We start from the raw sequence: 288,358 nt of genomic DNA, 5'->3' as shown, positions 1-288,358 counted from the left end.
AAATGATTTTACGTTCATTTTTATTTCATTGTTTGTTTTTTAACCCGGCAATATCGTTTCAGATTAGTTTGAGTTTTTCTTAAAGGATATAGTTTTTATTTAGTTTCAGTTAATTAACAACATTTTTCACTGCTTATTTTCATTTACTATAATAACCCTGGAGAGAATAGCTATTGTTTTGTACTGCAGGTTTACTCTGAGCTGTACTGCCACAATATGAATTACTATATATATTTTCAAAAAGTTTGTTGAGTATCAAACGTTTAAAGGTGCATTACAACCTTACCCTGTAAATTCCAAAAATTTAACTAGTACAAAATGGGACAATGTAAAAAACAAATTTCATTCAAACATCATTATCAGGAGAAGTCTAAAATTGTTCCACCTGAAGGAAACCAGTGAGGAAGAGCGATTATCTTACTGCCTCATGGCTGAAGTAAGTACAACAATTATATTTCTATAGCCACCGTGTTTATAATTAACTATTTTGGGAAAAAATAATTTCACCGTGTCCAAAGTTTAAACGATGATCGCGTTATGGCTGCCACCTCCTTTTCACAATCGCAGCATTAAAATGTTAGCTTTCTTCTCAGTGACATTGAAATGGAGGGATTTTGTTTATCCCCGCCTTTGTTTATTTAACATTTTGCTCAGCGGGGGAGTTTCAGATAGATTGTTTTCAAGACAGTCCCTGCAGACAGCGAGCAAACACTCTACAGCTTCATCAAACAGAACAATCTTCAACTTTCCCCTTCCGCAGTGTGCAGGGAAATGTGACTGAGAGGAACATCATAATGGAATATGATTGAAAACGATCGTCATAATTTTTCAGTCTGTAACAATATGCAAGCACTGGTTTTTAGAGGATTTATTTAGAACCATGTGCAAGTGTACTATTACTCCGAAAAAAAACAACACATTGATGGATGAAAACATTTCATTTTCATGTGGCAAACATTCGCGAGTTTTGTTATTAATGAATTCACTCTTGTGTGATGGATTCTAGATTTTTTCTTTTCCTCGCTAAGAAAGCATCAACAGACATTTTGGCACATGAATTTCAACCTGAAACACAGAGAGAGGGAGCTAAAACAAATCTTTTTGAGCTGAAAAGTGAGTTCACCCCTGTATGAAATGAGTTCTGAATTGAGCTCATTCCACATTTGTGACTCTTTTTTTTTTTCATTTAAAAATATGTCGACAAAGAAGTTGAAAAAATCCAATGTCAAAAATGCCACGTTGGATGCGAGCACAGATGTCCAAAGCTTGGTGGGGACAGTCGTGGACGTTGTGCGATTGTATTCACTCACACAAACACATAGCGACTGTGCCATTATCCTCTCTCCCTCTCCTACCACTCTGTCTTTCTCATCGCTGTCTTCCTTCTATCTCTCCTTCCACCATCTTCCTCCCCGTTGCAAGTGCAGGCTTGATTAATATTTTCCACTGTTCCGTAACCATGGCAATAAGGTCACTGCATATGATACTTAATTGAATCTTCCCAGTGCTTTTGTGTGCATCTCCTGTGTCCGGACAATAAAAATCTTCCGCTGATGACTCCAACCCCCTTCCTTTACTCCGCTCCCCTCCATCTTCCTTTTCATTTTGTGCCCCATGAATTTATTCATTTGTTTCCTCTTTCTTGTACTCCCTTTCTTTCCTGGCTGCTCTCTGACCTAGTCTTCCTTGTGCTGTCATAGTCTTTTACTCTTTTTTCTCCTCAAACATTGTTCTCTTGCATGCCTTGTCCTTCAGCGAGGAGCAGGATAGTGTCATTGTTATAGTATAGAGCCAAATTCAGCTTTTTTTTTTGGTCTTTTGTTTACAGCCACCTGCTGGAACACCACTTGATGACTTATTGCTCTTTAATGCCAGTGTGATGCACAGTATACCCAGCTCCTCTTCCCTTTGCTCCTCTTCCTCTTGCCTTCATTCTCTCTTATTTTGCTTACTACTTTTCTCCCCATGCAGCATTTGCATACTCAAATCAGTCTCAGGCACAATCGTTAAATTGATTTCAAACAACGCTGATGACTCAAGTGGTGAAACAAAAAGCCTCGCAGCCAGGAAACCGTCGGGACACAAAGTGAGCCTCTGACACAGGGTGCTCTCTGAGCAGGTGTTCTGATTAATGCCTAACAAATTGGGGTCCTCTAAGATCCGGACATAAGTGGGAGACACGTCCCCTCTTCACACGACACGCGGACCAACACATAAACACATGCTGACTGAGTCTTTGTTCACGCAAGTATGGAGGCTAATCCATGACAAGAGGGGATGCAGGTTCACAGGGAGAAAACACTGGAGTGGATAAAGAGCGGAGGGGTGAGGAAGAGGTGGTGGTCTGTTTGGGATGATGGACATAGAAATTAAATACATGCAGCAACACATTTTAATATTTCTTTAGCTTTGTACACCTAGGAGAAGAGGAATCTTTCTTATTCTTTACTGCAGAATGCTGTGAATATTATGCCACTATTAACTTGTGCAATACAAATAAATAAGTCACAATGAGATAAAGTTTTATTATCAATAACATGTCATTCAAAGAAAAAAATAAAAAGCTTAGTTTTGCTGTGGTACTTGGCAGGTCATTTTCCTGAAAGGTCAATTTTGTTAATGTTATTACATAGTAAGAGAGTCCTGTTTGTTCTAATAAAAGTGTAACAATGATCTTGAGGCAATCATTAGGCTCAAATAAAACAGAAAGGTAGGGTAAGAGACAGGATGAAAAAAAAAAATGTACACATCACATTTGACATATGCACCATAAAATAACCATTAGCGGTTACCTACAATCTGAAGTGACAGTCTATCAATAATGTCACTCTGAAAATGGGACAGGTTTGTTGCTGTCTTTAAATCACCGGAGACTCCGTATATCAGAAAAGCATGCAGATATAGGACATGTATTAAGGTCTGAATGGTGGGAGCAGTGGGACACCCAGGGGTGCAAGAGGACATCGCTCACCTCTCACTGGGTCACGGGCTTGAGACACCTGCCTGGTCTGACGCTCAGTCCTGTGAGACAACATCTATAATTGAACTCAGCAGCTGATATTAGGGCTGCAACTACCGATTATTTTCATGGTCGGTTAATCTGTTGATTATTTTCTCAATTCATCGATTAGTTGTATAAAATGTCAGAAAATGGTGAAAAATGTTGATCAGTGTTTCCCAAAGCCCAAGATGACGTCCTCAAATGTCTTGTTTTGTCCACAGCTCAAATATATTCAGTTTAATGTCACAGAGGAGTCAAGAAACCAGACAATATTCACATTTAAGAAGCTGGAACCAGAGAATTTTTAATTTTTTTTTCTTCAAAAATGACTCTAACAGATTCATCGATTATCAACATAATTGATGATTTATATAATAGTTGACAACTAATCGATTAATCGCAGCTCTAGTTGATATTATTCAGTATTACAGTCTGTTTTGATGATGCTCAAATGTGTTTTCATCTCAAAATTTAGTAATGTAATATCCTGTTTTATTGTCATATATATGATAAAATATGTCAAATGCTCGCGTCCCTTATACTCTTAAATGTTTATGTTTTGTTTTTAATAATTACAATTATGAATATTCCAACCAACAGTGGAGTGATCTCTGTAAAACTATATATATTTGTAATATTAAAATGTCCATTCACTCTAACCTCCAAACTCAACTCAACCTTATACAATCCCTTTAAGCTTACACAAAGCAAACTCTGTCACTTTCAAAGATATGCAAACACGCATGCAAACAAGTACAAGCAAGCGCACTTGCAGAAACACGCACACACACACTGACTTGCATTCACCAACCAACCCCCTTCCTCTCTCTAATGGGGCATTTGTGTACAATCAAACTTGGTTGTTGCATATGAATGGCCCTATTAATGAATGGGACATGCGCGCGGTGTCTGCCGGCGTTGAAAGCCGAGCGCCGGGCACACTTCTTTTCTATTAGCATGTTTAATTTGGAAGCACGTGGAGGCTATAGTGTGCCCATCTGCTCCCCACACACGCCCCTCCGCCGCCCCGTTTCTACCATGTGCTGGCGTAACAGGCAGCCATTGTAGCAACAAGTGTCTGCACATTACCACGCTTGCCAGCTCCCCTCACTTGGCAGCGAGCCTGCTAAGCTGCCCGCCCCCTTATGAGAAAAAGACTTGATTGTGCCAGGGGAGAGAGCTTAGGGGGTAGAGGGGCGAAGGAGGGGGGGGTTTGATTTACATACTGCAGTTTAGGCGACACTCATCTGATTTTAAACGGCTCCCGAGCAATTAAGGGTCATTAGTCCTTTTGTTTTCTGTTGTGGCACGATGCAGCATGTGTGTGGCGGCATCCGAGGCGCGGTGCCCCCCGTGGGGGCCGCCTGTGGGAATGTCAGCGTTAACAGGGTCTGTCTCCCACCCTTCCTCCCCATTCATGTCTCCTACTCCTGCCATTGACACAGCTTCCCTCTGTGTGTAAACAAACACTCAGCACCAGCCTGGCACTGCGAGGGAAGCCACTTTGGCAAAGACCCAGCTCTGGAGTATGCAGCTGGTGACGGTGCAGGCTCAGGAGGCACCGGCTGCTTATCCTAATTATCCTGATCATGGCAACAATTTCTTTCATATGACATAATTTGCAAATTAGCAGCATTCAATTAAATTAGTCTCTGGCGCAGACATGTTTTCACGCAGTGTGAATGGCAATGTCTCCATCTGAATTTTAGCTTTAGTTTTACTTGCTAGTTGGCGGATGTACTGTAAATCCGTTTGATTTGTTAGATAAACACTACAATGTTTAACACAAATTATGATTTTACACAGCAGTCATGTCTGTTTTGATGGCTTTCTGACTGTACACCACTCCAACCAGCAAGTGGGAATGAAATAATTCAAAAACACCTACCTGTATAATATAATAGCATTCTAAAGAGTGGATGTGATCAAGCAGGTATTTTAAATACGATATGATACAGGAGAATAACATTGCCTCAAGGTCAATTGTGCAGCTGTAATGAAGGCTGGCATGTATTCTTCAATATGTTTATCTTCCATTATTCCCCAGCAGGCAGCGGCGTGTTAAGCACCCCTGCTACTGTGAAAAGGCATCAAAGTCAGCAAAAAGACAGGTATGGTATGGAATGTGAATGTTCACATGTCCATTTGTGTGGCTGTAAGACCCTCCTCAGTTGGTATAGAAAAACACTTACTGCTAATGTAAATAGCAAGGCAGCATAAATCAGCAGCCACACGCAGCCCGGGAGAATATCGTGTAATAGTTATTGCGAAATGAAGTGGCATTGGGATCAATATCCCACTATATCTCACTCTGGCGTAATGGCGCAGAGGGAAGCTGGAGGCCAAGGGAGTCCGGTCCCTCCACCCCGCCACGGGCCTATAAATCTGCCTGACCTGCAGCCCGCTTATTAAAGTGCATACACAATCGGCAGCAGCCATCCAAAAATACAAGCTTACTCACTGACCTGGAGTCAGGGGAATGGATGCCTTTACCTTGTTTAAGGGCAGGGGTTAAAGGCTGATTGAGGCTATAGCATCATCCCACCGTACTGTACAGAGAAACAGGGAAGTGTTGGTTTTAGCTCAGCATTAATAACACTAAAATAATTCAAAATGAAGTCTGAATGTCAGCACTGCAGGGAATACTGTAGATTAATTTCTCTTTCTGTTATAGTAAATCCAGTATGTTGTGTGTAGTTTTTTTTATATTCTATTTATGTATGAATTAATTTGTCTGTTTGTCTTTTATTCATAGCATCTTGAGGCACAACTTTTGCAATTATGCTCTCTAAGCCGCGACTTATTCACCAAAATTAAACTATAGTCTGTTGTTTCGCTGAGGAATCTGCAGTGCTGTCAGAAATTATGTCGTAATAAATGAGAAGAGAGAGGAAATCGTTTTCAAGGTTGAGATTTTGTCCCCTCGAAAATTGTCTTTTTGACTTTAAGTTTGAATTTTATGATCATAACTACCAGTTTGGTGATTAGCTTGGTATTTTATGTGTCATATATTTGTGACAACGGGGCATGTATCATTTAGGGATGCACCGATACGATATCTGGCTGATAGTGACTCAAATAGCTGGATTGGATATCGGTGACAATGGGGACGATCTATTCAATTAAATTCTATTATTATATACTATATACATTATATACTGTAATTATAATTATTGTTTGACTAATCTGTTGGTGCATTTAAAAAGGTTCACACCTGAATTGTAATTCCTGTTAATTTTTAAGAATTTTGACCAAGTTGCTGGTGTACGATTTACAATTTTAATAATAAATAAATAATTCAATCTATGTATTTATTTGTTAAATTTAGTTTTACAAAGTTAGGAAACCAATGTTTAAGTTGAGCCTGATGTTGCCTTACACTTAAATGAATGATCCCAGTCACTTCCACACAGTGAGGCATACAGCTTATTAATTAACACACTGGTATGGGATCAGTACTCTGTATCGGCCGACACCCAAAGCCCACGTATCGCTATCGGGACTGAAAAAGTGAGATCGGTGCATCCCTAGTATCATTCTCCCACTTATACACACAATAAGATACACAGAATAAGAAAAGCATATCAACACATGGGCTAGTACAAATGCATTGTCCATAGTAGCAGAGGGGAAAAGGCTGTATTAGAGCGTCTAACAGAGGACAGTATACACTATATTAGCCTGGAGAGTCAGTCATTGCTTGAGGTGACTCAGTGACTCTAATGATTGGAGAAGGAGGCCTCCGATTTTGGATGACTGAGGAACAATGTGCTGAAGTCTGTTTGTGTTTCTGCGTCTGAGCTGCTGTTTTGAATGACATGAGAATGCAATAGATGTATAAAAGAGGAGCAGTTTTTGATTTACATATATAAATGCAATGCTTTTATGTATTTTATGCATAATAAGTCTGTGCAGTGTCCTTTTCTTATCCTCAGGTTGTAATATAACTTCATAACAAACAGCACAGAGCCTGCAGGCAGAAAGGAGAACAAAATAACAATATGATGATAATGTCTGTGATTTGCTAGATTATTCAGGTTGTATCCATACATACATAAGATCTGGTTGCAAGCTTAGTACGGCCTCGGGGCAGATATTATTGGTCAGTAAGACGGATGTTGGCAAAAGGTTATGAATTGTAATTGTAGTAAAGCAACATGAAAGTGAGACCTGTGTTTTGTTCTCTTAGAGACAGTTGTTTGAAGGATATACAGTATGATTGAAGACTGTGGACAATGATGCATTTCTCTTATGTTTTGCAGGACTGTGAGGGAAGCTTTCCTCCGCTTCACAGTTGGTAAGTGTTTCCTTGAAACTTTTGTTTTTCTCACTGTAGTTTCACCACATGTATGAGACTTTAGGGGAAAGACTTTCTTTGAGGAAAGTTTGTATTTTATAGATTTAATCTCCAAACAAATTCTTGAGAACTTGAGAAAATAAGTATCAACTAAAGGGTTAGAGTTTAAATTATGAGAGACTGTGTGCAGAAAGAAATTTCTGATATATCCGTTACATGCACATATCCCATTATTTCTAAACCATACCCTATTATTGTCAAAAAGACATCGTCGAGGTTCTTTTGGGTAACATTTTTGGAATGAACCCCGTCCTTACTCACAATAATTCACAGCTTGAAACACATCATGTCCAACTAATTTCTAATAGAATTATTGATTGGATAGAACGGATAAACTTGATGATGATTGAAAGTAAACAGAGGTATAATTTCTTCATTTCCCCCCTCATGATTTTAATTCTAGTGTTGACTGTGTGGTAAAACCTTACACAAATCGTATAATCCTATTAAAATGTGATTAATTTATTAGAATTAATCCTGAAAACTGAGATTGCTGACCAGCTCCACTTTAAAATAGATGAATAAACAAACAAACAAACAAACAAATAAATCATTGTGTCATTTGTCCCAAGGTGGCTTATAGGTAAAAAAAATAAAATAATCAAAACTTATTACAAAATGTATTATTTTTTAAGATATGTATGAATATATAATTAACACAGTTTATATGAATATATTCATCATTTCTGTTTCACAAAATGACCTCAACATATAAAAACGATGAAATAAATCATTAGTATAGCGGCCCAAAGACGTAATTAATGCTGTATTGCTTTTTATTGCGTGTACTTAATACTAATCTAAAAAAAAATATAATGCTTTTTTTAGGCATTTAATCTCTAATGTTATATTTTTAATGTTACAAGAAAATACAAAATCATATTAAGCAAGCATCTCACGTGCAGTGATGGTTGATTAATTTGTTATATCTTACTGAAGACTTTATGTTTATTGACATCTTAGATACACATTCAGCGTTTTAAATTCTGGACTGGATTTATGGCAAGCTGATAATTATATAAATACAAGTCGTTCTTGTGAGATAATTTTATGATGCTTTAATATAATTCAAGCAATCCTTTCTAATTAGCTGTCTCTGCTGAGAAGATGCACTAATCAACACCAGTTTATTTTGTTTAGTTCAATAATCTACTCAAGTGTAATTTTATAGCTGTGAAGTACACTTACTGCAAGTACATGATCATTTGTTTGATTGCACACACACATACACACACAGTGCTTCTTTATGGATATGTACATGCACGTGGATCTGAATAACCATTACAGAGTCATTTAATAGTCAGCATCTTCATGTACTGTTTTTTCTGTGTGTGAACTTGACCTATCACGAGGCTTCTCACACGCAAACACACAACCTGTCACTGCCTTGACCTTGAACCTGGAGGTGTTAGCAGCTCAGAGAACAAAGGTGAGGGCTGCTCTGGTTTTGTAGATTATAACAGAGGCTGAAGAGAAAGCACGAGCGTTGGAGCGGGCTTGTGCCAAAGACCAGAGTGCACTACGAAGCTGTTTATACCACAGGTGCTACTCTTAACAACATCTGATGTGTGGAAATCACATGTAAATGTGTGCCGCAGACTGACCTTTGCCCTCCTGTGTGTGAGGATCTGTGACCAGTGTCTGACCCGTAATCCTCTCCTAAATGGTTTGACAATAGAGAGACGTATTGATCCGGTCAGTCTTCTGGCAAAAGGGTCAAGGGGCCTGACACACAGCCCGATACTGCTCTTTGTCTGCAGGTAGAGTGGCGTTACCATCACTGGGGCTCTCTTTGTCTCTCCACCACCTGTAGCCAGACGCTAGGCGACGTGTGAATCAGGCTTCTGTTTCAATTCCTGGGACAGACGGACTTCGCGTGCGTCTGCTCCCACGTCACTTGCTTCGCTGCGTTAATGAGGATTACAATGAGGCTATGTGTAAAAAATTGGAAAAATAACACATTAGAGGTTTTATGACAGGCTCAGGAAATCGCTTCTTTTTCTCTTTAAGACAGCACAAATTGCTTAAAGTAAAGCTTATGCCTGAGAGCTTTGGTAACCTACACCATCTAACCCCCCTCCCACCAAAAATAACACATGTCTGCGAGCTCCCTCTCTGAGCTTTCCCCACTGTGCCTGGGCGGCTGCTCTCCTCTGGGCTCACCCAGAGAGGGCTGGCCAGCTCCCACATCTGGCCAGACAGAAGAACAGAGAAAACACTAGGAAATTCTGCTGCCGACCACTAGTTCTCCATCTCGCATACATAAACCTTCCCTCTCTCTCTCTCTTTCTCTCTCTCTCTCGGATTCTTTTGGAGTGACCGGTGATAGAGCAACATCTGGAAGGAGCAGCAGTTTTCTTTCCTTGTGTTTTTTTGGGGAGATCTAGGCCCCCGATAATCCGTCTCCCTACTCATTAAAGGAGCTGAATAAACACAGGCCTCTTCCAGTTGTTCCTATGAATTTCCTCACCAGGCGTCAGGAGACCCGAGCAGGGGCTACTGGATCAAAGCTGCCGGCAGCCCCATGTGTGCCGAGAGTGAGAGTGCGTTCCGGGGTTGGGCCCATTACCTTTCTCCCTGGGAGCCTCGGAGGCCCCTAGATCACTGGCTGTCAGCTCTTTGGCCCAAGCTCAGCAGAGGAAGAGGAGGAGGAAAAGGAAAAGATATGAAGGGAAAAGAAAAGAAAAGTTGACCAGATGAGATCCACGGTTATGTATTAGAGAAGATGTCAAGGCAGAACATGAGAGGGCAGAAGAAAAGTGGATGGAAACAGGCCTGCTAGTACATGAAAGAGAGCTGTCAAGTTTGAGAGGCAGTCTTTAGGTACATGTTTGACTTGAATGACCTTACACACGACTCTTTCTTTTGTTGTTTTAGGGAAAGCTTTTGGTTTCTGCTTAACAGAAATCTTTGTGTAAAACAGAAGTGACCCTCATAACTATTAGGGGTGGGAGAGAAATTGATTCACCTACTGTATGTATCGTGACGTTTTTTTGTTACAATTTTGAAATAGTTTTTTTAATGCCAGAATCGATATATTTGCTTCATTTGAGTCTATGCGGAGGTAGAAGGAAGTTCTTTTATTGTTATAGTCTGAGTAACAAGACGTCATATCCACTCTGTATTACTCACTAAAACAAACCGCGGCAGGCTGCAACGAGAAAGTACAAAACGGTGGAGGGTCCGCGTGGATACAAACTACAACATCACATTTTAAATCCAAAGTGGATTTTGCCAGGAAAAGCAGAGCTAGACATCACGGCTAAAGCTGCATGCTAACTCTGTCATGGACAGGAAATGTTATCGTATTGCAGTAACCTGCGGTCATGCCAGCTGTCACTCTCATCTCCGTGGTCAAATCAGCCGACGCTACGACTGTAGAGCACCCACATACTGACATTTATGTTAAATGATTCAAGCATCCCTGATGGAGCTGAACATGGATGTATAAAGAGAACGGAGCTGACGGCAGAGCTAGCAACGGACTTGACGAAGTTAACAGAAGTATACACGTGTTTTTCAAAATAAGGTGTTAACAAAGGGAACTGTATATACAAAATACATATATGGAAATAAGATTAATTGGATTATATTCACCAGAAGTATAAAACATGTCCCCTATAAATTAAAAAGAAAATAGCACTAATTTGTGAGGGAAATGTCTTTAGTCTTTGATTTCTGGTTGCTGGAAAAAAATTAATAATGCCTGACAATATATTTGACTTCAGGACATCTCTGACTACAAACATGCTGAAAATTAAACATTTTTACTGTATAAATTTAGATATTTTCCAAAGTAAAAGTCCCTAGAAGTGTAGGATTCAACTTTTCCCATGGTCTAGTGTTAAAAAAGTTAACAAAAATCGCAATAAATCGGAATATTGATCGCAATATTTGTAGAATCACAATACTTCAAAATTGCAATACATATCAAATCGGCACCAAAGTATCGTGATAGTATCAAATCGGGAGATATGTGACTCGTCCCAGGCATAATAACTATCTATGTTTGGCAGTGGTGACTAATATGTAGTGAATTAATTCAGAAAAAATTGTGCAAAACAAAATGTATTTATGTGTAAAAGCCTGGTTGCAGGTAACAGAACAAACACTAGTTTTTGTGTGTGCCACTCTAATGCACTGACCCTGGTGTGACATTAATTTTCTAATTCCCTGCACTTCCTGGCAATCAACTTAGAGGGGCAGTGGTTCGCCGGAAAAGTTTGCAGCGGAGGCAATTAAAGGCAGAAATCTAAGCAGCAGTAGCAGCAACAACAGCAGCAGCAAAATCAACGGAGGCAGAAGAGGACGATTCCGTGCGCTGTAATTGTTACCTGCTTACTCAGAAAGATGATAAATTTTATCCAATTGCATCCCTTGTGCACTAAAGGAAAAAAAAATGCCAATATTAAATGGTCAATGTAATTAACTTACCTGGCTACCAGCTGCATGCAGGGTGCAGATGTGGCTGGAAATGGACATAGCATTTGTGTTTGTATGTGTGTGTGTGTTTATGTGTGTGTGTGTGTGTGTGTGTGTGTGTACAAATGGCCCTGTGGTCGTCATCAGGCTCCCATCAGCCCCTCCATTAGTTACTGAGCTGTGGGTCCGTGCTGGAGCCTACCTGCCCTGAATACAGATTAGGAGAGGAGTGTATGGGCAGCAAGCACAATGAAGACAAACACACATGCGCGCACACAGCCACAAAAGATAGCATTAACATATTATCTACTTTGACATACAGTGACATATTTTGACACACACTCGTAATCAAAGTAATTGCGTTCCGCGCACCCAAAAGACTGAGATGTTGCATCACATGCGTGGAGTAATAGTCAAATCATTAAAAAAGCTTTCTGTATATTTCTTCCGTCTGATAAGAGCGTACACGTCTGATTACTGCCTATCACTGGACGCTGACACACCGGCGCCTGTGGAGAGCACTTCATCTGGTGCAGGCAGATCATAGCTTACACATTCTGAAATAACGTCACACACAGCAGAGTACACACACTGGCAGCCCAGCACAAAGGCAAATATGGTCGCGTACTTCTCTTCTCCTGCCGGAGCTGCAGACTCACGTGCTCGTGACAGGAAATCTGCAGGCAGTCATTACACCGAGCCAAGCAAACACGCAGCCGCCGCGCTCGCTGATAATGTTTTCACATGTGCTATGTCGGAGGCATAGGCACGCGCGTGTATGTGTACAGATACACAGCTTGAAAATGTAGCGATAAAATTCATGTGGCAGACTTGTAATTTAGATACACTTTAGTTTCTCTCGCAGGGAGAAATTATTGTTGCAAAACAATTAATTTTGGTTTTGCATGAATCACTCAATATTTCAAAAGTGCAGATGATGCTGAAATGTCTTAAAATAGCCACAAACCTCAGCAAGATAACATATTAAAAACAGAGAGGACATTCTCACCTGTGAAGTTAGGACAGAGGGACGGATGCGAGGCTTTAGAAACCTCCTCAGCTAATGTTTAAAGGGATGTCAGAATAAAAGAAGAAGTGGGTGTCCAGGTTGAGTTCAAGGCCGAAGACCAGGGCGCTGCCTCGGAGTTCAAGCAGGAGCTGTAGGGCGCGAGGGCAGGGGGGGGAGGGGAGAGGGTGTGTGATGGCTTCTGTGTGTCCCTGCGGCAGCGCAATGGGACCCTTGGGAGACCTGGGTCAGGAGGCCTCCCTCCAGCCCCCCCGCATTACTGTGCCATTTAAAGCCACCCAGCATCTATTTCCTCCAATAAAAACTAATAACCTTTTCTGTCGGAAATCACGGCAGCTCTTGACTGCTGGAGCAGGGGCCTGGCTGGATGGCCTGTAATTGCGGTCCAGAAGTCCCCCCCTTAAGTTTATTTTTTGCAGTGTTTTGGATTTGATTTTTCCCCCAGTCCTCTTGGTCCTCTGCGCTTTGCGGCTGATTGCCTGCGCAGCTCGCCCCACACTCAGTAATCAGACAGGAGCTGGAGAGGGGGCCAAACAGCAACTCAAGGACCTTTTATAATTGGGAGGGATTTGGAGGGCAGTTGGACTTTACATTTGGTGTCAGAATAGGTTGTGATGGTGACTGTGCCGGCTGAATAACAGAGGTGGCGAAGCCCCCCATTGCAGTGGAGTAGTTCATTGTGAGGCGGCTATGAATAGTCTGCATGTACGTCTGCTCTGTTACTGTCCACATGCCGTTAGGAGTGTTGTGGCATAATTTTGGAAACCAGCTAAAATAAGAAATCCACCACAACAGATTCCTAGAAGTCTCTTGGAGACATTTTTGCCTGGGTTTTAATGCTCTTTCAGCATATTCCTATATATACTGTATATGTTACTCAATCATATTGAGAGTCTACCATTTCATAGAATAAGAAACCCACTAGTTTTTATAATTATTTCTTGCTGTGATTTATGGCTGTTTGGAGTCTGTGTTTACGTAGCAATTTGTGATGAACAAGATTTTAGATTTAGTTCTGTATTAGGGCTCGGCGATATGGCCAAAATCTTCTATCACGATATAGATCATTTCATATCTCGATGACGATATATATCATGATATAAAAAAAATTCTGGTAGTTTAATAAATAAATAAGTTGTCTATATGAAATAACCACATGATAAAGCCTATTTTTGTATACTGCTGTGTGAATTAAATACTCGACAAATGAAAAGTACAGAGTATTTTTCTCATTTTAAGAAGTGAAATTGAAATTAATATAGGCCTAGCCCATATCACAATAGAAACTATATATATAAATATTACAGAGTTGTAAATGTTTGTTCTTTCTGTAACATTTTGTAATTTTATGTTATTTGCTGCATTACAATGGCTTTGAAAGAGGGCACGTAGAAAGCCCTCAAACCGGTACATAAACGGGAACAATTTGCATTTACAGCAATTATATCTTGACCTAAATAATAATAATAATAATAATTTTTTTTAGCAAGAGATTGTCATTTTTAATTGTTGCTAAATTCTACAATAATTTGGCACATCCAGTGGTGTTAGCTACTGTAGCTCTGGGCTAACGGTAGGATGGAGGTGAATTCACATTCAGCTCTTTTCAGGATGCCCTGGGGCTCAGAGCCCAGCTCGTCCAGGACTACAAAAGGTCTTGAGTGTAGCCTTGAGCAAACTGCAGTGTGAAAAGAATTGTAGTTGTATGCTCCTCCATCTGTCTGGGCATAATTATAGTCTAGTTTATCCAAATTAACTGCTAGAATTAAGGTTTGCATCTACCATGTTTATAACAACACAAATGCAACTGCTTGATTGTTATGCATTACATAATACATTTTATTGACATATATAGTATGTACTGTCCAAGATAAAGTCCCTTTCTTCCTCCTCTTGCTCTACTTCACTGTATATCTCAGATAAAGGAAATAGGAAGTCAATATTAATGTCAATATTCTAATAATAATGTGCCACCCCTCCGCTTCAGATCAATCAACAACCCAGCAGTAATTAACCATTTGCTCTAAAATACATCATAGATTTCTCTTTAATATTTGCAGAAATGATTTAAATGAAAAATATCCCGGTACAGAGAAGAGGTCAGTCAGTGTGGGGATTTTGGAGGCAAAGGACGGCACAATCACACTGGTGGAAACCAACTCTGGGGTCTAATAAATTGGACAGTTTTTAATTGCATGAGGAGGAGGAGTGTGTGTTTGGGGAGGCACTGCTGGATACTAATTGAAGAGAGCCGTGAGCACCCTTAGGGTCACGGCTTCTGCCTTTGTGTCCCTCCATGTACTGCACAGACATACAGGCAGCGTGCCCCCTCTGCCACAGAGAGCCACTACCCCCCCCCGGGGCACAGAGGCCACGGACAGACCTTCTTGTTTCCACAATGCACAGCACTGGGTGGACATTTCTTCTCAATATAGGACGGCAGTACTGCTCTTTTGTGTCTTCCTGTGTCCTTCTGGTGTTTTAATGTCAGAGTAAAAAGGTGTTTTTGAGCATTAAGGCGCCAGACACTGTTACAGACCTGGCTAAACTTTTGTTATAGGTTGGTGTATCAGGTGAATCAGTATAATTGGGGTCTTCACTCTGTGTATGTAAGGTAGCATCCAGAAATGTACTGATATTGATATCTCAATTTAATGCAGGAGCCCATAGCCAGAGGTTTTGGTAGCATCTGGATCAGTTATTGTACATGTACTGTAGAGTGAGAGGCATACCTTACTTTTGGCCTTTAAGAAAGGTGCCCCATTTTTAAAGGGGTTTCTTATGTTGATTTCATATCACAACACAAGAATACCCTTGAAGCCTTTATTTTGTTGAACAAGTTAATGAAATTATGTTGCACAAAAATTATTTTATTGAATCTTGAAAAGGTAATAATACCATAACTGGCTTCACAGCATCAAAATACCATCAAAATACAGTATACTGTATGCTCTTAATACCGACAGTTGTATTTATATTGTATGTGTGTGTGAAATTTACATGCCAAATTTTGGTCACAAAAGACAAAATAGAAAATATCAAAGAAATGGGACTGTGAATTAAAACAGATTTAACGCATTAAACCAAGAATTAATGATTTTTGGCAGTTACTCTATGACTGTGTGGGCGTATGAATATGAGTGTGAATGCTTGTATTGCCATGTCTGTACTTTGTCTAATTATGACTCATTAGATTAGGTCAGATGAGAAAGATGAGTCGCTGACGTCTCAGTTTAGGACCCGTCACTTTAATGAACTTGACTTGAAACTTAGGGAAATTCAATCAGTGAATAATACAGCATAATGAGCAGATCAATAATAACTATGGAGCCTTCATGTCTAACAAAAGAAAGCACTGTGTGTACCATACTAGTGCTTGTGGCCTGTGTAAGCTCAGTTATTTCCATGAATGTGCTCATGCGTTCATGTATGTGTGTGTATGACAGAGTGAGTAAATGAGTAATGCAGTAGTACATGGAGTCTAACACTATAGTGTTGTGTTAGTTCCTGTAGATTTAGATTGTTTAACCTCCATAGACTGGGCAGCTCCTGGTCTGTTCTGGCTCAGATTGGCAGTAGTTGGCCGTCCCACAAAATATTAATGAAGGTATTGAGGAGATGAGGCTATACCACACAAAGCGAGAGAAACAAGTAGTGTGATTTCCCAAGCCGTTCCCCAGTTTGTCTACTATAAAATGACTTTGCCGCGATAACTCAAATTAAATTTCTCTACCACCTGAATAAGAAGGGATGGGTGGAGGTTAGGCTTACCCACAAATAACAAGGTACATGCAAAATTACCCTACAACTAGCAGCTATTCTTCTTCTCACTCGGTTTAAGTGTGCAGTGTTGTAATGAAGCCTTGCTTGATTTTACCTCATCATTTAGTGCTTGTAATCACATACTGTATGCCAGAGGCGTGGGCCTACTGTAAGTGTTGGAGCATGACTGTTCCAGTGAAAATAACCTGTGTGTGTGACCAGAGGCCTGTCATTTCACCTTGTGAATCAGAGGCAACCTGTGTCTATTTGCATGTATGCTTCACGGTGAGTGTTTATTATATCAAACTATTTCTCACCGACCGACATTCCAATCACAGACTGTATATCAGAAGTGGACGCAGTCACCGTGTGGACTGTGGTTGTTTTTTGCAACCAGAAGCGACACGAGAGGGTGGAGCTACGTACAACCGAACGCTGAATAAGACATTTTTAGGCGACTAAAAAGGTGATAATTAACTTTCATGAACTGAAATCACGCTGTGAAAGGGTTAAAGTTCTAAGACGAAAACACGGACAACTCCTAGACCGGACAACGCCGTGGTAGCAACCTGTCAATCAGAAGGTAGCCACGCCCTAAAGCATACCGTGCTTTATGGTCTATTTGACTCTAAATGGGACCATAATTTACTAAATGAACATCATGCTGTGTTGAAGAAGACTTGAAACTAGTGATTGAGACCATAAACTCATGGTTACAATGTTTACTGAGGTAATAAATCAAGTGAGAAGTAAGGTCATTTTCTCATAGACTTCTATACAATCAGACTTCTTTTTACTTCTAATGGCTCTTAGAAATTGTGCAGGTTTAAGGCCCTTCCGCACTGGCTTCACTTTTCACACCTGAAGGTTGCTGACTTATTCCAACACGTTCTCATCCCAACTCGTCACATACTGACTGGTCAGATTCCGTAATGTCACTTTATGGTCACAGTAAACACATGGTGAATTTGTTGTGAATCCAAACAAAGACACTTACTTAGGTTTAGGCAACAAAACTGAGTAGTTAGGTTTAGGAAAATAGTTGGACTTAAAATGACTACGTAAAAATGAAACTGAGCGTTGTGAACACGGGACACGAACGAACAGCTGATTGTGAAATGAAAGTGCGACTGAATGTACGGGATACGAACAGCGGTCACCTGGATGAAAGCCTTGTGTTTGTTGGACACATCCACCTCCACTCCCACTCACCCCGTGTGTTTTCTCGCTCTTTAAACTACGTCACCACACTCCCAAAGCAATTTTTCTGAGCGTTTAATATTGCCGCGGATGGGTTTACATTGTAGTTAAAGTTGAAGTAGGCGAGATTGGAGAAAATATTATTAAAAAAAGTTATTTTTATAAAACGGTCGCTATATCGTGACAGCAGTACATGAAACAGGTAACCTGGAAAAAATCATGTGCCTCTGTGTCCTCCGGTGCTCCTAACGGCATCTGCAAGATTTCACAGACCGGAGGACAACAAGCAGTCAGAGCTGACCTGAGGTCTGCTGTCCAGCTGCTGTTTATGAGAGCCGGCTGTCAATCACTCGTGAACTCCGACCAAACGATCAAACTAGGCAGCGCTGATCAAATATTTATCAATGTTCTGTTACGTTAATGCCTATTTCTCACCTCAAATGTTTTCAGAATCATCTTGTAGTGTACAGTTTAGCTGTAAAATTTGAACGTTTGTGACGCGGCCGCCATTGTAAAGTCTGTTGAAGGAATGCCACGTACCGGTCACTTGACCGCAACACAGCCAATAGGAACGCTCTCTCAATGAAATGACCTGTGATTGCTCAAAGTCTCCCATCATGGGCTAGATATTTTAAAGCCTGAAAACAGAGCCATGAGGAGGTGCAGAAGTCTAGTTTCCTCTCAGAACACTTGAATTACAATATGCTGAAAGGTTATTATGGAATTTTTGCCCAATGATGACAAAAATATACTGACTACTGCCACTTTAAATAGTTGTTAGAAATTGGCGTCAGCATGTCCATTTAAACCAGACAGGTTAAACCCTATAAAACCATTAGTGTACATGTAAAAATTTCTAATATGATGATGATGAGTGCATGACTGACATTCAGAAGTCAAAGCAAGTACAAGAAGTATACAGTATGTATTCAAGCTTAAGTGTGTTGATTTGGGGGTATACATACAGTACAGAAAGCAACTATATTTTATCTGTAAACAGAGCATCGTGCAGTATTTAAAAGTAAAATGACTACAATGTGTATAGATAGAAACAAGTTTGGGCTTGTATGTGATCCCTTAACCCAACCTAGTTTAGCGATGAACCCTAGACTATGAAAGATACTGTCACATATGATGAAGCCAAGCCTGATAAATTAACCTTTTTCCACTTGCCTTTTTCCTCTGTGTTCTTTCTATGTGTTCCTGTTTTTGTGTTTCAGAGTATTACTGCATGTTTGTGTGCACAATTCCTTAATTGCATTAAGAGGATGACGCACTTTCTTACTCTGTTTAAGCTCACTTTAATTGCCTCTGAATGGTGCGCCGGGGAAGCAGGGACTGACGGCACAATGTGGACATGCAATTAGCTATCTTTCATAAGACGCTCCGGGGAAAAAAGAGAGGGCTCCAATTCATAAAGGAATTTCACACACAAGGCAACAAATGCTATTTTGTGTCACCGCTGTGGTGGCATCTTGATGGAATGGCATTTCATTCATTAAAGAATCAGACATTCAGGGAAGGCAAGACAGAGAGATCCAGTCAAAGAGAAAGAAGAGGAACTGTGATGAAAGGGGGGAAAAACGCACAGTGGTAGCAGGAGACACCGAGATATAGGTGAGGTGCAAATAAAAAATGAGAAGAGAGTTAGCGAGATAGGAGAAGGGGTGAAGAAAGAGTGATGGAGGTAGATCGCAGTAGAGACACACGGAGATATGTGTGCCCCGGTGAATTCTCACTTCAGTTTGGAAAGAGTGCACCAGCGATGGCACAATGACAGAACGGCTCCAGGAGCTGCCGGGCCTGCGCTGTAGTTTGAAATTACAGACACATTTTACATATTCCATCCAATCTGACATATTAAGTGGAATGAGAGGGAGGTGCCAAATGTTTTTAAAGCATCAGAGTTCGAACAACTTCAGGATGCTGCCAAAAAGAAGCAATATTTTAAAGGGGGTTGATAAAGCAGCTGCTTCCTTGTTTCGTTCCAAATCACAAGAGTAGTAATGTGACCCCTTTTTGTATTCTAACATAAACTTTTCACATGTCTTCACCGATCATTATTACGGGCCTGCAGTCCATAAAACCTTTATACTTTATAAATATTCAATTCTTCATATAATTTTTTAGCTACGTCTGATGCGGATTGACAATAATATTGTAAGTAGCTCTTAAAACGTGATATTAGTTTACGATCCTTTATCCAGATTGGGACAGGCTGCACATGCATTTTTCATGTGTATAAATTTCTAAGTGTAAGGCATTAAGTTAATGACGTCATGCATTAGGTTAATGGCATTGTTGCGACACGTATCAGAAGCTTTTAATACAATGCAATAGGTAGCTCAAACAGCACTACCGATGCTCCCTATCTCCTCCAGCTGCCCCTCCTTTTTCATCTCCCTCTCCTCGCACTCGTTTTGCTTTTGCATTATGTTCCCCCCCTCCCCTCCTCTTTTTCATTTTTTTCTGTGCCCCCCACCACCCCACCCCCGATACCCCTTCCCCCATCTTGGACAATCTCTCTCTGTCTCTTGCTGTCTCTCCTGTTCTTCCTCTCTCTCTCTCTCTCTGCCTCTCTCTCATCCCAACTCCATTCTCCCTATCCCTCCCTCCACTCTTCTTCATTTAATAGTGGACCTCAGAGTGGTTGCCATGTCGACCAGCCGGCATATTACTATGGCAACCAGTCTGAGCGAGACGAGGCTGCTGATTAGGGAGAGATGTCTAGTGTAGCCTGGCCAGCGGAGGGTGGAGAGGAAAAGGGGGAAATGGTGTTGGGGTGCTAGAGGGGGGTTGTATATTATAGGTCTGAACATTGTGTGTGTGTGTGTGTGGGTGTGTGTGTGTAGTACATGTGCATCTCAAAAAAGAATTTGAAGAGGCTGGTCAGTTCTCTAATAGTAAGCCAAAGGACATTTTACTTCAGATTTCAGATCACTCTGCTACCTGCAGCTACGCACATCTTGATGTGTCTGATAGTATTTTTGCTTTCTGTAAAAGAAATAAGAAAATCTTAATCTCTCACTGCGCTAACCACCATCGCATACACTTTATGTGCAGTGTTTGATTTTCCTAGCTGGAGCACACCTATGGAAAAATACTCCTAAATAGATTAATGATGAAAAAGTGCATTTCCATACAGGAACCGCCTTAACGTTTCCCTCCAGACCCGCAGTGCTGAGCTACTTTGTTTTTGGTGGTATATAGGCAAACCTGAGCCTTGCAGGAACTGGTGCTCTTATTGTATTTGGGCAGAATCATATCTAGTGTTATGACATGTGAGGGACGGAGCAGGCAGAGCTTTTAAAAAGCTGCGCCCTCCTCCAAGAACACTAATGAACGCTGTAGAGGATGCCTCAGACCTCCCAGATCCATCAGAGAAACTAATTACAAGATCCAATTAAAGAGAGAGAGGAAGAAGAAGGGGAAGAAGAGAGAGAGAGAGAGAGAGAGAGTATATGGGGGGGGTTACCCAGTCATTGACCCAGCCAGGCCGTCGGCTCATTCAAGACAGTAATTATAGCTTATTTATTATTCATCCTTGAGCTAAATAAGAGCGTGACATTTCAATAACAATAATAAGGGCAGGAAAAAAAGGCAGCACAAACTACAGACTTACTAATTGCAGTGCTCAGAGATTAAACGACTGGAAAAATGTTGTTATTTACTTATTCATAACGTCGAGAGCAGCCATAAGAGCATAGCAATGCACTTCACTGAAAATGAGTCTAAGGGGCTCTCTCATGATCTCGTCGGTGGACGTAATCCTCGACAAACCCAGGATGCCATGCCTCCCTTAACAAGTGTTTTGGGGGTCTGTATCTCGACTTAATGACTTTCTCTCGCTGTTTTACTGTGACCATGTCTCATTAGAACGAGCGGCGCAATCTGGTGTGTGGTCTTAAATTTTCAACAGATTTTCGTCTTTTAGCACCCTATACTCAATCATAGTTTATTGAGATGATACTTCACAAAATTGAAAGTATTTCTCAATATTGCGATAATCAGTTTATCCAGCTTGCGTAAGACCTACACCCCTCGTCCTCTCGTCCTCCTTTTCTCACCATACGCCCATACTTCCCACCTCTCCTTCCCCTAAGCTGAACTCTGAGGCACCTCATTAAGACTGCCAGCTCTTGGCCTCATTGGCTATGGCAGAGGTGAAGAATATCACATAATCATGAAGTGGAGATGGCATTACACTCATCACAAATTATAGATGAGTTTTACTGTGTGGCGGGAGGCCTGGCAGACTAGTGCTTAACTTAAGTGACTGTTACAGGGGTCTGCAGTCCCCCGCCTCCCCTCTGAAACCGGCCCGTTTGCAGGAAAAGGCGTATGAATGCTACGATAACGCGCAAGGCATTTAGCGTGCAATAAGAACGCCTTTATTGTGTTTTGCGTGTCATTTGTACACCATGTAGTCTGTATTGACTGCAATGTAAACGCATCTACGTAAATATGCTACGCTCAGAGCTAGTGACGTAGAATAAAAAGCGAGAAAGACTGCTTATGGCCGGTGGGTGGTAGGGGTGTCAGAAAATATCGAAAATATTGAATATCGCGATATTATGTTTTGTGATACTGTATCGATTCTTAAAAACACTGTATTGATTTTTAATTAATAGTTTACAGTCAACACTTTATTTAATTTGTAAAGAGATGCTCTCTCTCAGTGTATGTGTCCTATCAGCGTAGTGCTATGATGTTGGATGTTAAGGGGACTGTGATAAATGCAAATGCAGATCCCAATTGTCCCGATTGCATAAAAACGTAAACTTTTTTATCCAAATTTTATGCATATGGCGATGTGTTCTTTATACTATGACAGTTTTCCTAAACTTAGATTTTTAAAAAATCACAATATGTCGCCTTGCTTACAGTATCGCGATATATTGCAATATAATGAATCATAACCCCTGTATCGTGATACGTATGGTATCGCCAGATTCTAGCCAATACACAGCCCTACTGGGTGGGGAGGTTGATGGGCCCATCAAACACACACCTTTTAACCAGGAGACGTGGTGTTTTGTTTTGTTACGTTAGTGATGTTTGTCACATGTTTTTTAGCGACGTTTTTGACGTGTTTTCAGTACTTATGTTATGTTGTTTCTATGCGTATTTTACTTAGTTTACGTACTTATTTTAAGCCCAATCATGACGTTTTTCCTAAACCTAACTATATATTTTTTTTGCCTAAACCTAACTGTGGACACCACCGTAGTTTTGTTGCGTGGCATAAAAATGAAGCGGCATTAAAAATGACGTGAAAAGCCTAAAATGCGTTCTCGTGACATGAGGACTGTCGTTGTAATGTCATGCTATTTATACGCCTTCCTGTGAGACCAAGTTGCTGAAACAGTCCGATTGGAATTAACATTTATTGAGACTGTCTGTACCAACATCGGGTATTTGTGTATTATATCACACATTGCTGAATATTTTCCTTTGTTTCTTTCTGGAAACTGCCCCTTCCTGCTTTACCGTACAGAGGCTTCGCTAGATCAGAAGACAGCAGCGGAATACTGCATTACTACTAAGACTTATACTGTATGTTTTATCCAAATCAGATCATAAGTAGGGCACCTTCTGCTGTATGTTAAAATGCCGTCTAGTGAGTATTGGTCAGGCGCAAGCCAGTGAAAGTCCATAAACAAAACCTGTGACAGTTGTAATTGATTGGTTGTTGAATATCTGCCTTTTGAATGTATTTGATCAAACAGAGACGCCTTTGTTGTCTTCTGTCATTTACCTGCCAGACACTAAGAATAACTGTTTTTGATCATGCACTTCTTATGTTAGGCCTCATGACTCTTCCATTATGGCACTAAGCTGAGAAACAAAAAATAACAGACAAACAGCAATCTGTGATTTTCCTTTGATTGTATCTATTTGCATTCATATGTTCCTTCAAGACACTCAAGAAGTCCTTTACCGCCACCACTAACAGAGTAACGTATAATAGTACAACGCAGCATAAGCCTGTGTGTCCCATTGCCATAGGGCAACAATACACTGTACCGGTACCTCGCTTCCTTTTCCTCTTAATGCTTTTGTCCTTGAATCTCAAAGGAGCCTTGTTAATATACTTCTATTAGGTGAATCAGGCAGCAACAGACTGCAGACAGTGTAAATGAATAGTCAATATTTGGAGATATGGTAAAGACATGTTAAGTTTATCTGTGCACATTTTTTCCTAGAATATTTCATCTCATGAAATATAAGTGTGCACATATATGGTGTGTTCCTTATATTTTACATAAGTGCAGTTGTACACGTGCTTGGACAAGCAGAAACCTTGACCTTGCAGAAGTGAGAGAAGGGAATAGCAGCCCAGTGACCAGTGGAGGGGGGTTTCATCAGAGGGCTGAAAACCTTCTTCTCTCCCTCTCCTTGTGATTTGCCTCCTCTCCCTCACCCATTTCTACCCGTGCAGACTCTTCATACCCTCACTGGGCCTGCTAAAACAGGAGGGGGGGAGGTTATAGCACTTATCAGCTGATGCGGGACATGTCCTCAGACAGAACCATTGATTTTATTGACTGATTCATTTGCGGTTTTCCCATACGGTTGCCTGCTTGTAGTTTTTGTCAGGGGGGCTGAGCTTATACACAGAGTTATGGAATTTGGTTAAGGGGCTCGGTAGGACCAGGAGGGTCATTGTTGTGACTGTGATACAGAAACAAGTTTAGAAAGCCCAGTAATCACATTTATTATATTTTCTATTCCTCCAATAACAGAAAATAGGGCTGCAGCTCTAAGGATTATTTTCATTGTCGAGTAATCGATTAGTTGTGTGGTCTATAAAATGTCAGAATATGGTTAAAAATGTCGATCAGTGTTTCCCAGAGACCAAGATGACGTCCTCAAATGTCTTGTTTTGTCCCCAACTCGAAGATATTCAGTTTACTGTCATAGAGGAGTAAAGAAACGAGAAAATATTCACATTTAAGAAGCTGGAGTCACAGAATTTAGACTTTTCTTTTCTTAAAAAATTACTCAAACGGATTAATCTATTATTAAAATAGTCGGTGATTATTTTAATAGTTGACAACTTATCGATTAATCAGTACAAACAAACATATAAAAAATACATACAAAATAATATATACAAATATATAAAACATGAAAAATATGTTCTCCTGAACTTCAAGCCACCTCTTTCTCATGCAAATGGTGTTGAAACTGTCCACATGATTGCACACGCTACTACAGTAGACCATACTTACAGGATCACAAGTGATACACAGACAAACACATTGCCCTATTGCTCTCTCACCACACTCACACAAACACACACACACACACTGACCAGATCACACCCCCTCGGGGCTGTGGGGCAGTGCTTGAGCGATGTCTCCCCAGGGGGCTGATATTTTATAGTTTGTGTCCATCAGTGGCGTAGCCCGGGGCGCCAGGGTTGACAGTAAGTGCTCTCAACACCGGTGACACTGATTCATCTGAGCTATGACACAGATGAGAGAGAAGGGGGAGGAGGGACGACCAGAAGAGAAGCATAAAACACCTAGAGACCAGGTTATGCTTGTGTATTTTATTTGTGTTATACCAGGTCCTTATGTTCTGTGTTTAAATTAAATACCTTCCAGCACAATGTACACATGTTAGCGAACGCCATATTGTCTTCTCTTTAGTGGCTGGTTGCTACATGGATGTTCACCGCAACATACTATGATATGGCAGTCTAATATGTGCTAGACCGGAGAGATTGGCTTGAGGAAAGGACTCCAATCTAACATGGCATTTCAATTTCTCATTCCCCCTCATGGCTGTGCTGTGCACTGCTGCACCTCTTCTACATATATATAGGGAGGACGCCTCTGAACCCCAGCCTTCTGGATGCGCATACTAAGCAATCAATGTGTCACCTCTTCCTGACAATCCTATTTTTTTCATATGGGGGCCACGCTCATTTTTTCTTGTCAGCAGAAGGTAATTTGCTGTATTGTGATTCAGTCCTAAAACTTGGTGACGAGGTGTCTCATAAGTCGCTACCTCCCCTCTGTCTCCCCGGCTCCCCCCCCACCTGCATCACCCACAATATGGAAAAACCCAAGGAAGAACCCCAACCCCCATCCTATCTACACCCAACCGCACCCCCACACCCCTGTCCCCTCTTTCCACGCCAAGCCCAACATAGTTGTGTCTGAGGCGGGCTGCTAAATTAGATAAGCGGGGCTGTGGCGCAGCGCCCCTGATTAATAAAAGATGCAGTGCTCCCGGGGGATGGCCCCTCTGAGGGCCGAGCACAACCTACCCACAGACAATGGAGTTTGCTGGCACACAATGAACAGGAAATGGAGAGAACGAACCAATCATGGAAATATAACATTTAAAGCAGAACTATCCAGTGACCCCTCTGTGACATTATGCATGCATCATAATAGATAACTAATGTTGGAAGTGAAAAAAAGGAACACAAAATATTAAAATATTCATTTATTTAGGACGCATATTCTGCTATTGACATATGTTGGATAGAACTACCGATTTCCTGCTGTTTTATGACATTTGCAAGTCTCCCGGCAGAACTACTGCAAATTCATGGTCAGTTTGATTCTGGCCCCTAACAGTGCACATTTAACATATTGGTTATTATTCATCCTGCCATTGTTAGGGCAGCTAAAACTACCAAAATATGATAGAAATTGGTGTGATGTGGTGTCTTGTGTGCTGATAATATTGCTCTGATTATGAGAATAAATGGTGAAAGACTTCCTCTCATACTTCAGTCAAACCTGAATCTAATTGAGCATTAGACAATTAGAGAAAATTATTGGAGGTGATATATATTTTTTTTAATTTTGAGGGTGATTTGTTTAATAAAACAGCAGTTCAAAGAAGGTCAGTACAGCATTGTGTTAAATACCTTTTGTTTCCAAAGTTGTTTCTAATCCAAGATGCTTATCAATGAATTGCTTTAATGCAACAGTTTAAAGTGGATTTAAACTAAATAACCACGCTCCAAGGTAATTCCTATATACGTATGCCTATATTCTGATTAGATTTCTTTGCATTTGTATACATTTTTGGTTATTTACTGCTTTTAAGAGTAGCCAAGAAATAGAATAGAACATTTTCTGTAGCCGTTGTCTTACTTACTGTTCAGATTCATTGTAACATGCAAACATGGACAAGATGCCTGCAGCAGAAAGTATGGAAATGTCAGCCAAACTCGTGTTTACATTCATTTAATTTGGATAAGTCATGCTCATATTTAAACAGTAAGTAAATGATTTAATAGCAATGGAATGAGATAGGCTGAAATAGGGCTGGGCGATAAGGTCCAAAATCTTCTACCACGATATAGGTCATTTCATATCTCGATAACGATATACTGTATATCATGATATAACATGTTTTCTGGTAATTCAACAATGGTCTATATAAAATAACCACATGGTAAAGCCTATATTTGTGTATACTGCTGTGTAAGTTAAATGACAAATGAAAAGAGTATTTTCTCATTTTAAGAACTTAAGTGCGAAATGAACATAACCATTTTTAGTGAAATTATAAAGAATATACAGTATATATATACTGTATATATTACTGTATATACATGTATATGTGTATATATATATAATAAATATAGCCTATATCATGATAGAAACAATATAGAAAAATATGTGTGATAGACATTTTTATATAGTTTTGACACTATATATCATCATATTGCCCAGTTGGAATGAGTATTTAGTTTTTTACTGTTTCTCTTTCTGTAGAAGAGCTACCTTTTAAAATACAGCTGCAGTGAAACATAATAACAGAGGTTTGGATTTAAAATCTAATTTTAAGAAAACTGTCATAGTATAAAGAAGACACTGCCGTATACATACAATCTGAGTAAAAAAAAACTTCTTTTATGCAGTCAGAACTGTGGGATCTGCATTTACATTTATCACAGCAACATCCAACATCATAACACTACTTTTTGTGCAGTCTGAACCGCTGTCTGCCATGAATCGTTGCATTTAAACTCTTAATTAAAAATTCAATAGTGTTTTTGAGAATCGATACAGTACCACACAACATACTATCACGATACTCAAGTGTATCGATATTTTCTTACACTTCTAGTCTGTACATATAATAACACATCAAAGCTTCTTGGGTTTTAGCTTTTATTGTTGAGCCTCAAAAAAAATAGCTCCGACTGGCACATGAAAGAGATAAAATCATTTCTTAAACCGAGAAGTGTTCCCAATGTACATCTTTTTTGAAGTGTGTGTTTGTGTGACTCGTGCGCGTACCTCTGTGGGAGAGCGTGCAAAAAAGGCTAACGGACGCTCAGCTAGTTTTCACACCCACAGCATCACGTTGTCATGTCATTTCAGTCCTACATTATCTCTATTCACATTCGTCCCCTAATGGCTTTGTTATCAAGAGGATATTATCCCTCTCACTACCCATGTTTATAAGACATCCAGCGGTGATCCAGTTGCCTATGGAGACCGCTGAAATCAAGGCTGTATTATCATCTTGCTTCCCTTTCAAAATTCTTGCTGTAAACAGTGCATTAAACCTGTCCATTTTAGTGCTCGCATTATAATGCTAAAGCAGTCACTGAAACCTGCTTGGCCAACACCGACAGACAGGTTTACTAGGCGAACATCAGCACCGACACAATCAACATGAATCCATTTAGCGTCGTGTGTGCGCATGTGCACTCATGCAGGTTTTTAGCAGACATGTTTCTCCTCTGCTCCGTGTTGGTGGCGTGTGATTGCCGCATGGATCATGAACACTAGAGCATTTATCTTTAAATAACCCCCCACCCCCTGTCGCTACTGAACAATAGCGAGACGCTTCTAATTTTCTGCAAGATAATGGTAGTCATATTGAGATGAAAAAGGTCAAGGGTTGGCTCGTGGGGTTTTGATTGGTTCGGAGCGTCACGCTGCCCCAGGAGATAAAATGGAAAGCGATATTTCATTTATAGCACCACCACCTTCCAGACTGCATAGCAATTTTAGGTGATAGCTCCATGAGGAGGCCCAGTTCTGAGATGATTAGAGTGCATCTACCAGTCAAACACTAAACACAAAAACGGCTACTCTGATGTCTTGCATCAGCAGCTTTTTTGCTGTTTCTTTTATGATCAAAGGCGGGTTTTGTATAGTTTTCCACATGCTGTTTTTAATATGTCGTTTTTTCCAATCTTCACCCACCCCCCTCCAACCAGCAAAGATTGATGGGTTTTGTTTATGAATATGTATAAGATGTGCATATGTAGTTGAACCTGTCTTTGACCTTCATCTGCTCTCATGTATGCAGTGAGCTGCTATGCATTGTAGTGTTTTAAAAAAGGAAATATTTCTTATTCAAGTAGATACTGTAAGTTATAAAACTCCATGCATTAATTTTTTTCTCAAATCTTATGCCTGCCTCCATATATTTTTATTCATAAGGTGCAGTCGTCCTTTATTCTGCTTCAATGGAGATGCGGGGGGATGTCGCTACGGTGGAGTGCATGAACCTACGCTGACTTTTTTGTTTCCCCCCAACGTTCTGTGGTCGCCTGATGTTCATTGAATGTAATATTTAATTCATGCTTTGACCACAATGGTTAGGAAATCACCACTCACTGGTATGTGAATGTATTGAGGAGCAAACTACAGCTAACACATAGAGCCTGGCGTCTGATTGTACACAAATAATCATATAACCAAAGCACTCCAACCATTACACACACAGACGAATAATAAATCAATGAATCTCTAATCGCACAACTTCTGTCTCTTAATAGAAGTGCCCCAACAAATTTATGTCATAACTTGCAAATTCACATCATGTGTTTTATTATGTTAATTCCCAAAAGCATTATGAACCCACAACAGTGGAGAAAACTAGCATTTGGCTGACATTGTTTTTTGTTTTACCCTTCTTGGCAGCTTTTGCATAATCTCTTTGGCCTGGTTTCTACATCGTGTTTTTATATATATTTTTTTATTCCAGCCTTAGAGCCAAATGCATCACTCATTATGCAGTGACCCAAACTGCATTCACCCAAAGAGCAGTCCAGCCAGTGGGAGTGGCCTGAGCTTGTTGAGGAAGCTGCCCTTTAAGGTCATTACAGTGGTCATGTGATAGGCTGGCGGAGCCCCCTGGGCCATATGACAAACCGAGCTGCCAGACCGAGGTGTGTGTCAGGGGTGTTTTTCCACAAAGCATTCTATAAAAGTGTAACTGGGCTGTATTTGCCCTTTCCTCCTGCTATGCGTTCAGCCAACAGGCCCCTGAAGATCTCTTAAAAAGTGCTGATCCACAGAGCTGGACTGGTGCTCTTGTAATCCTTCTAGCTCTGCTCCACCTCCTCCCCCCACGATCCCCATCCTCTGCACTGTACCTCCTCCCTCACATTCCCTCACTGTCTCCTGCTGATGCATTGCTGCTGATGTGAGCGACAAGGTGATGGGATGGCGGGGCTTGTTTGGGCCCCAAGCTAATTACCGCACATTAGAGCATGACTAAATAAATCTTAAGTGCCGCTAATTGCTTGGCAGTGAAAACAATAACGGTGGTAGTTGCCCAGAGGCTCTGGGGTAGTGAGGGGCTGGGGCACTGGGGACCAGGGGGCCCTGGCACTGGGCCAGCAGAAGACACCAGCACCATCAGTCAACTCTGCCTTCATGTTAAAGTCACACACCACTTGGCACTGTCACTACATGCACCATATGCCCCACACCCTCCACATCCACCACCCGGTCCCCTATAACACACTCCCTGCAGCCCTCACCAGCAAAGAATAAGCCGTACATGACAGACACAGACAAGCTCAGTCTGTCTGCAGAGCCATCATACATCACTGCATTAATAAACATGAATTAGTAATGGCACAATTAGATGGGGTTGTTCTGACATTTACTAGTACAATAATGGTGTTCTCCTCTTTACAACCCCCTTTGGCCTGTACTGGAGCGCCGTCAGATCTCAGACCTTCAGACGGGAGGGCTGGAAGGGGCAGAGATGTCCCACTCAGTCATGTATCTTGGTCACAATAAGAAAAAAAAACACATCTAAGGGATTTGTTTCAAGATTATGTGGTTCTTATTTATGTTTATGTTAAAAAAAAAAGAAAGAAAGATGTTTTTTAAATCCAACATCGAGTAATGGTCCGACTTTCTGTGTATGTAATTTCTCTTTTAGGTTGCATTCTGAAGACGTTTGATCAGCCTGTGCTGCCTACCAGATCTCCTGTGGCCCAAAGGTATGTTCAACACCGACGTCCCAGCAGTCTCTCACTCTGCCACAGCACTCACCAAATTTGAGTGCCATAAACTGCAGACAACATTATGTGACAGCATTTCCAACTCATTTAGAGATGCAAATTTCTGTTCTCCACGAAGGCAGTACAGTCACTGCACACCATCATATTGTCTGATCTGCCGAAAAATAATATATATAGATATAAAATTTACATTCGGTCCCACAATAATCATCATAATTGTGGATTTTTACTTGCTATGATACGATTTCCTTCAACAATTAAGTTAAACAAAAATGATTTAGGTGGTTTAGGAGTTATTTTTGTGCCCAGTGTTTATTTGGTTTTCAACAGTGCCAGCTGATGCGTTAACACAATAAAAGGTATCATCAGAGGAATAATTTCAATCAAAAGTCATTAGCATACCATAAGCATATTGGTCACAACCATTAACCTGAAAGCAGTATACCCGTTTACAGTGCTAATTGATCAAAGCTCTTAGAAATCCTTTCGTTTCAGATTTTGCCCTTTCTTTCTTTTTTCACTTTTAATTATTTCTTGTAACTTGAAGTTTCATTTCCCAAAAGCTGACAGGGGTGAACAGTGATGTTATCTCAGTGTCACGTTTATCCTCTGCCACTTTCTGATCCTCCTTTTTTCTCTCCTGAACCACTAGCTTCTCATTTGCTCTGTCACTCTTCTGCAGTGTTTTACTGCTTTCCCAGGGGACTCGTGCGCTTTTGTTAGCTTTTCTGTGAACACACACGGCCTAATTGGTTGATTAGTTCAGGTTGACTGGCCTGTTAATTGAATAGTAATTTAGATCTGATGTGTCTAATGAAGATCCTAATTTATGGTTTGGCACTCGTCCAAGGGTTTGTTTTTGAGAGGAGGAATCAAACAAAAAAAGGATGAAAGTGAATAAGAAAACGATTCAGTGTCTCAGTGCTGCTTTGATAGCACATGAATTCACTCTTTGTGTAAGGTGATAACACTTAAGAGCGTTTATCTCCCTGAAATTAAGCTGATATAGACAATAGTGAGGCATGGATATTAGTCAAAGACATTGAGCGTTTAGCATTAGTGTTTAAAACTATGCAGCCTTTTGGTTATTTGTCCCAAGGACAAAGAAAGATGGGCTTATTGACCACATATACTGACTGTAAATAATACACAACAGATATCACACTCAGTTCAAGATATAAATATACTAACCAAAAACAAATGAGAGCCTGGCTGAGCAGTCTGGCAACCATATTCAGCTTCTACACTGTTACATTTTGAGCATCAGTTTTGCAAAACTTCTGCTTCGTTCATTTATGGCACAAACTGATTTAGGGCACAGAGCAGGTGTTGCAGGTGCTGTATCATTTATAAGCATTATTTGTGCTGCCATTGGTTTTATTTCAAAGAGATTAACATGTTTATAGCCCCTCCTTTCACAGTTGAGACTTTTCATCCAACTAGCGATGTGCTAAAAATTCCATCCGCATAGTATAAATATTACTCTTTAATAAATGTAATATTTTGTTTTGTTTCCTTAATAACATTGCATCTGACCTACATTTGAGTCCTTTGATGATCACATATTGTGGGCACATTTGTTAATGTTAATCCACATCTGATCAGGGTTTCATAAATCTGGATCAGATGTCAGACCTGTGACTATTAGCCTTTCTTATATGTTTCTCCAGTTTATGCAGCTCTGTTCATCTTTGAGCTGAAAAAGAGCCTCTGCAACCGATCAACTCAATATAGTTTACCAGTCAATGATAATGAGAAAAACAAATTCTTGCTGTTGCTGCACTGAACTCATGATCTCTGTGTTGTGTACGTCCAACAACTCTAATGCAAGCAAGCTAGTACTTTGGTGTTTATCTTCCTCTCTTCACTTAAACACCAATTGAGTCTCCCTGGTTACCATTACTTGTCCTGTACCTGAGCTACAATACATTTATCTTATGAGTTTAGCTCAAGTGAAGTACAAGTACATACTGTAACTCCATTCAATTCCACAGTGTATATGTATTTATATTGATTTTTGAATAAGTATGTTTGTAATGGAAAAGTGATAAAAGACACAACAAATGTTAAGACTGTTCTTGACCATAGAAATTCTTAATCGACTAACACTCAATACAATTTTGTCGACTAATCGATTAGTTGATTTAATTGACAAATCTGTAAAACTGAATTCCTCCACAAAGAATCACACAAAAGCACCACTTTCAATCTTGTGTTTACCAGAGATGTGCTATTATGTTTCTTGGAAATTAGTCATTCAACATGAAACAAACATAAAAAAAATGACTAATTGGCTAAAGAAATCTCAGTCGACTAAGACCAAAACGACCGATTAGTCGACTGCTTGACTAAGAGGGTGCAGCCCTAAAAAGCATATACATTCATACATGATACGTTCTCAATTTGCCTGATTGTTTTTGAGTGGGACGGTGGTGAGAGAGAATAAAGACAGAGAATAAATCAATAGAGTTGTTAAATCTTCGGAAAACATTTAGCATGAATGAAGATGGCAGTAGAGTTCCAAAATCACAGTTTAATTGAAGCCTGTTGGCAACCATATTGGATCATTTCATGTCATTAATTTCTTGTATACTAACTGTCACAACAGTGTACTGTTATTAGGATGTGTACAGCCACACATACTTAGAGCCATTTGTCTTGTGTACCACACGAAAACGTTTCTTTGTTTTACAGTTTATTTAACAAAACTGTATGTAGGTGGCGGTGCTTCTTGGTACAGAATGTTCATTCCTTTAATTCATGTTCACAGAGGAGTGAACCTGTAGACTGTAGGCCTTTTTCTCCGAGTGTTCCCACACCAGAGCTCCAGTGTAAAGTGAGTTTATGAGCATCAAAGTACTCCCCCACAGTTTGGAGGAATATATCTTCCCTCAAATCCACAATTATGCACAAGGAAGTCACATTTAAAATCAATCAATGGAAACTTGATTTCCCTTTAGCATTGTGGGGGACGATCCCAGAAGGCTTTTGACTCCACCTCCAGTGCAGCGCAGCTTGGGGCCTTGAATCCAACATTCATGGCTGTTGTTGAGCGGTCCAGTCGGTCGTCTGTACAGTAAAATTCCAACAAAATTCTAAATATAATAAAAATTAAATCCAATCCAACGAATTGTCCAAAAACATCCCAAAGCTAGCTTTATCCATACCAGTTCAAAACAGCAACAATCTGTTATTTACACTACCATCTTGCAGCCATTTTCATCTTTGAGCTTGAAATCAGTGTTGGATTATACATCCAACTTTGCCTTGATCAGAAATGTTCCTGTTACTTCCTCCATGGATCTTTGCATCCAATGCTATTTCATCCGGTCTTTGATTTTCTCAGGAATTTCCAGGTATGTGCTGGGCCTTGTGCTCCCATGTTGTTGCCAAGGTAAACTGCAGAGTTTTACTCTAGACAAAACATAAAAAAAAAATACAATCAGTAATAAATAATGCAGGATAATAATTTTTTTTTCTGTGCAGAACATCTAAATTGCTCACCATCCGCATCCCCCGCCCCCCTTCACCTTCCCTTTGAACCTCATGCAATCATGCACACTTATGCACATGCAACAATGTACCTGACAGTGTTACATAGCAGGCCAAACTACTGCAGGCATTAGCAACCTCAGGTGTGGGAATGACCCTCTTTCTTGCACACATACACATTTCTTCGTATTATTTCTCCGTCTGTCACTTACCCGCATACTTAAAGCAGTAGTCATTAGTCGCCCTCACCCTCCCTCTCTTAATGAGAAAGCAATTACCATAGGTTTCTCCCCAGTCCCAGTGGCCTGGCAGCGTTGTCCGAAACCTGCCTCCCCACCTGCCTTCAGCTCTGCGTCTGCTTCTCTCTCAGATTCGCTTCTCTTCCCTTGTACCTCTTCTCCCTTTCACTGTGGCTGCAGACTCTCTCTCTTTCTCCATCCTCTCTGCAGCCTCTCTCGTTCGCTCCTCCCATCTCTGAGCTCTAGGCTGCTCTGGGTTTTAGACGGATCACTCTCACAATGGTTGATCAATACAGGTATTGATCCACTGGCAAAATGTTTATAAAATCATTCTGGGCAGCTGCAGTGCAGCGGGGAGGTGGAGGCGGGGCGACGAGAGGGCCAGCATGCCATGCCATTCGCCTACGAGAGAGCCAGCGCGGACCTGATTGGCTGTCTGTCTACCCGCCTTGCCAGGAAGAGGGCTGGCATAGCCTGCGTTTCTTTGTCATTGTTGCTCGGTATACCACAGCCCTCCCTGGCTTTACGCCGCTAAACTTTCCAGACCACCAAAGCAGAGAGCAGCAGTTTAACCTTCTCGCTGCTCGCGTGTTGACTGCTTGCCAAGCAGCGTCACCCGCTCCCTCTCCTCTCACATCTGCCAAGAAATTAATTTGCATAAATTAGCGAGCTGCAGGCAATCCCAGTCTAATGATCTAGTGTCATTTCATTTCCCCCTTTCTCCCCTATCTTAGCGGGAAAACACTCTTTCTCCTTAACGCCGCCCGACTGTGGGAAATGTGTCACTTCAGGAACCTTGCCCCCTGTTTCACATGCCAACAGACCAACACACACCATGGATCCCAGCGTGAGAGAAATATATATAGTCTGGCAATGCGCAGAGGAACACCTACATCCACAGCATGTCCCTGTTGTACTGTCATGAGGGACCAGGGCGCAGTCTGGGGACAGGCCTCCTACCCGCCCCCCGGCTCTCCTCCTTGCCTCCCTCTTGACTCTCAGCTTACTGTTAAATGAAATGACTCAGCTCCGGTCTTTGTTGCTCCATTGTGGGCATCATTAGCAACATTAGCAGCAGCACAGCAACCACAGCAGGCACACTGTTGCTCCACTTGGGAATGCTACCGACAGGCAAACACTAGAACACTTAAATACAGCGAGAGCAGATTCAAGTGACATGGTTTTATCAAAGGTTTAATAATCCAGGGAGGGGCTGTTGCTTGCTTATGTCTTGTTGAGTGATGGTGTATGAGATGTTTCTTTACACAGAGAAGATAATTGCAGCGTGGAGCGTAGTGTGGTGTAACTTTTTCCAGAATCACAACTCCGTTGATCCAGACTAACATCTGTCAGCCATAAGGCCAGGCAGCCTCTGTGACCTAGAGTCAACCTCCCTCCTCTGGGGTGTGTGTGTGGCTTCGTCTGTCCCTTTTCTGGCACCTATCATAGACCCAGAAACTGTCCCAAAACCACAAAGTCTGGGCCTGCCCCACTAGCCCATCTTCTTTTAAAGAAGAGTGTTAATCTAATTATGGAAGATGAGCCGTACGACAGTAGCTATGTGAGAGTTTCATTCTTTTAATTAGCTGCAGCTTCTGCTTGGCGCATGGTGGGAAGCACCTCCTAGTTTTTCTTAGGCCTCATCCAGTTCACTAAACCTGGAGCCCCAGGAATATGGTCGGCACACATGCACAGACAGACAGACACGTGTTGAAAGTGTCACTCACACATACGCCGGAGTGCGGTAATTACTCTAACACATCCCGAACTGGCCACAGCCCATTCATTACCATAACATGTTGTAATGAAGTTTAATCCCTCATCATGTTGTCTGTGGTTGGGGAAGTGGTGTGTGGCTGTTATCCTCCACTACTCCAGATGTCATCCAGGCTGTCTCTTCTCAGTGCTGCACTAGACTGAAGACATGACAGCCAGTACCCCCACCTTTAGCCATTTCCTTCTTTTTTCATCTCTGCTTTTTTCCCCCCTCGTAAATTCATTTTGACCTCATCCATCTTTGTTTCTTCCCTCCTCCCTCATCTCATTTTTCACCTTCTGTTCCTTCGTCCACATTCCCTCCCATCTCTAAGAGAGTGTGTTATTTATTTCATCTGAATGCAGGGGCTCCTTGGTGCATGCTTCTCACAGTAATCAATTTCAGCTCAGACAGCATAACCAAACAAAGCGCTGCGCTCATTTCAGCATGGGCATAGATGTAACCCATCTCTCTCATTTTCTCCCCTCCCGCTCCTTCGTCGGGAGACATTTTGTTCTCACTCTGATGCCATTATGTCAATCACTGCAGACGTGTGGTGATGTGTGAATGCAGCTGCTAAATGAGTCATGGCAAACAAAGATCATTAGAGACTGGAGGGTTTACATCTGTTAATGTATATGGCAGTTATGTTGCATACGATTGTCATCTTTCAGTCTGTGTGCATACATTGAAGTTTTGACTCTGTTTGATGGCTTTTACGATACACAAGAGTGTGTGCAGCATGTTGATTCTGTTCAGAACCTCCTAGTCCTCACTGGGCGACAACATAGAGCGTATAGACAAGAAGCAGGTGTCTCCCACTGCTGTATGAATGAGGAAGACTGGAGCTGCAAGCTCTCCTGTATCCTTTTCTCTGCCCAGCCATCCTCTTTGTACAGCAGTCGAGACCACCAGTTAATGCAGCCGCTGGATTGGCCTCTTTCCTTGCTCTGCTTTTATTGATTTCAGCCAGACACAGAGACAGACAGAAAGAAAGGGCCTTTTCAGGAAGAAGTTAAACGGTCAAGTAGCGGTAGAGGGTGGCTTTCACCACTTTATTGACGAGGTGGAAAAATGTCACTATTATGGAGGCCCTCGCAGCAGATAGTGAGCTGATTGGATGAGTGCCCCCGGGTCAGAGTGGAGCACGTTCCCCCTGCAGCCAAACGAGAGCAAATAAAAGGGCAGAGGAATCCGCTTGAACTGGAGGTGAGGTTTCTCTCCACCAGGCCTCTCTGAAGGCAACATTTCTCCGGGTGTGTGAGGCAAAATGCTTGGAATTTGGACCGAGTTGTGATCTCTGGTGGACTCCTTCCATCTGATCTCTCTTCTAAAGGCGTTCTGGGTTTCCAACATATTATAGCTTTAGGGACTTCCATGTTTTTATATGTTGCACAAGCCCATGATACATACAGAACTGGTGCTACACTGCTGCAGCAAAGGATGAGAGATGAAGAAAGTGATGAGGAATACAGAGAGGTAATCATGCGGATCACTCAGAGGCTGTAGATGCAGCCATTTCAAAGACACCAAGGCAGACAGAATTAGGCAAAATGGCTGACTAGTCAGAATATGACATGTATGAGTGGTGTCTCCACACTTTGGCACAACAATTGACAATATTTAATGTGTTATGTGTCATTGGAAATACCCAAGGATAACACAAATCTTGGCACAAGAGAGGAGAGGCAACCCAGTCTCACCAGAAGGCGTACAAATACCACAAAATTATGTCAGGAGTATGCATTTTAGCCTTTTCGTGTGTCATTTGTACACCACGCAAACATCCATAGTTAGGTTTAGGCAAGAAAACCACTACCTTAGGTTCAGGCAAGAAAACCACTTAGTTAGGTTAAGGAAAAAACGCCAGGGTTGGACTCAAGTACATAAACTCAACTAAGGAAAATACGTACGGAAACAACGTAACACAACTACAGAAAACATGTCACCAACGTCACTAAAGAACATGGGACAATCGTCACGTGACAAACATCACTAACATAACTTACAAAACAAAACACCGGTCAACAACGGTTTTGAACACCGGCCTCGTGGTTCAAAGTCGTGTGTTTGTTGGACCCATCCACCTGCCCACCATAAGCGGTCTTTCTCGCTTCTTATACTACGTCACTAAGTCTTACCGTAGCATTTATACACGGATGCGTTTACATTGCAGTCAGTACAGGATATATGGCATACACATGACATGCAAAAATCAAGAAAGGCATACTTATTACACGCTAAACGCCTTGCGCATTATTGTGGTGTTCATACGCCTTTTCGTGTGAATGGGCTAGGAGAGGACACCTGGCTCACTGTATCATGGGCAAGTGTCACAGTTTTGATTACCCTAAAGTCAGAGGAAAAAAGTTAACTCATAAAATGAAAGGGAAAAGCATTATGGGATATTTGCAAAAAGAGACTGTGGGGTACAGCACTGAATCTGACATGCGAGACTCTAAAGGCCCCTGACAGAGAGAGGGTTGTGAGTCCTCACAAATGGGGTTCAAATACAAGCCACTCTCAGGCCCGGCCTTCTGACGTCAATCAGTCTAATTAGCCCGGCACATCATCTGGCCGGCCCCTCCTCGCAGCACAAGACAGACCTCTGGAAAGGTCAGCATGCCACAGCAGAGACAGAGCAGTGCTTAATCAGAGGTGAAATGGTTTCTTTTCCAAATTGATTCCAGTTCGGATCAGACAAGTAGTGTCTTGTGTTGAGCCACTTAGAGACTTCAAGGAAAGGCGGCAGGCGCTTTTAAGAGGGCCTTTAAAACAAGACATTAACAAATAAAAACTGGTCTGGTGACATCTGGACCAGGGCCCAAAGAGCAATGGGCCGTATGAAAGATCTGTCTGTCTGTTTGTCTTCATCTCTTTTCTCTGTTGTTCTCCCTCTGTGCATCTCTTTATCCACCGCTCTGCATGAGATTCACATGTGGACGCACATACTCAACTGAACTGAGAAAATTCAGGCAAACTCTGCTGGAAACATTGTCCCTCTACATAGTAAAAAAAACCCCTGAAAAATCACTTTTATAATGTTGACACAAAAGAGTACGAAATAAATATTTTGTCTTCTCTCTCACAAAGTAAACTAAGTACCATTAACACTGGACCCCTGAGGCGTTATATCTTTTTACACCCTCTTTAAAGCTCTTTTTACAACAGGCTTGTCGCAGCCATGTATACATAGAAGGAAACATCTGAGCTCGCCCACACCCACACACACACACACACACACACATCTGCACACTGCACATTCACCAACTCCCTTATGCTGAATGCATAATATATGTAATGAAATAATGTTTCCAGTGGGGATGGTTGTGGCTGGGGGATGGAGATGTGTAGTGAATATCAATGTGGCTCCCCCCAGACTCCCTGGTTCAATTGGTGTGATGGTGGGGGGTAAATGAATATGTGGGAGTGAGAGAAGCTTTATCCCTTTGCCCAAAGCTACAGTGAGGAGTCCACGCAGATAGAGGAGGGGGTTCTTCACTGGCCCACACAGTCATTATGAACTTCAGATTCATACATTCCAACTAATGCTGTGTCCTCTGCTGTCCCCTTCATCCCATGAATGGTTGAATTTAGGCCTCTGGTCTAAAGAGCAACAACTGGCTCCTAATTGCCACACGCCGACTCACTATATACGCAATGTATCCTCGTACAACGCTTCGTATGATTTATTGTGGAAAGTTATAACTCATTTTTCGTGTGTGAATGTCCAGTGACACGTGACGCATGTGTCGATTTCCGTTCCAGACTTTTCAAAATAAGACTACTTGGTTGGGTTATGTCAACTAAACTACTTAGGTTTGGGCAACACAACTACTTAGGTTTAGGAAATGATCAACTTGGTTAGGTTTAGGCAACACAACTACTTATATAGGTTTAGGCAACAAAACCATTTAGGTTTAGGAAAGGATGGACTTGGTTAGGTTTAGGAAACACAACTACTTAGGTGTAGGCAACAAAACTACTTAGTTACATTTAGGTAACAAAAATACTTAGTTAGGTTGAGGCAACAAAACTATTTAGTTAGGTTTAGTCAAGAAAACTACTTAAGTTTAGGAAAAGATGGACTTGGTTAGGTTTAGGCAACAAAGCTACTTAGTTAGGTTTAGGAAAAGTTTGTAGTTTGGGTTAAAATAACACCGGAAGTGGTGTTACTTTAGTACGGAAGTTACCTGACAAATAAATCAATTTTGACTTCTGGTTTCACACGGTGTACCAACACCAGTCTCCTGCAAATGGTGTATGAGAACTTATACTATAATACTTTTCATATAAAACAAAATCCAAAGCATGATGCATTTGTGTGCATGTAGACATATACACACGCCAGTGACAGGGACTAGACTCTACCCTTCATATGGTGGCCTGTCCTACTATACCACAGACACCAGGTACACAAGGTATAACCTGCTCCGAACTACAGCTCCAGCTCCAGGAAATCTCAATGAAAATCAACAGAGAGACAAATTACATTTTCCCCTGCGCCTCACCTTGACTGACTCAAGTGAGCTCATCTGTTCCATCTTGTCAGAGTGGAGATGCTGTGTCTCTGTCAGCCGGGGCTTTGATGTTTTAAACATTACCATTAATAATGTTTTCAGCATCAAAATTAATTGCTTTGCTACCGTGTCCTGCTCTCTTCATCCTAAGCTGAAGCATGCATAAATCAAGACTAACTACCTTTTGTCTTGAAATTTTGAGGTCAGGAATTTGGGATGAGACCAAACTTGAGTGTGGCCAAGTAGAGTAAGCTCTGTTTGTTTATCTCTCTCTCTCTCTCTCTCTCTCTCTCTCTCTCTCTGTGCTGCATTACATGGATTTAGATGTAGTGTTTGAAATACTGTTGTTGTTCATATGTTGGAACATCATTTATGTTGAAGAATGATGGATGTGAACATGTGTTGCACAAAGTATAAGTGTATGTGTGAGTTTGTGTAAGGACTTTAGGGAGTTTTCGGTACTTTTCCATGACGTCCATTTCTGCCCTAATGATGAAATTTGAGCAAAAGATGCAGCAGCATGATCTAGAATGCATGAACTTTTGCCCACATAACTGGAATGCCATTCAGACATGGCTACTTTTTTTTTCTTACAACAAAAGTTGAAATATTGGAGCTGTCACTGCGTTAGCTTTGGGATGCCGTTCATTGCAGGATGTGGTGACTTTTGAATTAGCTTGGATTAGACGAGAGAGAAGTATTTTTGTGACTTCCAGATGTTCTGTTATCTATAATTCCCAGCTGTGCTCTGAGAAGTTAAATGAGCTGGAAAGTTTCTGTCCTCGTTCTGTTATACTCATCAAACCCGGGGAAATGTAATTAGTGCCTTTTTGAGATCCCATCGCCTAGCAACTCGCTCCTAAATAAACAATAAAAAATTGCCTTTCCTTTTTCATTTAGCCACACCTCTTATCTGCCAAGCACCTCCTCCTGAGTGGCTTTGGCTCTACCCAGTCTCTGGGGCCCCGCAATGTGAAGACAGGGTGAGGAATGTGTGAAGCATCCAAGGAAACATGAACTGCTATTTTCCCACAAGTATGAAAAAACAGAGGCCATGGCTGTGGAATCTTTCTGACGCAATCAGCTAGTGGGATGGCTGCTGTGCAGTTGGGATTTGGACAGGGGCTCAGGTCAGGGTGTTGTTAAAGCTGTAGTCTTAGGACTTAAAGATCTAAGCCGGACCTGGGCGGGTTAGGGATCTGCTGACGAGGGTAAAACCTGACGAGCAAAACTGGATGGAAAGATAGCGGGAGCTGCTGGATGGCCCCATTTGGGAGCACTCCATAGTTCCTGCTATTTCATTTTTAACAGGCATCTGTGGGGCAGCCTATTAATTGTTTGTTGGCCAAACCATCATTAAAAAAGCCGACAGCAGGGTGGCTTTTACCGAGATGTGAGAGGGAGCAGGGAGCTGATACAGGAGAGAGGATCACTGAAGAGGCCCCAAGAGGCCCTCCTAGAGACCCAAATGATTACCACGCTACCGTTGCCTCTGTAATTCTTCATACATTAAGACGCACGGTTGAAAGGAATTCCCAAACACAAAAACAGAGCAAACTTCAATGAGCCTCTCTTTCTTTCCTGATCTAATTATCGCTGCCCCCATAATCGCTGTTATATTCATCATAGTGCTCAGTATTTATAGGGTCTGTTTTCATCATAGTAATAATGTCACTCTGGAATTCCCATGCAGAGAGAGAGAGAGAGACATACATCATAGAGTATATAGAAGAAGCAGCTGGAGATAGGGAGTGCTGCTTCTTGGATCCAGATATCATTTGATGTTAAGAAGGCCACAACAACAGGACCGCTCCGCTACCTCCCCGCAAATGCCCCCTTGTTTTGTCTGGACTTTTCCCCGCCTCTCCACTGTGGAGTCTCCAGATGAACTGGGTTCAGCAACCTCAGATCCTCGACTGGGTCCCGGAGCTGGCACAGAGCCTGCCTCACTTTCGTAGGCCCTTTGGAGCTTGGAAAAGCCTAGACAGATTAATTCATCTTCCTTTCTTTCTTTCTTATTTGGCTTTTTCTGTTTTATTAACATTTCTTTCATTCTTTCTTATTTGTTTTCTTTTGACTGTATTAACAACCTTCTGTCTTTCTTTCTGTCTTTCTTTCTTTCCGCCTCTACACCACACAGCTCTTCAAGTCTGCGTCCAGCTCTCCTGTTTCCTCTCTAAACTCTCCATCTACCCCCCACCCCCACACCCCCAATCCCCCGCCCCCGCCCCCGCCCCCGCCCTCCACTTCCAACCCACCCCTCTTCCAAGGGAGTGCACTGCCTCCTATTCTCTGCCCCCACAATGTTGCTCCCAGTATTTGGGTATATATTTAACACCCACATGTGAGGCCTGGTGAAAGTGCCTGGGGAATGGAAAGGAAAACAAGCATGCCCTCTCTCCCGGCCCTTTAGTGCTGGTCTGCTATAAATACCTCCGGGTGGCGCGCCAGTTCCAGCACCAGTGGCATGGGAACCTCTCTCCCTCCTCTGGTCCACTGCTCGGCCACTCGAGTCCAGTCTGGGAAGGCTTTAGCCAGCGGGCCGGCCTGAAGGGTGGGTGCGTGGGTAGGTGTGTGCAATGAGGGCGGTGTAGGAAAACAGTATGGAGGACTGTGCAGGGCAGTGGTGGTCTTCCTGTGTGTTTTGTCTGCTTCTCTGAGGAGCATCCCTGCGTCTTCTCCCTTTCTCCCGTCCTGTCATCTCCCTTTTCAAAAGGCTTCATGTATACTGCATTTATGCTGTTTTGCCTTATGAAGATTGTATGAATATGTGCTTTTCAAACTGTTAAAAAGAGATCCCCTTTTCTTCACTGCGGTGAAGCGTTTGTTATGTTACTCCCCCAAAAATTGATTTAGACTTTTCAAAGGTTTGTTCTTCACAGTGCTGTCTCCCTGTGTCGATGCACGACAGGCTCGGCTCATATTTTCAGAGTTTGAGGTAATAGTTTTAAACTGACAGACTAAACATCTCTCTCCCCGGCTGTTCCACTTCTACAGAGTAAATAGTTTTATGTGCACAAACACACACACACACACACACACACAAACTGGGTGACTGACTTAGTCTAATGATTATTTCTTTTTGGTTTGTGGGAGCTCAGGAGAATTTGCTGGGTTGTAAGTTAAAGGATATGGGCGTAGGGCCTCTTTTACCTTCTCTGCCTCTCCTCATTTGAAAAGGTTGCTTATAGTTTTGTACAGACAATATCTTTGTGCTCATATTTTTACTGTTTTAGTCCACTTATATACTGCATATCTTATAGATTTAGTTATCAATAACTATCACTATTGATTTTTAAAAATAGTGTCAGCTAAAAAAAAAAAAAAAGAGATACTCTACATCAAAGCTTTTCTGTTTGGTCATTGAACATACTGAGACTACAGATTAAATGTCTCTGTTGTTCCTTTCCCCCCCTCACACCTCTTAGCATTCTCCCTATGTCTCTTTTTCGCTCTCTCTCTTAATACTCTCCTTTCCTCTCTCCCACCCTTACAAGGCTCACTTGTTATTTTTTCGTACAAGGTCCTGTAATTAAGTTTGACATAAGCACAGGGATTAAATATGCGGTTGAGGAGGGAGAGAAAGGAGCTCTGTTACAATCTCAAGGCCAGCTGTAAAATGGAACCAGATTGCGACACTTGGAGTTGGAAAGTTTGGGAAAGGTGCCGAGACTGGAGCTGTGTTACAAACTACGGGATCTGAGCCTGTCTCCAGCTTTAGAGCAGCCAAAAGACTACTGAGTCTCCGGCCAAAAGAGCTAATATTAAAAATCCTTAGGCAGAAGACTAACACTCAGTCCGATCCAATGATAATTTCTTTCTCAGCTAAAAGACTGTGCTCTCCTCCAGCTAAACATTAACAGTTGTCTGTCCAACTTGAAGACTGATGACCTTACCCCAGCCAAAATCTCTGCAGCCAAAATAATACTAGAAAGCAAAAATAATTAATTGCACATTTACCATCTACTGTATACGAACTATGTATTGTTTCCTTTAAAGGTAGGGTTGGTAATATTGAGAAACTAGCAAGAGTACGCTAGATTTAAAAAAATGATCCAACCGAAAAACCCAACACAGTGTTGCCAACTCTTTTCCAATGAAAGTAACAGTAGCAGCACTAGCGGTTAACACTTTATAATAACCATCACTAATAAATAGTTGATAATTGATAGAAATAATTAGTTTATAAATTCCATATTGTATCATAGCTGATAAGAGACGATAGCAATTATAATCTGATTACATTAGTAAACTATATATTAACAGCTTATTGTTGCACACATTATAACATTTTATATACAATATTAAGTATTTGTTAGTCATTACCAAATGATTTGTAAACCTTTACAAAAATGGTATAAAACATTTATAAACATTACATAGATGGTCGACCAGAAACCGAGGATTATTGATCTATCTAAATAATGTTTATAGATGCGTTACAAAGTATTTATTAACCATTTAACAAGGTATTATATTCATCAGTTGCAACTTTATAATTGCCATCCAAATAATTTTTATAGATGGTTTACAAATCATTTCGTAATCATTAACAAATAATATAGTATATAAAATGTAATGTGTGCAACAATAAACTGTTAAAATGATATAAATTATGGCATTACTAATAATTAGTAAGCATCATTAATTACCATTTCATTGTTAACCGTAAAATAACTATTAACTAAAGTTTAATTAACTATCAATTTACCATTTATTAATGACGGTAATTATAAAGTGTTACCGAACTAGCTCAAAAATGCACTCAATGCGCGTCACCGGAGTCTTCCTCAGGCTGATAGCTTGACAGCTGTGAGTACTAACAATAGCCTTGTTCGTTGTTTACATTTATTATGATATGCTTATGTTCATAATATACATATGTTAGTGCTGCTACCTACTTTCATTGGAAACGAGTTTGGCCTGGGTTTTTCGGTTGGATACTTTCAAAATCGGTCTTACTCTTGCTGATTTCTCCAATGTTGCCAACCCCAGCTTTAATAAAAGACAACTAATTTGTCTGCCAGTTTATACTTAATTATCAAACCCGATAAACAATGTATTTGATTGAAAACCAGCTGGCAACTTCACAACAAAAGTAAAACCCATAGTTTTTAAATATGTTTACAGGTAACTAAACTAATCTCATAAGTGAAGACAAAAAGAGCAATTACACATAATCTCCTACTGATGGTGAGAATGGAAAAGTGATTGTAACTCTAAACCATAATACAGCAGGAAAACCCATTTCACATGCTATCACTCAATCACTGACACCAAATATAGAAATATAGGCTAAGATCAGCCCCCAGTGCACCGAGCGTGTCGATAGGATTTTCTTCTGTTCTGAACTCTGAGAGGTCTCACATGGAACTTTGCATTCTTAAATAACTCTGGCAAAACGCTTTAATCTTAATGAGTCTGAACAGCAAATCTCTCATCTGCAGCAAAAAGGATTAGGAATGCAGAAAAAAAGACTGCCGTTCCACTTTGATGAATTGTGTTTAGAAAATCCCTGGGCATGAAGTTCCCCCAATGAACAAAGCGTTAGGCGAGAACGGATGCTTTTAAACAACACAACTTATCTGAGAAAAACAGAACATGCATTTAAGTGAAAATACAAAAGCAGAGCTGATTCGACTCCTCTGCGAATGATAAAAGTGACTAACTCTTTTCCTCAATCCACTTAGCTACTTTTGGAATCAAACCTGGAGTAGCTTTGCACAAATTACGTGCATTGTGTTTCCAGTGCTTCATCAGTGGTGTGTTTATTTACCCCTGCATGATGCATTCTCCCATTGTTAAGCATAAATAAATGAATTCATAATTTTCCTGCCTCTTCTGAAGCACTTGAAATGGTGTGATGCAGTGATGAAGAAGGGAGCTGATGAATAGAGACAGTTCAGTGCCGACAGGAGCGGAAACTCTTCCAGTGTAGTTCTTCTCATCGCTTAAAGAAACTTTTTTTTTTTTTACCACGTGTGAAAATGCAGTTAGTTAAGTATGCTATTATGCAGAGGTGTTTATTTGTATTTGATTAATACATTATTGATAATATGTTAATGTAATCCAAATCAAAGCAGTTCGGCGTTTACTTGATTAATTATTACTCTGTGGTGTAATTTCCCCAAACAGTCTCTGTGAGTGCTAGGGGTTAGAACAGTAAGCCTCTGGCTAGTTCAGACTGCTCAAACTACAAAGAGCCTGACTGCACTGGGACCTGCTCTCGGTTCCCCCTTTCCAACCCCCCACCCACCTCCCCAGATGCCCGCAGGCCTTTAGAAAACTACTCTGGCTGATTTTTCGCTGTATTTATTTTACCTTTCTTTCCAAATCAGCGCTCCCCTTTGTTTCCCGTAATGGACGTAAGACGGAGATATTGCTGATGCAGGCCAGACATACGATCCATATTAATGAGAAAACACCGTCATGCCAGATATACATCCCACTGAAATAAATGAGCATATCACCAGGGTGTGATTTTTTTTAATACATACATAATTTTCGTCCTGCTCAGCACAAGCTTCCGTGTTGCAAAGACATCAATGTCGTGTGTGTGTGTAGAGTACTGATAAATATTACCATGCACTTGACCTATATTGATCCCCCAGTAGGATGTATACCCACTCCACCACGTTGAGCCTAAACATCTGGTCACCAGAGTGCTCCTTTGAATGACAGATAACATCTGGGAAGTCTGCTGCTATCACAGGAAACAATGTTCCTATCTCCCCCTCCCCGCCCCTCTATCTCTCTTCACTCTCTCCCCCTTGTCCCTCTTTCCCCATGTCCTGCTCATAAGCACATCCCTCTCATTGATTTCCCATTAACCCCTTCTAGACTGGGAGTATCTGCCCACCCAGACACGCAGACACCAATGGATTGATTACCAACGTAATGGCATCACTATGGCTACCCGTTCTCATCAGTCTGACCGGGTCCGCAGGCCGGTCCAGTCCATCTCCAACCGTCTGCTGCACTGCCCCATCTTTCTCTCCACTTGTTATGTAGGGCTATGTGTTGGCAAGGATCTGGCGATACGATATGTGCCATGATACAGTGGTGACGATTCAGTATATTACGATATATTGCAATTTCTTTAATTCTAATTTTAGGAATGGATTTTGCCCCAAACTGCATGGGATTAGCATAAAGTTTGCATGTCTGTAAAGGGGAGAGTCGTGGGTACGCATAGAGCTCATTGTGATTCACATATCTAGAGGTCAGAGGTCAAGGGACCCCTTCGAAAATGGCCATGCCAGTTTTACCTGAATTGCCAAAATGTAGCATACCTTTGGAGCGTTATTTAGCCACCTTCATGACAAACTAGTATGACATGGGTGGTACCACTGTATTCCTCAGGTTTTCTATAATATGATGCCAGTAGCTTCACTCCGTTACAACCTCTGAAAGATTGAATAGCGGCTGGACCCGACGGGGGGCCGGCAGATTTTAATAGGTTAATTAAAAATCGATACAGTGTGTTGGAGAATTGATACAGTATCACAACACATAATATCGCGATACTCATGTGTATTGATATTTTCTTACACCCTTATTATTATGTGGCTCTTCACTGTATTTTCCTTCCCTCGTCCTTTACTTCCTTTCTATATCTCCTTTTCCTGTTCTCTCGCCCTCCCTTTGTTTTTCTTCCTTGTTTCCTGTCTTTACCTCTCTAACATTCTTGTCCTCATCATCCTCCGTCCTCTGTATCTTCCTCCTCCTCTCAGTTCCCTGTTAATATTCACCTGGCATTCAGCCTCAGGTCACACATGTAGAACCACCATCTGAAGCACAGTACTCAGTGTTCCCGTTTGCTTTCACAATACCGTGATGAAACATGGGTGTGCGTGTGTGTGCAGATATCTCACTACATGAGCTTGCAGGTATGTGCTGATTAGTGTCATTGAGGACAGCGGTTTGCAATTCGTTTTAGACAGCAGTCTGGTATGAACTGTGCTCCACGCATTTAGTTGCATCAAAATAGCGGTGCAACTTTAGCTTCAATTACTATGAACACAGACTAACTTTTGAAAAACACTCGCCGATGCTATTACAGCGGGTGAGAAAATTAAACTTGTTTCTGCGCGTGGGCGGCTGTATTGATGCGTGCATATGTTTAGATTTTTCTTTCTTTTCTTGTTGAACAGACATACAACGTTAAAATATATACTTACATGAAAGGCTGCCATCATATCTGTTTCACTATGTATTTCCTCCCTCACTTTGGCAACTGCTTTGGCGGCAGAGATGAAGTGAATGTGTGTTTGTTAGGTTGTGTTTGTGAGCCACAACGGAGGCAAGTTAGAAAAAGCCCTTCATTTAAGCATGGCGTGCCTCCATCAGTCCTCGTCTCTGATGTACAAAGAGCCCAGAGGAAGGAGCTTCACAGCTGTTTGTAAACTATGAGAACAGGAAAGGTCAACAAAGTAATGCAGTGCGTTTTTTGTAACGCATTTTCATCTCTCTCTGTTCCATAGTGAGACAGCAGGGCTGCGCCCTGCCTCAGTAGTAGTGGTGCATTTAAATTACTGTTCTTGCCTGGAGAATAATGGTGAAAGCATAACCCCATTGTATTCTTTGATAAACTCTGGAAAATGCATGGTATAAGCTGAGGAAGAGGCGCGGTTTAAGGGCACAATTGCCTTGCAAATCTACCATGGCAAAGTTTTTCTGAGAGAGAGAGAGAGAGAGAGGGAGGAAGAGAGTGGTGAGAAGAAGGGGAAATGTGGAATGGAGGGGTTGAGGGAGATGGAGAATCCAGCATGTGGGTAGAGTAGGGGGGTCTGTGTTGCAGGGACATGTGTTATCTCTGGGTGCAGAGGTCTTTGTTTGCAGGGCAGAGAGGTATAGATTCCCTCTCCATGTCAGCGCCTTTATTTAGGGCTCAGCACAGAGGGGACAATAGCGAACTAATCCACCACTGAATCAGGATTAATATTCAAGCCGCAAATATTAATTCACAGCCAAAAGGAGGAAATGCAGAATATGTCAAAAATGCTTCAAACAAATAAAGAACAAAAAAGCCCAAGATCCTTGACCAGAAATTTCATCCCGAGTCTTTCACACGAGTGCATTATTTTTACCGGGTCCTACAGTCTCGTCTCAGCATTCTGTTTGATTTCTGTATTAATCTTCATAATGATTTTCTATAGAAGAGCGAGAGCTGGGGGAAGCTGAAGAGCTGCATGTTGTTTTTGGCTATTCTCCTCACTAAGCTCTGGATTTAAGATCTGGATTTGAATATTTATGATAGAAAATAATAGAGGTTATAAAAATAAGTCCCTGCAGAGCTGGGCTGTAAGTTATAGGGGTAAGCAATGCCTCCCACATCAAAGAAGCCGGGAGATGTTGGCCAGTAGTTTGATGCCTGTAAAAGCCTATAGCTCTTCAGCCCAGCCCAGCAGAGAGCAGCTCTGCTGAACACATATGATCCAAAAGTGTCACTCACTATCAGAGCTCCCAAAATTTAGTAAAATTTAACTTATTTGGTTTTGTCTAGCTGAAAACAAGAGAAAACAAACCAGCCGTCGGGGTGAGATCGTTTGACTTGTTTCAAATATAGTTTCGCTTGTTTTGAGATTGAAACAAGTGACAGTATTTGTAACTGACAGGTGGATTACTCCTCTAGTTTCAACATAATGTCACTTGATCCAAAAAATGTTTTAAGTATGCTGGTTTGCATTTGAAACAAATGACACTCTGCCACCCGTTTGGCAGCTTTTTCATTTTTCACAGAAGACTTAGATGTTAAGACGACGATATTTTGGAGAACTGTGGAAATGAGATGCTCTCTCTGCTGTTCTCCTCTGGAGTGTCTCACTAGCAGGGCAGAGCGACCTGTCCCAACAACATGAGGAGTTAACATGTGGGCTCTCAGGGGCACAGCCTGACGCTGTTGTGTGAAAGAGAAAATGTTTGATATGCACTTATTGTTTGCTAGTAACGCTGTGCAAATAGTCCATTGCTGTCAAACCTGTTTTATTATAACAGGCCACATCTCTTAAATTGAGGCGTTAAATATTTCACCAACCAGACTCAAGTTTTTTCGAATTTATTTTTGTCCCACATGACCATGAAAAAGAAAGGAGATAGAATAGAGTTTTTACACTGGATTAGTGCTTTAGTATTGTCCAAACAAGCGAGCATGCACATCCACACTGCACCCCTTTCAGCACACACACACACACATACACGCACAAGCACAGTAATCCCACACTAGGGGGTAGAGGCCTGTTGTATACTGAAAAACCATTGTGATGTTCAAAGGGGGCTTCACAGAGGCAACCATTGATAAGGTCTAATGTGATGAGGGACTGTAAACTTCATCTTTTATACATGGCAACATAATGTGAAAGGTCAGCTTATCTTAATCCTCAAATCTGCAGCATCCAGGCCCGTGGCCCCATTTCATGAAGTTAAAGAAATAATCTCAGAGTCCATTCTGAAGACGGCCCTTATTATCTTCTCCGCGAGGTCCAATCAGAAGATATCATTAGAGTGTACCATGAATGCACTGTAAGGAATGATTATTTCTCTTTTCTAATCGGCCCCAATCATATCATAGAATCAGCTGGACTGTGTGCTCATGGTGAGAAGCTTTATTATGTTCAGTGATTAATCATCAAGCACCGCCTTATCCCTCTTAGACACACAGCACACTGCTGGCCTGGTGCACAGAGGGAGAATGGGAAACATCACCTTCATCAGCACGGCGCTTACCTGATTTTTCATACTCTTTAGTTCACCCTCACCATTGGCCTTACATGGTAAAACTCTGTAGTGTGTCATCATCTCAAGGATATGAACATGGAACCAGTCATTCACTCAGGCTCCATGTAGAGGCTAATCAGAGCTGGGCACCAGTCGTTATAAAGAAGCACACCATTAATGATAAATTCAATATCCAGAGCATTTATATAACTATGTAAAGATATAGAGGAGTAATGTCTGCGTGTATGTTGTAATCATAGATTGTATATATATAAGAAGTGGACGTAGTCACCGTGACGTCACCCATTGGTTTGTGGACTGCCATTTTGAAGCCTCGAGTTCGGCATTTTAGCCGTCGCCATCTTGGTTTTTTGCAACCAGAAGTGATACGAGAGGGTGGAGCTAAATACAGCCGGAAGCTGAATAAGACATTTTTAGGCAACCACAAAAAACTTTCATGAACTGAAAACACACTATGAAAGGGCTAAAGTATTAAGACAAAAACACGGACAACTCCCAGACCGGACAACGCCGTGGTAGCGACCTGTCAATCCCAAGGTAGCCACACCCTAAATCATCCCCTGCTTTATGGTCTATTTGACTCTAATGGAACCATAATTTACTAAATGAACATCATGCTGTATTGAAGAAGACTTGAAACTAGCGATTGAGACCATAAATGTTTACTGAGGTCATAAATCAAGTGAGAAGTAGGGTCATTTTCTCATAGACTTCTATACAATCAGACTTCTTTTTACAACCAGAGGAGTCGCCCCCTGCTGGCTATTAGAAATAATTCAAGTTTAAGGCTCTTCGGATTGGCTTCATTTTTCAGAGCCTGGTGTTGCCCACTGGTTGCAATTCAAGCTTTTCCTCGCTTTGTTGACATCAGCGGGCTGTCCGCATGTGTTTCTAGTGCATGTTCGTGCATGTGAGCGTGCCCCACTGGCTAGCTCACGGTTGCGGCTCTACACTGCTCTCATACGATGGTTACAACTGATAACACCATCGCAGAAGCATAGCATCCACTTTCCGGTTCCCCCGCCAGGTAAACACTGTTATCTCTGTCAGCACTTTCGCCATTGTTTGCACTTGTTAGCTGCGAGCCGCCGGCTTACCGTGGCCATGTTGAGAGCCATAGAGAGGCAATAGAAATGCTCCCAATCCCGTATTTAGCACCTTTAAGTTTTGTCCCATTCATTGTTTTCACATGTGTCATTAAATGTGCCTTACCATCTTGATTTTTGTTTGTTACCTTCATGATCTGTTTCAATCTGCTCCCTTCCATGACTGCCAACAGAAATGTCTCGTTAACTTAAAAAAGAAGTAACAAAATGTCCTTAAATTCCAAACAAATTGAGGACAGATTACACACAGATGTGAAGTGGAAGTCGCTATCATACTTTGTGAATTAACGCCGGTCAAAAAGGTTATTGTCTCAAGACCAAGTTTGGGCAATTTGTTGTTTAGGAATCCTTTGTTCTCGACTGAAAGTGTGTCAAATGTAGACAGATTGTGAAATATTTATTCCTTGACTGCAGATCATATTAGAGTGTTATTGTTTGTTTCGTTTTGTATTCCACCCTCTAATTTGCCAGTGGTACAATTTCTCAGGAAGTCTAACAAACACACATCAACTTTAACAAAGGTAGACCCCATCCTGTAGCCTTAATTAGAAGGAAATTGTAAACAGACGTACGCCTTTCTTTTACGGATTATCCATACTTTATGACTGAATGTTTGAAGTTATGAGGGAGTCTGAATCAGCACTGCTCGAGTGCTGCTCTTATAGGACATTGTTGTCTTCAATTATTTTCAGTTATATTCCCGTCTGTAAGAGGCAGGGGATCATTTATTATTTAAAGATGCAATCGTTGCTGTTTATCTGGGATTTTTAAAACCGGGTTATTTTTTCGCGTAGTTTTTTTTTTGATTAAAGGAACAAAGTGTAATAAAGTGCAGTTTCAAACAGATGCTTGTCTCTCCAGCGCGAGAGCTCATCTGCCATTATTGTGATTTAATATGAGCGGTGCCAAGCAGCTGCCGAGAGACGAGATCTAACGAGCATCAGGGATGCTTTAGTATGTACATAAAGGGTCTCGCGCAGACACAAGCCGGTGCAGACGCACACACAAATACACATTCAGTTGCAGACTAACAATCACATGTCTTTATCCATATATGTGGTAGCTAAAGATGGTTGACAGACAGACGTTCCCAAGAAGATTCATTAATCCAGCTGCAAAAAAAACAAAAGAATCAGCTAGCTATAAGTAGTGATCAATATCTTCTTCCTTTAACTTAACCGTCTTAGGAGCAAACAACAGAAAACAAAACAATTCAAAGCAACGTGAACGTGTTGAATTCACACACAGATGATTGGTATCCTGACTGTGTAGAAGACCACATTCTCAGACCCTCATTCAGTCCAAGTACAGTACTGCAGTTGTTCAATATATCTCGCTACAACATCCTTTATTTCATCCCTCAGTAAAATTGTCATGCACAGAGCTTCATCCCCCAAGAGCACCCTAAGAATAGAACCTTTTTCCAGGTTTGAACTTCCTGTCCTGCTACTACACGTCCCTGATCTTACACATATTGTTTTTTAAACCCCAAAGCCCCACAACTCTTGTTGTATCCCTCTTAAGGTTATAGTATCCACTCGCCCCACTATCACTCTTGTTACTTCCAATACTTAACTTTACACTGAAGCCGTTGCCCCCGAGACCCTAGTGTTGGGAGATTAGTCCGGCCTCAACTGAAGTAGACAAACTGCAATCAATACCTGATATAAGCAGTCCGCCGGGGTCAGGCGACCTTGCTGTATGGCACCCACGGCAACTCTAGTAAAGTCCTTATAAATTCTGGGTGACTGACCCCTGACGACCTGGGCAGATAAGGTCAGTCTGGCCACGGTGACCTGGAGCCAAGAGGCCAGTGTCCAGTCAGTCTGGCTGTCCTATAATGAAGTGGTCAGTATTGCCTTTCTGTCACTCAGCAATTACTGGGAGAGATATGGAGCCATAGATAGGTGCTGAATGCACAAGGAGGCAGTGGCCACAGAATTACATTCACGAGGCAAAGGACCGGTAAAGTGACATGTAAACTACTCTAATATGGACTGGTAATGACTGGGAGCAAGATGGATCGAAAGGAGTCTGACAAGTTCAGAGGGACTGCATTACACGTGTGTGCATGCAGGCACACGAAACACTACTGTAAAAAAGCTTACGGTTAATAGCTGCTTTTAAAACATCTGATGATTTGCAGCGAGAATAAACAGTCATGCTGTATAAACACTATTCTACGCCTCCTTCACTGGATGCTTAAAATCATACTTCAGATCTCTTTCAAATTATTGGATTATTCTATTTGCAGATTCATTTGCATATACTGTAAGAAAGTGCAGTGAACTTCAATCATTAATAAAGACCTGATAATGTGTTAGGTGTCTCTGATGCATCAGTGACGCAGGTGTAACTTGCAGAGTGAGAAGTGACCAGACTGACATGCAGGCAGAGGTCACGCAGCCTGCACAAACACGGCCCGCGTATGTCACAGTGTTTCTCCCATGGCCTGTTGTGCTCCCCGACACAGGTCAGGGGCGAGGAAATCCCCGAAGCCATCCAGCTGCCGCCATCTGAGACTCTCTGCATTCTTCTGTCTGCTAACTATTTAGTTGTCAGTGATTTGGTTAAGTGGAATTGACTTTTATCTGCGGTGTGCTGTGGGGCTGCCACTGGCAATTCAGAATCCCCCTTTCCTCGGCTCCTGTCTTAGCCCGGTGTCACATCCAGCACATTGCTATTGGCAGCTGAGCCAGGCCTAATCAATAGCCCAGGTCAGGGATGGCCCGCGGCTCTGCTGTGGGTGGGCTATTGATCCGACACACACACACACACACTCCCACAGGTCGCCCTGACAAACCGTGAAGTCGTGGCCTCGGACGGAGCGAGAGAGAGAGGAAGAGAGAGACGACAAATTAACGGCGCTGCTCTCCGTCTGCTGACAAAACACTGCCATGAAAATTATTTATTTATTGATTAGCAAGTACTGTATACTCTTTATTTAAGGCTTAAAAGGATCATTATTCAAATTTCCAACAGAGGCTATGTGATTCTGAAAAGCTTCCGATGCAAGCCCATCATAACCACACAAGGCCTCTGCACCTGTCTGTCTTCTTTCTACCTGTCTTTCTTTCTCTTTGCTGCGTGGATCCTCTGTTGTCACTCTTTCAGACCTGTGGCCAATGAGCAAGAGTCTAGTTATTTTTGTTGCAGTTTTAAATGTTGCTCCCCGAGCCCCTTATCAGCACCACAATAAGAACTCTTGGGAACAATTAAACATGGGCTTTAACTCAAGTCTAACCACAGAGGTAAAAATAATCGCACAACGTTTCCAAATGGAAGTGGCTTCAAAAGAGCTATTCAGTTATCAGAGACTGTCTGCCTCTCCCGCCTGTATTCCCTAACTAAATCTCTGTCGCTGTGGAACTATTGGAACATATGACAAGCATATTTACCCAGCTTCACAAACCAGGCCCATGTGGAATTCAAAGTCTTTTTTTTACATGTTTTTTTTTTTTTTCATTGCTGGAATTGACAGTTGAATAAATATGTATTGTCTATGAGACTTTGTTGTCGTATACGGGAGATCCTCTGCAGAACAGGCAATTATATATGCCATTACAGGAATATGTCTTGTTCTGGTTACAGGGAAATTAAGTTTCTCCGGAAATCTTCCTCATTTTAAAAGTCTTCAGCTGCATGAGAAGAGAAATTACGCACAGCAGTTCATTTGCTATTAAATGTAATCGTGAGATCATAAGAGGCTTTCCTGCAGTAGTAGCATACAAATAATTATAGATTAATTTTGTTGGCTCTAAAAACAGCTGATTAATTTTGAAGTCTTGATGGTATCGTACTGCTCTGGTTTGCTTCTCCTGAAAGACATTTATTATGTGCTCAGATTTCAGGGATGAGTTACAGAAAACGCTCTGACAGGACTGTAGTGGAACTTTTTTTTTTTTTTTGCTGTCATGATGTTCAAATCATGTTTCTGACTCTGTTCTTCCTTTTGTTTCTCGTTCCAGGTGATGGCGTCATCCTGACTTGCTCTTCTTGTGACCCGGGAGTCCCTAAATCCCAAATCCTATAGCTTTGGAAAACCCTGGAAATACCTGGAATTCTAGGAGTATATCACCAAAACTTCTCAAGGTGCCCAGGCACCGGATCAATAGCTTTACATTCTCCTTTATTATTATTATTTTTTTTTCCTGTATACAAAGAAAGAGACGAAAGTCTGAACGTTAGCAATAGCCGCCGGCCATCCACCGTTGCTTCGACGGACCTGCTGTGACCGAGAGGGCGTGACCTTTCTGCCTGCTGACTTCAAACAGACACTTGAAAAGGAAACGCAGTCAGAGAGGCTTCCGCGTGGTGGCAACTCAGACCAAAAACCCCATCAGGTAAGGCTGTGAAGTCCCCCTTGCTCCTGCTGTCCAGGCCTTAAGCCCTTTAACTTCGTCAGGGCTTTGAAGCTAACTTGTCCCCAGCCTGTGTCCCCCCACACGGTTAGCCTATAGCTTCAGAGTTTGTGTAAAGGAAAGGCTGGCTGATAAATGCCCCGCTTTCATGCTCTGCTCACCTGTTTGTTCCTCTCAGATTAGAGGCTCTGAATATGTTGAGGTTGTCTGGTTGATAGACGCTCGACCTGGGTTCTTCACTGGTCTCTGACAGATTTGTCCAATGACCAGCCAAAGCAAAATGTGCTAGAAACATGACGCAGGACCAGGTGTATCACACATACAAGAGCATATTCTCCTTACCTACTGTATATGTCACACTGTGTGGACATGCTGTGCATACACTAAACCTGTAGGCCAACATATGTAAATGTGCAAACAAAAAAAAACACATTTTCACATTGATATGAAATACATTTTATTTATGCTTTCACACAGTGACACGTCTACAGCACACTGTACTATTTCTATAACAGTTATCAGTAATGCTGTCAGCGATGGGATGTGTGGATGTTCCAAGACGTGGGTGTTTTTTAGTTTACAGAGGGGACAAAAGTGATTTTCTAGCTGATAAAATGTCACCGCTGTTTGTGTGTGTGTGTGTTTACAGATGGGTGTATGTTATGTTTGGTATGTGTGTGGTGTGTATAAGAATAGATAAACAGTATATGTGTTTGAGTCTTGTATCAGAAATGTGCAAAGATGGCACATTTCGGGTGCATGCGTGCACTTTTTGGGCTTCATAGCACATGCTTGTGAAATGAGTATTTCCATTCAGAACGACTTTGAAATTGATTTGGCTCAGCGTCACTCTTCTAGTTTTATTATAGGGCCTGGTTTCCCAGTTGTTTTGCGGAAGACTGATAACACATTTTCAGTCAGTGATTAAGACTTGATCCCAGGTTATCTGGACTATATTGAATTATTCTGCTTGATTAGGGAACCTGTGTGATTTTATTTTTTGACAGGATATAATTCAAGGATATTGAGATGAATCTTTGCACCTGTGTGGCAGAGCATCCCTTTCACATCATACTAAAGGTAAAACTGATAAGCAGCAGTATTTTTGCCTTGAAAATAGGCCTAATTAAAAATAAAAAAAGTATTTATACAATCATATGAATATACTGTAATAAGAAATGACAGTGAAAGCAGCAGGCCACACTGAATGAGATGTCGTTAAAGATCTAAAGAGCTTTGTTTGAAAAGTTCAAAGTCATTTTACAAAATTTGGGTCACTGAAATTTAGTACCCAGCAGCAAGTCATTGTTTTGAAAATGAGAATGAAAGAGGAGAAAATAAATAGATAAACAGACATCATTTTTTTCTTTCTCCTGCATCTTTAAAGATTATTTTTAGTATGGAGGAAAAATAAAACACTTGAAAGCGCAAGAAACAATATTTATCGTCGCTGAGCTAATTAAGGACGTGATCTGAAATGTGTTTTCTGGAAAGTCTGATTTAGGACCCAAAGGGTCAGCCTGCCTCACATTAGGACAAGGATAATACAGCAGGAGCTCCAGTGTGGAGGAAAGCAGCTCCCCTCCCTGGCCTGTGTGCTGATGGAGCTGCGCTCCTCGCCCAGGGCTCCAGGGCTCCGACACTAGACCTTATTTTTCATGTGGGCTGCACACTGTTCTGCTGCAGTCGGGGTTGCTCCCTTTGTGCCAGCCCTCCCCCTTTTAGAGCAAAAGACATGCATGATTTCATACATGAAAGATATATGTAATTGGACAGCAGGGCCTATGCAATACATTTACAATTCTAAACAGAATACGTTAAAGCCAGTTTCCTCCGTCTCGCCCCCTTTTCCTCCTGAGGAAATGTATTTGCACATATTCAAAAACACAAGATCAAAAAACAGACAAAACACAGGTTATCATTCTCGTTACATGCTTTATATCTCACGTGGATGTTCAAAATGCACAAGAACTGGTGATATATCTCACAATTCCACTGTATCAGTGTATAGTTTACAGAGAAATACAGTGGTTTCTGGCAGGTACTGCGATATATACTTTGACTGGGGTCAGGAGAAAATATCAAGTTCACCATATGACTCATCTCCGCATATGACAGTTTAGTTTACAATTAAAAGTGTAACCCCTATCTTTCCTTGTTATGTTTCTCCTTCGAGTCAACATGTCTTGTCAAATTCGATAAAAACAGATATAAAAATTGTTGACTAACACACGCCACAGAATTTAATACAAACCAGAAAAATGCAATACATTCATGAAAATACAAAACAAAATGTGCAGAATAAACATGGTAGATCTAATGCATTCATGGTGTGGATAATGTGTTGGTTTGCATTCTCAAATGAAACCACAATCTTCAGACACTACAAACAAAGGAAAGATATAGAATTGCATTACATATAAATAAAACATTTCATAACATCCGGACTGAAAAGTTATTTTTGTGAATCACATGTTTTGTATTATCGGCTGGATTTAAGGAATCCTCAATCAACAAATCGCTGCTTAAAAACTGGACACAGTGAGGTTGTTTTAAGAGGTTCTGTTACGGCAAAAAAATATACCTTAAAAATAGCTAATTTATTCATAAAATCACTGCAAATTTCACTTGTAATTCAAGTTCAAGGTGAGGAGGACACCAGCTTGATGATTCCAGATGAATTCACGAGCTGCCACCAAGTGAATTAATGTGCGTCTGTTATCCAACGTGCACATTTTCTCCTCTGAGCTATGAAAGAGAATATCACATCTCTGTCTGTCATTTGACCACAGGGAGGGTGTGACCTTTCGGAATTCAAAGACAATTTTTCATGTTGATATCTTTTTGCCTTTTATAAGCAGCAAAACAACTTGTTTAACTGGATTAGATTCAGCTGAGATTGTACAAGGTTGTAGAGACGCACATCACAAATTACAACCACATATCTGACAGAATTAGTATTAAACTGTTAATTTCTCCTAACGGGAGGTCAGTCACACTCATGTGAATGCCTGTGTGTGTGTGTGTGTGTGTTAACACAGTGAAGAGAGGACCACGATTCACTCTCTGTTGTACCTGAAGAATAGAACAAATAAAAAGTATACAGTATGTGTTTGAATTATAGGTGAAGGGTTTTATTTCTGGTCAGCCGACTGTTGCGCACAAATTCATAACACAAAAGTGATGTTGGCAGGAAAGCAGGCCGTGTTGGCTGGATGTGCAGGTAGCAAAGGATACAGGTGTCACTCTTTGGGTGTCTTGTATGCAAGGCCTCTGACTGCCAGCGTGATAACGCTCAATCCAAGTTGAAAAGCTCAGTCTATTAAAGATAAGATAAGATAAGATGAACCTTTATTAATCCCCGGAGGGAAATTCAGGTGTCAAAGCAGCAACATCAGCAAACAGAGTGAAACACAGGAGAGGTATAAAGGTATACAAAAATGATAAAAACAATAATAGAGATATAAAAGATACAGAGTGAATGGGTGAACATAGTGTGTGCAGTCCGTCAATACATAAATGTAGTATGTGCAATAAATAAATGTAATATGTACATATGTGCAGTCTATAAAGTGGTATATAGGATGTATGGTGTAAAGTAAGTGTAAAGTGCGCCAGTGGTTTGAGTCCAAGATGGTTGCAGATGTTTAAAGTCCTTAAAGTCATCATAGTTCTCATATGGGGGTCAGCGTTGGTTGTTTCGTGTTGCATATGTGCATACAGTAGTAAGAGAGCGTTGGTATTTGGTAGATGGACCGGCGGTGCAGGGCTCCTGGTCTAGAAGGTCTGAGCCCACCCCTCCTGCCTGTCATGCAAAAGTAAACACCTCCTTTAACGAGCTAACACCTAAAAAAAGGAACAGCTCCACTAATCACTTGGTTTTATTGGCTCCAGGAACACTTGAGGCTATAAAGGTAGGGTGGGGTGGACGGGGGGGGGCTCACCTCCACTGAGGTATTTAGAGCACAGGGGCCAAACCAGTTGATGGACAGCAAATGCTCCATGACCCTGACCCCTCCCCAAACTCACCACCCACAGCAAATATGGGTGGGATCACCTGCCACAGAGGCAAAGTTTAAGAGAGCAGCGAGGGGTTAAACATCCATAATTCTTCCTCAGTTGCTTTGACCAGCTAAAAATGACTTCCACACACAAACCCCCAGGTGGCTTTTGGTCCAGGGGGCTCCTTCTCACAGCTCTGGAGGTTTGATGAGGCTTCAGATGAGCTGCACATCTGTAGCCTACTGTCCCTGCATCAGCAGCAGCATGCAGGGCGTTGTGCTGCAACAGTGTGATGTGAGTTGTTGATTTCCATGCATGTAAAAACGCTGCATGGTCCCACCCATGTGTCTGCGTTTCCACTTGTCTCACTTTGTTTGAATCGCAGCGCACACTGAGCGTGCGGTTGTTGTCGTGCGTAACTGGCTCCATGCGCTGAGTATGTAAAGGACAAATCTGTCATTTTATTCATTGCACTTATTGGTTATACTCGTGTTTATTATATAGATTATTATGATGTCCTCATGTTAACTGTCATTGATTTGAATTTGAAAACTCATGTTGTCTGATTTGTTCTGTAATAATCATCTTGTTGGGTGTGTCTTGTGGCGTTTTTATTTAAAACTGTGTATGAAATGTATAAAAGCATTTTTTTTTATTTTATTCTGCATTTACTGGATGTTTTTTTTTTCTTTATTTATGACGAACTTTGAATTATGGCTGTGTTGTTTGACCCAGGCCATGCAGAGAGATGATGCTGAGGCATCCAGAGGCTGTGTGTGTGTGTGTGTGTGTGTGTGTGTGTGTGAGAGAGAGAGAGTGTGTGTGTGTGTGTGTGTGTGTGTGTGTGTGTGTGTGTGACGCATGAGGATGTGGATTTGACCCCTGGCGGTATCCTAGATGTGTATTTGCCTTCTGTGTCGCTTCCACCTGTCATCTTTCATCTCGTCGTGTTGTTCGGGGGCTCTTCTTCCACATGAAGGAAAATGACTCTCTTTAAGTTTGTTATATTTTTGCGCAAAGACGCAGCGAGCATGGAGGTTCATGGTGTTTGGATGGGTTCTGCGTTGTGTTTGGGTCGGTTTACCACCAGCTCGTGTTGCTGTAGCCTGCAGTGGTCATATGGCTCTGATTTGGGATCCCTCTGTTTCAGTGAGCCTCTCCAAAGCGCGTAAAAACCCCACGAGTCTCTCACCAAGAGTCTGTGACAGCAGCTCTCCGGATTTCTCCATTATTCACTGAAATGTGCATCATCACAAGGCCTGCTCTCTGCTTACTTCTTTCCTTTCTCACATTTACTTCACTTAAGGGCCCCAAAATAATTAAGAAATTACATATTTATTAGACCATTTTTAAATAGCAAATACTGTGGTTCCATACCTTTTAACCCCTTGCCTTTATGTTTGGTTTTCATCACTATTTGTTTGTGTTGTTGCGCATTTTATTGCGGAGTGTTTTTGCTATTCGTGAGCTCTGAATCTATATCTGGTGCACTTGTAAGATATTGAGATCTGACGGCTATCAGCAGGCAAACTGCTGCTATAAGGCATCTTCTTTTGAAACATGAACAAAAAGGAGAAGAGATAAACAGAACCCTTTAATTATATTCTCTGATATATCATAATAATATCAATAAGTAAGGGAGAAAAAATATTTTCAAAAATGATGATTTTCTGACAAAGGTGTGTTATGAAATTGAAGGTGATGAAGGCTGGACTGAGGCTCACATACAGTTTGTTGTTGGTGTGTGTGTGTGTGTGTGTGTGTGTTTGTTTGTTTGCGTGTGTGTGTGTGTGTGTGTGTGTGTGTGTGTGTGTGTGTCTCTTTGTTACATTGGTTTTAGGGAGACATTTGTACCTATGCACTTCTGTAATAATAGTATACCAATAATAATAATAATAATAATAATAACAATCATCATAATAGTAATGAGTCAAAATGTATATTTATTCATATTTCTGACTCGTTTGAATATATGAAGTGACACCGTGATCCCTCACACACACACACACACACTCAAACACACCATCCTACACGCACACAGACACACACACACACACACTATCCTACATGCACACATACACGCACACACACACACACACACACACATACACACGCAGACCATCCTACATGCACACACACACACACACGCACACATACAGAGGAAGGAGGGAGTAAGACAGAAAGAGAGGGCCACGCTTTTTTTTTTTTTTGGGGTGTGTGTGGGGGGGTGTCTGTGTCTGTGTGTGTGTGTCTGATGTGTGTGTGTGTTCTTTTATTCGATGTGATCGCACCGGTCAGGATGAAATAATCCGGACAATCAAAGTAAAGTCAGCAAACATCGGACATTTGGGATTGTTCCTCGACATTGTTCACATATTGGCAGACAGACATCACATCTGGATTGATTATGTGTTAACACGACTATTCTTCTAAAAATCCAAACGTCCAAACTGTTTTTGAATAATGCATAGGATCATTAATAAGGTAGTACTGGCAGGACGAGTAAATGGATGAGAGGCAGAGAGGAATTGATATGCCTTCTTGTTTCTCATGTAAATGAGGCAGACTGACCAGACGGCCGCTCGTCAGGGTTCGTTTTTTTTTTTTTTTTTTTTCTCTATTCCAAACTCTAAAAATCACAACAGCAGCAGCAGAAAACACCTCCTGTTTTTCACTTCAAACCGCAGGTCTGCTCCTGTGCTGCTGGTTTGCATACGATCCAACATTAACATGCATGAAACAATTTCACATTTTCGTTAGAAATATTTGAATGTTAATGTTTCAATGTTAAAATGTGTAAAAACAAACAAAAAAAAAAACGGGCAGATGGTACATCGAATTTTGTCCAGGGAGCATTTTAATATTAATGTTTTTTATTTACTTAGAATAAAATATTAACAATTGAGTTAACAAATAGAAAAACAGTAGCCAAAACATTCAATACATACAGAACATCTGGAACAAAAAAAACAACACACAAACAAACAAGAAAAAAAACAACAACACACATGCTTTTAACATAACATTTTAATAAACAAAATATCCACCAATATGAACAGTGCACAATTCAGTCATATAAAACATTGTGAAGGCAGATTTCTACTGTAGGGATACATGTCTGCATTTCTAATAAAGTAAAAAAAAAAACAGTTGAATGATGAATAAATCATTTGACATAATACATATAATACATATATAATACAGGGAAGACTACAAGTAAAAACAGCAGCAATTACAAATTACACACGTTTGCATTTCAGTTTGATACAGAAAGCTGCACACAACAAAATGTCACCACACTGAGTTGTCTCCACCTCAAGAACATCCTCCGTGTGCCAAACATGACACGAGGATAAAACATGGAAAGTATACGAGGCCACATGGCGGATGCAGTATTGAAATATTTGAAAATAAAGTCGAATAAATAAAATGCACAAGTAAAAAACCTTTTCCACCAGGGACAGATGCTTTAACCGTGATGGTGGAAAAATCATCTCGAGTGTAAAAACATCTATACCGTCACAGACAAATCATAATCACTCTAAAAAAGTTCATTTCTAATTAAATATTACCTACATATTTTTTATTTAAATTCTGTATTTTCTGAGTATAAATTTAGTTCATCAACTGTGCTGATTTTTCCAGGATGCTCCACTAATTGGACCAAGTTCAAGTCTGATCTGTGTTGTAACAGTTATGTGGCTTATTAAAAAAGTATCGGACAATCCTTAATAGAGCAACTATATGCAGGTGAAATGTTTATGTAAAATGTTTGTGATTTCATAAAGTCTGCCATTTCTTTTTGACCGCGACCGTGTTGATTTGCATCCTTCACACGCGAGGCAGCAGTTTAATATGTGCTGTTAGAATAAAAGGTGCGCGTTGTAGCAGCAGCAGAGAGCAGCTGGTCCGCAGGCGCTGCTTGGCTCCTGTGAAGGAGTTGATGCGCTGCTTGATCCCAGTGGTCAGGCTGAACATAAGAGGGCGCTCCCATTGCACCTGGCTGCGCTGCCCTATCCACCCTATAGATCCACCCAGACACCAGCACCAGCATGGAGAGAGCCGGACACCAGCCATGCACACTCTCATAATGTGTGCAGAGATGTGGTGGTAAACAGCGCAGACTTTAACTATTTCATTCAGTCGGAGATTATAAAAAAAGACAAAACAACAACTAATATGAAAATAAATATAATATAAATATTTTTTTTAAATTACATTTTTTCTCTAACAAGTTATAGATACAAATTGCTGTACTGATATTCTATTAATTAAAGTTTTTTTTTAATTTTTTTTTTTTTAAATCGTCTCTATTTCACAAACAAAAAAAATACTAAAGTAAGTTAAGCCCTCTATAGGAAACTTGCAGCCCAGTTGAGCACTTGCCATCTTTACTTTTCATTAACCTTCGCTACTAAAGTAAAAACACCAATTTATTTTTCATTTTAAAAAATAAGTCCAGTCATGTGTCCCACTCTGAGCTTTCCAGTCCACCTACATACACTGCTTTTTATTTAGAAATATTCTCAAAGCCTAATCTCACCCAGATTGTTTCCCAAAGAACGTCTGATGCCCTTTTCCATCTCTGTTTACAATACAGCCTGAATATATGATATATGACTGACACCCCTCCTTGTTAATATTGCAGCCCTATAAAGCATCTTAAATCCCCCCCAAATCCTTCGGAATATAATGGTCGTTATCTCTTTATAAAGTTATAGGACTTTTTTTTCTCGATTGCAGCTTTTTTTTTCATCTTTAAATGCTTTTCACCCCCTTTGCTCATTTCCTCTGTTTCCCTTTTGTGCTTTGTCTGGGGTGGGTTTGCGCATGCATGCGTGTACACGTGCACAGTATCGCTCATACATAAATAAAATAAGTTTAATTTGAAGACATTCAAATTAAATGGCATTTCTAAAAAAAAAAAAGTTGACAAGTATAGTGCACACATGCCCCCTTCTTGTCATGAATAGGCTGTTTTTTGTTCCTTCTGGTTGATGGTCAAGCGCATTCATTCATGTGGCCCCCACATCCACGCATGCATTTAGCATTTTTTAAGCCACTCTGCCTTTCTTTGTCACATCCACGGGCTGTCATAGCCACAGGTTGTGTTGAATTTGCAATGCCACTCATCGATGTGCGCCTATTGAGGCTGGCACGTGGACAGTTCTCCTTCCCACAGAGAGGCGCAATTGAACGCAGCTATAACACAAAAGCTTCAGACTCTCTGTCACTTCCCCCCTTTTTACCCCCTTTTTACCCCCTTTTTACCCCCTTTCCCACTGATGCATGGGCCCTAAAAAACATCAAGGCCTCCGTCTGTCTGGCTGCTCTTCCTTTGACTTAGCCTATATGTACTCAATATGGTCACTGATGGAGTCATGTCAATCAAGGCCCCTTTTGCGTAAATTTGTAAACTGAAGTTTGCATTGTTCTGCTTTAAGGCTCAAAAGCATGCCTCTTCCAAAGCCTCAAATTACACCTCACACTCTTTTATTATCTCCTAGCCCCTTTAAACTCCCCTCGCACGCTATTTTCAACCTATTCATTTTTACAATCTCTTCTTCCCGAGAGAGCACACAGACACGCACAAATCCTCGAGATTCCTGCAGTCTGTGCTTCTCTCTCTCTCTCTCTCTCTCTCTCTCACATGCTGCACAAAAATGCGCTCTGTTTTGACGCAGTTTTCTTGTGTTTTTTTGTCCTGCATGCCACACAGCAGCAGCAGCACATGCTACAATGCTTAAAAAGCAGGTATCAGTGGCTGCATGCCTCGGCTTATTGATGGCAAGTGCTGAGGAAATGCCGTGTTACAGCACAACATAGCCTATATTCTAGCAGCAGAGAGAGAGAGAGAGAGAGAGATGGAGAGAGAGATGGAGAGCTGGTCATATAGGCTACAATATAAGAAGTTTGATTTTCATAGGCTCCTCTGAGGGATATTTGCTATTGGATCTGTGGAAACGCAGCGTCCCATGGGTGTTCCATAACCTCTCTAACCTTTAAGTCAAAAGGCCTTTGGAAAATATAAAATATAGCCTATATATATTTCATCACGAGCTGCTTAACATATCAGTGCAATCTTAGACAAAATAAAAACAAGCATTAGATTTATCTGTGCCATGCATTTCTATCCAACACACATGCAAAAAAATAAATAGATCTCAGGCCGTTTTATTAACCCAGTTATCTCTCCTATACACTGTTGTGTTATGGCCACTTTAAGCTCCATAGCGTGTTTGGAGCACGTTTTTGTGCCGTTTTTTACCTATTATAACTCTGTATCGGAATTCACTATATATAGGCGCAGACTATATGAAATGCGTATTGTTTCAATAAACACAGCACGTTATGTGATCAGTGAGAGCTGCCACTATAGCATCCAGTGGACCAGGACTCTATATGGAGCTGTTTGCACAGAAAAGTGTGCGTATATATACTGAGAGTGAGGGATTGTCCATTTCCTCAGAGAATCAACAATAAAATTATCATAACAAAGAGAGGTTGATTTTTTTTTTTTTTTTTTTTGCAATACAGTCTTTTCATTCGGAGGAAACAAGAGGACATCAGTTAGAGGCGAAGTACTTTAAGATTATTATGAAAAACCTCAACAAATGTTACATGTTGGTATTGATCATAAAGGAAAACATGAAAAATGGGATAAGACACTGACCATCTGGGCTCCTTGTCATAATATCATTGAATGCACATGCAGGCCGGAGCTGACCAAACAACTGTCACCTTGTCACACATGCATACTGTTATTATTATTAATATTATCATTATTATTTAAAGGAACCTGCATGTATTGACAGCATGTTTCCTAATAGATGTCACGATAACCTGTTTCCACCATCATCCCTCTCTGTGTCACTGCCTCTCTCTCACTGGTGTGCTGGCTAACAACTATAAAGCTATTTATATTTTCTAAACACCCGCGACACGTATTGTAAAAATTTTAATAAATCGTCACACCCATATAGGACACAATGGAGCTTCCACAAGTATTTGTAAAAAAAGAGCTGGACATGCTTTGCATACTGTAACCTCCCAACACAAAGCAGCTCTCAAGAGTTTCCCCAATTTCACTGGAAAAATGTTTCAACCTTTGTGCTTTGTGTGTGTGAATGCCCTCCCATATCACTGAAACCATTTTTTTATATTACAATATAGTGTTATAAAGTGCATTTGAACTTATTGATATTTTGAGGTGACAGTAAACTGTATAAAAGGACACGTCTTTTGCGTCATCTCCGTCATCTATGGCATATTTTATAATTTCACTTTTTAAAATGCAGTTTAATTTGACTGTTTTATTCCAATGACTACACACTAATGTGAGTTTAGGAACATCTAAGTTTTGTTAAAAGTCTCTTTATCATTAAGGCTGTCATCGTTAAATTCATATTTCTATGCAATATAAACACATACAGGGGGTTTCACTATGTTGTGTACAGGTTGAATCAAGTTTACCAAAGTTTACATTTATGAATTTTACGCATCACGACGATTTAACGTCAACTTCTGTCTTTGAGCAAGTTTCTCTTAATATTTAAAATATATTTTTAATACAAACAGTGTCAGCTGTGATAATATCCACTATAGAGCCGACAAGCTCCGTTCATTTCAGATTACAATAGTGAAACACCGAGGCAGCCTATTACACTACACGTTTGCATATATACATGCAAATCTCTTTAAACATGCTTTCATTTCTTTGGCAAGTGTTTTGTTTTAGTTGTTTTTCCCAACACGATAGTTGTTTACAAGTGTGTTGTATACTATGCTGAAGAATCTCATGTTTTCCAGTTTGGTCACTACACAGCCGCCGTAACTCGCTTATATGTATTTCAATAAGTTGACTGTAAAGTAACTGTAGAGTAAAGTGTGCAGCTTTGTACGCGACTAAAATGACAGACTCGGGTTGAAAGACATAGAGTAAAATAAAGCCCGATCGCTTATGTACTTTTAGTGGCAAAACTATGTGCATATGTTTGATTTTAAAAAAGCAAAAAAAACGGGAGAAAAACGTTTAAAAAGTGTAAAAAAGCGGATGAAGCTGTGTAGTGTGTGTGCGCGCGGGCTGCTGAGCGTGCTGCGGCTGCTCGAGCTCTCTCACTGTCTTCCGTCTAATCAAACTCTTACTTTCCGCTGTTCTTAATTCCATATTTTCAATTCCTGATCATTACTTTCCTCTTTTTTTTTTCTTCCTACTTGTATCTATCCATCCCTCCCTCCCTCCTCTCTTCTACCTCCCTCCCTCCCTCTCTCTGCCTCTCTCTCTCCTTTGCTGAATCTTATTGATCCAGAAGGCGGCTAATTAGCCCTTCCCTTCGTGCCTGTGTAATGAAGCACATGCGCACTGAATTAATCACAGCCATTTTTTTGCAGGAAACTAATTAGCAGGAATAAAGATCCAAAGAGTTTTTTCTTTTCAATCATCAGATCTCACTTTCACCTCTTCCTCGCTCCCTCTAACACAAGACTCATCCGCACTGCTTTGCATCCAAATTATTTTTATATTGCCTTTAACAACTAATAGTACCTACTTCGGGTTTTTTTTTTTACACTCCCGCAACAACAATGATCTTTCTTTTACCACCCTAAGCGCAAACTGACCAAAAGGGGGACTTGCCTTGATGGGATCTTTAGCTAAATCATCTCAATACTGGATTAAAAAGCGAGGATCACAAAGCGGCAGCGAGAAATTGTAAGTTTCAACTTTGCGTTTGTCTTCTTTTTCCTCCTCTCTCTGTGTTTTTTCCACGATCCTCCTATTCTCTTTTCGCTACACACTTCTTCTCTGAATCTCTTATATCTGTTCCGGAGCTGGCTTAATTCTCACATTACTGTGAGGAAATGACTGGCGATCACAAGTTTCCTTTCATGCAAGTAGTTTAAGGGTTTTTATTCTCTATTTGTTTGTATTTTCGTAGCGTTTTACCTGTGTTTACATCAGCGTTCGTCCTCTCTCCTCCTTCATGAATGGAAGATAAGAAAATGGGCAAGACACAAGCGATCCTCTCTCCAAAGCAGTTGAACCGTAGAAAGAAAAATACGCTTTTTTAAAAGCAAATGTGTTGCATTTCGGTGGGTGTCGAGAGAAGAAGCTATGGAGGGCTTATGGGTGTGGAGAGACGTGTTTTTGAGGCACAGATGCGATAAGAAAGCGGGGGTTTGCTGTGTGGAGAAGCGGACCGGAGGTTGGTTAGAGCAGCGGCAGCTCCACAAGAGCGCAGCCCAGAGAAGGAGCTCCAAGTCCAGCCTTGTGCGTCCGTGAGCGTCCGGTGAAAGGGGGGGGGAAACATCTCCCCAGCTTTTTCTCTCATTTTTGCACAGATTTCACACTTCCAGGGTCATCACCGTCGTTTGCTTATAAAAAAATCCTCTTCTTGGATAAACACATTTTTTGTCCGACACGTCTCTCTGTGTGTGTGTCTCCTTCAGCAATCCCTCCGCCCTGTCTCTCTCTCAGCTCCTCTATAGCTACTCTTTTTACCCCACTTTGTCCATCTTGTGTCTTTTTTTTTTTATTTTTCATCGCTGTTTGCCTCTTTTTTTAAGTCGATTCTTGCTCATTCCCTGACGAAGTCACATGCAAATCGATCGACGTATGTGTATGTGTGTGTGGATGCGTGCATGAGTGCGTGCAAAGGGGTTTTGCGAGCACTATGTGTGTGTGTGTTATGTGAATGTGGTGGTGGTGGTGGTGGTGGTGTGTTGAGATATAAACGAAGCCCCGGGTCTCCTTCCTCCATGACAAGCAGCGGATCAGCAGGACCTTGTGCACGGACAGCCTGAGAGTCTGAGAGCAGACATGTGGTTTTAGGGGGAGATAGAGAGACATGGTTCAGACAGACCTGGTTCAGGCTGCTGGAGCTGCTGCTGCTGCTGCTGCCTCCAACTACTTGGCTACCGTATCTGACTTTTTTCCCCGAGAAATGCTGACCGGAATGAAAACAAAACATTGCCCTATTAGTCTGACCTTAAGGCAGACATAATCATTCCAAAGTTACTGCCAGAAACTTAAAGTTATGGTCCAGGCTAAAGCTGTAGGTCACTGCATTGCATTTAGTAGCCGCTTAGACCAGTTAACATTTGTGGAATTTTTTTTTTTTTAAAAGTGAAACTACACGAGATATCTTCCACAGAAACCAAAATAGAATACAGGCTACACACTCTCTACACTGGGCCTTTTAAAAAAAAAAAAAAAAATCTATGGCACCAAACCTCTCCAAAAAACGGGGAAAAAAATAAAGAAGACCTGTTATCTTGACGTGTAAAGGTGTAATTGCAAGCCGAAAATCTCCTTTTTAAATATGCTCAAAAATAGCCACTGCTTTTCGGATGGGAAGCTGCGAGAATTAAGAAGTCAGACTCGGATATTTTTGCGCGACGGGGAAAAAGAAAGAGGGGAAAAGGGAAGGTTTTGCGAGCAGAGCAGAGCAAGAGGCATGGATAGGATATGTGTACCAGTGGGGGGAAACAGAAAGGGGGGGTGGTGAGTGTGTGTGTGTGTGTGGGTGGGGGGGGTGAGGTCAGACAGCAAGAAACAGGGGGAACAGGGGTCATGGAGTGAGAGCAGAGATAAAAAGAGAAGAGAGGAAACCCCCCCTTGCAAAACAGCCCAGGGATGATGGTGGGAGAGAGAGAGCTGGGAGGAAAAAGGGGTGATGGGAGTTGTTGTTGTTGTTGGTGTTGGTATGTTTTTTTGGGGGAGCCACACAAAGCACTTGTGGTTGTCAGCATCTTGCAGGATTAAGACTTTGGCTTTAGTTTAGGATGGGAGAAACAAAATAGTCTGGTAACAGGTTTATAATAAAACACAACAACGCTGTCAGGGAGTGAGAGAAAGGAGAGGAAAAAAGGGGGCTGAGGGTATAGGAGTGTTTTGAGGGGGGGTTGGGTGGAGGGGTCAGATAGCCATGGGCCATAGAGGAAGAGGTCAGATAAACAGATTCCTACCTTTCAGACTGGAGAGGAGCAGATGCAAAGCACTGGGAGAAAAGAGGGGTTGATTAATTTGAATCACTGATAATATTCATATTTAGCTCCTTTTTTTTGGTACATGTTTTGTGTCTGCGACAGTAAATGGTGTGTGTTTTGGATTCCAGTTATTAGAAGGTGTTGCAGTAGTGGATAGGGCAGGTATATAGGCTGCTGTGCCAAAACTCGAGTGATCTCCCTTCCTCCCCTTGTCTGACAGTAACACTCCTCTCCTCTTCCTCCTCCTCCTCCCTCTCCCTCCATCTTCTGTTACAAAACAAAGACAGCAGAAATGTTTACTGTCATCTCACCTGTCTGATTTCCCCCCGTCTTGTCTCATCGTCATATTTATGTTTAATTATAACAGATCCTGGCAACGCTATAGGAATGTCATTGGCTTTATTTCTACGTATTCTATTTCAAATATATGTTTGTCAGACGTTGTGTTTTCGGTGTAGCTGTATAACTATATTATCTCATGCTCATCCCTGGCTGTGTGTGATACTCGGAGTATTGCGTTCATGAGATCTGTGAGCTGTTAAAGTGCCACCAGAGTGATGGTTTTTACCACGGACAGCGTTTTTTGAAAATAATTGAAAATAGGCCATTTTCAATTTGAACTCATTACTTGTGTTCAGAGTTATTTCTTCCTTTTTTTGTTAATTACCAAAGCTAGATTTTTTTTAAAAATTTAAAATTAAATATATCAATAAAAAATCATAAGGTGCAGTTAGGTTATTTACCATAACTGAAAAATAAAGTGAAACAGTATATTGCTCTGTTCAGAATACATGAAAAATACTCTCATGCAGATATTTCATTCATCTGATTATTCTAATTAATTTCATTAGAATTTGTTTTAATTTATTTGGAATTGCTTCCCTTATCTTGTGACATCAAGTAACTATTTTAAAGCATTACATACATGGTTATAAAAAAAAAGACTAAATTGTAAACATTATTTGTAGTGTGTTCTACATATAACAAAATCCTTTGTCTGTTTAGATGAAAATTATTCAAAAGTGATGGATTGGTTATATGACATTGCATTTAGTGATGGAACATGATTCTAGTTATATGATTAAGTGCATATGGTAGAATTGCTCTGTGTGTGTCGTTGCTGTTGTGATTGTTATTCCTATCATGGTGTTGTAATGCTGTGATGTGATCACAGTTTTTTTTTTACCGTAGTTGCCACTGATCCTGCACAGCAACAAAACGCTTGTCCACTGTTTGCACTCGGCCCCCCTCTATTACCATATTCGATGACAGGTATATTCAGATGTCATTTAACTGTATAAGCAGGAATAGCGCTTCCAGTCGGGGGAAATGAGATAAAGGGAGTAGCAGTCGTCATGGATAGGCTTGTTTCATGGTTTTGGGGGTAACACAGAGAAAGGGGAGACAGCGCCTCTGGCTGTCATAACCCCTTCTCCTCCTCTTCTCACCGTGCCTCTCTCTCTCTCTCTCTCTCTCTCTCTCTCTCTCCATCTCATTCTCAATGTGTCTCTGCATATCTCCCTCCTTAACTCCCACCTTTCCGTGCTCGGGCACCGGCACCGTGGGGGGAGCTCGCTGCCATGTTATCGGTTGGAGAGAGCCCTCTCTGGGTTACCAGTAGGCCATACATAGGAGATTCACCACACTCTAGGTTTGTTTGCCAGAGAGAGACTATGCACACAGACCACAAAAATCCACCCAATTATGCTCTGTTAAGTAAAATATAGAATAATTTTCTTGTGTGAATGGAACATTTTAAAGAAATTATTATTTGTATTATTACATATTTTGTATTTTAATAAATCAGTTTAAATTAATTCCTTTTTACTGTATGCTGTTTTCTCCATGAGAGGCAGAGCATTACAAATCCGAAGGTCTACCTTTGTGTGGATGCGTCTTCTCTGAAATCAGAGAAGAATGTCAAGTGTCAGCCATGAGCTGTATGGACATATGTAGATGAACGTGGTCGACACAGATGATGGCTTTGAGTCTGATGCGTGGTTTTGAATATGCAAGGTCGTGCTGCGACGACGACCAGTTCTTCCAGTTGTCCTGCAGCCGCCGAAGCCGGTGTACATGTCACGCTGTCATAAAGGAGCAGGCGGGGGGCGGGATCTCGGCTCAGCACCAGGGGTGAGCGAGAAAGTGGGAAGGCAGAGTGGAGGAGATGACTGTCATGCTCAGGTGTGTGTGTGTGTGTGTGTGTATACATGCTTGTGGTGTGCATGAATGCTGTACTCCTTAATCCCAGCAGCCCAGAGTGTCCAAAAGGGCTCCTCTTTATCCACAGAAAGCACCCCCTTTTCTCTAAAAGTCCCCTCCTCGTCTTCTTTTGAGCTTTTCTTCTTCTTCACTGTATCATCCTTTTATCTTTTTGAAGAGAAGTTGGCGGGGTTTTCTGTGGTTTTGCTCTTTCACAATATGTTATCGTGTTAACAATCTTGGTTAAATCATTGTGGTAGACGAGATTTATGACTGTGAAGATGCGCTTGTGTTTCGGCATGTGTGTGTTTGCACAGACGCATGTGTGTATACTGGCATTATGGAGATCTAATTTCTTTTTTAATATGCCACGTCAAGGCCTACACGTTACACGTTACACGTTACACTTATCTTTTTATAGTCATTCATTTTTATTAATTTTGATCTGTTTCCAAAAATCTGGGCCAGTGTTCAAATTCAGACAATTCACAGCAGACCTTATGTGCTGATAACGCAACATTGTTCTGATTATCGTACAGGGAATAGAGATAAAAAAAAAAAAAAAATCCTTTTCTATTCAGTAATATGTTTAAAGGCAAATTATGGCTTCTATTTTGACTGTCTCTCCTTCAGGAAGGAAATTCACCGGCTGTCATCGAATAGAGTACAATAATATGTCATACAAATTTATACAAATTTGTTCTCCATTCCTGACAATAAATGAATGCTGTTGTAGTCATGGTAGGGGGGGTTATATTGTGTGTACGTGGATCTGCGTCCTTGACTAGAATCTCAATATTGCTTCTGTAATAAATGTACAATATCAGTTTTGTAGCAAACAAGGCTGTTTGTCAGATAGACTGTTGTATTTCTGGGTTGTTGTATCGACTGTGAGCAGAGGACCTGTGTGATGCATGCCTGTCCAGGGCTGGCAGTATCGTAAAAGCTGAGTGTGTGTGTGTGTGTAGCATAACGGCTACGTCTGACTGTGTGTATATCCTATTTGGGGCAGCAGCTAGCTCTAGTGTTCAGGGATGGGAGGAAGAGCGGTTTGGTGTCTGTATAGACTACATATGCCTACACGCGGGCGAGGCAGGGATGACAGGGACCACTCCGAGGGCTGCAAAAATTGAACCGAGCTGCACCCCAGCACCCCTCCCTCGTATGCCCACCCCTCTCCTGGACCCTGGAGGCCAGCATTCCACCCTCCGCACTGGCGCTTATCATCACAAAGGACAGAATGCATAAAACATGGAGGACGCTTAGACAGAGGCGGCCCAGGTCGCCTTTCTCTCCCCACACTGAGCCCTGGAACAATACATGGGCCCCTCTGGCCTGTGACTCTGACGACACACACGCCGTCTTTTTATCCTCCCCTACTTCTTTGTCATCCTCTTCCTCTTCCTCTATGTTACTGTGCTCCGTGGAGTGATAACTGCCCTCGCATTGTTTATCTGTGTCTGTGAAATCTGCATTGTGTAACTGAAATGTAAGTGTGTGTGTGGGTGAGTGTGTGTGAGAGAGAGGGAGTGACAGGTTTAAAATATTGACAATGCATCAGTTGCATAGCTCCTGCCTTCACGTCCCATGTTATTTACTGTATTAAATATTTTTAACATAAAATATAATATAATTAAAATAAAAAAAACACCGTGTACTCACCAATTTACACAGAAGTTAAATGTAAATAATTTTAATAATTTTATTCTTACAAGAAATTCGTAAAAAAGCAGACATGTTTCAGTGCAGTCAGGTGATCATTTTTCCTAATTTACAGCTGGGTCACACGGTGATGCAACACCACGGCCTGTATTAGTACCATTACAGTACGTGTGTTTGTATAATCAAGCTATCAGCTTCTCTGTCGGTCAGTGGGCTGGGGCTTGTTTGAAAGGCCAGATAAAGAGCTATGTGAAAGTGATATGAACATTATGCTGCTATAGACTCCATGCTACTCATTCTCCTCTGCTACTCCCAAGACATGCTTAGTATATACAATGGGGCAGACGGATAGATAGATAGACAGATTGATAGTACGCTTTCTGATTTATACAATTGCATGTGTGCAGCATTTTTTTTCCCCCCAAGTATTTTTGATATTTCTGTTTTCAGATTTAGGTCATTCTGATTTTAATTTCCTTTCTGTGTGTGTGTGCTCTGCGTCCACTCTGTGACAAGCAGTAGTAATGTGCATCTGAGAGAGAGTCTGTATCTGTCTGTACGTGTGTGTGTGTGTGTGTGTCTGATAGCTGGGGCTTGTAGGAATGCACTGCTAGGATGTGCTGGACCCCAGCAGGTCTATGGCACTTCCTCTCTGTGTACCTCACAGCTTATCCTCCTCAGGATTATAGAGAGAAGAAAAGAAAAGAGCGATGGCAGGAGCAGCCTTTCCCTCTCGCACCCCCTTTCCCCATTTTTACAATTCACACACACACAAAAATCTCAACAAAAAGTGTAATTCACTTGCAAATGTGTAGTAGCCTGTCCATGTTCCCAGTGGAGGAGAGAGGGAGAGAGAGAGAGAGAGAGAAAGAGAGGGAGGGGCAGAGATGGAAAGACATAGAGAGAGCCAGGCTGCAGTGTACTTCAGTGTGAGACAGGGCTGAGGTGAAGCTACCGACTGCTTCTTCCTGGTCAGGGAAAGCAGCCGACTCCATCTGCCCATTGATAGATTCTTACGTGGTTTGTGTCGTTTTTACCGTGTAACGTGGGAGCTGTTGTCATGCAGCAGGTATATACGACACGCCATTTGTCCTTCCCCTAGCTCCTCCTGAGGTGGCCTGGCGTTGTTTCCCTCAGTACCCCAGGCGACTGATCCGCCAGCAGCGAGGGGGTTAAGAAGCAGGGATAGCCCTCTTTTGTCTCTGCGGCCCTCTTTGCCATTGTTGTGGTGGAATTGAGCTCGGTGCACCTCACTTGACCACAGCAAAGCAATAAAATGGCCTCTAAGTGCTGTAGCCTCCGTAGTCCTCTGATGTCAGCTCTCTTCCAGCTTCTGCCGCTGTATTTTCCTTTTTTTTTTCTCCTACAAACACACGGGCATGTCTCTGTGTGTGCAATACATGGCATGTGCACACATGTACTGTACATTGTTATTTTCATTACTCATGCATTGCAAGCCTTTTTTATTATTTACTTATGCGAGATTAAGCTCACATATATTTTTTTCCTTTGTCGTTGGAAAGTGCATGTAAATCACATACTAATCTCCTGAAGTGTATTTTAGTTTATTTTTGACCTGTGTTGCATGCAAACACGTATGATCAGAATATATAATATTAGAATATGGATTGTGAAAGACCTGTTAGCACCTGCAGTGTTAAAGTGCTATACTGTTCTCAAAGATGCACACATTTTATATTTTGAATGAGCTATAGAAAATGATTTGAGGTATTTATTAGAGCTTTACATTCAGCAGGATAGTAATGGTATTCTGTTTTTTTTTATCCTCTGAGTGTGTGTGCGTGTCTGCCTCTGTGAATGCCAGTAAATATCTAGGCCGATCTGACCGCCACCACCTGATAGTCATTATCAAATCGAACGTGCTGTTATAGCTGCTGAATGAATGCTTCAGAGTCCTTCAGCTATGCACTGCTGCTATATTATTTTATATTTTTCTTTCAGTTGTGTTACTAGCAGCACGGATACAAATACGGTGCATGATCATTTTTATTTTGAGAATGTATTATTATAATGCATAGTGTTGGTGGTATTGTGTTTGATTGCACAGATGATTGTTTATAGCAGAGTCCCACCTCTGCAGACATTGTAATTAAAAAGAAGATATACTGCGTGTGCGTCTGTCGCCATCCCATCTCATCTCGTCAAATAAGCATCTAGCGGCTGCAGTGAGCATGTCAGCGGATTTATGAAAGATTTCTGATTGGCTGAATTATAATTGGCACCGTCCCGGGTGTAAACCATTTATGCCAGGTGTCATACAGGCTGCATTAAATGTTGCACCAAACTGCAATTAAACCAACATTTCCTCAAAGCCACAATATTACACCTCTACATTATTCTGCAGGGTGTCTCTGTCTCGTGTGTGCCTTCGCCTCACCCCTTCTCCTCCTCCTCCTCCTCCTCCTCCTCCTCCTCCCGAAACACGTGTGGTTTCCTCTCTGGGTCTCACTGTACCTAAAACAAATGCTCTTTCTCATTTTCCCTGTGTTAAATGAACAAACATAAGGACCCCGGTGCCTCATAATAAATTGATTAGAGAGAGGCAGACTCCCACACAGCAGCAACACCGAAAACTAGAGATGTACAGTGTGTGTGTGTTTAGCCTGAGGAGGAGGACACATACTGTCTTCTCCCCAACACACACACACACACCGACACGGCATCTAAAAATGTATATTTATCCAGTTTAATGGCGGTTCTCGTCTGCTGGTTCTGATGCTCCCACCTCTATGGCAGGCTATGCTCTAAACCGCTGATGTCTCGTGACAGCGACGGTGCCGTGGCGTTTACATATTCGACACAGAGCCCTCTGCGACTGTTTGGTTTTCATCCTTGACGTTCAGTGCCACAGAGCAGAGATTTGGTGTAGGCTGGAGGGGGGTGGGGCAGGTCCCAAGGGGCTGACACAGGGCTAGACGGCCGTGACAGACTGGTGACCTCGGCTTTGTGACGTCATCAGCCTCGTCTGGTCACCATGGCGTTCATTTTCCCTACTGTTTAATGAATGAAGATGGGGGGCCAGGGCTAGTTTATGCAGCTATTGGTGATGTTGTGGTGAATTCAGAGACCTCAACGCTAACAGCATTATTCCCATTTATGATAATGGCTTGAGTTTCCTTCTATCACCTGATCATCTGCTGTCACACTGCAGTTTAATTAAAAGACATTTTCTTCTCTTTTTCTAGCAGGGCAGAACGTTTCTGTTTTTCTCAGGTGGTAACAAATAGCGAGCATTGTTGTGTGAAGCAGTAAAACAAAACACACCCTGACCACATATAGGAAGTGAGCCTGAGGTAAGAGCTAGCCTCAAAACGGATACTGACTGTTAAAACAGTTTTTCTCCTCCTCACATGCCAAGTGCCAATTCTTTGCTCTGCTTTTTCCTCTCTTCTTCTACTCCTCTTATACTCTCCCTCAGAGCAATGCTTAAGCACTCTCTCCCCAGAGCCGTTCTAAATCGTGTGCATTTGATAGAAATAAAAGAAATTGCCTCACAGATGAGGTATAATTTGGGGCATCATCCTCCTCTGTAGATCCAGCATTGCCTCTGCAACTCAGGCAAGGTGCGTATCTGTATCAGGAGGAGGATGGCTATAAAATAGGCTCCTCTTATTGCCTTGCTTTTTGTTGGAGCCAGGTGTTTCCTCGTGTTGGATCATGCCCTGATGGGGGAACAACAGGCCACATAGCAGGTGAGAACCAGGTTTTTAGAGGAGTGCTTTTCATTCGGAGGTCTTCCTGTGTCTTCAGCAAAGCTCAGCACACTAGTAGTAGTAAAATTGCACTCTGGGCTGTGGATTAACACAGGAAGTATAGCCCTTGTGTGGTGCAGGAGTTCTGTGGATGTACTCCTTCCCTCCTAGCAGCACCAGGAACAGGACAAGTGTGTAGATGACACAGGCTTTGTTTACACTGGAGAGAATATGGGTTTGGAGGAAGGAGAGAAAAGAGCGAGGCGGTGGTCGGGGCAGGGTGGGGGAGGGACGGGGGGGCACAGACACCAGTCTCATCACTTCCTTCCTTTGCTATAGTTTGTAGGCTTTTTTTTTTTTTTTCTCATGAATCGCCATTGTCAAAACAACAGTAGACAGAAGAGGAAGTGTAGAACTGAGACACACAGGTCCACTTATACACATTTAGCTTAAAACTAATGCATTAAAACGTGAAACTAAATGTGCTATCAGGTTTTGCTATTGAATGTTGTAAATGTATTCCGCCTCTGACTCTAATCTACCAGCTTGTTCTACCCTGGTACAACTACAGCACTTCTCTTTTTTTTCTCCCAGACAGGGTACATTAAACAAGCCTGCATGTTTTGACCCTGATCAAGACAGAGCACTCATTTCTCACACTCTGCAGACCCCACGGCTTCCTCGGGACGGCTCCGTGCGTGTTCACGCACATGGACGTGTGATCGTGCATGGACATATATATATCTGTACGGGTTCTTTCCTGTCTTCCACATAGAATTTCTGTAGAACAAAAACATCAGACTGACACCTGCACCCTTCTGTCTTGGTGAGTCCTGTGGTCAGGGCAAAAAACTGTACTTTCACATGACAGATGGCTGTGTGGGCCTTCAACAGGAAGCCTGGCTACACTGTTTCACAATCTCTCCAGAAACAAGAACTGAGTACCCGCGCTGTGGTGTGCCGTCCGCCTTTTGTGTAATGGATGCCAGCTTGCCTGCAGTGGGTACAAGCACAAGGCGAAAGGGAGGGAGGGTGGGGGGGGGGGGGTGTACCCCGGCATAAGTGGACCCCTGAGACCTCCTGGAGGGGTAGAGGTGTGGCGAACGTCTGTTTTGGGCATGGCTTGTGTCAGCGTGTTTAGCGTTTGCCTCTGAGGGCATTTATATGCAAATGCTAAACAACCTATTGGGGTGGCTAATTACAGCGGGGTCTTTGTGTGTGCCAGGCAGTGAGAAGCTGGGAGTTACTAGCACGCCAGGCCCTGGACTTCCCCTGCTTGTTTACTCATTGTCTTTCCTTATTACCCCCTCATTGACACTCCCCTTTTGTGTGGCTGTGCCGTTTGCCTGCATGCTGGCTCCTCCCCTTGTGGTGCTGGAGTTAATGTAGTAGATTAAAGAGGCAGCACTCGGGCCCTGTTTACTTCCTCTTTCATCTGGTGGCCCAGCTCCTCTGCTTATACTCTGTAGCCATTCCTCCTGCTAGCTTTCGTCTAGCCACCACCCATTCAGGAAGGATTCAGCCTCGTAGTATGCTCTCTCTCTCTCTCTCTCTCTCTCTGTCTGTCTCTCTCTCTCGCTCCTTTTCTCTCTCTCTCTCTCTCTCTCCTACTACTAATGCTCAGCTAATTACTTTGGGTGATAAAAATGCATTTAGGTCAGGTTCTAATGCAATGCAAATTTATGAGCAGGCAGAAGCAAATATTAACTTGTAGAGTCACTGATAGTCATTGGCTGGGGACAAAGGTACACCTCCCTTAACTGTCAACTATGAAGGTTTTTATGTGCGTTGGGTGTCGCTGCCTGTTTTTTTTTTTTTCTTTGTTGTCAGGGATCTAAGGACAGTGACAGCATGATGCATAGGCTCCTACTAGAAACCTGTATAAAGATATGCCTGCTGTTAGACAAAATCATAGTGCAGTAAAGCCCACATACTTATCCCTATTTTTCTATACCTAGAGACTGAAACATGAATTGGATAGTTTCATTTCCTCTTCCTGTTGTTGCCAAAAATTACTGTGATTATTTGTAGTAATGAAACCACAACCAAGTCCTTGTGGTAAAAGGTGTGGACGCGGCGTTTCATATAATTAAATCTGCATTCAGTTTATGTAATGTATTTCTGCATCTGCAGATGAGTCGGTGTAATTCTGATGTCCATCAACAGTCAACTACAGCATTATCTCCTTTATTACACAGTAAAAAAGTGCATTTTGAGAAGAGTTATTAAGCATTTCTCAACATGTGTGTGCGTTAGTATGTCTCACTATTCACTTGTTCCCTCTATTTTCTGAAATCTCTGCTGAATACACAACCGTATGAAACTAGTCCTGCTGCATTCCTGTGGAATTATTTGTCTTGCGCTTAAGACAAAGAGAGAGGAAGAGAGCTAAAACGCTGGTTTAGCGTCGCCTCTCACTTCACTTTACCACTTAAGTTTCGCCATTTGTTCCACGGTTTTGCCACCGCTTACTGTGCCAATTACACCCACACTTTTATGTGTTGTCCCCCTGACATACACATACCCTGGCACACACTCATACGTACATACGCAGGGGGCAGACTTGGCTGGCCAAGCTGGATCAAAGGCCGTGTGTGTGAGGGAGCCAGGGTACCTCGTAGAAAACAGCTGCCCCTCGCTGTCTCTGCCTCTCACCCCGGCCTGACAGCAGCCAGAAATATGAGGCCTCTCCAGACCTCTGTCCTGGGAAAAAAGGACAGGACGGCACACATACACTCAGAAAAGCTTTTGTCTCCGCTCTCTCTCTCTCTCGCTCTCCCTCGCTCAGACATACAAAGAAGAAAGAAAGCCGTTTGTCTATGCTCATTCACTCATTCAGCCACAAATAGAAATCTTCGTTTCACATATACACTCCCTCTGCCAACCTCACAAAACCATTAAATTATCACATGCTTGATTTCTCTTTATTGTCTGTTTGTTAAACTCTTTCATTAGCTGTTTTAGTCAATTTGGCGCAATTTGTCTGTCAATCTTACTCTGCATTTGCCTTTTCTCTCACTTCCCTCAACATTGTGCCTTGCTCTTAGCCTTCCTCAACACTGTCTGAGGGCGCTTTTCTTCTTGTCTCCACCTTTCCTCGCCACATGTCTGGGATTTCTCTCTCTCTCTCTCTCTCTCTCTCTCTCTCTCTCTCTCTCTCTCTGCTCTGCTTCTCCGGCGTGTTCAAACTCTGACAGAGTCGAGAAAGGCATTCAGCCTCCTAATCCGGGCTCCCTCTATCAGGAATGCTAATACGTGTGATTGTGTGACCCGCCGAAGCCCGGCAACATCTGCAGGAGCCTATGGCGAGCCCCCCGCCCTCCCACACACCCACCCTGCCCCCTGCCTTTGAGCGTTCACTCGCTGCCATTATTTCATTGTTTCACTTCACGCCTGTGACTGGGCAGTGCAGTTAACCCTGTGTTGCTCAGGCCGGGCTATAGCTGCAGTCCTGCACACGGGGCCAGAGGGGTACTGAGGAGGGGCGTATGGGTTTGGGACAGCCCTCTCCCAGGACAGGCCTCCCCGCCTGTCCATCTGGACCCCTACACACAGCTCTATACCCCTCACACTGTTTACTTATGCATTCCACTACCAGTCAGTGAGCATTTGTGTGTTCGTATAGTCTGTTTAAAAGTGTGGTCACTTGTGAGTCGAGGTATAATCGTAGGAATCTGTGTTGGACATTTCTACATGAGTAGCTTTTGCTTTCTCGGGGACATCAAGAAAAAGGAAACTCACTTTTGATAGGATGAGATCTGAAGGGATTGCGGTGTTAGCCAATGAAAACCTGTTATTACATTTTCACCCACCCCTCTGCCAGGTATTGGAGTTGAAGGAAATTATTGTTGGGATAGTGTCTGTTTTCAGAAAGATGAATTACTGGTAAAGCACAACTGTCAAAGTGAATCTGTGTCAGCCCGGAGTGCTGCTGATTGAATTACCCTTCTCCTCCTCGGTCCTGGCTCTACTCCTGCATATGTATTCAAGCTACAGCATACTATAAGCAAGCAAGGGGCAGATTGAATTTCTATGTTCTTCATTCACATCCTAACATTAAGCGTTTGGATTGTTGGACCTGTCAGAATACAGTCCATGTAAGCTTTTTTTTGCTGGGCTCCGATAAAAAAGGTGTGCATCCTGACGTTTTTTTGTACATTTATGGTTAAGTGTCTTGTTCAAGTGTCTCAGTAGTAATGTGTTGATGCCAGGGATAAAAGATTCAACTAACTTTAGGCAGTCTGAATATGAACATAATGAACTTTTCATAGTAGCAGCGGTTCCAATTATTTAACCTAAAAATAAGCCCACAGCCACAGTAGCAGTAAATTAATTTTCACATGTGCAGCAGCCCACGTAAAATAAGAGCTTCTAATTGTCTAAGTGTCAGCTAATTGAGTTTGTTTGCCACCTCAGAGGTAGATGTGTCTTTACAAACTGTTTCCAGTGTGAAAAAAAAATAAAAAAAATCCAACACTCTGAGAACAGCTACACAAACAGAGAGAGGGAGTCAGCTTTGTACCGAGCTGCAGTGTCTGTGGTAACCACTAGGGATCCACATTCAGTGACCATGTGTCCACACACACACACGCACACATGCACACATTCCGTTAATGTTGGAACAATGATTTTGTCCATTGTTATCAAAACCACGATTAATCATTACATTTTTGCAAAGCAGGGGCCGTGTTACCATGGGGACATAAAATGATCCATGCTGCTTTGCATATCAACAGAAAAGTTTACAATTGCAGTACAACTGTGTGTGTGTGTGTGTGTATGTGTGTATGTGTGTGTGTGTGTGTGTGGGAGCAGCTACAGGCCCGAGTAGCTTTAAAGAGAGAGATCCACTCTTTAGGGATCCTCTGTCTCTTCCTCTGACCTCTGTTGTTCAGCTCAACAGGCTGTTTGTAGCGCGCTGAAACACATTATTGAGCAATCTGGCATGAATGAAGGTTTGACGATTTCCTGCAGTCCCTTGGTGTTGAATTCCATTGTAGATTTTTGTTCCCCACTGCTTTTAACATTATAAGAGGTTGCTGTATTTAAATTCATTTTTAAATCTGCATTATAGATATCTTAAAGGATATTCTAAATCAGAAAAAGTGTGGGACAGTTTAACACCATAACGGTATCAAAATTAAATGTCTATTGCATCTGTCTTGCTTTGCAAGACCTAACATGACAGAGAGAACATTATCTACTGTTTAAAACAAAGTAGGGATGTTCTGATACGATTTTTTCAGTATCAATCCGATACCAGTGTTTAATTAATAAGCTGCATTCTTTTAAGTGTAAGGCAACATCAGGACTGACTTAAACATTGCTTTCCTAACTTTGTAAAACAAAATGTAACAAATAAATATATGAACATTTATTATTACAATAATAAGCGCCTACCAGCAACTTAAGGAATTAAAATTCAGGAGTAAACCTTTTTAATGCAGTAACAAATTGGTCAAAACTTAAACCGGAATTAAAATCCCAGTATATAATGTGTATAGTATATAAACATATAATTGAAGTAAATAGATCGGCCCCATTGTCACCGATACCTGATTCAGCTAACTGACTCAGTATCGGTCCCATATCCGGATTGGTATTGGTGCATTCCTAGAAAAAAAAGTGCAAATTATAGTAGTAGAAATTAGAATTAATGTGTTTTCTTCACTGCATTTGCACATGAATATGAAATGTTAAACAGAACTTTCAAAATGTAATCAATATTTTTAATGTCTGATAATAACCATTTTCTGTGTTGTTTGCAATTAAATTGGAATAAATAAGCCCAAGATGTATGTTAAGACTGATATATTGTGGCCACCAGACAAAACTGCTACAATTACTATATGGAGACGGAATATGTAAATTCATACAACGCTTTAATTGTCTTTGAACAGCATTGAAGCAAAGTTCACCATTACCAATCAACAAACACTTGCAGTTTAAAAAATTAGATAATAAAAAAAGAGTCAGAGTGCATACTTTTAGTTTTCTTTCAAATATAAGATATATGATGATGATGATCAGAGTTACAGAAAGTTAAACTGAGATTCATAGTTTTCTGTCCATGTGCATTTTAGTTTAATGTTCTCCACCGTTCTGTGCGATTTTGCGATTTCGCTTGTTCTCTGCAAAAACGATTTAAACTGACTACGAGCCAGAGGGTAATACAAGTTGGCCTACCATGCCAGTTCCCATGACGGCTCATTGAAACCAGGGATGGAAGGATGTCCTCCATTTTTAAAATCAACCTTCCTATAGGCTTCATTTACATCCACAATAACACACACGGCTCTGGAATGATCATCTGCTGCGTTATAGTGTACACACACTCTGACATTGTTATTAATGTGCACATTCTAGATACGTTGTGTCTTACCAATATAAGATATAAATGTTTGATTGAAATAACTGCAGATTACAGCTCCCCCCATCCCTTTGTTTACAGACAAGTTTCAGGGTTTTGCGATGGTTTAAAAGGAATGGGCTGCACAGAGCCAAATTGGATCTGGGTATGTAAATACTGCTCTGATGTTTAATGAGAAACAAAGTTAGCTAATTATAGCAGCTCTGAGAAACATGAGGAGGACAGTGGGAAATGTTTCCATCACTCCCTAGCTCTATAGATTACTGCCTAATTGCCTCAATCGAATCAGGCGGAGACATTAGCCAGAGAGGCAGAGAGTGAGAGAGAGAAACATGGGGATGGGGCTGATTACACATATCCGTCGGTGGCTCTTTAGATAATCCAGCCGAGGACCAGCAAGTCGGCCTCTCCGACATAGCATGAGCCCGTCTGTCCTCCCTTCCCCCCCGTGCACTTATGAAGGTGAGGATAGCAGGGTGCTGTAGTCTCTCCTGCCACGCCAGCCAGCTGCAGAGGTGATTCATACTCTCATGCGGAAGTTTTTCAACTATAATTACATGTAATTCTGACACATGTTTATGCCTGATTTTACCAGACAGCTTCTCCACTAATGACAAAGTAGCGCATAACATCCTCCCAAACATTTGTTACAACAATATTTTCCTGCCTTATTATTGCATGTTGTAACTTTAAGTACTAGTTGAAAAAAGAACATGCAGTGTTTGGCTAACCTGTTGAGAAGCTGGGAGAGTAGCTTCTTCTCTTCTACGACAAAATCTGCTTTATCAAGTATGAGGAGTGTAGGAGAGGGAAACTTAAGACATATATCACGATGAAATGTGAGTGTTTTAGGAATGTCCTGATGCTGCGAAGCCGTTTGTTTATGTCTTCACTGGAAATGGTGAGAAGGGAGGAAACTGACTTGTTTATTCTGTTTCTGTTAATTCCTCTAATTCCTGTTAGATAGGGAGACTTCTTTTTTGCATGTGGCTGCCCTGCTTATGTTTTGTAGGCAGGGTGAGGGGGAATAAGAAGCTCCATTGGATCCGTTTCGTCCTCAGAGCGCCGCGATATTGAGGTCAGCTGTCCAAAATGATCTCATGTTAAGGAATCGGCGAGTCAGCAGGGTCAGAGCAGAACCGCCATGACGACACTTTCTCCACGGTGATAACGCTGCCCTCCTTTCCCCTCCCCTCCACTTCCTCTGCATGGGAACAGCAGAGAAGAGTCTCTCTTAACTGTGTCTGTGCCCTTTTTTGTTATACTCCGGAGCTAAACGGTACTGCCTTTTGCTCCCTCACAGAACCACGCTCTGAAATCAGGTGGTTAAGATTAAATGAATCTTTACAGTTGTGATGATCCAGAGCTGCATAGCTAATCCTTCCATCTTTTTTTAATCCTAAACAAACTTCTGAAAATAGCCAAGAGAAAATAGCTGTTTCCTGGATGCCATAGCGGTGTAAACGGGTGCCTGAACAAGCCTTCCCTCAGTTTCCCAGGCAGGATGCCACAGAGCATGGCGATGGAAATAAACGTAGGAGTCAGTGTGGGGAACCCAGACCCCAGCAGAGTCCTTTTTAACAGCTCCGTTGGGAAGTAGACACTGTAAACAGATAATGCCGCTCATGCAGAAAGAGCCGGAAGTGGGAGGTCTCACTCGTCCAGACGTTTAGAACGGGCACTCTGGGTGTGAATCTTCAGGAAGTCATATGGGCATTTGTTTTGCATCAATGTTACTGCTCATTTACATTACCATTGAGTTCAGTGTGGGTAGACATGTCTATATGGATGAAACACCAACAGTTGGCTCAGCAGCTGTTGAGCTGAATATTGTTGAAGCGTATTGAGCAGAGCTTCAAAAGTGTGTTTGTGTTGCTCTCAGGTCATGTGCACCAGTCTCAAGTGACTGTCTGTAAGTAGGCTACAGCTCATATCTCTTTTCTATCCTAAAATCAGTCACATACGACCCGGCTCTCTCACTTTCTAATCCTCACACCACCTTCTCCCTCTTTCTCTCTCTCACACACATACACACACACACACACACACATGTTCCCATAATTTATGGCTGCCGGGTCCTTGATCAATTGATAGCAGGGAATCCTTTGGTAAATAGAGTTTTAGACACATTGCCAATAGACCTGGGCTATTGATTGGAGTGTAAATTAAAAACTTAATCAGGTCTCTGAGATAAGATTTATCTCCGCCCCGAGCAAATTACAGGGCTGACTTGGAGACATAAAGGCAGGCCGCTGGGCAGATGAGCACTGCCCCTTCGTGGGTGCCAAGTCTGGCCACGATCCTCCGTCCGGTTCCCGTTTCACTGCCGCTGCCAGTCTCCACCACTTCTCGGCTTCACTTCTGTCTCGTGGAATAGACCGTGAGGACTTTTAGTGTTGACATAATGGATGAAGGATTTTCCTGTAGTCTTTAGTTAGAAGAGGACCGGCTCAGACAAACACAGTTTAAGGCATCTGGTGGACATATTTATCCAATATGTCTTATTGTTCCATGATGCACTTTCAGTACGGCTGACCCAAGTGGGAAGTAGTTTTATTTCTTTATCATTTTGTTCTGTTTAGCAGTTTGTCTTGTTCGGTCTTGTCAATATTCCCTCTCTCCCTCCTCTTTCTCTCTCTCCTCTCTCTCTCACTGTGTGTTTAATCACTTACTTTCATTGCCGCCTCTGATGAAATATGTAAATCATTACACCCAGCTTTTATTTCTTCAATAATATTCTCATCTTGTTGAGGTCATTTTACGCCACAATAAATTCATGCACACTCATACGCACATGCGGTGTTGTCTATATTTTATATGTATTAAGACAATCCTTGGTATTGCACATTGATCAGTGTATGGATTTCCGCAGTAATTGCTGAGGGAAATTTTCTCTGTCTCTACTCTTCTTCATTATTAATATTGGGAAATGGGTATACATTCAAAATGTCTCCGAGTATAATTTCATCTTAAAATAACGAGAGCACTTTTAATTCCTGCCAGCTAATATAGTGTAGCGTGCACACTGAGAGCCGGGGTTTCCTCGGGTTGCACAGATAAGAAAGACACACTCGCTAAGGATCCTGGGATAGGCACCTCACAGGTATCTGTCTGGATCTTTTAGTCGGTAATTAAAACATACATTTTTATTCCTTGTGATTAAGGCCGGTATTAGGCTCTGCTGAGGGATTATAGCACCTCCCATTATCTCTGGTTATAGTCCTCATATACAGAGGCCGTAGAAATGACATTGACCCGGAGAGAGAGAGGCAGACGGCAAGAGTGAGCAGACAGTTGAGGAGGTCATGAGCAGATAACTGTAAATATACATAAAATAATAAAATGTGAAACACCCCTGAGGACTATTATGTTGGTGGTGAATATATGGACATCATTTTGGGTTTGTGAAGTGCTGGCTAAGTGTTAGAGGTCCCCAAAAGAGCCATGCAACCTAACCCATCCAGTGGCAACATAATGGTGGCCACGCTTTCTCTTTGTCTAGTTGTGGGGGAGGCTGAGACCATCAGTAATAGGCTTTTTGCCTGATAAGCCCGGAAAATACTCGTTTAGTTAGTGAAAGTGCAGTGGGATCCTGGCCTGATAAACCCGCTGTTTCCGTCTGTAATACCCAACAGCTAAAATCAATAGTTGGGATAATTCTCCCGCTAGTCGTCCAGTTTCCTTTATCTGCAGCCTTCCTCAACCCATGTACATGGGGGTGGTGGTTCGCTGGAGTGTGCCTCTGTGGATATTAGAGGTTATATAGTTACACTTGCATACAACTTTGCTTTTTGTGAATGTTCCTTGCATTTGTCTTAAATGCCGTTTTCAGTGCCAATATGGACGGAATTGGGAGTTCACTGGAGGGCAGACTCGTGGTCATTTTCTTGGCGTTACGGGTCCGCTCAGGTGTTGTCTCTGAGCGAGTGCATGTATAAATCTGGTGGGAGGAAGTGTCTGTCAGCACTAATTCAGCCCCGCTAAGAGCCCTGTGCTCTGTCAACACAAGCTCTATGTTCTAACACAGGTGCTTGATGAGGCTTAAAAATACAGCACAGGTAGCGCCTCTGACACAGCCACGGGATCGAGAGGTTGGACAAGAGAGGTCCCTCATAGAGTTCGGATGGGAGGTGCATGAGTGTTATGACCCTGTTGAGGGCTTTAGGCCAAAACATGCACGTTTGAACAATTTCCATCTGCCTCCCTCCTCTATATGCACCTTGCAAGGAGGTGAAGTTGTGCCGGATCAGGCATGCTAAAGAATACAGAATTCCCCCCATATCACACCTCCACTGTCCCACTTCAAGCCAGTGTTATCATTTTGCTGGCAGGCTCTCCCAGAGTTAGTTCCTCTGTAATCTCTCCGGCCATCACAGCACTGCTGTAAAATACGGCCTCAGGTGTTAGTAGGCAGGGTGGTTAGCCTGCGACACCGTTACCTAAAGTGCAGTGTATTAAAAAGCAGTCAGGGCCCTGGATCACAGTATATCACAAGGGAGAGGCAGCGATAAGGCCTGCCCGCCCGCCCGCAGATCAATGAAGGTTACTGACATCATATCACAAAGTGAAAGCGAGTGCTGCACCCCTAGCTATTTATCAGCAGTGGATCGGACATGGAAGGGGTGGAGGGGAGAGAGGACGAGACAGGACAGCACTTTTCCCCCCGCGTTGGGGGCTCAGGCCCCGACTCCTCCTCTCTTACCCCGTCACCGACTCCTCCCCTGGACTGCGGAGGCTCCCATACGGAGAGGATATATATATATATATATGTATATATATATATAAGGCAGTGGACTGCTAAGACTGAATGAGGCTGAAGTCAGGTAGATTGACAGTGACAACTTTCTGTGATATTTCAACACAAGACTTTTGTCTCTTGTGCTCTCTTTCACTTCTTTTCTCTCTGCTTCTGTATGCTTGGTTGTGTAAAAGTAATTCCAATGTCCTTGATTATCAATTGAATTTAAACTTGTACTTACTTACGAACTTAGTTTTAGTTCAGTTTATTACCTTGTATGACGGTACAGTGCACATTCATACAATTTCTGAAAATATGCCAGAAAAGGTTAATATTCATCTGTAGCCCCCAGCTAGATGTTAAGAATAAAAGCATTGTAAATACAATCAATGATGAAAACAGTGAAAAAAATATGCAGATACAAACAAGTGATCACCATTGTGGTAACATTCATCCTGTAATCTGCAGCCACCGAAGGTGACACAGGCGTGTAGATGTTAGTTGTTTGTATGATAGGTTAGAAAGACACAATGCCAGCACTGAGACAGAAACCCTCTTTTCTCCCTCTCTTCACCTTTCCACAGCTTTATCTGTTTATTGCATTATATATCATAAAGCCCCTATTCTCCTCACTTATGTCTGCATTAGTATGGTAGTATTGAGCGGCGCGTACGCGCAAAAGGCACTTTTGCGTGTCCATGCGTAGGAGATCATGCTTACAGGTACTGTATGAGTTCCATTTATCAGCTGCCTGGGGCACAATGTGGAGGATTTCCCCCAATGGGTTAGTGTGTAACTGCTCTGTCAATACATGCTTGTCAAGGCTGGGAGAGTGTGGGGGAAAAAAGGCCCCTCACTCCAACGCACTGAAGCCACTTATTGAGCAGCCAATAGCTATTTACCTCTTGACGGTGGCAGGCGGAGAGAGAGAGGGGGCCCAGCCCGGCTGGAGGAACTCATTCCCCGCTCCCAGGACTTCACAGCTACTAGCTTTGCTCTGAACCAAGCCCATCCTGAGCCAGGAAGCAGAACCAGTGGCTCAGACAGGAGACAGGGAGGTCTGTGTTTATGTGGAGCAGGTTGTCCTCTCCTGGCTCCTGGTCTTTGCCGGGCCTGGCTGTGTGTGCAGCTTGCTGCTGTAAAGCCCTGCTTCCTCTCTGGAATCTCAGTGTTGACAGAGAGCATCTGGGCCCTGGGAGAGCTTCCAGCCTGCTGGGTCCTCACATGTACACACAGGGAGGGAGGGATGGAGGGGGTAGAGTCAGAGAGGTAGAGGTTTCACTTAATACACTGTATATCATCTCTGTATATCCTTTTCCAACTTCGCTGTGCCCATTGACCGACCCGTCCGTGATCCCGTCTCTCAGTATGTTCCCCTCCTCCTGTCACCACAAGCACCTGAAGGTGGTGTGTTTTTATGAATGGCTGTTTTGACGGGGGCTTTTTTTTTATTCTCGCCTACTTTGACTCAACAAAGAAAAGAATGTTGTCAAGGAGGTGTTCATCTTCTCCTGCTTTTGTTTTCTTAGGCCTTCTTGCTCCAGTGAAAATCCCCCTTTTTTTTGTGGGCCGTGCAGATCCCTTCGCTGTGTGTTGGAGTTGCGGGTCGCCTGTCAGGACACGTCCCATATACCTGAGTCACAGAGGGATTAGTTAACCCTCACAGTACTATTGAGGGAGAGTCTGCCAAACCACGCACAGCTGGGGTTTTAGCTGGAAGAGGCTGAAAGGAAGGAGAGAAGGTAAAAATGTGTCACACATACCCATCGAGTCAATTCAACAGGCGTTATCACCTAAAGAACTTCCCTCTCCCGGCCACGGTTTCATGTATGTATATTAAACTGAAATGAGATGTCAATTTTTGCACAAAGTAAGCCATACAAGAGCAGCACGGCGAGATGTCCCGCTGTTTAAGAGCAGCTGTGCAAACAAAGAGAGGGGAAAAAGAACAAGAAAAACACATTATATCAACATTTAACAACAGTTGCTCTGTAATCTGGTATTACTTCCACAAGCAAAGGAGGGGCCTCCTGTGTCAGGCCAACGTGAACTTGGATACTGTTGTGGCAGGAGAGGAAGCCAAGTGCTTTCGAGAGGTTAGCCCGAGATGTGAAGGTCCACAGACTCATCTTAATCCAGGAGGCTTGCGCTTAATCGCTTTTGATGTGCATGTGAACATGACCTGCTTCAACATTCCAGCCCTGACCAGACCAAGTTCAGAAGACCAGGGCAAGGCTGAGCAGAAGGGAGGGGGGGCGTGTGGGGGGGTGGCTTCGGCTCGCACTAATTGGCTGCCAGGCTTGTCTATACTGCCTGGGGGCAAAAGGAATACCCTGCTCTCAACCCAACACCCCCAGTGTCTTCCCCACTGTCCTCTTCCAAACCCCTCTTTCTTTTCTCCAGGCCCTCCTGTGTCCCCACGATGTGTTTGCGTGCGCACGTGCACGTACGTGCTACACTGTGTAAGCTGGCACATTATTAAGGGGAATTCCAGTGAAAGAGAGAAGTTGAACAGAGCCGCGTCTGTCCCCTGGATCTGCAGTGGGTGGCATCCTCGCATTCTTCTTTGTGTGTGATTTCTGCCCACAGTGGCCTTGTGTGTCTCTCCGGTCGTGTCAGTGTTATATTACCGCCTGATGGCACGTAGTGCTCCTATATGGACCATGAGAACTCCCCATCTGCGTTGAGTTCACTGAACTTATTGTGGAAGTTTGAGAAGACTCCGAGCTGTTGTCAAGCCAGGCTTCAGGAGGCTAAGTTGGAGAGCTTTGGCTGAGGCGGGCCAGGGCTTTGCAGCCAGGCAGTCATCCAGAGTGACGGAGCACAAAGATGGAGAGGGAAAGACGAGGGTAATAGGAGCAACGGGGTATTAACAAATGAGGAGTCACGACTTGGCATCTGCGGGTGTAGTTCACACACGTATGTATGCACACACACTTTGGTATAGCGAGGAGAAAAGGCTGGCCTGGCACGCTGTAACGTCTAGTCCAAGCTGTGCGTATGCTTCTTCCTGTTTTGTCCCTGTGTGTGTGTGTGTGTGTGCTGTGGAGTGGTTCAGGTGCGGTTAATGTTGGCACCAGATCTTCAGGCCCGCGGCAATAAACAACAGAGCAGGCAGGAGGCCAGATTCAACTCCACAAACTTTTAACCTCTCCCTCAGCTAATCCCTCGCCACACTAGTAACTCTTTCTTTCTTTTTTTTTTAACTCATTCTTTCACCTCTCACTCTCTCTCTGTTCTTCGTTTCTCCTCCCACTGCCTTCTCTTCTTTCTCTCTCTCCTTTAGTCCCACTCTCCTTTTAAGTGAAGTCAGTGTGCTGACCTCTAAATAAAGGCTGGAACACTACAGCTGTTACCAACTTCAAACAGCCAATGGCTCCGAGTGGAGCCTGAGCGAGTGTTGGGGGCAGAAATAATGTGCCTATTAAAACTAACTTAGAGCCCTCTTTACTCTCAAGGCTCCCTGGGTCTAAGTTGACCACACCAAACCAGGCTTGATACAGCTCAGCCGAGACAATCGGAGTGCAGCCGGCCCTATAACCCAGCCCAGTGTGAGATAAAGAACGAGCTAAGACAAAGACGCTGTTCATTTGGAGTCCACAGTATCCACTCTTTGATATGATCTTTCCATGGAGGAGGGCAGTAACAAAGGGTCACTTACGCTTCCTCACATTAAGCGCCAGTTACATCATTTGACTGGACGTCACCTAATGTGGCCTCATGCAAAACCATCGAAGCCCCCAAATCATACACCAGCGGTTGATCCTCTGTTCAACACAATGCTTTTATAGTTCTTTTTCCTGGCACACACAACAAGTAAAATGCAAAAAAAGAATAAAGAGCAGCAAGTTCACCGGGGCGCAATAAAGTTTTTAAACAAATGAATGTGCGCCGGTCATAGTTGTTATTAGTTAGATCTAGATCAGTGGAAAAAGTTAACATCTGTGTTCACAGAACAAGTTAGGCTGACAAAACCCAGGTCTGGTTCACAGTGAATCATCCACCTCGAGCTCATATTAATAGAACTTGTAAAAATGGAAGCTGTCTTTTATCCAAACACTCCCAGAATGTCTTTATGATAGAAAGACTGAGCCAGAGAATCCAAAATGGAAAGCGTCAGGATTAGTCACCCCGCTCCCATGTTTGTTGTCTGGGTTTCATGATTTATTATGTGTACAGATGGTCTTCATACCTTGACCTAAGTAACTTTTAAATTTAGATTCTCAGTCGTTGTCCTGTTTCGTTAGGAGAGCCGAGTTGCCCTTTAGGGCCGGCTGCCCATTTACTGTCTGGGTTAACATTCCTGTGGATGCTGTTGCCTACCAAAGCCCCTCATTTACTTAGGGCGCAAGCAATGTATAAAAATCAGCAATAAAACATCACAAGGCAGTTTAGCAAATGTGTGTAAAGCACAGTTGTGCTTTGACTGTAATTCAATAATGAAATGAACATGTACTTTTTGTAGTAAGCATTAATCTATTTTCAGAACACCAAAATGCTGCCCAGCACTTCATTTAATTATCATGTTTCTCTGTAGTAAACCACACTCATTGCCTTTAAACCTAAATTAGATGTTATAAGCTAATTGTTATGACGTTTGTTTGTCGCCCTTGTTGCATATTAGTTACTACACATCTTGTCTTCATAGGCATTATTTTGTGCAGGCCCTCCTTTTTCGTGTGTATGTTTTGTGCGTACGTGTGTCTGTGTTTGTCCCTTGGGAAAAATAATTAGAAGTTGTACGGGTTGTCATTATGAGTCTTCCCCCCTGACTGCATGGCTGGCTGCGATAGGTTAATTACACGTCTGATGTTGATGATGTCACCGTGTTGGCAACCTTTCCCAGGCTTGTGGACGTGGACTTATTTGAGCTGAGCTGGACCGGGTCTTCTTGACGGTCCCTAAAGTTGTGTTAGCCGCTTTAGGTTTTTCCCTTTTTTTTTTTAATGTGTCATTCTTATTTTAAAAGTTTCAAAGAGAGCCCATTATTTCAGGAGTGTCCTAGTCATCGTCCCCAGAGAATCATCTCCGCTTTTAGCCCTCTTCCTCCTGATGTCTAGTGCGTGTCTCAGATTTAATTCATTAGGACTGTGCATGTGGTTATTTAACTTGCCTGTTGAAAAATAGATAAGGAGGTCTACAACTCTAACAAGAATGGACTTGTGCCAAAAAAGATATAGGGGAAAAATGTTTGTGTTGTGTCACTCATTAAATAAAAAAAATATCCCACTTGACCTTTTTTGAATGGTTATAGGTGATACTGGACAGCATTCAAAAGTAGAAGGAAGTTTCAAAAAAAGCTTTTGTTTGTAAAGCAGCGGAGTAGTGTTACTGAAGCAGAAGTACACGTAGAAAGCATTCCAGGCTGAAGTGGGCGAATGAGCAAGTCTAGGAATGGACGTAACATTCCTGCTGGAACACCTGAGAGGTTAGGCGGATGGTGACTGCAAGCTAAGAGAATGCTGAGTGCAAATCTCTGTCGACAAGCTGCGCCTCCTGCCCTGCTCCACCTGGGGAATGTGTTACCTAATGGGCCACAAAACTGCCTGGAGACCACAGCTCTCTTATCGCTGATATTAGATGACCCAGCAAAAAAAACAAAACGGGAATCCATCATGAAGAATGAGAGTCTCGCAGAAAAGTAGGATTGAAGGCTTTTCTCTTTTTCTGTGGACAGAAGGGAAGAATGGTAGGTAATGTTATCTTGTTCACAGTTACAAGAATCCTGCTCGCAGAGGCTATGGGTTTCGAGTTTCTAATATGTATATAAAGTTTCACTGCACAATGGACCTTTTGTCTAGAGCAAACCGAACACTCCCCCTCCTTCTTTTCCTCCCTTCTCTTGTAAAAAAAAATGCATTCATGTGCTTGTGGGGCTGTGAGGACTCAGGTTTCTGCTATCTTTGTGTGCCATGTCGTCACTCGCCCCCGCGAGCTGAAATGTGCATCTTGCACAGGCAGGCGCGCTGCCAGGGCTGCTTCCAGCCATGGATTAGGGAGAATCCAGGAAACAACGGACTCCTGACAAAACAGCAGCATGACAGGTAACTGAAGTTGCACTGGGGAGAGAGGAGGCAGACGATAATTACAGAGCTTTTTGTTTTCTGGCCACTCTTAGCTGGCTACTTAAGTGCCTGATCTGAAATCTGTGCCTTGTAATTACAGTAGTGGGCCCCATTAGGGCAGAGGTCTTGGTGGGGATTATTCTCCTTCTCTTCTTTCCTCTGTATGTGTGCGAGAGACCTCCCCACCTCCTCCTCCTGCGTCACGTAGAAACCACAGCAGTCAGGGCAGAGGGGGGAGCAGGAATTAGCCTTCCTCGTGTCTGACTGTCCTGTGTGCACAGTCACATTCACACTTTGCTGCCTGATCCCAGAGCCACTGAGACGACAGTACCACGACCTGTACTTAGTGTGTCTCCCTCCCCCCTTCTCTGGCTCCATAATACCTTCGCTACTCGCGCTGACGCCGGAAGATTTGTGTTGATTATGACAGGGTTGTCACAGTGATGAGTGTGCGGCGTAGCGTGTGTCATGTCGAGTTGACAGCGACTTTTGGCATGGTATCTGCGGGCTGTGGCTCTAGGCTCTAGGTGAAGCTGGCCTAAACACCACCAGAACTGTGTCACCAGGTTGATGGAAGGATGCCAAGAGATTTACTGGTGGAGTGCATGAGGATAAACCATGGCAATGAACGTAACACTGCGCCACCAGACAGAGAAGGACAGAAAGAAAAAAAGTAACGGAGACAAATGAAGACAGAGACGGCGATGTGATGGGGCTTAAAGTGGGTCAGCGTAGAAGGGGTCATCAAACGCGTCCAACCTCTAGGAACAGAAACACACATCTAGAAGTCAACATTAGATAGATCCTGCCTCTTTAAGCTGCTAGCCCTGCTAATAGATTCTTAAGCACTGGTTTTAGTGCATGTTAAACCAGGATTACCCAATCAATTGCAGTCAGTACAAACAAGGATTACTTACAACAGTACATTTTTCTTGTTGAGAGGCTAAAAGCAGGGTAAATGGAAGAAGCAGCGCTGCTGTTGATGCGAAGAGCAGTCACGATGGGGTCACGATGACCCCAGACATGGGCACCACAGAGAGGACATAAATCCTCATTTTGAGTTGATGCATTCAGGGAGCTTTGTAGAGGATCCCCTGAAATTCTGTTTCTGCGAGGTTCTGCGATGTTTAAATTTTTTCATTTCCTGAACATGACGCTTAAAAAAATGACACCAAACGAGATTTACAGTCTTGTCTGGAAGACTATTTCCCAATATATACTGTATATATAAGGGCTGTGTACTGTATTGGCAAGAATCTGGTGATACGATACATATGATACAGGGGTTACGATTCAATATATTGCGATATATTGCGATACTGTATTGTGATATATTGTGATTTTCTAACTTCAGGAAAACTGTATGAAGACACACCACCGTATTTATAAAATCTGAGTAAAAAAAGTCACTATGTGAAATAGCTAACTAGTAGCTAATAGCTGGGAACTAACATCATCACACAGGAATATAGCTGGGCTCATTGGATCCATAAAAGTCTTAGCTTCCCAGTCATACCCAGTTTGCAATTCCAAGACTGTTTAGGGATCCCAGTATGCAGAAATATTCAAATACACCATTTTAGAATAGGTGAAAGTAACACATTTGTACTGCATGCAAAAAACTGCATGTTTTTTGCCCCTAACTGCATGTGATTATCATAAAGTGGGCATGTATGTAAAGGGGAGACTCGTGGGTACCCATAGAACCCATTTTCATTCACATATCTTGAGGTCAGAGGTCAAGGGACCACTTTGAAAATGGCCATGCCAGTTTTTCCTTGCCAAAATGTAGTGTAACTTTGGATTATTATTTAGCTTCCTTTGCCACATGCAAGTATTTCATAGTTGATACCAATGGATTCCTTAGTTTTCATAAGATGCCAGTACCCTCACTCTAGCTTTAAAACTGAGCCTGCTACAACCTCAGAAAGACAGAACAGCGGCTGTTGGATTTTTATGAGGTTAGTTAAAAATTGGTACAACGTTTTGGAGTGTGTATACAGTATTACAAAACATAATATTGCGATACTCGTGTCGATATTTTGTTTCACCCCCAGTATAATTTATATACAGTATGCTTGTGATATTTCCCAGCCATGTAGACTGTGTGAGGAATGAGAGTTTTTCAGTGGGTGTGGAGGACTGTGAGAGTTGATCAACCCTCAAATTCACATACTCGCCCTTTCTCTGAACTCGGCCTTTGTTTACATTTTAATCACAATCAACAGCTGTAACCTCCTTCACAATACCCAACAAGTAAGGACATATATACTTGCCAAACCAGATCCATGCGCTCATGTGTGTCTGTGTTTACACATTTGCTCCCTCCCACGTGAACCACCACACACCCTTTAGATACCGAAAATACAAAAGCCAGAGTTTTATAATGCCAGGTTGCATGCGATTGGTTGACTAGCTGCCTGTCATCTGTGAACCACCAGAGCTATTGTCTTGGAGTCCTGAGATAGCAGTAAGTATGTGTCATTAGACAGGATATGCAATGGCTTTGAATGGGCTTATGTGTCATCTTAACCTCTGCACATGTGTCAGTCCGCCTTAAGAGAGCAGCGGAGGATGTGAAGAATTCTGCAGGATTGTACACAGCCAGAACTTCTCTCTCTTTCTCCCTGACACACACACACACACACACACACACTCCCTCTCTCATTCAGTTTTCCCCATGTTGTCAGTCAGTGCTGAGTGACTGGTGACTAACAGCCCTCTCCTGTGTAAAAGGTCAGCAGGCTCCTTGGAAAGAAAGAGTCAGCTGTCTTTTTGAAAAGCAACTGTTCCCAGAGCATTCAGTTTGTCAGTCAGCCATTTCTAATCAGAATACTCTGTTAATGGTGGAGAAGGATGGTGACACAGTGGAGTCTGGATGGTGTTTGTGACAGGAGAATGTCGAGGCTTGTAGTGACTGAGGCGTCACAGAGTAAACCGTTGTGTGACCACAGCCAGACAGAGACATATTATCAAAAGCTGTTGTTTAATAGCTTCAAGGATTTAATAAGTGTATACTTATGTTTAATTATTATAGATCCCTCGATTGGTTGTGTGACAGAAAAATGGTATGACACATAACCTGTTCTATGTGACTGTGAAGCAAGTGTTAGCTCAGCTAACAGCTTTTTCATCGTATGAAAGTAACTCACCAAATTAGTAAATTCAAACGCAATTCAGAAGTAAAACAACTTCCCTGCCCTTCCAAAAAAAAGTGACTGTTTGTCCCCATTTTTAACTGAATCTGACTTAATTAGGAAGCAATGAGAGTCCACAGATAGCATTCCTTAATTAGCTTAAGCTGGCTGTTGTAACCAGATCCACTGCATTAATGACAACACAGCCCCTGTGAAAAGCATCATTGTTCTCAAGATAATTGTCCTTTTAGTTAACGCGGCCCGGGAAGGGTTCTCCTTGTTAGAAGAGCTGGCTGGGACCAAGGACAGCCGGAGGCGGGGAGGGGACCGGGACTGATACTGGCCCGGTGCCCGTTGTGACGAGCCCACTTGTGCCCTCTGCTGAAATCCCCTTAGTATGCAGTGGAATTAGCTGTCCCCAGGGTGTGGCACCAGGGGGTTGGTCATTAATTATATACCCTGCATCTTAACGAATGAGGAGCAATCAATAAAATAAAGCAGATGTATGCAAATAGCATGCTGATTATACTGCCTAATGACATGTCATGTTGTTGGCAAGAGCGAGAGCTGAGCTTGGGAAGAGGAAGGAAGACGACGGAGATACAAAATGAGTCAAAAAGCTGGTCTCATGTTGAAAACACGCACGTGTTCAGACATTAACATCGTAAATTATTTTACTACATTTTTACTGCATTAGACTCGAGCAGTGTTTTGGGCTATGAACCTGCACTGTTTCATTAGCTCGTCATATTCTGTTTCAGATCTTATCAGTGTAGTTTTAGGTTTCTCCGCGAGACAAGGTGCAGTCACTGTCAGCCAGGAAATGGTGTGAGACTTAAGGGTTGGGTCGGCTGGAATTTGAACAAGATAGGCTAAACTCTGGTGGAGTCTGAGCTGTTAGTGGGGTGTTAGTGGCACTGCTGTTGGACGACTGATAAGGGGTATAAGGGAAAGGAGGAGAGGTTAGTTCACCTGCTTGGAACTCTGCCCCTGCACTGAGATCTCCATTGTATCCAGCCAGCTGGAGCTGTTGGAAACTCTATACCTGCCTTTAAGCAGAGAGGGAGGGCAGCCAAGAATTAACTGCTGCCTCATCCTGGCAGCCGCCAAGGATGCTGTCTGCCTCCATTCATGGCGAGCGTGAGAGGGCAAAGAGGGAAGAACAGAAAGGGGCGGGGAAAAAGAAACAAGTGCTGGCAATGTTTGTCACAAAAACCTGAAAGAAATTAAGAAGAAAGCGGAAATGGCACTATTAAGAATAATACAGCTCTTTTATGCGGAGATTGTGTCTGTACGATAAAAGTATAATGCACGTCTGCACTTCCTCAAAGAGAATACAGCTCATATTGGTGAGTCGTGTCAATTTCAAGGCCCAGCTACGTCTCTTTGTCTAGACTGTACTCTGATAAAGGATATTTGATCCACTTTGAAAAGTCTTAACACATTTGCCTTGCAAAGAAAATATTAGATATGAGTCTGCGCTAATGGAGGTGCAATCTACAGAGGAAAAAGTCAAAGTCGACTATATTAAAAAGTCCATCTCTTCCCATTGATAACCCGTACATACTGTAATGTCTGTCATGGTTTATTGCCACAGTGTCTGACTAGACCTAGGGTTTGATTACGGTCTCCCATGGTCTTCCAGTTTCCCTTCAGGACAGTGAAATGTAAGACCTAAGCGCTTCAGGAGGCCAGGACAGTCCAAGGAGAGGCCAGGGAACAGGTGGTGACCCTGTGCAGCCTGGGAGTATATTATTGACCAGGGTCCAGCGGCTAGATTGATTACTTTATTGTATTGCCATGAACCTCAGTGGCCAGAGACATCTGGTTGACCCTGGCCGGACAGAGCATCGCAGTGACCCTCACCTTAGCTAAAGAGTTATGTGGCTTTGACCTGCTCCCTAATGGGGGGGGTCTTGACCTGCTCAGCCACTGGCCTGAGTACAGAGCTAAAGTGGACCCATGCCTCACCCTCCCTAGTGTCAACCTAGGTAATTTAGAGGCTGGGGGTAGGCCGGGGTCTTGCGGGGGCCACCTTGTTTTTGGGCTGACTGTGTCCTGACTTTAGACCTCCCTCTGACCCACCGGTGTTCATTGTGTCAGCGAGACGGGCAGAGCCAGGGAAAATGTTAATTAATCTTCACCAAATTACACCGAAACGGTGGAAAATCAATACATCTCTATCAGATGTCCTCGCTTCCAGTTAATGGTTCCAGATAGATGGCTCATGGTGAAGGGGACTGATAGTTTGGCAATGCTAAAAAGGTTTTATGTATTACTAATAATTTCCAGGCATAAAGAACATTCTATTTGTGTTTTTTCGCTGCATGTAGGACTTTCACATAACAACCTCGCGGTGCCGTGTGCGGTGCAGCACTTTTCTGGGCTGGATGCCACGTTGACTAACCTTGTGCCCTGTATAAACAGGGCGAGACAACAGGCAGCACAAGGGAAACAGCCTTTACTCTGGTAGAGGCTGTTTCCCCTACCATCACTTCCTACTTCCACTTAGCTGACAGACAGAATATCTGTCAGGCAGGTTTTTCCTGTGCTCTACATACTTTTTTTGGTTGTCAGCTGCAGCTTCCCATCAGAATAAAAAACAACCATGCACTAAAGCAAGCTGGGTAAACAGTTGATTCTGTGATGCCTCTCCTTTACCCCTCTCCCTGTCTCTCCTCATTCATTGCCGTTGTTTCATTTCCTCAGTGGAAGTTTCCTAACATTTTCATCAAAAGATAACATCGTGCAAAAAGGGATGCTTAATTGTTTTTAACAATTTATGATACAGCTACTCTACCTATAAACAGCAGAACACATCTTCTCACTTTACAATGCAGATTTATTTTCATCACCATCTTATCACTTTGTTCCCCCCCAATAAATGGGAAGCATGGCGGTTGAGTGGAGAGGATTTGCTTTATGTTTGAAGCGGACACTATAGTCCTGTTCAACGCAGGATGTGAGGCCACCTTTCTTTAGACTATCTCCTCACGACTGAGCTCTAGGAAACCCTTGTTCCATTACTTTTTGCAAAGGAAGCATTCATACAAGTGAACAGTCAACATAGCTATAGTCGACCGTTACTCATTTCATTCCCATCCCCAGTCCACACTTGGTGTCTTGTATCATTCTTACCTATTACCACAAATACCGCAGCTTAAAGTGCATCCTTGTTATAGAATAAGTGATTCTTTGGTAGTATGAGTTTCTAAGATGTTAGAGAGAACTACTTGCCGACTACAGTAGGTGTGTGACTCATGAGGAAGGTAGGGGGGCTGGCAGCAGGAGAGAAGAGGTAGGTCGTATGTTTTATGGGTCTTCCCTACATACCTGCCCAAAGAGGGGAATGCATGGCCGCACCCATGCAACTGCAGGCGTTGTAGCTAATTACCGATAATCATATGGTGATGGGCAGGACAAACAGATGTTCCTCTGAATACCCCCCCGCCCCCCTCTGTACTGTACACCTCAACACACACCATCCGCTTCTTTTTGTCGTACAAAAAAACATTTCTTAACCAAGCGAATAACAAACACGCCCGTCAACATTAAGCAGCTTTCATTAAGACCCTATGCGCAGCATTTCTGATGCTTCTGCAAAAAAGGCGCATCGCACTCCATCACCCGCCCTCCTCTTACTCCGTCCCAATTAACACTCAGCCCCCATTACATTGATTGGGAGAGGTGTAGTATCGGCTAGGTGGGGCCATGAGCGCATTGATCACATTGACCCACCATGTGAACCATGAGAAAATGTTGAGCTGCACATTTCTTACTCCCAATAGCCAATTGAAAAAATTGCCAGTGGACATGAAGCTGTTGTATACTATGCGTGTGTATGTATTTATATGTGTGTGTGCGCCACTGCCTGTTCTCATTGGGCGTGGCTGTGCTGTGTTGTGACAGGTTTCAGTGCGTGTGCCTTCATGTGGTTTTAAGGACCTAATAGGCACACGCCACACCTCAACTATATTCTTTGGGGGCGCCTTGCTATAGAAGGGTTGGTTCCCCCCCCTCGCACACACACACACACTCCCTTAAAGGGCAAACCGCTGCCCCACCTCCTGAAGGTGCACCTGGCATCTGCGAGTCCACTCCAATTACATCTCCCCAATTACAGGTTATGAACCAATTAGTCACCCTCTCGTTTTACACTGCCCCTATCACTCTCCCTCCTCACAAATATGGGGGGCATCTGTCAGAGATGGGGTCCTATCATTGACGACGTGACGGTGCTGGCTGGTCTGGGGCATCAGTGTATCTCGAGGGAGATTATGTACTGTTCTTTTTTTTTCGGGAAGAGATAATGGTTGTAAATACCTACCTCATCCAGAACAGCTGTCTGGAAGCAGTTGCCTCAGCAAACTCCGACATGCACATACATTGTAAGAAACGCACACAGGGGATAATTTAAGCTGTCAACTTGTAATTTGTAGTGGCACTCAACTTGAACTTTCAGGGTGAGCCAGTTGGCCCTGCTCTAATTCTCACCTCCTTGCTAACATGTTTTCTTTCTCTGTGCGTGTGTGCAAGGAGGTGAGCGGTAGCACAAAATGCAGATAAACAAGTTTGCTCTTGTTTACATGAATGAGTGGGTATTTCTCTATTGCCGCTTTTTTATGCTTTGTTGCTATCTGTGGTATGTGGTGGATTTTTGTTTGTGTGTGTATGTGTTTTGCAGTGTATATGTCTGTCCTCCCAGCCTTATGGCTCCATTCCCAGTTCTAGTTGGCATGTGTAAAGACTCTTAGCTTTGCCCAGCACACTGGCATAGCAGCCTGAGTGGAAACTCACCGCTCCATAGCGAGAATCCATTCACAATATGGCACTGTATCTGGGCCGCTATTTAGTCTCACATGCATACACATGACCTTACACATGGGTGTTCACACAGAGAGCTCGGTGCGGAGATAACAGCTCGGTGCTGCTGTGTATAAGATATTCCCTCATCATATGGGGGGGATTGAATGGAGCTGTCCAAGGGCCCAGGGTTAAGATTCAAAGTGCTTTGTCTGTGATCTCCCAGCTTTCTGTTTCCTTTAGTATTCTGATAGCACTCTTCCCACAGCTAGATCTTGTTTATCTTGTTTGCTGGCGTGCCTTTTCAATGTCAAAACAATGACATCATTAATTAAATTTGTATTAAATGTGCAGTTGTGGAGGACCACTAGGCAGTGCTGAATCTACTGCTACTGAGTGAGGTTTATTTCCCGGCGGGGGAAAAAAAAATCATGTTTTTTTTTGTCAGTGCATTAATATTATGTGAATATTATGCAAATGTGTTTGCCAATATATGTATGTGGCCACTTCAGCTTCTTTCTTCCTGTGGGTCACATCCTGTCACCGTCTTAAATTATAACGTAATGATGTAATGCAACGGGGGGGAGAAGTAAACAATGTAGACAACGTTATCCAATTCTTAACAAAGTCGTCTCTTAATACAAGCATCCAGCAGATGTCATGTTGTTTTGGTCTCATCCTCTTTCCCGCATTTAGAATCAGGTCTTCTGTTACTTTACTCACCTCTGCCAAAGATAACCTGAAATCCATGAATGGATTTTTCTGTATTCTGCACAGTACACATAGCAGTTTTTATGCCCTTGACACATGCTCCCTCTGACAGACTGAATCAATGAATGTTATGTGTCATAAGAGTAATGCTGTGGTCCTCCTCACATGCTAGCTTTTTCCCTGCGTGAGGCGTCTGTCGTTGGCTTGAGCCCCTGATCCTGAAGCTAATTGCCCAGCAATGTAAATTACACTGCCCCCCCCCCCTCCATCTCCTTTCCCTTATTTCTCTTCTCTGTACTTTTCCCTCTTGTACCCAACACTCAACTCCACCTCAGCTCTCCATTGTGACTTCTACATAAGAAGAGCAAGACATCTTACAATGCCCATCTGTGAACTAAATCCCAAGCAGTTGATGATTCTTTATCGTCCCGCTTTAGTTCCCTTTGTCCCTTTTCACTCTCTTTGAGTGCTCTGTCTTCCTGCCTTTGTGTCTTGTGTATCTGTCTGAGGACTCATCCCATACATGTAAAGCCCAGAGTGAGAATATATAATATTCAAGTATGAAGCTCAGGGGTAGAGTGGTGGAAAAGCTAGTTTTAATATGCTTACACATGCATGCATCCAAGTCAATGCAAAGCTTCACATGTCCAATGCATGTAGATGTGTGCCTGTCCTCTGAGGAATGTGTGGGTTCTCTCGCAGTGTTTGACCTCCAGACCTCTGGGCTCACGTGACTGAAATTCCACTCACACACACACATATGCCACATACAGTACGCTCACACAACAAACATGCACTCAGCTACTTTTATCTTCTGGCTCTGAAATAGAACCTACACTCACTTAAAAATCTGTAATAATACCCACAAGCCCCCACGGCTCACAGATAAGAAAAGCCCAAAGATAAATGGCTACAAACAACACCCATTTAAATGTCGACTCTTCTGAGGCTGGTTTGATCCCACGAGTCCGTGTAGCGTGGGTGCTCCAGTGTTCCCCTTACCAAGCCTCACTTGTGCTACGCTGTGCTCAGCAGGCTGCCCAGCTGGGGCCCAGATGTGGCGGCCATGTCACGCGGAGCTGGGAGGCAGAAGATAAGAGGCCGATGGGTAGGCTCCGCTGCCTGGTTTCGGGTCTGTTCCGCAGCGGTTCAACTAGATGTTGCGGTCGGTGCGATCTGAACTTTGACAGCCCATGTCATGCTTAATGCCTCACTTCCCAAATACAGCTCAGTGGGGCTGATTTATATCTACCAGGTGCTACAGTGTGCGAGCAGCTCTGGGATGAGAGGAGGCATGTGGCCATTTCATTAAGGCAGATGAACAAGGGCGGCAGTGTGTGTGTGGAGATGAGGGGCAGGAGGCTGGTCTTTCTCAAATATAGCTCCATAAGCACTGTGGCTGTCACAACACTCAGACCGGGCCGCACAGAGGAAGAAGAGGAACTTACTAACACGCTCCGCATTTCTTAAAATATCACAGCATTTATTTTTGCTTCTCCCTACCTCTCATCTGTCTGTTTCCCCCAGAGAGATCTTTGAGTGTGTTTTCCAGCACATGGGCATCTGCCTCCCCAGATCAAAGTGCTTTGGACACTTGTAGACACCACCGTGCCAAGTTTTGGTGCAAGCACCGAGCTGCCAACAGCGTTAATGGTCATATATTTGTTGATTTTCTTTCAGCTGCTGTGCAGTAAATATGCTTTGACTCTCCTTCTGTGCGCCCATGCTTGCCACCCCAAGCCTCATCTCTCTTCTGTGCAACACACACACCTTCTAGCTGTTCAGGGCTAGATATTATCTAATAGTGAACTGCTTCATTGTTTGCAATTGCGTTTTAGAATGGGGTTATTCTGTTTCCGTTTTGTAGTTTGATGGCAGCAGCTTTCCCTCATGTTAGACAGGTCTCCCTGGAGGTCTGCGGCTCAGAACAGAACTCCGATTTTATTGCATACTGTATGAACACTTCTGATTACTACTGCATGAGGAACTGTTGTCTTTTAGTCACATTTTACCTCTTTATTTCCTGCCAAACTGTAGCGTTTTTCCCTCACACACAAGGGTCTCTGAACGCCGTGGTCGGCTCTGTCAGTGCTCAACGTAGCTACAGAAAATGCCGTTTGATGTTCCTCGCACACTTCAGAGTCAAGTGCTGAGGTGTCTTTCAGCATTGCCCTCCAGGCCACCTTGTTATACACTTAACAAGTTGTTTTCTTTTTTTGTTTTCCTTCCCTTTTCCTCTGTTGACAGTTCCTCATCACTGCTCCACTCAGAAGGAATGCACATCACCTTCCAAGGTTTGCTTTGGAATCTGTCCTTGTAAACTGTAGGGCAAGCTCCGCTCTCCTTTTAAGATGACGATTGCATCAAGATCTGATTTATGAGTGCTCTGTTTATAAACTGCCAGTGTAAAGATTAGGCATCCCATTGGCATGTAAACTAGCGCTGCTCAGTGGGCTTGTCTTCCCGAAGACACATTATTGTTCCTTTTTATGTCTCAATGAAATACTCTAAGATGTTCCAGCAGTATGCAGCGGAATCTAAAATACAATTTGGTGAGTCTATAGAGTGCTGCAGGGATGACGTATTTTTGTAGGTCAACCAGGAAGTTAGAATCGCCCTGGTTCCCTCGACAAAAATACAATGGGATTTTTCCTTTGGATTATTACAGAAAATAAGCTCTGTGGAAAACAAACGTTTATGATAAAAATAGAAAAGGTCTGCTCGGAAGTTCAAACAAACGAAGGTGCTCTTTGGTAGGGAACAAAAACGTTCACAAAAAAAGGACGGTTATTTTATTGTGAAATTCAACAAAGACAATGCTGGCACATTATGAGATGGGTTACAACCCACGCCTATTGGCACAAACAGTCTTCTGCACAAACAGCCTTCTATTCACAATCTGATTAAAGGCTTTTTAACGTCTTGCTTGAAGAGTGCCTGGGACCTTCCTTCTTTTCTAAATGTTTATGATACTTGCATGTGTTGTTCAGCAAGATAACCTTCTCAATTGATTAAATGAACGAACTACACCACGGTCACATGAATGCAAGTATACACAACGAGGCTGTAAAGGCGAACGTGTTGGCGTGATGACGTTTAGTAGTTTCATTTAGCCACTTGTTAGCAACCGCCTTTTTTAAAGACGCATAAAGGCTTCAAAACTCATGAGTGGGATATTTACTGACGTATTGTATATCGTAGAACGAAACATTAAAATCTCTTGAGCTTGTGTTAACCACAGACCTTATTTCAGGCATCTAACTAAAAACCCATTGACCTCCAGATGAGGGAACCGGAAGTGCTAAAATGCTAACTCATTTCCTGGTTTTAGGACTCATTCCTGCACCACTCTAGTTTCCTTTGCTGGGAATGAGAGTCATCTGAATGTGATGAATGTAATTCCACCTGTCAGATTCCCTCCTGTTTATTCCCAATGAATGATCATGGTTAGCCACACAGCTCACTGTGAGCACTAACTGGAGATGTAATGCCACTGTGGCACAATGATATCCAAGTATAAGGAGTCAGTTATGTTCATTAAGGTATAGGGATCCTTTTAATAGTCCTAACAGGCTTGCTATCTCACTCCTTTGTCATTCTCAAATCTTTTGGAGTTTGAATCTCTTTGATTTTACTCTCTTTTGAAATCCAGTGTCCCAACAGTTTTTTGTGCACTTCCTCTTTTAAAACACAGGGCACATTATTCTTTTAACTTTATGAACTCCCATAATTCAGCGGGGGAAGGGGGCAATAGAAAACACTTTCCCCCCGAGGTTTATTGTTTAAAACGGGTGCAGTTCTTTCCCAGGATAAGGGCTTCAGCTAAGCAGAGAGGAATTTGGGCCAGGCCTCATAAAAAAAGTATTTGTGTACCAGAAAGATTTTTCGCTTTTCCCTTCTAAATCTTTGTCATTAATGACTTTAGCAAATGTGAAGTGGGGAGTGAATGGTTGGGCTGTGCAGGGTCTTCAAAGGAACCCTCTAATTATTTATCCAGGATATCCTACTCTAGAATTAGAGGCCAGGTCACGATTGGCTTTCAAGCCTTTTTTTCTGCAAAGAAATAATTTCCACAGAATGGTTTCACTGGGACACCCTCTAATCCCTGCTCTATGTGCACGTTGCTTGTGTGTGTGTGTGTACACACACACAAGCATATGTGTACGGGACTGCACCACTCCTCAGTATGAGATGCGTAAAAGAGATAGTCAGTCTCCATTTTCCACACATAACACAGCATGACTTTCCACATCTCTGCTCTCGCCCTGGACTGCTTTCACCCACATTACTCAGGTTTCCTGGTCATTTGGCCTTCACATGGCTTCTAAAGGGGATCTTATCACCCTACTCAGGTTTAGACACTTAACCGAACACTGGGCCTAACCCTCAGGCTTCTGGCACTGCCTCGCTGCTGCACTGCTGAGCCTCTGTGTGACTCAACTCATCTCATCATACCACTGCATGCACCTCAGAGGGTGTCCCAGCTTAACCACTTAACCACATTATAGATCTGCTGTTTGCTGTATAGTCCAGGTCAGTGGACGGTCTTTTCTAAGAAAGTACACCGTTAATTCATACTGTATGTTAGGGGTGGGAATCACCAGAGGCCCCACGATAGGATATTATCACGATACTAAAGTCACGATACAATCTTATTGCGATTTTAAACATTTTGCGATACGTTGAGTATTGCGATAAGATATATAGCGATTTATTACCTTTTTTCAATGCAAATTCAACCCGCTCTCACTCCCAACTCGTCAAATAACGCTGTTTGGTCAGTGTCCCTCAGCATTGGAAACCGACCCACGGATGCCCCCTTTAGCAACAGTATGTGACAAACTGGGCTTTCAACTAACTCCAATGTAAGTTGTAGCAGCTGACGTAGTATTAATAGCACGAGAGTCCGCTAAGGGTGGGCGGGAGAAGTCAAACAAACACAAGACTTTCAGCCAGGAGACCGCTGTTCGTGTCCCGTGTGAAACTAAAAGTAACGTTGACTTATTATGTCACGTCAGTCTTTTGTCACGTGACTGGTCGGTATCGTCAGTCCCGTGAGTCGTTAGTCAGTGAAGTTAATGTCAACCACGAGCGTTTCCTAACCCTAACTCTAAGTGGTTGTGTTAGCTAAACCTAACTTCCTGTGAAAACTGAAGTTTATTTCGAAAGGACACTATGCATGCAACAACCATATATTGATACGCTGTCCCTGGTCCGTCCAAAAGTAACGCACGCGGGTACCCAGTGCGTCTGTCTCCGATGCCAAGGGGCACTGACCAAGCGGCAGTATTCGACGAGTCGGGAGTGAGAATGTGTTGTCAAATTATGATCTGTTTTATCTAATAAGATACAGCTTTCACTCTGTTTGTCTCAGAGTTTTCATTCACATAGCTTCAGGTCAGAGGTCAAGGGACCCCTTTTGAAAATGGGCTTTCCAGTTTTTCGCTCAAATTTAGCCTAACTTTGGAGCATTATTTAGTGTTCTTCCCGACAAGCTAACATGACATGGTTGGTGCAATGGATTTCCGAGTTTCTTTTGTTTCATATGATGCTAGTATCTTCACGCTAACTTTAAGACTGAGCTCGCTACAACCTCTGAAAGACAGCATAGCGGTCAGGCCCACTGGCGTGCCGTCAGATTGTTAAGAGGTTGATAGTTTATATAATAAAAGCTTTATACTTGACGTCCGTGTATTGATACAATATTACTATGCAAAATATTGCGATCATTTTATCCCTCACCCCTACTGTATGTTGGTGTTTTCTGAAGCTCCCTTAAGCGTTTTGCTTAAAGGAGTGTGTCCCTTTAAGAATGTGCTGCAGTGGATATTTGTCTAATTCCAGGTGCTAGTGAACCCTGTGTTTTACCAGGTGCAGGACTGGGTCATTACTGAGGTATTTGTTTTCCAGATTACACAGAAAGGCCCAGGATTATAGACATGTTATCCATGTCCCCTATCTGTCTGTCAGGGCATGATCCCTGCATGCAGCCTGGATCCTGCTCCACTGTATGCTCCTGTTTGCTGTCGTGCCTGCTGGAGATCCCTCTTAGACCCCATCTCAGAGCTAGCCATGTTGTTCTGGGGGGGCCACCCCCCCCCTTCTCCCATCTCTCTGTCAACAGAGGCTCGGTATACTGATCAGTGTCAGCTATCCTTAATGGAAGCAGAAGTAATGACATCTCCCTGTTCGCTCCAATCCCTGCCATTCCTCTGGGTCTGGATGGCAGGGTGAGGGAGCAGAGTGGAGTGGTGATGGGGTTGTGGGGTGTGTTTGTAGTTGGGGGGATGGGGGGGTGGGGGGAGAGGTCAAATTTAGCCACAGCCCTTTGGTTGCTGGACAGCTGATGGTCTCTCCGAAAACATTTACATAAACCCCACAATTGTGATAATAAACCGTTTTATCATTGGGCTCCCAATCAATAATGCGGCTTCTTAAGGTTTAATATTTCAATGGTATTGATCATTTTAACAACCGTGTTTGTGGTTGGCTTGCCTTAACTGCAGCGCTGCGGGAAGTTGTGTATGTGTGTGTGTATATATGTGTGTGCATGGCACCATGCAATGTTGCCTTTTAGGCAATCGTTTTCTAGGATGACACAAATGAGTTTCCCGCCTACGAAAAGTAGAGCGATTCAATGTATTCACATTTTGCTCAGCTTTACAGTCTCCTGTACGTTCTGTCCTTTACTTTCAACAACATCCCCAAATAAGTTGTGGTCATCGGTTCTCTTAACCCCCCTCTATCACCCTCATCCTGTCACTATAGAACAAATGTAATGGAGTGAGTGCAAACAGAAGCTCCGAAAAGCACTGCAGTTAGCAGATTTCACTTCCATCCTCTCTTGAGAGAACGTCTGCTTCCCGCAGATATAAATAGGGGCAGATTTGATAATTAGTCGAAATGAAGGTCCTGGGGCTCAAAGACTTTGATCAGCACATTTCCCCCCTTGTCCCTGACCTTTCATTGGACATGTGTCTTTAGCTCTCTCACTTTCTCTCTAGCTCTATATCTCAATCTCACTTCCTCTATCTCTCCATCTTCCCTCTCTCTTTCCTGTTAATCTGCAAACAATACAGAAACACACTTATACATATATACATATACTTACATATATCTTTCTGGGATTTCGAAATGTTTTACATTCAGAAAAATCTTCCCAAGGATCATAATCAGTGTGTTGTTTTCTGATTGATTAGTGCCAGACAGACCAGTGCACAAAGTATCAAGTGTTCTCTTGGCCTTTCTGCATTCCACGCTATGGGAAAGTCAGCACTGCATGCTAAAGGATGCGAGGATCCATGTCAGACTGTTGCAAATCATTCAATATCCATGTCTGTTGGTCTAAAATCGAGCAGAAATGGGGGATGTGTATCTAAATAATCTGATAAGAATTTGAAAGACACGGCTTGAAGTTATCTCTCTCTCTCTCTCTCTCTCTCTCTCTCTCTCTCTCTCTCTCTCTCTCTCTCTCTCTCTCTCTCTCTCTCTCTGTCTATCTTGCATTTTTACGGACTCCCCGCTGTGTACGAGGGCGTACCGCGTGTGCTCTGTGCACTGGCTTGCCTGGGGGCGAATGTTAGCTTGTGCCCGATAGCCCCTCTCTGATTATACATCAATACCTTAATTCCAAGGATAATTAATGCTCTTATAAATTACAAAGCTTTCTAAAACAAACCACACGGGACACAACAGGAAAATAATACAGTGCAGTCGTTCAATGTGGTTTGCAAATGAAGAACGATAGCTTGTGGCTGCCGTAATAAGTTAGTTTTGCAGTAATTAAAATAGCCCCTGCTTTGTTTTATTCTTAATCTGGCATCCTTCAGAAACCTGGTTGTCATTTTCTTTTTTAGTATCACTCTTTAAAGTTTCACTGCAACTTTTTGGGCAAATGTGTTTTTCTTTACAAAAACAGTAATAAAAAACAGCATGCATATTTAAATAGAATGTATTTTGTCTGCTCTCCCTTTTATATCTTCCGCTCTGTACTGAGGTTTGAAATGATATGAGCCTTCTCACATTTGTGCTCCTCGTATACCACGGCAGCCCCCCCGCCCCCCATGCTGGTTGCTAATTGGCGGGAGACTGGGAGCTTCCTGCTGTGTGCTCGCTGCTTCCCTTTGCTTTGCCACCCCACCAGGTCTTTCACCAACACTCTGCACAACCCAGTAATTAACCCACAGCTAATTAACTACTTCTAATTACACCAGCACGCTGTTTCTATCACACCCTCCCAAACTGAGGAAACAATCTAGTGCCACGTGTAAATCCCCAATGGAGGGTTTGGGAAGTTAGCTGAGCTCCGATCAGATCATTTAATCAGACTGCCCTGTGTGTGAGTACCACACAGTTCTGCACTGTGATTTCACTCTGTCTTAAATCACTTTTCTTCCGTTCTGCAATATGGAATGGATTAGCAGAATCTGATGGTGTTGCGTAAAGAGTAAAATCATTTTCAAGGTTCTATTTCAAGTCTATTAACAAAGGAGGCAATTGATACTACAAACAAATCAATTTAGCCTTTTTCTGGCCAGTATTACTAGTGCAAAATGGTTACTAAAATTGAGTGCTGTGAAACTAAAACAATCAGCACATTGCCTCCTGGGTATTTGAGCTGCTCATATTGTAATCAGCAAGAATTATTTTAGCTGTAAGTGATGTATTTGTTCCAACACTCGTTTAATGCACATACAAGACAATATTAATGAAATTTGTGAGCTCTCTGTAGCACCTAATGCTTCTAGGTTTTCGCTGGCTGTAACATGACAGAAGCCGCATGCTTCAGTTGTGCTATCTGTGAGAAATACTCCCAGACATGCCAGTGACCGGCCCCCTCTACTCGCACACACTCGTGTAAACACACAGCACTGTTCTTCCCCGCCTCAGACTCAACACAGCCACGGCTATTTCTGTTCCACAGACTGATAGCTCCTACTGAAGATCATTGATTTTACGGGAAGCCCTGTTTACAGGCTGAGTGCCATCGACCTGAGGTGACTTTTTGCCTCCTGCAGTTGGAGCAATACCGGAGCAGCCTTATGTCTGCATTAGGGGAATAGCAGACAGAATATTTACAGCATGCAATAAGCAACAATGCTGCACATGGTTAATTGTCTGATTAACAGTGCTGGGGATCAAAGAGAACAAGAACTCCGTGTACCTAATGTAATTATAATGGTGGGTTGTCTATAGCTGTGGTTGATCAACTTTTTTTGGCTCACAACTTCATGACAAAGCTGAAAGATGATTTGCATTTTTCCCTTTCGGACTACTTGAATCACTATTATTTCATAAAAAAATATTAATAAAGTAAAATAGTTGATTAATATTAAGTGTTTTAATGACAGTAATACAAGAAGTATATTATTTATAATTTCATGCAGTTATTTGTTTTTGATTCTGTGCAGTAAATCATCATGTGAGTCTGCCAGTTTATTACCACACTTACATGTAGCATAGTTCCTTAGTTGAGTATCAGGTTATTAGATATAAGCTATCAGGCTACAGTTAGTTTTGGCAGAGAACAGAGTAGAGAGCAGAGTAGAGAAAGGCGAAAAAGAGACACTTGCAGTGCAGTGTGTGAAATGTAAATTCCCTCACTGTAAGAGCACAGTATTAAAACCAGAATTTACTAAGCCATGTCGGGCATTAAAACAGACTTATGTTTAAGAGTGCAATGCATGCACGCCTTTATTGGTGATTAATTGGAACAAACCTAGGAGATAAACCCGGGCCTCACTCTGCCTGAGGACTACAATGGTTCCCCCCATCAATGAGCATGTCCCTGGTGCAACATCAAAGGCCTTCCCCTGCTTTATCAATAAGAACCCTTCCTTCCCACATCTTCCTGTAACTTGCTTAGCGTTCACGCCATTGATTTTCCAATAAGCGCCCCCTTACCCTGCGGTGGCTGGCCAGGCTCTGTGATGGCTCAGAGACCAGACGCAGACAGGCAACATCACTGAGGGACAATTGAAAATCAGATGTGGTGTATTGTTAGGGGTCCTCTAGGCGTATTAAGAAACTGTGTTTTTCCATTTTAAAGAGGTGTTCTCCTCACTGCTGACACTGAGCATGCGAAGACGAGTAAGGGTCAGGGCTGCATCATGCCCACAGCCCAGCAGTGTTCACAGCTAGGGCTGAGTCAGAGCTAATTCCCTCAGGAAACCCCGGAGAGCAGGGTCCTCTGGAGGCAAGGCCAGGCCTCCAGGCAGGTGATCAGGCATGCTTATAATCAGATGGTTCCTTAGCCTTTAATTCCTCCCTCAGTTGGCCGGTAAATCCCACCTAATGAAAGGACCCATAACTTATAACTTATCTCATTTTCCATCCCTACCAAATGACATCCAGACCCACTCTCTGACAGTATTCATTAGGGCAGAGGCCTTTTTCACAAGGTTCAACCTTATCTGCTTTGCTACGGTGGTGGGAGGAGGTGGAGTATGACTTTTTATTGTTTTGTCAGAGGATAGAGAAAGAAAGAGAGCAGGGGGGACCCTGGCATAAAGCCTTTGAAGGCAGGTGGCAGCAGGAGTGTGAGTCGTACAGTCAGGATCTGTGCGTCGGCATGCTTTCCTTCAGATCAGCTCAGGAATCCAACCTTTTCTTCCCTCTGATTATCTCGTATTGTCAGCTAAGGTTTGTTTTGGCTGCATACAGCCTGCTTATTGTCAACTCCGTGGGCCCTCATTACGATACAACGCAAGGACAGAGGCCACGGCACGATCACATCAGCACTGGTGCCAGTATGCAAAAAGATAAACTTTATTACATATTACAGTATATAAGCTTGCATAATACCACTCAGCAGTAGTCACCTTTAGTGGGCTGCTCCATCATTCTGATTTGTGGTTATTAACACAGTCAGCACACCGAGACACCGGCCTCCTCTACTTCCCCTCTCCTTCGACCGCGTCTCTTTGTCTGTCTCCCCGACTTGTTTAGTGCCTCCCAGAGATTAAAGCTTTTCCTGCTTTAAACAGGTGTCACTGAGCCAGGCAGACCTCCGAGAGACAAACAGCGTTATATCAGTTGGCCCATCTGCGACTTGCCGACTCCAGACTATCCCATTGCTCATCAGTAACCACTGCAGGTTATTGAATTACACCATCTTGATTTTAAAGGGCAATCCTGTTTTCTGTAAGCAGTGGACACACACCAAGCTGGCTCAGAGCTCCAGCACTGATCAAGAGTCATCGTGTTATCCTGTCTACTGCTAATTGCTTCAGGTATCTTACAGCAGTAATAGGAATGGATGGGTGCACGCACTCACTACAGTACACTGTAGCACAGTGTTCAGACTCAAAAGACCATGCAAAGAGAACTTTAGAGGTCATTGTGAACTAACAATCTTAACCAGTAGTTGTGCATATGGGCCCAGTGTTCCCAGGCCTGGTCCAGGCAGTGGAATCTGGAGGAGGGGCTGATGGGAGTAGATTACAGGAATAAGGTGTGAAACACTCCATGCTCAGACAGGACACATGGAGATTTTTTCCTATGAGGCAGTCCTTTTTAGACAAGTCACATTTTCTGCTTTTTTTCCCATTTCCGTTTGTGCAGTTCATCCACATGCTTTTAGTTTGAAGAATCACTGTCTGTTTGACATGTGGCATATTTTTTTTTTTTCCTTGCATTACTCTCGCTGCCCTCAGTCCATTTGTGTGAAATGGCTGTTGAGCTCATAGCCTCTTATTAATGGAGCAGATAATAAATACAGACCAGTAGGGCTAGTATCCCCTCACTCAATATGGCAGCCATCTCTAAATCATGTCTGGCTGTGTAAAGCAATCTTGTTAATAAGCCAGCCGGTCTAATATCTTTCATTTTATATGCAAAGCGAAGCGAGGGTCATCGGGGTTAGCTTCTGTGGTGTGTAAACAAAACAATCAGGTGGACCATACTGACAGAAAATGTCTGTCCCCGGGTATTTATGACAATAACATCTACATCATCTTTGCAGTCATATTGTAAATTTAACCAACGCCATTGCTTTTTCCATTATAGCGCTTCTTTCCTTATTGTTACTTTGCCCACAATATGCTCTTCTGGCCTGCTGTTGTTCATTCTTTATATAGAAAAAGCACATCTTTAAATTCTAAGTGCATTATTTTTATAGTTTGAGCACATATAGACTGGAGAGGTCTCAGGTATGTTGTGTGGGAGGCGAGCTTCATCAGACATTCATGAAGAGGCAGACAGACATTATCAATCTCTCCTCTCCCTCAGTGGTTAATATGTTAGGGTGTGGGGGTAGACTCCATTCTGATCACAGCTGAAATTTGCATCCCTAAGTAAATACGTAAATAAATCAAGTGCAAGCGGTGAATGTGCTAATCAACCGGGACATGGCAGTGAGCTCGGTGCCGGGAAACTTTGCTCATGTAATATTCAGCACTGGTGGGTTAAAGGGCAGCCCAGAGTTATTGGTTTCAGCCCGATTGCCCCCTTTAATCAATGTTGGCTGCATCCCTTTAATAAAATTATTAGCTCAGCAGTATCTTGCGCTATCATTTTATCTCTTCTGCGCTCTAAATTGCAGCCTGTGTTGGGCCTCTCAGATGCTCGGGGCATGGCCGGCTCCCGAAAGCTCAGCTCCCATTTATTATTTTAGAGGCGGAGGATGGCTGGAGTGTTTGAAACCAGGCTGAGCGTAGAGGTTATTGGATGCAAGATCTAAACACAGCTGCAGTGAAGTCCCAACCCAGCTTATGTATTTTGGGCTCATAGGGGAAAAAAAAAAAAACGCCTTTTATTGCTCTTGTTAAAGTTCATACACATCTATATCAATACTGCACATGAATTGTATTCGCCTTATTCTTCTATATACACAACTTGGAGATGGAGTGATAATGGTGATACTGTTAAGAAGTTCTTTTTTTAGATGCAGTTTTCCCTTTTTCTTCCAGTTATGTAAATGTACAATGTGCTGATGGGTGGCTTCTCAGTGTCTAATTATCTCACAAGGAATCTATTTGATCCATTAAGTTAGCCTGTTTCTCCTTTTTTCTGACTGCAAGTTAATTAAAAACGGATGTAGGATTTGCAGAATATAAGATTAGGGGTGTTGTTTGGAAGGTGAAGATAAAAGATGGTACCTTCCTGATATGGCAGGAAGATGAATCATGGACGGCTTATTAGTGCTTGTCTCAGGTATTGTGTTTAAGTACCTAATCTAGCGTAATGAGCATGGTGTCATTTTTCCAATTATATCTCAGACTTTTGTCTCTCACCCAATGCACTATACATTTGATTTTTCTTCTTTTAAGCTCCCTATACATAGCGTCTCTTTCATGTTTTCTGTATCTGAGCTTTTCCTAATGGGCATAGTTATATTTTGGAAAATATAAAGATTATGTTTCCAACATTGGCGCATGGTAAATGACGAGTTGTATGTGGTTACTTATATGAATCTATGTTTACATATGTGTACATTTAACATCCCAGATACAACAATAACCTCTCATCTCACCCTTTTTGTGTCTCTCCAGGCCTGGATGCGATGAACGCCTCATGTAGGCATCAGCATGGACAGCTGTGAGTCTCCTGTGGTTTCTGGGACAGACGATGGGCTCGGCTCCTCCCAGCAGCAGCAACCACCACAGCCCTGGAACGATCACTCTAGCTCACAGGTCCCTTGCACCAACCAGGCCCCTTCCCTGGACCCCCTGTCTCTCTCTGCTCCCTACCCTTCTCAACCCCAAAACCCCAGTGCGCCTCATGACGGGGTGAGAGAACCACAGTCCCAGCAGCAGCAGCCAAAACAGACATCACCCCAGGCCCACCGTGACAGCTCTGCCACAGGCCAGCTGCATCCCAGAAGAGAGGGTTTTGAGGAAGAAGAGCAAGAGGGAGTGAGCTGTGGAGAAGAGGAAGAATCCGAGGACTTAGATGAAATGGAGATTGACAGCTGTTTCCCAAGTCTTCAACCCTTTCCTGGGGTGCCGATGGCTTCAGGGGGCATGCCCACTCTTTTGCGACATCAGCCCACACGACAGCAGGGAGCACCTGAGAGTGGGAGTGAGGAAGGAGAGGAGGAGGAGGAAGAGGAGAGTAGTGACGTGGAGAACCTGGCTGGAGAGATAGTCTACCAGCCAGACGGCTCAGCCTACATCGTAGAGAGCCTCAGTCAGTTGATCCAAAGTGGTGGGGGCATGGTACCCGGCCTGCTTCCCACAAACTCTCTCACCACCACTGGGGGAATACCGGGGGAACCTGCTGGGACTTCATCCTCAGTCTACCCGCACATCATCAACACGTTCCACATAGCCTCGTCCTTCAGGAAGTGGTTTGGCAATTCAGACCAAGGTTTCCCCAATACCTCAACCATGGCAGGCCTAAGCCCTGTCCTGCACAGTTTCCGTGTCTTCGATGTGCGGCACAAAAGCAACAAGGATTACCTGAACAGCGATGGGTCTGCCAAGAAGTCCTGTGTATCCAAAGATGTTCCCAACAACGTGGATTTCTCCAAATTCGATGGGCTAGCCCTGTATGGCAAGGGTAAGCCCATTCTCATGTGTTTTATCTGCAAGCTGTCCTTTGGCTATGTGCGTTCCTTTGCCACTCATGCCGTCCATGATCACCGCATGACACTGTGTGAGGACGAGCGGCAACTGCTAGGGGACAAGCAGGCATCTGCCATCATCCAGGGCATTGGGAAGGACAAAGAGCCCCTCATCAGTTTCCTGGAACCAAAAACTAAGAGCACCTCTCTGCCACCGACCCTGCTCCCCATTAACTCTGGCCAGAGCTTCTATGGCACATTTAGTGGGGTCCATCTGGAGCCTGGAAGCAGCAGCAGGGGCAGCGAGAGCCTCCTCAACAAAGACTCTGACTCTGGCCTCCACCAACAGCAGCAGCAGCAAACCCCACTAAGCTCAGTCCTCTCTCTCGGAGGGCTGAGCATTCCCAAAGCATCCACTCTTACCTCATCCCCAGGCTCTGCCAAAGACTCTAGTGCCCTGCCCAAACAGGGAGGGAGAACAGAGGAGCCTGCTGGGAAAGAGGTGGCATGCAAGGGAGAGGATGGGGACACCGAGGAGCATGAAAACAAGGCGCACCTATCGAGCCAGATCGGGGGCTCGGAAGAAGAAGAGGAACTATTATTAGGGGAGGAGGAAGACGATGTGGAGGCAGGAAGCACTGCAGTGGCCTGTGGTGGTAACAGTAGCAGCGGCGGGGGTGAAGCGGGGGAACCAGCTGTCTCAAACCAAAGCATTTCCAAATCTCCTTTATTAATGCCTAGTAGCGCTCTCCAGCCTTCTGCCTGCACCTCTGCGGTCAGTTCCACACTCAACAGCAAAGATCCTGCTTCCACTTCCTCCTCTGTCAAGAAAGAGGGTTCAGCTGCTGACGGTGGGGGGAGGACCTCAGAGCTCCCTCTGAGCTTTAACTGCCAGGGGCCCACTGTTCCCACGGCAATGGCGGCAGCCGGCGTCAGAAGGAGCGAGGACGACACCGCTGGCACTTCCTCGTCACCTCTGTCCTCCAATGCTGCTGCTGATGAAAGTGCCAATCGAGATAGTGCCACAGCTCCAGAACCAAATGATTGCCCGGCAGAGGGAGAGGAGGAAAACGGAGCCCTTCTGCACCATCACCACATGCACCACCATCTTCATCACCTCCACCCATCATCTCACGGCCACTCGCACCTCTTCCCAGGGGGCGCCTGTGACCTAACGGGGCTGGGCGAGTGTTCACAGAACCACGGGCCTGGTGGAAGCGGAGGAAGTGGCGTAGAATGCCCTAAATGTGACACCGTTCTGGGTTCCTCACGCTCCTTGGGCGGTCACATGACCATGATGCATTCGCGCAACTCATGCAAGACACTCAAGTGTCCGAAATGCAACTGGCATTACAAGTACCAGCAGACGTTGGAGGCCCACATGAAAGAGAAGCACCCGGACTCTGGAGGCACGTGTTCGTACTGCACCAGTGGTCAGAGCCACCCTCGTCTGGCTCGTGGAGAAAGCTATACCTGTGGATACAAGCCCTTCCGGTGTGAGGTATGTAGCAAAGTTTTTTTTTGGGGTTGCAATTAAAGATTGTGTTGTTGAGCCATTTAGGTTTATGTAGGATGTGAACTGATATTTTTAAAAAGCCATGTATCACTTTATTGAAGAGAAAATGTCCTATATTTTCTAGGTGTGTAACTACTCGACCACCACGAAGGGCAACCTGAGCATCCACATGCAGTCGGACAAGCATCTGAACAACATGCAGACGCTGCAGAATGGAGGCACCATTCCCTCTGCGCAGGAGCAGGTGTTTGGACATAACCCACAAGGAGTGGTGGCCGTCCCGTCAGTGACCCAGGCCAGTAGCCATCACCCTCCCCACCACCATCCGACACAGTCCTCCGCCCATATGGCTGGACCGTGTGGGGCCCCCTCCCCGACCAAGCCCAAGAGCAAACCCACTTGGCGGTGTGAGGTGTGCGACTACGAGACCAACGTGGCACGGAACCTGCGCATCCACATGACCAGCGAGAAGCACATGCACAACATGATGCTCCTCCAGCAGAATGTGACTCAGATGCAGCATGGCCGACTCGGCTTGGGAGCCATGCCTTCGCCCTCTGAGGCTGAGCTGTACCAATACTACCTGGCACAGAACATGAGCCTTCCACCAGGCCTCAAGATAGACCCAGCTGGAGCCGAGGCCCAGTTCCTGATGGGGAGCTTTCACCTGGATCCGAACATGGCCGCCTTGGCCCCTGCGCTTGGTGAGTTCCATTTCGTCTCTCTTGTTCTCAGAAAACCGTAAAAATCACCAAGTGCAGTTCAGAGATATTCCTTTTATGTGGAATCAGCAGTGGTGGAATGTAACTAAGTACATTTACTCAAGTACTATACGTGAGTACAATTTTGACATACTTGTATTTTACTTGATTATTTTCACTTTCTGCTACTTTCTACTTCTACTCCATACATCTCAGGGGGAAATATTTTTACTCCACTACATTTATTTGACAGTTATAGCTACTTGTTACCTGTTACATATAAAAACATATGATGCAGTACCATACTACTAATCTACCAAGTAGTATACAAAGTATCTAAAAGTGGCTCCACATTGACCAACTATAACATTAAAATGGTCTTACACATATTTGTTAGTGATAAAAGCAGAGTATTGGTAATCTAGAAGAAGAAGGCCTACTTTATCAATCCCTCTAGAGGAAAATACATTTAATAGAAAATATTCTATAAATAACATAACACTTGAAAGGAGCCATTCTGGATAATGAGTACCTTTTCTTCCAATTCTTTCAGTACATTTTGCTGATAATACTTCTGTTCTTTTACTTGAGTAACATCTTAAATTCAGGACTTGTAATGGAGTATTTTTTAGATCATTGTATTTCTACTTTTACTCAAGTAAAAGATCTGAGTTCTTCTTCCACTACTGGGAATCAGTTTCAGTTCGACTTGATCTTAATTCCTAAAAAGAACATTAATATCATTCACTTCTTATTGTGTTAACATCACACAAAATGATGAGCAGGAATATATCCACATATTGCCCCTCTCCACTGCTACGTATACCAGATATATCACCACTTTTTACTTTTGGCGGCTGCCTTTCTGGCCTGCCCTCGTGAACTTGACATAATTCTCTCATTTAACAAGCAGAGGGTCACTGAAATATAAAGTGAAAGAAAGATAATTCATTTGAGGCGAGTTTACATCAGGGGGCTGTACCCGAGACCCTCTCCGTATTTCCTTCCTGATAGTGTACATGATAATAGTCGTCACGACAGTAGGCCTCTGCTCAATGCCTTAATCTCACATCCATAGTAAAACCCTCTAGTGCACCAGACCAGTGTGCCAATTAGTTTCATCTACAAATGTACTAGCTGCACATTTAGCTATAAATGTGCCAAGTAGCACGCGGAAGCCCAGAGGTCATTTGTTTTTCGTTAACAAGACATCTAAGTGACCCTGTATTGATGTGATTTTGACAGAATTTTGAAGTTCACTTTGTGATACCCACTTTTGCTCACAAAAGGTGAGTTAGAAGGCCAACCCTGTATTTTCTCTTCTCCCTTCCCTCCCCCTCAGGCAGCCAGCCTCAGCTTTTTATGTCATTATTCCCAAACTGCTGCTGAACTTCACCACTGGAGTTCTCCATTTTTTTCCAACTTTGTAATTGCAGCTATAAATTTTATCTTGGTCAAAGAAGGGAGGTTAGAGGGCTCAGCATGGGTAATTCAGCAGCATAGCAGAGCGTTCGGCGGGCCAGTTACAACCCCACAGTTTGTACAGACTTGTCTCCAACTGTCGCCAGTTCAAAGACACAAACAAGAATTGATTGCTGTAACTAATTTCTTTTTTTTTCCCCTCTTCTGCCATCTGGTTCATTTTTTTTGTGAGGTGAGGTGTAATAAGCATGTTACAAGGGAGGCGGTGATGACACGGTCCAGGCCCGCAGACAGCGGGTGTGGTGTCATCTTCGGCTACACTTTAAGGAACTCTTAAAGCCATCGTACACAAACACTCTGATATTAACTCTACAGTATGATACATATGGCTCAGTACATCTATTGAGAGAATCTGCCATCACGAGGAGACCAGGCAGCTAAAGTGAGAGGTGCTCTTTCATGCTCTCACTTTGGATTTTTGACTTTTGCGCGTATTGCCGAAGAGATAGATAACAAATGTTGACCTCACATGATCTCAGCTTCCTGGTAATCCTCGTTCCCAAGACTCAGCTACCGTAGTGAAAGGAAGATGTGAGATGGAGTGCAAGAAAGGAAAAGAGTTGTTGTCTAACGTACACTGAAACAGCACAAAAGACAAGTCAGACAGCTATTCGCTTAAAAACATGGTAATGTGTTAAGATTTTTTAAGATTCATATAGCACTAGCAATCATATATGAAGTATTCATATACCATATAAAATACAATATTATGATTTCAATATTACAGAGGACCTATTATGCTTATTTTCAGGTGCATACTTGTATTTTGGGTTTCTACTAGAACATGTTTTCATGCACCTCTTTTCACCTTCGATCGAACCAAACTCTTCGGAGTCTGCTCCAGCTCTGCTCTAACTAGCTTTGTTTGACGGCGTACCAAACTATCTGCTAGGCTATCATGCATCACTATGTTACGGAAGAAAAGGCAGGACTTCAAGGAAGGTGTTTCAGGCAGTTCAGGTGCAGTGTTTCTGTGGGGGAGAGGAACTCCCTTTGGCCTGGACTTTGGGCTTTGTAACCTTGTAGACCTTTTACATGCACAAAAATCTATATAACACACTAAAGGAAAGGGAAAAAGCACAAAAGCATAATAGGTCCCCTTTAAAAATATGCCCTATGTGAAAACAGATGCAAAGCTACAAGTCAGGGTCTTGGTCTAATCGTCTACAACCAGAATTTAGTGAGGAACATGATCCAGGTCTGTGGTAAATCATTGCATCTGCATAGTAATGGAGCATGAGAGCCGGGTAGAAATGAGAGATGCAAGGTGCAGGAAAAGACGGGACAGGGATAGCGACTGGGCAAGTGTGTGTGTATCTGTGTGTTTTGTAAGAGTGAGAGAGTGTAAGAAGCCATGACTGGGGAGCTGGGTCTGTGAGTGATTTCAGAGGGCTTCTCAAAGGTCTCCCTCTCCTGGCTATAAAAACTCAGGTAATGGAGAAAAGTCCAAGAGCGGGCTGCATACTGCAGCAATAAATAAAAAAGGAGCTGCTGGAATTAATTTAGTGTAAAGCCAGGCAGGGTCAAGCCTGCATGCTCAGTCTGGGCAGTGAAAGATTAAAGATCAGCAAGCAAAGGCAAAAACGCCGGTACCTCGTATTTTTAGCATTCATTTTTAAAGCCAGCCTTCCCAGACTGTAGAGACATCAGTTCTGTGGTCGGTGTCATAGGATATGTGCTTGCTGTGTTTTTTTCCCCCTCTTCATTGTTTAGACTCAGTACCAAGCCGAATTAATCTGTTAGGTGTCCATATTGATTTAGAGGCAATCTGGAGTGAAAGAAGCAGAAGGAGTGTTTTTTTTTTTTTAAATATTGTTCAAGGGCGATGGATTTGATTTACAGTAATGTGTGCTTGGGAACTCCTTAGTTCTTCAGTAATGATAAAATAACTTGCTTTTTCTGTGGAGCTCATGGCCTCTTGAGTTGATTTACAGACAGGCCATGAAAGTGCACCAACCCAAACCGGGCAGTGTGTACATTCATACTCTGGTACTGTGAGGTCCTTATGGAAAAATCCAGGCTTTGTTCTTTCCCAGCTCAAAGCAAGGATAGCTATAGGCCCATAAATACATACATGCACATTATCCTCTATGCAATGTCATACCGACAGACAGAGTGTGGTTTTTCAAAGTTGAACAGAGATGTTATTCATTATGAGAGTGGCTCAAACTATGACTTCCTTTGGAAAACACTGTGCTCACTAACTCAAAATAATGATGTATACGTACTGAAGTAAATTTCTGAGAGATAAAGTGTTCTTTAGTGTAGGGTGTAAGCTTTGAATATGCCTAACAAAATTATAAGTGTATGTATACAGCCTTCTAAATACCTTTCTTTCCTCTTTCTTTGTCTTTGTGTTCCACGCCCATCCTAGTAGGTGGAGAGATCCCAATGGACGTGCGGCTGGGCGGCGGGCAGCTGGTGTCCGAAGAACTGATGACCCTGGGAGAAAGTCTATCGCAAACCAGCGACCCCTCCCTCAAGCTCTTTCAGTGCGCCGTATGCAACCGCTTCACCACCGACAACCTGGATGTGCTCGGCATGCATATGGGAGCTGAACGCAGCCTACCGGAGGAGGAGTGGCGCGCGGTGGTGGGCGACTCTCACCAGTGCAAGTTGTGCCACTACACCACTCAGCTCAAGGCCAACTTCCAGCTGCACTGCAAGACGGACAAGCACGTGCAGAAGTACCAGCTCGTGGCGCACATCAAAGAAGGGGGCAAAGGCAACGAGTGGCGCCTGAAATGTGTGGCCATAGGCAACCCGGTGCACCTGAAGTGCAACGCCTGCGACTACTACACCAACAGCCTGGAGAAGCTGAGGATGCACACAGTCAACACCCGCCACGAAGCTAGCCTCAAACTCTACAAGGTTAGTGCTCCTCAAGCTCCTTTATCACACCCACCACTCAACCATGTCATGACACTGTATCACATAACTCGGGGAGAAAGGGCACTATTTGAGAAGCTGTAATATAAGCAGGAGAAGTAGTATGTTTGTGTCATATTTGGGAGCATTTATTATCCTATTAAACTTTGATGAGTTTTGCACAAATGTGCCCTTAATCCTCTCGATATCCCTGCGCAAGACCCATATATGTTCCAGTGCTGCCCACGCCACTAAACTAGCCGCTCTCCCAAGGGCATGAATGATGGCTTTGTTGTGTAACTCTGGCCTTCCATGTAGTCATGTAGAAGCAGGGCCACAGTGCTGCCATGAGAAGAACATGGCAGGTGAAAGCTGGTGTGGAGGCTTAGGGGCGAATCACTAGGAGACGAATGAAGAAGTGTGAGGAGACAGAGGTTTGGTGCTAATACTCCTCGGAGCGGGAAAGGCTGAATCGTTCTCGACAGCCGTATTGATTTTTGCTGGACTTGGAGCTTCACCTTCTCCTCTAATCATTCCATAATAGCCAATGGATGAACACTCTCCGAACAAATGGCCATAAATCTAACAGGCCTGATTCCACTTAGGTACCTATCCTGTGTGTCTGCGGCTTTGGCCACTCTGCGCTTAACCCAAACTGGCGTAGCTGCGCATGCACGCACACATACAACACACACAACAAAACAGTGACAACATACACTACCTGTAAGTCTACACTACATACACAGCAACGGAATCCAACATACAACACTGCCATGTGCACTAGGAGATATTTATAATAAGTCCACTCTTTTGTCAAGTGTTTGACTCTTAGAAAAGTAAACAGGAAGGACTGTTTAAGCAGTTCTATTGCTTGACACTTTTGTTTTGGTGACTTAGTATATTATAGTATGACTTCTTTTGGAAAGGAGGCACTAAAGGGCATGTGAAAAAAAAGTGCCGCTTCAAACGTGGTGTTTTTAATCACATTAAAAACTAAGGTGAAGTGGTCCATTTTAAACCCCCTCAAAAAGGCTGTCTATTTGAAAAGCATCCAGGATTATGAGTGGATCCTCAGAACCACTGGCATGACTGACATGTTTCCTGTCCACAAAGCCTTTTATACTGGAATCACAGGACATTTTGTTAAAGGGGAAGGTGTGATGTACAGTAGGGCTCCTAAACAGGTGTTAAAGGGGCAAGGGGACACAGGAGGTGTTGAGGGGAGAACATACTGTTTGCACCAGGACATTTTCAGATGCACCGGGTATTTATAGATGCATAGAAATGCAAATATGCAATATAATCTGCGAATGTGTCGAGTCAGTTGTGAGGCAGCAGAAAAGCATTGCCAGTTATCTTTGTGTTTTTCCCAGCCCATGGTCATCCTCTCCTGGCCATAGCTGCTGGACTTACTGGCCCACATTCCAATGACGGTCTCACATTAGACCAAAATAGACAGGCTCTAGCATACTCTCTCGCTCTTCCTCACACCTTTTTGGAGGGAGAGACTTGTTTTGTCTCACAGGATAAGGTACAATTTATATTACATTATCTTTCCACTTTGCTGTGAGCCCGAAAGGCAAAAGAGATTTTTTTTTTCCCTCCTCTGTCTCTTTTTCCGCACAAGTTTTTAAGAGAGAAGAGACATATGTCATACTGCAGCTCAGGCTGCGGGGATTAAATATGTACAACACATCCAGGCATGATCATTTTTTATGACTTAAGCCTCTTAAGATGGCTCCATATTTCTTAAAACCAATTGATCTTCCGAGTAAGAGTGTGTGCATTTGTCCAGAAATTACCTGCTCTCTCAACCCGAGAATACTGCGGTCCTCATAAGCTCTCCTCATCCCAGACACTACTCTAAAACAGAGATGTTCTGCAGTTGACAAGAATTATTACGATATTTTATGACTCACAAATGTGATTAGCGGACAACAAGTACATGGTTGTGAGGCCTCTTTGGCAGCGCAGGCTCCCCACTTGACAATGTCACAGTCTTCATGCTGCATTCGATTTACTGTCCTGGTAGAGATACTGACAGGCAGAAACCCACAGTGGCCCCACAAGCCTGTAAACCCAACTTGGCATATTATGCAAAGATGGAAAAAAAAAGAGGAAAATCACCATTCATTTATTCTTCCCCAAAGAAATCCGATGCAAATAGCACCATTTTTAACCTTTTTGGGGAGAAAATAAATCATCAAGTCAGCATAAACAGGCTGTATGATGTGGGAGATGCTTGGGACACTTCACCCAAATCAAACTGGTTTGCATTAAACAGGCCCTTTGTGTGCACAGCTCCATATAAATTGGAGCCTGTAATTACTGGAATTAAAAAGGAAGGTTTAAACTGAGGGCTAAGCTGGATGGGATAATTTGAGAGTCTGTGGTATGCGGCCCATATTAGGGCTTTCTAAAAATATCACCCCCACCACCCCAACTATTGGAATGTTCCAAAAGACCACAGAAAGATCCTGCAAGTCATCCTGACCACACGGACCACCACACAGTGGGGGGTGATGCCGTCTTCCCTTGTGTGCTGTGCTCTCAGTTGAGACATATCCACTCTGAGCGCCGTGTGTTCTGCCAACACACTCCTGTGCTCTGAAGCTAACTTTCACTTTCTCTTTTTCCCATGGACCATGGGGGTTTTAGTGGCTCTGATGACAGCATGATGGTCACCCATCTGCTCCCAGAACGGTCACTCCTAAGCACAAACAGATGGGTTCTGTTGCAGCATCCAGATAGCCCAAACGTTAGTTTGTGTACTGTGTGTTTTTAGAATCCCCCGAGACTCTCTCTCTCCATCTTGAACAAACCTCAGCTCTCATTTTACAGTCAGCCACGTACATAATATGTGAATATGATAGCCCTTATACTAGCAGCAGCAGTAGGCCTCAGGGCTTGGCTATGTGTTAGCATGGAGGTGAGATGAGTGGAGCTAATCCAGCTCCCAGGCCCTGCATGACTGCTCCGGCCAGACAGAAAGGGTGGGGCCTAGCCAGGCCCAGCCACAGGCCTCAGCTTCCAGTCAAGGGTTGGGGGAAAGGGGAGGAGCATGGGGAGTTAGCTGGCTACCTTCCTCGTCTCGGGGGCCGGTGCAACCGGCGGTAATTGAGATTGATTGGATGTTATTTTTCCTCTTGCAAATGTAGTCCATTAGCTTGGCACATGCATAATCAGTTTAGAGCGCAGTTAGCCGAATGTAATCATGTTCCTCGGTGTCTGCTAGCACAAAATCCACTCCAGATGCCGCTTGGCCACGGAAAGAAAGGGAGAAAGTGCCGTCACTATCAGACGGGGGAATCTTTAACCAAGGAAGTCCTGACACCCCTCCCTCTGTCCTGGTCCCGCTCTATTGAGCACACACATAACTATACAAACTTCTCACCTATCTGTCTCTCCGCCTGACACACTGAGTCACATCCACTGTCTGCTCCTCACCTATGAGAACGGAGCTTTTTTGATCACATGTTCTGCACTTTTAACTGCACTAACGTAGTGTTAAGTGGAGCCCAGCAGCTGGCCCATTAACAAACACAATACATCTGTATCTCGGATGGAGTTACTGCTCTTGTTTTACCCTTCAGTGCAATCCAAAAGAATCAGTGAACACTGACGAAAGAAAACGTCTACACTCCGCAGAGAGCAAATAATCACAATGAAACATAAAAAAGGAAAATATTGTAAGTGAAGGGATTAGTGGTTACACGAAAAGGCATTAAGGTGGTTCACTGATGATCCTACTCAGCAGAAGCGCCAGCTTTTCAGACTCAGGAATGCAAACCATGGTGACCTCTCCCCGTTGATGATCTTAACTACCAGGATTGACTCCAGTCTTCTTGGACTATACAATAGTTTTTCTTTGGGGTATAACCACTAATAGGTTAAAGTTGTATTCCAGCTCTAGAACAATATCAATCAAATAAAGCTCTGTAGTGTTTTTTGGACTCATGCAGGAGATCAGACCTGCTGACTTAGGCCCACTAGATGACAGGATGGCTGATTTTGGTGTCCCAGATGCGTTTTCAGATCTACAGGATTGTAATGGCATCTTGTTGCCCCACACTACTGTGACAGGGTCGGCACTTCCATATCTAATTCCTCTCCCGAGCTCCTAAATTTTTCTGTGAGGTCCCTCTTGACATTTTTTAGTGGTCTTAATGTGTGGGCAGACGAATGAGTCCAAATTATCTCCTCTCTGACCAACGTCAAGACAACAATCACGGCAGGTATTGTGAGAAGTCCTCTGGCGAAGTGACGTCTAGCGGGCGCCTGGCCTTACCCGCTCACCCACCAGACATTTCTAAGAAGAGGAAGGGTAGGAGGAGGAGGATGGAGAGACAGACAGGAGAGAGGGGATGGAGGGGGGGCGACAGGAGGGTTGGAAGGATAGATACTCTGCTAATTATCATGGCTAGCCTATGATTGTTCAGTAATAGTGCTCAGTGGGAAAGGTTGCAGCAGTTCCAGGAAGAGCTGAGCTCTGATTTACTGGTACTACCGCTCTAATAAAGCGCTTGCTGCACATCCTGGGAGACAGCCCATTCTCTCCTTTCACATGCACAAGCGTGTGAATGCACACACAAACGCGCGCACACACACACACACACACACAGAGCAATCTTGTAATCTAAAGTGCCAGCAGATGACAACATAGGGCTCATGAAATGTATCGTTTTAATTGCTCGAAGAGAAGTTCTTATAATATGATTCGGTACATGTGATAAAAGGCATGGCACTGAGGAAGTATTAAGATCCAGTATGGACACCTCCTCAGTAACGCTGTCATGGTCCTGAACCCCGGGTGCCCTCTTTGTGTCAGTAGCAGCCTGCAGGGCGTTGAGCTCCAGTGTCCTATACCTCAGACAGATCTCAGTTACTCTGAGTGGTGAAGGAGTGGCGTACAGCAGAAACAGGGTGGATTGGAGAGCGGGGCTGTCAAGCAAATAAAGGGGGGGCTAGCAGGGCTTAGTGTTTGGCAGTGTGCAAGAATTTCACAACTCTTCTAGCTCCCACCCCTTGTGAAGGCCAGGCAGAGGGTCGGGCTTTGACCCGTGGCACAGCTGCTGCTGCTGCTGCTGCTGCTTGTATGTGCAACTGCCATACTGTGGGTGTTACAAAGTGACGGTGAAAGAAAGCGAAAGACGGGGAGCAGAAAGCTGCTTAGACAGGGGAGGCTGGTCTTTTCCCAGCTTTTTTTTTTTTTAAACGGCTGTTTACCACAATTGCCGGAGTTAAAAGGGCCCAGTGCATTACCAGACCAGGTCCTCCGTCCTCGGTCTGTGATGGCGATAGAGATGCATCCTCTGTGTTCCATCACACCGAGAGCCATAGGAGGATTTACTGAAAGATGATGTGTTACATTGTCACCTGGGAGTCGGAGATCCTTGGTCATTGTGTTAATGGTTGTTTGTTTTGATTAGATTTTTTTTTTGTTTTTGGACGAGAGCGGCCGAGCACGCTCCTGCTTACGTGCAAGGAAGCTGCTGATCCCGTTATCTCCGGCCTGACCAGCAGAAACGGCAGATTGGTGTTTGGGGAAGGAAAGGAATAGGAGGCAGTTTTTGTGACGGGAGTTCATAGCAGTTCAAGGCAGAGATAAGTTCTACTTTATGTGCAGTAGGTGGTTTTGTCATGTATGGTGTATAGATATACAGTTTGTACCTCCCACCAGATCCCCTCCTTTTTGCAGACAAGAAACAGTTTCTTAAACATAACTGTCAAACATCCTTGACTCCATATCTCTCAGTCCACTACATTATTTAGCTTTTTTCTCCCTTTTCCTACCTTTTCTGCATTGTCGCCACCAAATGAATAAACATAACAAATAGGGGGGTGAAGGGACCCACGAAACAAACCAGTATGGATAGTGAACCAGTGGGTGGTCTAGAATGGGGATCTGCTTTAAGGTTAAATATCTTTAATCCAACCATGCTGGAAAACTAAACATTCTCCTCAGCTCAATCCTCTGTCTGCGTCCTCCATCCCACTCCGTCTACTTACTATTCAGCTGTTAGAAGTTTCTCGCTCCTCAATTGAGAGCAAAGTACTGTTAACGTTATTGTCAGCACACCGATTCTCTGACTGAAGTCAACAGATCTAGGTCCTATAAAAAAAAAAGAGGACACAAATGTTGTGATCATGACACATAGTAAAATAAAGTTCTTCCCTTTTAAAGCGATTGGAGGAGATGGTGACATTATTGAGAGGACAATTACATCGTGGAGGAAGTTCTTCCTGCACCAACTGGAGGTTTCTCTGTATCTAATCTGTGTTATACTCCGGCTCTGTCTGCCTCTATATTGTCAAGATATAAAGACATGCAGTATCAGTCAAGGTCCTTTGTTTTTACCCCCACTTATCTTACAAAAAGATCTGTTTGGGATTCCATATAATCCTGGCCTCTACAATTTATGAACTTATTATGTATTTGGTAGTCAAACAGCAGTATAATGAGTTCCCATGTAGGCTGACTGCCATTGTATTTACATGCACACAAATAACTCAATTACTAGGAACACCCAGATTGAAGTGATTGATAAAGGCCTTTTCATGTTTTGCAATAACCAAGTTGTTGTTTGAGGGCCAAGTTAATATCTGGAATTGTGTGTGGTTGCCTACAGGCTCACAGGAAATATTAATATAGTAGCGCTAATGCTAATTTTACTGGTCTTCTGAGCACCTTAACGTGAGCTCTATTTCTTGTAGTGTTAGTTGTAACATGAAAGCGTGTGGTTCGAAGCGCTGAAAGAAGCCAGACGTAACTGCTGGTGTATTTCGAGCGCATGCAAACACATCGTGGCTTGAATGAAACGTCTCACAGGTCTTTTTTGCCCAACTGGTCAATACATCTGGCGACCTATAGCCACCGCGCCTAAAAGACTTACAGTGGCAATTGGCAGGTAAACACTGCTCTGATGAGGCCAGATGGAGGCTCCTGTGAATCTATGTAGCTCCTAAGCTGAAGGGATGGAGAGAGTGAGGCAGGCAGGCTTACCGGCTCTGTGCCATCAATACATCAGTGGCTAAGCCACCAGATTAATGGCCTCCGAGTGGTCAGGGCCACAAAACTACTCAGCTCTGAGGTCTGTGTTCAGTGGAGCTGTACATGAAAGCAAGGTAGGGTGAAGAGACCGATGAGGAGAGGGGAGGAGATCTTAGGTACCAGGATGAGCACACAGGGACCTCCATTCTGTTTGGGTTTGGCCTACAGAGTAGAGTCATGGGACAGATACATTTTACAGAATGATAGATATGTGCCCCTGGCTGCTGTTTCACTCCCCTCGCCTTGTAATGTTCCACTTGTGCGTCCAAAAGCTGTTTGAGTAGCTAAACAGAATATTATAAGCAGTATTAAATCATTTTATATAGGTGTACTTACAGGCGAGGGTCAGAGGGTACAGATGAGGTCTATGGTTGACCCTTAAATGAGATCAAGTATAACCAATTACTTACTGACTTTCATCACTGACAATGCTAATTATATGTATTTATGATAAATAAAAGTGTTGTTATTATTAACACACGTTTTTACTTGTCATCTGATACCCCCACTCCAGATATTGAGAGAACTTGAAAATGGAAGAAGCAGAGAGGCGATGGCTAAATTTCTGGCCTAATAATAATAATAAAAATGGCTGTAGCGGGCTCAGTTTTAAAGTTAGAGTGAAGATACTTGTCTCATATGAAACTAGATGACCTGGAGAGGGAGTGGATGAGGGGCCCTGTCTGGAAAGTCTATCCCCCTGGCCATTATTCCTAATGGCTGGCCTGTGTATTTATAAGTTAAGACATTTAGTTTCTAAAGCACAACCTGTTGGTTTTCTTGTTTGCTGGAAGGCAGCCGGATTCAACCCCCATGCTTGATTTACAGTACTGCAGCCATTTAAATAGCTCCTAAGTGCAAAGAGCATGTACTGCCTTTGTTTTACCTAGTTTTTTTCTTTGTTTTAACAAATCTGCCCCTAAGGTCTTTCCATTTTGTGCTGCATCGATTCCTGTAGGATCGCAGAACTCCAGCAATTTCTCGCCTGGATTTCGTTGTTGTTAGTGATGGGTCAGAGAGGTGCTGATGCCTGCATGTATTCTCTCCTCAAAGCAGTCTTATTTTGGATGGGTTATGTAGCGCAAAATGTGCAGTGAAAAGTCCACCTCACCTCTCTGTGACCACTATCAAGGCTCGAGTAAAGATGAAGTTTCCCGAGGACCGTTTTCTGGGTAGAGTTTTTATTTGAAACGGCGGGGCGTCCGAGGCCTTCTCTACAGCGCCAACAGCCCTCTCTTCTTGAACTTCATGGCGCTGGTCGTCCATCCATGTTTCGCCTAATTGCTGCGCGCTTTAGTCCAGGGTTAGATCTGGGAGCTGTAAATCTCTCCGTGTTATGCAGACAATGTTTTCTCCAGATGTAGAAGAAAAGATTTCATCCTTTTGTAATTAAGCGCTGCAGCCCAGGGTGTCATGCAGTTTTTTTTTATTGGGGGCCCTGGAAGAGATCATTCTGCACCTTGTTTTCTCATCATGCCTTTTATTCTTCAACACAAAAGATGGATAAAATGGAAAGATGAAAATGAAAAAAAAAGTAAGAGAGAATAGAATCTCTTGTTTAAATTGTAATATGGAAATGACTAGGTAGTGATGTAAGAGGTGGGGAGCACGGGGCGGAGGCACAAAGGGGACAAAAGCATAGTCATGGAACCAAGGCAATTACATAGTTCCCCAGATGAAGAATATCAGGGAAAAAAAGACGTCTTTTTTAACCCCAGGAATGTTCCCAAATGTTATCTTTCCCACGGGTGCCGTCTTCTACACCTGTGTTCTACTTTAAACTGAGCGAGAGGGGGAGTAAGTTGGGGAAAGTGATAGTGAGTAAAAAAGAGAGAGACAGCTTTAAGAGTTGGGGACGAGAATGCTCTTCAGTTTCTCAAGGGCACCGATACTTTATGGCCTTCACATTCCTGCATGACAAACTGATGCCCAGAATAGACAGAGTGGCGTTGAAGGAAAAGTTTAACTACCATGCCTTTTAAGCCCCACCCCAACATATCATCTCTGTTCCCGTGCTCACCTTCACCTCACCCTGCTTCGTTTACGTGGCGAAACCTCGGGGTCACGCCGTCTGACGCTTTTCTTTTACTAGCCAAAGCTGGTGAAAGCGAGGGACTTGAAGTGCAGGCTTTTGTTCAGTGTAAGCAGTTCCACACATTTGTGTTTTATAAAGTCCTTTTCAATCTCATGTTGATTTACAGAGGCCTCTTTCCTCTGAGATCTCTTCAGAGAAGCAGACAGCAGAGGAAGTCTCCGTAGCCGCTGAACTCGATCCCAGATCATATACTATCCCTCACTGCCTTCCTCGCCAGCCCCACAAACTCTTTTTTTATAATGTCACCACATTCAATCAACACTGGCCCTAAAATTAAGGACTGCTGAATAATTCAAACTGGGATCCTTCCTTCAGACAGCCTATCTCTGTCACTAGATAGGAATTTCCTTAATTTATGCTTGTTAGGTTGGAATAGTCATGTTGAAATAATTTGAACCATAAGGGCTGTCTGTGCAGCTACTGTTTAAATGAGAACTCTGGGAGCTGTTAAAGTTTGAACATGAAATTGTGAGATCTGGAATGCAAATTATTATTCAAATGATCAATGTATTAATTTGCATGCTGAGAGGCGTGAGGGAAAACGAGGGAGAAAAAGAGCATCTTAATAAGTTCTGTAAAGCAAAGTATTTTATTATTTGTTGATGTTTCAGGAGTGAGGGCGTATTAATTTTGCAGTTATGAGTCCCAGTGTGACCTAAATCTCTGTCTTTCTCGCTCTCTTTCACACACACATATCTGTCACCCACACATCATCATCACACACACAAGAAATGATTTTGTGCTCACCAATGTTCAGACACATCTTCCTGTTTCTCAGACGCTGTGAAGAGTACAACAGCAGCTTTAGAGATCCATACTGCCTCATCAGTCTTTTTTATTGTCCTTACAGGGACACTATGGCCTCCTAATACAGATAGTTCCATCTCCTAGTTTTCTTTGCAATCAGCTCATTTTGAATTTCTGCAGAGATGAAATGTCAAAGTGTCTGGTTTTATGGGATATTAAGTAGACTTAAACCATAGACTTAAGCCTTAAGCAGTTGAAACTGATTGAGTGAGGAGCCAAATAAAGGCAAACCCTTCAGAACATGAAATTACCTTGAGAAAAGATTTCAGGACCTGCTGTTTGTACTCTGATGTCCTACCAGCTTCTCCTAAACATCAAATGGAGCTTATCATTCAATTTTCCTCAATGTACAACTTCTTCTCCTTTTTCCTAAGCTCAGTTTCTAGTCTGGACTTTCAATACCAACTAGTTGGTGATCAGTCTTTATGTGTTTATTAGGGGTGTAAATCATAAGTTTCATCATGATACAATGTTATATTAATTCTTTGGACAACGATACAATATTTGCTTGTATCACAAAGTCTGCCACGATTTCGATTCAATTCAGGGGCCTGCAATTAATATGCAACGATATAATATGCCCATTTAACACAATCAGTTACATTTATATCAACTCGTAAAAAACAACTAAAATATGATTTGACAGTTTTTTTCACTGGGCTCTTCCAGACATTTAAATGAAAAACAATCTATTATTTCTAATAAAAAAGAATACAAATAAAGTGCCACGTTTCTCATGTTTAAAGCTGCAGTGGGTAGAAATGGAGCAAATATGATTAAAAAAAGTTATTTTTATAAAACGGTAACTATATCCTGACAGTAGTACATGAAACAGGTAACCTGAAAAAAATCATGTGCCTCTGTGTCCTCTGGTGCTCCTAATGGCAAAACAACCAATCAGAGCCGAGCTGGAGCCTTGCCGTCTATGAGCAGCTGTCAATCACTCGCAAACTCTGATCAAACGGTCAAACTAGGCAGCGCTTTCTCATTTTACAGCTAAACAGTACACTACAAGATGTTTCTGAAAACATTTAAGGCGAGAAATAGGCATTACAGTAACAGAATATTGATTCATATTTGATCTGTGCTGCCTAGTTTGACGGTTTGAGCCTGAAAGCCTGAAAACAGAGCCATGAGGAGGAGCAGAAGTCTAGTTTTCCCTCAGAACACTTGAATTACAATATGCTGAAAGGTTATTATGGAATTTTTGCCCAATGATGCCAAAAACGTTCTTCCTACTGCAAGGTTTAAGTGCAGATGTTTTTTATCAGCTAAGAATTTCAAAATAAGGGCGTATCTTAAAGATTATAATATGTATCCGTGTTTTCACTTTGCATTGATCGTTGACCATTAAATCGATATATGGATCCATATCGATGGATCGTTACCCCTCCAGTGTTTATTATCTGTGATCATCTGGGATTTATGATTCTTTGAGTGGTCGTGTTAGATCAGGAGTTTGTGACTGAGCAGTCTGTGAAACGAGGCCAACATAAAATAGAGAAAAACATATGTGTTGCGAATTTCATTCTAATAGCTCATCATTGAAGGATTGGGTGGCTTATAGCAGAATACTAACCATGAGTGACGCATGTAGTTAAGAGACATCTGGAAGGGAGGTTAGGGCTTCTTAGATGAGAGATCCAGCATTGGAGTATTCCCAGTATTCAACTTAACTTTTAAATCATTAAAAATGATGAAGCCATCTCCACAAAGTCAGGGATTTATATATGAAAATCAAACACCATCTGCCATCTCTGATCAGAAGCAACAGCCATCAGGCCAGGGTTACCAAGGCAGAACAGGAAAAGCCATTAACTGCCAATCACTGCATCGATCGACAAGCCAGTCCACCACTAGCACCCCCTCACAACCCCCACCCGCCCCTGCCCACAGACACACACACATACAGTCCATCGGCTTTTACTGTACACGCAAATATACAGACACACACACACACACACAGCCTTGCATAAACACTATCTCTCTGTGCACCCGCACTGCGTGATGGGTAACATTTGGTCCAGTTTGTCTCTTTCCCGCTTGAACCGTGTTATCTTTTAAATTATCAGGAGTCTAGATTGCAGGATCAACATTCTGCTCAGTTTAGATAAAGGTTGTCTGACTTTTTTTTTTTATATTGGCTCAGTAAACCCAATGTGTTACTTGAAGGACAGTCAAGATGCCGTTAAAAAGATATTTCCTTCTGAGCATAGGTTTGTAATCTCCTCATTACCGAAATGCATCTCAGTGAAGTCCATTGCCCTGTCAGAATGAGAGTAGACGCTCCATTCTGCTCGCTCTCCCTCCACATTTTTTGGAGTCAACCCTCAGATAAAAAGGGAACTAATAGAGTCAGTGAAGGGCAAAAAGGGAAAAAAACAAGATTGATTTTTTTTTTCTCCTCCATTTTCAACGGTGTCGCTAGAACTGAGGGTCATTAGAAGAATATTTACCTACTTCCCAATTTAATAGAGATGCTGTATATCAGAGTGATCTGGACCAGAGGTCAGGGCAGGGGGGAGCAATTAAAGCGTATGGATCCAGCAGCTCTGGGCCTGTCCCATTGTGTGTGTTGTAGGCAAAAACAGATAGGTGAGCTAAAAGGCAGGCCGAGCCAATATGTTTTGAACATGGCTGTATTAATTGATCGAGCGTTGTTACTGATGAACTAGCGATGCATTAGTCAGGGGGCACGGATGTGTGTGTATGCACACCACACACAGGCTTGTATTGACGCGCATGGTATTGTTCTGGAACGTGTACACACAATGCACTCATATTGTACTAGTTCAACCATTCAGGCTGATCTCATACAGCTGTTCGTAGCTATAACTACAAAAGGTAATGCACTGTAATTCGTATATATCCCACAAAATTAATTTGTGTGTAATCAACGTAATCGTGAACCAGGAAATATAAAAAAATACCGGACTTTCACCCGGGGGAACGGCGTTCGTGTCATGTGTGAAAACAGAGGTCAATGTCGATTTATTTGTCACGGTTATGTGCTTTATAGGGACCCTAACCCTAACTCAAGCCCAACAGACAAGAACAGCTGTCAGTGTGTCAGTGTGCTGACTTGACTATGACTTACCCCAAACTGCATATGATTATCATAAAGTGGGCATGTCTGTAAAGGGGAGACTCGTGGGTACTCATAGAACCCAATTTCAGGTCAAAAGACCCCTTTAAAATGGCCATGACAGTTTTTCTTCGACAAAATTTAGCGTAAGTTTGGAGTTTTATGTAGCCTCCTTTGCGACAAGCTAGTATGACATGGTTGGTACCAATGGATTCCTCAGGTTTCTTAGTTTCACACGATACCAGTGTTTTCACTCAAGCTTTAAAACTGAGCCCACTATAACCTAACATTTGATGCGTTAAAGAAATTAGTGGCGTTAAAACGAATTTGCGTTATCGCGTTAACTTTGACAGCTCTAGTCACGCCACTTCCGAAGTTATTTTAAGACCAAACCACAATATTTTCCTAAACCTAACTAAGTAGTTTTGTTGCCTAAACCAAAGAAAGTTGTTTCCTTTGAAGACGGAAGTTTATTTTGAAAAGACTGTATGCACGTAACGAGCGGAAATTGACACGCGTCGCTGGACATTCGTAGGAAAACGAACGAAAAAATGGAGGGATAACTTTTTCGCAAGATATCATACGAACCGTTGAACTATTATACATCATTTCATACAAGTTAAACCAGTAACGCATACAATCCTACTAATTGTGCCGTCTTTGCTGTAACTTGCTTTGGTTAGGTCTGCCTTCTCTGGGGCCACACAATAGCCAGAGACAGAACAGATATGATGGATGTGGCCTGGGGCCTATGCGCTCGCTGTGCGTCTGCGGTGGCCTCATCCACACATCAGCCACGGGGAGGGAGGGAGGGAACGCACTAGTAGGGAGGGAGGGAGGGAGGGACGGAGGGCAGAGATACAAACCAGACCAGCCATTTTCCTCGTTCCGCTCATAAATATTTGTGTGGCTGATTTATAAACAGTGGAGCAAGAGAAGAGATCAAAGTGAACTGTAACGCTTATATAAAACTGGGGCTTTTTTTTCACGACACTGCCCTACACACCGTGCCCGCACCTATTAAAGACAAAGCTATATATCACAAGGCATATTGGCAAGAGTACTGAATGGCCACTCGCACTTTAGAGCTCGGTCTTCCCCCTCCAGTTGTGAGTCTGGTTCTTATAGCGCAACCCTCCAAGGCTCTCAAACACTAGTTAAAGGCCATCAATATGTGTTATAGCGAAAACCCAACCTGCTCTCTGCCTGTGTAAACTCCCCCGAGGTCAGTGGCTTCTTAGGTGGGTTTTAAATGGCTGTAGTAATGCGAGGCGGCCATGTTAAAACATAGCAATGCAGTGAAGAGTCACCGTGTCCTGGTGGTGGTGGTGGTAGTGTTCGTCACAGGAGACAGCTGCACATGCTGATTCAGGCAACCAGCTGGTCAGACGCAACACAAAGGCCAAGCCTCCTGTACGGCGGCAGAGAGGAGGGATTAGGGGTGAAACAGTGTGTGTATACTGTACATACTGTATATATGTGTGTGTCCAAGCACTGGCAGACACAGACATCCACAACTATCTAGGCCTACAAGCAGTGTTTACCTCCCAAAATGACACACACACACACACATATATCTGTCATCCTACCCCAGCCCCCCACCCCTATACCATTCGTTCCCAGCCCTGGGTGCAAATGTGGGGGTGCAAGAGGTGCTCTCCTCTGCCTCCCTGATGAAGAACAGTTCTAGCCGGCAGATGCAGAGGAGCGCCGTGAAGATGGCTGTTCGCTGACCTCTGTGGGAGGGAGAATAGCACGGGTAATGGGAGAGAAAAGAAGGCCCATTTCAATGGAGATTCCCCCTCCTTTGTCCACCAGCGGGACAGGGTGTGCTCAGTGTGGTGAGGCTGCCTGGGAGAGTTGCTGCTAAACAGCCTGTCTCTCTGTCTGTCTGTCTGTCTGTGTGTGCAAGTGTGTGCCTGGAGACATCTGGCTCTCTGGCTGTGGGAACACGGTGGCATTATTTTTTCAGGCACGTCACCTAGAGCTTACATAACACACAGGTTCAGGTTTTTGCACAACTGCATGGTACATTTTTATAATTGGCCTCTGTATTATATAGCAGAAAGATTTTTTGTGTCTGTTATTGGGAAAGAGAATCCAGATCTGTATCTATAGTAGTATGAGGTTATGTTGCTATCTTCAACAGCAGTTAGATGAAGTCTTAAATGTTGCTTGTCCTCCCTGAATTCAGCTGTATATATTGTATATGGCATGTGAGTTTGATCAGGTAGGCAGGCATTGAGAGAGAGAGAGAGTAGACTGCAGATTGTTTTACCCCTGGTGAGTCTGAGTTTCTGTGCGGGGAGTTCAAAGTCCTGCTGAACATCAGAAGGCTGATGCTGAGTGAGGCTGACTAGCTGCAGCCTGTGGTCTGGGAAGGGTTACTGAATTATTACTGATGGTTTCAGGGGTAACTGTCCGACCACAGGACTGGGGAATATTAATCATTTATTTGATTGTCCGCATGTGCTGATTAATCAATTTGAGTAGGATCTGCAGGATTAACTACCCTATTATTCCCCTGTAAGAACAGATAAGAGATAAGACTTTAAAATATCATATTCCATTTATCATTTATTTTTAGGTCCCTGCTGATGAGGGTGAAATAAAAACTGAGGTGAGATTAGGTAGAACAGCAACATGGGGGAAGCGCTGGGGGAGGAGGAGGAGGAGAGGGAGGAAAAAAATCTCTTAACTGCAGATTTTAGTACTTCAGAAGATGGAGGGGAAAGGGGGGGGGGGGGGGGGGGACAGCTTTGTATTTCTTCAAACATGGCACAGAAACCAAGTTGTGCAGCTGGGAGTGAGAGAGAGCGAAGGGGGGAGGAGAGACGAGAGGAACAGGAAGTTGATGGGAAAGTGATAGCTGTCTCCACCTGGAGTACAGCCTGAGCTGTGTGTGTTAGGAGGGAAGGCAGAGCAAGGGGAAGGAGGGAGCTGCTGCATTTGACTCCTATTCTGTACTCTGGTTTGGGTAAGTTTGGCTCTCATACGGAGTATAGCTAGCTAAACCGATCCAACAATGTCACAATTCCTGTTTACCCCACTAACTATCTATTCAGTCTATAAATTCTCAATCTGCCAGCTGTTTAATGTGTTATGTCATGTGGTAATGCCTTTGATTCCAACATGCCTCCGTTTGTAAATACAAGAGGCACTCAAAAGGCTGTGGTTTCTTTACAAGCATGGCGCCCCCGGCGCTTTGGTTGGGAATGCATTGAGAGGAAGAAGGATTTGAAAGAGTAAGGGAGGGAGTGAGAGGTGGTTAGAAACTGTATACACTTCCCGTTGCTCCTCCGCCAACCCCTCTCCCTGCCTGCTGCCTCTGGTTGCGCAGGCAGGCAGGCAGGCAGGCAGGCAGGCAGTGAGTGAGAAATGCGAGAGGGAGGAGTGTCTCCTCTCTCCTGGCTGAGCACAGCTCCGTAATTATGCACTTTTCAGCAGGTTTTACCTTTAACACTTTCCTCCCGGGTTTGAGATTAGTGCTCACCATGCTTGATTTACTGCACAATTACTGAACAAGAGCTCTATCTAATCAATAAACAGGAAGGGGAAAAGTGGTAGGCTTTGAAGTATAGTTTGAGATTTTTTGCACGATTGAGCAGTGTATATGGTGCAGCCGGTGAGGGCAGCTTGGCGGCGATGCCAGCCTGTGAAATATCTATTATATCAGGCACGCCTCTTTGCTTTACCAGCTCTCTAAGCCTCTTTACTGTGCCGAACTGCTGGAGTGGAAAATGACATCTTTTTTTTTTTTTCTGACCACTGCTTAACACAGAGGTCAGCAACAAATTGTCTAATAAGGACATTCCCCCAAAACATTAGATTAAAATCACAAGTTGTCCAATAAAAGTGGGGCTTAATGTGATCTTATAACTTACGCGCGCAAGTTACATGAGAAGGGATATAAAGCACTCTTGTGTGGTTGCTAGGCCCTGTATTAAATGTCCCCAAATGGGCAGCCAGCACAATGACCTCCACGATGACACTTGCTAATGGCATGAGCAGTTATTTTAGGAAGCTCCAGTGACCGGCCATCACAAGTTTTTTCTGGGGCTTTGCAAAGCTTTTTGCTCCAGCATGAGCAAAGCAATAGGCCCTCTTCCAATTAGTCTGGTCTGTGTTTGATTTTTAGTGATGACAACTATATTTCAGCTGCAATTACGCTGCACTGGGAATGATGAGGGTTTAGGTTATTGATCCTCAATTGATCACCCTGATCAATGAGCACTTTTGTTTCCTTTTTTTATGGAAAGTGGAGTTATGTCTTTTTTTCTTTGGCTAATGAGCAGGCCCAACAGAATGACCCCGTAAAGAGATGTGTGTGTTAGCGAGGCACATGTGTATTAGTGATAGAGTTGGCTGTGCTCATGGGAGGGAGGGGGGGGCGCTGCATGGAGAAACATTTTTTAAAAGTGCACTACCTCCCTGTGGGCATAGGTCAAAGGCTACGATTGGTTTTATGAAGAAGAAAACAATATTAGGTCCTTATTTCTTTTTTTTTTGGTGGGGGGGGCAACATCTGTGTCTTTCTGCATTTTAATGATATGGTTCCAATTCAAGATGGTAAAAGCTAAAAGACTTCTTACTTATTATTATCCACTGTGACGGTCCAATAACAGAAGGTGTCATTCTGTACAGATTGTGAAGCAAATTTGTGATTTGCGATATTAATTTATATAAATCAAATTTAATTGACTTGACCTACTGAAGAATAAACAGGATGGTTTAGTGATTTGTTTTAAGACCCTGACACTTGAAATAATCAAAATTATGGAAGCAATAGTATTTTATATTACACTTAAAATGTTTTTTATCTTTAGTTTATAACACCAAAGGTGCAATGTCAGGGTTCCACTCATTAAAGATGCAGCTTTTAGTGGCGTGGAAGGTGAAACTGGTGGGTGTTTGCTGTATGAATTGCTTGAAGAACCCTCAACAGCAGTTTCACTCCAGCAAGGTACTTCACGTTCCATGCAAATAAGCCCACATATGGACCCACTCTGTGCATTCACCTCCACTCAACCCCACTCATTAATTTTCATTTTAAGAAGAGGACCTCTCCAAGGCCGCGTTGCTCCTTTTGTCGGCGCAGTGCTTCTAATAAAGATAGCAGAGTAAGACTGGGTTAAATATTGACACTGGCTGAGCACATCATCACTGTTCTTAATTAGCTGGTGTCTCTAGGAAGCTGGTGCGAGGGCAGAGCATGAACAACTAAACATTTCCCCTCACGAGATCTCAAACACCCTCTCCCCAAAACACATTTCTATGAATTTTACATAAAAAAAAGGATACAGGATAGTCAGAAAACATACAGTGTTACAGTAGCCTGAAGCAGCAACCAATTATGTGGTAATGAAATATTTACACTACCAAACTGAGAACGCCAAGGGTGAAAGCTAGATAATACAAGCCTGAGGAGACTGTATTCTGTGTCTCCTCTCTGCCGTTACGTCAGCGAAAAGGTGGAACAGGAGATCAGCTAATGACAATAGGCTTATAGAAGCAAGAGCGTGGGCAGACCTGCAGTTCAGTATAAGCATGGCTTCTGGTCACCCCCCACTGCTGTTGTGGGCACATTTAAGGGCTTTTCTGGGTCACAGTAGCCCACAAGGTGGGAAGGGGGACACATAATCGTTATGGCTGGGACGATACACCTATCTCCCGATTCGATACTATCACCGTACTTTGGTGCCGATTCGATAAGTACTGCGATTTTTAAGTATTGCAATTCGATATTACGATTTATTGCAATTTTTGTTAACTATTTTAACACTAGATCATGGGAAAAGTTGAATCATAGACTTCTAGGGACTTTTACTTTGGAAAATATCTAAATTGATACATTAAAAATGTTTGATTTTCAGCAAATATGTAGTCAGTGATGTCCTGAAGTCAAGTTTCCATATATGTATTTTGTATATACAGTTCCCTTTGTTAACACCTTATTTTGAAAACCGGATGGAGTCGCACGTGTATACTTCCGCTAACTTCGCCAAGTCCGTCGCTAGCTCTGCCATCAGCTCCGTTCTCTTTATGCATTGATGGTCAGCTCCATTGGAGCCGTTTGAATGCATTTAACATAAATGTCAGTATATGGGTGCTCTGCAGTTGTAGCGTCGGCTGATTTGACCATAGAGATGCGAGTGACGGCTGGCTTGACCGCACGTTACCGCAATGCGAAAACGTTTCCTGTCCATGTGAGATTTAGCATGCAGCTTTAGCCATGATGTCTGGCTCTGCTTTTCCTGGTAATGTGTGAAACCCAAAGTGTTTCCATACTTTACTGTATGTGTAGTGTTTACCACCTTAAATTTAAAATATGAGGGTGCAGGTCGTATCCACACAGACCCTCCGCCGTTTTCTGCTTTTTCATTTCGGCTCACTGCGGTTTGTTTTGGTTGACGGATACGGAACGGATATGACGTCACGTTACTCAGACAACAACAATAAAAACGGTAACTTCCTTCTACCTCCGCACAGACACAAATGAAGCAAATACATTGATTCTAGCATTAAAAAATCTATTTAAAAAACCCCTCTAATAATCGAGGAAGGCCACGTCAGACATGTTGAGTTTTACTTCCGGAGTCCTTTTGACTTCTGACGGCTACTCTGTCACAATAATATGGCAATGAATCTGCATTCACGGCAGAGTGTGATGTTTGTTCTCGAGGACTAATTGTGTTTGGGTAATGTTCCTGCTCTGAATTTAATTCTCGCTGACTGCATTAATCATTACAAGTGGTGTTTGCCTGTATCTTAATCCAACACCCTCCTATCCCCCGACTCACCCTCTCCCTCGCTCCTATGGGACTCTTTCACCTCCGCTCCTCTCCAAACTCTTTCTCATCCTTTGCCTCCATCTAACAAGCTTTTTGCTGTGGCGGCTCCACAAGGCCACACCGCCATTGTCGGGCTGGCGAGTGTAAAAGGAGAGACCGTGAGGTGTTGGAGACTATTGTCAGCTGTGTGGGTGCAGGGTTGCCTCTGCCTTTAGCCTACTAACACATCAGTGACCTACAGTACAGCAGAGTCCAGATCTAGGTAGTCAGTCATCTTGTTCTTATCTAGTATGCACACACATACTTCCATTAATAGCCCTGTTCTGTGCCTTTCATACATTCCTGAGCTTTTCCTCCTAAATCACACGGAAGTCGTAGATCTATAAGATGATTCTGTTTGATTGATAGCTTCGCAGGTATTGCTCACAGGAAGGAAGCATCTGAAAAAGCTGTATACTTAAACACGCGATCTATAGTGGAAAGCACAGGCGTACATGACTCGTCACGTTGGCTGTGATTCAGATTTAAATCTTGCTTAGCCAGAATACAGGGAGTGTTTTTTAGAGTAATATTAGTGGGATGCAGTCACCTTTGTCTGCTTGTGAAGAATACTCAGATACCGGTATAGGGTGGAGTATTGATAACTGGTTCTCTGTGTGTCATTGTAGTCTTTACAGTTTAAGACATATTCCTTTTTTTGTATTATCTATGTTCTAGGGCTGTCAAAGTCAACGCGATAATTAACGCGTTAAAGCAAATTAGTTTTAACGCCACTAATTTCTTTAACGCATTAACACAATTTGCAATTTTTAGGTTGTAGCCGGCTCAGTTTTAAAGCTAGAGTGAAGCTACTGGCATCGAAACTCCATCCGTTGGTACCAACCATGTCATACTAGCTTGTCGGAAAGGATCCTAAATAATGTTCCAAACTTACGCTAAATTTTGACGAGGAAAAACTGGCATGGCCATTTTCAAAGGGGTCTCTTGACCTCTGACCTCAAGATATGTGAATGAAAATGGGTTCTATGGGTACCCACGAGTCTCCCCTTTACAGACATGCCCACTTTATGATAATCACATGCAGTTTGGGGCAAGTCATAGTCAAGTCAGCACACTGACACACTGACAGCTGTTGTTGCCTGTTGGGCTTGAGTTTGCCATGTTATGATTTGAGCATATTGTTTTATGCTAAATGCAGTACCTGTGAGGGTTTCTGGACAATATTTGTCATTGTTTTGTGTTGTTAATTGATTTCCAATAATTAATATATACATACATTTCATAAAGCAATGTGCCCACTCCCATGTTGATGTATTAAATACTGGGCAAATCTCCCTTTAAGGTACATGATGAATAGATAAAAAAAATGTGTGATTAATTTGAAATTAATCGTGATTAACTATGAACAATCATATGATTAATCATGATTAAATATTTGAATCGATTGACAGCCCTACTTTTTTTTCCTCCTGGCACTATCACAGCTAAAAGCCCTCGTTACCACACAAAACCTGTTCTATTCCTCCCTAATGTCATGACTTATTATTGTGATAAGAGTAAAACACTGATGCAATGAGCTGTTATTCAAACTGAAAATCGGAACCTCTCAGCCTGCTGTGTGCCTCCTGTTTTGCTAAAAACGAAAATCAAAAAATGTTTTCCCCAGCCCCTGTAAGTAATTATTGTCACCACTGTCCAAAATGGCGGGTTGTGATGTTGACACAGGACTCTGGGTAATGGAGAGAAGGGCCAGGGCAGGTCCTGATTTGCCCCGCTCTGCTTCCAGATGGTACCTTGCCACCACACATGTCATCAAGTGTCTGTAACAGTTGTTTGGGTACCCCTGCGGCTCCACCCTGCTCCCGCCTCCTGCAGGCAGACTCATTGTACTGCAATTTTGGCAAGCTCCTCCCAGCATGGCTTTCATAAAAGCACCAGGAGGTTAAGCTGTTAATTAGCTCCTGAAAGAGGAGGCCAACAACTTGCTGTTAATTTGCTTTACTCTTTTTTTGTTTTTTCTTATTTGGGTATTGACATCATTTCCTGCCTGTTTTGGAGTCATCGCCGTGTGTCACAAAAGCAGGACCGAGCTCATTAGGAAGGGGGGGAAATGTGTTTATCTGGCTGCGATTAGAAGTGCACATTATGTATGTATAGCCATGCTTTATCCAAATGTTCTTAATGAGAGAGACCCTGGACGCCAGCGCGGGGCTCCTGTGGGCATAGGCCCAGGCTCGTTATCACCACACAGGGCATTGATCTCTCCACCGCCCGCTCGCTTATCCTCCGCCTCTTCCCCTTTCAAAGACAGTGACTCGCACATGAATTATGTGGACACATTGATCAGCTGATTGAGAACTATTGTTTAGAGCCCTGGGTCATTATTGAAGGAGGGATTACCCAACTCTTGTTTTGTGCGTGTGTACGGTAGAGTGTATTACTCAGCTCCTTGTCACAGCACATACTCCCCTCAGCTCACCTTGGATTTGCTACACACTTACACGCGCACACTGAACACATACGGCGGCCTGCACAATCAACATGGCCCAAATGACTGCCTGCATTGATTGCCTTCCCTCTGCAATTATGTTCCCATTGTTTACTTTCTAGCATCTTACTCATTCAAACGGAATTCAATAATTATTGCTTTATTTAATGTTAAAGTAAGTAAGAGTGGTGGGTGTGGAGCACCAGTAGCTGTATTGTCTTTAAGTGTCTCCATGACCCCCTCCCCGGCTACTTTGTTATACAGGCCTGTGTTAAGTCATCCTCTCCAAGGACACCTACAGCGATCCATCTTTACCTCGCTGCCCTCCCTCACGACACAGAGGTCCGTTTTGTTGCTCTCTTCCCTCTTCCAGAGACAAATATGCAGCCTGTTTTTATTCGCCGGTAGTGATGGATCATTTCTACAGTGAAGCAGCAGAGGAAGCAACTTAGCACATTATGGGGTTTGAGACAGAGGGACAGGATGCGACGGAGGGGTGGCGGGGATTAGGGAGAGAAGAAGAGAAGAAAGGACAAGGGTGGGGATGAGGTTCAGGAAGCAGTAGGTAGGCAGTTTGAGCCTGGAATACACAGTCCCCTTAATCCACAACCTAACTTTTAGGCATGTTGCAGCTTGCAGTGGCTAATTCAAAGCAGCCACCGCACTTGGCACCCAGCGGGGGCCTCTGTGGTCGGGGCTGTTGTTCGTGCTGCTGGCAGACGGGGAAACACAGGCCAAACGGCGAGCACTCGCTGACTCCAGTTGCTCCGCTTCGCTTTCCTAAATAACCTGCTTACGTTCCAGGGGAATCCCAGAGTGCAGATTTATGAGAACCGAGTCCCCAACAAACCTCTGCACATGTACAAATACGCTGCTGCTGCTGCTGGGAAGAAAAGGGGTCATTAAATTAAGATATTTTCATTCTCTAGACCTCAACCTCAAACTTAATCCTCATGATTAAAATATGTATTTTTTAAATTTAAAGCAACAGTGGGTAGAGTTCAAGCAAATATGATTAGGAAACATTTTTTTATAAAACGGTCACTATATCCTCACAGTAGTGCATGAGACAGGTAATCTGAAAAAAATCATGTGCCTCTGTGTCCTCCGGTGCTCCTAAAGGCATCTGCAAGATTTCACAGACCGGAGGAAAACAACCAATCACAGCCGAGGTGGAGCCTTGCCGTCTCTGAGCAGCTGTCAATCACCCGCAAACTCCAATCAAACGGTCAAACTAGGCAGCGCTGATCAAATATGAATCAATATTCTGTTACCGTATTGCCTATTTCTTGCGTAAAATGTTTTCAGAAACATCTTGTAGTGTACTGTTTAGCTGTAAAATGAGAAAGTTTGTGACCCGGCAGCCATGTTGAGATCAGTTGAGGAAATACCAAGCACCGCCCACCAGCTCGAGCACAGCCAATAGGAACGCTCAAAAGGGACGCTCTCTCTATGAAATGACCTGTGATTGGCCAAAGTCTCCTGTCACGGGCTAGATTTTTTAAAGCCTGAAAACAGAGCCATGATGAGGTGCAGATGTCTAGTTTTCTGTCAGAACACTTGAATTACAATATGCTGAAAGGTTATTATGGAAATTTTGCTCAATGATGCCAAACATATTCTGCCTACTGCAGGTTTAACTTAATCCTGATTTATAACCTTCATAATTAGGCAGCAATTGGGCAACTGCTTTTCTGATGTTCTCTTTTGGATGCAGTTGGATAGTAGGAAATATACATATACTCTACAGTATGTGCGTGTTGTCACACTGTCATTAAGGGTGTTTTCGTTTCCCTTCGGTCATGGTGTGTTTTTCAACCCAACAGGCACATCACATTGTCTTCCTTCAGAGTGAAATACAGTTACCTCACTGGTTATGATCGCCGCCATGACCTCATTATGTTTGAATAACAAAGGTGCTGCTTGACTTATTCTGACACGTCTTAAGCCAAGAACTGGTCGGTATTGTTTTTCTCCAGGTGATAGGGCAAACCTGACTCTTACCTCAGTGATTTTAGAGGATAAAATCTGCTCATTCATATAAGGAGACCAGTCTGCTCTATTGCAGTGCATTGCATGGCGTCAGGTGTGAATTGCAGTTTTCTAACCCATGCGAGCCTCCCATGGCGCACACACATACACACACTTAGACACCAGCTTTTAGTGCCGAGAATAGGAGGGGGGGGGAGACAGTTACAAAGCAATATCCAGGCAGATACTCACTGGCTCTCTCACAGAGGGAATTTGGCAGCTCTCTTAGAATTGATAGCTATTTAGCTCACAGATAGTCATCTGTTTTAATGCATTAATTTTGTATTAACAGCACTGCCAAATTTAATGGTGGAAATTAGGGTATGATCGTAATGGTATGTGGCTGTGTGTGTGTGTGTGTGTGTGTGTGTGTGTGTGTGTGAGTCTGCGTGTGCATGTTTGTGTGTGTACATTTCTTTTCATCTATACTATTGTGCGTGTTTGTTGCGTGTACATGCTGTATTATACGGCTCCATTGGGAGCCATTCTTTGGAATTACCGGCTCTCTGTCTCCCTTCCACCCTTCCAGTAATACCCACCTCTATCTTGTGCTAGTTGGACTCTCTCAGCAACCACACTGTTTTGTGTTAAAGGTGCACTTTTACTTTGCATTTAAGTGGATGGAAATGCAGATGTATGCAGTGCTCCGGGTGGGTGGTGAAACTGATACAGGCGTGCATTGCCCACTCAGAGGGCAAGGTTCACTGTGGAGTTGTGCGAGAGAGGATGGGGTGGTGCCCACACCGCCCCTGTCCCTCTTTACCTGAAAAAGCACAGAGCACTGCTTCAGCCTCCACAGAAAGAGATAAGGTGCTCCATGGAAGAGAGAGGCTTGAAAAAACACGATTGCATTTTTAAACTATGAAAATCACCACAGTATTAAACAAAGCTTATAACTAGGCGGAGAACCCAGATTGAAGGTGATCTCTCATGTTAAATCTAATTTAGAACATCTTTTGAAATATTTAAAACAACAAAGGTAGTTAAAGCTGCAGTGGGTAGAAATGAAGCAAATATGATTAAAAAAAGTTATTTTTATAAAACGGTCACTATATCCTGACAGTAGTGCATGAGGCAGGTAATCCTAAAAAAAAAATCATGTGCTTCTGTGTCCTCCGGTGCTCTTAACGACATCTACAGGATTTCACAGACCGGAAGAAAATAACCAATCAGAGCCGAGCTGGAGCCTGCCGTCTCTGAGCAGCTGTCAATCACTCGCAAACTCCGATCAAACAGTCAAACTAGGCAGCGCTGACGCCTATTTCTCGCCTCAAATGTTTTCAGAAACATCTTGTAGTGTACTGTTTAGCTGTAAATTGAGAAAGTTTGTGACCCGGCAGCCATGTTGAAATCAGTTGAGGAAATACCAAGCACCGCCCACCAGCCGGAGCAAACTTTCTTTCAAGATGTTTCTGAAAACATTTAGAATATTGATTCACATTTGATCAGCGCTGCCTAGTTTGACCGCTTGATCAGAGTTTGCGAGTGATTTACAGCTTCCTCCGTTGAATGAACAGCCAATAAGAACGCTCTCTGTCTGAAATGACCTGTGATTGGCCAAAGTCTCCTGTCACGGGCTAGATTTTTTAAAGCCTGAAAACAGAGCCATGAGGAGGTGAAGAAGTCTAGTTTTCTCTCAGAGCACTTGAATAACAATATGCTGAAAGGTTATTATGAAATCTTTGCCCAATGATACCAAAAACATTCTGCCTACTGCAGGTTTAAGTGTCATTTAGGGTAATCACACCAGCCTCAGTTTTTAATGCAAGGACTTGCATCTTTCTTTTAAAACACTGCACTATAACTGAAGTATTTGCACCTACAATCAGTGTGATCTTTTCTGTTAAATCAGACCACACGTACAGTACTTTCACATGCACACAGCAGGTCTCCTATGCCCAATTGTTGTTGAGTGCATCACTATATTCTAGGCGGTCACACATTTGTACTTGCTCAGCTGAATCTCCTATACGACTGCAGTAAATTCCCAGACAGTTCAGCGGTATTGAATCCACACCACTGACCCAGCCAACCTCCCCACCCCCCCCATTAAGCTCCACAGCTCCCCTCCTGTTGGGGCCTCGATAGGGCGCTCAGAAACCCCAGTGCCGGGCCGACCAACTCCTCCCAGCTCAACATGACTTTTTCATTAAGCCGCCAAATTCCTGCACTCCAGTTGGAGGTGATTTATCAACTAGGGGCTTCATTGCAGGTTCATAGGAAACAGACATAGGCCCTGTCTCATGCATTATTATGTTTCACATTCAAAGTGTGTATGCATGCGTGTGTGTGTGTGTCTGTGTGAAGCAGAGAGGGTGATGGACTGCGAGTGTACTGTGTCCATACTGTGTTGGTGCTCTTAGCTGTAATCCTATAGATAATTCCTGCGGAATCCAGTGAGAATCCATGTTGGATGGAGTTAGTGCGTGTGATGATCACAGGGGTTTTGCACTCGTGGGCCAAGCCGTGCTGTTCTCCTGTTCACTATGGTATCATTTTGCCTCAGTCCTCCTTGGAATGGTGAATGAGCGGGGGCCACCTCACTGATCGCTTGTTGGTTTGATCTCTTACCGCGTTCGCTGCCTCTTAAACGCCCCAGACTGCGTTGGGTCACGGCCAGTGCAGAGATGGTGAAAGTGGTGGTTTACAGGTGTAACTGTTTGACATTGTAGACAGAGCTACAAGCACCGGGGCAGGCAAATTTTGGCTCCATTGAGGCCATCTTCCTGGCCAGTCAGGTTTATAGTGAATTATGGCCGATTCAGGGGCAGGCGGTCTCAGGTTCACTCCTATATAAACCCTGTGCTTTTTATGGGAAACTATAAAACTCCCAGGATTTTTTTTCTACCTCCTGGGACTAGCTTTGAAGTTTCGGTCAGGTGCTGTCATTTTTTTTAAACTTGTCTTTTTTTTTTTTTTCTGGAGCCTGGAGTCATTTGCGGCAAGAGCTCTCTTTTTTTAATTCGAGACATCTGCTCTGAGTAAAAGCAGTTTGCATGATGGATTTGGTGTTATCTATAACTGAATCTGTCTCTCAGGTTTCTCTCTACCTTAGTTCTGATGCAATATTTGTGCACAGAGGAAAAGGAGGAGAAGGAGGAGGGCTCCCACAATATCCAGCAACACCTATTCATGACATCATGGATGGCTTAAAATGAGGCGAGAAAGGAGAGCACGCAGAGACACAGAGCCTTTTACAATCACCTAATAACTCTATTACACCGAGCTGTGGGGCTCACAAAAAGGAGAGTGAAAAAAAAACTCCTATTCCTTTTCCTGGAAGCGGTGTCTTAATGCACATTTTAGGTGTAGAAGTGAGAAATATGAAACCAAAGAGAATGAAACACAATAGCTCAGAAAAGCCCATAGCAATATTACAATATTGCCAGAAAATTAAACATTAGGAGAAAGGGACAAGAGCATTTTAGGGAAGCCTAATATTGTTATGACTTTTTTTTTCCACCAGCCTGTCAACACCTGATTTAGATGTAATGTGGTTAAATGTCTAATGTTCCCTTTTACATTTTCCAGCCAGCCAAACAGGCCATCCACTGCAGGACAGGATAGTTCAGTTTCCTCTTGATGAATGGTTCAGTTTTCTGACCCTTTATCAAAGTGTAAGCCTGATGTGTACTGTAAGGTAAATGAACACAGGGAGGTTAGTTCTCTTGAAATGCAGAACTGGTTATAAAACCTGATTGAAAATACTGACTAGACGCAACTCTAATCACAAGCTTTCAGTACTGAGTATTTAGCTTCTTCTTACTGCAGGTTAATATTCATCAGTGCATTTTACCTGGTGCTGTTATCAGGCCATTAAATTGGCGTTATCGGTCGCTATAAGCACCATAGATGTGGGTCAGTAGGGGCCTACTACACCCACTAGAGGGTTTTATCATCTATTCACATGGTAGATCACCGAAAGAAGGTAAAAAGGAACACGACAGCAACCTCTAACGACCGTAGTAACAATGACGGAGGCAGAAGTTAGGCGCTGTAGTGTAGATAGCGTGAAACTCCAAAAGTTGTAGTTTTGTTGCCGATACCTAACAAAGTGTTTTTTTGCCTAAACCTATAAAGTTGTTTTGTTGCCTAAACCTAACAGTGTTTTTGTTTCCTGAACCTAAAATATGTAGTTTTGTTGCCTAAACTTAATTGTTTTTGTTGCCTAAACCTAAAAAAAATGATAGTCTTGTTGCCTAAACCTGTTTTTGTTTGTGTTCAAAACATAACATTTCATGCAGTTTTACAACGTGTTGCTTTTCAGTTTCGCTTTCACATTCACAACGTAGTAACTGTAGTAGCCCCCTAAGTCCTATTTAATGGCCTGATAACAGTCGAAGCAGGTGAGAAATTACATGTTATCAATTCATTTACTATTAAATGTTACCAGTAGTGTTTTAATTACAGGTATGTATTAAAGGCATCTGAAGCATCTATCTTTATCCAAAATAGTTTGGTGGACACATAACATAACATAACATAACATATTTCAATATAAAATAGATTTTTTGGTTCTCTCAGCATGCCTCACATGCAGGAGACATGGGTGGCAAGAAGATTAGAGGAAAAAGAGGAAAACTTTTGGTGATTGACATTGATTGCAGCCCGGGAAATCCACAGCGAGACCCCAGAATTTGATATTAGGAGCGGCACATGACACAAGTGGCCATACCGAGTCTGGGGGGCTTTCATTGTAAACATGCAGAAACAATCAGTGTGATGCTTTAGGATAGTGGTCAATAACTCTGATGCTCGCACCAGGCCTAGCCATATTGTGTCGGCCTTGCATCATTGATTGAGCCGTGCAGGAGGTAATTAGACTGGAGCTCTGTGGTGTGACAAGAGGTTGTGGTGGTATGGTGTCACTACGGGGCGTTTAGGCGTGTGGTGATGCTGCTGAGGACGGGCTGACGGCTGGACTGGGCCTGCTGTTGAGTCTTGGAGGAAGTGCTGGGGTTGACGGGTCAATACCAGTGCTGATTTCCCGTCCTCTGAAGGTTGTCCTCCTGTTGTGGAATGTTCCAGTTTCTCTCAGAGTGCACTAAATCCCCCTCCCGCCTCGCCACCCGCTCACTTTGCCTCTCTTTCTCTACGAGAGAGCGAGGATTTAACTCGCCATGATCAATATTTAGTATCCCATGCGTGAAACAAGCAGATGTTTGGAGTTTCCTTTTCAGAGACGGGAGGCTTCTGTTGAGTGAAGGGGATCAATGCTCCCTTCCGTCTTTGCGGCTGCGGACCCACGGCTTCTGAAGGGTGGCTGATGCGATTCCTGCCCGCCCTTGGGCCCCTGAGAGTTGCGTGCCTCCCAGGCCTCTCCTGTCCTGTTAGCCCACTGATACAGACACTCACGCAGACAAAGTGCGCAGTCCAAACAGTTGTCCCGAAGTGGAAGAGGTCTGGATGTTAAACAACAGGGCTGTGATTGGGAATTGATTTGTTCATTTGCCAACTGTTTGAGTGAAAGTGAGTCGGTGGTGCCTAGCCAGCTATCTGCCATCTACAATAACCTCTTTCTCTCTCGTTCCCTCTCTCTCTTTCTCCATCTTTCTCTCTATCTCTCTCTCCATTCCCTCCCACAGCACCTGCAGCAGCACGAAAACGCGGTGGAGGGTGATGCCTGCTACTACCACTGTGTGCTGTGCAACTACTCGACCAAGGCCAAGCTCAACCTGATCCAGCATGTGCGCTCCATGAAGCACCAGCGCAGCGAGAGCCTCAGGAAGCTGCAGCGCTTGCAGAAGGGCCTGCCGGAGGAGGAGGAGGACCTCAGCTCCATCTTCACCATTCGCAAATGCTCTTCTTCAGATACAGGTCAGGACCTGCCCCTGTGGCCCTTCTTGTTAGCATCTCTTTATGTGTTTTACTCTCTTGATCTCCCTACCTCTGCTGCTCTGTCTCTTCTACACACAAGCACACATTCATCCGCTCCACTGAAACTCCTTTATATGCCGGAGTTGTCAAAATGTACATTGATAATTTTTCACATTTTGCATTTACCTCCCCATTGAAGTGGGGTTTTGGGTTCTTTTTTTGTAGTAGTTTTTGAAGTATTAAACTCAAATGTACATTACTATTTTTAGACAGGAAGAACAGTACATTACACTTCTAAGTGTGACTCTTACATTGACAGAGACACAATTCCTGGGAGTTAAGTCTCCTAATCTGATTTGAGCAACTTTATTTTTCACATTTATTTTTGATATTAATATAATTTTAGTTCCATATCATTTGGGCAACATACGTATCCCTGCCTTCAGCAGTAAAAGACATCCCTGTCAATGGGAGCTGTCGTTTTCAGCCATCAAAGACATATTGAGACAGAGCGTTAAGGCCAGAGAAGAAGGAGCCCAACAACAGCAGCAGCTGCACCAACAACAAGAACACAGCTACAACAACAGTAGCACGACTGAAACAAAGTGCCTCGGCTGCTCATTTATTATGGACTGATTAGGAAGACTGAGCTGCGGTCAATTAACACTCTTTCTTAGCAGAGATTTGGTTTTCCAATCGCTTTAACTCCTGTGCCCTGACAAAGGGGCTCTATTGTGTGTCCCTCCAAGAGGGAACCATTACTTCCTCGCACACATACTCGCTGTCTGTGTTATGCAGGGTGGGGGGGGGGGGGGGGGGGCGGTGGAGGCCAGCCTGTGAAGATGCTTTGTTCCAAGGAGGCAGGGATAATGAAGCCAGCGGCCGGGAAATTGCGCAAAAGGCAGTCACAGATCTGAAGCAAATCATTAGAGAACATATTTAGCTGAGCAATTAGGGACAATTAAGCTTTCTGCTCGCTGCACTCCAAATATGTTAATGACTACAGTACAGTGGACAGGCGAACATGCAGAGGCAGGAGGAAGGGCCATTTAGGTTAAAAGGGTTGGGGGTTGGGAATCTACTTTTTTGTGTTCAGACAGGAGGAGTTGTTGTGTTTTTTTTTTTTTTTTTGGCAGATGTGTTCATCAATCCTTTTTTCTCTTTTAATATTTGATGTGCTAGATGCCCATGTTTGTGCCAGGGTGAGGGATCCGAGCTTTAGGTTGGGTAATGGGCCCCTGCAGTGGGGCTGTGTGTGGGTAGTATCATTATACACACACACACACAAACACGAAGACAGTGGTTACTCCCCTGCAGAGCTTCATCAAATTACAATAACCCTCCCTTACTTGAGCAGACTAGTATCTGACAAAATGTAAAAGGATTTTTTGTTTTGTTTTACTAATTCCAAGCCTTCATTCTGCTCTTTTACAACAAGCTGCAGACAGATAACCACATAAACACAAAATCAGTCATTATGATCCGCTATTATTTAGATCTTAAGTCCTCCATTACCCCCTTTTGTTTCTTTTCAAATGAAATGAAGTGTGTAAAACTAAAAGAAAAAGCATCTTGATCACGTCAATAATGATCATACCTCTTCTTCTGTAATCATTAGCTCTAAACTAGCTGACTCCACACCTCTCACTTCTACCATTTCACACCCCAGATGCCTTGTTCCAACAGCCTCAGCTGCGCCGGTCCACCTCACAGCCCCACCCCTCCACCAGGGCTGAACCATTCCCTCCCAGTGTAATATTTAATTTCCTCTTCACTGGCTCTTCTGTGGCACGGGGCTCTTTTTTGTGGTTGAGGCATAGTTGCTAAAGTGGTGGAACGTTCCCTGGCTTGTTAAAACAAAGTTGCCCCTGGATTTCTGGGTCACCTAGACAGTAATTCCCTCGCCTGCTGCCGTTCTGTGATCCTGCGAGTGGTTCTCTGCCGGCGTTAGGTGCCGGGCTTGTAGCCTTTAAAGGATTTTTGCAAAAAAAGCCTTTCTTTTCCCCAAAAAACACTCACAACTAGCATCAAACATGTGGCAACATTACACACAGAGGTGGTATGAAATGGTAGCATGACATAATTCTTTAAAAAGATCCCTACAATCCCTCCATTTTAAACAATAATGTCTTTGAGTCACCTTTCTATGACGGCAATGGAATACATTTCGGCTAGCTCCTGCATGATCTGGTGTGTTTTACACTTTCCAACGCTGCATATTAATGCCCCTTATGAGGATGCAGCAGACTGTAGGGATTCGGTGCCACATATCTCCTCTGGGCCGGATGTCCGAGGAGAGCAAGGGCAGCAGAAATGAGGTTTCTCTCCAATTAGACTAACACAGGGATAAAAGGCTCGCATTGTTTTAATTCTTGCTCGTACTCAAAATGTGCTGCTTAGGCATGTTGCTGCGTGGCCCCGCCTCCGTTTGTCATCTTTTACCCTTTATCTGTGGGGGAAACAAAGGGGATCATAGAGGGACCCCCAGCCCCACACAGCTGCCCAGTGTGTAGAGATCACTGAATAAAGCTCAACGCACTGTGTGCACCAGTGCTATCTCTCTAGCTTTAAGAATAGCAGCTCATTACAAGGTAGACACAGAACAATTGGAAAGAGAGACATGTATGTGACAGAGAAGGCAAGAGAGACATGTTAAAACTCCCATGAATCATTCACTGACAGCATCAGGACAATATATATTTTAGGTTTAGTGGTTGCAGAGAAAAGGTAAAACCTAGTGTCATGTTGATGTCAAGTGTGGGGGTTAATTGTGACTGCTGGCAGCGTAAAGCATCGGGAGGTTATGTGTATGAGAGAGTTATTCTGTGGAGAATAAGAGGAGATAGTGAGGAATGGATGCAAAAGAAGTGGGGGAAACAAGTTTGGGGAGTTTGCGTGTGTGACACTTGAGCGTACGATGACCCTATTTCGTATGAATGATGTTCACCAGGGCATATAACTCAATGACACATTGAGGTTTCTCATTTCTTAACATTTAATCGACTAAAGTTATTTTTTGAGCGCGGAACAGAATGAGATCATGCCTTTTAAAAAGGGCAAAGTTAAATTGCACTGAAGGGTGGATGCCCTACTGCGAGAAATGTTTGCTTTGCTGTGTGTGTGTGAGAGAGAAATGCAGGCGAGAACATTTCATAAGGGTAAAATATTAGTATTTTTCTGTGTGCGTTTATGTGTATGGAGGAGGCAGAGATGGAGAACAAACGTGGCTGACAGTGTGGATTAGCTCTTGCTGTAAATCTGCCTCAGTCACAGATGGCAGGCCCTTGATCGCTGGGCTGTGACGGCTTGGCTCTCATCGCAGGAGGAAATCCCTGTCTGTGAGTCTAGGAGACTGGGAAGGAGAAGGCTGGGCAGCCACCAGTCATTGTCTCCCGTCTGTGGAGACATACAGGCCTGGGTATTCAAGGGCGAAGGCTGGGTTTGGGGAGGGGGTCATCTTACTTTGAGTTGTTTTATCCACCACACCGTGAGAGCTTGTAAGTGGAACTTAAGCCTCCAGTTTAGATCAGCGTTACTTTTAATGACCAGTTTGAGAAACTGGGCAGGGGGAGCCGTGTGCATTATTAAATGGAAATGAGACGAAAGGATGCATACAAATTACTGCATAATAGTGGTATCCAAAATGAGATCCATTGCTTGTTTCGCTAAAAGGGGTGCGTTTTCAGGGTCACACACCTAATAGTGAGGCCTGTCCTGACAACAGAGGCATTTCTCTTCCCCCCCCTCTCTGCCTCATGCATAATTCTTGAGGTGCTCTGAAAAAGCTGGAAAATGGGCAGTGACATGGAAAAAATGCACTAATAAAGCAAATACAGAAAAGTCATTTATATTTTCGGATTTGCGCAACACCTTGCAGCTCACATTGAGATTCAATGATGGCAGACAGGAAAATTACTGTTACAAATATCTAATATGCGTTATATTGAACCATGCCTTCATCCTTTGGTCTTATCCTCTGCTTCTAACTGCTTCCTTGCAACATATTAACAATATGCTATCATACTCTATCATACCCTACTATCTGCATGTCCAGTGGCTAAGTTAAAGCCACTAAAGCCAGGTAAAATCAGAGGTGAGCCAGGCCACGCTCTGATGGCATGCAAGGGCCGCGGTCTGAGCTTTCGCTCCCCACGGGCAAGAGCACAACAGACGGTAGCCATTTCTGGAATGTCCTCCTTTATTCATGCTTGTTAAAATGCAAAGTAAACCTTTCCAGAAACAGGATATTGTAGCCCCTAACCACAAGAACCTTTTCTACATGCCACATTATGGCCAATCTGAAAGTAAGTTGTATAGACAGACACTGCTGCAATGCGCTTTTAATAAAGGCTGTTATTATTGCCCCGGTGATGTAGAGTGGATATGAGGATGAGGACTGTGCAGGCCTGGATGAGTAGGGCCCCAGAGGGCCCGCAGCTCAGTCAGGCCTCCGTCAGTCGCCTGCCTTCTAATCCCTGTCCGAAGGGCATCGAGGCAGCATAGGAAATTGTTTGCTGTCCACAGAACGTGCCAGGAAATTCATAAATACATTACTTTTCATTTTGAAAATATTACAAAAGACTAGACGTTTATTAAAAAGCCAAAATGATGGCTTTATAGATTTTCCAGTTGCATATCAGCATTCATATGACCCTGCTGCTCTAACTAACACAAGCAAGTCTTTTCTCTCCCTGTGCCCCCTGCTTTATGGACAAGCTCAGTATGAATTCCTCCGCTGGCTCATCCTGTAATAGCAGATTGACCAGAAAGCCACCACGCTATTCTGGGATGGGCTGTGAATAAAAATGTCTTCTGTCCAGATTTTTGCTGCCCCTCCCGACTGAACCCTCGTTCTGTAAATACTGGCTGGCTTTGCCCCCAGGCTGGGAGGCGGGTAGAGTCTGGGTCCTGATTGTGCCAGGCTGTCCAGTAGATCTGGATTAGAGGAGAACAGGGGCAGCATAAATGTCAAAGATGAGTGTTTAGATACAGAATAAGAAAAGGGATAAATTCAACGAGGACAAGATGAAAGCTTCTCAAAATCAGGACATGAACTTTTTTCTTTTCAATGCAGTATTTTGGGACCTTGTGCGTGCCCTGTATGTTTTATGCACCGTGTGTGATTTCACCCTCAGTTATGTCACAGGGGTGTAAATATGCGCCCGATTTTATTTTGCAAACTCGCACACCCGTAAACGAGCACACACATAGGTGTCCGCTTTGAGAGTCAGGCCATGTGTGGGTGCGAGAGGCTCTCCCTGTCATCAAGCCCATTTTCAGAGGAGACCGGCAGCACATTATAATATTGGTTTCCCTCTCTCTTGTCATTACCAGACACTCTCCTTGAAAGCTGATCCAAAAGATAGACAGTCCATCAGGAGACAGTCATCTCATTTGTACTTACTAAACGTGTTAATGAGTTCTATTTTCAGGCCTTGAGGCTTTGCTGCTGGATATTGGAGCAGAGGTGGCGATCGGCGGTGCGAGGTGCTGCATGGATCGCAGGATCAGGAGGAGCTGGGAGGGGAGGGAGGGGACGGAGGTAATGCAGTAGCCCCGCTGCCCCTCATGTCACTCACACGGAGTGACCACAGGCTCCGCGGGGGCTGTCAGTCAGGGCTGAGGGCGGGAAGTCTGCGGTTACAGACAGACGCAGCCAGTGGAGGAGAGAATAGATTAGGTGACAAAGACATAATGGTTGTGATGGGTTTAATTATAGCAGCAGTCATGTCACTGCCATACAGGTACATGAGATGAAGGAGAAGCGAGTCGATTTAAGACGGAGGAGCATGACATAGTTTCTACTCTTTATTATATGAGATGTGTTTGACAGAGCAGAGGACTGTATAGTTTTTAGCGGTACAGTAAGTGAGAAATGCATGAGTGGCTGACTTTTTAGAGATTATACTTTTTATTAGAGAATATAGTGCAGGGTTTTGTCAACACAAATGATTCTCCACAACTGTAACTAACACGACTCCACTGACTCTTTTAAACCCGATCCCGACCGATTTTACTGTCCTTCAGGGAAGGAGGGTGGATAACGCTCAAAAGTTACGCTAAATTTTGGCTAGGAATAACTGGCATGGCCATTTTTTAAGGGGTCCCTCGACCTCTGACCTCAGGATATCTGATGGAAAATGGGTTCTATGGGTACCCACGAGTCTTCCCTTTACAGACATGCCCACTTTATGATAATCCCATGCAGTTTTGAGCAAAAAAACATGCCGTTTTTTGACTGCAGTATTATTTAAGGGGGTTCCTGAGCAGTTTGTGCTCGCCGAAAAATGCAATTCTTACAGAAATCTAAAAATATTTTAAATGGCAAATCACAGCATGGCTTTTTCTATGGAGTTCCTCAAGGTCTTGGTGTCTTAGTGTGGTATATTGGAGGGATATTGATCAATTTGACACATTTTTGCATGGTACATTTTTTTTTAATTTAACACCAAATCTGTGTACCAAATGGTATCAACCAAAATTTTGCTGCAGCAAATTATGAGACATAATAGAGCATGGGGATGGCCATCATATACTTTTATCATAATGTTCTAAACCTTTATACACTTTCACAATTTATTTAATTAGTTAATTAATGTTTATTTCTGATTTATGACTAGAACAACTTGACACACAGTGCTGAGCAGCTTCCCAGCTTTCAGGTGATGTACATCACTTCTATGTGACATCTACTGCTGACCTGCTATCTCCCCCTAAAGACACCCCGTACCCCCCTGAAAAAGACCAAAACAGGTCTATTGTGGGCCTCAGAGGGTTAATGTGATTACAGTTACAAAGAGCCAGTTGTGTCTGTCCCTCATTATCAAACCCACTTTGGTTGATTGTCTTTGTCAAAGAATGCATACCCAGCACATTTTCCTACAATGTACTTGTTAGTAAAATAACTTGCACGTGGTTGCAATACAATGCAGATCCATTTTCTCTTGTTTGGCTAGTTGTAATATTTTATTTTTTCATAAGTTTTCTACGCGCTTCTTCATCCGCCTAAGGCGCATATTATCATCTTACATCCAGCATGTTCTCATCTATGATATTGATTGTAGTGCAAGTGTATGCCAGGTAGTGTAGGAACTAGAACCAATAAATTGTTAAACACTTAGATTGCTTCATTTGTTACTATGTTTTGGTATTGGGTGAACACAGTGCTGCTCGCTGTCAGAATTAGGCAGCTCAATATGACCATAGGCAGCATCAGAGAAGAAACGGGGGTAAAGTTTGGCAACTATCGAGTCGAGGCTAGGAAAGTTTTATTTAGCCATTTTTAATAAGGCTGTTTGTGCCCCCCAGAGAGAGCTGGTGGATCAAAGGGCATGATCTGTGCTATGGATGAGTTCACCCCGGGTCCAGCAGAGACGATGGGCCTCGCTGACAGCAAAACAAAACCAGAGAGTGAAGGATGCCCTATCCAGCAGCATGTTGCCCTCACACTCCGAAGGCTCCATTAGAATAAAGGCAGATGAAACAAAGAACGGCTGAAAGCACAGATGTTGTGATTCATTATCCACTCTCTGATAGATGGGCAAGAGTAGTGAGCGGACTGAGTGTAGGTGTGTAAGTACACATGTGTGCATGTTGCTTAATGTGCGAATGCACGTTATGTTAGTTTCATTTGAAGGAAACAAAAAAACCATACAGACACATGCGGGATACACACACGTCCATGTTTTGAGTGCATTAGCAAAAAAAGAGTCCCCTCCAGTGCCTCAACCACATCAACTAAAAGCAGCCAGGCAGATGGCGGCAATGAGAGAAGTGCAGAAATAATTCAATAGTGAACCTTTCTAACCTTTACCTGTGGGCGTGAGCACCAGCCATTGATTCACGCTGTGCTTGACAGTAGCACTACACACCACCTGAGGAGGGTGAGAGGAGGGTGGATGAAGAGAAATGGATGAGTTTGGTGCAAAACATGGATAGAAGGATAATATGAGTGGGAGGGAGGCTCTGCTGTATGTCGGTGATGGTGGTGTGTGACATTAGAGGGAACTTTCCACAGATGGATATTGGGAATTATTCTGGATTTGTCTAGTTTCCGCGAATACTGTCGTCCCCCCCCCCTTGCCCCCATGTAGCTGGGTATCAGACAGGAATTCTCACACCACGTTAGTGTAGTCTACAATAGGCTGCCATTGATTACAGAGCACCTTCATGTCTGGGGCCTGCTTCCAGAGAACGATCCCGTAAACCTGACACACAGTTACACGGTGGTTATCTCGGGAAGAGTGTTGTGAAGAACGCTGTGGTTGACGAGCAGAGCACATACAGTGCAGAGTCTCTTGTTGTGTGGTGGCTATAGCAGTGATCCTGAGAAGGCACTATCTGTTAAAGAAAGGAAGTCCACAGCCCGACTCTGTTTAGCCAGATGTGTTCCCTGCCCGGTGACACTCTGAGACAAAATAGTATTTGTTTTGTGACAATCTTGGACATTCTTACTGTTTGACTCAGTCAGATTTATGGTGATCCAGCTGATGACCTGTTTCTCACAGTCTCTCTTTGTCTGCCTGGAAACGCTGCTCTGTCGCTGCCGTTTTATAAGTCTGGCCGTGGATGCGTTCCTCCTACTGTCCATTTGGAGCAAAGGAGCTTTGATGAGCTCCATGATGGATGGTATTTACGTAAGGGAAAATGAATGAGGAGCCAGGCATTTACACGATAAATGCACACTGGAACAGATAAAGTTAGAGAGGGAAAAGGAGTTTTAGTGCATCAATATGAATTCAAACAATTACCAAAAAACATTTTTGTTAGCAGTATCTGAGGTTTGGAGCCATAATCAAACCCTTTCAGGATTGTTTTATGTACTAGCAATATTGTTTAATTACTTACTCCCTGTAGAGCTGCCTGTGTTTGCATCCTCTGACAAAGACATGGACGGTAAAGAAATACAAGTTTGCACATGTTTCTCCCTTGTTGACCTCACAGTGCTTATTTTATACTGAAAACAGCAAAGTACAGCAAAAACAGTTCTCTACTTGCTGTTAGGGCAAAACAAGTGTTTACATTTTATAATTCTTTGCATGTTGCATTTGTGGATCCTTTCATATTCTTGAATATTTCTCTTCACACAAAACCAAATTTGCAAACATACTGTATACAGTAATAAGAGAGAGAAGGCAAACAAGTTGGAAACAGCAGAAAAACCAACCCCGACCAATTTGAAGCATTAAGATGAATAATCCACTGTTTAGAAAGCAAGCAAAGGTCAATTTTCATGCTACTTGCTCGGTAAGCATACAGGAGAGCATATCGAGTCAATTCAGCTGCGCTGCACAGTCAAGGGGGAAGGACGTTCTCCTTTTTTGCATTAGTCGGCTATGTTGGACCAAGTGCTGCTATAAAAACATTTTCCAGTTTCCACTCAGGAGGCAGATGTTTTTTTCTTTTTTAAGTTGTAATATTATAATGATATATGTGCACTTGAATAGCCAGTTTGAAAGAAATATATTGATGTTTTTCCAGAAATACTCAGGTGTGTGATCTGAAATTATGAGCTACAGCCAAGTCAAAAGAACACAATAATATAAATATAGATTGTACTGAACTGTAGATTGTTAGTTAAACGACCAGTTTGTAACAATTAGGGGGATCTATTGGTAGAAATGGAACATAATATTAATAAGTATGTTTTCTTTAGTGTATAATCACCTGATAATAAGAACCGTTGTCATTCGTTAGCTTAGAATGAGCCCTTCATATCTACATAGGCAGCGGGTCCTCTTCATGGAGTTCGCCAGGTTTCAACAGTAGCCCAGAACGGACAAACCAAACTCTGTTAACCTTTCCTGCTTGGGACGAAGTCGATAACGTTACTCACTCCCATCGCCACCGCTCCCTCTCTCTCTTTCTTCACCACTCACTTCCCACATACACACACAGTCTACGCACTGGCTCTGCACTACTCTTACAACAACTGGCTCTAGATAGGGCCATTCGCGTTTTCGCGTCGGCCACCCTAACTCTCAAACACGCTTGGCACACGGGAGAGGCTCCTCACCTCACCGCTAGATCCTGCCAGATCCTACACACTGGACCTTTAAGGTACACTGGCACATGATCATTTCATTTAAGTTTTTAGCCTGTTTTTCTGTTCACTTTCTATCACCGCCGTTCGTAGCTATACCTACAAAAAGTAATGCACTGTAATTTGTATATATCCCTCAAAATAAATTTGAATGCAATCCTCGAAATTGTGAACCAGGAAGTATAAAGAGCGACAAATGCAGAGTAGGGAGGATGTCTGGGTGGACGGGTGGTTAAAAAAACACTGGATTCGTGTTCCGTGTGAAACCAGAAGTCAACATTGATTTATTTGTCACGTAACTTCCGTACTTAAGTTACACCACTGCCAGAGTTATTTTAACCCAAACCACAATCTTTTCCTGGATCACTTGTACTGAACCTAACTAAGTAGTTTTGTAGACTAAACCCAACTAAGTCAATCTTTTCCTAAACCTAACTGAGTAGTTTTATTTTGAAAAGACTTGAGCGGAAATTGACACGTGCGTTACGTGTTGCTGGACATTCGAAGGAAAACACAAAAAAAAATAAGAAATCATAAGAACCGTTGTATGAGGATACGTTGACCAGAAGCATATTCTGAGCTGTGATTAACTTTTAGTTGCATTGGGACATACAAAGAAATCCAGGTATTTTTCAGTAAAAAAAAAAAAGAAATGGTCAACCTTAGCGGTGCCTGGGGGTTCTCTGGAAACGAGTTCCTCTCATGTATATGGTGAATATTTCAAGCACTTGGGAAAGCTGAGATGGGGCACATATTTGTGTGTGAAATGCAGAGCGGAGAACACAGTGGATGTGTTTGAATCCATGTCACAAGTCGTTGTTAGTCTAACAGACAGGCCAGCGCTCAGAAGCTTACTCCATTTAAGGTGGCATAGGGGCCAGTGTGGCAGCCAGAATTAGGAAAAATGGGCTGTGTTTTTGTCATGTTAAACCGGGCAAAAGAATCTAATTGGGTGGGGGAGAGCGTATGGCCATACCTTCTTTGTTTAAGGGCCCTCTGCAGTCACTTTGCAGGACCCATTGTGCATTGACCACAATAGCATTAGTTTGTGCTCTTGTTCTGGGCTCTTCTTTTCTCCGGCTCTCTGCAGTCAGCTCCTGTCCGTTCCACTCTGTCTCCACGCTTCACTTCCACGCTCCACCAGGAAGGGACTCGGAAACATGCCCCCCATCATGATTACCTCAACCTCGCCTATCCCGTATTATCCCACCATCACCATCCTCAATCCTTCCTGTCCTGCTTTCTTATCCACACTATTAAAAAGATACAGATAGAGAAGGAAAGGCTCCTTTTTTCTGCTTTGTCTGTAGTCCACTTTTGCCCCAAGAAGAGAATCGTTATATTCTCGTTATCAGTTTTAAAGAATCCAATCATTTAATGAGAAATTATTAAAATTGATTGCTCCATGAGTTCACAGACCGTCTAGCCACGAGGTCTTGCAAATGTGCAAAGAATGATTTGTAGTCATGAAAATAAACTTGTTTTCTAGCATCATAAAATAATAATGGAACAATTATTCTTTAAGTGACTTTTGTTGCCATGAGTCACCATCATCCAATACAAAACAGCTGCAAATCTGACTCACTCTGGTTATTGAATAGACCTTGACAGCGGTGCAACACTGAAAATGACTTTCAATGGGAAACCACTGGAGTATACCCCAGTACTTTGAAAGATTCCTCTCAAGTGAGAGTTTTTTTTATATATATGTTCTTTTATCTAAAGATAGCGACCATCTTTAAATTAGTGCTTGAGCCATACCACAAAGAAGAGCACTTACCTTTCATGGTGTCTTCTCAGAGCAAGCCTGAGCAATTCTTATGTTGCTTGGTGACCAAGCCTGCTACTTATTGTGGATTATAATGCACAAGAAGCAAAAATACATCTATGGCCTTGGTATGCTGTAGAAAGTGGATCCAAACACCTATTAAATATTTCTAAATGTGTGTCTTGCAGAATGTGATATAATCAACAGCAGGCCTCTCTGCATTACGACCAAGCTTACAGTCTTTCCCTACCTCCAGCAAATCCATGTGCAAATTGTATAACAACTAACCTCAGTGTATTTAGTGCATTGCTAATGGTCCTCTGCCTTGTGACGGTGTAATCATGCGTGATAAAAACCGGGCCCAACTTACTAACCTAGGAGCAATCTTGTGTGCATTAAAGTGTACCTTTTTTGTTACAAAGGTCATTCATAACTTGGTCGCGCTGTTGATGTACAGTGAGAGATATTGATTGATTAATGCATTAAGTGCTCACAATCCATTAGGTTCTGTGAAAGGGACTGGAGGGAAGACTTGCTCTTTCTCTCACTCTGTGTTTTCACCTCTTCCCGTTGTTCAAAGGGCATCATTTTTTTGCTGGTGAAGTTTAAGGGACAAAAGCCCGAATATCTGCCAAGTAATGCATTCAAAAGAACATTGCTCCTCATAAGTGTCAGTTCAATTACTCTGAAAAGCTTGACAAGGAACTGCTCTTACATTAGCCTGCTGCTCATCCTGACCCACAAAGAATACATTGTTCACATCCATCTACTGTAAAACAAGCATACTTCAGCATCGATGACAAAGATTGTCCTCTTTGTAATACAAAGAAAGTGAGATGTTTATTTTGAACATACGGTTGCTTCTCCAAAATGATGCCATTTGACACTTGTCATTGCTATCACCACTTATTTGAGAAGCAGCATAGACCATAAGTCAAATTCAGTGATGACGAGTATTATTTTCAACCCTGCAAGTGTTTTAAACTAACTAAATCAGGGTAGACACAGATATGCTTTTTTTCCTCAGACTTTGTGTACCTTCTCAGGATGGTTTCCAGAACCAATGGGAGCAAGGGCCACGGGGGTTACTGCCTTACTACTTAGTGACAAGAAATAGGAGACCTTTATCGCCTGGGCCTTATGCAGGGAAGCCTGTGAAAGGGGCCTGAGAGTCAGTCATTACCTTAGAAACATGGGCTGCATTAGAGATTCATAACAGTGTGCCATCTCTGCACCTTTCATCTCCACCAGGGCCAGCTCCATTAGGATCTTTTATCTTTGTGCTGATGGCTGCTCTTGATAATGGGGCTGCCGAGAAATCCCAAAAAGTAAAGACTCACCTCTGACACTGCTGGCCCTCCCTTTCTTCAAGAAGAGTAGTACATCAGAGTACAGTAGAAGATATCTACGCTCTAATGTGCAGTCTTAAAACCAGATTTGCTAGATTTTTTTTCTTCTTTTATAACATTTTTTTACATTACATTTCCTCAAGAAGTTGATATCAATTACTGAAGTTTAGTTAAAAGGTGCTGTCCCTCTCACGTCCCACCACCTTTGACACTAAAGTCTCATCATGGTGTTGACGATCCGGCCAAAAATGCAAGAATAATGAATATAATTTTTATATTTTGCATTTCATTTTTTATGCATGCTATCAATCAGCGCGTCTCTGCTACCCACATGACCGATAACGTCTCGTAAGGTTAAGGTTTAGTCAAATGTTGGCATTCTTCCTGCTGAGGCCCCCATGAAAATGCATTAACGATATCCAAAGCCTCATTGGAAACTTTGCTGTTGGGCAGGCGAACACAACTGCATAATGGTATAGTAATTCATGCAAGCCAATGTTTTTCAAATGTTACAGTAATTATGAGAAATATTCTTACTTTTCCCCCTACATAGCCGCAGCAGAGCAAATCTCATTTCCAAGGCAAAGCGGAGAAGGAACACACTGAATAATCATTGTGTTTAATGCTCTGGTCATAATCCCAGGTTTTATGATGGTTTTCTAATGATTTTCTAATGATGTTAAATATTAGTAGAGAGTACAGCCATAATTTGAACACAGCGGCCCTTTTTTTTTTTCCTCAATGCTCTATCAGCACACCCGATTGCGACTACAATGAATATTGCACCGGGAATGAGATTTAAGAGCCATCCCTTTTGGTGTTTTATTTTGCCGTCTCCCCATCTGCCATAAATCCTCATTGCTGTGCGCTTGAAGCCTCCGCCCTTGCCTGCCTTCCCCAGGTGGGAATACAATTAGGTGCAGGGGCCATTTCATTCAGTGCCACTGTCTGTCCACCGCAGTCATTCGTAAAAAACGCTGGAGCTGTCCCAGTGGAGAAAACAGTGGACTCCAGGGAAATATAAAAAACAAGGGAAGAAGAGGGAGAGACACAGAGAAGGAAATAGTGGCGAGATGAGCACAAAGACGGGAAAAATCTCCAGAATTGCTGTCAGAGGAGATACAAGCTTGGCCTCTGATGAGTGACAATTTTGAGCAAAATATGTATTGGAGACAAAGGCTTTGTCTCCTTCCTGTGCCTTTTCAATGAATTACACCTCTCCACCCCCTACCCCCAGCTTTTTAATTAAATGGCTGCAGCTCCATCTCTCTATCCGTAGCTCCCCATTACAGAGGCTAGATAAGGGATTGCTATCTGTAGCATGTTAAGAAAGGCTGCTGGGCAGCCAAGCCTCATGAAATTTGTCACAAGATCTCATTTTCCTCATTGCCAGACGTGATGCTTATAATTGATGTGGAGGCAGCAGTAATTTATTGGCCGTCTGCAATTATCATCCCCTTCTAGCAGGGGGATGTGACTGCAATTTATAAGTGTGTGTGCGTGTGTGTTGTTGGTGTGTCTGCGGTTGGGGGGGGTTGACATTGTATCGTATAAATTAACGCAAAAACATGTTTCTCCTTATCGCATGGTAAATGTGTATATGTGTGTGTGTGTTTGCCACTTAAGAATGCAAATTAATGACAGGCTCCATATCATAAACAATATGGGGCCTGTAATGCAGCCACGTTCAGCTGAGGTGTTGAGGCTGTTGGTGCGCCAGCTGGACTTTCACACACAGCCGGGGGGTGGAAGGGCAGCCAGAAGCCTGGGATATGGGGGGGGGGGGTCAGAGAGGGCGGGCCAGAGGAGCAGAGTGGGCTGGTGGCGCAACCCTTTGTCCACAGCTCCTCCTTATGTCTTTAGGGTTTGTTTTCACATAGTAAAAACAGAGACAATGGGGCTAGATTGTTAATAATGTGGCCGGCTGAAAAGTGAGACTGTCAGACTTAATGCAGTCAGTCATCTGCACTATGATACAAGTGACAAAAGTGAACTGAAGTAATAGTGGGTAATAGAAAGCTTCTCACTGTGTAATACGCACCTAAAATGATTTCAAGACACCTCTTTAAATTAGAGTGTATAGAGTTTATGTATTTGTCTGTGCTGTTCAGTCAAAAATAACAAATTTATGATCCGCAGAGACACTGCATTGATACAATCTGCATTCATTAACATTGGAACATCATTAGTGGTATCAATGCAGCACTTCAGCTCAAAAATGAGGTAATCCATGGCTTCTCTGTGCTATATAATGGGAACTCACCCGGCTGCATGGGGACAGTGTGCTACAGACAGTGTTGTCCACACATTAGCAATGGTGGCTGGGGTTGTCTTTGGTCTGGGTCTATCCGTTTGCCTCCATGCAGAATGCACTTTATTAGAAAATTCACTAAAAATACACTAAACTTATTTAATTGATAATATTTGCTAGACAAATAGATATTAACAATTATGAAATAAAGGTAATTGAGATTTGATTTTATTTTCACAGACATCACCACTTTAGCTTCACACGCTACTAATGCAACCGAGGGGGAATGTCTCATGTTCTGCGTCTCGTTCTTGCCGTGTTTTGCACTCTTTTCTATGCTCTGCTCTGTAGATGAGTAGCAGGTTTAGTGGTGCACAGATTTCCCTGTTGCACAGCGGTGAGCTCCATGGTCAGAGCGGATTGCTGTCATGCCGTGGTGGGTAAGAGAATGAGGAAGATGAGGGCTGTCACCAGCCGCCACTCTGAGCATGCTCCCTTTGTCTGGGGAAATAGAACCTGTTTGTTTTGTCTACCTGCACGCCTGTTGTGTGCAGTTGCCAAATTAGACTTTCAAATCAAGAAGCCAGTGGGAGACCAAGACTCTAGTTTTCTCCTTCCCTTTAATAATCATCCCTGTTTACTCTTCAGGGAGTCATCTTTATATATTTTTTTTTTCTTAAATGCGCCCTCTAAGCAGGGAGAGTGTCTTTAATAAAGCAAGCAGGCAGAGCGCCATTCCAACATGTGAATTGCACAGGAGAGAATTGAGAGATGGAGGCAATAGAGGAACACCGGAGGAGGGGGGGAGTGGGGGCTGCTGCCGCTGCACCCTTCATGCTATTATCTTTATGGCATAGCAAAACATGCTTCAGGCAATCAGCATGAAATTGTTAATTGCTCAGCCCACTTGTGTGTTGCTCAGGGGACAGGGGCCTTCAGGAGGTCCCGCATCGAGCGAGCAGGGGTTGTCCGACTAACTGCCTGCGCGTCTGGTCTCTCACACGACACACAACACTGTCCAACAAACATGTTGTCTCCTCTCACTCTCAGTGACCTTCACAGAATCGCAGTGGCAATTGCCAGAGGCGTGTTCCACATAGTGTATTTAAGAATTAATTGTAGCTGCAATACAATATGTGTTTGTGAAACCGGTTTTGCTCACAGTGGAGTGGGCATAGACTTAGCTTAGTTTGGATTTTCACAATGATGTTTGATAAAAGATAAGACAGGTAGAAATGTAATATAATATTCAAAATTATGTTTTTATTAGTGTATAATCACCTGAAACTAAGAATCGTTGTGTGTTCGTTTACTTTTAGAATGAGTCATTTACATCTACATAGGGATCTTCATGGAATCCGCCATGTTGCTCTGCCATGTTTCTACAGTAGCCCAGAACGGACAAACCGTTAAACTGTAGAGAGAGCCTTTTTTTACGTTACCTGAAGGCCACCGTAGTTCTCCTACACACTTGTGAAACTGCGGTATCGTTAGCCACAGAGTGTAAAACCGTGATACCGCCAGCCGCCATCTGACTTCCGTTGCTCTTAAAGTAGTGTTATTATGGTGAGGATGGCCTCTGAGCAAGGTGAATGGCGTTACCACGGTTTTGCACTCGGCGGCTCACGCTACTGCAGTTTTGGAAAGGGAGGAGTGAGCGGAGGGGTACTCAGTTGGTTGCAATCTGCAACCAGACCTCTAGATGCCGCCAAATCCTACACACTGTCCCTTTAATATGTAAAATGTCTTGAAAATGCATTTTTTCCACCTAAAAATGCTTTTTTTCTAAAGATTATATGTAAGCATAAATTAGCCTGTTTGTACATTTGTATGGGTATCTGCAGTATTTTTCCGATGGATTCAGGTATACTGTCATTGTATGTCAGCCTATGTCAGGTTATTTTGTCTGTTTTCTCTGAAATGTAATGTGTGATGGTTTTTGGTCAGGGAGACTGCATGAGATAGGAGTCAGAAGTAAGTGAACCCAAACCCTAGGCAAAAAAACAAAACATTTTAAGATAGACGCATGAGGATGTTCATCACAGAGGGCAATGTTGGCTCCAACATGGTTCCAAGAAAACAAACGCAGCTCCTGTTCCATGTACCTCTCTCACCTCCTGGCTCCAGGTGGCTCAGAGGAGGATATGTACTGTAAGACGTCTCCTCACAACGAACACCACCCCTCCCGTTACATGCTCAGTCAGAACATAATGCCCCTCCTCCTTGGCTATCAGTTTTGTTCCTGTTGGGAGAGAGGGGAGAAAGAGCAAGGTTACACAGGGCGTCATATTAATGGGGCCTGTCATGCGCGTTGATCGTCTTAGGCGTGGAGGAGGATGAGCGCTCAAAAGGTGTTGTCTTCAAATAGGATTTCTGCAAGTGAGACATCCTCGTTGGGCGATATCCCCCTCAGAGCAGCCACTTTCTTATAGAATGATCTGTTATTAAGCAAATGAAGTGCTGCGGGCCCAACGGTAAATCCCTCCACTTTGTCATGGTGTGCTCTCAGTTATCACACCCTGCTCCCTCATTCATGCCTGATGTTCTACCCATTTCACCATGTTATACCAGGGCACACCAGCCTCGTATTTGGAGCACGCGTGACACACGGAGGATTCCGAGTTGTAATCAATGACTCCTTAAAAGGTGCATTGATTTTATATAAAAAAGGAAGTTAGATTATTCTCCTGAGTAAAGTTGAAGGCACAATTTGTGATACAAATGTAAATGGAAGGAAGGGTAGGCCCCATACTCAATATGAAATCTAGGGATCAGATTCTTCTATCACTTTAAAGGGGACCTATTATGATTTTTCGCTTTCCTTTAGTGCGTTATATATTTTTTTTGTGCATGTAAAAGGTTTGCAAAGTTACAAAGCCCAAAGTCCACGCCAAAGAGAGTTACTCTCCCCCACAGAAACACTGCTCCTGAACTGCCTGAAACGCCTTGATTGAAGTCCCGTCTTTTCTTCTGTAACGTGGTGATGTCACCATGTAACACATTTGCGTAATACCTGACTAGTGACTGTTTGGCACGCTCTCAAAGCTACAAAGCTAGTTAGAGCAGAACTGGAGCGGAGTCCAAAGATTTTGGTTCGGTTGACCAATCACAACAGTGGGCCAGTTGACCAATCAGAGCAGACTGTTTTATTTATTTATTTTTTCAGACAGAGGGTGAAAAGAGGTGCTGCGGCACAGCCAATATGATAAAAGTAAAGCGTTTTTTTAAAATTAAAGCATGTAAACATGTTCTAGTATAAACCCAAAATACTGTACATGTACCTGAAAATAGGCAAAATAGATCCTCTTTAATATTGACTTTTAATATGACTTACAGTACACTAAAAATGTAATCTTTTCAGATGCATTTATTTCGAATCATACCTACTTGAGAAGTGATCAGTTATGTATGTTAATATAACTCACATTTCTTTAAGCTACTGAACTTTTTGAAAAGAAAGCGATGAAGTGCAGTTAGAACATCAAGTTACAGTTGTTACAGCATGTGTGTCAGATCAGTTGAACCGTCTTCCTCCCGGTAGTGTGTATAGCTTGTATTTTGCACCTCCTGTGTGTAATTCCAGTACTGCTCTCACTAGTGGCCAATCAGTGAGACATAACATAACATCAGGTCCATCAGTCTACTGCGCAACGATTCCAGTTTAAGGAACAATTAGGAAAATCTCTTAATGAACTGTGGTTTGACGTGGGCCTTTTGTCCCGGGCCACCCAGATACATGATAGAGCAGAAAGAAGGGGCGATGGGAGGGGGGCGGGTAGACAGGGGGGAATGGCAACTGCTAGACAGGAATTGATTGCATTAATTGATATGCCAATATGTAAGCTTGTTACATCCACCATTGCTTAGGATGATGGCTAACAGGTCCTGCTGATCAATGGAACCAATAAAGGCTTCATCCATTAATGAGCAATGTGGTAATTAATGTTATCCCTAAACCAATTACCTCAGGCAGTGCATCTACAGGAAAGCGCAGCAAATAGTCCGACCAGGTTATCTCTCTTATACTCTTAGCAATTTTCTCATGCTGCCTCTTTACGGCTCTGTGAGTTAACATGGCTGCACTCTCGCCCGGTCTATTCACAGCCCATAGAAATAGAAAATATTGTCAAGTTATTGCACAGCTTTAAATTGAAAATATTTTTTTGAAAAAGAGTCAGTAAGAGTTAATATTGTATTAAAGTGACACTAAATTATTTGTTGCCTCGGCCTTGAAGTTCCAACCAGCTAAAGTAGTCATATTCAAACCTAATGCAATTCATCTTCTTCCTTTATATGAGGATTCATGCGAGGATTCATGCGTTAAGAGCTGTAACTTTATTGTTTTTGTAAGGACCCTTCTTCTTTCTCTCTACAGTTTATCTCAATGTGCTCTTCCTCTCTAACTCTATCTGTACTCAGAGGTACAGAGTTCGTGCAAAGTCTCAATGTCCCCCGCTATTCACGCAACAAAACCATTAACCAATAGTACAGATGACTAATGTAACAAACACTGTTGTTGGCCAATAACTCCACAAGCATGTAATTATTACACCTCTAATTATATATGTTCCATGAAGTGTAGCTTGTGGTGAAGAACGTATCTATAGTGTGTGTCCATAGCCACAAAAGCCTGATTGTCTTGACAGTTGCAACAAAGAGCGAGTCAGAGCCAAGTAACAATCCACAGCTCCCTCTGATAGACACACTGTCTGTACATGAATAATAACAGGCTGACAGTATGAATCAATACTATTGTTTTTATGTTTTAAAGTAAGAATTGTCTTACCTGGAATTCATTACCTCATTCATTGCTCAACATTTCCATTCATCTTGTACACGTGATGTAATTAAAACAGGGTTTTCTGCATTTCAGTGCGCTGCTCATGTATAGCATGAGAATTGTAACTGTAAGTCTGACTTTGGAAACAATAGAGTGTTAAGTAAGTGACAGTCTGCTGCTTGCTGGGCCCTACCCCTCCATGCCTTCCTCTGCCCATTTACAGTAAATGCTTTTCACTCATTGAGCATTACATGCCAGCTGCAGTTGGTTTCAATTAATTATGGAGGCTTGTCTGAAAAATGTGTTTGTTTTGCTGTGTGAGGCACACGCATCACTCGCATGTGTTAATTTTGTTATAAATTTAATAAGTAACACCTAAAATGCATTCATATATTCATCACTTATTTCTAACCTTCAGGGGAGAGCTGTAATGAATATGTAAAAACAAATAAGGTAGTGGGAAAGTGCATTTTTACACTTAAAGGAACAGATTTAACTAAATAAGAAACAGAACTAAGTGTGAGATGATGACTTATTAGTTGGTACAAGCCCTTTAGACCAAAATCCAGTTTGTGTAATGGGTGTTGCAGAAGTGCAGAAAGGCCCATCTGTCTCTCAGCCTATTATCCGAAGCCTTAATCGGGACTTACAGCAGGGCAGGCTAAATAAACAGTAAGTAAGTTGTCTTGGGTAGAGGAACGTCAATGCGTGCAACTTGCTCAAGCCTTTGCTCTGAATAGTTCTGTATTGACCCCTCAGGACCCCCCGAGAATTCCCTAATTGAAAATTAATATTGAATCGATGCCGCGGGCCATTTGCATATTGATTATAAACATCCAGGAAGGCACCAAGTATGTCTTGGATCAATAGGGCCCTTCTGCAGCAGGCCGAGTGCACTACATCACATGGCAGCTGCCTGCTCCTGAGGTTAATGACTGCTGCTTGTTAAGGAGCTCTTGTCAGGTAGAATCCAGCCGCAGGGTCCTTCTGCCAAAACTGGCAGCAGGTGAACTGCGGAGGGTGGAAAAGGAGGTACGGATGGAGAGGATGAGGGGGGAAATAGGGGAGTCGGGCAAAGCCTTATGTTTTAAACGACACAGATTCCAAGTTTATCTCTGCATTAGCAACTTGTAAACATCATTGTTGCTCTTTATCAACCTGAGTTTTTATCTACTTTTTGTTATTTTGTGCCTTAGCACCATGAAGAGGTCAGAACTCCAGCAACACTTGTAGTATATTGAACAAATTTATAAGACCAATGTGTTTTGGCTAAGCCACAAGTCAAAACGCGTTAAAGTTGTTCTGTATAAAACAAGTGTTGCTGGAGTTTTGACCTCTTCAGACCTTTTCCCTTCTCCGTGCACCCAAGTAGGTGAAGTTGTGCCAGAAACCCCCACCGTGCCTTGGCACCCTAGCATTGAACCCTGACCACTCCGTAGCACAGACCATAAAATACTACAACCATGTGTGTTTGCACAGTATATGTGTGTGAGGATAAAGTAGGGAGGCTGATCAAAGATAACACCGACCGTTTCCAGCCCCTGAAGGGAGAGAAAACAATATTAGGTAGATCAAAAAGGCCCTTTTTTAATTTGAAATGAAACTTTCACAGCATTACAAGACAAAGGAGACCAAGAATCCTCTACTTTAAGGCACCGATTAAGATTCAACACATACATTCCTCTCCCAAACTCCCCGTAATGGTTTCCACATGTTGAGGAGATGTAAGAGGCGGGAGGCGGGCAGGAGAGATGGGGATGGCAGTGGAGACAATGGAGTGAAAAGGTTAGATGAAGAAAGAGAGCTCCATCAAAACACCTTCACTGGTAACCTGAGCGTAGACTCCAGCCGAAACCTGTCTTGCTGGTTTAGTGGCGATGTTGAGGCCTGGTTTAACTAATGGGGCTCTCTAAAACCGGATGATTCTCTGAATCCACAGGAGACAGCAGACCTGGTGTGAAGCACATGTGAGAGCAGCTTATCCTCCAGTCTATGAAAGGCAAGGTCTTGAATTAATGCCTCTGTGCAGACTGTGTCCATTCCCCCCCCCCCCCCCCCCCCCCCCCCCCCCCCCCCCCCCCCCCCCCCCCCCCCCCCCTCTTCACCACCGCCCCCACCCCGACGCACACCCTGCACTGGGAGCTAGGGTCTGGGAGCGGAGAATGGAGTGCCGGGCCCGGAGAACCAGGCTGCATCTGATTGCTTCATTACAGGCCCTTTCATTGACTTGGTTGCACTGAACTGATGAACTGAGGCAGTGGACAAGAGCACATAATAGGAAGAAATGAATTCTTATCACAGCCTTCTCAGGAGGCCACTGGTCCTGGCTGCATGGAGCCAACAGGAGCCATGGCTGAATGGAGAGGAGGGGGCCCATTCATGAGCCAGGAGCAGGATCTAGACTGAGGACATGATGGAGCTTTAGGATGTTGGATCAGTACACGGGGGAGGAACCATGAATCCACAGAGAGCTGTATTATTGTAGGCGGCTTGTTTTAATGATTAGTTTGGTGATTAGTGTTTGCTTTCTCCTGGTAACTGACACCCATGGCATAACATTTTTTTCAATTATTTATTCCAGCAGTCCTCCGGGGACAGACTTCTGCTAGTTAGAGTCCCCACTTTAGGCCCCGATAGCAGCACCCAAGCACCAACCACTGAGATGAATAATTAATTTTGTACCTTACCGGGCTCTCGCCCCTAACTCGCCAACCTCTGGCTAATGAGTGAGAAGAGTCTTCTGCAGCAAGGACAATAACGGCACCCATTATAAAAACAACAGCAACACTAACAACCACAGCCATGCATACAGTAGAAGATGCGAGATAGCACAGCACCAATTTAGCAGCAGACTTGGTCTCCATAGGGCAGGGGTTGTTAATCCCTGACCGTGCCTTAGAGAGGCTCCACAACTCCGACCAACCTGCTCATTTCCATGCCTACAGTACATGCAGAGTCAGCACTGAACGGAGGAGGAGGCGGCGGCTAGAAAAAACCCTACGTTTTACAATTGCTTCAGATGTGATCCTTAGACCATTAACATCACCCGTAAAAGTAAAAGTTACCTCCAATTATGTGATGTTGTGTCATCGTAATGCTCCACAAACGTGCATAAATTAAAAAAATGTATACAGTGGAGACTGCTGATAGGCCGATCTCTCTCCCCTCTGCCTCCCTCCTGCCATCAAATCCCCCTCCACCCATCCCCCCCTCCCGCTCATACCTGTTCACTTGGCACAAAATGGATGCTGCAAAGCCATTTAATTGGCCTCCACTTCAGAATCCAAGGGCATTTGAAATGTCTCTAATAATATCTCTTCCCCTGCAGAGCTGTTCTTGACAGTGTTTGGTGAAGAATGTACTTTGTTGTAAACGGCTGCCTTGCTGCTAGTGGACATCAGACAGTCTTGGTGCTCGTCCTGTGATCTTTTGGCCTCAGTGATTGCTACTGGGGTGCCGTGGGTTTTCTTTTTTTTGCATGGGGTAAAATGGTACAAGAACAGTATCAGGCATACTAGTCATTTTGGTCATTTTAGAATAGGCGGCCCATATTTTAGCCACATCATCAGTTCCATTTTTTTCCTGTCTCTCCGTCTCCCTCTCCTGTGGCTGAGCCAAAGATAACTGAGTAGCAGTGTTTGACTGTAATCACTCCAAGTCTCTTTCTCTGGAGAGCAGCACAGCGGGCAGCGCGGTTCCACCCCTCTAGGAGCTTTCAGCCCACTTTCACAGTATTATGACATGTTCATGAAGAATCAGACAAAGACAAGTTTGCTTATGTGTAATGCACAAGCACATGCCTTTAAACTGTATGTTATTTTGGATAGATCTATCTTCTAATAATCAAACCGCGGTTAGAAAGAGACCCTCTCTGAGAGGCTCAACTGAATCAGTCATTTGAATAACCTTTACAGCAATAAAAGGAGCCGTCACGCAGGGTGCTCTGTCAAGTGTCATTCCGAGGCATTTCTGAATCTCAGGTAAAATTGAAAGCCTAAAGCAATTTGGCATACTGATTAGGCTCAGATTAATACAGGCTGGATATACCACTGAGATTAGAAGGATAACTAGTTTAAATGATGGTTGAGTTGGTCCATTGCATCCCATCATCTGGCTCTGAGTCTATTTTGTAATTAAGGCTGTAAGGTGTGCGCATAATCAAATAAATAAATAAATAAGGCTGGCAGAATTATGCGATAATAAATTAATACATTACAAGAAGTGAATAAAGGAGCAGCTAATTGCATGAGATGAGTCTTTTTCATTAGCCTTTTGAGAGGAAATTTCATTATATGCATCACGAGCCATACTGCCAGATGAAATCCCGTTTTAAAAGTATGCAAATAAGAATAAAGTATTATATTAGTAAAGAGTCATAACACTGCATTTGAATAGACATGTAGATGTGATTTTTGTTATCCCGTTTTGATTTAGTTTAAAACCCAGCTTTTCAGTGGCATTTAGTGTCAGCCTTTTAAAGGGGAGATAGTAATAAAAATATATGACTTTCTGAGTAAACGTTTTGATTTCAGATTGGACTGAGACATAACCTCACTCAAATATCGACACATCTGCCTTGATAATAATCTATGAATACATCTATAAACTAGCAATAAAGGTGATCTGTGCTACTATTCTGGCTCACAAACTAAAATAAGATGAAGTATTTGACATACTTACACTACACCTCGCAGTATCGATATTCAGTTTTGTTCGCTTTCTCCAGGCCTATTGTTGTGAGCAAAACATAAAGTTGGTTAAACGCATCTCCAATAATTGCGCTGCAAACTTGGTTGATTATTTTGTACATAATTACAGTGGAAAACAACCTGCCTATTAAGCCTTTAATGGCAGTAATACAGAAAGCAATTACCATTACTTTGCTGCTCACACTGAAAATAAAGATTTCTCTAAATTAAAAAGATCCTCCGACTACTGCTAAGGCTAATTGTGTACAGACATCTGGTTGTACATCATTTGTAAGGGCTAAATGCTGATCAGTTAGGAAGGCCTTTACAAGCTGTGTCCTAAGTGTGTGTTTTTGGGACTGCTCTGCTGCCAGGGAGTCTGATAGCTCTTGAATTATTTATCTATCAGGCTGCTGGACGGTAGTCACGGCGACCTAGGCCCCGTAGTGGTTGTCTGGCGACATCTCCCTCCAACAGTAGCCATTAGCAGAAAGGGGTAGGGGTGCTAATGAGCAGGGTGCAATGTGCATGGGACCAGAGTTTTCTAACCCGTCCTCACATATAGACCCTCCGCACTGAATAAAGACGCACGAAAGATTTACAAAGATCTGAGTGCAGAACTTTTTAATTAGGGGGGAAAAAACGAGGTTAGAAAACGAAAAAGATTGAAACGGAAAGATAGAAACAACCAGCCGTTTTCCTATTAAGGAGAAATGTCAAGCGCGGTGGTGAAGCAATAGTCTGTGTGCATCCCTTTGTTGTCCTCCCTGACATTGAAGGCTAATTTTTCATGGTTATTTGAACTGGAAAATGAAAGAGAGGTTTGCGATTATTTCCTATAAATGACAACACAATCGCATTACGCTTCAGTACAAACACAGAGAGGATATTGCCTTTTCATATTTCATGTGAAAGTAATGGATGGGCTATGCAAAGAGGAACAGAAAGAAAGACAAATGGTGAAAGAAAGCTCCCTGTGTTTGATTTGTATTAGAAACTGAATGGATAGAGGTAGCAAGAGTTTTTTTTTTTCTTTTTCAATAAGTGGTAGCACTCTCATGGATGTTTTAAAGTGCCTGTGCAGTGTAATCATTGGATTTCTTTAGCAATTAGCTATGAGCAACCAGCCGGGGTGGTTGTTAGAAGAAAAGTTGCACAGTGCAGTCTCTACTAGAAAAATATATATCCATAGTGAGGTCCATACACGCACTGTCTGCAGGTATATCTGTACAGCTGTGGGATGAAATAAATAAAAATAAGCGTAATAAATAAATAAGATCAAACACCATCCTCCACCTCTCCTCTCAACTATCCTGAAACGTCTGAACTTAGCAGGCCGTTAACACACATCAATGATCCCCTATATTTTATACTTTAAATAAATTGATTAGCAAAATTGGTATTCATAACCTTGTTGAATTCTGTTTTATCTGGGCGCACGCTTTCATAAACAAACAGCCCGTCAGGCCCTGGGCTGTGGATGGAGACAGGGAGTCAGGATGACCATCGAGCAGGATGGCAAGCCAGCCCGCTCTGGAGGGGCACGCTGAGAAATGTGTTTGTGTACTTTAAGTTTGCAAAGATTGAAGGACTTGGCAGGAAAGCCTCTGCCGGCAGGACTCATTTAAATAGGACCCATGTGGGAGCCGTGAGCCGGACTCCTAACACGCGCCGAGGTAGGCGCTACATACATCCAGCCATGGCAACATTGATTTTCTGAGCTAATACCTCCACAGAACAGTCCACAGGCAGATGGATGCACTACAAAGATATGCAAATGGTGCATTCGATAAATCGACAGGCAGAGATCTTTTTCAGACGGTCCACTGTACTGGTCTGCAGTGCCTAAAAGGAGAGATAAACAGATAAGTACCTGTTAATGGACACACACATACACAAGTGTGCACACGCAGACAAACATACAAGCACCTGCCTGTACCTGGGAAAACTTGTATCGATCCCAGAATTTCATGTTTCAGAAAAGCACATCAAATAAATCCAGCATCAGTTTTTTAATATGAAAGTGTTGTTTTTAATGCAATATTTTTAATTTCTTCAAGCTTTTTGCACTATATTTTGTGTATAATAACAAAACAAACTGTGGGTATAGTCCTATTCAGTGCGCTTATTAGTCAGATATGAAACAAAAGCTGCTGGGTGTATGTCATATATAATAGATGTGTGCTGTCTTGTTAAGCCCAGCAGGCTGTATGTGGCTGTGTCTCTACGGAGATAGGCTCTGAAGCTTGCTGTACCTGGTAATTAAAGAGAGTTTGTGGCAAAAGCCAAACATCAGGAGAGATGAGCTATGAACAAAAGAGCTGTGACAGTTTCAGGTTATGTGATTTTTGCGTCCCTTTTTTTGCCAAATGAAAAATCAATACATTTTCCGGGTTATACATATTCAGAGTGTCCACCGTGCTTCCGCCCTGATGGAGAGAGGGGCGGGGGACTGTGGGCTAGAGTGGGGGGGACTCGCCTGTTCGCCTGTCATAACTGTACCATCGCATTTTCCAACCCACTGGTGAATATTTCAGAGTTGATGTGATTGCCCTTCATGACAGCGGTGATGCTTTTTTTTTTTTTTCAGACACCCCTTCAGCCACCCCCACACTCCCGTCAACCCACCCCAATTCTGTTTGGTCCCTTTGAATAGCTGCAAATAGGTGAAGGCATTGTAGTGTAGGCTGGAGGAAAAAGCAAAAAAAGATGCATTAATAAAAGGAGGTTGATTTAAGAGGAGGCAGCGGTGGAAGACGACGAGCATAAATGCGTGGCGGGGGGTGGCAGGGAGGCAGAGTGACTCTTTGTGCAGGACAATGTCCCTCAGGCAGAGTAGATGGAAGAGCACTGCCCGGTGATGTTTTTGCCCCATATCCAGGCTTTTAGCCCGCCGTCCTAGCAGGGAAAAGTACAGCCTGCATCTTCCATTGTGGACATAATATGTGTTAGCGAGCGGTCATCATCTTGGACATTCAAGGAAGTCACAGTGTGGTATTGTGTGTGTGTTTGTGTGTGTGTGAGAGCTGGGACAGAGGAGTGAGCAGTCCCTGAATGCTCACTCCCTGTGTAGCCACATTAACCTAGATCCTCCTCTCCTTCATCACTCAACTAAAACACAAAGAGAAGAGAACTAGAGCGGCACTCACTTTATCCACTTTATTTGCAATGTATCTAAACATGCCATTATCACGAGAAGTATTTCTAATTAGTGTCATTTCCCACGAGATGGCACGTTAGGGAGCATATTTAATACATCACATGGTGCTTAATAACAGTTCCTAACTTACTGAGTATCACAAAAAAAAAAAAAAAAAGCAGCCAAATTATTTTTTTTTCTGTTAATACATGACTTTTCTGTGTGACTCTTTTTGACCTGAATGCGGTGAGCGGCCGGTGACTTTGAAAAGCAAGGGGGGATCAAATGAAGTGTTGTGTGGAAGACCTATGGGGCTGGTTTGATGAGCAGGCACCGCCGGGAGAGCAGCGGAGCGGGTGGAGGAGGGGAAGCCACCATATTGTTCTAAGGCAGTGTGAGCTATCACTGCTGTTTGTGATTAACTCGCCGTTTAAAGTTTTTTTAGTTATTAGCTGCCCTAACCCCGTACCCCTCCTCCATCTCCTGCTCCTCCTCCTCCTCCGCCTGCCCTCAGCCCCATGGAGACACAAAGTATTCATTCACATTTAGATCCTGAGGTCACAGCAGGGCCAGCAGGGAGAGGCCAGCGAATCCCCCCGTAGACAGGTCAGGAATCTAACACGTAACTCCGACCAGCAGCGCCGAGGTAGCTCGCTCTTCTTTCCTTTCAGAAAGTGTGTGGGAGAGAGGGAGTGAGAGAAGAAGAGTACAGAGGCAGATGCACTTTCATTTTGTGTGTGTGTGTGTGTGTGTGTGTGTGTGTGTGGCAGGTCTTGTGTGCGTCTTCTGACATTTTACTACATTGATTCTGATGTGCAATTATGTGTATTTTACTACACTTTCATTCAATTGAAATATTACTGTTTGCATTTTCGAATGTATTTCATATTTTAAGTTGACATTCATATAATTTAATACAACTGGAATACGTAAGGTTGATTAACATACATACTGTGTCTGTATGTTATTTAAAAAGTGTTTACATTTTAACTACCGTTTTATGCTTTGTAGTGCTGTGGCCAATTGGGTGTTCATAAGCAAAAGCCCTCTTGTCTCTGGCTAGATTGTGGGCATGTTTTGCTCTGTTGTGGTTTTATGAGAGGTATGTGAGGACGTAAGGAGGGAGAGCGTCTATGAGTGAGTGAGTGTGTGCGTGTGTGTGTGTGTGTGTTGGAGGGGGGTGTTTCGAGGGGTCGCAGTGTTTTCCTGTGTGTTGTGCTTTTAAAGGGTGGTGGGGAGGGGGGGGTCTTGTGTATGGGGCGCAGAGGTGCTGATATGAGGAGCGGACAATGCATGAAAGCCCTCAGCATGGGTCCTGTGTCTCATTGTCCCATGGTACCCTCCTGTCACTTTCATTTTGCACCCTCTAGTCAAGAGTCAGGCCAACTTTGATATAAGGAAGGGGTGCAAGGGATGATGGGGGGAGCAAGAGGGGGATTTTTAAAAAGAAAAAGTAGGGGAGAAAGATAGTCTGTGAAGTGTGAAATAAGATTGCTTTTTATCCGACAGTGCAGCGTTAAAGAAAAGGAAGCTGTCCGGCCCTGGATAAAGCGGGGGGGTTGGGTGGGGGGGGTGGAGGGGGGAGCACACACCTCTCTGATTTACAGTGCGGTCCTGTGACACCTGGTTAAAAATGATAACAATAATCATAATGAGAGTAATGAGAGCTTAGACACACAGCTCCACACGAGAAGAGCCCAGAGAGAAGCAGAGCTCAACCCTGTACTCGAGAGCCGATGGAGAGGGAGAAGCTCGGCTCAGCCCCTCCATGCGCTGGTTCTCCAGGACTCACGAAAAAGCCATGCAGAGACAGACAAGACAGCGTTGTTGACTGAGATACTGTATATGCAACAAAAAAAAGAGCAGCCTGCCACTGCAGTTTGGGGGGAAGACTGGAGTCATTCTCAGGTAGGACTGCTATTCTGTACTTTAAGAAAGGCAGTTATCATCATAGCAGTGTATTCTGCTGAGGCCAAGGATGGAGGAGGAGCCTGACCTAGTGAAAGATATCTAGAGTGACTATTATTACTTGCTGCTGCTCTTCTCTACAGTCTGGGAAGGAATACTGGAAAGTGCAGTGGTTACCATCAATTATTTATTAGGCCGTTTGTGCTTGTCAGTCTGATTAGCATTAGTGTAATCACTGCTCTTCAGGGGAAAGGAAGGCCGCTCTCTCTCATCTGAAGGTAATCTTGCCGTTTTCAGTGTCTCATCTTCACCGGACGCCTCTTGCATAGCATCTGCTTTTGTCATCTCCACATATTTCTTCCCTTTTCCCCCCTTCCCCGTGTGTTTCTGTCTGCTGCTGCTGCTCGGCCCCCTTCCCCCTGCACCTCATTAATGTGTGTGAGCAAGTTGCTCTCTCCCAGCTTGTATAGAGTGACACCTATGGGCCTGAGTAAGCCTCTGCACTCACTGGCAAAACACAAGAGGGGAAGCGTCTGTATGGTGTGTGTGTGTGTGTGTGTGTGTGTGTGTGTGTGTGTGTCTGTGAGATGCTGGAGCAGAGAGCCCATGGACTGTCCCCACTGAGTGACTGGAAGAGCAAAGCTGATATTTATACGCTCAGAACAGATGAGTGTAATCTCTGTGTCGGCAATGGGCTTATTCAGCTCGCATGATTAGATTAATGGAACTGTTTCATATCATTGTATTAGGATGGTTAATGAAGACAATTAATTAGAAGACAACCTTCAGGCTATTGTCCTTAACATCTCTCAGATTTGGGTTAGAAATGGCCTGCTGCCATAGCTTTGAGTGTTTCTCCTCATCTATTTTCAGAGTTAATCTTTGGCTACAGTTTTAGTGTCTCTTCCATTTGCATCCCACTCTTTAGGCCACTCATGACCTTTCATTAATTATGGTGGGCCCGGCTTTAATCATTCTGTAATACCGTTGGAGATGAGATGAGGAATAGGCGAAGCCATTTGCCACTTAAAGATGTAACGCCCGCTCCTGGAATTAAATGTCTGCATTTCTGCATAAATTATGGACGGGGCTCTGTGTCGTCTGTGCTAAAAGTGTCACATATACGTTGATTAAACATCTAAATAAAGAAGTATTGGAAACACAAGGAGGAGGAAATATCAGTGTGAGCATGTACAGGATGTGTGCAGGAAGTTGGGGGCGGGTACAGGGAAGCTGAATAGCATTATGATGTTGGCTGTCTATCACAGTAATATTTAAGCACAACGTGTGTGTTAATGTGTAGGTGGGGAATTACAACTACAACGTGTCACGTCGCTAAGAAATGGCACCTTGCCCCGTTTTTTTAAAGGTGAAAAAATTTACCTGGGGATTATTTTGTAATCTGAGCACCTGTGCAGCAGTACGGTATCCTAATTCTGGCGGAGTTGTGGGTATTTATGCAGGCAGGAGTTAGATGGGATTTTGGGACTCGGTAGGAGATCTCTGGTTTTTCTGGGAATGTTTAAGATCCGCCTCGCCAGCGCGGGATGGGCTGCACTGCATGGAATTCATGGGTTGCCTTGGAAACATAATAGAAACATGGTCAAAAATAAAAGATTATAAATATGTGTGGGATCCAGGGAACTCTTAAATATGCTTTTTTTTTTTTTTTTTTACAAGGAGTCAGTCATCTTTTTTAAATATCTGTATTTAAAAGAGGATCAGCTTTTAGCAATAATGTGTAAGAACACAACACATGCACCAATCCCTCTGCTCAGGGTCCTATACAGCATTTCTATCGGCAAGCAGGAAATGGAAGATAAAGCTCCTGCCCTGCATTGACTTAGATCTTTTTTTTCTAAACTGAATAACCCCATATGTATATATTTATATGTATATATAAACATGCATTATACAATTATATATTTTCATAGCCATAGCGTGTATTCAGTCAACCTTTAACAAGTGAGACGGTTTTAAATGTGCCTTAAAAATAGCAGAACATGTTGTAGATACTTTGTAGATATTGTTTTTAGCCTACAGAGGAAAAGACAAAGTAAATTTTCTTTCACATACACTGCAGAAAAGGAAATGTCAAATAAAAAAAAAAAAAATAATTTCCTTTAATGTATTTTTCATTTACTGTATAAACACGACTTATTTGCATCTGGGAGAAAAATAGTTTCTGAATATTCCATCTGACTTGTCACCAGGAAAGGGACTGTGAGAATAGCCATGTGTGAGTGTTCAAAGTGTATCTGTGATAATGACACATACCAGAGTTTGAGAACACGATGTCAACTCTATATACGGTGTATGCAATGTTTCACGACTGACAGGATAAACAGTAAGCGTCGGGGGATAATGTAACGTCATAAAAGTGGTTTTGGTGGTGGGTAGTCATGTGGCGAGCTAAGATTGGATGTGTGATGACTGCAGGGCTGAATACTTGAACAGGATATTTCAGAAGCTGTTGTAGCATTGTCAATATATCAATAGCTCATAGAGTAGAGACCTGAGCATGAAAGCATTTTCAAAAGAGCATTTAAGTACATTTGCTGAGAATTAGCTGACGTGTGTAATAACTGATAGGGCCTATTGACTGCGGCCTAGTTTACTGTTGTCAAATCAATGCTGTTGCATGCAAGTCCCACTACTTTTAAACAAACTTAACAGGCAAAGGGGATGTTCAGGGCGGCACTAGAGGGAAATAAACAAGATTGATGCCCTCTTTATTATCTGTTTTTGCTATCTTTTCCTCTGTGTGTTACTTACAAATGGCGTTATCGGATATCCATTGTTTGGACTTCGATGCTCCTAAATGGCCTGATATATCGAGCCGAGGCTTTTAAGGTGGTTACAGGGGATTTCTGCCTTTGACTTGGCATAAAAATAAAATGAATTGTGGCTCTTGAAGTTTTAAATATTTATGATTTTTTTTTTTTTTTTTTTTTTTTTTTGCAATGGTAGGATAGAAGAAGTAAAGTGAGGCTTGTGTTGGTAAGTAACCTAGCAGATTGCAGCAGAGGACAGTAATGTATGTGTATGTTTTTGTTCATGTGTGAGAAAGAGAGTGGGGGGCTCGTCTACTATAAGGTCTTTTCTTTTGAAGGATACTGCTCACTCAATTATTTTTCCATCTGCCCACTTCAGGCCACATGTGTGCTTTTTTTCCTGCAGTTTTATGTCCACATTAAACCGAGGAAACCATATTTGTGTCATGGTCTTGAAGACATGGAGAAATATAATAAATTAGCTCTCAATACAATATACAATACAAATATAATAATAACAACAATAATAATAGTTCTAAAAAAAAAAAAAAAAAAAAAAAAATCTCTCTATAATCTTCCCCTATAATTCAACTCTGATTTTATAGTTCTTGTCAAAACAGATTTCACAGTGATGATCAGACAGCGCAGGACAGAAAGCAGATTCTGCCCTCTTTGTCTGCTAGCCTTCCAACTGTGTGTCAGCATATGTAATTGTTGCGAGCTCCTATAGAAAAAAACGCTGCCGTCCCTTTAAGTGCTTCCACCAATTCTGATGGCGTGGTAATTTACATATCCCGTCCTCCCTCCCCCTTCAGGAGAGCTGAGTGAGGATGTGGAGGCTGCTAGTGAGACCACCACAGACCAGGAGGACCAAACCAAAGACAGAGAAAGTGGGGGGGAGAAGGAGCTCACCAAAGGGACAGGTAAGGCCAATATTTACACCACACACATTCAGGGAATACTACTCACATGTGGCACTGCACCTGAATGGTGCTGAACAACAGGCCTTTTGTCTAATTAAAGTAAACCTATTTTAACAAAAATATTGAGAGCCTTTTTAAGCATTAAACAAACAAAAAAAAAATCCCTAAATCCATTTTTTTCAAAGGCTGCACTTTTCATGCTGCAGGTTTCCAGGCACTAAATCCCATCAGATACAGTTAGGATAAACCATCAATTTAGGTAATACATTCAGGTGACATGTGACCCGTGTTTTGTCTTTGCTCAATAGGGGATGTGAAGAGAGGGGCCTGCACGTGTAATTCCAGCTGAGCCATGTGTGTATACACACACGCACGTGTGATGGCAATACTCCCCTCTCAACTTTGCTACACACACAGGCACACAGACAACACTTACCTGTGTTTAATGTTATCAGATCAGGATGGTGTTATCTGTTGGCGTCTTTATTGACAGGTGGAGGTGGTGAATCCTGAGCAGGGGGCTGGGCTTAGGGCGAGAGGAGGAGCTTTAGGCCTAAACAAGATCTGGTCCTAAAGGGTCGTAAAAAAAAAAGCGTTTTGAGCATTTGCAAGTGCTTTTTTGTTGCTTTTTTTTTTATCTGACTAATGTTTTCAAATTGTACACTATGTTTCCAGTTTGAATGGTTCTGCATGCATTCAGCGTGGATTTTTCTTTCTTCCCTGTTTGTTGGGCCAATTATGACAATCACTACACCACGTGGTGAACAAAAGTTTTCAGCTTTGAGTGATATTTGGGTTTTGGTATGATTGCGGTGTGTCTGGAAGACACTATATTGTTTCAACAGAAGGACCGTTTATAATGAAAGATGACAGTACTATTTTGTTATTTCTATTTTATTACATTTCTATAATTATATTGTCTCATGTGCATTGGTCTCAAATTATCAAATTGTTAAATTGTTGAATTGTTTTCTCTTTTCTGTTGTTTCCATGCTCCACACTTTGAATTGCACTAACCTGTATGAAAGGTGCTATATAAATGTTTGATCAATTTGATTGTTTGATTGATTGATTGATGATAGTAGAAGTACACCCCCAGTTGAGGTTCTTATAGCAGTTGTGGTTCTATTGTTGGTGGTACTATAACTAGAAGAAGTACTTACTGTAAGTAAGAACAGTTTTTGGACTAGTATTAAAAGTAGAACCAGCACAGGTGCTAATTTAATAACACTGATAACTTTGTGTGGTAAAAAAGTTTTTTCATAGATTGTTAGATGTGTGAACGATGTCGACACTTGCAGTACTTTTAACACCGAATTTGTGCAGCTACCTTTCAAACTGAGCTGCACAGGTTCATGTCCTCGACATGAATGAAACATGGTCTGAAAGTTTAACGCGAGAATCTAAAACTTTAGATTTTGTCCCACATACCGTACGGCGTAATGTGCATCTAATTTTATATATAAAGATTTTGTTTACCCATAGTATTCAGATTTCTGAAACATCAGTGTAAATGAAATATAGTTTTCTTTTTTATGCACAATTTACTTTGCGCGCCTGTGTTAGAAAAACAATGCTGGCAGCGAAGACATCTCGTATTCAATAGCGATTTCTGATAATGATGACACTGAGCAGTAACAGGCCTGGATAGATGCTTCTCACTTGTCTAACTTCTTGTGTTACTGTGGGATGTTTTGATTTACACTAGTCAGGTTAAAAGCTGGAAAACAATTCAGACCTTTTGCATACCTAAGTTTTTTATAAAGTGAAGGGGAAAAAAAACTTCATCACAGTGTTTGAAGCTCAGCCTTTGTAAAATGTCTTTGATATTCGAACTTCTATTTTAAATGAGGCTGAGTTGTTTGTGCTCTTTGAAAGGGCGACACTCTTCTTTGATGGAAGAAATAATGATATGCATGCCTGACTGAATATGGCTAAAAGTATGTTTTAGCACATCAAAATAAAGCACTTTAAAAAGCATTAAAATGAGCTGGCCGATTAATAATTCACTCATACCTGTGGTGCACAGGAAGACGACTCCTCGCATTAGGATTCCTCCTTTTTGAAAGGCATGCAATTTGATACAAGCATATTCAGTTCCTTTCCTCCCCTCTGTCAGTCACTAATCACCAAATAAGTGTATTTCTGTGTTTTCACAAAGGAAATATGTGCTTGCATATGAAAAATTTACAGCTTCCCAGCAGCTTATTAGAAACGCTTAGTTAAAAATAGCATGTGCATTAGGGAACCAGGTCTGAGGTTCTGTTTGATGTCAGGGAAAAAGGTGGGTGGGTGCGTTGGGGTGGTGGGTTCAAGGCTGTGTTGTCAGCGAAAGGCAGACAGCTGTAGTTTAATGGAAGGGTCCCTTTTTGTACTTGAAACTTTTTGTGATTGATGAATACAATGCCCATTCAAAGCAAGTGCAGAAAACCATCTTGTATGGAAAAAAGCGAGGAAGACCTCACAATGCATTTGGTAAACACAGGGAGCGCTTGTTTGGGCTGGTGATTGTCTGAAGATGCTTCTACACAAAAGGTGTGTATGTTAGAATATGGTGTGCGAGCGTCTCGGCCAACCTGTTATTTATCTGAAAGGTGCTCGGTTTCCCACTGTCTGAGGCTGAGCTGTTTCTGAGGTCCATCATTAGAACTACTGAAGTATTTCTTCTCATCGTTGTCATGTAGCTGTTGGAACAGAGCACAACATTGTTCCTTTACAAATGACAGTCACTGTCAGACAGACGGCATTAGCGAGCACAGAAAAAAAGGCTTCCTCCTTTTTAAAGCCACTGTCAATCTTATTTTCTCTTTCTTGTTCCGCGGCTCCTCAGTATTCATTAAAATCATTTAGAGGTACATCAGACGCCTTTGTAAAATGCATATGTATTCAGCATGTCATCTCTTGAAAGATGCCTTCATTATTCTGTTGTTTTTTTATTTATCTCAAAGATAATACATATATTTACATGTACAGGCATTCAGACATATGTAAATGTCATGTGCTCCCAACACCGCAGGCAATATGAGGTGCAACTTTTTTTGTGAATATGCGGTATATTATCATAAGAAAGAAGAAAATATAAATTAAAAGTAATTATAAGTGGAATACTAAACTCTTAATGTATTTACACATAGATGTTCATGTTGGCCATAGCTGCAGTTTAATCTTCCTGCATGATTAGTAATTCAAAGGGTCATATTTAATGCTAGGTATGAAATATATATAAATGGATAAGCCATGAGGCTCTTTCCTCTCTTCTCACACCTTCTTCACCTAGCTGAGACAGCACCGGCTAAAAGGGAAGAGCTTCTGCACAGGAACGACCGGGATCCTTACCTTCATTAAAGCAGCCGGTGTATTTATGCAGCAGCTGAATGTATGGGGATGCAGCGAGGAGAGAGGCAGGGTGGTGAGTGGAGGGGAGATAGGAAGGTGAAGAGAGCAGAACGAGGAGGAAGGAGGTGAATTGTTAATACACCTGCAGACTTGGACACAGTGCGATTTGATATATTGAACATAAATGTATGGGAAAGGTTGTATTGAGCTCGATAGATTAGTTTCATACCTCTTTCCTTACATTCAGGAACATTTTTCAATATTTAGTCATTTAATCATTTAGCAAGCCTGTATTTAGAAGGTAAATGTATCTGTGTCTTGAGAAAAAAGGAAAATCATTTTGCTATAATTGCTGTATATTTTGGGAAATTGGGAATCATTTTATTTCTTATTATGATGTAGGTCTGGGCGATATGACGATGTATGTATATCGCCAAAGCGATAAATGATAAAAATGCCCATTGTTTATATTTTTCTATATCGTTTCTAGCGTGATGTAGAAAAACCAGCAGCCGAACTGCTTTACAGTAATATTTATGTCATTTGGACGGCGTTTTACGTTCTGATCCTTACATGAAGCTGGAGCCAACGGTCAGAATAAAAAGAGTTCGTACCTAAATGGGGGCTACTTCTGATTTTTTAATATATATTTTCTCTATAATTTCACTTGAAACTGTTATGTTCATTTTACTCTTAAAGCTGCAGTGGGTAGAAATGGAGCAAATGTGATAAAAAAAAGTTATTTTTATAAATTGGTCTGCATCCTCCGGTGCTCCTAATGGCATCTGCAAGATTTCAGAGTCCGGAGGAAAACAACCAATCAGAGCCGAGCTGGAGCCTTGCTGTCTCTGAGCAGCTGTCAATCACTCGCGAACTCCGATCAAACGGTCAACTAGGCAGCGCTGATCAAATATTAATCAACATTCTGTTACTGTAATGCCTATTTCTCACCTCAAATGTTTATAGAAACATCTTGTAGTGTACTGTTTAGCTGTAAAATGAGAAAGGTTGTGACCCGGCAACCATGTCAAAATCAGTTGAGGAAATACCAAGCACCGCCCACCAGACGGAGCACAGACAATAGGAACGCTCTCTCTCTGAAATGACCTGTGATTGGCCAAAGTCTCCCATCACGGGCTAGAATTTTTTAAAGCCTGTAAACAGAGCCATGAGGAGGTGCAGAAGTTTAGTTATCTCTCAGAACACTTGAATTACAATATGCTGAAAGGTTATTATGGAATTTTTGTCCAATGATGCCAAAAATATACTGCCTTCTGCAGGTTCTTAAAAAAAAAAAAGCAGCGCTATTATAATGTAACTAATGGTGTTTTTTAAATGCTGTCATCACAGTCGTGTCACAGTCTTTCTATAATCCAACATGGAGATATTTAGTGCACGCAGCTGCAGCAGCACATGTTTTCGTGCAGTGAATCCCTGTTTACCATCATTAGTCCATGCTGGACTTTGTCTGTGTTAGCTTGGGCTTAAATGTTACTGCTGTTTAAGTGTGTAGGAGTGTTTTCACATAGTTTTGTGGAGCACCAATTAAAGGTGACACACAGCATTCGATTAGCTGCCACACACAAATAGCGCATATTATGGTATTTTCATACCTCATTATGCCAGAAAAACATTTGTGTATGTTTTTACCTCTCACGTGTTGAGCTTAATAAATAGGTGAAATCTATATTTATACATAATTAAAACGCCTACAGCAGAGGTGTTGTTTTGATTGTCATGCTGAGGTTTGAAGCATGTGCTGTAGACAGATAGAAAGAGATAGTGATAGGTAGTAATTAAGGATAGTGTAATGAGATGGTAAGAAATTATAGTATGTCTGTTTTAAAATATTTATCTCATTAGTTTGTACTATCTTTACGGGATGTTCCAAACCTGTGCTTTGTTTCTCTACTGTAGGTTTTCACACAGACCAGCTAAAAAAGGAATTATGTTCAGTTAAATGTTGACACTAGACCTATGAAACTGTTTAGACTGGGCAGCTGGGTGTGCTTACAACTCTGTGTGTGTTATTGGCTCCACATCCACCTGTGTGTTTTATATAAATGTGCTTTAGCATGCACATGTGCACGTCCAGGTGTGTAGGAGAAGCAGATGTTGCGTTGTACACTGTAGCTGCTGCATTTAGTCTGTATAATGAACATGGTGATTAGCATCCCCTAGACCCAGCACCGTGGCATTGCAGTCTTCTCATTTTTTTACTGTGCTCATTCACAAACAGACGTACAAAATGTTATGGATTGTTCTCCATATAACAGTGCAGATATGTGGCTGTGGTTGATTCTTATGGTTAGTTACAATCAAAATTATTCAAGTTTATGTTATTGTTACTCTAAACTGGGAGACATTCAGTGCAGTGGTGATTTGTTATTGCTTTTAAACCCTGAGCAGGATGAGAAAATCAGGAGACAGTGCAGTGAAAATGTTTACATATTCATATCACGTCCTTTGAGTGCTTGTCATCCCTCAAATTGTAATTCCCTTTGTCTTTGAAGATAATAGGCCATAAATTGTCCTTGTTTGTGAGCCAACTCCCTGAAAGCTCGGTGTTTATGAGTTTTACCACGGGGTGTCTAATGGGCGAGCACCAGTGCTGTGTCTCAGAGCGTCCTGTAAAGGTGAACGCCATGTCATCCTGTTGTTCGGTGGCCTGAAGATTAATAACGCTGCTGCTAATTAATATCTCCTCTCAATTCCTTCATCTCGGATTTGCAATCATGTCGTTGGGCTGCATAACGCTCTTATACTACACAGTTTTGTTCTTGGGCTTCATAATAATAGGGAATATTTTATATGTAGGTTGAATATCGTCTCTTTAGTTCAAGGTTTCTTTTTTTTTAATGAATGCAGAATAATTACCTGAGAGCTACAAGGTGAAATGGAACATTGCCCTTTATTGCTCTGGGCTCTGACACGAGCTATAGATTAAAAACCTTGATAGAAATGGGAATAGGAAAAAGACAATATTCAGATATTGTTAGCATAGCATTAAAAGAGAATGACTTGTAGCACTGGGGGAGTTGAATCATCTCCATATTAATGGCCATCCTGCAGAGGGAATAGAGGTTTTCTACATTGCAAAGGAGCAGAGGCGCGTTGGAAGCCCTCTACGGTGTGAAGGTGAAAGGTTTTAAGGAGCTGGGGATCAGAGGACACACTTTTCCGAAAGTGTACCACTGAGGTTCACTATGCAGAGGCAACGTGGGCTGAGCTTCAGTTTAAAGTGATTGGCAGACTGTGGCCGTTCTGGGCAAAGTGACAGTAAAGTTATGCAGCCTCGCTGGCGTGGACGCACTGGATGATAGGTTATGTTTTTTACAACCGGAGGTCTGAAGCTGCCACGGCGAGACAGGAACTGTGGTAATGAGGGGGCAGAGGCTCCGGAGATGATGAGGACCCCATGTCAGTCAGTAGGAGGGGAATTCCCCTTTCGAAACATCAGGAATCTTTTTCCCATCATCCACTTCTTTACATATTTCCTGTAAGTCACATTTTAAAATATATGTATAACCTCTCCCAAGGACAAAGCAGATTAATGGCAGCTGTGATTGCAGTCCTGGAAGATTTCAACGGCAGATGACCCGTCACGGTTAATTCGGTCTGTGCTGTGTCAGTCACTCTGTCCAGCAGGCATCTTTTTTCCCCTTTAAAAGCACAACAAGGCTGTGATTGCTCCAGAGACCGGCGCAGTGTGCTGACAGCCCCTTTGCTGTTCGAATAATACAGTCCAGCTATGGGAGGTGAGACAAGGTGCCAAAGTCCAATTCACTTACGGGACTCGACAGCACAAAAGCCTCTGGTTTACGGAAAAGGGGCATGAATTAATAATCACCTAATTGGCTCTTAGGTTTTTTTTTTTTCTCCACTCCTGCCCTGCCTTTTGTGCTTTCAAACAGAAGCCCACCCTGTGTATCTGTCAGAAGAGGTTTGGTGTGGATGGGGGATCTGTGTCTAATGACCAGGCACAAGAGGTCAGGGTAACAGGCAGACATTAAGGTCACTGACGGAGAGGGGGAACCCATAGTGGTCTCTGTGGAGGACTACTTGTGAACGGGACAAGCACTGTTAATCTAACCAACCGCCGAGGTTTAAATACAGATATATACTGTAGTTTTATTAAAGCTTTAAGCTCTTAAGAGTTCTACCACCGTCACATAGAGGAAACAGCAGCATTTAGTCTTAAAAAAAAACATTTTCACTATTTTTTGTGATTGTAAACTAACGATTATTTTCATTGTCGATTATTTTCTCGATTAATCGATTACTTGTTTGGGCAATAAAATGTCAGAAACTGGTGAAAAATGTTGATCAGTGTTTCCCAAAGTTCTTAAAAAATGACTCAAACCGATTAAATAATTATCAAAATAGTTGATTAATTTAATAGTTGACAACGTATCGTTTAATTGTTGCAGCTCTAGTATTTTTTCCCTCTCATCTTCCTGCACCAGTATAACATCAGAAAGTAAAACTAGACCTCACTGCTAGATGTAGTCAGCTATTTTTGACATCCATAGCCTATCACCAGAGTCCTTTTCTGTTCTTTCTTGACAGTACATTGCTCCTGTAATGCTCCATCAGGACCCAATGTTTTGGTCATTGGTTCTGATCTCCTGCTCGTACTCTAGATCCATGTGTCTCGCGTGTATACGCATCTATGCTCGGACACCAGCGTCCAATCTGCCACGTTACACTGTGCGTAATGGCAAAAATCTCTATTTCGTTCCCAGCTTTTCAATGTTTCGGTCGTTTTTTTCATCACCCTTTGACACGGGAAAAACAGGATACAGTAGTTGGATGTTAGTCACGGTGCCGGTGATGGTGTCGGGGTGTAGGGTTCTTAAGAGAAAGGCGATTGATCAGATTTATGGAGTCCTAATTGGCCATGACGAGAAAGACTGTGTCTGAGTAAGCCTCCCCAGCCTTCCATCTGTCCGACTCTCTCTCTCTCTCTCACACACACTTACACATAAACATAAAACACCCAGAGCTAGAGAGCCGGTTGGTTTGGGCCCCTTCTACAGCAGCTCTCCAGTGCCTCAGCATAAACAGCCACTTGTTTCACCTCTCTGGTGCTCATTGAGTAATTGTGGAAGTGGAATATACTTATAATCAATTATGTTTATCCTCTTAATCACGAGGCTGAGAGGATACTTGTGTCTACTTAATCCATGCTTACTTTCTGTATTGTATGTATGTTCTTTAGAGCTGCGGGCGGCTCAAGCCCTGCATTACCTGCTCTACGAGTCTTTCTTTTTACACTACCTCTCTGTCACTAAAGTTAAATAATTCCCAGTGAATGGCAATTATACATATTCAAGTTGTAGCAGCTGCTATGCTTATTTCTTTCTGTCCATGCACAAATGCAATCCAGTTTTTTTTTAAATAAAGAGCAGGTGCTTAAAAATATTGCAATCGGATATTAATAGTTTTAACAGATGATGTTGGGTTTAGGCTACTGTTTGGAGAACGGTTAGTTATCCTTCCCTACCTTGTGTATATGAGGCTTCTGATGAAAAGTCAAAAGTTGCTTATGGTATTACTGAGCTGATGATGGAAAGACAAAAAGTTATAACTAACTCAGTAGGCCAGCTGACAGAGAAATCAGTTTTTAAAGAGGACCTATTATGCTCATTTTCAGGTTCATACTTGTATTTTGGGTTTCTACTAGAGCATGTTTACATGCTTTAATCTTCAACAAACTGATTACTTTTCTCATACTGGCTGTGCTGCAGCGCCTCTTTTCACCCTCTGTCTGAAACGCTCTGTTTGAGCTCCTGCCCCTCCTGAAAAGCCCAGTCTGCTCTGATTGGTCAGTTGGCCCACTCTGTTGTGATTGGTCAACTGAAGCAAATTCTTCAGACTCCACTCCAGCTCCGCTCTAACTAGCTTTGTTTGAGGGCGTGCCAAGCTAGCCGCTAGGCAAGTATTATACAAATGTGTTACTCGGTGACATCACCATGTTACAGAAGAAAAGGCGGGACTTCAAGCGAGGCGTTTCAGGCAGTTCAGGAGCAGTGTTTCTGTGGGAGAGAGCAACTCCCTTAGGTCTGGACTTTGTAACCTTGCAGACCTTTTACATGCACGAAAAAACTATATAACACACTAAAGGAAAGGGAAAAAAGCATAATATGTCCTCTTTAAGGAAATATATATTGTCATTATTAATGAAATTAGGACCCTCGAACATGTGAGCAGTCAAAAGGATCAACCAGATTGTTGAGGTGTGAAGGTGACAACGGATGACCGTCCTTGTTTTCCTCGAGGGATGAGTTCAGGGGAAGTCTGAGTGGACTGAAGTGGAGTTGAGGAGGAGGAGGAGGAGGAGGAGGAGGAATCGGTGAGGACAGTGCCATGACTGAGAGGTTAATGTCAGGGAATGGGAGGTTCCTTTTGTTTAACATTCCCTTTGTTTATTGGCGGATGTGTTTAATAGGATTGACTGTGACTGGACCCTAATAGGACCTCCCTGGCTGATCCCAGTGTCTCTGGGAGATCTCGCAGGCTGCTCTGTCCAAAGCCAGGTCCCCCACTGGGTAATCAGCTCAACTGCCCTCGTCGTGATTGGAGCTGACATTTTAATGTCTGGAGCAGGAGCGTGGTCAGCCCTGCTTAACCTGACCCCCCGCCAAACCACCCCCTCCCCTACCAATGCCCTCTGTTCTCAATTTGCCCTTCCAGGACTGTACAAATCAGGCCAAATTTAACTCTTTATGGGCTTGTTAGAGGTTGGCAAGACACCTCCTTAAGTTTCAGAGTGAATTCTTTCCACTGGTGACAAAGCGTGATGCTACTGCAGCTGCCCCAAGCTGGCTCCATGTGGACTTATCTCCTCTGTGCGTAGCTGAGTGCTCAACTATGATGCATTTCTGTGTGCCACCTCTAGTTTCTCTCTTCCTTTATAAAGAGGAGTAGTTTTAAAGTGGTTTGCAGGGACTCTCAGACATGCTGTTTTGTTATGTTACATATTGGTGTTTTGCATTAAAAAGATTAGCCGTGTGATTCAGTTTGTGAAACACTTGAGATAGCTGTACAGGTGACTATAATGGAAGTCTTTTCAGAGATCGGCAGCCACACGACAATGACTGTAGCCCTTTTTTTTTTTTTACATTTCCACAGACTGTGCACCGAAGCATGGCTGTATCCTGTGAATATGCTTGGGTATGACTAATCGTCAGTCTGATGCCATCTTTGAGCCCAATGGCATGTTTTTTATGTCTTGAAAATCTTCGAGTTAAATGAAAGCTTGTTGTCGTGTGCGACCTAGCTTTGAGAAAATATCGAGATTTGCTCAGGGGCTTGAAAAGAGGTTTTCTAATCTTGCCGTCCTCTTTTTCTCTTTGTCACAGTCCACTTGCACAGAACTACAACACACTGGAGAAGGCTTAGCTGGTTACAGAAATGTCAGTGAAACAGAAAATTTCACTGCTTTTAGAAACAAAGAGCTGAGGAATTTTCCAAGCTGGGTCAAACAGGGCACTGCTTGATTAAGATAATCTTTCTTACAAATGGATTTATTACTCTTTTAAAATTAATTAAAATTTTGGCGAGGCAGAAAATTTCAAAAATCCAAATTTTAACATCTTCCTCAGCTCTTCTTTGTGTTTAAGTCTGGTGTGGATCTCTTTACCCTTCTTGCTGTATGATGAGGTCACAAGATGTTTGTGGATCTTGTCTCAAACTCAGGTGGACTGAAAATATGTAGTGAAACCTAAAGTTGCACCCTGTGGCAAATGAATATTTTCATTAGTGGTTTGTTGCGTTGTATGATATCTTGACAAGCCGACATTGAAAGAGACAAGGAAGACGAGTAAAAAGTGTTTGGTATTTTTTATGGGGAGACATGAGTTGGATAACAACAATCTCTCTGCCCAATTCCCATTAAAAGCAGTTATATCACATTTAAGAAAGGCATTCCAAAGCCCTTTATCCACACTGTTATTGATTGACCTGCTCCAAGGCTGCCAAGTCCTCACCTTACCTTGACATGTCTGCTCTCCTCTCTTTATCCCTCCGTGTTTGTGTGAATGTGCAGCAGTGTCCGGCCACTCGGATCGGCGCCAGTCAGACTCCCCGATCCCTTCCAAAAGGCCCTCTTCGCGGTCAGAGGCCTCCGAGAGCCCGCTGTCCTCGAAGCGTCCCAGGACGGTTGAGAAGAGCGCTGCGGAGCAGGTGAGAGTTACAAACCACACAGTTTTGATGATCATTGACGTCTTCAGATGTTCATGAAACACTCTTTGAATTAGGGGACTCTTGCTAAAGGTTATCTCATCCTCAAATACCAAGCCCTCATTATAAGCTAGAAACTTATACTCCAATTAAAAGAAGAAATGTAAAAATATACTTCTAATAATTTTTAGTTAGTTTTCTCTCTGACCCTTTTTATATTATGCAGAAAATTATTTTAGCCTTTCTGCTGCAGTTGCACTGCTAATTGTGTATAAGGTGGAAAATCAATATGGTATTTGACAGATGAGAGCACTTTGAAGTAGGTGCCAAGACTCAGTGGTGCTCAGTATTACACAGTTGTCTGTGATCAGAGGGATCTGCCTGCTTGAGGGAAGGGGGCCCCAATCTTCCGCCTGATGTGCAGCTCCTCTTCAAGCAGGCCTGCCGCGCTCACCGCACCCATTTCACCCCATTAACCCTCTGTGGATTTCCCCCCACCCTCTTTGCTCCTGTCTCTCTGCCACCCAGATGTACCAGTGCCCCTACTGCAAGTTCACCAACACGGACCTGAATCGCCTCAGAATGCACGTGATGACGCAGCACTCTGTCCAGCCCATGTTACGCTGCCCGTTGTGCCAGGACATGCTCAACAACAAGGTCCACCTGCAGTTCCACCTCACGCACCTCCACAGTGTGGCTCCTGACTGTGTGGATAAGCTTATTGCCTCAGTAAGTCCTCTGTTGTGTTTGTTTTTGCGTGTGATTGGATACTGGGTGGTTGGAAAGGTTGAAGTGTTAACTCCAATGCTTTTGAATGATTTTTATCATCTTTACCAATCTGCATGTTTCAAGGTAGCCTGAAGTTTAGTAAGATTGGTATGCATTAGATTGGTATGCCAAGTGCACATTATTTATTCTGGTCATCCAGCACCTTACCAAAGAGAATGCATAAGTACGTCAGGAAATGCATTATCCATAGTTTCTAAAAGTCAGACTGCAGAGGAGGAAAAGCACAATAGATGAACAAATGTATGGCCTTGCTGTCTGGGTAAACTGTATTGTATACATAGCAACAATCGAATTGATTCCAATTTCTCTATCCACTTTGTCCCATATTGCAGTGGTTCCCAACCTATTTTCCTTGAAGCCTCCCGTTACGTGTATCTAATAAAAGCTGACGCCCCCCGACATCATCACCCTAAAAAAAAATAACAAATCCTCTAACAAAAGTGATTCATTGTATTGTCTTTTTTATTAAATCAACTTTCTTTAATGAACAGAACTCATCATATTGACAGATTCGTCAAGTGAACGCAGATACATGATATGATCCTTATTTTTTTGTTACGACTTGATTCATTTACTAAAATAGCATTAGAGCCAAAATAGATGTTTTGTTATTGTGGTTAAATAAATGTAATGGTGTTGTTAGATTGCTGATAGACCGCCCCATTAATACAGGCGCGGGCCTCCCTTTGTGTGCGTCAAGCAGGAGAGCAAATAGGTTTTTGACCACAGTGAAAATGTTGGTTTTGAAAGGCTAAATGCCAACAAATATGGATTGAAACTGAATATTTTGTCACATTTTGCTACTAAGAAAGTCCTCAGGGCGAAATGCACCCTCACTACGCTATGTTAGTCCTGTGCAGGGCCAGGTCTGGCAAGGCTATGGACTCTCATCGCCCTGAAGGGGTTTCTTTCACAACAATGACCCGCTAGCTATACATTAACCCGCTTGTTACACAGCTACTTACTTAAGAAATCAATAATTTGACACAAAAACAGTCCACCAGTGTCCGACATCAGAACTGCGCCCATAGCAACGGTCTGCTATAAAGAAATAGCAGACCGCAGAATGCCATGATTGACCAATCAGAATTGAGTATTCAACACAGCTGTATAATATGACTTTATTTATACATACAACCTCAGAGCAGACAAATCGCAAACAAATGGCGCACCCCCTGTGATCTTTGGCCCTAAGGGAGGCCAAAGGGGACCTCAGGTCGGGAACCACTGCTATATTGTGTCTGTCATTATATGCACATTCATTCATTCATAGTCATTTATAGGAAACCACAGCCAGTCGAAACTGCGCTGTATAGGTCTGACACATTGCTACTTATACACATAATGGCCCGTCAGATTGCAGACAGTGGGTCAGGTCAAGGACCAGTGTGTGGATTCAGCAATGCCAAGAACATGAGTCACTCGCTCTTAATCAATCCCTCACCCTAGAGTGGCTGCCTAGCTGTGAGAACAATTGTCATTCCCCATCTTCCCTTCTCTAAATTGCCAACATTCAGTCTTTTATCAAACACAAAGAATACTGTTAATTGTGAAATGGCTGCAGGCAATCCCATTGGCTCTTTGGAAATGATTGGCCCCTTTTTAAGATGCATATTTTTCTCCTCTTTTCCATTGTCTTAATGTGCCCATCATCAGAGAGCCTTTCTCCAGCTCTCGTCTAATCACAGTCATTCGGGGAGGGGAACTCATAATCTGTTTTTGTATTTTTTAATGATTTCGAGATGAGCAGGTCTCTCAGCTCCCAGTTCATTTATTACTACGCTGACATTCTCGCCATGTCTTTGATCACCTGTGTGCTACAGTCAAAACAAAGCTTTTCATGATGAATATGTTAAAATAATTGTGACACAGATTAATCAAAATTTAATGAACAGTTTCCCTACTTCATGAAAATCAAGTACAAGTAATGGAAATGTTATTATTCACTACAAATCAGGTCTTGTATAGAAATGTGTGTATTTATAGACTGCGTAGAAAACACTGTAAATGTTCAGGTCCATTCCTACAGGAATAAGATGCATAATGTGTAGTGTTTGTCGCTTGAGTCATGTGGTCTTTGACTCTCAAGTCCTGAAGTTAGATTTATATCAGCTGCAATGCACAGGGGCACCATTTTCTACCTAGAGAGAATACTTTCTTTGCTTCCTATAATGCTAATCAAGGGGAAATAAAATTTTATTTGCCCTGTTTTCTTGTAAATCACTGAGCAAATCTTTGCTCTGTTCTACCCTGTGAAGCTAAATGGCCTGCTGGACAATCACCGGGTAAAACATTACTCTGTCTGCTGCCTAGCCATCTTCATCCCCCCCATCTAGAAAGTAAATGGCAAGCACATTAGTATGGTAGACGGCAATATTTATTTCTTTTATAGAGGTAGTAATGTACTGAGCCACTACAAGAGGGCCATGATAGAACAGAGGTAATATAACACACATTAAAGCTAGCACCTTTTTATAACTGGTGGATGCAGATGGAAAGGTACTTTATCCTTTTCACATGTCTAAGGAGAGGAGCCTAATTAATTCTGAAATAGGTGACTTTTATTTCTTGCCAAGCATGCATAATGATGCGTTCACTCTCCCACCCTTCATCCACCCATCGCCTTTGCACTCCCTCTTTCCTCCTTTCCTTTTCACCCCATGTGTCTCACGCCTTTGTCTCATATACAGTACATATATATATATATATATATAATATACACTCACTCCCCCGGTCTTCCCTCTTTCACTCTGTCTCATTTTCTGTCTGTGTAAGATGGGGGTAATGAAAATAATTGTGCTTCATTAATTCAGAGTCTGGCTGGATGATAGCCATTTTGAACTATGTTTGCCAATTAGGCAGTCCAAATTAAAAGTGACCTTGGGATACTCTGCACTTTCTACTAATCGCCTAATGAAGCCGTTGTCTAGAAACAGTCCACTTTGTAATGTAAATCATTGCTTTTTTTTTTGTTTTGTGACTTTCATTGCTGGTTGCATTAATTTCCTCATTTCATTTTGGAGAGATAGAGAGGTAACAAAAACAATGAAGGAAATGGCTGCATGTTTTCTGGTAAATTGGTGACCACACTAACCAAAATGTAGTCTGCACTTTGTGATGGGAAGTGTTAACCTTGAAACTCCTGTTGCTTGAGGAGGATTCTGCTCCATTTAGATCTGGCCTGTAGGCTATATGACATGCTGCAATATGTGCAGCTGTGTGCCTATTAGAGGAGTGATTAGAAAGCATATGGTAGCATCAACAGCATCAACCATGCAGATCTGACCACTGCGCTCTCTTACTTTACAATACAAATTCCACCAGGATGCATTCATTAAGATTTCCCCCCCTTTTTGTCTCCGTCATTTGAGACATCTTTATTAAATATGACTTGAAAGGGCTACCTATAAGTCTTTTTTAGAGTGAAAGGTGAAGAGTGTCTTAAAGTTGAGGCAAACAGAAGAGAAAAGAGGAAGGAGACAGTGGGGTGGGTCTGAATTGAAATGCAGCATGTAGGTGAACACTGTTTGTGAAGTTAACTGAGGGAAGGTGAAAGAAACAGAGCCTCATCTTCCAGCCTCACCCAGAATCAGCCGAGGATTATTGCTAAACAGTGAACTGCTAATTAGTGATTTTGATGTATTATCAGGTTTTTGGGGGTGAACAATGTTATCAGAGGGTGATAGAGGTAGAAAGTCGGCGAGAGCAGCAGGAATAACATGATTGACTCCAACCTTTTGAGAGCAAGGAGAACCTGGGTTCCTCTCTGTACTTTTTCAATCAATACTTTTTCGTCCTTCAAATATTCAAATTAGAAAAGTAAAAAGAAGAGAAAAAAATGGAAATGCATACCTTCTTATCAGCAATGAAATTGTCTTTCTTTTGATTTTACTGTTTTATTAAGGAGCACAATCTAATTTTGCAATTATTCTTAAATGGATTTTTTTTTTTTATTTAATTGGCACTTAAAACTGTACTACTGATAATTCTGAAGCTGAAGTGTAGATGGCTGAATGCAGTTTGCCTACTTTTCTCCTTTATTACAGTAGTCATTATTCAAGAGTTTTTTCACTAGTCTTATTTTATTAGTCCCCCTCATAAAGCTTTTAGCTGGCTGAGATAATTGGCGGAAGCAGAACTTAAATAGGCACATGCCAAAGCACAGGACTCTGAAACTTTACATTGTGTGAAAATATGTTCATAAATGATATGGTTATGATTGTGTGTATGCATGTGCTGTGTACATACTGTATGTGCTTGTTGAGTGATACATATGAAAACAGAAACATACAAATGTGTGAGGATCTCAGCATTGACTCTCTTGATTTTTATGTTTAGTGCCAATGATCCTCCCTGTTACAGTAAACGTTATTGATCTGTCCAACCCCCTTCTTGGTAACTGCTTTGTGTATCCTCTTGTTTGTGTCTGTAGTTTTCCGTTAAACTAAAATATTAAATTACATTATCACTCAGCGAGATTATTCACACAGGAATTCCTTTGTGCTTTGTCTTTTCCAGGTAACAGCATCTGAAGTACTGCCAGCAAGCATGTTCATACCTGTACCTAGTCCAGACAGAGAGTCCCAGAGCACCCCTCATGCTACAGCCAACTCTAACTCTGAAGACACAAAGAAGCAAGCTGGTTAGTATCTGACTCTGATAGTAATTTGAGGGGTTATACTTTAGAGTTGGTCACCCTTTTTCTACTTACTAAAAACATAACTAGCATATACAGTAGGATCTGTATTATCACATTGGGTAATCTTGGCTGAGTGTAATACATGAGATTGAACTAAATGTTATCACTATATAACTGTGTATTCATACACTGGTGCAATACTTAGTCAGTTGTTATTACATAGACTGGAAATAAAGAATCATTATTCAGGTATTTTAGTGTTTTCATTATATTTTTAGATAGACAACGTAATGAAAGACACTTTTTTCCTGCTAAAGCCTTCATTCACATATCATCTATAACATCTTTCCCAATTATTTTTCTATAAAGCAGACTTTATACCCTATGACATCAAAAGTTTGAGATTTAGCACTCTAGTTTTGGGAATTTGGGAGAAAGTTGTTCATGTTTACTAATATTGTTTGGACTGTCTTAGACCATGGGAATAACATGTATGAATTTTGAAAATTGGCGTAGTTCCCCTTTAATGTCCTTTAGTGACATTACCTTTGTAACTACCATGTAACTTTGCGAATGTAGGCACCTAATGAATTGCTTTCTTCTTTTGGTTAATTTATTCACAGATGCATCAGATGCTGATCCAGAGAAGGGGGTTGCACTCGCTACAGAAATAGCTGAAGCTCGTAAGTCACCTCTGGAAGACCAACCGTCGGAGAGGGATGATGCCACAGGATTCCTGTGTTGGAAGAAAGGCTGTAATCAAGTGTTCAAGTCCTCCAACTCCCTCCAGATGCACTTCAATGAAGTTCACAACAAAAGGCCCCAACTGCCTGTTTCGGATCGCCATGTCTACAAGTACCGCTGCAACCAATGCAGCCTGGCCTTCAAGACTGTGGAGAAACTACAGCTCCATTCACAGTACCATGTGATCCGGGCGGCCACCATGTGCTGCCTCTGCCAGCGGAGCTTCAGGACACTACAGGCCTTGAAGAAACATCTAGAAACCAGCCACCTGGAGCTGAGTGAAGCTGATATCCAGCAGCTTTATGGGGGCTTGTTGATGAACGGTGACATTATGGTAATGGGTGACCCATCCCTCGGTGAGGAGCATGGAAGTCTGGGAGATGATGACAAAGACGGAGATGAAAGTGACCAAGAGGAAAAACAAAGCCCAACAGGCAGCGACTCTGGTTCACTGCAGGAGGATTGTGGATCTGAACCGAAGCGTGCTTTGCCGTTCAGAAAGGGCCCCAACTTCACCATGGAGAAGTTCTTGGATCCATCTCGTCCTTTCAAGTGCACTGTATGCAAAGAGTCTTTTACACAGAAGAACATTCTTCTGGTTCACTATAACTCCGTCTCCCACCTGCACAAGGTGAAGAGGGCTCTTCAGGAGTCGACTACTGGCCAGCCGGAGCCTACCAACAGCCCTGACAACAAGCCATTCAAGTGCAGCACTTGTAATGTGGCCTATAGCCAGAGTTCTACCCTGGAGATCCACATGCGCTCTGTTCTACACCAGACCAAAGCTAGGGCAGCCAAACTCGAAGCAGCAGGAGGGATCCCTAGCTCTGCGAGTGCTACTGGTTTAAGCGGCGGGGGGTCCAGTATCAGCACTTCAACATCTAGTCCATGCCCAGCCAGCAACTCCACTACGAGCTCTACAAACCACAGCTCTTCTGGGCCTCAAACTGTTCAGAGTCTTCTTGGAGGAAACCATATGAGCCAGACTCATAGCATTGAAAGCCTGGGGAATTCTTCAGTGAGCTGCCATTCCTCACCGTCTGAGAACCATGAATCAAAAAAGTCTAAATATTCCGACATGCTGTCTGCTAGGGGGCAACAACAACAACAACAACAACAACAACAACAACAACAACAACAGCAGCAGCAGCAGCAGCAGCAACAACAACAACAGCAGCAGCAGCAACAACAACAGCAGCAGCAACAACAACAACAACAACAACAGCTTCAGCAACAACAGCAATTGGCTCAGGCTCAAGCCCAAGCTCAAGCCCAGCTTCAGCAAGAGCTCCAGCAGCAGGCTGCAATTCTGCAATCACAGCTATTCAACCCAGCACTTCTGCAGCACTTCCCCATGACAGCTGATGCACTTCTCCCCCTTCAACAGCAGCAGTTGCTATTCCCCTTCTACATCCCTGGAGCGGAATTTCAGCTGAACCCAGAGATCAACCTCAGTAGCCTAGCAGGATCATCCACCTCCGCGCTGCTGGAAGATCTAAAAAACTCGGCCGCGCAGGCCCAGCAGAGTTGCTTGCAGCAGCAATTGATGCACCACCACCTTCAGCAGCAACATCAACAACAACAGCAGCAGCAGCAACAGCAACAACAACAGCAGCAGCAGGCTCACTCACAGGCTCAGGGGCAGATGGCGTTGCTGCAGCAGAGTGCACTTCTTCTCCAGCAGGCTGAAAAAAAGCAGAGACCTCCCTCCTCTCACAACGAGAAGGACAGAGAACTACAAAGGGAGAAGGGCACAAGTGAAAAAAATGAGGAATATGCTAACAGAGATTCAGAGAGTAAGCCAAGAGAAAAGAAGGACATGCAGCACATTTCAATAAACATAAACCACGATACTGGCCTGCCTCCACCAAGGATTGCTTCAGATGCTCGAGGAAATGCAACCAAAGCCCTGCTGGAAAATTTTGGGTTTGAGTTAGTAATTCAGTACAATGAAAATAAACAGAAGGCTCAGAAAAAGACAGCTGGACCTACAGGATCAAGCGGTCCAGGTGGGATAACAAGAGTGGTGGACCCCATTGAGGGATTAGAGAAACTGGAATGTGAAGCCTGTGGCAAGCTGTTTTCAAACATACTGATTCTAAAGAGCCACCAGGAGCATATCCACCAGGCTTTCTTTCCATTTCGATCCCTTGAGAGATTTGCCAAGGAATACAGAGAACAATATGATAAACTCTATCCACTGAGACCCCCTACACCAGAGGCTGCTCCTGCTCCTCCACAGCCTGCTCCTCCACCTCCACCTCCTCCACCCCAAAGAGCTCCCACACCAAATATTCCCGTCTCCGCTGCCTCCCTCACGCCTCCGACCGTATCCACTCCACAGCCGCAAATGCAAATGGCACAAATTCCCATGCCGATGGATTTGCCCCTCTTCTCGCCGCTCATGATGCAGTCCATGTCTCTCCAGTCCTTGCCTCAGATGCAGTCTGTTGAGCCGAGCCTGGCCTCAGACCTGGCCCAGCTCTATCAGCAACAGCTCACACCAGCCATGCTACAGCAGCAGCAGAACAAGAGGCCACGGACGCGCATCACAGATGACCAGCTGAGGGTGCTGCGACAGTACTTTGACATCAACAATTCGCCAAATGAGGAGCAGATTAAAGAGATGGCAGACAAGTCGGGGCTGCCGCAAAAAGTCATAAAGCACTGGTTCAGAAACACGCTTTTCAAAGAGCGACAGCGCAACAAAGACTCGCCATACAATTTCAATAATCCACCGACGACAACTTTAGAAGACACAAAAATTGACTCCAAACCTCCTTCCCCTGAACCTCTGAAACAAGAATTCTATGGAAGTAAGAGATCATCCAGGACTAGATTTACTGACTACCAGCTAAGAGTGCTACAAGACTTCTTTGACGCCAACGCTTATCCTAAAGATGATGAATTTGAACAGCTCTCCAACCTTCTGGGCCTCCCCACTCGTGTTATCGTCGTGTGGTTCCAAAATGCTCGCCAGAAGGCAAGGAAAAATTATGAAAACCAAGGTGAGGGGGCAAAAGAGGGAGAAAGGCGAGAACTGTCAAATGACCGCTATATCCGCACCTCAAATCTGAACTACCAGTGCAAGAAATGCAGTCTGGTTTTCCAGCGTATATTTGATCTAATAAAACACCAAAAGAAGCTGTGTTACAAAGATGAAGACGAGGATGGACAGTATGACAGCCAAAACGAGGATTCGATGGATTATGCCAATGACTGTTATACTCCCTCTGGGTCTTCCTGTCACACCCCAATGCCCTCCTCTTCAAGCCTCTGCCCACTTCCACCCTCCACTTCAGCGTTCTCACACCTCCCATCCGCTGAGAAAGAGGAGGCGTCACCAGCATCCACCTCAACCCTCTATGACGAGAAGCCCAAGCAGTTACCAGAAATAACTGCCGATCCACGAGAAAACCAAACCTCTATTAAGCAGGAAGTTGTGCATCAACCCCAGTCTGAGCCACAACACCATAGATCCCAGAGAGAAGAGAAGATTCAAACTATTTCCAAGCCCATCAAACAGTCGTCTCCTTCCTTCTCTCAGCAACAACAGCAGTGTGGTCCCTCGGCCTCTCAGACGAGCCAGTCCTCGTCTCAAAGCCCTCACATGAGCCTCAACGCACACCTGACCTCTGCCACACAACAGCTGGCACAACAGATGATCCAGTATCAGTGTGAGCAGTGCAAGATCGGCTTCCCCTCCTTTGAGCACTGGCAGGAACACCAGCAATTACACTTCCTTTCTGTGCAAAATCAATTCATCCACCCTCAATTCCTAGACCGTCCAATTGACATGTCTTTCATGCTGTTTGATCCCAGCAATCCTCTCCTGGCGAGTCAGCTACTCTCCGGGGCAATGCCACAGATTCCCAGCAGCTCCGCCACCTCTCCGTCCACCCCCACCTCCACCATGAACTCCCTGAAGAGGAAGTTAGAGGAGAAAGCCGGCACAAGTCCGGGAGAGAACGACAGCACAAACAGCGGAGAAGAGCCACAGAGAGACAAGCGGCTCAGAACCACCATCACACCTGAGCAGCTGGAGGTCCTTTATCAGAAGTATTTATTAGATTCAAATCCGACACGTAAAATGCTTGACCACATTGCTCATGAGGTGGGATTAAAAAAGAGAGTAGTGCAAGTCTGGTTCCAAAATACCAGAGCGAGAGAGAGAAAAGGTCAGTTTAGAGCAGTAGGGCCAGCTCAAGCTCATCGGAGGTGCCCTTTTTGCCGAGCTCTTTTTAAAGCCAAAACTGCCCTTGAGGCACACATTCGCTCTCGTCACTGGCACGAAGCCAAACGTGCCGGATATAACTTAGCTCTTGCTGGTATGTTACCTGAACACGAGGGCATGCAAATAAAAATAGATGCTCTAGATACAGCAAGTTACTCCCAAATGGCTCCAACCAACAGTGATGGACAAAGCTCCTCCATGTCACCAGTAAACAAAGGCATGGATCTGTCTCCCAGGGCTCTACTGAGCCCTTCATCCATTAAAGTCGAGGGAATGGAAGATTTCGAGAGCGCAACCATGTCCTCTGTGAACCTCAGCTTTGATCACAGTAAACTGGATAATGATGACTGCTCTTCTGTGAATACAGCCATCACTGACACAACCACGGGTGATGAGGCCAATGCTGATAATGACAGTGCTGATGCAAAGCACAGCCAAAATAGCGGTGATTACCTGTCTAAGTCTGGGGCCTCAGTCCCCATCCTTGAAACTGATGACCAGATGTCCTCAGGGCTGGTGAGCCCTGCAACAAGCTATTATGCTAGGGAATATGAGAATGAACATATTATTGATCACAGTGAGACGTCCAGCATGGCTGACCCCTGCTCACCAAGTCCCGGAGCCTCAGGTACCCGGAGCATTGACAGCGGAGATCGACCTGGCCAAAAGCGCTTCCGAACCCAGATGACTAACCTCCAGCTCAAAGTGTTGAAATCCTGCTTTAACGACTACAGGACTCCCACTATGCTGGAATGTGAGGTGCTTGGCAATGACATTGGACTTCCAAAGAGAGTGGTTCAGGTGTGGTTTCAAAATGCCCGTGCCAAGGAGAAAAAGGCAAAGCTCAACATGGCCAAGCACTTCGGAATAACTCACACATCCTACGAGGGGCCGAAGACTGAATGCAATTTGTGTGGTGTCAAGTACAGTGCTCGCCTCTCTGTTCGTGATCACATTTTCTCCCAGCAACACATCTCGAAGGTGAAGGATACCATTGGCAGCCAGATCGATAAGGAGAAAGAATACTTTGACCCCGCCACTGTCCGCCAGCTTATGGCCCAGCAGGAGATGGACCGCATTAAGAAGGCCAATGAAGTTTTAGGACTGGCGCAGCAGCAGGCCATGCAGCAACAGGGTTTGTTTGATAACCCTGCAATGCAGGCTCTGAATCTCCAGTCAGCTTATCCAAATCTGCAAGGCATCCCACCTGTCCTTTTGCCAGGGGTTGGTAGCCCCTCTCTCTCCAGCTTTAACTCATCTAATTCAGGTACGTACGCATTTGGATGCATTCACTGATTTACAGCTCAAATTTGAGGTGCAGATGTGCTTTTAAACTGTAATGTAACTACCTAACCAACTACAGTATTTACATGTTGTACTTAAATGTAAAACCTGGTAATAACAGTACAACGCTAGAACTCAATATTTCCACTCTTCCTAAAGCAATTTCCCCTCAATCAGTCTGTCATGTGTACTCATTTACTTTCACTTATTTACGGCCGTTGTTGACATGTCTAAGTACAGAATCTTCTTAAATGTCAACAGTTAACTGTTAGACCCACAACAGAGTGAACAAATGGTTCACACTGACTGACTTAGATTACATGAGCTTATTATCATTCGATTTTCATTTACCTCTTCTGTGTGTATATTATATAATGACACATCTTATCATTATCTACTCATATTGTTGAATTTTTTTTCAAAAAATAATTGTGCAATTATCAAAAAAGTATACCTATACATTCTTAATTTTGTCTCTCTATTTCCAAAAACATTCCAGCTTTAACTCCTCCAAAACCTTCAAACCTCCTGAACATGCCTGGTGCCAGTGTTCCCTCACCTAGCCTCCCCACATCTGGATTACCCAACAAGCCTCCCTCCTCATCGTCTCTCGCCGCATCCAGCCCGGCCCAGACCAACACGTCTGCTTCCCACTCCAGCCCCACCTCCACATCCACCTCCACTTCCTCGACCGCCCAGCCCGGCTCCCAGCCTGAACCCCCCAAAGAACGTGATGCTGAGAGGGTACGAGAGAAGGAGAAGCACAGGGAAAAGGCAGAGAAGCCCTCGACCCCGTCGTCAACTGGAAGCACCCCTGCCCCTTCCACGTCTGCTGCGAGCGCCAAGAAGGAGAAACCAGACACAGCTGTACCTGCCACCTCCATGCCCACACCTGGCATGGAGTATGTGGTGGACCCTGCCCAGCTTCAGGCGCTGCAGGCTGCTTTGGCATCAGACCCCACAGCTCTCCTCACAAACCAGTTCCTGCCCTACTTCATGCCTGGCTTTTCCCCGTATTACAGCCCACAGATCCCAGGGGCTCTCCAAGGGGGCTACCTGCAACCGATGTATGGTATGGAAAGTCTCTTCCCTTACAACCCAGCATTGTCACAAGCACTGATGGGCCTGTCTCCAGGGTCCCTGCTGCAGCATTACCAGCAATATCAGCAGAGCTTGCAGGAGGCACTACAGCAGCAGCAGCGGCAGCTTCAGCAGATCCAGCAACCCAAGGCGAGCCAAACTCCAGTTCCCCCTCAACCTTTGGGGGATCGCAAAGAATCTGCCAAAGATCTAGTGAAAACAGAGCAGCAAAAGGGCAAACACCATAGTGAACACCCCACTTCCTCCTCCTCCTCATCCTCCTCTCATAATAAAGTACCCACTGAGCAGAAAGAGATGGATGGCAAAGCTGTGGACCCCCATCTAGACAAGTACATCGTCCCCAAGGTGCAGTGTAAACTGGCATGCCGCAAGTGTCAAGCAGTTTTCACCAAGGAAGAAGCGGCTATGACCCACCTTAAATCTAACTGTTTTTTCGGTCAGTCTGTGGCAAACCTGCAAGAGATGTTGCTGCGTGTCCCTGGTGGCGTAGGTGCAGGGGCTGGAAGTCTCTATGACTGCCTGGCTTGTGACACTACGTTGGATGGGGAGAAAGCACTCAGTCAACACCTGGAATCGGCATTGCACAAACACAGAACAATCAAGCGATCAGCCAGAAATGCCAAAGAGCACGCTACTAGTTTATTACCTCACTCTTCAGCCTGCTTCCCCAATCCTAACACCGCATCTACCTCGCAGTCTGCCACTCATCCCATCAGCAGCCCCCCTCCCCCGCCAACAACATCAGCCGCCATGCCATCCTCTGCTGTCTCCTCGTCCCTGTGTTCCTCCTCTTCCTCCTCCTCTACGACCCCACTCAACACCACAGCTGCCGGCAAACCATGGCCCCAGGCCCCTTTCTCCAGAGCTTTAGCTGGGAAGCCCAATGCCAGTCCCTCCTCTTCTTCCTCCTCTTTTCCTCCAATGTCCTCACCTTCAACGGTTACCTCAAGTTCATTGAGCACCTCAGGAGTTCAGACCTCGATACCAACAGACGTCTTTACCGACGAGTCTGACTCTGACAGCAGTCAGAAGTCAGCGGACAGGCTTGGCAGGACGGCGGAGGAGCCGCAGCAGCCTGGCTTTGTCAAAGACAGTAGTAGTTGTAGTAGTAATCTTGCTAGTGTAGGAACAGACTCCATCAGATTGTAAAAGAGCTTTCAGTGATGGACAATATTTAAAAAACACAAAAAAAGACAAAAAAAAATCACAAATGGAAAAAAACATAAAAAGCAGCAATGTTAAAAATACATTAAAAGTATACAAACCAATTTCAGAAAAAGATGTGTAAAGACTAACTGCAATTCCAAAGCTTGTAACCAAAAATTTAAATGTTAGTGGATTGTTTTCCCATATCAACATGCTGGTTTTTGTTTTTTTTTTGTTTTTGTTTTGTTTTGTTTTTGTTTTACTCAACTGAAATACATGCATACTAATATATGAGAATAGAAAAGATCGCTGCAGTTCTGTTTTGGGTAATGGTCGAGGAATGCTGTACTGTATGGCAATGGACTGCCTCAAAGTTGACAAATGGCCCAAGAACCCTTATGAAGAAATACGAGTCAACAAGCTGTCCCTTTGTTTTGTAATAATTTCTACTTAATAGCACAGTCACAAAAAGCCAGTATGTACTGTATGGGAGAATAGTCTATCAGTTTTCTTGCTATTTAAGCATTCAGATACCAATGGCTTGCAAAAGTAAAAGAATAATGTAATGTCTATTTTATTCTCAGGTCAACAGCTCACAGAGGTTTTTTTCTGTTACAGAAATCCATGTTTTACACCTTTTGTTTCCAACAGGAGATTTGTTTTCTTTCAGAACAGAAAGTTTTAAGTTGATTGAATTTTTAATAAGGCATTGTTTCTGGGCATTCAAAAAGGGTAAATGATTTGCTGATTTTAACATTGGAAATCCTTTTAAAGGGGGGAAAATCGCAATCCCATTATACCCACACAAGGAGAGCATTGCAGACATAACGGGCGATAAAAAGAGTTTTGATTAAAAAAAAAACAACCTTCTGTATTTATGATAGATATGAACATTTTTGGTGTTAAGTAGATTGTTGCATTGGAAATGAATTTAAACAGTATGGTAGGTTGAAAAAAAACTTTGTGTACATTTAGCTTTTGTATTGTCCAACTTTAAGACGCTTCATTTGATGTTGTCTTGGTCATTCCGATAGACTAGATTATGGACAGGTAATTTATCTCAACTTTGTTTCTGTCTTATTCTCAACTTCTTGGGAAACATTCACCCAAATGCCCCTCCTGACAAGGCAGGATCCTCTTTTAGAATTATTTAAATTTTATGGTTTGGTTGGTATGGCGCTAACCAAAACGAAAAAGATCCTGGGTGAAATATTGAAAGTTTTATTTTATTTAATTTTTGTGTTACCTTTGTGCACTTATCACTGTCTGACTCCTATTTCTCACTCTACTTGTTCCTCTCTTGGCACTTATTTTTCTCTGCTCTCCTGTGTTTGTAGATATGTACACTACAAAGCAGGTCTTTTGTTCTCCATGTAGTGTGGCTACAGTCTTTATTTTCATTTTGACATTTTTGTTGTCATAAATGAAAATGAAAAAAGAATACTAATAATAATTCTCACGCTTTAAGACAAAAAGAAAATCCAAAGACTAAACACTTTTCACCATTGGTGCATAAATATGAGAAAAGAGGCTTCTTTATACTTGAGAATTTGTTGCTGTTTTTAGAGAAAGAAAACAAAGTTTTAAAAGATAAAGGAGTACGCATCAGAGTTGCCGTTTTTGCTTCTTTGCAAGCAAACAGGTGGCTTTTTTACGTAAATACCAAAAACCAAAAAGGGCCCTTGTCCTTGCATTGTGGAGTAGCACCGTTACAGAGCCATTGCAGTTTGTAAGATAGAGGTTATTAATCTTTGTTTGACTTTTTTGTCACATTCAAATGTCCATTTTTTTAAGAAAATGTATAAGGTCTGGTCTTCAAGGACATACGTTTTGCTGCTAATGTAGAATTTTGAAAGAAAAAAAAAAGTACCTAGATGCATGCTCATTTTGCTTTTGGCTAAGCTTTAACTAAAACAAACAATAAACCAATTTCTTGCCTCTGCAACACCTTTTTTTTTTTTTTTTTTCTTGTTGCAAAAACGGAACTTTGAAGACTGTGAATATATGTTCCAAAGGACATTTTGCCGATTTTCTTTTTGAACAGACCAATGTTTAAAGCCAATGATCTATAACGTTTGTAAAGAACAGTGCATTCCAAATATCACAATGGGTTTCTCTTAAGCAAGGACTGATCCTGTTTCATTTGATTGCTTTTTAATTGTCACAATCTATTTTTTTTCCTCATTTTGAAAGTGACTGTAAACTGTTGTGTAAATTTCTTTGCATCATTGGTTGCTGAACAATGTGACCTCCATATGTCATTTTGTGCTGGCATGGAACATTGCTGAAAATCCCTCCATCCAGTCAAGGTTGTTGCTCACTTGTTAAGCAAGTAATAGTGGTTACCAAAAAATGTATATAATACATCTGGTACTGATGCGTCTCATAGGTTTAGTAACATTTCTGCCAGTCAACATACAACTAGTCTCAGAGGGAAATGGTGGCTGTCTTGCTGAGGTGTCGTTGCCCCCTCCCCATGTGTCTGCAGGGTGCCACTTCCACACATAGACTACAGGTTCTTAAGGGACATCTTCATTCCAAAGCATTATTTCTGGAAAAAGTAGGAGGTTTCTTGAAGATGTCCCTTGATTTCAAATAGCAAGTTTGCTTTCATGTCCAAAGAAGTCACCCACTTAATTTTATTGCAATGGAAACGGATGTGCATAGGTACCCCCCACCCTCTCACTGATGATCCAATGAACTAAAACTTTTATTTTTAAAACCAAAACGAAGACATATTTAAATTTTTTGAAACTACTTTTTGGCCACTATTGTATAGTCAATATATTCGCCCTAATGAATACAAGGCACAATCTCAGAAGTTTGTTTAGAGTGCTTCGTATTGCAGAGCAATGTGATTTGGTGTTAATACTACAGCATGCTGTTGAAAGTCAGGAAATTTGGTCTGCAAGCTCGCTACTTCTTTAGTCCAGTTCCCTGTTCACATGTACTTTATTTTGGAAAATTCTTACGTTGTACAGCTTTCTCAAAAATGTTTGCTTTATTTTAATTTTCAGACAATGTCAGACATGTTATTTTCTTATAAGTATTTTATTTTAGTTCCTGTATATTACTTTTTATCATAAATTAACACTAGCTTTAATTTGAATTGCTGAAATTAAGAAACAAAAATATGACCTGGCCACTTTATGGTGTGATAATGTTCTTTATATTCATTGTCTCGATGATACTGTTTGCTCTCTTATTTCCAAAGTGTAATCTTTTGGGCTCTTTTGTGGAAGACAAAGTTGAGGTCTCTACATCAGATTCAGCCAGCATGGACTGTGTGTGAGTTTGTATGCGTGTTTGTGTGTGAGTGTGTGTGTGTGTGTGTGTGTGTGTGTGTGTGTGTGTGTGTGTGTGTGTATGTGTGTGTCTGTGTGTTTCATAAGAGCCAGCATCAATTCAATTTTTTCTTGTTTGCCTTTTATTTTTTTTATATGTTACACACCAAAACAAACTGAACCACAAAGCTGGATTATGAATAACTGAAATTTAGAAAATCCAATTTTAAAGATAATGATCTGAAACGATACCGAAGCACTGAGCAGTTTTTACTTTGATTGAATTTATGAATGTGGCCAAAGCTTTATGCAGTTGAAACAAAAATGAAAAAAAAAAAAGTTACAAGTTGTGCCCCAGATAAGTGTATATTTTATTGTGGCACAAAACGCTATTGTGGATAATTGGATCCACTGACTTACATTGGGATACTTGATTTTAATGGACATTTACAAAGAGAGAGATAAAGACAAGGTTTTGCTGTAGAGGTCATCTTTTGCCCACTGTGAAAACGAACGTGTACCTGTATACAGATATAGATATATTTAAAACAAGACATCAACTTTTTTTTTTTTTTTTGAGATGAAGAAGGAATGAAAAGAGAAAAAAAAAGGACTCTGGGAAGCTTTGGAGATCTCGTTTAGGAGGACTTGAGAGGCTGTGGGCACACCAAAACTGGGCATGGGAGCCAAAGGCAGGCTCGAAACAGCTTTAAAACCACCTCCTTATTTGATTACTGACAACTCTGTAATGGGAATGGACTCTGGAACCAATGGACATGTGTGACACAGAGAGGAAAGTCCTTAGATGAAACTGAACTTAAGTGGCTCCAGCTGCCTCTTTCTCCTTTCTGTCTGTCTCTTTCTTTCTCCAGCTCTGCCTCTGCTTCTGCTCTTTGATGGACATTTTCCAAATTTCAGGACAGGATGGACAGACATGCTTGCCTCATTTCTCCCAGTTCATGTTGCTACCCGTTTCATTTCCTTGTGCTTGTCTCTGGTTGACAAGTTAAGCTCTCCAGTCAAATGGCGGCTCACCCCTCTTTCTGTTGATTACATAATCTAAAAAGAGAAATGAATAACAGAGAGAGGGGACGGGTTCTCAAAGCTGTCATTCTTAAAGAGGCAGTTACACTAAAAAAGCGTATTAACCAAAATTAACAACCAAACTAACAACCAAACAACCATTTGCTCCAACTTCAAAGATGAACTGTTACTTGGAGCTCTCTGTTCCTTTTGTGACTTCTGGTGCCACAATGTTTTTTTATGCTTTTAGTTTTTCTTTTTGTTTCCTTGAATTACTCCTCCTTCGAGCCTCATAAGCATGGCTCTGTGGCTCCAGGCAGCCCATCCGAGGGTAGAAAAAAACAGCCTTGCAATGTACAAAAAAGAGCAAGTTAAACCAAAAATGTTGTTCTTGATGTCTTTTCTATACTGTAGTCTTGTTAGCTTTTTTGTTACTGTAATTATATGATGAAGATTTCCAAACTGTACCAAATTACATGGAAACTAACATACATACAACCACATGGAACTTCAGACTTTTAAAGAAACTTTTGTCACAAAACCTTGTTGTCCTAGTTAAGTTGATTGTAGATGGTAATTGAATATACTCCTTTGAAAATATTTCATCAAGTATGTTTCTTGCTCATTGTGATACATTAAAAAAGTATGAGCATAAACTTGCACTGGTGTGGACTTCTCTTTGAGTGTTGAGGGATTTGATCTCTTGCTGTTGACAGACTACTACTTAGAAGAACTCAGAGAATTGAAGAAATACAATTACTCATTTTCAACACGTTCTCACTCGCAACTTGTCTAGAACCGCCGCTTGGTCAGTGCCCCTCGGCATTGGAAACGGACACACAGGGCCCTCTTACGTTACCTTTGGACGTGTCAGAGACGGCGTGTCAATATACACTCGTTACATGCATAGTGTCCTTTCAAAATAAACTTCCTTTTTTGCAGGAAGTTAGGTTTAGGCAACACAAGCACTAATTAGTTTTAGAAAACAGTCGTGGTTGACGTTAACTTCACTTGCCAACGACTCACGTGAATTGTGGGACTGACGATACTAAGGAGTCACGTGACCAACGACTGACGTGACAAAATAAGTCAACGTTGCTTTTAGTGTCACATGGGCCACAAAAAGTGGTCTCCTGGTTTAAATTCCTGTTTGTTTTTGCTACACACATTTGCGTCTAAATTAATTTTCCGCCAATTGTGTCCAAATCTGAATTTTTGCTACTCTTACAAATTTTGAGCAATCGTCACCAAATTTGGTACAGAACATCTCTGGACCAAGCTGGACATTTTTAGGGGGATTTTTGATGTTTTGCTATAGCTGGCCATACCGCGGTTCTCGACAACGCTTCAAGCAGAACTTCTGGGGCCAAGCAATAAGCCTGCTTCAGACGGGCACTGCACTAGTCCATTCAGTTGGCGTATTAACTAGCAAACAGCTTGCAAGATGAGGCCCAATGATAATGATGATGAATATTATCATATGAGGCGTGGCTGGGCCTCACATAAACAACCAAATTTAGCCTCGTTGGCTAACATTCGCTGCATCATAGATCTTTCAGCTGTCTGATTCTGCCTCCACCTTTCAAATGCTGCACCAATGTTAACTCTGGAAAAACGATACAACACGCACAGCAAGCAGTGGGTAGTTCAGAGGGCCTGGGAGTTTGGACCATTCCCAATGAAAACAGAGCCGGTCCAGCTCTGCCTGTTGAGCAAAATGTAATTCTCAGCAGACATTGAAGGACTGACATTGATCAGCAACACTTGTGAGCCCCCACTAATGCGTTATGGTCCGTTTGTTATATATTACTGATTGTGCCTTTAAATCTTCAGTGTTGTTAAAATTAGAAAGGCTTAACACTGTTTTAATTGATATGTAGTGTGATCGTGTCAGATCCCCTCAGCCTCTGAAATTCTTTCTGCCATGCGCTATGTTTAGATGGCTGGTATGGATTGTAAGTGTCCTAGCCTAATTAATACATATTAAGCAACAACTGTGAACTTCTTCTTAATTAGAGGTGGCTGTGTGCAACTAATGTAATCAGAGGCACTGACAATGAAGCTTGGAAAACTGGAATCTAAAATGAGATTTCTAAATAGAAGAATTGCTTCTTAAATCATTTCTGTTAAAAGTGCATCAAACTGTTATCTTAAAATACCCACATTTTTGGATGTTTAACCTCATCCAAATACAAGCAAGACTATAATGACTAATCACTAAAGTAGTAGGCGTTGTTATTAATTGGAATTAGCAATTTGGCAAACTGAAGTACATTGTTGTCACTTAGGAGTGTTTGCATGTATTTCAAATACGAACAAATATGGGAATACAGTTAAACTGATATTTCAATCAGGAGAGACAAGTGAATGAAGTAAAGATAATTGTTTATTATAACAGATGATTTGTGGATTTGTGATAATGACAGAAAGTCTTTGGCAATAGACTCTACAGGAAGAGTTGTAATTGTGGGGAGTCTGCCCTGAGCAGCAGCAAGATAAATCCCCCCCGTGGAGTCCAGACACTGGTGGTGGTGTTGGTGGTGTTGGCTGATGATTCTGCTGAGACTCGTAGGCTGATGAATCTTCGAAGACTGGGCGGTGGTGGGGAGGTGGAGGGGCGCCCGTAACAGCAGCATGAATGTACTAAAGGCAGAGAGAGAATCTTATTTAAAAAGAGACAGCAGCAGGTTGATAGGCTAACAATGTAGGTGTGTTGCTGTGCTATTGGATAGATATGATATCACAGCTGATATCATGATTGACAGCCAAAGACAATGACAGCAAGGACATTGTGGAGTGACAGGGGTTAACTCCGGAGCGAGTAACGATATCGACTCCGGCCCAAGCAGGAAAAGTTAACACAGTGTTTGGTTTGTCTGTTCTGGGTTACTGTAGAAACATGGTGGACGGCGCAGTGAAGAGGATCCACTCCCTATGTAGACCAAGCCCCCAGGAAGAGAGCCAGGGCTTTGATGCAAATTTTCGTAGTGGCAAAAACGGCAGTACTGTAATTTCTGTGTCAATCACGAGATGCCATTGGGCCCAAAAAGACTTTTTCCCATAGACTTACACTGGGAAAGAGACGTCTGTAACTCAGCGGATAATCTTTTTTTTTTGTTAACTCCCCAGTACGAACACTTGAAGAGCCCTTATTTAAATCATTAGATACTAAAAGTTGTAAATGCACTAACAGTTGAATCCAGAGTTATTTTCCTTCATCCGTTCATGTGAATGAGCCCCAGACCGCGGTTGGAGCGAAGGCTGGGAGGTGGGGTTAAAGGAAACGCTAGATATACTTACATCCATGTTTGTTACGTTTCCTAAAAGGAGTGAGCCGCTGTGATCTTTGAACTGCTCTACTGCTTATAGAATAAGGCTGAATTGCTTCATATCTTCATAAACTTTGTTAAAATCGTCGCGCTTTGTAAGGAAAATATGGAAACAGCTCAAATCTGAGGAGCATCAAACCTCTAAAGAGAGTTTAAGGGAAGAGGCCATCCTGTGTCAAGCAACAGGCAAGATTCATTGGCCATGTTGAGCCAATTAACACGCAAGGGCACATCCCGAATGAATTAAAAACACCCTAATCCGATCAGTGTGAAAAGCAAGGCCATTTCCTTCACAGGCCTGGACCAGATGGCACTCACACTCAGATGCTGCATTGAAACAGGCCAGGCCCAGTCACACAGTGTGAAATTGGGTTAGTGCCTGAGTCTAACATAGGCCTTGGGCAATGTGAGCTCCCGAACCCATTCTCCCCTGCCCTAAAGGTACAGGGCCCACCATGCCAATCTTTGGCCCCATATTTAATTATCATTCTCAATGCACCTCACTAACTCAGTCATTTCAGTCAGAGGTAGAGCTGACAGTTTCCTAGAGCCATTTGTCTCTTTTGGCCAGTCAACCTTCTACATATCCCAAACAGCCCCTGACATACCATCGAATGCTCTCTTTCCTAGTAGAAGACAAGCACAGCTCTGTTGGATAGAATATCACAGACTCGGTTTGTACACTCTGACCCAAGCTGGGTGGCGTTACCACGCTGAGGTCTAAGTTCTTGCTTTGTTGGGATAATGGCTCGTTGGGGTTTCCAACGCTCTATAGTATCAGCTTTCAACCTTTGCAGGGAATAAATGGTGCAAATGTTGGATGATTCTCGTCAAAGTGACTACAAAAGCCGTGGTTGTGCTATGTCATCTTGGGCCTTGTCTTAAATAAAAAACATAGCTCTCTAATGGGTGTTTGGCTTAAGGTTGGTATTACCACTTGACACCACAAAGGCAGAAAATGGGGAGCAGAAGCTGTGAGGGAAACCACACCACCGCATATGCCAGCATCCAATTCCACAGTGCTATAGTCAGGGCATCCTGCCTCCATCTCAGCCAAGAGAGGGGTCACCCTGCCAATGTGTCCTGTTCCGCCTAAAAAAACGTGACGCAATGAAACTTTAAAATTAAATTGTCTATCAGCATCATACGGCATGAGGGCAAATTTGATGAGAAACTGCAAAAGCATGTAGACTTTAAGCCAAGCGTTGTCACTAACACTAAACCTGTTGAAGGCTTCAGGAACATGTTGGATGTAGAATTGTGTGTAAACTGTTCTGAACTGCATTGAAGTAACAAATTGGCGTGTGTCACCAGCAGATACTGTGGACATACTGGATACATTTGCGACTAAGCCAATGAAAGACCTAACTAAGCTGGTCTGCTTTGCACATGAGCAGCTCGGACTGCCACTGTCAAGGGTTAACCCCTGACAGACAGACTGGTGAAATAACATAGATGGCCGTGAAGAACGGCAATTTCACCAGCAAGCCTGAAAGCCACATAGTCTTTCTTTCCACATTACCCACTGCTCCCCCACCCCCACATATACCTCTGTGCCTGGCCACATTGTCTTCCTCCCCTATCAATGTCAAAGGCAAATTACGCTGCAGCCTTGAGGACAGGTCAAACTAATTCAATCTAATCTGTCAGATAAAATGATGGGTGAGGGAGGATCAAAGGGATGAAGAAATTAAAAGGGAGAACTCAGCTTCTTTTGAATTATAGCCTTAAGTTTCCTGATCAAAGTGGGTTGACACATCTTCACATCGCTTTATACTGTAAGAGAAAAAAAATATACATATCAGTGTTAGCCCCCACCTGTGCCGGTTAAGTGAGTGGCCTGTAAACCCTCTCCTTCCCACCCACGTGGGATTCATGCTGGGGTAGGTGTGGAGGGCGTCTTGGCAGGCTCCGGGCCTTGCCGAAGCATTTCCCGTCTCCTGAACACAGGATCAGGTGTCGCCATTTTCACAGCACCTTCTGGTTCTGTTTAACAGGAAATGAGGTCCATCAGAAGAACTCTGACCAAAACTGAGGCAGAATGGGCCCTGACAGGCAGGAATATTAGCCTGTGACGGCAGTCAGTAATTGAATGATCGGCTCCCCCCCCCCACCTCCTCACTCATAATGAAGAGAATATGTGCTGGGAATGTGTTTGTCCTTCTCTATCCTTCGTCGGTCCTTTTCCTTCCCGATTTCCCCCCTTTTTCCCCCCTTAATAAATCATTTGTGGGGGTAGAAATAAGGGATAATTTTACATCACTTCAAAGTGCTTCTCATGGTGTCATTTCTGTAACCTCAAAGTGATGATGCATTAAGAAGGCTTCGGGTGAGCTGTCTGAGAATGTTTTCAGCCTTTAAACGAAGCTTGTGCTGATAGTGTCGTGAGAGAGCGAGCCGAAGTACATGAGAGATCAATTATCACACCTCATTTTGTTCTCATATGCAAAATGATAATGGGTGGACCATGTCAGATCTGAACCATCAGGTGGTGTATCCTTTCTCCATAAATGTGTTTCACAGATTGTCTGAAGGGGTCTGTTAAATCCCTTTAACAGTTACAAAAAAAAAAGAAAAAAGAAGGGAGAGAATTTGGCTTCTCCTTGATCTGTCTTCAAATGTCCCTCTGCGGATGAGATTTAAGAGTGATAAATAAACCCAACACTCAGCATGGTATCGCTACACACTTGTAAACACTACTTTCATATTATCCTGTAGTCTTTGCTCTTACAAAAAAATAAGATTATTCAAGTATGCTATAGTATACTTCTTTTAAACTTAAAATAAGAGAGTATGCTTTCAGATTACTTTATACGTACGTATCAGAAATAAACGTAGCAAACTTATACCTAAGTATACTTGGCTTATACTGACAAGTACTGAGAGAATACTTTAAATTTTACTTTCATAAACTAAAAAAATGGACTCCAAGTATGTAACTAGTAAACTTACAGTATACCTATAAGTTCACTTGTAGTATAGTTCATATTATAGTTGCAGTACAAAATACTACTTGGATGTAAACTACTCAAAGTTTACTACTATTACATTTAGAGTGTACTTAAAAGTATACTTTTATAAACTAAAAAGTGGGCCAATTTAGTCCCTAGAAGTATTGAAATAGTATAAGTATAAATCATTTACTAATAGCGCATTGACATTAGTATACTTATTACATAAAGTATACTTAGTAATATACTTAAAGTATACTTAAGTTTTAGTATACTTCTTTTTTGTAAGGCTTCCTGTGTGTTTGTCAGCAAACAGTACCTACGTGTACGTCTACGGAGTACATACGCCACAAAGGAGGCTTAGGTTTAGAGCGCGGGCGAGGGAAGGTGATGCTGTTGAGGAAGCGGGAGGCACAGCTTTGAGGTGCAGCCTCGTATTTCACATAGCTTTGGGGGAGAATGTCAACTCTGAAAAGAATTCTTAATACAATAATTGCTCTGAGACTTGTTCTTATTAATATTTCTCTGACTTGGGTTTTGTATTTTTTAAACCTTAACCAGAATCAGTCGTAGTGCGTTGCTGCTGGAATGCCTGTCAGACTGGGCCCTGACCCTGGGCTGGCTGCTATAATGATGGGAAGATGAAAGAGCCAGGCCCATTCCCAGGCTGCCCTGTTAGGGGGTGCAAGCCTGTGAAATGGAGAGATAATGGAGACCAGGTGTGCTGTGGATGCCTGAGACACTCCTCACTCAGTCTGAGAGCTCCTCTCAGTGAGAGGGAGGGCACACTACCACTGTTGAAAGCCGACTGGGCCACGGTCCAACTTCTCACTCCATATCATGCACACACATATATACTTTATAGTATATGTGTAAAAATATACATAGTAATTACTTCAGTATATAAATTGTTGGAGTTGGACGCCTACCAAGTGGTGCACCTGTATTTGCCTTTTTTTAGTCCTCATAAAAACGACATTGTATTCATAAATGTGAGAATGGGAGCTGAAAATCAATATTTTCGCTTAATTAATGTGCACAGGGTTGTCTCCGTGGTATTCATAAACATGGTAATTTGACCAACTATTTCTGAGCATTTAACCCTTTGTATCTGTCGTCAATATAAAGCGGAGAAGTTTTAAAAGAAAGGTCAGGCAGACTGGCCGCAAAAAGTGTTTCTAATTGGAACCGACAAGCTCGCAAAGCTCTGCTGTAATTACAATCTAATTAGCAGGCAGCTCGCAGAATCCCACATTCCATTTAACATCAACAATTTAACCCTTCATGGGAACACGCTGGGAACATATTTCAAAAGATTCATGCAGATCCTGAGGGAGAAACAGTCGGCCCCACTCCTGTCTTCTACAGGGGGTCAGTGGATGTCAATTGGAGAGAGAGCTGAAAAACGCTGAAGAGGGACTCAAGTGAAGATAAGTCCTCATTAAAGCCTTCTCCATAAGAGCTTGTTGAATGATAAATATTAAACATTGATTACATACAAATAGGAATGGCTCGCTTATCATCACTGACTATTGTCTTCCTGAGATTATCGTGTAATTAAATCTAACCGGGTCCTACTGAGGCCTTTTTGTCAAGTGAGTGAATTACTAATTATCCCCACATGAATAAAGGGCAATCACAGCGGCTGCCATATGAACAAGCATGCAAAGGTAGTCAATCCATAAGAATATGAGAGTAGGCTACTGCAGGAAGGCAGATTCCTGTTTCATTTACTCTGTCTGCTATTAAAAGGGCTGTCATTCAGGATGTAAATCAAGCAGTCATTATGTTTACCAGGTCATTTTAGGCCTGCTCCAAGTGATTGAAAACTTCAACTATGCAAATAAAAAAATAAGCCCATTTGAATATGTGTCAAGCATTATTGTGTGTGATAGAATTTTTTTAGCAGATGCACATTCTTCTGTCAGGTTGGTATCTCGGAGACACAGAGACCCATTTTACTTTGTGAATAGATTTGTCATGGTCCTGGGTTTTGGTCGTAGTGTTTCCTGTTTTATTTTGAAAGCTCACTCCTCTTGTGTCAAGCCTGGTTTTACCTCCTGCCTTTGTTTGTTTCCCGCCTTTTGTGATTGTCTGCCCGCCCTGATTTGTTCCACCTGTGTTCAATCACCCTGCTCACCTGGTGTATTTAGTCTGTGTTCCCCCTGTTTCTTTGTCAGTTCGTCGTCGCTCCTTGTGTGTGATTTTTCACCCTAGAGTGTCGGTTTTCCAGTTTTCCTGTTAGCCTGTTTCTGCACATTGCTATGTCTACCATACCATGTGGATTGGCTTTTGTACCTGCCTGGATCAAGCCCCCAGGAAGAACGCAGGTCATTGATCCCAATTTCCGTAGTGGCCAAACGGCGGTACTACAACTTCCGTGTCTGTTACGTGATGCAATTGGGCCCCAAAAGACTTTTTCCCATAGACTTACATTGGGAAAGAGACGTCTGTAAATCATCTCCCCAGTATGAACACTTGAATAGCCCTTATTTAAATCATTAGGTCCTAAAAGTTGTAAAACGCACTAATAGCCGAATCCAGAGTTATTTCCCTTCCTCATTTCATGTGAATGAGACTGAGACGACAGCGCAAGCCGCGACGACGGCGTGACTGTGTGATCCCGCGCCTGAGTCATGTGACCGAACGGACGCTACTGCGCATGTCCGATGGGCCCAATGGATGCAGAAGATCGCCAGAAGATCTGGGTACTTTTCCAGATGAAAGTCGAGCCATCACTGTGTCCAGTTCTCTTAATGCATCCATAGCCTGGATCAGCTGCATCTTTGTTTCCCGTAAGTTTTTTTTTTCTCATTAAATCATTGAACTCAGTCTGCTGCCTCCTCATCGTTTTCTGCATTTGTTGTCCAAGTCTTGTTTTTTCCTGATAACCCTGACAGTATTGTACTGTTACTGACAGTACAAGATTGTTTTCGGGTTAAAATTCAGCGCTTCAATTTGCTGGTTAAGTTGCTGATATTTCATTTGAGTTCATTCCTCCAGAGCCGTCACTGCACCTGACCTCTCTGGACAGAATATTTAAGTCTGAGGACGCTGGAGTCATGCATCTGACCCAAACTAAGTCCTTGTTGTGTCACTTTGCTCTGTCTTACCAGCCCGTTGTCATTTCCAGGGCATCAAACACAGAGGCTTTGTCACGGCCGTCGGCGTTCAATACCAACGCACAAGACACCCTTTAGCATCGGTATGAGACGCACCGGGCTTCTAAACCCATCCGCGGCAACAGTAAATGATCAGGGAAAGCGGTGTGGTGACATAGTTTAAAGAGCGAAGAGACTGGAGGGTAGGTGGATGGGTCCAACAAACACAAGGCTTTCATCCAGTAGACCACCGTTTGCATCTCATGCGTTAACTTTCACTTTCACGTTACAATCAGCTTTTCGTTCATGTCCCGTGTTCACAGCGTTCAGTTTCATTTTCACTGTACAAATGTAGTAGTTTTAAACCCAACTATGTTGTTTTTTTCCTAAACCTAACTGTAGTGGTTTTGTTGCCTAAATCTAAGCAAGTGTTTGTGTTTAATTCCCTTTAACCACCTGTTTACTGTGACCGTAAAGTGACGCCGAGGGGTCTGACAAAGCCTCAGTATATGACGTGTTGGGATGAGAGTCTTTACTACCATCTCTCTCTTTCTGACAAATAAAAACATGCAAACATAGTGATTGAGAAACACATTCACTCTTCTTTTTCTCTTCATTCTCCAAACGTATACTGTTGAGTTCATGTGACACAACCTACACAGTAACAGGAGTCAGTCTAACACTGTCAGCTTGTTGTGCTACAATTCCTACAATTGTGAATCATACGCAATTAATCTGCAGCATACTGCCGGGAGCCCAGCCCTACCCCCAACACACACACACTAACACACGCATACCCTTTGGTCTGCCTCTTTATCCTTTCCACTGTCTTCCTCGTATAGACATGATACTCTCGACGTATCAAGCCAAGGTCACCGACCACTCTCGTTCCAAATTGTTGCCTAGTGCTGCAGCTTGAAATTAACTCGGCCACCATTTAAATGCTACAGTTATCAAACTCATATAACAAATGCCGGGCAATCTTCCCACAACACACTCTTTCCCTCTCCCCTTCCCTTGATATATTAATTTTTGACCAAACGTCCCCGCTTGACTACTGTAACGAGGTATGATGTATTGAGCCTTGGCTGTTGCCATGGAGACAGCAGTCCCCTCTTACTTGTCATTAGAGCACAAACAAGCACTGGCATCTAATGTCATTCCAGTCAACATGAGGGAGAGCGATGAGGAAGGGAGAGACTGTGTTGGATCCCTCGCTCCCTTTCCTCAGCTTGAATTGTTTTTTTGTGTGGATTATTTGGATTGTACTGGATGTTATGGGCCAGCATAGTCTGTGCAGGGGCGTTGTTAGGTCATATACCCGGGGGGAGGCACATTTACTGTGGTCTTTGTATGTTTCTCGCATCCCAGTGCTTTGATGCTGGTCTGCAAATGGAAATAGGTGTCTGGATGTCACAGAAAAATTACCTGTCTAAGACTGTCCCATGCCTCGGCTCTTAAATAATTAGAAATGTATTTTCTATAAGTTTGGATTCATTTGACTGTGTGCTTTAAAAAGCAAAAGAGACATTTTTAGTAAGGTGTTTATCCATCTCAAAGGAAGTTAATTAGGAGAGTTTTGATGGAAAGTCAGATGACATCCTGTGCTTCTCGTCGTCTGTACAACTCTGATGAAATTACAGGCTGATTGGGTTTCAGGAAAAGAGAGTAGACAAATGCACATCTTCAATACAGAACAGAGGGAAAAAAATAAAATACAACAGATGAGTTTCATCAAAATTGTGAAAATGCTATGCGGTTTTCTCTCAGCTAGTATCATTTTAAGCTGGGGTAAGATAATGATGTTGTAACTGAGTAATAGTACCGCAGGAGCTTTGGAATATTCCAGTCTATTTTATTTCCATTTAAGATAAAGCTTTCTACTTGTTGTCTCGGCATGAAAGTGCACCTCATTTTCAGATGTTCTTGCTCCCCTCATTTCAGTTTTAATCAGCGGCTGCTTTCCAGTCCCGTTGTTTGAGGTGAAAGTGTAGCCGTATGCCTCACTGTCTTTTCTCTGAACATAATCTCTTCCTCACACAGAACAATAATCCTACTTTATTTTCTCTCTCAGTGTTGGTCTTTTATTACTTCCAGGTGTTAAGGCCCTGTCTCCCTCGCAAGCAGATGTGCTAGGGGAGAAAATGCCCTTTGTTTGGAGTCGTGCTATTTCAAACTGAATATTAAGTTGGCAAAGCTCTCTGAAGGTAGAAAAAAAGACCAAAATAAAAACTAGGTGAATGAGTATTTGCATTAAAGAGAAACAGTGAAAGATGTGGGGGATTGAAAAAACAAATGGGATACAGATCAAACCTGTATGCTGTGCGCACGAAAGAAACTGCTATTCAGAAGAAAAAAAAAACAGGCAGAAACCAAGGTAAAGAAAAAAAACAGTAAAACATTTCTTTTGTCAAAAAAGGTTTAGTGATTCATGGGGACTGCTGGACACCACATCTGTTAGTGAGCTGTCTGTTGACTGGTCAGTCTTTGTGTGGAGATATATGAGTGCCATCTGGTATGATCTGCTATAAGAAGTTTTCAGTATGTTTTTACTTTTATTCTCTTTATACGGTGAACATTTTGCTGGTTGTTTTATAAAGCTGTTGTCTTCTAAATAATAATAACTTGTGCTTAATACCTATTTTTCTTGATCTACACCTGCCAAGAGTTATATTAGATTTTGCAGACAGGAAACACAGAGCCTGTAGCAGTTGTGTTATAGACTCTAAAATATCCATTTTGGACTTTCTCCTTTTTCCTGCGAGCAGCTAAACTGAGATCACATGTACTTGCAATGAAAAGTGGCAGGAAATTGACTAAAGCATTGGAAATCAATGGAAAGTAAATGTGCTCCCTAAGTACAAGTGAACAGCTGATAGCTGCCTTCTGTCTACCTCTCTCGCTCTGCCTTTCTATCTCTCTTTTCCGCTCTATACCTTTTCACCTTCTGCCTCTTCTTTATCACATTCTCTGCATCTCTCCATCTGCTGAGCCGACGCGTGCATACTCAACAAAGAATTCGTGATTTAATGTGTTTGTGTACAAGTGTGTCTGTGTGCATCCAAATGGAGCGTTGTCTGTTGTTAGAGCAGATGCCAGGTCAGTGTAAAAAAGTACAGATAAAGTGAACATCTGAAAAGGTGTCACACTTTTCTTAGTGTGACAACCCCTTGAAAAGGTTGTGAAGGCCATCTTCTGAAAATGTGCAGTTAGGCTAATTATCTACAGACTCCATTTAATGAACAGGTAATTATTAACAAAAATACAAAAGTGCTGCAGCTCACCTCATAGCCAATTAGTATTGTGTATCTTTAATTGCAGTATTCCCCTTTGGCCAATTGGTGCAAAAGAGAAAATACTGAAAAACAATATTGCAATGCATCCTTTGCCATAGTTAGGTCAAGAGTACATTAGATCTGCCTGAGATATTGTTTGGAACCATAGACATAAAGATGGACGACATGACTGTTCCCCCAAAGTGAAGCCAAAACATCCGGATCGCCCCCTGGTGGCTGGTTGCAGTATAGGTCATAAAGCCCATCCCCTTTATGTTAGTGGATGGGACATGGGCCAAACTAAAAAGTCAAAGTACACTTCAAATACATTTTTACCAGAGATGATTTCTGTCGTTTTAGGTAGTTCTTATCACGCTGATGTATGTTCAAGTCTTCATTCTTCTATTAAGTATGGTTTTAATTAGTTATTTGATGCTATAAAAAGGGGGTGAGACGTCATGATTGGCAGCTGTGAGTCTTTCTCGTTGACAAGCTGTGGCCGTGCACGGCTTGCGATTGGTTCGGGTGGGTGACCTTGATATCGCAGCTCCACCGCCCGATCACTACTGCGCAGACTCTGGCTCCAAATGACGTCCAAATCGCAAGAAGACAGCTCCCGTATCCGGGATATTTTTTTATTATTTTTATATATATATTTTTTTTACTTCACTTCTGTACAGTGGGAGGAAGTGGAGATGCGTCGTCCATCTATATATACAGTCTATGTTTGCAACACATGGTCAAACACTTCAAAAGGTTGATGTAGCGAGCCAATAATAAAGACATGGAAATGCATTGGAGAGATGCATCATTCTCCCCACGCTTCCAAAAAACCTCATCAGCAGAGTCAAAGATATAATGCACAATGGATAGACAAATTAATAAAATCATGGAAGGACATCAATCTACACGATCGCTACTGAGTAGATGATTTAATCGTCAATGATCGTATACAGTACGAAACAGAAGGAAATAGTGCTTAAAAGTTGTCATATGGAAAATTGTAACACTATTTGCGCTCTACACAGTTGGCAGATGGTGGCAGTAATGGGCTGAATGTAAAAAAATAAATAAAAATGTTTGTTTAGAATCGTCTCCATAGGACACATTTAACGCAGAGAGAATATAGGACTAGAAAAGGGTATCGTGACAATATCCTGATGGCTTCCGGCTTAAAGCTACTAATAGATCAGACCCCTGGGTGTCCAGCTGCTTCATTATATCTGTTATCAACATGGGGTATTGGCTACTTCTGAACCACTGACGCTACAATGAAAAACCTGGTGCTAAGGGAAGATTTAATACGTCGGCTATTCAACAGGCTCAAAAGCCTCATAAAGCTCTCAGCAATTCAAAAACTGAATGTACGTCAGATAGTATAGCCCGACCAATACTGAATTTTTGAAGCCGATACCAATACCGATGTTTCAGATTAAAAAAAAGAGTCCAAATACAATATATCGGCCAGTATTCTTTAACAATTTACAAATAAACTTGTCAGTGCTCTCCAGTGGACAAATTATGTACTGGCAAGACTGTTTTTAAATGAACGAGGACATGTTTTTAGCATTTCTTTGCTGCAATTTCTTGTTACTCATCGTCTGACAAAAAGGCCAATACTGATATATCTGTGATAAATTAACAGTCTTTGAATTTCTTCTTCATGTTGCCACTGAAAATGCCATGAAAACAAATGTGAAGGAGGCTGTATGTAGAAGCCTTTTTGAGAGACTAAAATCACAACATTGGCCCTGTGAATGTCCAAATTCTCACTGACTTTCTTTTATGTTTGAGGTTATATGGACAGTTAAATCCATAAAAATGAAAATTAAGGTGTACCCTTAATATTCTATCTGTGAGCCCCATTTCATCAGAATAACATCCTGAAATATTTTTTTTGGTAACCTAAATCTTGAAAACACTCCTTTGACTTAAGTTTGGGATACAAAAGGAACTATTTTCATTGTTATTTTCTATTTAACCCTTAAATATCAAAAGCTTGACATGACAGAAAACTATGCTCCCCTGGTTCTCATGTTGAACTCACTGAGAACTCAGAAAATAAATTTGCATGCTGATCTCTCCCAGTCAATTTACAAAGTTTGAAGAAAGAAAGAAAAAAGGCTTGTCTTTCATGATGTCGGGTCACAAACAGGTATAGAGGACATTAATCCTAATCCAGGCCTCTTGTCCCACAAGAGATCGATGGACGAAGTGCCAAATCAATAGACTTTCATAGAAGACTCCGTCAGTTTTCCACTGTTCACCAAACTCTGTTGATCTCTATGATCTGTCTCTCTCTGTCTATTCAACCAGATCATATTGCCGAGTGACTCAAATAAAAACTATTTAACTCAACACTTGCATACTGAGCCTGAGAGAAGGAAGGTCTTGCTATAAAGCACATCATATTTTACACAAGAAGTAGCATTTTTTAAATAGTTAAAATGTTCTTCTATTTTTAAAGAGCAGCACAGCTCATATGCTAATACTATGTTATGTATGAGAGCATTTACTGTGCTCTATATATTATGAATGAAGAGGAGTTACTTGTCCAAATATGTGGATTGCATAAAGAGAGCAAGGGGATTGTGGGTAAAAGAGCCCTGTGGAATTGTTTTTTTTATGCTGTTACTCGTATGTTCCCTAAGTAATGCTTTTTTGTAAGATGGAGTTATCACCTGGGGATAGCAAGGTTTAGGTTGAAATACAAATTTATTAAAATGAACAGAAGGGAGAAATGTAAATAAATATAAATAATTGTGTCACTTTTTTGCTTTTATTCACTGCTACTTATTTACTTGAACTTTTTTACTAACTGTACTCATTTACTTGTACTTTTATGTTGAACGCAGCCGAAGAGCTGTTAAACAGATTTTCATTGTTCTAAGCACAATGACAATAAAGATCTATTCTATTCTAAAAACAAAAGGTTTTTATGTCTTTCTCTCTCCGCCCACACCACCCACCCATCCTCTTTCTTCCTGCACAGACTGGTGTGAGTGTGACCAGGCAGGGGTTAAATCCATTGCACCATAAAAAGGAGCTGTTCATAAAATGGAGGAATAAGAAGCAGAAATAATATTTCAAGTATGATTAGTTCATCCGCAGGGCACCTTGTGCGATTGAGAAAGGGGGGTGAGAGTGGGAGGGGGGTATTGTGCACGGCAAGCAGTAAATTATATCTAGCCTTTGAATGATTCCTGCAGATCCTATTACGACAGTGAGGGGGACTGGGGAACGGTGGGGGGAATGGGGCAGTTGGGAGAGAGAAAAGCAGCAGAACGAATCGGATGAATTCTGTTTCCAGCTGTCCGAATGATGGGGGAGATGAGGGGGCGTGTGGGGGGGGGGGGGGGGGGGGAGGGGAGTGCAGAGAAAGGACAATAAGACAATAATTTGTTCTCCGCTCTAAAACATTGTCATGTAGACATGCAAACATGCAGACTCCAAACGCTGCTTTTTTCACTTTTACTCCAACCATCTCTCTCCCCAAATTTTACATCAAGTCCTCCTGCCAAATGGAGAAAAACACCATCACCCATTACCACCCCTGCACTACTCCACCCTCCCTGAATATTTGAGAGGCGCTTGTCTGCCATTTGTCACTTTGACTGCTGATATAGTAGCTGATAGTGGCATTAATGTGCTGCTGCTGCAGATAGTCCTCACAGGGAAACAGAGATGCTGAATTTATTCACCCACCGCCTCAATTTTCACAGTGCTTACCAAATACACTCCTTTTTCTTTGCTTTTCACCAGTTAATGCCTTATTGTTAATGTAAAAAAAACAGCTGCGATCTGTATATATATATATTATTAACTTTCAATCATGTCCTTATTATAAATAAGGTTTAAAAATACAGAATTTTTTTAACTCAACTCATGTTGTAATTCATGTTTTTTTTCTAAACATCTATGTATTTTTGTTCAAAACTGTCTTGTCTCATTGTAGATTCTCTCAATCTAATCTAATGTAATTGAAATATATATGGTTTGAGTTGATAAATTAGATGACAATGGCTGGAGATTGAGACAAAGAGACAAGCTTCATCGACTGAAAATTGGTAAAAAAAAATCGACAGCCATGTTGAGATCAGTTGAGGAAATACCAAGCACCGCCCACCAGCCGGAGCAAAGTTTCTCATTTTACAGCTAAACAGTACACTACTAGATGGTTCTGAAAATATCTGAGTTGAGAAATAGTCATTACAGTAACAGAATATTGATTCATATTTGATCAGCGCTCCGTAGTTGACCGTTTGATTGGAGTTCTGAAGCCAGATCGGTTTGAATTGCATTTGTCACCCCCTGGTGGTTGTTCTGTGTAGTTTCTCTTGTTGACCCTCGAAACAGGAAGCGCTTCACTTCCTGTCCAGAATTTACCTGAGGCAGCCACATGTTACTGCTGGCCACAATCTAATGCCATCTTCTCTTTCTCAGTTTAAACATGGCATCATCTGTAAGTAACATTGTTTATTAACATAAAAGTGACATGGATGAATTGTTATTTGTTCGAATATACGTGAGATACTGTGCAGTGATGTAGCATTTTCATTTGTATTTTCCTGGTCTTTTTCCACAGTTTTACACTTACTCCTATTAAATTGCCAAATTCAACACATCAGTCTGTTCCTTTGAGCTTGATTAGGGGAGTATTTAGCTGTCTGCATAGCCGAGTATACGTTCATGGGGACAACACTCATGGTACGTGTCCACAGGCTCCATCCTTTCCACGCTTCCCATTCATTGTATATGTAAGCAGCAGTGCAATGCATTCTGATAGCGTGGCGGCGCGATTCGAGAGACAGACCGACATGTCGCCGGCTCCCTATTTGCATAAAGTTGAGGCCTAGGCTACTTTATGTAAATCACGGGTGTCCACAGCGACTCGCTGCCTCTGGAAACTCCCAAGCATTGTTGATCCAAAATAAAGACGGATGCAGCGACTGCATGGCTTATTTTTCGCATGAAATGTTTTCAGAAACACATTTCGGTGACATTTTTTTGTGAAATTTTTTCGTGAAATAAGAGAAGAAAAGTTTCCAAACGAGCCACCATGTTGTTTGCAGTTTGAAAGCTTGGAGCAGCAGCCCACGGAGGGAAAGCGTTCGTCCAATCAGGTGCCGAGTGCCTTGTGTATAGTGGCATTCCATCAAGCGGCCAATGCAGGGAAGTGAGACGATCCCTCGCATTAAAAAACGCCCCCTGTGGACACGTACCAATAGCGAGGACAGAACAATCACAGTTTGCGAGTCATTGACAGCTGCCTCTGTTGAATGAACAGACAATAGGAACGCTCTCTCTCTCTGAAATGACCTGTGATTGGCCAAAGTCTTCCGTCACAGGCTAGATTTTTTAAAGCCTGAAACCTTGAATTACAATATGCTGAAAGGTTATTATGGAATTATTGCCCAATGACATGCAAACATGCCTACTGGAGGTTTAACTTTATTAAAACGTCTTTATGAAGATGAATCAACAATTTAACTGAATCTTGATTTAGTCTCTCAGCAGTGTCTAAAAATAAAGCTGTGTATAACAAACAAACACCCTGAAGTGTACATTGAATAATTTGAATTGGAAATGTAATTTGTGAAGAAGAATCAGACGCGCAACAGGACATGTACACACTATTTAGTGTGTGGCAGGTGGTAAAGGTTTGACATTAGAAATTTATTGACGCAAGTGTTGACATACACCACCTAAAGCTCAAACAGGTGAAGTGTTGCAGACATATCATCACCAGTAGTCAACTGCTCATCGGCATCACATTACAGTCTCTGTCCTTCACCAGTAAAATCTGTCTTGAGTGAGTGAGTTCACGCAGACAAATATTACACGGCTTGACTTGACTAGGATTAAATATCACATTTTAAAAAGTTCTCAACACAAGAAATAAAAAAAGCAGTAATCACAAATCTGAGGCTGGTTAAGTTGAAGCTTTTTCACTTCTTTTCCCAACATGATGAGGTGTATATTTTCAATTACCTCATGAAATATCCCTCTAGTCCAGCATCCCTACTCTGAAAAAAATGTTTGATTTACTGTATGTATGAGTTCATTAATTAAGCCTCATATTGGCAAACTGTGTTGGACGGTGGGTGAGTGCCAAAGCAGAGAACAGAGGGCCGGGACGTTTAATGCAGAACATTAATAATAACAGGGGAGGAAGCAAGGGGGAATTAAAATGAAAGAATTCTGCACCCAACCTCCCACTTTAATTGCAAATTTAAATTTCCTATAATGGATTCTGACATCTCAAGTCACCAAAATCCATCATTCTGAAGGGTATTATTCCTCAATTAACCTGTCACCCACACCGCCACCACCACCCTGCGTCTTTCTGCAGGGCCTCAAAGAGAAATGAAGAATTCTAATTACTCTCAAATACAACGCAGATTGATAATCTACCCTTCTTTCACACACACAGTCCTACAATCTGTAGCTAACTCTGAGCAGATGTAGATGACGCACGAGTCAGCATAAAGGTTTGCATTATTCTAATCTGATTTAGCTTTTATTTAGATGTCTGTATCAAATAGCTGAAATATTGTGAAGGGAAGGACATTTAGAAAGTAGAAGCCATGCATTGTTGACCAGTTGGTGCAGAGAGGGTGTTCATGGTGCATTATCAGCTTTCTCTCACTTTCCAAATCAAACTATCTACAAAGTGCACATCCCAATCATAACAACTCAGATCCATGACTATGACAGTTGCAGCCACATTCACACTTGTAACAGCTGAAGCTACATCCTCCACAGCTGCTGCTAATGTCACAGTCTTCACCGCTGTGACTAATGTCATGCCCACCTCTGCTCACCATAGATCTTTCTTATGAGCAGCCAGAGTGTTGCTTGTTTCAGCTATATGTAGCAGCAGCAACCACAGCTGAGTACTAAAGCAAATGCATACGTGCTTTAAGATGCAGTTCTTCTAATGGCAGCTAGATGCTTTCTCTAAAAACAGTGACTATGATAAAGTCAAGGGGGAAATCGTCAAACATTTCTCTTTACAAAAAGAAATCAGTATTTTTTCCTCAAGACTTTAGGGTCTCAAAATTTTATTTCACTCCTTCAGTTTTGTCTGCGGCATATTTGAGAGTCATTGTTCCATCAAGGAGATATCAGGGATTAAATTAAATTGCATTGTTTAGTGTGTCTACTCATCTCCTCTCAGGTATACTAATATAATGCTTCATCCCCTGTGCCAAAATCAGACTAATTTTATGGCTACAGTAATACACTACACGTAAAATAATCTAAAATTGCCTTCAGAAACCTATAGATGATGTCACCAATGCTTCAATATATACAGTATTGTGTTACATTAATGCTACAGTATTAAAGGTCCAATGTGCCATATCTGGCCACAAGCTCCACAGAAATAGGAGGCGCCATTGCACCTGGGTCCATACAATCTAAATTTACAGTCATCAGTAATAATAGTAATTGAAAAAACGCCAACTACTAACTAACAGTAATTCTACCAAAATGCTCAAACTCTGAGAGGGTCGTGTCTAGAAGGTAACCTGCAGATTGCAAAATCTGATCTGAGATCTGCAAAAACCTGCAAAAACTCTCGCAAGACTCGTTGCCTGATGACCTATCCTAACCTTAACTATTCAAGATCAATACCTTACCTTAACCATCTCGTGAGAGTTTCCCCAACTCGCTGGTTCCCAAAATAACACTGCTATTTTATCATTTTCACGTGTGGCATCTGTCTTCAGTATACTTAAGGTTAGCCATCTTTGTGCTTACTGTGTCAGTAATCGTTGACTGTATGGTCCGTGTATGCTTTGATAGTTTGTTTGTTTAGTTTGTTTTTTCTTTCTGCCACTTTCGATTTAGACGCTACAGTGACTCACTATCGCCTCTCGAAGTACAAGTGGTATAACAAGACAGAATGGGGTGGAACTAACTGTTTAGCATGCTCATTTCAGTAGATATCACTGCAACACAATATATCTTTGACATATCGTCAACATTGTACAACAGTCTGTTGATTGTGTTAGCTTTTCACATTGCCCCTTCAATGCTGAATTGTTGCCTGAAGTTGCAACCACATTCGTCTTTGTTCTCCTGCTATGCAAGCACACAGTCCCAACCACTAGCATAGAACAGATGTTGTTTCTTCAAAACACAAATTGATGTTCTCGTGTCTGCTACGGATGGCGACAATGATTGTGTGGTATATGACTCAGGCGTAGGCAACAGTTCAAGCCTTGTGTTGCCAATATACAGTTATTCAAAATTACAATGCCACAAAGACACACTAAACCTGAACTATTGTGTTCACTGCTGGCACCCATATATTTCTGTGTGTTTTCTCTTCTTTTCACTTGACACTATACACCTCCTCCAAGACCAGGGAGGTGGATGGGAGACAACTGTATTTTAAAAAAGTATCGTGGACTGAAGTAAGATGTTAAAAAAACAATCTTCAAACCAATAAATCACCATGTTAACAAAGCAAGTGGTGGAAAAACAGCGTTTTAGCAGAGGGCATGTTACACTCTGTGGCTGTAAGGAGTTGTGTGTGTGTGTTTGAACAAATTAGGCCCAAAACGAGAGCTTAGGTTTCACACATCTTGTAATCAAGCATGACTCACAAAGTCACCTGCCTTATCCTTCCATCTTATTTGTTGTTGACCAGCCACAGACAAAAACCGTTTGCCTTCTCATCACCACCATCAATGACACAAACCCTTGACGGTTTATCTCCTGCCTGCTGATTCCTGTCAGTCACACTGTCATTAATAAATAGAGAAATCGGAATCAAATTTAATGGCCAAGTATGTTCACACATACAAGCAATTTAACTTGAGTTGTCAGTTGCTCCTAATTGCAGTGCCAAAACACACATATAGTGAGATTAACTGTCATATTGTATGTGAACGTGATTTTACATTTTAACAGTAATTGCATTTTATGTACAAGTGACCATACGCTATTGCACAAACACAACACAGTGGTTATTTCACAGTTATGGCAGGGTTTTTGAAAACAGTGTCAAAGACTTTGCATTGCAGAGTTAACCGCTCATGATTTTGATGGCCTGTGACAACAAACTGCTTGCTCTGCTGTAGCGCCTGCCAGAGGGAGAACTTCAGTCCATTTGTAGGACAGATAAAAGGGGCCTGTTACGATTTTCTCTGCCCGTTTCTTAATTCAAAAGGAATTTTGTATTGCTGCTTTATGACATTCTGTGATTGTGTTGCATGTCACATGCTGCACACTATTCTTGTGTGTTGTTCATGTCCTGCTGCTTTAATTTCTACCGCTCATAAAGCCCAAGAGGATTAAACAACAACCAATCAAATGTTACCTTGACATTGCTTGCATTCAGCATGCCTGTCCACTTAACTAAAGCCACAATTCCCACATTTTTTAGAGTTAAGATCCATTAAGAGCAAGTTGGTGGTGGGCACAAAGCAGAATAATGTCTACATCCATGCTTTATGATATTCCCCTCCTTGCTGGGGCAATGGAGTTAACAGACTGACTTCTATTTTTTTTAAGATTCAGAGGTAACTTTTATATGTTAATAAATAAAAACACAATTTACAATGAACAAGGTGGGATGAAAGCCTCTCACTAATGAAAACATAGTTATGAATATTATATTCCATTTCTGCCAATAGATCCCCTGAAATGTTACACACTGTTCCTTTAAGAAGACATTATGTGATTGTATTGTATATAAAATATACAGCAGTACACTGTTCTGGTGTGCTGTTTGTACCCTGTTCCTTTAAGTCCCAGCGCTCACAAGCACAAAAGGACTAAAGAACAACCATTCAAAAGTTACCTTGACATTACTTGCTTTTAGCACTCAACTAATACCACAATTACTGAATTTTTTTCAGTGTAAAGATCCATTAAGATCAAGTCAGTGGGAAGAACAAAGAAGAACAATCTCTTACTCAGTCCTTTATGACATTCCTTTCCTTATTGAGGCAGTGGAGTTGACACACTGATTTCTCTTCTAATTAGACTCATAGTTACGTTTTACGTGTTAATAAATCAACATAATTGTATACAATGAACATGTGAGATGAGATGAAAGCAGGCCTGCTTCTATTGTATCCTATGAATGGCCCACATCTATTAGTCTTCACTGTTTGCCAAACCATTATATTTTTCAAAAGACTTCTATCCTCCTAAATGTCACCAGAAAAAAAAGTATTTTGGGTGATCTGACTTATAAACTCATCTGAAAGATACAGAAGAATGGAATGGTACAGAGACAATAAGGGGAATACAGGCAGTAATAAATGTCAACATTGTGAAGACCGACAAGCATGCTAGGCAGCTGTGAGCATGTAGAAGAAAAGAAATAAAAAAATAATAACAAGTCATCTGTCTGCTGGCATAATGCAGTTCTAGCTGGCAGTCATGTAGCTGTTGACTGTTCTGTACCTTTGTAATCATCATTCAAATTTAATTAAAGGCTTAAGGAGAAAATGGCCCGAGCTGATGGTATAATGAGTTGCCAAGGGACATCTTTTTAATAATCTTAGTTTGTAACAAAGATGTTGCCAAGTCATAGTCGCATTATGAGCCTTGCATATAGCCACTTTTACCGCCAGATAATTCACACCGGCCCCAAGGAATGCACAAAATCTTCTGACTAAACTGATGATTTCATTTCCCCCATCAGTATTAATTAACATCAAGAAACAAGAAATTTAAAATCAAACTGTCATTATCTTTGTTATATCCTTCTATACTATACTATACTATAATCCAGTATCTACTGGATAAGGCAAACACAGAGACTGATTGATCAGTATCTTTACTCTTTATTCATAAAAAACAACATCTCTCACCACCAAAAAAGCATTTAGGTCGACTTAACACAAACGCCATACAAGATATAGCATAAAATGTATGAAACTATCATTCAAATCAGAAAATATCTGATCAAAAAATAAGTAAACAAGGCGATTAATCTGCACAAGAATGCGGTGTCCACTTTTGGTACTTGACAGTTTTGATACTGAAGACAGAAAGAATAGAAGATCGTTACTCCATTAAAGTGCCATCTAGTTAGCATGTTGTCCACCCGCCACCTTACCCAGCATCTAATGATATAACTTTAGGGTACATTTACATCAAATCATGTATGTTAAACAGTGGGCAAGTCTGAAAAGTGAAGCCAACGCGGAAGTGTCTTAAAATTGCATTCTTTCTAATAGCCAGCAGGGGGCGACTCCTCTGGTTGCAGAAATAAGTCTGATTGTATAGAAGTCTATGAGAAAATGAGCCTACTTCTCACTTGATTTATTACCTCAGTAAACATTGTAAACATGAGTTTATTGTCTCAGTCGCTAGTTTCCAGTCTTCTTCAATACAGCATGATGTTCATTTAGTAAATTATGGTCCTATTCAGAGTAAAAAGCAGGAGATGCTTCAGGGCCAGGCTACCTTGTGATTGACAGGTCGCTACCACGGCGTTGTCCGGTCTGGGAGATTTCTGTGTTTTCGTCTTTCAACTTTATCCCTTTCACAGTGTGTTTTCAGCTCATGAAAGTTAATTGTAATCTTTTTGGTCCTTCCTGACCAAGACAGACTATCAGTTTAACAAATTCTCCCCATAAAACTTTGCCAACTTTGCAAAGTATTACTATTTAATGCAAATTAATTAAATAAGTCTTGAGAAAAACCAAAGTCTTTGTACTGTACACAATAAACTGAATTGCTAGGAATAATTACCATAATCTAATAAAAATATTATATAGATGCATTAAAATAATAGATTTTTTTTGGTGCAACACAGTGATTTAGCAAAATAGATTTCACAGCTATGCTGTATGTATTTAATAATAAATAGTTTCCCTCCAAAAGCAGATCTCATAAACATTTCTCACATTGTGCCATTCAGAGCAAAAATAAGAAATAAATAAAAGTTTTATTGTTAGCATAATTCATGTCTCTCGGCATTTAGGTCTGTTCTGGTGATGAACACAAAACGTTCCTGAAATTACATCGTTAGGTGCTTTTTGTGTAATCTTGAATACAGTTGAAATAAATTTATTTTCTACATCTGAAATTCATCTCTAGGAGTCATTTGTTTTATTTTTCTATCTTTAATATTGTAATTGATCTTATTTGCCATTCTAACTGGCATTAAAATGTCCTCAATATAAGAGGAGTAACCCTAACTTTCATATATGAGAGTTGTCCAAAACCTCTTTGTGACATTACATATGCCTTTAGTGATTACAGTCACTTGTATATGACATCTGGCACGGTATTAATGCCAGGCACCCACACACAATGCCCCCAAATTATCCTCCACAAAAAGTAAGCTGTTATACACAAAATGTAAACTTGAAAGCATCTGTTAAATGTCATATTCAAAAACCCATAAATATAGTGAGTAGACTCACATGTCAAACTTTCAAAAAGAAAATAAGTGTAAATGAAATATCAAGAATTATATAACCTCACCTGTTTGTTCATCGTATCTCTTTTGGCGCATATTTCAGCACCATGGACAGAGAGCGGAGGTCTGATTAGGTCAATCATTAATCATTTGTTTAAACCTCACAGAAAATAAAGAAATTTGGACTTGCCAAAAGGCTCATTTTCAGATTCGTTTCACTGGGGCATCAGGGTGAGAATTACAATTTTGCAATTATTGAAAAGATCTTTAATAAAAAAACATAAACAAATGCAACAATTTCTATTTAAAAACATTTCCATTCAAACGCACCCAAAAAGTTCTGTCAGGCCGAGCGCATCCAAAGAGCACCTGAGCCAACATGTTGGATGCATCCGAAATTCTATACTAACATGCTATTTAATACACTAAAACAGTAGGTGAGATATTTTACTATGTCTGAAACCTTAGCATGAAATCAGTAGTACATGAATTGCATACTATTTCCGGTGAAATATTACAGTATGCATTGCTGGACACTATGGTGGCATAAATATCCCAAAATGCAATGTGGTAGTGACGACAACGTTCATAACGGACGTTGATGGACAGCTCTTTAAAGGGACTGTTTGTAAGAATCAGAAATGCTTGTTAACAGTGACACATGTGGCCGTCAAGTCAACGAAAGTCAGCGTCGGGCTCGCGCTTGTGCTCGCTCTACACAGACATGAACGAGCATTGCTCAAAACAGTGAGGCGACACACGTCAGCTAAAACCACAATATCACTCTATATTTCACCTGCTTGGCAGAAATGTTAGCTGACCAGACAAAGGTCTCTCCATGAATCACTGCTGATCCTAGTGTTGGCTTTTCCTGCTTCAGCCTCCCGACCACGGTCGAAGGGAGACACCGGCACCCGGTCGGAGATGATAACGTAGCTCGTTGAGGAGCCCCGTCACTTCACAAGACACGGAAAACCTCTGTTGGTCTGGAGGAGCTGCAGCATTTATTTCTGCACAAACATCCACTGTACATTCACTAGATATTCTCAGAGCTACGAAGTCTTCTGCAGTGTGTAGTGTGCGCACATGCACGTGAGGTGGAGCGAGCTGAGTGAAGGCAAGCAGGCAGAGGAGCAGAGGAGCAGAGTACAGCAGAGACTCCGGCCCTGGAGACCAAAACTACGGTCTCCTCCGCGTCCTCCGACTGCAGCCAACACTGTTTAACAGATGGACTTCACTAGATATAACTTTGCGGTTTTGATGCTAGCTTGTGTTGGAGTCTTGTCTGAACAGCGTAGCCACACGCGAGCGCGCATATGGGAGCGCGCTTAGGACACCGACCCGGGTGATTTAGACGTGTAAGAAGTTACAAACAGTCCCTTTAAATTAATTCAGACTTTATTTATTTTGAAAATTACAGTTCAGTGCATCCAAAAAGATACATACTACCAGTGGCAGCTGGTGGATTTTTTTTTGGGTAGGGCCAATCAATTTCAACAAACATCCTAGTACGATTCAATGCAAAAAAAGGTATCAAAAAGCGCTACTAGTGCTTGGCTGTTCCATTGTCATGCCGTTAAAATGGGCTGTGAGAGAAGAGAAGTGGAGAGAAGCGAGAGACGAGAAGACAAGATCACGCGAGAACTGACATGAGCCCTGACAAGAACAGAGAGAGACACACATGAACGTGCGCGCGCACACCATGGGCCAAATCAGTTTGGCCCTCCCGGAAGTCTTTTTTACGGCGCTGATTGGATGAATTGTATGTCATTCATGCTTGTAATCATATATCTTTAATCAGTGATTGGCTGTACTGCTTATTAGACCCGCCTTCCTTGGGCCAAATCCATTTGGCCCCAGAAAGTGCACGTGCAGCAGAGCAGCTGAGAGGTGCACTAGCAGAGAGTTCAAGGAGGAAAGCAGATATTTGGCGCAGTTATCCTATTTTACAAATATTACGGGTATATTCCATAGGTCAAAAACACACATATTGACAATTTTTAGAATTTTTAGAATTTTTATAATTAATAATTTTATAATTTTTTTTTTTTTTTTTTTGGTGGCTCAAGGTGGGTGGGGCCAGGCCCCGTGGCCCTCTATTGGCCGGCCGCCACTGCTACTACTGTTTATTCACACAAAAGCATGTTGAACACCTGTTGAGTATGTGTCGCTTCATCTCTAGCGCCCTCTGCTGGTAACCTCCAACATCGCTGCTCCAGTCACACTGCGCATGCGTCGTACCCCCGCAGCCCGAGGCCATGTGCCAGCCAAGCTCTGGCACCACTAGCGTCCTTCTACCGCCAGCTCCTGCTGGTCGATGCTACAGATGATGAGATAACTATAGCTACAAGGATGCTGCGCTAGCTTTGACAACAACACGAGGACGACGAGGCCTAGAAGGATGCATCCCGACCTTCTTCTTCTTACAGCTCCAAGCAGGAGCAGGTTGGTAAAGTAACTTCATCTCCAACAAACTTCTGCATTGTAGCTTTACTGTGTTTACTCGACCTTGCAATGCAAAAAAAGGTTTGAGTGACGTCATTATTGCAACACACAATTTTGCACAATGTTTTACTGTTTTAAGTTGGTTTGATAAATATTGGTCATGTACAGGGCCATGTAGTGTGTAAAGCTGATTATCTGAATATTCTCTACAGTACACACTATCTGATGCTTTAATGTACACTCACTTTGTAAATATAACTTTGTTTTTTAAATCACTGATTTATCATATCACAAAGTTAGAGACTGTACAAAGTTAGTTTGCTAAACATTTATAATGGTTCTCCATTTTTCAAGGTTAAAAGCTGATATGCTGTTGGTGGCACCAATTCTGTTGGTCTGCACACGTCCCTGTCTATCTGTCTATATAGTATACTATCCTCTCTCTCTCTCTCTCAGTGGGATCACTCTAATCCAATCCCAAATATATTACTTGGTCCTCACTGAGATAAGGCATACTGGGGGATGTTAGTGTATCCATATGAATTAAATGGACGACAGCTCTATCAAGATCATCCAGCAGGTCAAGGCTACTCTGCAAGAGGATATGATGTAGCCAAACTGATATATATTTTTTTCCATACAGCCTCTCCTATAACCCACCCTGCGTTATCGCCAGCCACCCACACTGAAGGAAATAAACAAACCCACCTTTGTTGTATACACATGATCATCTGCACATTTTTTTTGGCAGGTTTGAGCCATGGTTTACTTTGATGATTTTACACCTTACAACTGTGCTAAAAATTCCAATTATTTGAACTTTAAAGCCAATTCAGTCTGAATTAAATCACGAAAACATGTCCAAGCAGATTACAGCTGACCAAGATACCTCAACCCAACATATCTCTGAGCTGATGTTATTTAAAACAATAAGCATGCATTCTTTCTCTTTGCTTCAGCCTGAATTAATCAGTTCTTGTTTATAAATTTTATAATGATCCATCACTGTTGAGATTAGCTCTCGGCACTGACTCTGTGCCTAACCCAGCGGCCGGTGCAGATCAGACTGCTTATCATGTGTAGACAGCCTAATACCCACACAGTCAGAAATGGCCGTAAGCAGAGCAAAGTTCACTGTCTGAATTTCAGTTTGTAAGTCTGTGGCTTGGTTTATAGTGTGCCATACCTAAGATTAATAGTTGCAGGTAAAGGGAGCACGCCAAGACTTGCATCTTGGAGTAAGCACCTCTCTGTTGGTCCCAGCACATAATTAAAAACAATGACATGTATAGAACATCAGGTGTGTTATTAAAGCCATTTATTGCAGCGGATTCAGCTTCTCCGGACAGTCAAGAGTCCCACAGAGAGTTTGACAATATTGCTGCTATTGACATTTGACTAGCATGAAAGTTTTTTTGATAATTTATTCATGCTGTGTTTTCTCAATTTTCCTTCTGGGATATAATTTTTTTTTTTTTCTTGATGTTCAGATGTGTGGGATGTTAAGGGAAACTTTTTGTTTGTGTTGATAGGGCAGCAGTGATTCCCTGACACTAACTCAGTGACCAGAAAAGATCCTAAAACATCCTGGAGGAGTTCCAGATGGTTTGCCAAGAAGGTCTTCAGCATGTTGACCATTATGCAGTGACCACATGGATGATCCATCACATGGATGACCGCGCTTCACAGGTGAACTCACGCTGCACCACTTCATCCGCAGTTGATGGGGAAAAAATGGATTAGAGATCAGAAACACTGATTCTTTGTTGCTTATGTTGATAAGAGAGAAGATGAAACTTTAATGGCCTGGTGGGGGGATTCATTGTTAAACCCATAGACTGTACTGTATATAAGAAGTAGACATAGTCACCGTGACGTCACCCATTGGTTGTGGACTGCCGTTTTGAAGCCTTTAGTTTGTCATTTTGGCCGTTGCCATGTTGTTTTTTTGCAACCAGAGGTGACAGGAGAGGGTGGAGCTAAGTACAACCAAATGCTGAATAAGACATTTTCAGGCCACCAAAAAGGTTATAATTAACTTTCATGAGCTAAAAACACACTGTGAAAGGGTTAAAGTTCTAAGACGAAAACACGAACAACAATCCAGACCGGACAACGCCGTGGTAGCGACCTGTCAATCACAAAATAGCCACACCCTAAAGCATCCCCTGCTTTATGGTCTATTTGACTCTAAATGGACCATAATTTACTAAATAAACAAAAAGACTTGAAACTAGTGATTGAGACAAACTCAAACTCAGGTTTACAATGTTTACTGAGGTAATAAATCAAGTGAGAAGAGGCTCATTTTGTCATAGACTTCTATAAAATCAGACTTCTTTTTGCAACCAGAGGAGTCGCCCCCTGCTGGCTGTTAGAAAGAATGTAAGTTTAAGACCGCATTGATTTCACTTGTCAGACCCGGAGGTTGCCCACTGGTTAAACCTGCTAAGAGCAAAGAAAGATTACAGTAAAGGTGCAAATATGAAAATTGAAACTAGGAATAAAGCTAAAAGATTTTACAAACAAATTAACATTTGTTTATTTCTTTTAACAACACAGATCATATTTCAGCATTATTAAAATGCAGTAAAAGTAAACATACATGAAAATGGGTAAAAAAGGGAAGTTTTGCGACATTATTTTGTCAAAGTGAATAAATTAAATGTCACATGGCGTTAGATCTCATACTAAATGCCTATAAAATATGCATTTTCAAGAATGCATTTCATACTTCAGAAATATATAACCAACGTGACTGTTTAATGACATTAATTTAACTATGAGATGGGAAGACACTGTCTTCCGTAAAGTATAGAAGGTGGAGGTGGTAACTGAAGCTATGTGAACGTTTTGTTGTGTTTGCGAGGCTGTTTCTCGTGGCCACTGTACTGTTCAAGGTCAATGTGACACAGTTTTTGTTGCAGATTTTTTTGCCAGTGTGATTGTACCAGCTTTGATTTTGTTTCTGGGGTATTGCGGCCTACCTTCATGGGGGTATATGAGCATGGAAGGAAACACTGCCTTTCAGACGTGTAACTTTATTAACCTAGCACATGGTTACTAAAAGCCAGTGTGTCTTGAAAGCATGACAGTTTCATCAGTGTTGTTTCAAGAATTAGCATCTCTACATCAAAAAGCTTTTTGCCATTAAGGAGAAATTATTAAATATTTTAGCTGCAAGGAAGACGTCCCTTTTACCAAGTGCTTATCTGAAAAAAACAAAACCCTAGATATATTAAATATTAGTGATGGCATAAAAAGTAATTTAATTTTCCTGTGTGTGCTCTTAGTCTCTCTACGTTTATTACTAATTCATTTTTTTCTCTTCAACATTTCACTATATGATGTTTTATCAGAATCATCTCCACTAGAGAATAACAAAAATTAAGAGGATGAGCAGATCTGTACTAGTCTTTGTTTGATATTGGTGGCTTTAGGATTTGGTGTTGTATGAATTGTGACCTCAAGCGGGTGGCTGCCTCTTCTTATTTTACAATACCCTTCCCCTGATGGTGTAGTTTGTGGCAAAAAATGTATTCACCTACAATTTGGCCTTTCAAATACAATTATATTTAACCTTAAATCACTAATTGTCGCACCTTGATTACTGACAGGTGTAGAGCTACAATGATTAATCGATTAGTTGTCAACTATTAAATTAATCGCCAACTATTTTTATAATCGATTAATCGATTTGGTTAATTAAAAAAAAAAAAAAAGTAAAAATGTTCTGATTCCAGCTTCTTAAATGTGAATATTTTCTTGTTTCTTTACTCCTTTATGACGGTAAACTGAATATCTTTGAGTTGTGGACAAAACAAGACATTAGAGGACGTCATCTCGTTCTTTGGGAAACACTGATTGACCTTTTTTAACCATTTTCTGACATTTTATAGACCAAACAGGTCTTCAGAAAACAGTTGGTTGCATCAGTGATGATTTGGGTGTGTAATAGTAATGAAATATATGTAAATTAGGGCTGTCAAAGTTAATAATAACGCCTTAACGCAAATTTATTTTAACGCCAATAATTTCTTTAACGCATTAACACAACAGCGATTTTTAGGTTGTAGCGTACTTAGAGTGAAGCTAGAGTGAAGATACTGACATCATATGAAACTAGAAAACATAATAAATCCATTTGTACCAACTATGTCATACTAGTTCGGAGTGAAGGAGGCTAAATAACGCTCCAAACTTACACTAAATTTTGGCGAAGAAAAACTGGCATGATCATTTTCAAAGGGGTCCCTTGACCTGAAAATGGGTTCTATGGATACCCAGGAGTCTCTCCTTTACAGACATGCCCACTTTATGATAATCACATGCAGTTTGGGGCAAGTCATAGTCAAGTCAGCACACTGACACACTGACAGCTGTTGTTGCCTGTTGGGCTGCAGTTTGCCATGTTATGATTTGATCATATTTTTTTATGCTAAATGCAGTACCTGTGAGGGTTTCTGGACAATATTTGTCATTGTTTTGTGTTGTTAATTGATTTCCAATAATAAATATGTACATACATTTGCATAAAGCAAGCACATTTGCCCACTCCCATGTTGATAAGAATATTAAATACTCTCTCTATCTCCCTTTAAGGTACACTTAATTAATCGCGATTAACTATGGACAATCATGCGATTAATTGCGATTAAATATTTGAATCAGTTGACGACCTTAATGCAAACATAACTTTTGTGTGTTTACAAGAAAAACGCCACAAGGCACCTTTTAATTGGTAGACCATCGTTATCATCAAATGAAGCAGTGTAGGCTGTCATTTACAGGAGCTGTGATATAAACAGATTGCGCTTTATTACCATCTCTTACCAGTTTACCAAGGGGTGGTGAATAGTACCACTTCTCCTTAGACAATTTTTTATCTTAAGACAGGATGCCTGAAATCTTTGCGCCAACACAAAAGGTAAATAGTTAGCACTGACATTGTGTCTGTTTGTTTTTGATTGTGTGTATTTGAGAGCACAGCCTCTTGGAGGAGATGGAAACGGATGAGTGAGAGATGGCTAAGATGAGAAGCTGTCTGTTTGTGGTCAGAGGATGTGGTAGACTGCTTGTGTTGGGTGATACTTGATCTGATGTTAATGTGCTGCTGTGTGTGTGGGAGGGAGTGAGTTGAAAGAGGCAGAGGGGAAGATGGGCAGATAATCCCGTCTGCCTGATGAGATTGAATGCTGGGATTGATTGATCGCCTAATCATAGGAGGAAATGGGCCTGAAAATGAATGGGACTCTGCCCTTGGCTTGCTGTGGAGCTGGGTGGTTGGGTTGGAGGGGATGTTAGCTGCAGAAAGACATGGCCTTAATGTGCATGGGACCTGATTTCATTTGTGTCTGATATACAGTTATATGATCCTGGCTAAATGATCAAATAAAAAAGGAAGAGGGGGAACAGCGAAGGGGATGTAAATCAAGCTTTATTGCTGGAATATTACTTTTTCATCTCATCTGAAATGGATACTTTGAGAAAAGAGCAAGAATAAAAATTCATCATGAATTTAGAACTGATGGAGCTGTGTCTAGTTACAGATACCCACTATCCTGGATCTAGCTGATTGGCTAGTAATAGGTATGATTATTATGAGTGTCATTATTTGGTTCGCAGTATTTTTACCCTGACCAGAAGATTTGTTTGGTCAAATTGTTCAGCAGCTGAATTGGAGGATTTAAAACGGTCTAACAGATAATATGCTCCCGCTGTCACTTTGACCTCACTGCCACATATTTTCTCAAATGATGGCAAGGCTACTTAAAAAGGAACTGGCCATGGTGTCACTCCTGGGATAGCCCAATATGCGCTATCCCATCTCGCGGGCACAAAGAGGACTCCCACCAGTATATTAGAATGGGGAAATTAGCTCTGTGTTTGAGGGTCCTTGCTTTTTATGTAGGGTCCACAGTTCACAGAGTGAATGCTGCCAGGATATATCAGCCTGTACAATGATTGAAGTGGGGGACTCGGCCTGGCATCAAGGCAGAATCAAACCAATAGGTTTGCCTTGTTGTTTAAGTTAGGTGTGCCAACTGTCACTTTGAGTTTGTCTCTATTTCCATGCCACTAAAAAGATGCTTTGAAAAGAAAAATACCTCTCAGACTTTGAGCATTTATCACAATTTACTGCCTCATTGTTGACAGAGCAGCAATAATTGTTATGACACTAAATGTAAATTAATCTAAACCCACTATGATGAACATTTCCTGCCGATGAGCAATCCTGCATAGGAATTAGCACCAGAGCATGATCAGTGTTTGAACGATGGTAGTTACAGGCAGCATGTGTTAAAAATACAGCTCTTAAAGACAGTATGGCTATAAATGTTTTTATTATTTTGTAAAGCCTAATAACCTTGTGTATATTTTAGTTATTTATTAAAGCTGAGGTAGGCAACTTTGGAGAAACCAGCAAGATGAGCTTGATTTTGAAAGTATCCAACCGGAAAAATCCCAGCCCCTCCCTTCAGGCCTCCCTCTGAAGCCACTCCTCCAAAACACATGAATATGTACTGCCTGACTGCAGCTAACGTTAACAGAGGTTGCATTGAGTTATGATGCATTCAATGCATTTCTATTCAGTAAAACATAACATTTTCATGATGTGTTCAAATGTAATCCTGTAAAATTTAGTTTTTGGTAAGAAACCTGAAAAAATAAAGATGTTTGAAGGATATGTTTTCTACCAGCAATATAAAGTAAATTATTATGACCTGTTTAACTTCCTACAACTAGCTCTAAGCAGCTTATAATACATAATTAAAACTACTAATGCCAACAAGATTTTTTTTTTAATCAAAGTAAATATTTAAATAAAAATACAATCATTTATTTCCAGCGTGTCAGTAACAAATTAAAAGGATAACATTTGAAATTTTTGACGGTTTACACTGACTTCGGGGCGGTTGAAATTAAAGTGGTGAAAGAAAGTTAGTCTGGAGCTTCGTATATCAGCTGCTAAAACAAAACAACAATAAAACTAACTTGGTTGGGAGCTGGTGCATACTGTACGCTTGTCCTTATAGGGATGAATAAAGTTCGTAATGAATTGAATACATGTTTTCTCATGATATACCTATGATATTTAACTGGCAGAATCTGACACTGACATAAATGCCTCCTCAACTCTGCTAATAAGAATCACATCAAGTATAGTCAAGGTATTGCTATAGTCTTGAAAGGAGATATTGGACAACACAGATAAATAAGAAGAGAGAAGAAATACATAAGTGTTTCATGCCTGAAGCTCAGCAGCAGAGGCAAGTTGGACCGATAATACCCTAACTATGTGCTGCACATTGTCCCTGTAATTTAGATTAATTTGAGCCACTTGGGGGCAGTGGAACAAACTGAAAACACAAAGTCATTTGGCTCCTTTTAGCTCTGTTTTGGTCTACACCACACCACACCAGAAAGAGATATGGCTCTTTTGTTTCATATAAAAATATTAATTAGTGCAATGAGTGTAAGAGACACCCATCACTGAGTGTCAATATAACCTTAAAATGAAAGACAAAAAACTACTTAGACGTTTAATACTATCCAAACAAGCAATCAATAGATATATTGTGTGCATGTGTGTGTGTGTGTGTGTATATACTGTAATGCTTTATTTGAATATATCTTAGCCAGGATCCATTAATATGTAAGTGTAATGTTTGTTGTGGCCCCCCTCTCTGTCTCCCTCTAGTGTGCAGGCTACATGTGTTGGTGACTTAGTAGAGGGTAGTTGGGATCCAGAGCTTGAAGCCTGAGAGTGGGATGACTGAGGGAGAAATGAGCAGCCCATGCAAAGAAGTGGAGGCACTGTGGGCTAAATGATCAATGGCATTGATCAGCCAGTCAATCCTGGAGTCTATATTCTTCTCTGTTTACACTCTCCCATTGCCACTGTGTTAAACTGAGCGTGCTCTAAACAGCCACCTTAGGGACCCTCTAAAAGCCGGCCTCACACCCGTCATTGATTGACATGTCGATTATCTTGGAAGCTGTTGACAGCACAGTTGTTAGCCATCTTAAACATTAATGATGATGGGGAAGCCGTTGCCTCGAGTTACACTCCTGACTAAGAGGTAGAGATATTCATTTTCAAGCATTGTACCACTATGAATGAAGTGAAACACATAAAAAAACTTTAAACACCCAAATAGTACTGCCATTTTCTGATAGCTGAAGACAGTTTATGAATATGCAATCTCTTGTTGACTTGCATGTGTTTTCTTCGATCACCGATATAGGAGCACAACTGAAATATTGTAAATGTACTTTTTAGAAGAGGGCTGACTGTGTGTCTTATGATATTAAAAATCAAGAACTCAGATTGATTTAATCTTTTCTCTTTTTCCTTTAAACTTAATAAGGTTGACCTTTTTATTATAAAATCCAAACCTCATCAGTCTGCTCATTCATTACATCTTTTCTCAAAAGAAAAGATCAGAAACACACATAGTCATGTCATTTGGAGGTTACATCCATACAACAAGATGATGTTAAATGAACGACACGTATTAGCTTGCTGAATTTTTGCATTATTTTGACAGGAGACATTATACAGATTAGTTGTGATTACACATTTTTATGTATAGACAAAATGATTCAGAGTCCAATGACATCTTTGGTTTTGTGTTTGTGTAGTGATTGTGTCATTGTCGGCAATATCATTTGGAGGATTTGTGATGCGTGGATGTGTAGTCATCCCCATGCTCAGTGTAATCAACACCAGATCATTTTGTGTGTGCGTATGTGTGTCCGGGTGAAGATAATTGCGTTAACTGTGCAGACTCTACCACATGCCCCGAGCTCCCGGCGTCAACCTCAAACCTGTTTCTTCTTTTATGCGTCATTTACTGCCTGTAAACAGTTTGTGTAAAGCAGTTTATAGATAATTTCTACAAGTTTCTTGAGCTCTCCTAAATATGTGCTTAACTTATACAAACACTTCACTTTAATAGACACCCAGTAAAGGGCTGACATTGGCCTGGCTGCAGGGACCAGTGCCTGTGAAAGTGGTTGCATCCCAGTAACGCTAATAATCAACCCTCAGCATGATGCTTTTTCCCCAGCAGAGAAAGTGGCAGCCTCAACCTGACAGGAAGTCTTTGTCTGGGTTTCCTCTTTTTTTTCGGTCGTCACTCTTTTTACCTTAAGCTCCCTCTCGCTGCTGCCAGCTTCCACGGGCCTCTTTTGGTTGGTCAACGCATTAAAAATTGTGCTGCCTCTTTACAAGATTGTCTTTAATCTTTTGCCTCTTCCATGTCACCTCGAAACGTGTGGAGGCTGATATGATAATGATGTGGACCTGTCCAGGGTATTAGAGTTAAGCTGGCTGATTAGGCTGCACATCGATTAGTCTATCACTCAGCACTGGCCAGGTCTGGGCATCTGGAGGGGATGTGGGTCGGGTGGTGGGGGTGAGGGAGGATTGACAGCCATTCTGGAGAAATGACCTCACATAAAGTGAATCACAAATGCACACACAACAAAACATTTAAAACATTTACAGTAGGTACACAAACATTATTTTTTTCTGTCACTGAATGAGCCCATTTCCGGACGAATGGTGATGTTTGTGTTTTGGAACTTCAACTACCTTTCGCTATTAAATAACTTGTACTTTAAGTACTACTTTAACAACTTGCTATCAATTCTCCAGAACCTCCTTAGGTATTTTTTTTAGGTCTGTTAAATCTCCCTGATGGCAGAATCCAACTAAATTACTGAATGAATTATCATTGCAATCATGAGAGGTCTTTGAGCATACAGTCATAAAGAGATGGTGCATTTGCAATTTTCTTAGGCGATTCAAAAAATGTTTAAGTCGAACCTGCTGATTCAGATTTTTTTTCTAAGAGCTATAATTGACAGCAAAGCTCCAGACTAACTTTTTTTCACCACCGCCCCAGAACCTTCCCAAAAAAAATATTTCAACCGTCCCAAAGTCGGTGTAAACCGTCTTGGCAATAGTAGTTTTAACTATATACAGTATTATAAGCTGTTTAGAGCTAGTGCTAGAAAGTTAAACTGGTCATATTTATTTCTCTAAAATATATCTTATATTGCTGTAAAAACATTTCCTTCATACATTTGAACACATCATGGTAACGTTATACTTTACCTTCACCCAATACTCTACTGAGTAGAGCTTGAATGCATCATAATTCAAGTCAATGGAACCTCCGTTAAGGATAGCTGTACAGCTCAGTGCTGTCGGCAGACGAGCCGGTCACTGATTACTCTGAGCAGCATGCATGGGAGTGAATTACAATATAATCAATGTGTGTCTGTGAATCTGTGCGCTGAAATAAATCTATCATGTGGCACACGTGTGTAAATGTGATCAGTAAAAAATCATAAATACGAGACTACCAGTCAGTCAGCGGTCATGGCTGATCAGCTGAAAAAACGCTCGGTTTCGATCGGCTGCATAAAAATACATACGTAAATGAGGACAAAAAATATTAGGCTGATGGGTCGAGCAGTATGCGAAATTAGCCGTAGACAGACAGACAGACACAGAGATGCACACACTCGCGCACGAACACACGACTCATCTCCTGGTGGAGATAATGAGTATAACCATTGATAAATAGTTAAGTGGTTTGGCACAAAAGTCTTGGATGTCAAAGTGACTTTGGATGGGAGGTTGGCTAACCTGTAACATGTACATGTAACCTACATGTAACACATTAATGTCAAAAAGGGTAGTAGAGAAATGTAAAGAGATGGGTGTAATGTAGAAAGAAATCTGGGGAAAGGGAAGGGTCTAGCAGGAGAGAGACGGAGCAGCCAAGAAAAGGTTAAGCCAATTGCCTTGCCTGAACACTGAGGCTTTTAATCCCGGAACAAAGTCATTAAGGTTCACAGCTACAGAAGAGGCCAATTAAAAGCAGAGTGTAGGCATACATGTCTGGAGAAAGGCATCATTTGCTGCAGGAACCCTGGCCTTTATCAGACCAGTGGGAGCCCCCCCCCCTTATGAACCCAGGGAATCAGAAGGCCTGTCAACAAGGTGTCTGCGGGGTCTATTAAAAGTTGATAAATCAATTAGTGGAAATTAAGGTCCTTTTTAAAAGTATTAAAAACGTCTTAAACACTATTTTCCGAGGTATTCAATTCTGTAGCTTGTTTCCGATATGTATATTTGTATGCTAAAGTTTGCGTAAATATAATCATTGTGTAGGCGTGTAGTGGGATTCTGTGTAATTTATTAATGGACTCCTGCTAGGTTTGACGTCATCTGAAAAGGACAACAGTTAGCATGCTCACTAACCCACTGCTTGATAACATTACATGAAGGCCCACCTCTGGAAATAACTGCTAAGCGTAACGTTACTGCTCAGTGTGTCGGAAGTGTAGCCTCGATGGGGATCAATCAGAGTTGATTTCATAGCTGCTGAAATTTACATCTGCTGTTATTTAACCTTAACCATAACCCTTAACTTTGTTTCTAGAGACCTTGGAGTCAAATGGTTTCAACAGTACATATTTTGGGCAACTTTGTCAATCAGTGTGGATTTCATTTGACACTCATCTGGACTGAGACAAGAGGGCATGCATTTCTTGTCAGGTTAATAAAACACCTTTGCCAAATACTGCGTTCACCCCTTAACTTTGTCCCTGGAGACCTGGGAATCAAATAGTTTTACCAGCACATATTTTGGGCTGTTTTAGCTCGACAGTGTGAATTTCAAATATGTGACAGTCTTTCTTTCTGGCTGAAATAACAGCTGAACTCTCTAGCTCTAAAAGGGGACCTATTATGCTTTTGTGCTTTTTCCCTTTCCTTTAGTGTGTTATATCATTTTTTTGCATGCAAAAGTTTTGCAAAGTTACAAGCCCAAAGTCCAGGCCTAACGGAGTTACTCTCCCCCATAGAAACACTGCTCCTGAACTGCCAGAAACGCCTTGCTTGAATCCCTGCCTTTTCTTCCGTAACGTGCTGAAGTAACACATTTACATAATACCTGCCTAGCGGATAGTTTGGCATGCCCTCAAACAAAGGAGTCCAAAGAGTTTGGTTCGGTGGACCAATCTGTCAGGATTCAGATTGATCTGTCATCAATCTGGATCAATCAGATCAACCGGTTCTAGTAGAAACCCTAAATACAAGTATGAACCTGAAAATAAGCACAATAGGTCCTCTTTAAGTTTCTTTTCAGACACTTTGGGATCAAACAATGTTGCCAACTCATATTTTGTTCCATTTTGGCTCAACAGTGTGAATTTCATATATGTAACACTCACCTGGTCTGAGAAAGGAGGGGATGCAATTCTTGAAGAGGCGCTGAGGTCTTAAAATGTATGGAAAGGGTCTTAAAAAAGGTCTTAAATATAACTTCAAGATTCCTGCATATACCCTGGTCAGACATCTCTTGGAGACATTTTTATTTCAAATAATTCACTTTCACTAGCAGAGGGGTATCTTTGATCGGCCAAAGCCCAATGAAAATGATGAGATTTTCAACTCTGACAGTGTTAATGTCAAATACAAGACTGTATATTGAAAAGCACATCCAAACAAATACTTGACAACTGGTAAAACACAGCTGCCTCTTAATATCAGTAACCAGTACACTGAAAGAATACTGATGGACTGAACTAAGAAAAAATTGTTTAGAATTTTCAATGTCTGTCTGTTAGTTTAAAACAATATACTTTCCCTATAAAACATGACTTCATGAACAATTATCTCCCATTATTAGCTGTTACACCCATACCCCATTCCTCTTGTAAATACACTGTGTACCTTTCCTTACATGCACAACTACTACACACTGTATAGAAATCCTCAATTATCCCTCACAAAGCTCCATTTTACTCCAATTAGCTGCTAAATCTATCTGTGTGCTGATTTAATGCAGGGATTGAGTGAGGGGCAACGGCTTGATCTAGACTTCCTTGTTTACTGAAATAATTGATATTATCAGATTCTAGGTGATTAATGGGATTACTAAAGAATACCAGGGATCAGCAGCTTTGCCTGAATGCAAAGCTCAAGAATCATATTATGTATTTCCCTGGAGTCTACTAATTAGTGTGTTGAGTTCGGCTTGCTGTGGTGTAAAGACTGGAGAGAGATGGGAAAACGTAAGAAGTGTTAATCTACTAGCAAAGTCAAATTTTACTCCTGTGGTTCCTTAAACTTTCCATTTCCAGTGATATACAAACTTTGGTCATTGTACTTCAGTCACAGCACCTGTGCCAGGCCAAATAGTGAGAAATAAACATCTTGACAGTCGTTGACTGTTACATGTTTGTAACTGAAGAGGGAGTGACATTGGTGACAAAATTAATCAGTTGTTTTTATGATGTTGCTTTTACTTAATTTTTAAAATAAATAATACTAATACTACTACTACTACTACTAATAATAATAATAATAATTAATAATAAAGATGGACCGAAAGATGCCAGACTAATAAAGCTTTGGGAGCAGTGACATTATTATTATTATTATTATTATTATATTACTGGATTATAATGATTGATGCATCACTTTAATGTTGTAGCTGGTAAAAAATGGCGCTAATTTGAATTACTTTATATACTGCTAGGTACCGTAATCCATAATAATCCATAATAATGTATTACTACATTATAATATTATTATAATGTAGTAACTTAAGTTATCAAATAAATGTAATGAAGTCAAAAGTACAATATTTACCTCTGAGATGTAGTGGCGTAAAAGTATACATTATCTTAAAATGGAAATACTCAAGTAAAGTACAAGTACCTCAAAATTGTACTCAAGTACAGTACTTGAATAAATGCACTTTGTTATATTCCACCACTGCAAACGACTCACTGCACTTTTTTTTGCAGCTGCAACATTGTACAAAGAGCAACAGATAACAGCAAGGAACTGTTGACTAAGAGTTGGCCTTGGAAAATTCTGATTCGGGTACAGCCCTAATAGATAGTTAGAAGTTTTTATACCAAGAAACTAGCAGGCTACTTTTTAAAGAGACTTGGCCTACCCCAGTGCTCTGATAGAGTACATACAGTAAATACATATCTGTGTATTTATTGTTAAAAAAACCTCTGATCCGATTACTTAATTAAGCATCTGAATAATTGTTTGAATAATTGTTTGAATACTACAGCAATAAACTTCCCCAGACTGCAAAACATCCATTTACAGTATACACATACTGTACAGTGAACACACAGTCTCTGGATGAAAGACGTCTGGCTGATGGGAGAACAGGTTATAGGAGTTGAATGAATAGATAAAAACCGTGTGTAAATTGCACCGGGTTCAGCGGACCACCATGGGAGATGCAGTATGCGGCTGGATGAGATAAGCCAGCCGTCTTTCTCAACCAGCAGAGCCTCCTGAGAACTATTAATAATGAAACAACACGCTGGTTCGTGAGGATTCACATATCATGAAAATGGCTTTTTAGGTGCTGTTACAGACCTTTTACCTGTCTGCCCGGGCTCACACTAGCGCAGGAGTTTGTGAAAGGCACAGTGGGAGCACTCTTTGCCCTCGCGGAGAGCTTTTTAGTTACTGGTGGAAACTGGTGTTTGGTGTGCAGAGTGCAGCATGTGTGGGGCTGTAGAGATGGATGTGTTAGAAGTTCTACCACAGTCAGAGTGGCACTCCAGTGCCCAGCTTGCTGACTTGCAGCGCTGAGCCAGCTGGATATTTTTTCTCTGTGTTTTTAGAATCTTAATATTCAGGATTAGTTTTAGGGTCTGGCGTGGCACCTTTTGTCGCAATGTCAGAAAATACGAGATATTCTCAACTGTATTGCAAGTTAGAGAACGAGGAATGGCTAAATAATTTATCTGAGGACATAGAATAGTAGAGGTGAGATTGTTTTTACTTTATTTCAGAATACAACAGGTACCGCTGTGTCCATATCATACCAGCCTTCGGAGGGACTGAACCATCATCCACTGACTGCCTGCCTGCCTGTCTGCCGTTATTTGCAATACTGATTGATAGCTCTTTCTCTAACCCCCCTCCATCCCACACTGCAACCGTGGTTAGCTGCCTCTCTTTATTTCCGTCCTCTTTTGGTTCCTTTTTCTCCTCTTTTGCTCAGCTTCTATCGCTCTCTTTGTGTCTCTCTGTAGACTGTGAGCTGATATCATCCTTTTGAAAAGGTAATGATCCCACTGTGTTGAGATTATGTATGTGTGCCGCACAGTGTAATGGCCTGGCTTTTTATTGCCTGCCGCATACTAATCCCACAACTGAAGGAATGAGATGACACCTGCAGGGAGCTGTGTGCGAGCTGCAGCCTCACATGAAAGAATGGCCATTAAAAATGATCAAAGAAATTACTGCACTCGGCTGCACAACACTGCTCTCACGCCTGGCTAGGTGTACATCCCTCTGCCCTAACGCGCACGTGCACCGGCACGCACGCACGCACGCACGCACACACACACAACCACACACGCACATACACATTGCATGGACTCGCACTAATTAGTATCTCCTTCTGATGGATATTTTCCAAGTGATCCTCTGTGGAAATGTCCTGCGCATAGTTGCCTTAGGCTCTCGGCAGATGATGCACCCACGCTTGCAGATAGGAAATGGAGGACATGCGTGAGCTCAAAATGATGTCTGTTCTCCATACCCCTACCACAAATTATTCATGGACATATTACCACAAGTGTTTCTCCCCTACTGAATTTTTATCAGACCTTCTCTTTTCTTCAGGGGTCTTTTGTTATATTAAGAAATTATTTCAAAATGTATTCATTGCATTTCATTTTTACGTGTTTGCTGTGTTAAACACAAAAGGAGTTTGCTCTCGAGGAATGCAATCACGGGAAGACTTTAGGTTCTCAAGTCTGCTTGAAAATACATTTTAACAATTAGCACAGCATCATGGTTGAGTCAGTTTCCTCTTATCGGGCTTCCTGATATCTACCGTTACACTGCATCCAGCTATGCTGAACTGTCTGACCTGTACTCCCTCCTCCTTTTCATGTCGCTGTTCACTTGCCCTGTCCCTGTTTGTGTATGTTCTTACTCCCAATTGTGCACCCGTCTGTCTCTGCCCTCTCTAGCAGGTGCAGCACCTTTTGCTGCATGTCCTTTCTGGGAGGTGACACAGTGTGAGCCGGGCGGCTGTTCTTATCAGTGGGCCCTCTGTGCCGGCTAGCAGATGACATTTTTCTGTGGTCAGTCCACTGCCCCTCCATAACGGATTCACTCTTTGAGCTGAGACACGCTGATAAATGCAATTTAGTTCCCATAGAGCCTGGAATAATAACTCTTTCACTTGGTTAAATGTCTGGTCTGAAATGGCAGCCACTCCTTAATGTGCTATTAGAATCAACACTTGCAAACATTATAGGAGGGGTCTCATTTATGGCAAAGGGAGCACAGGAATTGAGAAATAGCACCTGGGGACATGCAAAAAGAAGAACATTTTCAACTGTAAATGGTTATTGCAGTATATGTTATTTTTTTTCTCTGCATTGAACATCGGCTCGCCAACGCGGAGAATGTGGTTATCACAAGGATCCATTTTACTAAGAGATTCCTTTTTTCACTTCTCCTCCTTTTCTCCCCCCCTCAGCCCATCCCTTCTTCTCCCTCAGCGGTCCATTTTAGAGCCATGCGGCTGCATGGTTTGGTGGGTAATTTCACCGCCTTTTCATGTGTCGGAGGGCGAGGAATCCTCCTCCATTAGGTAGTGTCATCTTGTGATGTATGATGTATGCACAGAAAGGCAATCTGATGTTTATTCATGACTTTCAAGGCAATGCCTCAGCTAAGCCCTCTGATTTCCTTTTAAGGAACAAAACTACGTGAGATTGAGAGTTCAGTTTAAAGGCACACAGACCATCCTGCAGCACTTCTTCTATGTTTCTCTTCCTCTCTCTTCCTCTCTCATCTCTCACCCACAACTCTTTTAAATTCTCCCTCGATATTTTTTCTGTCAGATTTAATTTATTTGACCCTTAGAAAAAAGATCACATGCAGTTATTTCCTTCAGATTTTGCTTGGCCGTCTCCCCATCTTTGCCTCTGTACTTAACTAAGGACTTTGATGAAGAGATGAATTTAGATCGTTTTTATAGTAGGCTGCCACGTTAATGAGACGCAACCACAGCGAGACTAAAAGGCCCTCTGGCCACACGTGACACACACACACACACACACACTATCCATAGATATATTTTAGGGGTGTCACAATTCTCAAAATCAACGATTTGATTTTTGATTTAAACATGCCATTGGTAGACTATGGAGTCTAGATTTGTAAAGAGCAACAGATCATTGGTTTTATGTCCTGACAATGGTCATTTACACTTTCAAATTCTTCTTTAAAAAGAGATCTGAACTCCCTTTTTAATTAGAAAGTGTTTCAAAAATTAGACAAAAACAGTCTATAATATAAAAAGCTACATCTTTTCAATATCCACCCACCTCAGTACATAATCATTACAAAAACAAAACAAGCCCACATTTCCCATCATGCCGGCCTAGTCCCGAAGGCTGGACTGAGTAGTTTAAAGTTTTTTTTTCCAAAATGCAAATGTTACTTTTGTTAGTGTTTATAATGTAATGTGTCTGTTCAGAACATGGTGGCTTATGTTGGTAATTGTGATTTTTGTGCTGGTTTATAGTTTTAATCACGAGTGAGATGGCTGTTATAGTTCTTGAGTCCAATTATATATTTATTTTTTTGGACGCTAGCAAGTAGGCGGGGGATAAGAAGCATAATCGCCGATCCTGCTTCTGATTTTGATGATCAAGATCGGAAGCTAATTTCGATCAATTTCCGATATAGAATTTAAATCGTGACACCCCTAATGCATATGTATGTGATCAGAGCTACGGCGATATTGACTTCTGCCGACAGTACTTATATCCACCACAGTTGTTCACTTCACTTGCACTATTGACTATGCAAACAATCAGGTGTTGGAGGAAATCTCAGAGTACTACAAACCAGCAGCTTGTTTGTAATTTTGTCTCTAGTTCCAGTGTGTTATAAAGTAACCATAATTCAAAAAGCTCGCCCCTATTTGTCTTGTAAATGACTTTTTAATGGTAATAAAGCCACATCTATCCATCATACTAGCACAAGTCCACGCAGGCCTTTGATGGGACTCCTCCTTTGAAACAAATGGTATCTATTAATATTCTCAATGACCAACCTTCCAACAGCACATGCATCATAATGTAAGAGGGACCTTAATGTTGGAGCAGCCGTTAACGTGCATTTCTGATAGCCAGTCATGCAGTGTAGGTGTGTGTTTGCGTTTGCTCGTTGTTGGGCTGAAATCCCGTCAAGGCTCCAGACTGTAGTAGTGCCACCTGTCAGGTATAGTACGGCTGCTGCCTGCATGTTTTTAGTAAATGATACCCGGATGCCTTGTATCAGGACTCCACACACAGAGAAGGAGGGCGTGCAATATGTAAACCAGGAAAACTCTAGTACTTAGACCTGTTTATTTGGTCCCTCCTCCATCATCCCATGTTTGATTTGAATAGCTAAAGTGCAGCATGATCCAGTTATATTTCGGAAAGATGCATTGGGGAGCATGAGTGAGGCAAATGACTGCATTTTGTATTTAGCATTTGTAATACTGTGCTAATAACCATATGCTCTTGCCTTGAGTGGTGCATATTCTAACCTTATATGATAAATAATGCAAATGTAGCAACCTCTGCAAATGCCAGAGAAAATGAGGTAGAAGGGAGGGAGAGGGCACGGGAGTGAAGGAGTAGAGAGGGGAGCATGAGAGAGCAGCAGCTAGCATAACTAACTGATTGTTGTGCTGTCAAATTGATTTGCATGAAAAAGGCCGGCCTAATTGCAACACTTAGCTGCAACATACTGATAATACAGAGCAGGATTACAAAAGGACACGGAGGAGCTTTTATTAAGAAGGATTTCCTGGGTGTCTGAGAGAGATGCACCACCACCTTCTGTTACTGTTGGGGGTGGGGGGGCATTCAAAGCAGTGTGTCCCTCACCTTGTCCTGTCTGACATGACATATCCATCATGCAGATACATACACATTGCTGTCTCAGCAGCCATTATCATTTAAATCATTCCTGCTTTTTTATACTAACTTATCAGTTGAACCTAATAAGTTTGGACAAAAAAAAATCCTTCAAATGAGGCAGACAAAAGTGCACAAGCTGTCCCTGCAAGGATGAAAGGCCCCCTTACAAATAGATGCTGGCTTTTGACATTGAGCTATGTAAGGTAAAAGAATAAAGAGCACAATCAAGACTATTTTTTCTTAAAGGTCTGATTTTACTTTCATACAGAAACTAGGGATGCACCGATACAGATATTAGATCTTATATCAGCCCGATACCGATTCAAATAGCTGGATCAGATATCGGTGACAATGGGGTCGATATATTCAATTAAATTCTATGTTTAAATACTATATATATTATATACTGTAATTTTAATTCCTTTTTAAGTTTTGACCAATATGTTCCTGCATTAAAACGGTTTACACCGGAATTGTAAATCCTGTTATTTGCATTTCGAAGATTTTTTACCAAGTTGCTGGTGTATGGTTATTTTAATAATAAAGAACAATTAAATAAAATTATATCTATGTATTTATTGGTTATGTTTTGTTTTACAAAGTTAGGAAAGCAATGTTTAAGTGAAGCTTGATGTTGCCTTACACAAAAAAGAATGATCCCAGTCACCTCCACACAGTGAGGCATACAGCTTATTAATTAAACACTGGTATCGGATCGGTACTCGGTATCGGCCGATACCCAAATCCCTAGTATCGGTATCGGGACTGAAAAAGTCGGATCGGTGCATCCGACTTAAAACATAACAAAACTGTTCGATAATTCAACAGACCTAAAAAATGAATTGAATATTAATATTTGTTCATACACTTCAATACTGTATGTAAACACAGCACTAAAATTATGTCAGTTCGGCTATAACACTTTAATTTCAACACAAAGTTCTCCTTGGCAGTATTGTATTATATTATTGTATTGTTTTTATTCCATTTATCTTCCTTCCTTCTGAACAAAATTTTAAATTTGATTTTGAGTGACATGACATCAACACTGATGTCAAACAAAATTGAATGCACTGACAATGTAATGTCAAAGTAACAGACCTAAATGTATAATTTAAAACATATAAAAGCCACAATAACTGACTGAAGATGGACGGACAAAAGATAGCAGGCCTGCCATGTGAGAGAATATCAAAAGTTACCTGGTTTTGAAAGTGTAAGGGTGTGGAAAAGCACAAAGTTGTGGGTGGTGGTTTAGCACAGGGCTTCCTGATGCTGCCAAAGGCAGTACCTCCCTTTCCTTTCTTTAATAATAAATGATGGATGTTTCAAATTACGAAACAGTGCTGGGAAAATCCAATTTAGTCCTGGGCCTTGTAGGGAGGGTATAAAGAAGAGTTCTGTATCAAAGGCTCTTGTTTTGCTTTAATATTTGCAGCGGGGCCACTATTGAATGATGTAATGTGCCATGTGATAATGGGTGTTATGTGCTTTTAACAAATCATCTAGTTCCTACCGGTAAATGCGTCTTGCAAGGAGTTGTTGGTGGTCTCTCCTCGCCAGACATTGATTTAGACCCTACTCGTAATCAAGTATGTGTTTTTTTGTTTATTTGTGTCCTGTGGATAAAGATTGGAGCAGTAACTAAATTTCAATTGCCCATTAAGGCCCTCCTATTACTATATTTTGGATATTGCAGTGGGCCTCATGAAAGAATATTTTTGTATCCTCAAATTAGTTTTACTTTTTTGCTCCTCATGTAAGTGTTACTAGTTGGATTCAGCATCTTAACAGCCCATCTTGACCTAAATTGCTCTTTTCAATTTGATGAATGCCACCTGTTCACGAGAAAGTATTCATGAGAGTATTATTATCTATTGTATTGATATTATCTATTAAATAATCATAAATAAATACTATGGTTATTTTGGTTACTAGAAAACCAGTCGGGGATAGGGCTTTCATGTGATGTATTACTGTACGCTGTTTCACTGCCATAATGGAGGTCTGCAGCTCTTGCGAACAACATATGAGAACAGCTTATTGACTCATCAAATAGACATATTGTATGCTGCATTTAAATGGAACTTTCAAGCATAACACATTATGGTTGCTGTTGAGGTGCTTTGAGTCGTGAGAACACGGTTGTAAGCTGACTGATGACAAAAAAAGACATTTCCACATTCCCTTTTTAAAAAAAAAGCATGAGTTTGGGTTTATTTACTCATTGATTTATTAGTTTATTTTTACATTTCAGCATCAAGTAAGTACAGAAAAAAAAGTATTGACATACAGTATATAATAAGTCACACACCACATAAGTGGATTGTTCAAGTGGTTTTGTAAACACTGTAAATATGACCTGAATTTAAGAAGCCGGTTATAGATACAGTGTGTAGGATTTGGCGGCATCTAGTGGTGTGGTTGCAGATTGCAACCAACAAAGTAACCCCCGGCTCACTCCTCCCTTTTCCAAGACTAATGTGAGCCACCAAGTGCAAAACCGTGGTAATGCCACACTCAGAGGCCATCCTTGCCATAATAACACTAGGAGCAATAGAGGTCAGACGGCTGGCGGTACCACGGTTTTGCACTCTGCGGCTCACGTTACCGCATGTTTCACAAGCGTGTTGGAGAACTACAGTGGCCTTCAGGTAACGTAAAAACATGAGAGGCTTGCTCTAGAGCCAGTGTTTGGTTTGTCCGTTCTGGGCTACTGTAGAAACATGGCGGACTCTGTGAGGAGGACCCGCTCCCTATGTAGATATGATGGGCTCATTCTAAGCTAACAAAAACACAACCATTCTTAGTTTCAGGTGATTATACACTGATGACAACATGGGTTATGAATATTATATTCCATTTCTGCTAATAGATCACCTGAAATGTTACACGCTGCTGTTCCTTTAACTGTGTTGCTCTTGTAAATCACTTTTGAAACGTCATGTGGGATGTTTAGGAAGGCACTGAATGACGTATTTTGTTGTTTTCAAACAACACAATGTTGTATGTAAAAAAAAACCCAAAAAAAACATTTCCCTTGACTTTTACCCAGAGTACTACTTCCACACAACAATGTGATTTTTTTTTTTTTTTTGTCTTTCAGGCCTAATTTGTAGATATGCCTCAATAACTGACAAGCTGTAGCTGTTAGGAGATATGTGGTGCAACTGAAAAACAACTGTTTTCTTTGTTGAATGATTTTTTTTTTTCGTTGTGTATTGAATTTGTGGGATAATTTTGAAGGTTTGAGAGGATTTCATTCATGTGTTCGGTGCTTCCAACACTATGAAGTGTCTCCAATTTTATGTTCTGCTGATTTTAAAGATATAACTATGACAAATGTCATATTTCTAAATCTAAAACTATGTGGTTGATATTATTTATGGTCAGTCTTGGTGCCATAATACTTTGCCAGGTGTTAGGTATTCATCCTACCCCTTCATTAGGTACAACTTATTCTGTTTAATACAATAATATATCATATGCTTGAGTGTTATATATTCTAACACAAATACTCGTTCAAAGTAGCCACAGTTTTTGGCCTCCAGGGACCTCAGTGTTTCCTGTCACTGCTGTACATCACAGAGACATTTCTCCCCAACTAGAGGACAGCTAGTTTATTTCAAGTGTTTCGATGTATCTGTTTACTCTTTCTTATCTCAGCTCCTCGTCTCTGTCTTCTGGATGTTTGTCTTGTTAATTTCTCTCATTCTCTCCACACCACAACTTCAATTACAGTAGATCCTGGTACATATGTCTCTGCGGTGTCCCACTCTACATCACTCGTAGGTGCCACCATTTATAATGCTCTTCTCTACTGCCCTTGACATAGTGTTTCTATTCTTCATCAAGCTCGAGTCCACCCTTTCAACTGCTTACAATAATTTCACCTGTTAATCTCTCGTCCCCTTTATATTTTTCTTAGGCAGTGCTAAAGTAAGACCTTTTGTCCCAAATTGTATGACAAGTCTTTGCAAAAAGTATGACTAAAAGCTGCTTACACGATCATTGACGTCATATTTTATGTGGCATGAAGCTCAATCGCTAAATGTATTTACAGTCTGCTGCTCTATAACCGAGTCTTACATCATTTTATCTTTAACCAGTCATTACTAGTGTCAGACAGATGCAGTCCAGTTTTTTGTTTTCTCCAACAAAAAACTGGTCTGAAGTCAATGGTGCAGTTTTTTTCCTGCTATTTAAAGGGCACATTATTCAGATAGTAAGATGTGCCTACATAGGGTTCACAACACAAGTACACTCTGCTTGTTACACACACACAGAGACGTGCAGCAGTTGGTGTATTTGCTCATATGCAGTCAATTGGAGTTGTTGATGGGACATAGGATTGAGATACGGCAGAGGCAGAGGGTCCGCTGCGCTCGTAGATGGTCTACATGTGCGCTTTCACTTTGAGCATACATTTTGAGCAATTTGCTGAAGCCGCCATGTAAATAGGAATGCGCCCGTTGCAGGTACAACTGGCTTTTAAAGGAAATGGGAGATGACACTCTGATTGGTTTCATTCATGTTACGCCCAAAACACACCAATAATTAATGAAGAGATGAAATACAACCCCTTTGCCCCTTACACCCTACTTTACGCTCAGATTATGCACCTTTTAACTAGCTCAATGCGAGTTGGATACGCCCTAAATGCAGTTGCGCCATGTACTTTAGACCATGCGCTATAGATAGTTTAAATAGGGCCCTTAATGTCGTCCATGTGGCTTACTCTATATTGTCTTGCCTTCTCCCAACCATTCAGTTTTACGTTCTTCTACCCGACTCTTATACTTGCCCATCATCACTCTCCCTGTTGTCCCTTTTTAATAACCCTCCCCCTTTTCTTCGCTGTTTGATCCTGCACATCTTCTTCACTGTGGCTAGTGTGATGGTAGAAAGGCAAGAGTATGGCGCTCTAACAAAACCAACATTACCAAAGAGCTTTGACCATGGGAAGTCTGGCTTAGTAGTTTCTGCAGAGATTGGCTAATATTCCTGTCCAGGAATGAAGAGAAATGGGCATTTCATCTTAATGAACCTTTTCCTCCGAGTCGACACACAGGAAGAAGGCAAAGCTATAAAAAGTTCTAAGAAGTAAAGAGCATAAAAGACTGTTAGCTCTAAAAGGCACATTTCCTCCTTTTGTTCTGGCCATGATCAAGGTAATTCTCCAGATTTGCACTTAAAAACATTGCTTAATGTTTTTGGCTTGTGGGAATAAAAATGAAAATGGGTCTCAAGGTCCTTATTAGAAGCCTCTTGTGTCAATCATTTTCAAACAAGGCCTTCATCTACAGTATTTCCGTTCCCTCCATCCTCCCTTTGGAACCTTATAAAAGACTGGACATATATGGGCATTGAAGCTGAAGTCTATCTCATCTGACCAGCTATGCAAATTTAGTAGAGTATATGCACACAACAGGCAGGGGTCTTTTTGTGAAGTTGGGATGTTGCAGGATGTTTCATTGAGCTGCCACAGCCAACTTGAACATGAGAAGTGTTACTGGGGTCCCTAAACAGACATTGAATTGCATAAATTGGGTATGACTGGAAAGCTGAGACTCTTGTGGATCCAATGAGCCCAATTGTATTCATGTGTGATGATGTTTAGTCCCCATAGTAGCCATATCACATAGTGAGACCATGTTTTGAAACTGAACAACTTGACCTCACTGTATAAAATGACCTGTGGTGACCTCTAGGATAATCACAGCCTCATGAAACTTTACAACCACAAACTAGAGACCTAGGACATTCAGAGGATGGATGGCTTTCCTAGGTAGATTGACAATAAGGGAGTTTCTGAGCAGTTTCCACAACAGAAGTGCTCGCCATCCAATCGCCAAAAAATGCAATTCTTGCAGAAATTTCCAAGTGTTAAAAGTGTTTGATACCAAATCACAGCATGGCTTTTTCTATGGTGTTCCTCAAGGTCTTGGTGTCTTAATGTGGTATTTTGGAGGGGATTATTGATCTTTTTTTTTTTTTATCAATTCTCGAGTGGTAAAAAAATGTATAAATTTAGCACCATCTGTGTAAAAAATCTATTAACTTGCGGCAAAAATTGCGGCAACAAATTATGAGACATAATAGAGCATGAGGATGGCCATCATATACTTCCATTATAATGTTCTAAGCCCTGGTGTACATCACTTCCATGTGACATACAGTATACTGTTGACCTATCTCCTGCATAAGACCCCCCCTATAAAAGACAAACTAGGGTGTATGTGTGTCTCTTAGGGTTAAATGTTTTGGAATGGACCGCTCCATGCAGAAATAGTTTGCTGTATTTCTATCAAGATTTTGTATCAATGAGTTGACTAACGCCTATAGCCCTTAAACAGTTACAGATGCATATCCTCTTGCTTCACAAATCCTTTTGTTTAAGTTGGCTCCTTCTTTTGAGCAGTTCTCATAACCTTAGCAGGAGGATTTGCCAAAAAGTCTTGAAGAAATGTCTTTTTCAGTCCAATTAAGTCTGTCATTGCCCTTTAGCAGTAAAGTGTGGAGGCAGCAGATTTTTTCCACAGCCAGCAGAGGTCATGTTCATGTGTGCTTGCCTAGCTCTATTCTTATGAGTGCCTCTTGCCTTTTCCTCATCACATTCACAGCAGCATCAGCTTCTTTTGAGTGGGTGGGACAAGGGAGATTTCAAGCAGACAGGTTGTCTTCTAATAGTGCTGTAAATTGTGTGGTTCTCAATGTCACAGGCTCATAGTGTTTCAGCAGGACTTTAGCATTAGATCAGTATGGCATATGGGAGATGGAACATCCCGTTCTAGGTAGTACTCTAGCTGTCTATCCAACATGCTGAGCTCTGGGAGATCATCTTGGCAGCCATAGTGCATCAGGAAGATGCTATCAAAGTAGAGAGAGCCAGGGGAGAAATGGGAGTGAGCCAAGTAAAATCAGCATATTCTATTACGCACAGATTAATGGATAGAAGAAAACTGGGGTTACAGAGGTAGGAAAGGTGGAGGGAGGGAGAGGCCACTAATGACAAGGTGATGAAAACTACAGGAGAAGTGGACTCCAAGGAGCAGATAATCCAAACTAAATCAACTTTGCCATGTATGTGCATTCAAAAAAGCAGTTTTATGACCACAACAAAGTGCAACATTTGGCTTTGATCATTGCATACACGGACATACAAAATGTATACAAGGTGGTCAGCCAAACATGTCAAAATGTTATATATGCAATCTCATTCGTCAACCCAGGTGCCTGGAAATTGTTTGGCATGGTGCGTTTCTGCAATCCACGGGATACGTTGAAGTTTCTGAGCCAAAAAAAGTTTCATAAATATGTTTCATATCAGCCTTGTATCATGCTTGCAGGAACCCACAATGCCACGTAGTTACGGTTGTGAAGCGATTGGTCAGGTTTAGGCAACAAAACTACTAGGTTAACGTTAGAAAAAACATCATGGTTTGTGTTAAAATAAACATAACAACATACGTAACAACCACCCTTACCGGACTTTCTTACGTAACGTTACGTAGCAACATTATGTAAAACAATGTTGCACAAAACGTTATGTAACACTATGTTGCGTAAAACTATGTTGCGTAAAACTATGTTGTGTAAAACTATGGTGCGTAAAACAACGTTGCGCAAAACAGTGTTGCGAAAAAAGGGTAAAGTCAAAGTTTACTTTTGCTTTCACATGGGACATGAACAGCTCCTGGATGAAAGTCCTGTGTTTGTTTGACCCCTCCACCACCCTTCCCACCCGCCACATGAGGACTTTCTTGCTTCTTATACTCGTTATTATACCGCGTAACTTTCAATAACGGTCGCTCGATATGCTACGTCACTTGCTCTGACCGAATGCAAAAACGTCCACATTCGATTTATCCTTTGGTTTGCAGAAACGTACGATGCCAACATTTTCCCCTGGCGATTGGGCTGCATTTCACTGTACCTCCTGCTACCCTACTGTACTTTTTTTTGTCATTTGGGCTATGTGATTTGCTTTTCCTGTTGTATCTTCTTCCTCTGCACTTTGCAAACTCCTCCTTCTGGCTTGGTTGTCACCATTTCCTTTCTCGCAACACCTTCTGTAACAGCGGTTCAGCAAGTGGACACCCCAAATTGGATTTATTTAAAGATGCTGCCGATCTTTCTGTAGTTTTATACAGTTGCATTTTTATGTTGGAACAATCCAAACTATACGTCTATATCCGGATTGTGAATTTTGAAGCTGAGCAATTTTAGCTTTCACTTTATTTTAGATATATTAGATTTGAGTGGTTCAAATGGCAAGTGACAATACACACACATTTTGATCAACAAAATATATCTTTACTCTAGAGCTTATTTTCTTTCTTCATATATATATATATATATATATATATATATATACATATACATATATAGCCCTGAGCAGAGCTAACTTCTATTTTATCCATCAGAAGACGTCATATCTTGTCTTTACCAAGGCAAAGACATCAACTGTGGTCCAGGCTGGAAGTGGCTCTACAGAGCTCAAATGTAAAACAATATGCTTTATAAGTTGCTCCTTTTTAACGCATCATATATCAAAGCATCCAGTAAAACTATTAAAGTGTGTGGTGGGTGATGATATAGTCTGCATTACAAAGCTGGGCTTTAAGAGTGGCGGTGTTAACTGTCTCCTGGCGTAATGAGAGAGTGAGCTGTCAGAGACACGCATGTAATGGCTCCCTTGCCAGCCGCCCAGTTCAGGCCCTGTGGGACTCCGCACAGACACACCATTTCTTTCACACTGTCTCATCTGCTGCTCTCTCTCTCTCTCTCTCTCTCTCTCTCTCTCTCTCTCTCTCTCTCTCTCTCTCTCTCTCTCTCTCTCTCTCTCTCCCGGTCTTGTCTTACCTCCCCCCTCACTTCCTTTTACTGTCCCTCCCTCCTTTGTTAAACTCTGACCTGGACAGGGATCATGGCAGGCCTCTCATATCTTTTGTCTCTTTCTATTGCACAGATAGTAAATCGTACACATGCCAACCATCACATACACACATACAGAATCTCACTGAGCATGCAGGGCTCAGGAGGGGCATTTAGTGACTTTATCCCCTAGGATGGCCTACTCTATTCAGTATACAGTGGGTTTCTCATGGGCAGTCAAGTCTATCCTCACTGAAATAGGCAAACAGGCAGCAGCTTCTCAATAGACCAGGCAAAATAGTCACACTCTGATGGTACATCTTTATCTCTCTGACAGCCATAGTAAGCTTTAAGGACTGTTCTGTTAGAGAAGTGAGTTCACAGTCAACTTCCTCCTGGACATGTCCTTCAAGTGCAAGGTCATTTTTCTCTTTTCTTTTGTAGTTTCACTAAAAAAAAAGAAGGCTTTTTATCTTCTACATTAAATTGTTGTATTGGTAAAGACATAAAAAGGGGCTGCTAAATATTCTCTAACTATATATACCTTTTCTAACTTTCAGTCATTCTAAATGGTTCCCTTTGTATTTCCTGTTAGAATGTATACTAATGCAGTAGCTGACAGGAAGTAAACTTGGACCAAAGCTGTTGCCCTAGCAACAGAATGGCAGTGAACATGTCTATAGGCTGCGTCCGAAATAGCATACTATGCACTACATACCTAATATGTGTACTGTTGTCCAACAGACTTTTGCGTAAATGAACAGCAGGGATGGGTCATGATTAAAGGTATGCACCTTTTCGGATGCACTGATCAGTATTTTACATTGTCATTTCCTGAGAGCCTCCTAACCAATTGGAGACGAGTAACCATAGTAACCTTTGCCAACCTCATGTGGCCAAAACAACGATTTGTGAGAATCAAAATTTGTACTAATTCAAAAAATTGATTGCACCTAGCAAAGTGAAAGTTATACTTACACTTAAATTGAAGCGTTATTGACATTACAGAGCTGTCCATCAACGTCTGTTATGAACGTTGTCGTCTCTACAGCATTGCATCGTGGGATATTAGTAATGGTATTGGTAGTAGTAGCCGTAGTGTCCAGAATTTGCATACTGCATATACTTTACTAGAAATAGTATGCAATTTGCATACCATTGGTTTCATACTAAGGTTTCAGACACACTAAAAAATCTCACATACTGTTTTAGTGTACTAAATAGCATGCTAGTATGGAATTTCGGACCCAATAATAGTGACTTCTTGACTAAAAGGTGTTGCTAAAGTGCAGCGCCACAGTTGCCCCTTTAGTCTCAAAGACAGGATTTCTCAAATTGCACATTCACTCTCTGGCTGAGCTTCCTCCTTCTCCTCTTTCCCTCTGCTCCCAGTCAATCTATAAGCATTCATCCCCCGAGGCTTGCCGTTATGACAGTTCTTTCATCAGCCATTACTGCTGGTGTTAATGGCATCCTCATGCTGACTTTAAAGACTGATTATCATATTGTGTAGGGTTGATTGACAGTTGACCTTCACACCAGTTTATGAAGAGCCGGCTAGATACAGTGGGTCACCTCGATTGCCTCGGTGACAGCGTATTAATACTAATCTGATAGAATTACCAGGAACCAATTAATCTGCAGACCCCAGACAAGACAGTGGTTAAAGAGATAGTACTGCTTCACAGCTTGACTGACATAGACTCCCTATATAAGAGATTTTAAAGCTCAATGGGAATGTCCTGGTAAAAAAAGTCACTAAACGCCCCTCCTGAGTCCTTCTGTATGTGTTTATGTGATTTTTGGCATATGTATGATTTACTTGGCCGAGGCAGTCCACGCACATGGGTGCATGGAAAAGGTGAGGCATCATGGCTGTGCAAATGCTTAGTCGAGGTCAAGGCCTATTGAAGGAGGCTGGTACATGCGTCAACAACGCGTCATATCTTTGGGGTACAACACATGCGCAGTAAAACCTGGTCTGCACTCGCCGAAATTGAGCCAATTGCAACGCACGACCGCAGCTTCAGTTACAATGCGCATGTGTCATACCCCATACCCCAAGACCCATGTCCGGCCCGTGTCCCAGCCTCCTTCCATAGGCTTTGGTCGAGGTTGTACAGACCCAGCATGTTATACAGCTCACTTATCAGTGCAAGAAATGCAGAAAAACTTTCTGTGTGAACTTTTAGCCTAAATGTACTGTATGTTGTGGAGGCATCTGCTGATATTTTCTGATGGCGAATATTTGTGAATTAATTCTGGGGACTACCTGTATTAGTCATATGTTTTTAATGCAATATTTAAAAAAATATATATAATTTCACTGAATGGCCTGACGAAGGCATTACAGTAATTTAAACAAAAACATTTCTCAGAATATAGTGTACTGTATGTATGAAGTAAACTTGTTTTATGCACCTCACTGAATGAAACAAATTTAATGTAACCGCTTAAACTCTGACAAACCCAGTTGTGGTTCCAATTTTATAGACTTAACGCTATTTTAAAATCAAGTGAAGACTCTAAAGTTTCAGACTGTTTTGGGTACAGTAATTGTATATAAAATGATTTAACCCCTTACCATTCCATCCTCTCTTTTTTAGAGGGGTAGGGGGACAGGGGGGATGTTCAGGGTGAGATAAAAAGTCAGCAGTATATGTCACATAGAAGTGGTGTACATCATCTGAAAGCTGGGAACATGATTAATTTGAGATGCAGTTCAGCACTGTGTGTCAAGTTGTTCTAGTCATAAATCAGAAATAAAAATTAATTCATAAATTCATTAATTAATTAAAATAAATTGTGAAAGTGTATAATAGTGTAGAACATGATGATATAAGTTTGTGATGGCCATTCCCATGCTCTATCATGTCTCGTAATTTGTTGCAGCAATTTTTGTGTTGATACCATTTGTTACACAGATTTGGTGCTAAATTTTTACCATTTTTTACCACTTGAATTGATAAAAATGATCAATAATCCCTCAAAAATACCACATTGAGACACCAAGACCTTGAGGAACACCATAGAAAAAGCCATGCTGTGATGTGGTATCAAAACTTTTTACATTTGGAGATTTCAGTAAGAAAGATAGATTGGTTGGTACCAATGAATTCATCAGGGTTTGTAGTTTCATATGATACCAGTATCTTCACTCTATCTTGAAAAGTGAACCCGCTACAACCTCAGATTAGCAGCCGGCCCGCCAGCGGGTGTCTAAGTATTAAGGTGTTTTAATGAATATTTCTATTTATTGTTAAATATAACCAAAAACATACATTGTGTCTTTGGCTTTCAATTCCCCATATTTCCCATTTATCTTTGGTTAAGTATTGAAACAAACAGAGACAGAATGTATATCAGATATTGATATATAAAAATCATGTCTATGCCTACTATTTGATTATATGCATTGATGATGCTTCGGGTAACAGTAACCATGACGTTGATAACGTATGGACCATGTCATCCCACTGACATATTTACCGTTGGCAGTTTTTCTCGCTGTCAATGGTAGAACTCATCACTCGAGAGAGTCTGTGTTTCCTTTTTAAATTGACCTCTGTGGATATGATCGATAATTAAACATTTTGACAGGAGGGTGAGGAAATAAAGGCTGTGTTTGTTCAGAGAGAGATAACATTCTCAGACAGTAACCAAAGCGAGGCAGTGCGGCCCGGCAATATTACCTCACGCTGAGCTGCATAATAAAGAGGGCCCGCATGCATATTAATATCAGCACTCTGCATAATGTCTACATCTTATGACAGGCTCGGAAATACACAGACGCCTCACTGGTGCTGCTTAACCTTTCCTGTGCTCCACCATGGTTATTTGCATCCGCATTCCCTCATACAGGGAGGAATCTCCCTTAACCCTGGTCTCACCCACGTCAGCTCCTCTGGCCCTCGCTGCCAGCCTCTCTCCCCACACACTCCACCAACCTCGCACACTAACACTCCTCCTTAGAAACGCATGGTGGAGGTGTGTGATGCCAAACGAGTTCCTCGTTACCTCCCTCCCACTCGGTTGGTAGAAGCTTTTGGAAGAACTACAGCGACATCTGCATGTGCCACGGTTACAAAGCGCCAGGCTCATACCCACCCGCTTTCACTGGGCTTCCCCTGCCAGCCTGCACCCCGACTGCACCGCCCCTCCTCGTTGCACCTGCGGCGATCATTTTTCAAATTACTAAACACGGCTAATTGTGTGAGGCGTGAAGCTCACTTCATTTGAATATTCTGGCTTGGGGGGGATTTCGCCTTGCATAGGGTAGGAATTAAGCAAGGATGTCTGGAAAAGGGAGGATCCGCAATTAAATTTCTGTGGAGTAAAATTTTTACCACAGAATCGTTGTTTTCTGTGACTGTCGTAGCTCGCCGGGGTATTGTTTTGTATGAGATCTTATTTCATTCAATTAGGAGCTGAATTTTAAATTTGGCACCATTATTATTTTTTTAACGTCTTGGCTGAAAGTCACAGTAATTTAAATCTTCTTTAGGTAGTGATTCTTTTGAAAGAGGCTTTTTTGCAGTCTCCTTTAATACTGTTAAAAAAATTTTCAATTTCAAAATTAGATTAATTTAATAGGAGTTACTCAAATGCTATAGTGGGTCACAGTGTATTTTTCTTCACTAAATACATCCTCCTGTATTCTTTGTGTTGTTTTCTTTTGCAAGTTAATATGGGCAAAATGTTGAATCTTACAGTATGTCCTCTTTGTGTGTAGGGGGGATTAATTTATTATTAATTAATCCAAACACAATGGGCCTGGTTGTAAAGCGAGAATCAGGTTCGGGTTTATTTTGGGGTTTATTTTGTGGCATGTTTATGTGAGGAATAACTTGAAGCAGCTTTTGTTGTCTTGTGTAGGGAGATAATGGGAAAGACATTAGATAGGAAAGCTAATTAGTAGATTAGTTGTTTTAGTCGTCAGTCACTTAGCCTGTATCCAGCCTGGCTCACACCTGCTGCAATGTCACCTGCAAAGCTCTGCCCTCATTTGTACATACAATATTTTAAAGCCTTACTCTCACAAAATTAACGGTGAATTGTTCATTCAAACACGTTTTTTGTTTTCATGATTTAGCTGGTCACATCATGCAAATAGTCCAGAATCGCAATAATCATCTATCTTCTGTTCCATTCACAAATCCACAAACATCCATTAGTTCTATGTGAACAGACATTCACTGTATGTGAGATGGCTCCATGCACAGATTGCAAGGTGCTCAATTAGTCCGTGTCGGAGAGGTTGAGCGCGCTGACTTTTTTTAATTAATGTTGAATTAAACGAATTGGCAGGTTGCCAGAAAGCAGGCACACAGCTTTGAAGATTGTCATCGCATAATGAGTCGCTTTTTTTTCCCCTCTTTATATTTTATGCTTTTCTGTTTCCAGCCCCTCGCTCTCTGCTGCCATTTGCCCGTATACCTTAGCGATTTAATGATATGCAAATGAAATATGCATAAAACCATTCTGCTGTAGGATGATTAAGCACAGAGGACATTAGCCAGTGCCCACCACAGTGTCTGCTTTCTCCTCTGCATTCCGCTTCGGCCAGGCGCCAACAACAGCACTCTAATAAAGATCAATGCTGCTAATGCGCTAATCGTTTGCATAACACAAATAATATCCAATTTGAGAGAAATTAGATTCCAGGAAGGTGTCTTCTCGCTCCAGTTTTTGTAAGATCCAGAAGCAGGAAAGGCAGATGTCTCCATATGTGAGAGGTGGTGCTCTAGAGAGCAGGCAGAGAGCAAAGAGACCAGGTTTTCCAACAGGGAGCACTTGAACATCACTGGCAATACAGGAGCTTTTCTCTGCTTGTTTGTGAGTACTGTGGCATTATTTGACTACTGGCATATAACGAAGGAAGAAAAATATCCCCGATTCTGCTTTCCCTCTCTCTCTCTCTCTCTCATTCTCTCTCTCTCTCTCACACACACACACACACACACTCCACCCCCCATTCCATTCTGCTCTTTCGTGCAAGCCCTCTTTTTTTTTTTGTAATCCATTTGTGTAATGAAGACGCCGCACAATTAACATCCCCCATGGAATTAAATGAAAGGGTGATTATCCAAAGTTCATTAGCTCCAAAAGATTAGCATATCCATGTGTTTCCCCGTGATCAATACGGAAAAAAAATACGACACCAATTACAAATTAGATTAACCGTTATTCGTATTTGTTGCGATCGCGATTATCGCATTTCAGATGCCCAGAAAGATGCCATCTTTCAAGCGGTCCTTCCTTTAGTGGTGGTACAACCACATTCAGACATCTTGGTAGTGCCAAGGTTGGGTAGCAAGCACAAAGATGTTATAATCCCTCCCTTTGGATGACTTCCTTAATTATTCATATTGCACAACCATGCCTCTTGTCCAAATTAATCCAGCAGGAAAAAAAAAATTACAACAATAATTGTTGGTTGCCAGTGGATGAATATCCTTGCGTTGCTAATTACTGTTTTAATTCCGACTGTGCGTATTAATTAACGACGAAAACGAACTTAATGAAAGCCTCCGTTGTGTGTCTTTGCAGCGATGCCCATCCTTGGCTCCGTGCCCGATGCCAGCAGACCCTCGCGGGAACCACAGAAACATTCCTCCGGACCCAGAGAGTACCCCGAAACCGCAACTCTCGAACCAGTTGGTGAGTCTGCGTTGCATCTGTTTATGATAGTTTAGCGCAGGAGGGGAAAATCCCGAAAGGGTGGAGTTTGTTCATGTCTTTTGGATGGTTGGCAAGAAGGGGGCAAAAAAAAAGTGGTGGAGATGTGGGTGTGGAGGATGTAATGAGTTCCCACGGCCTCACTACCCCCAGTTTGGTTGCAGGCAGGCCAGCACCTCCCCCTCAGTGTCTCTTGAACTCAGGTTTCCTCCTCGTTCCTGTGCCTTCTGTACCCATTCCTCTGAGTTCCTGCTGTGTCCATGCCACCTCTCTCACTTGGCTCTCATGCTGCTGGATACTATATTGAACGTATAGGAATTCAAGTCCATGATGATTGCTGTGAATATAGATGAAGCACACAAATGCCTGCACTCCTCTCTGCTGTTGCTTGGCTTGCTGCTGATGTAGAAACTCCTGATCTTTTTACGACTTTTTAAAAAATGTTGTGCTCCAAGAAGTTTCCCCCATCGCGGCAACAAATCATCTAGAGGAAAACAGGATGTGTGATTAATTTTGATCAGCATAAGTTCAAATAGAGGAAAAAAAAGTTAATTAATTCCTGTCTGTCCACTGATTATAATTTGTTTTGGCAGTTCATTAGTATGCATCCTCATGTTTTGCATTTTTGGTCTGTCTTTTGTGTCTGTGACATTGTAAACAGCTGCTGTTGAGCTTCAGGCACAGTCCCTCAGGTCCATTCTTTCCCCCCCCTCCTCCTCTTGTAGGCAGGCACACAAGCGATTGGCAGATTGGCAGCGTCTGTTGCAGCAGTGGTAGACGTTCAATGTGGCAGCCATCCAGTGCAATAAGAAATGGCGGTTTACACTGGGGAAAATGTGGGAGTAAAAGGGGGAAGGGAGTTGGCACAAAAAGAGGCACTCGCTTCACACCCTTTACTAATAGTTGAACAGTTTGCCGCTTTTGTCTTCATCTTGTTTTTTTGTTGTTGTTTTATCCCCGTGATGGATTCTTTTGTTGACGATTCAAGTCGTTCCTTTGATTTCGTGTGTCGCCCTAATTAACGAAGCAAATTTTGCTCTAATTAGTCATATCAGGTGCTGTAATGTCTCTGTTTGTTCTTTTCTCTTTCGCTTTTGGCAACCGAAACGTGAAGGGTATCCGATTGTGTCGCTTTGTCTTAATTGCGGTATATATTCCCCGTCCTTTCACCAGTTTCCGTGCCAGATGCCATCACTTTCCCGCTGGCACACCACTTGAGACCCACAAGTGCCAAATTATTGCTCCTTGGGCATCCTCCAAACCAATGACTTTTACCCAAGTCCATAAATGTCAACTGTGAGACGGGAGCGGCGTTTGTCATCGCCCGTATCTTCCAAGGGTGCGTCCTTTACTGCTAACGAATGAGTTGGCATGGCGTCTCCTGCCCAGATGGCTGGCTGGCTGCCTGGCACAGAGCGCTGTGCCTCGGATGGTTAGAGAGAGAGCAGGAAGGAGCGAGTGGGAGGGGCTTCCTTTTGTGCCACCGCCACACCACCCAGTTATCACTAGAACAACAAAACAGCCCCAAGTTTCTTGTTTTGTCTCAGATTTGATCCCTCTCCTTCATTAATCCCATGTGACGCCGCCTCCATTGCCCGCTCTTCTGTATGTGGCGACCCATCACTGTAGGTTCACTTCCTGTCTCACATCTTCTGTGATATACAGTTTGTTTTGCTGTGTTTTTAGAGTGCTGGATATCCACCCTTGTACCTCCATCATGGTGCCATGCAGCAACTAATCCATCTGACTGGCAGCTCTCAAAATTCATCCAGGTGTAGGTCACGTCTTGAAGTCTTCGTCAGCAGATGTTTACTTGTCCTCCAAGGCGGTGATGCTGAAGTAAGGATGAATGTGTGTCTAAAGACCCGTATCTTCACTGCAACTTCTAATATTAGACAGCCCCTCGTCCGCAAAAAAATATAATTAAGAAACAAGATAAAAGAAAAACTCAAAGCATGTGACGCTACCAAAATGACGACAGGACCCTTCTGTCTCTCAGGCTCCATCTAACCATCTACCCTAGAGAGCGAACAGAAGTCCGCCTTGGTGCTACCACTGAATGGATGGCACTGTGCCAACTTCTCTCTGCCATCAACCGCATTCGCTCCTTGTTTCCCTTATTTGCCCATCCCCTTTCTCTCTCAGTCCCTCTCTTACCCACCCTCCTCCTCTCTAGCTTTCCCTTCACATGCCCAGTACACCCGCCTTCCATCTCCCTTTTTTCTTCTATGGGCTTGACATTAATTAACATTTGGGTTAATTGATTCTAAAAGATGATGATTTCGTCAAACAGTTCTCGTAAGCCGGCTGGCTGACTGTTTTTTGCGCCCTGCCGTGTAACCTCGGTGCCTGGCATTAGCTGTGCCTTCTGCTTTGCCCTTCTTCTTCATTGGTCCTAGATGGAGAAAGAGAAAGTCTCGACCCACAACCAGCAGCCCTGGTGTAGTGCAAGCTGAGCTGTGCCTGTATGTGCCACAGTACACAATCTCAAGCTGCTTATCCGACTGTAGCTGATTTAAGTTGACGCTTTGCTGGCTGATCCCACCGCACAGTGTTGTCCTGACATTTTTATAAAATAATCAACCTTCTACCACTTCCCATTCTTTTTTGCTTTATATACTTCTCCCATTTTACTCCCCCTACCTCTCTTCCAGCTCCACACACTCCTCCTCTCTCTCTCTCTCTCTCTCTCTTCTACTGTCTCCGTTTGTAATTGTCTTTAATTGTATCACGATCACTTTTTAAAGCTGCATTTGTGCCCATCTGCTTTGCCGTTACTGTAGTGGGACACGAGTAAGAAGCGTCACGAAACGGGTTGTAAACAAATGACTGTCTATTTTTTTTTAAAGCTCCGTATTATGTGTGGTAATTATCTTTTCTCTTGTCATTAATGGTTTCGTCATTAGCGGCTTCGTCGGTAGCGCATATTTGATTAAATAATTATCTTGGCCACATCTGCTTTTGCTCTTTCGTAGATTTTTATTCTGGTCGTTTGGTACGGAGCTGATGAGGTTAAAAGCGGGAGACAAAAAATGGTTTAATTATTTAATAAACCCCCCCTCCTTCTGAAGAGTGTGTGCACACTGCTGTTAATTAGCTATGCTGCCGCTTGCTTTAATAGTCGAGTAAGAATAGACTAATTAAGAGAGAAATTTACGAACGCTCGCAAATACCGCCATATAAATTCTTACATTTTCTCTCTCTCTCTCTCTCTCTCTCTGTTATGGCTGTGTATGTACTGTGCACATTTTATGTTTGACAGTTGCATGGCTGTATAATTAAAGATGATCCGAACACAGAAATCGTCCTCTTCGAAGTCTTTCTCAGACTGGAAAGCGGTGGCAAAGGGCTCCATACTGTAGTGCTCGAACGTGCTATTCTGTCTTGTTTCACACTCTTTTGTTTTGTTTGTTCTTTATTATTAAATAAAAAGCAGCAACTGGGCAATTGAGGCAACAAGAGGAATCCATTATGCAAATTGACCAGTATTTGCATAATGTCGTATGCCAGGAATATGCAAATGAACCGTATAATTTATGAGCGCCTGCGTCTGTCTCATAGTGTTCCCATAACTTACAAAGAGTTTTTTTTTTCCTCTCCTCCTCATCTCTCCTCCTATCCAAGCTGGCACGACATGCACCACACTCACAGAGCAGACCCACACTAAACAAGCACACCCACAGAAAGGGGTTGCTGGCTGGGTACTGTGACTGGGTGGGAAAAACTTGTCTGGCAGACTGATGGGTGGGTGGGGTGGGGGGGATAAGGAGGCAGGCAAGGGGCGGGGACGGGTGGTATGGGAGAAATGTGTAGGGGGGCACATAAATCCCTCTACAAAGGCTCAGTAGCAGATGCTAATTCTCTAAAACAACTGCGAAACTAAATAAAACGAGAGACAAAAAACAAAGGCGGAAGATTTCAACTGGGCGGAGCGACAACGATTTCCGACTTCTTTTTTGTCTTGTTGCGTGAGCGTCGGTTCTGCGCTCTTTCCGTTTTCTTTGATGCCCGCTTTTGAGATTTTTTTTTTTCATGTCATGGGAGCTGGCAGCTTTTTCCTCTCGTAGAGGATTTCCTCATGAGTCAGTTGGATGAAGGCAGCCGAGTGCTGGGTGGGATGGAGAGGAGAGAGAAACACAGAAGGAGAGAGAGGCTGTATCTCAAGGCATGCGTGTGTGGGCTCCAGTCAGTCTCCACCAGTACCCTGGGATGCCACCACTCAGCCCAGCCAAGCCCAGCATCCAGGCTGTATCCAGGGAGACCAGGACCAGACACGTCCTGATGTGTGATTATAAATCGCACACCAGTTGTTTGGGCTTCTCGTCCCCCAGCAGGATTTCTGTTTGCGGCAATTATTCTATTACGAGTCGTTTGTGATGATTGGCCTGCTTTGCATAGTTGATGTGAGGCTAATGGCTAAAGAGACAATTCTACATTGTTGCGGAGAAAAAAAAGCCACAGGGGACCGCGTTGGAGAGAAGGCTTCCACCACTGCACGCCAATTCATTGAGGACGTGAATGTTGAAAAAAAAAGAAGAAGAAAACTTGTTTGTTTTTTCTGAATTCCTCCTCAAGGCCTGTTCTCTCAGAAACTTCATGTCGTCAGATTTTTTGCATCATCTGCCTCTTTGCTGGGAGTCGGAATGCACTATTTCTACGTTTCCTCACACTTGGACACTGCCGAGCTGCTGGTGGTTGAAAGGTGTTTGTGCCAAGACCACCCCATTGCACACAAACACAGCGAGTGTGCCCGCCTCCTCCCCCTCAGCCTGGAAGGGCATCTGCTCCCTCCTTGTTGGACAGTGATTGTACAGCAGCAGACGTGCACTTGAGTGTGCGTAAGGGCACGTGTGCTCATGAGAAGCAGAAAGAGACAAAGGAGATTGCATTATGTAAGTCAGCATGATGTGTCTCTCCTTTCTTCAACACATGCACACAGACACACATGTGTCTTCTTCTCTGCTGCTGTATCAGGACTTTGGATTGGAAGAAGGAAAGAGGACCATCCCATGGAAATACAGACCCTTCTCCAGTGTTCTGTAATTTCTCCTTTTGGCTGTGCTTCGTTCTCTCGCACTCAACGTGTTTGGCGTCGCTAATTCCACCTCGGACCTTTCTTAATTAGAATGTCAAGATCGTTATCGCTAACGCTGTTTTATGTCGTCAAGGTTCTCAGTTTGCATTTTTTATTAACACGTTTTTGCTTGTGTATTAGGACGCAGTGAAATTGCCAAGATTAATTTTCTGTATGGATGGTATTCGTGCAAGCAATTATTTTGTGGAATTAGCATTCAACTGGCAGCTTATTATACCGCACAGCCCTTTCATTATCTCTAATGAATGACTCATTTAAATGTGGAATATTTGGACTTGAATTCTGTGTCTGAATATTCAACGGATATCTCCCATTCAGGTTGTAGTGATTGCACAAATTGGTTTTCCTGATGTAGTTTTTGTATGTGAACTAAAGTTGCATATTACACTTTATGGTAGAAATGAGTTAAAACATCATTATCACTTCAGCCCGTGTTTGGATATATCAACGATTTGCATTAAATGCTTTTATGTTTTAGTTGCAGTGCTTTTAATAACATTAGTAGTAATAATACTAATTAGAAATATAAGGAATAAAATTTAAAAAAAAATGTGAACAGATACAGACATAAGATGGAAATGACAAATTAAAGATTAATGAGCATTTGTTTGGGATGATTCTAGCTAAGATATGGGCCCTAGTTAAGGGCTGAACCTAGGGGTAAGGATACTGTCACTAGCAGGGAACAAGTAGGATAAAGAAAGCAGAATCTGTTCACAAATCATAAAATAAAATAAGGAGTAAATCAATGAATTACCAAAAACAATAAAGACCAAATCCTCTCAACATACATCTGCTTTAAATGTCATGGTAGCTGAGTATTACATTTTATTTTGACAACCTTTTGAAGAGGTAAAAGGAAAACCTTAATAAGCCATGCCTCCTCTAGGTTCATCAGAGGTACACAGTATGTAATTCTAGAAAATTTTAACTCTAATTAAACATCAGTTTGAAGTTCTGTTG

At 42.3% G+C, this 288,358-nt stretch overlaps 1 protein-coding gene and 2 long non-coding RNA genes across 9 annotated transcripts; 2 read left to right on the top strand and 1 right to left on the bottom strand.

The window, feature by feature from the left end:
• Window positions 1–33,542: 33,542 nt before the first annotated feature.
• Window positions 33,543–35,056, bottom strand: LOC119480385. Of its 2 annotated transcripts, none has more exons than XR_005204905.1 (2): window positions 34,729–35,056; window positions 33,543–34,438 (listed from the first exon to the last, which is right to left on the bottom strand). It is a non-coding gene; the product is annotated as an uncharacterized LOC119480385 (long non-coding RNA). The 2 variants fall into 2 exon arrangements; XR_005204906.1 differs by having other exon boundaries at window positions 34,795–35,056.
• A 22,031-nt stretch (window positions 35,057–57,087) lies between these two features.
• On the top strand, window positions 57,088–220,901 carry zfhx3 (zinc finger homeobox 3). Of its 6 annotated transcripts, none has more exons than XM_037756120.1 (11): window positions 57,088–57,217; window positions 119,115–121,628; window positions 121,768–122,347; window positions 126,204–126,697; window positions 156,628–156,859; window positions 190,374–190,481; window positions 201,868–202,004; window positions 202,530–202,730; window positions 207,309–207,432; window positions 208,053–213,674; window positions 214,191–220,901. In XM_037756120.1, exons 2-11 carry the CDS (start codon window positions 119,151–119,153, stop codon window positions 215,939–215,941), a joined length of 11,727 nt encoding a protein of 3,908 aa, XP_037612048.1. In that variant the 5' UTR covers window positions 57,088–57,217; window positions 119,115–119,150; the 3' UTR covers window positions 215,942–220,901. The 6 variants fall into 6 exon arrangements, with proteins under 6 accessions (XP_037612048.1, XP_037612040.1, XP_037612027.1 ...); XM_037756112.1 differs by having other exon boundaries at window positions 126,201–126,697; window positions 201,871–202,004; XM_037756099.1 differs by having other exon boundaries at window positions 126,201–126,697.
• Window positions 220,902–247,581: 26,680 nt separating this feature from the next.
• Window positions 247,582–282,380, top strand: LOC119480351. The gene is made up of 3 exons (XR_005204889.1): window positions 247,582–247,740; window positions 249,273–249,429; window positions 282,172–282,380. It is a non-coding gene; the product is annotated as an uncharacterized LOC119480351 (long non-coding RNA).
• Window positions 282,381–288,358: the final 5,978 nt, after the last annotated feature.

Source organism: Sebastes umbrosus, chromosome 2 (assembly GCF_015220745.1).
Source record: "Sebastes umbrosus isolate fSebUmb1 chromosome 2, fSebUmb1.pri, whole genome shotgun sequence".
Classification (NCBI taxonomy): Eukaryota; Metazoa; Chordata; class Actinopteri; order Perciformes; family Sebastidae; genus Sebastes; species Sebastes umbrosus.
This window is presented reverse-complemented; position numbering and strand designations above follow the sequence as displayed.

Coding starts and splice junctions, on each gene's coding strand:
- zfhx3 (XM_037756099.1), top strand. CDS start 119,151: ATGGACAGCTGTGAGTCTCCTGTGGTTTCTGGGACAGACGATGGGCTC. Junction 121,629..121,767: donor ACAAGCCCTTCCGGTGTGAG/GTATGTAGCAAA, acceptor TATATTTTCTAG/GTGTGTAACTACTCGACCAC. Junction 213,675..214,190: donor CTTTAACTCATCTAATTCAG/GTACGTACGCAT, acceptor AAAACATTCCAG/CTTTAACTCCTCCAAAACCT.